The sequence below is a fragment of the Megascapheus bottae genome, chromosome 19, assembly GCF_031878675.1.
Source record: "Megascapheus bottae isolate mThoBot1 chromosome 19, mThoBot2.hap1, whole genome shotgun sequence".
Lineage (NCBI taxonomy): Eukaryota > Metazoa > Chordata > Mammalia > Rodentia > Geomyidae > Megascapheus > Megascapheus bottae.
The window spans coordinates 39,787,916-40,076,273 of NC_143527.1; the positions used below are offsets into that span (position 1 = coordinate 39,787,916).

General features: G+C 40.0%; 3 protein-coding genes, 2 long non-coding RNA genes, 1 other non-coding gene and 1 pseudogene across 9 annotated transcripts; 3 read left to right on the top strand and 4 right to left on the bottom strand.

Moving 5' to 3' along the window:
- Positions 1–16,669: 16,669 nt before the first annotated feature.
- On the bottom strand, positions 16,670–142,021 carry Myom1 (myomesin 1). The gene is made up of 38 exons (XM_090353387.1): positions 141,964–142,021; positions 137,006–137,343; positions 117,841–117,981; positions 116,460–116,709; positions 115,716–115,873; positions 106,839–106,931; positions 104,324–104,412; positions 104,164–104,226; positions 101,526–101,690; positions 97,950–98,111; positions 92,658–92,799; positions 87,844–88,043; positions 85,089–85,145; positions 84,017–84,141; positions 82,918–83,101; positions 80,938–81,112; positions 77,570–77,691; positions 76,035–76,325; positions 72,877–73,073; positions 67,025–67,151; positions 63,976–64,160; positions 61,104–61,218; positions 48,677–48,833; positions 47,835–47,941; positions 47,674–47,718; positions 42,926–43,062; positions 38,978–39,122; positions 37,664–37,723; positions 37,333–37,400; positions 32,569–32,682; positions 31,642–31,729; positions 30,304–30,342; positions 30,107–30,212; positions 26,207–26,370; positions 22,284–22,320; positions 22,006–22,028; positions 19,427–19,482; positions 16,670–17,474 (listed from the first exon to the last, which is right to left on the bottom strand). Exons 2-38 carry the CDS (start codon positions 137,317–137,319, stop codon positions 17,181–17,183), a joined length of 4,995 nt encoding a protein of 1,664 aa, XP_090209513.1. The 5' UTR covers positions 137,320–137,343; positions 141,964–142,021; the 3' UTR covers positions 16,670–17,180.
- LOC150049884 (ubiquitin-conjugating enzyme E2 N pseudogene) lies at positions 41,229–41,687 on the bottom strand (annotated as a pseudogene).
- On the top strand, positions 51,562–67,973 carry LOC150049885 (uncharacterized). The gene is made up of 3 exons (XR_016538837.1): positions 51,562–51,825; positions 66,954–67,174; positions 67,293–67,973. It is a non-coding gene; the product is annotated as an uncharacterized LOC150049885 (long non-coding RNA).
- Positions 142,022–144,373: 2,352 nt separating the features above from the next.
- On the bottom strand, positions 144,374–144,497 carry LOC150049886 (U6atac minor spliceosomal RNA). Its single transcript, XR_016538907.1, has one exon. It is a non-coding gene; the product is annotated as a U6atac minor spliceosomal RNA (small nuclear RNA).
- Positions 144,498–175,028: 30,531 nt separating this feature from the next.
- On the top strand, positions 175,029–185,125 carry LOC150049887 (myosin regulatory light polypeptide 9). 4 transcript variants are annotated; one of them, XM_090353391.1, is made up of 5 exons: positions 175,029–175,158; positions 175,956–176,063; positions 181,700–181,898; positions 182,227–182,388; positions 184,620–185,125. In XM_090353391.1, the coding sequence occupies exons 3-5, from the start codon at positions 181,715–181,717 to the stop codon at positions 184,790–184,792; spliced, it is 519 nt and encodes a 172-aa protein (XP_090209517.1). In that variant the 5' UTR covers positions 175,029–175,158; positions 175,956–176,063; positions 181,700–181,714; the 3' UTR covers positions 184,793–185,125. The 4 variants fall into 4 exon arrangements, with proteins under 4 accessions (XP_090209517.1, XP_090209516.1, XP_090209515.1 ...); XM_090353390.1 differs by having other exon boundaries at positions 175,960–176,063; XM_090353389.1 differs by lacking the exon at positions 175,956–176,063 and having other exon boundaries at positions 175,030–175,158.
- A 4,001-nt stretch (positions 185,126–189,126) lies between these two features.
- Positions 189,127–203,701, top strand: LOC150049888 (myosin regulatory light polypeptide 9-like). The gene is made up of 4 exons (XM_090353392.1): positions 189,127–189,409; positions 199,658–199,856; positions 201,965–202,126; positions 203,327–203,701. Exons 2-4 carry the CDS (start codon positions 199,673–199,675, stop codon positions 203,497–203,499), a joined length of 519 nt encoding a protein of 172 aa, XP_090209518.1. The 5' UTR covers positions 189,127–189,409; positions 199,658–199,672; the 3' UTR covers positions 203,500–203,701.
- Positions 203,702–217,626: 13,925 nt separating this feature from the next.
- On the bottom strand, positions 217,627–259,603 carry LOC150049889 (uncharacterized). Its single transcript, XR_016538899.1, has 4 exons — positions 259,482–259,603; positions 232,128–232,347; positions 220,402–220,457; positions 217,627–217,853 (listed from the first exon to the last, which is right to left on the bottom strand). It is a non-coding gene; the product is annotated as an uncharacterized LOC150049889 (long non-coding RNA).
- Between the last annotated feature and the right edge of the window lie 28,755 nt (positions 259,604–288,358).

A 288,358-nucleotide genomic window follows, 5' to 3' on the forward strand; every position in this document is an offset into this window, starting at 1 on the left:
CGTCAGACTTCCCAGGCACTGTGCCCACTGTGCCCTCATGGGTGGGTTACACTGCATCTTTGGCTGAGAGGTGTCGAATTCATACTTCTAGAAGGAATGGGTGCTCTGATCCTGCCTGGGTTGGGATGAGTCATTTTTCCCATACAGTTTCATTTTAAAGGAAATAACTCAAAGAAGTATGGTTTTCTAGTTGCAGGAATTCAGCCAAATGAGAAGTAGGGGAACTATTTCAGTAAAGTGACAACCAGGCATCTTCATTGTACTTTTTGAAGCATATCCCATAAGTTACTATGTGAGAAGTATTACTAATTTAAGTGTTACCTGAACTTAAGGGAAGTCTGAGGAGGAGGAGCTGCTTTGAAATTTCAAAATTTTGCATTCTATCTTCTGTCCAGGATATATTATCCTCTGGCTAACTTAACCTGAAGGTTTAAATTCTAAATATTTCTATTTCATTCACATTACCAGTCCAATGAAAATCATATATATGATAATATGTAATCATATATATCATATATAACCATACATAAACACATATATAATTATTCATATCGTATATAATCATACATATGTAGTCTTTTTACCTAGCCAGTCAATTCCTTGTACACTCCCCTTACCTCAATTTCTCTAATCTATCTCTATTTACTCACCTGGAAACCTCCAGATCTTTTTCATAATGACACTTGCGCAATCAAGTATTATACAGAAAATTGCCTAACTATTCAGATGAGTCTCATCTTAAACACATAAACCTAGATTTCACATAGGCCTGACACTTCCTGAAAATCCTACCAAATCGTTAGCTTTCTAAGATACTTCTTCCTTCACCTCTTTTTAGTACCTAGCCCAGTGCTCCATCTTAATCCCCAGTTCTTCACTTTGTAATGATTTAGCATCAGGACTCCTTAAGAAAATGGAATCAGAGCCAGATATTGGTGACTTATGCCTGCAATCCCAGCCACATGGAAGGTTGAGATCAGAACGGCTGTAATTCCAGGCTAGCCCAGGTGGAAATCTGCAATACTCCATGTCAACAGAAGAAGCTGGTTGTGGTTTATTCGTGTCATCTTAGGTATGAGGAGAAGCCTAAAATAGACAGTGCAGGAAGTGAGACTACCTCAAATACCATCAGTTCAAGCCAGTCACCAATGACTTATGCCTCTAATTCTAGCTACTCAGGTAGGCTGAAATCTGAGAATTAAAGGTCAGAGTCACTTGGGCAGACAAGAGACTTCTCATGTCCAAATATCCTGCCAAAAATTAGAAGTGGGGGCATGGCTCAAGTAGTAAAAAGCCATCCATGAGGGAAAAGGTCAAGCAAGAGTATGATATCAATGAATTAAAGGCCCAATGCATAGGGGGAAAAATCAGTGCCCAAAAGGGCTAGGGGCACAGCTAGGTGCAGAATGCCTGTCTAGCAAGCACCACGGCTTGAGTTCAAATCCCAACATTTCCAAAACCAAAATTGAATCAGTTAAATAAGGGCTTTCTCATTTTCTTATAATTTACTGCATATACCGATGCTGAGTCTCTGCTTTCTTTCCTATGAAGGCTTTCTGTTCATACATCTTCAAACGCCACCACTGTAGTCACCCTTTCCTTTTGATACAATCGTCCTAAAGACAGCCCTCACTGCCCCATATACCCAGAATCCCCTTCAGCTACCATCTCATCTCTTTATTCCCCACATGAAAGGACATGAAAAACATCTGTACTCTGTGTATTTATTTTGTTTTGTTGTTAAATACAGGTACCGGGGTTTGAACTCAGGGGCATCCATTCTCACATGGCTTTTTCACTCAAGGCTGATGCTCCACCATTTGAGCTACACCAGAAGTTCAGACTATTTGTTGGTTAACTGGAGATAAGAGTCTCACTGTCTTTTCTGCCCCAACTGGTTCCATATGTCCATCCTCAGATCTCAGCCTCCCCAGTAGCTAGGATTACAGGCAGCAGATTCCACCAGCCCCCGGCTCCCACTTTTTCAATGTTCATTTTCTCTCAAGTCAACATCAAAGCTTGTGTCATTAAAAACTAAACAACAACCTCACCTTGATCTGATCACACTGTTTGCAGGGACCAACTTTCTTTTCTTGTCCCTCCCTGATACTTTCTAGCCCTTCTCTTGCCTCTCAAGTTGTCTTCTCTAGCATGCCTCTGTTGCACCCTCTTCCTCTTATCTTTTATTCACATCTGCTTCTTTCTCCCCAAGGTCACTCCTTTCTTGGAAGCTTGTGACATTTGGGAGCATGTCTTTTGCAATGACCCTTAATCTAATTTTTCTCCCATGATCACTTTCCTGAGCCAGGGACGTGTCTATCCAACTTCTTCCCTGATATAATCACAGCTCTTGATACATGTCTCGAAATTAACATACCAGCTGGGTAGTGGTGGTTCATGCTGGTAATCCTAGCCACTCAGGAGGCTGAGATCTAAGGACCACAGTTCAAAGCCAGCAAGGGCAGAACAGTTTATGAGACTCATTTCCAGCTAACCAGCAAAAAGCTGGAGGTGAAAGTGGGGCTCATGTGGCAGAGTACCAGCCCTGAGTGAAAAAACTAAGGCATAGTGCCCTGGCCCCAGAGTTCACGCTCTAGTGCCAGTGCTCATGTATGTTTATGTATGCCCACTTGGAATGTTCAGTTTCCTCCAAGAACCCAGTTTTCCCCCATTTCCTTGTTTCAGATAGCGGAGTCACCCTTCTTGTAGTGAACAAAGACTTCAAGTTATACATGATGGTTCTCTTTCTCTCCTTTACTTTAGCCAATGCATCAGCAAATCTTTAAAAGCTAATTGTTTCTCAGATTTGTTTCCTTTTTCCATCTTGACTACCAGTGTTAATCTGAATTGGCATCAATCTTCACCTGAATTTTCACTCTTGGTTTTTGTCCTTCTCAATCCATTTTTTCTACTTGAACTCCTCTGCTTAAAATTTTTTAATGAGCCAGGTGTGGTGGCTCTGCCTGTAATCCTTGCTATTTAGGAGGCTAAGATCTGAGGATCAAGGTCCAAAGCCAGCCCAGGCACAAAGAACCTGAGACTCTTATCTCCAATTAGCCTCTAGAAAATGGTTAAGTGGGGCTTGGCTCAGAGGTAGCCTTGAGCTGAAGAGCTCAGGGACAGCGCCCAGGCCGAGTTCAAGTTCCGTGATCCCCCTCCCAAAAAAACTCCTAATGATTTCCCATTCAATTTGGTCCTGTTGGGGACCGACTGTGGGGTCAGTGTCCGTGACTGTGGGGTCAGTGACCTTGGATCCACACAATTGTGTACACAAGGAAGTAGCTCTTATGATTTTGGGCTGTGTCAATAGCTTCTCATTTAACCTGTTTGGGACTTGATAGCTTCTCATTTAACCTGTTTGGGACTTGATAGCTTCTCATTTAACCTGTTTGGGACTTGATAGCTTCTCATTTAACCTGTTTGGGACTTGATACTGTTTGTACAAATGTAACCCCTGGCAGTTCCCGAGTTTAAAGAAGTGTATTTAAGGTCAGAACTTGAAATAAACTGGGCTGCAGTCTTTATCTGGGCTGCAGACCTCCCGGACCCCATCTGTTTGTCTCTCTTCTATTTTTTCCTAGTCCCTTCCCTCTATTTCAGGAACCCCAATTTTCTGCCGGCTGGCTGGGGCACTTACCCTGGTCTTCATGTCTCCATGTGATCTGACCCTGACTTCCCTTTTTGATATTACACCCACTTTCCACTTTACTGTGTTATTCAAACACCGTAAATATAGACCCAGTCCTGAGCTTTTGTACTTGCTGTACCCTTTTCTCAGATCATCCTATACTCAGTCCCATCTAGTTCAAATCCATTCCTCACTGTCCTACTCTGTGGCTTTAAAGCTCTCAACTCTAAAAGTTTGTTTTTAGTACATGTTCGGTAAATTTGAACAACCCATTGACATCATTCTATGAAATTTGGTCTGTGATGGATTTGTACATTAGTTATCATTGAATAAAGAATATGCTCGGACATCTCACAATTAAAGCAGGATGAAAGTTGAAAGAAATAGGGATGGAATTGCAAAGAAATTGGCAACACTTGAGAGTGGGTTTGAGAAAGTCCCTGAGACTGTAATAATATGATAATCTGGGCTCCTCTCCTGTTATCCCCAGCCTTTCTACCACCCACTGTTGACAGGACAGACAGAGCTCTGATTCTCAGAGAAACACGACATTGAAGCATGGACATGAAGGAAGAATGCTCTCTTCACTGGTTATTCTTCATTTAACAACTCCCACGAAGCTCTACTATTTCCTCTTTTCTGCATTTTAGTTGAATCAAAATGTGAATTATGATGATTACTTTCACTTACGTTTTTTCAAGGCGCTTTATCACATACCTTTGATTGTAGGAAAAAAATCACATCATCATCTCAGTTATGATCATGTGTTCCTACTTTCTTCCTTAGTATGTCACTTAGACTCCAGTTCTCTCAAATGGTCTTCCATGGTTTTCTTTCTTATATATCTAAGTTGGTTTATAAGACATCTCCTAATTTGTCAGTTCTCTCTCCAGTCAACTGTTCAAGTTTTCTCTTGAATTCCAATTAATATATGTTTTCACATATAATATTTCTAGATATTCTTTTCTAATATCTGGTTACTGATTTTTTTTATTATGTCTTTCCTATTTCTGTCTGCATTTTATTTATTTTATATTTTATTTTTGTTAGCACTGGAGCTGGAAGTAAGGGCCTTGTGTTCATGCTTGGCTTCTTTGCTCAGGGCTAGCACTCTCTGTATTTTAAACACAAATACCTTCAAGATTCTTTTCTGTTGTTCTCCTAACTCTAGTTCTTAGATGGGAGTGATTTCTTGAAAGTCTTCTTGTGGTGCGTCCTGTTCCAGATGGTTTCTCTTTTTTGCTGATGAGATCATCTGTAGTAGTTACAGTAGCTTTTTTCTCTCAGGGTCCCATAATTTTCAGGTTGTATAGAAAGTTTCCCACAAGAACAGATCAGCTTGCTGTGGCTTTTTGGGACTGATTGTCCAGTTGGAGGGTTCTAACTTCTGTTTTACAGAGGGGACAATGTCTTGGCTTTCTATAGGGAACTTTTCTCACACAGGTTAGTGGTTTCATATCTTCCTCTTTCCCTCCCCTTCTCTCTCTCTCTCTCTCTCTCTCTCTCTCTCTCTCTCTCTCTCTCTCTCTTCCTACCCACCTCTCTCTCTTTCCTTCTTTCTTTTCTTCTTTGTCTTTCTTTTAATAGTGGCACTGGGGACTGAACTTGGGGCCTTTAAGAACTCTACCATCTGAGCCAATCCTCTATTCTTTTGCTTTTTTTTTTTTTTGCCAGTCCTGGGCTTGAGCTCAGGGCCTGAGCACTGTCCTTGGACTTTCTCAAGGCTAGAGCTCTACCACTTGGGCCTCAGCACCACTTCCGGCTTTTTTCTATGTATGTTGTACCACGGAATCGAACCCGGGTCTTCATGCATGCTAGGCAAGCACTTTAACCACTAGGCCAAACTCCCGGCCTATTCTTTTGCTTTTGCTTTGTTTTATTTTCAGCTAGTCTTCTGCTTTTTTTCTGGGCCAGCATTTTTTTCAGGGCCTGTATCTGCATGTGTGCACAGCATGAACTTGATCTAGCAACATTTGATATGTGTGCATCCAGATCCCAACACTCTCGTCCTAAAGTTTATGTTGGGTTCTAAGACTCTTTTCCATTCATGCTTTTTCAGTCATTGCGTGCTACTTCAAATTTGCATTTACTGCTCATTCCCAGGCCCTAGTTTATTTCGATTTCAAACACAGACCAACGATCTAGGCATGATTGTAAGAAAGTAAGGAAGCAAATAAAGTCATTTTCCTAAAAGATTTCACATTTAAGAGATTAGTTTTGTTCTTCTACCATCCAAATATCTGAATGATATTTTTGTTGTATTTTTTTTCAGGCATGTTTTGTGTTTGGAGCGCATGTCAATGGGAGCTGAGGGAGGTGGGATTCTTCCAGAACCAGCCTGCCCTGTGTAATACCAACAGTCCCTTCTCTCCTACATGGAACCTTGCAAAGTTGGGAAGATAGTAATGTTTCTGGTGTGCCTTGAAGATTACGAAACTATTTCTTTTTTCCCCATCTAACCAGGAAGGGAGCAGAGTCTAATAAGCTGCTAGCAATGTGCAGTCTGGAGCCTATGCACTCAGCTCAAATCCAGCTCAGCTATGGGCTAAGTGTGGGGCCTTGGACAAAGCCCTTCTGAATACTTCTGAGTCTTCACCTGGAACGCAGTTCTATGGAAAGTATCTTCCGCAAATACTTACAGAGAAGAGCAAGGGCCGCAGCAGGCACCTAGGTGCTTCACCTAAACAAAATCCATGTTTGATCCTAGCACCACCAAAAAAGAAAAGAAAAGAAAAAAAAACCCACCATATTTCATCCCTGTAATCGTAACTATGTAGAATGTTGAGCTCTGAAGATCCTGGCTCAAAGTTAGCTTGGCAAGAAAGTTTGTGAGATTCTTATCTCCAATTAGCCAGCAAATAAGCTGGAAATGGAGAATGGTAAAATTCTCAAATCCTCATGAAAAAGAACCACTGAATTAGTTAGAATTTTGTCATTTTCCAGTGACTTGCCTAATTTCTACATAAGGAATTTTAAATGCCACAGAAGTAAACACTTTCCTGTTTTCTCCCCTCCATTTCATGTAAAGGTCGTTCCCAGAGTTTGTCTCTTGTGCTGAATGATGCCTTTGTAACAAACTTCCTGTGTTGGCTTAGAAAGGGAAGCAGCCTGCCCTTCGGTAACTGAGGTTCCCATTCAAATGAGGAGCCATGCCAAATGTCTTATTATTGAAGGTCTTCATAGAGTTGTTCTAGATTTCAAGTCTCTTAATTTTTTTCTTATTAATAGCTCTATACTATATGTAACTATAATATTAGCATGATACAATAATAATAATATATAATTATACCTCTATAGAATGAGTAGCATATTTTGATATCATCAATAAATAATATAGCAAGAACCATACACAGCTCTACATCTATAGCATATCACTACAACAAATGTTTCAGCTATTCATAGGTTTTTGTTTGCTTGTTTGCTGGCTTCTTTTAACTAGCCTCTTGAAATATATATATATATATATAATATATTTTTTTAAATAGAGTAGAAATTCAACACATTGGCTCCCCATGCACCTGTGCTACATCAGAGGTATTCATTTCTTAAATATTGTTGAGTGTCACTCACTTTGATTCTGGCAGAAAAAAAGTGTAGGGTAAAGTGATTTTGCAAGACTATATTAAAAAATACACATAAAATGTTTCTATTACTCTAGGTTATGTGACTTATCCTTCTATTTGTTACTTAAGTGTTCCTTTTTTTAGTGTCTTCCATGTAAAGTCAATGACCTCCCTTCTTTAATATGGTTAGGTAAGAAACTAAATTAAGTATGAAAAACTTTAAGCAGTATAAATTGAGAAACATTGAAATTAAACATGTTTAAATGAACTAGTCCAATTCTCTCTCTCTCTCTCTCTCTCTCTCTCTCTCTCTCTCTCTCTCTCTCTCTCTCTCTCTCTCTCTCTCTTCTCTCTTTCTCTCTCTCCTTTCTCCTCTCTCTTTCTGATATAGAGTTCTTGGTAGCCAATGACTGTTTTCTACCCTGTCTCACCTGTCTCACTCTCTAGTCATCTGCTCACCTCCCAGCCTCCAGCACATCAGAATAGTTCTGTCTTAACACACTTGGAAAAAAACAGTTCTTTACTCCAGTTCACGTCCAACCCTTCTTGCAGAACTTGTGCCAAGGTCAAGGATGGCAGTAATTTTCCACTCACACTGCACATAAATGTGGCTAGAATGTAAGGGCTGAGAGCATTCAGCTAGTCCTACTCAGGAGTATGTAGGGAACAGGGCCTGACCCAAACAAGGAGCTAAGTACATGTTTCCTGAAGCAAAAAAAATGAATTGATAAATGAATAGAAGAAATAATACCATACTTTCAATAGTATAACCTAGAGATATGTTTTGTTTGAGACTGAATGTAGCAATATAGCCCAGCTATGTAGAATTTGCCATCCCCTTACCTCAGCCTCCTGAGTGTCTTCCATTATGAGAAGAAAAGAAGGACTGGTTTTCATTCTCATTACTTCTTATTTCAATAGAATTGACATTCTCCTTAGAAGAGGACTTCAGGTGTTTGAATTCTGCCCCATCTGGGAGTTGATTCTCTTCTCCCTCTGCACAGCTTTCTGTCCTGGGAAATAAGTGAACAATACAATCTCCTCTTGGCTATGCAGGTTCTGGCTTGGGGAGTATGAGGAAGAGATAGTTTCAGATGAATTCTGGCAATTGGGACTGGATGGTGTGGGAATTAGAGGCTGGAGGTGGCTATGGACACAGCCATGAACAAGGAAACTTCTCTTGAGTAAAGAGCAGAAGGGATGGGGAGAGGGCGTCCATGTGTACACATGAACCACGCAAACGTGCTGGGAGAGGCTTCTGTAGGCAGTTCCTGGCCCCACAGCCATCAAAGCAGCCCCAGGAAACAAAGCACAGATGCTGGACTACATCTCCTGGTCTCTGAGAGGAAGTTCTGCTTCGGTTCTAATTGTTCCAGCCATGTGGAACATTTTCTCTTGGCTTAGAACCAGAAATGCTTATTATTGATAATGTCCTTTCTGCCACTCCCCTTCCCTCCCTTTCATCTACCCTGCCCCTCCCCTTCCCCTTTCTTTATGAGGTGCTCAAAATCAAACCCAGGTGTTAGACATGCTAAGCAAGTTGCCTGCTACTCAGCTACATCTCCAGCCCTTCTGAAGTGTTTTCAGTGAAACTGAGTTGTACTGTACATTGTTCTCTCCCTTTTCAGACTCTGAATCATAAAACTTATCATCCAAGCCAGTCTATTATTATTATTATTATTATTATTATTATTATTATTATTTTGCCAGTCCCTGGCTTGAACTCAGGGCCTGAGCACTGTCCTTGGATTTTTCTCAAGGCTAGATCTCTACTACTTGAGCCTCAGTACCACTTCCGGCTTTTTCTAAGTATTTGGTACCAAGGAATCAAACCCGGGTCTTCGTACATGGTAGGCAAGCACTCTACCACTAGGCCAAACTCCCGGCCCCATCTCATCCTTTTTTGGAAGCCAAGTATTTGTCCTCATAATTGGATAGCAGGGTGTGTGCATCGTCCCCAGAGAGCCTTAGCATGTGTATGTACTCACATCATCCTTCCTTCATGCTGGACTACACTGTTATCATAAAGGTAATGTACAGAGGAGTTACAGTTATGGACTACATTTACATTTATTTATTATTTTTTTGTGGGTCATGGGCCTTGAACTCAGCCTGGGCGCTGTCCCTGAGCTCTTCAGCTCAAGGCTACTGCCCTACCCCTTGAGCCACAGCCCCACTTCCCATTTTCTAGTGGTCAATTGGAAATAAGAGTCTCAGGTTCTTTTATGCCTTGGCTGGCTTTGAACCTTGATCCTCAGATCTCAGCCTCCTGAGTAGCTAGGATTACAGGCGTGAGCCACCACACCCAGCTTGTATTTTTAAGAAAGATGTAAACACCATTTAGATGTTACTAGTGGTGAGTTAAATTATTTTGAAGGCTTTAACATAAATATTAGAGGTGGAATGTTTCAAGAAGATTTTATAGTGGTATATGTTAGTTATCCTAGGGGTATCCTATGACATTTCCATACAGGCTAACAATATATTCTATCAAATATACTCCATTACTCTCTCCACTTCCCTTCCTCCTCCTTAAAATAATTTCAATAGGTTTCATTGTTCTATTTTTATATATACATAATAAACTCTTTCATCTATAATCTCCCTCTTGCATCCTGTTGGCCTTTTCATCTCCTAGTGGTATCTGCCCTCAGCATGGACAATTTGTCTTCTTTATTATTTATTTTTCTCAGTTTTAGTGTATAATAATTGTATAAAATGGTTCATCATAGTAGATATTGAGATTTTAATGTACATATACGTATTGGTATATCACTAATGATTTAAATAACTATTTACCTTTTGGTTGGTCAATGTCTGTGTGTGTGTGTGGTGTGTGTGTGTGTGTGTGTGTGTGTGTGTGTGTGATCATGCTGGGTCTGAGATTTGAGCAACTCAGGGCCTGGGTACTGTCTCTGAACTTTTTTGCTGAAGACTCTACCATTTGAGCCACAGCTCCATTCTGGCTTTTTGGGGTGTTAACTGGAAATACAAATCTAATGGGCTTTCCTGCGCAGATTAGCTTCAAACCACAATACTTAGATCTCTGCCTCCTAAGTAGCTGGGATTATAGATGTGAGCCACAGCACCCAGCTTTTTTTATTTTTTAAATTTACTTTTTTTATTTTTTAAATTTAATTTAATTTATTATTATTATTATTTTTTTTTGCCAGTTAAGCTCAGGGCCTGAGCACTATCCTTGGATTTTTCTCAAGGCTAGAACTCTACCACTTGAGCCTCAGCACCACTTCTGGCTTTTTCTAAGTATGTGATACTAAGGAATCGAACCCGGGTCATCGTGCATGCTAGGCAAGCACTCTACCACTAGGCCAAACTCCCGGCCCCTTTAAATTTCTTTTTAGTTTTATTTTAGTCATGGGGCTTGAACTCTGGGCCTGGGTGTTATTCCTGAACTCTTCAGCTCAAGGACAATGCTCTACCACTTGAGCCACAGCACCACTGCCTAGCACCCAGCTTTTATAGAACATTGCTTTAAAATACTGAGAGAGAGGTCAAAATACAAGTGTTCAAAGCCACAGTGGTCATTGTACAAGACTATAATCTTCCATAGAATTATCAGTATTTTACTAAATGCATTTTGGTGGTTAAGTAACACTGACTTTAGAGTAGAACCTAATAAACATTCTTGAGGTGCTATAGATCTGTAAATCCCTTCCTCAGTTAATGGTAGGGGATACTTGGAAATAACCAGAACATACAAGTGCTGTTTGGTACCTGGAAGTGTGCTGGCTACTGTCAAAGCAATGAAGAATCCCTGACTGGATGCCTGAAGGAACTGGTTTTTAACATCTCTATTGTAAAAGACTTGTTTTCATAATGTCAATTTTATAAATGTGCACAAAGATGAGTTTTGTTTTTATTTTTGTAATATGCAGTATGAAGATTCAGTTTGTAGTTCTAAAGCACCAAGACTTCAACCCTGCTAATCATATAAATAGCATCCTCCATTATTCTCTGGGCATGCATTCCACATTGCCTTTTTCTCTTGCAATGAGGACTCTTTCTTTTCCTTTTCTTTCTGAGACCAGGACTGCAACTCAGAATCTGATTATTTCACTCATTGGCTGGTGCTCTATCACCTAAGCAACATTTCCAACACTGCAAATTAGAAAACTTCAGAGCTGCTATCTTCAGAAAGTTGTGATTTCTTACCCTGAGTTTTTAGTAAACTCACTACTTTGCTATGATGTTACATTTCAAAGCAGTCTCTTTCAGTCTCCAAACAGCTCCTCTTTTCGCTATAAAGCCCTCTACCCAGGGGCTTGAGCACAGAGGTCATCAAATTTTCCTTTAACTGCTATGCAATCCTCATCCTCGTCCTGCTTACTTACTTCCTCAATAGCTTTCTGGCCTGGGCAGCCACTGTTTGAGGACCAGACTAAGATGCTGCAAGAGTCTTTAAAGCCTCCAACTTTGGATAGAGTTGAATTCCCAGGGCTGAGGATTGAGAGTGCTGAAGTGTCAGGCCAATCCGGCATCTATTTCCATGTAACACCCTGGATGGGGTGGGCCTTAAGGCTGGGGAAGCAGGATGCTAGACAAGACTGCCACGCAGATGTACATGCTGGGCCTGAGTGCCTCTGGCTCCTGAGTGCTTCAGGAGCAAAAGGAGAGGCTAATGCTGAGGGAGAAAATGTTAAACAAGCATATAAAAAACACATGTTTTCCTTTTAGCCACACCTTACCTATTGGGCAAGTCCTTATTTTAAAAAATGGATCTGAATTTCCATCTGATGTCATTTGCCATTATTTAAAATTATCTTTAACATTTCTTTCAACACAGATATGGTGGTGGTTTGATTTTTTTTCAGCTTTACTTTGTCAGAAAAAGTTTTTCACTATAATGTTTTTGTTTGTTTGTTTGTTTTTTGTTGTTGTTGTTTGTTTTGGGTGCTTTTTTCTTCTTCAATGCTAGGGATCTTACCCAGAGACTTGAAGAACTCTACCACTGCTCTGTATTCCCTGCCTATTTTAACTTCTGCATAGTATTTTCAGCTGGTAGAGAGTGCTAGTTTAATAGATTTTTGTTGGTTTCTTTTTTCATTTAGCAGTCTCGCACCATTTTCCCTGCCTTCTATAAGGAAATCTTCTAATAGGAAGTCTTGTGTTATTCTCACATTTACTCTTTGGTTTTGTTTTGTTTTTATTTTTCTGATTGCTTTTTAGACTTTCTCTTTAGGATTCTTTTTTTTAAATTTATTTTTTTCCTCTGCATTTGCTCAACCTTCTTCCTTCGATTCCTGTGTCCTTCCTTTACCTCTCACCTCAGATAATATTTGTTTTGATAAACAGTACTTCAGCTGTTCAGCGGAGTTACACATTTGGATTCCTCCCCTAATTATGCCCTCTTAGTTTGTTCATGTGTAAATGCATTGAGTCCTGTATATGTTATCCTGCCTAGACGCATTTTAGATTTAGCTTCCACAGGTGAGAGAAAATATGTGCTGTGATAAGAGAAAACATGCCTTTTGTCTTTCTGAGCCTGGCTTATTTCACTGGACATGATTTGTTCTAGGTCCATCCACTTCCCTGCAAATGACATATTAGTCTTCCTAATGGATGACTAAAATTCTATTGTGTATAGGTAGCACATTTTCTTGACCCACTCCTCTGTTGTAGGTCATCTGGGCTGTTTCTATAACTTGGCTATTGTGAATAGTGCAGCAATTAATATGGATACAGTTTTAAAAGCAAGTTTATTATAACATACTTTGAAATTTTCCTGAATCTGCATTTAATATATCCAGTATTTCCTTGGCATATGGGACATATTTATAAGGGAAGTCTTAAGGGCTTTGTCTTCATGTTAAACATCCCTCTATCACTAAGCCCAGGCCCTTTGTTTACTAATTCTACCAGGGCTTGTTTTTATTACTGTGTTTTTTTTCCTGATCATTAGTCATATTTTCCTGTTTCTGTGTATATCTACATTTTTTTTTCAGTTTGGTGTGTGGTTTTGGGGAAAGAACCTACACATTGTTCATGTGAGGCAAACACTTCACCACTGAGCCAGGGTTCCTAGAATATACATCTTCCTATTTGTGTGTGTGCACACACACACACACACACTCAAGCCAGTACTGGGGATTGAACCCAGGATTTTATGCTTTCACTTGTCTTTTATGATCAAAATTAGTGTTTTACCACTTGAGTCATACCTCCACTCCAGCTTTTTTTTTAACTAATTGATTCATTCAGAATCATTCAGACTGTTCTGCCTGGGCTAGCTTTGAACTGTGATCCTCAGATTTCAGCCTTTTGAGTAAGTTGGGCTTATAGGCATGAGTCACTAGCACCTGACTTTGCCTACTGTCCAAAAATGTGTTCACTTATAATGTGTTAATCATTGTTCAGAAAGACTGCTAAACTTGCAGACATCTGGTCCTTTTGTGGCTTAAGTTTTTTAGTCTATAGTTGGCTACAGAAGAATATGCCAACCTTTAATGTGCCACAAAATTTCTCACTCCAACTGGTAAGAACAAGAACTATTTCTGGCTCATATAAGCTTTAAGACTTGTTTGACCAGTAGCTCTTTCCTTACGCACCCACAGAATAGCATTTGGCCAAAGGCATTTCATTTCTTTGTAGCCCTCTTATCTCTAATATCTTTTCTCACAATTCTGGATGCCTCAGCCTCCTGGAACTTCAAGTTCTATCTCTCCAGTCCAAGGGGACTGACATATAGTGAACTGCAGTTAGAAGAGTAACTCTGTTTAAGCAAGATGTTGAGGCAATCATAGGTGTTTGACAACTTTCTTCTCCTCTAGGGTTCAAAGTTCTGATTATCTGCTAGCCAATGGCCTAATCATTAATTTCTATCTATTTGCTGGATTTTCTAGTGATGAGAGAACAATTTCCATGGTGGCAGTGCTTTGTGGGTAGACACAGAAGTTCCCTGTAATGTATTTTTATATTATTTAGCGCTTATTAGAGCCCCCAACATTGACCATGTTTATGGGAATTCTTGGCTTAGGATTTCTACACCATATGGTATTACAAATGTAGAACCCATATTCATGCCCAACTAAATTGAGACTCCATTAATTTTCCCCTAGAACCACCTCCAAGCAGATGCGAGCTTTTGTACAGTCTTTCTGTATCAATTTGGTAATATTTTTTCTAAGTCCATTTTTTAAAACTACCTGCCCTCTGCATATCCCAGCTTTGTAGAAGGATTTGGTACCAGCTTCAAATCTTGAAAAATCTGAGTCCATGTTTCCTGTTCTGGTGAGAGTATTAAACCTCAGTTTCTGATCCCCTTTGGCTTATATTACTATATTATAAAGTCTGTGCATAGTTGATTGTAGGTAGTTGAAGTATTCTAGATAAATTTAGCTGGTAAACAGCTTTGGCTTGTGATTCTAATTTAATATTGACATAAACATTTTATGTCAATTAACACTGACATTAAATGTTTGATTGCGCTGATGTATGTCTGTAATCCCAGTACTTGTGAGGCGGTGTCCAGAGGATCATGAGTTCAAAAATAGATTGGGCTCTATAAAAAGACTGTATCTCTAAGAAACAAAACAAAATAAAATAAAATCCAAAAAACAAAGACATAAAAAATGTTTGTGATTTTTACATTGGTCTAGGTTTCTACATATGAGACTATTTAAGAGAACCTTAAAATGTCCATAATTATATATTTAATTTAGTTGATAAAGTTATTTAAATCCTTGGGAAGTTTTACAGTCAAAACTAATTTATGTAATTAATAAATTGATATTATTAACTACAGTCTCAGGGAAATTAATTATAAAAATCAGCTTTAATTTTTTTAGTGGCCAGGTTTTTAACTAGAAAACAAAGTCATACTTAGAAAATTTCTGTTTTAAACTTTGTGTCTTGAATATATTAATTTATAAAAGTGAAAGCTTATTTACATGTTCTAATATGATCTAATTTAGCAGTTCTCAGATACATAAATGTTTGTGTGCTAAAAAGCACCTCTGGCAACTCTAGTAAATCAATGGCTTTAATTCCAGTTTTTTCATTTCATAGGAGCTGCTTTTTACCTAAGCTACCATGATGTAGCTAACTGCGTTTGGTAATTATAAAGGTTGAAATGATTTGTGGAAACATTTGATTGAGAAATGACATCATGTATTAGCTGTGTATAGGAACACCATTTCTCTCAGCACTGTGTCCCGTCATGTCTTTTACTGATGCCAGGGATGTTTGTAAGAATACACTCAGCTTCATAGGCTTTCCCACAGTTTAAGAATGTACAACACACGCTATCAGATTGTTTGCATATGATTCCATGCTTTTCCTTTTTTCTAGTCTTCATTCTCGTAGGTGAAACTGCACGATAGGGTGTCAGGTTCTGCTCTCACACACTTTTCTCTTAACATTGAGAACTCAGCAATTGGCTAGTATAAGACATGTTGGAGAGTAATTCTACCACCTCACATCATGCTACACCAAGGATCAAGTTCCCAACACAAAAACCTCTGGATACTCACTCAGACGCAGATCCAAATCAGAACACTTCTCATGGCCAAGAGTATGAACTCCATGTCCTGAACCTGTCTGCCATTTTGTGTCATGGCAGCAGCACCAGATGTTCAGATGAATGGGCAGCAGTCCGATGAGAGGCAATGAAAGGAGAAGATGCTGAGAAGCCATCCCAAGTGTTTTCTCTATTCCCTACTGCTAGCTTGAATGTATCCCTCAATGATCATGTGCTGGAAACCTAATCTCCAAACAGCAGTCTTGAGAGGTAGGCCCTTTAAGAGGTCCTCTGGTCTACAGTTGTGGTGTATGGTGGGAGTGGTTTCATGAGTTTGGAGTGGGTTCCTCACAAAAGGGTGAGTGTGTTCCCCTTCTCCACTCTGTGAGTTCACACTTCCCCTTCCCCTTCTTCCACAGGATGATGCAGCAAGAAGGTCCTGTCCAGATGTTGTCCCCTTGATCTTGAACTTCATGGAACTTTCCAGAAGTATAGGAATGAATCTCTTTTCATTGTAAATTATCTTCCCTCAGCTATCCTGCAACAGTAGCACTACACAGACTTGGACATTTAACATTAATGTGTGTGTGTGGTGGTGGGGGGCTCTGCATGTGTTTGTGTGTGTGCATGTGCACAAATGTTGTTGGGAGTAGAGTTCCCAAAACAACTGTGGTTTCCTGGCAAGCTTGGAAGGGTACTCTGAACTGATATGGAGGTGATTTCAGTGCCCTTTGTTCTTAACCTGCCATCTTATCACACTTCACTGACGTTAGATATCTTAACTAACCGATTGGCTTAGTTATGTAAAAAAAAAATCGAGGGATTTCAGACCTCTGGACCTCAAAGCTGTCTTGAATTCTGTCCTTGGTATACTGTCTTAACCCAAAAGCTGTATATCGGAAGTCATGCTTCAGCAGTGGCAAGCAAGGAACAGCTGTGACTGCTCACAGCAAGGCAATGAGAAGGAGAGAACCACCAGGGGCAGGGAAAGGATGTGTGGAAGACTGTTTATTCATATTGAAGAGGCCAGCACCAGATCACAAGGCTGCCAAGAAACATGCGTATCACTGTTGTCAAAGCACCCCACACTTATGACCATCACAGCTATCTTCATTTAGGAGGATACACAACTGTATCCACCAGCCTGGAGAACTTGCTAGGAAAAAAAAACCATTCAGTCCAAACTCTGTCCCACAGCACATTCCTCTGCTCTCTGGCATATCTATCTCCAACATGATTTGGCTCTTTTCCTTGCAATCATTTCCTAATGTTCCTGCTAATGATATTTTTCTCAACACATACATTGTAGATAAAGGACAACTATTAACGCCTTACTAGCTGGTGCTTTAAAAAATATGAATAAAAGATTAGATGTTTTCTTTCAAGCCAGCACAAAATAGGAAGGCGAATTCAACCACAACATCCTTATTTTCAGCCCCAACCATTCACACGGAGCAGGTCAGGTGGTATTGGTGGCTCAGCCTGGTGCTCCTCACACTCTTCCAGTCTTCATTTACTTAGACTTCTTGTTGCCTTTCTGGGGCTCAGCTGGGGCTTTCCTGGCCTCCTCCTCCGGGATGAACACACTGACAGTGAAGTCACTGGTCTCAGAGCCATACTTATTTTTCACCACCAGTCCGTACTTGCCGGAGTCAGCGGTGCTCACTCCTGAAATCGTGAAGAATGCTGTCTTCCCAGACTCGAACCTGAGGCTGCAGTGCTCATCTGAGACCAGTGGCTTCTCGTTTTTCAGCCAGGAGACCTCTGGGGTAGGGTCGCCCCACACATTGCATGTGAGATTGAGGGCCTGCAAGACAATTTACAGAAGGAGAAACCGAAATCAGACACAATAATCTGACTTCACTAGTCTTGCTGGTTGGCTGGTGATGTGACCTTTTCAGAAAGTAAACATAAACCTCCCTGATCTAGGCTTAAGGTTGTTCCTTGTATGTACCTATGTGAGGTACAGTTTGAAGTCATAAGTGAGGAGATTTCTTAGGGCCAGGGCTTTGGGTATGAAGAATGCCTGTCATCCAAACACACACAGCAATTCTATTTGCAGGCCTTCTTTGTTAACATTACAGAGATGCTTTGGTACAGTGTGGTCTCTGGGCTGCCTCAGTGAAGAAGTCTCCTCATGGGCAGTCCACCTGTTCACTTTGCATCTCATTTGTGCCAGAGCCCAGCAGTAGAATGGGAACAGCTGCTCCAGATAATGTAACTAATTTTCATCCTCTACATTTTACTTGGCTCCTAGAACCCCATCCAATTTGTACAGTTGCACTTAGGCTCCGCCAAATATATATGAAATAAAAGAATCCTGTCTGTGCTGCAGTTCACTGATTCTAGAAATATTTATAATTAGGCTCTGTATTTACTTTGTCTCACAAGTCATAGTGACCCTGTGTATCTCTTATTTACCTTTTCCCAAAGGTCACAATTTTACAAAATAGTCATTCAACATCATAACCAGCACATGGACACAGATACAATCCATTGATCTTATAGAGATTTCCAAGCTGGGTTTTGGCCTTTTTTTCTGTGTCACTTTGCTCCTAATTCCTGGCAACCACTGATCAGTTTTCCATTTTTAAAATTTATTCATTTCCAAAAGCTATACCAATAGAATCTTTAGTATGTAACTCCAAAGTGCCTTTTCCTCTCAGGTTCCATACAGATCTCCCCACGTTGTTTATTATACCCATAGTCGGGTCCTTTTTATTGCTGAGTAGTATGAACATGTATGGTTGGTACATGTCCTTCCTTAGAGACATACTTGCTTCAATGATTCAAGTTTGGGGCTGTTGTAAATAAAGTTGCTATAAACATGTTCACATTTTATGTTAACATAAATTTTCATTTCTCTGGGATAAATGCCTGGTTGTGTAATTACTGGGTTGCAAATGGTTGATTCATATTTTCCTCCAGAAATTTCCAAATTATTTTTCTAAGAGGGTATATAATTTTGGTTTACATTTCCACCAACCATGTACGAGTGATTCAGTTTCTCCATTCCCTCCACTTTGGAAATAAACCCAGGGCCTTGTACATGCTAAGGAAATACTGTACCACAGAGCTATACCCCTAGCCCTCATTTCTCCATATTTTTTCTAGGATTTGTTTTTGTAGCCTTTTATTGTGTTTGATTCTTTTATATAACAATTCTGGTAGCTGCGACATGATATTTTACTGTGGCTTTTCACTTCCCTAATTGTTAATGATATTAAGTTTATGTCACATGGTAAATTCTATTCTTTTTGTATTTTCATCTTACTAACTTTCAGAAGTCAAAAGGAAATAATGAGACATACAAGACAAAGGAGTATCACTTATTACCTCCTTTGTGGGAGTAGTCAGGTATATTAAAATATCTGTTTTCATTCCATCATGAGTTGGCATTTTTTTCTTTAGGACTGGAGGTCCTGAAGTTTGCACTCAGTGCCTTGTGTTCTCACTTGACTTCTTTATCAAAGGCTGGCACTCTACCATGTGAGCCACAGCTCTACTTCTGGCATTTTGGTTGCTAATTGGAATATAAGAGTCTCAGACTTTCCTGTCCAGACTGGCTTGGAATCCAGATCCTCAGTTCTCAGCCTCCTGAGTACTCGGATTGCAGGTGTGAGCCACCCAACTCTGATTGGGTTTGTAACCCTGTCATTGGTAAGGAAGTCATGGAATAAGATGGCTGGTGGGGTGTCTTATCAGGTGCTGGGACTTGTTCCAGAGTGTGGAAGCTGGACAGGAATATTCCCTACTCACCTTGCCTTCCTGAATGGTGACCACATCAGGCAGCCCGCCCAACACCCGGGCGCGATCTGCAGGTACAAACATTCCTAGTTAATCACTGCAATGGTGAGGATCAGCAAGCATGCTCACAAGACCATCTCAAGGTGTGAATTTCCCAGTGTAGATGTTCATCTCCTGACAGTCGTTTCATGCCACTTTCAATATGCCAAATAAAAAATGACCTGGCTAGTCTGGATTTTAATCCTTTGTTGCCCATATATTGTGTATGTGTGCAGGATCTGTAGCTGTACTTAACTTACTGCCTTGGGATTGCACAGTCATGTGAAAGCCCGCTCTACAATGTTCATAGCTATATTCAGCCCTGTCCTTGCTGCAGCTGAGAGGGGTTAAGCTGATGGTAGCAGAATAAATCTCAATGGATCGCTTCCAAGCTGGGTGTGGCCTCTTTCTGGGTTTCCCTATGGCAAATATTGGTTGCATAACAGGAAGGCTGTACACTGGGTGTTCTGGAGGCTTATGCAGATAAATCCTTTCCTGGAGAGCTTTTTTCCCCCCCTCTCTTACTAGTTCTTGGCAGTTCTGTGCAGTCATGGCTTTGACTGTGTATAAAGGCTTCCAGATGAGCAGATAAGAAACAGGATGGGTGCTGAAATCCTGGATTACTTCCTCAGTCAAGCTATGTGCTCTAGGTACAGCTGCCCAAGTTTCTGGGGAAGGTGCTTTCTGGGGTACTCTGCACATGACTTCCTCTTTACCATTAACAGTGGCCACCAGCCTTGCATTTTTAGGCCTACTTCAATTACCTTGTGACTTTTGATGCTCATTTATACAATTCCCTTCTCCACAGAATCTGGTTTAAAGCTTTGAGTAAGACTATTTCATTCTCCTGTGGGCTCCATTACACCACTTATAGATCTGGCCCATACCTGGTTCCCCATATGACTTGCTGTGTGATATCAGAACAGTCATTTGCTGGGTAGGCTATAGTCTCCGGGTTATAGGATGTGCAGGGTTGGAGTTGTCTTCAGACCTATGGGCATTACACTTGCAAACCTGCACCATAATATCTGTGGGCTTCTCCTGGGTAGCCTGAGAGGCAGCAGGGAGGGGGAATCAGGGATAAGAGCTGGGGCTTCATTTCAACTTTTAAGAGTAGTAAATTGCTCAGAGTTACCTGCTTTGTAGATTGGGACCCTGGGGAAGATCTTGTTTGAAGTAAGTGTTCTGTGACTCATAAAAGTATGAAATCTCAGGTCTCCTCTAGTTCTAATGAGTATATGACATAGAGGGTCAGCTTTTTGTTCACAGAGGTGTTCAAACACTAGGAGAGGCAGGAAACTGCTGGTGGGAGTGGGCTTTGCTCAGTGTGCCCATGGGGGGGGCATATCTCCCCCAGCAGACAAGAAAGGAAGCCCTTTCTGCTCTGACCATCTGTCGTCATGCTTCCATACCCAAATGTGTCAAATGAATGCAGGGCCTGGCCAGGAAAGGAAAGGGAAGTGGTGGAGGCCAATACAGAGAAGGGTTCAAATTCTGAGTTTGGAGGACCTGGAGCCATTGGGGCAGAGGAGGATCATTTCCCCTCCCCCTCTTCTCCCCTCATCCTCATTCTCATTTAAGCTCAGGATCACTTTGACAATTGTAACTCTTGATCATTTTTCAATTCCGTCCCCTACTCTGAAGAGGCCCAGTGAGAACAGTGTATTCATAAGAGACACCAGAGGTCCTTCAGGACACTGGGAGTTCTGAAGGTATGCCTGCATGAGACAAAGCTGACAGATGTGCCGCAGACTCTGTTTCTGAGCCTGCACACTGGCCAGGTTGGTGTGCCCTCCCAATCCACTTGCGTGTGAAACATTCCAGGTCCATGAACCCTTCAGCAGCTCTCAAGTCTCAGGGTACTCTAAGGAAAACACACAGTGCTTGTTGAGAACAAGTTACATGACTGCCTACTTGATGTCAGACTGACAATGTTTCTTTTATTTATTTATTTTTTTCTTTTCATCTTCTGTTTTTTTTTTTTTTTTTGGAGCTTGAACTCTGGGCCTGAGTGCTGTCCCTGTTCAGCTCAAGGGTATGGCCCTACCCCTCGAGCCAAGTACCACTTCTGAATTTCTAGTGATTAATTGGAGATAAGAGTTTCACAGTCTTCAGTGCCTGGACTGGCTTTGAAACTCAATCCTCAGATCTCAGCCTCCTGAGTAGCTAGGACTACAGGCGTGAGCTACTGTGCCAGGCTCAAACTCACAATGTTTCTGTTCTTTCAGGAATATTCTTTTATCTGACACACTGTGTCTACAAGTCACTAACAACCTAGTGTGTGATTTTCAAGGAAGAACTTTTCTCAGGCTGTCTGGGTAGCAGCTGAAGGAGTTGGGTGACATGTGGATCCTATAACCTGAGACCTGTCCCAAAGACATTCTTGAAAGACTAAAATGAAAACATATGTACACCACTTATGATTTCAAAAAGAAAAAAAAAGGAAATAAAGCCCCTCCCCCCTTCACACTCCTCCATTTGTAGTTAGAACAGCAAAACAAAATTTTACATTGGACTTGCATCCGAATGTGAATGAAGGTGGCTTTACTTACTTTTCTCGGCAATAGCAGCTTGTCTGTGGATGAGAGAGACAAACAGACACACAAAGAAGAGTTTTGTTTTAGAGTTACTTCCAACTAGCTGACCTTGGCTGCCTTTCGCTGCTGCTGAGACACTTGGCGGCTCAACATAACAGCTGCAAGGGGGGCTTTTCCTCAATCACTCACTGAGACAAAAGATTCTTTCTAGCTAACAGTTAGTTAGGCAAGCAGCACAGCAGCTTCGGGGACATTATTGCACTAAAGGGGTGATGGGCAATAACAGAACTTACTTTAACCTCTGGAATTCAGCAAATGCTTCATCAAATGCTTCAAGAAAAAGAAAGAAAAAAATTAAACCATTTTCTCCTTTTCAAAATGAGTAGGTATTAATCATACAATGTGAGGACTGTCATTGTGCTGTTTCTGCGTGTGTGTGTGTGTGTGTGTGTGTGTGTAATAAACTTTGATCACATTTACTTCCTCTCTCAAGCCCATCCCCCTCCCCATCCCTTACAAATATCTTACCTGTAATTTTTCTTTTTTCATCCTTGCAAGTTTTCTGTAATGAGCTTCATTATGACCTTTCTTTTTGTCTTTTTTTTTTTCATTATGACCTTTTCATACATGCACACAACATCCTTGGATCAATGCAATGTTCTTACTGATAAAGAACTGGGAAGACAACTAACTAGGCTAGGCCATTGTGATCAGTCCAAACCTTGGTACCTTCCAACTTGGAAAAAATCTGCCTGTGTGTTCACTCTATAACTCAGTATACCCAATAAAACCAGCAAATTCTTTCTAGGTAGAAGACATAAACAACTTAGAAGCTTTCATCTCAGTGAGGGACTTTCAACTCTTTAAGCGGGAAGGCAATGAGTGTTCAGCTCCATCCAAAGGGCTTCGGAAATAAAACAGAAACAAAGATCTGCTTCAAATAAAAGTCAGTTGTCTATTAAGCTTCCTGAGCAACAAAAATGCTTTCTCTTATTAAATTACTCCTGATGCCATAAGTTCCTAGCTGGCTAGACAGTTTAAATGTCTTTTTGTTAGGGTTTCTGGTCTGAATCTTCAGGCAAAGTAAGTTACAGTTATCACAATGTGTGCCAAAGCTTGTCTAAAGCTATATTTCTTATGCTACCATGGAACTGAGATAAAAGACTGGGGAGGCAACAAGAACCAAAGTGTTCTAAAATGAAATTTTCTTCCTGTGTTTTCAGAGCCAGCCCTTTGATTAAAGACTTTAGGCAAAGGACAGCTTTGTTTTGAAATTTTCACCTCCACTTTTGTGCTTTCTGTGGTTTAAGAATCACACTACCTTAAGTTTAGAGAATTCTTTTTTTTTTTTTTTTTGGTGGGTTATGGGGCTTAGAGGCCTGGGCATTGTCCCTGAGCTTTTCAGCACAAGGCTACCACCCTACCCCTGAGCCACAGCCCCACTTCTCATTTTCTGGTGATTAATTGGGGATAAGAGTCTCAGGGTCTTTGAACCACAATCCTTAGATCTCAGCCTCCTGAGTAGCTAGGATTATAGACGTGAGCCACCACGACCGGCAAATCTGAGAATTCTTACAATAATACTAGTCCCATTCCAGCCATTTCATGGATGGAAATAGTAAGTATAAAGTTTAGGTTCAAATTGCCAGGCTGTATTTTCTCTTAGGCTGAAAGGAAGGTTGTGTGCTCAAGACACTGGTGGCAAAGTCAGTGATTACACAATCCATAGCCATTGGCGTAAGAGGGATTTCAGAGTATGGTAGCTACATACACTTTCATGAGTCAGAAAATAAGAATACCTTTTTTTTGGGGGTCAGTTGTAGGGCTTGAACTCAGGACCTGGGTGCTGTCCTTGAGCCTCTTTGAGCTCAAGCTCATGCATGCTCTACCACTTGAACCACAGCACCACTTCCAGTTTTTGAGTGGTTATTTGGAAGTAAGAGTCTCATGAGGACTTTCTTCCAGGGTTGGCTTTGAACCTCAATCCTCAGATCTCAGCTTCCTGAGTAGCGAGGATTATAAGCATGAGCCACCAATGCCCAGCAAAAATACTTTAAAAAAAAAAAGAGTTTAAAACTTATCTAATTGCACATTGTTTCCCTTTTCCTATTGTGTGTTTTCAAAAGTCAGGTAAACCGAATTGGAAACTGACTACCAGGTTATGTGTTTGAAGTAGGCTAATCACAGGCCATAAAGCCCAAGTTCAATGTTAGTAATAATCACTCCCACTCCTGCAATGCTCTGGGTGATGTTTCACAGGCAAAATGGATGTGGTGAGGAGAGGATTTGACAGAGAGAGAGAGAGAGAGAGAGAGAGAGAGAGAGAGAGAGAAAGAGAGAGAGAGAGAGAGAGAGAGAGAGGGAGGGAGGGAGGGAGGGAGGGAGGGAGGGAGGGAGGGAGAGAGAGAGAGAGGGAGCGCGCATCAATGCAGATTTTAAACGTTGCTCTTTTTCTGTCTCTCTAAAAAAATTGCTCTCTAAATCATGAACCTACTCTTTGAGGTTGAAAGCCCAGAAGAGTTATGACACATTTACATTGCACTTGGATATACAGAGAAATGTGGGGAAAACTCCACAGTTCCCTTCGTGACTTTCATCCAAACTAGCACGTTTCTTTAGGAAAGAACAGCAGGAAGAATTTAATACTAGGAGGGGGAAAAAAGACAATGTTTCCAACTTTTTATAATTGTGCATCTTTGAAGTTTGCTCCTTGGAAATCTTTTGTATGTATCTATCATTACTTTCTTCATTATCATTACCTTCTTCTCTATAGACCCTCCATTCTCTTAGCAGATGAAAAGAACTCAGGTAACCATAAGGACCCCGGCTGATCATCTTCCGTCTCTTCTCATCTGTATGCAGTTGTCTCTGCACTTCCTTCTAATTTTGGAAGAGAGGCCTCTTATTCTTTCCAGAGCTGACACTTGTCCCTCTATCCTTAGCAAGGCAGTCCTTCTAAGGCAACTGGTTCACTGGACTCTTTGCTCAGAAGGAAACCACCATAAACGATTGCTGTTCTCACAGAAGAGATTGTGTCAGCTTGCCTTCTTTTGTAAGCATCATCCTGTTAAAGCTGTGCTTTCTGTTCACATTTACCATCTCTACCTTCCTTTCTACTGATTGTTCACCCATAGAATGCTTGCTCCTATCACCTTGACTGAAAAAAAGCTGCTGTATCAAAGTCAATGTGGATACAATCTGTTCAAGGTCATTCTTCCAGACTAGCAGCTGTATACTAGGCTCCAACAGACCAAGCAGAATGCAGCCATTTATGCTATTTTTCATGTGATCAAATTGAATTTAAAACAGGGCACAGAGAGAGAGAAGAGGGGGAGGGAGGGAAGGAGGGAGGGAGGAGGAGAGAGAGAAGAGCAGGGTGCTGGTGGCTCATGCCTGTAATCCTAGCTACTCAGGAGGCTGAGATCTGAGGATGATGGTTCAAAGCCAGCCTGGGTACTAAAGTCTGTGAGACTTTTATCTCCAATTAATCACTAGGAAATGGGAAGTGGGGCTGCACCTCAGGGGTAGGGCGGCAGCCTTGAGCTGAAGAGCTCAGGGACAGCACTCAGGCCCAGAGTTCAAGCCCACCCCCCATGACCCACAAAAAAAAAAAAAAGGAAAAAGAAATCTGACGTGAATTAGTCTGATATTTTTATGACAGTTTCCTTAATCCTGCTCATGCTGCTTTATACAATCTAAGTGCTTTTTCATACCCAAGGGAGCATCGTTTTGCTTTGTAAATGGGATGCTGTCTATTTGTTATTCTCCAGTAAAAATCAGTTAGGCTCTGATACTTAATTTGTTGAACTTAGCTCCTTAAAATTACCAACATCACAGCCTTTTTGATATCTTCAAAATACTGAGTTTTTTCACTTTAATTGTATTGATTTACTGCTACTACTAGAGTGTGAACCCAGGGCCTTGTTTTTGCTGGGTATGCTTACACTGTTGGCACTCTACCCCTTGAGCCATGCCTTCAGCCCAGCCTTTTGCTAGTTCATTGTTGATAAAATCTTTCAGACTTTTCTTCTCAGGCTAGTGTGGAACCATGAATCTCCAAGATTTCAGTCTCAGTCTTGGAGATTTCGATCTCCAAGATTGAGTGGTTAGGATTAAAGGCATGAACTACCAGCACCCACTAATTTTTTTCTCTCATTCTCTTTTGAAGACTCGTTCTTTTATAGGAAATTTGAACTTGCAGAATATCTGTGCTTACCTTGTCCAGAAAGATCCACTGCCTTCTGGTGTCCGGTTTTGCCATCAAAGAGCTCCATTATGTATTTTCCTTTATCATTTGGAGTGGGCTCATTGATTTGTAGCCAGATCTGCTCCCCAGTGGCCCCACTCTTAACCCTGTCTGTGAACTTAATATCAGTCCCACTGTTAAAATGAAAGAAAGCATTGTAATTGTTTATTTTCATGTAGAGACCATCTTTCTTCTGTCTTTCATCAAAGGTCATACTATAAACTACTACAGTCATTTAAAAATCATAAGTCCATAAGTCCTCTGGGCATTTTACTAATTACATATAATATATATTATGTAAGTACATTTATCTTAACTCTGGGACTTTTGTGTGTATCTTTAACTCTGAATCAAAATCTTGAGTAATTCATAATTATTTGTCAAAATTCAAGTATAGAACTGCAATTTATAAATAAGAAAATGCTTCTGTTTCGAGAAAATATGGATCTTGAAACATAGCAGCTTGATTTCAAAGCCCCAGGTCTGATAGTCTGAATATTTATTTAGTTTCCTGCAAGAGACTATAGCCCAGGGAGACTACAACACTAATACACATTGGTGAAATTAATTACCTTTACCTTTGCTTTAGGATTAAGGGAATCTTTAAAGCTAAAGGGCTAAACTACATACTGTTTTGCTGCATGTTTTACAGAGATGATCTATGTGTATAAACTGGATTTTATAAGCTGGTCAAGAACACACTTATGGCGACTCATCTGTGCCTGACATCTCTTGACATATGTTGTTTCAAAGCTATTTTAAAATGTATGTAAATATGTACTCAAAAGTAGAGCCAAAAGAGAAGGAAATGCAGAGTGGCTGCAAAAATGAATGGGGCATGTGCTTCGCCCCTGGTTTGTTTCTCTGTATTCTGTATTCTGTAGTAGATCATGAACAGGCACATAGGCTGTGTTCTCTGTTAGACAATAAAGGAATTGCATCTCTTTCTTTCTCTTCCCCCGCCCCCCAGGGGCTAGCTAGAGGCTAGTGCTCTGCCACTTGAGCCACAGCACCACTTCCAGCTTTTTCTGTGTATGTGGTACCAAGGAATTGAGCCCAGTGCTTCGTGCATGCTAGGAGAGCATTTCACCACCAGTCCATGAGACTTTTATTTCCAAATAACCACCAGAAAAACAGAGGTGGTACTGTGGCTCAAGGGGTAGAACCATAGCTTTGAGCTGAAGAGCTCAGAAACAGTGCCCAAGTCCAGAGTGCCCAAGACAAAAAGAAAAAAAGAAAAGGGGGTAAAAAGTACATGGCAAGTTTATAATTAGAATATAATCCCAAAGATGGACTTTGAAAAACAGAAGTTTTCACTAAAAAGCATTAGCTTTCAAGTAAATCTTTATATGATTACATTCTTTGACAAATATTTCTTCATATAACTGACAAAGATTACAACTTAAAATGCTATAAGATGTTGGATAAAGAAACCTATTTGTACTCCACAGACTCAGCATGAACAACATATATGCCTTAGAGAGTTGACAAAGACTATTCTCCGCTTTGTAATAATAAATACATTGAGTTATTTAATATCCAACTAACATTCATACTGACACTGTACTTATATGAAACAGTTCAAACAAGACACTCCTATTTTGTATAAGGGAAAGCTGGGAACCATAAAATTATATGACTTGCTAAGATTGGAATTAGTGGTAGAAGAAAATCAGGATCAAATTTCTTTAGCATTATGCCACATCCTTGATTCCTGAATCATCTGTAGGCTCAAAAAATCATGAGAAACTCACCTAGTGCAAAAGACCAAATAATGTTAAGAAGCCTATGTCTTACTAGTCTAATTCTACTAGTCATTTCTAAAACGTATCTCCAAAGTTCTCAATTTTTAATAGCTAATTATTCTAGAGAAAATATTAAGCCTTTTGGTGGGTAGGTCAACTAATTTTCCTTCTCTCATTCTTCAGACTGATAGAATGTCCTGGGTGTCACAGAGGAATTCCCTAGAATTTGGTCTATTTTAATTTACAGTTCCTTTTCTTAAATATGTTCTGAAAGAAGTAGTACAAAAGAATGAAACCCCAGGCATTCCCTACCAGAATTTTATCACTTCACATTTTTTTCAACTCAGGAAATGATGAATACTAGTAATAAAACAGTATTCAACAAACAAGTGGAGTCATTTTAAGAAGAACACATTGGCTGCTTTGGGAGATCCAACTCTGGGTAACTACTCAATCTAGGTTGTGCGCGCGCGCGCGCGCGCGTGTGTGTGTGTGTGTGTGTGTTGTACATATTGGATGTGTGCTCTACTATTGAGTTATATCCCCAGCAGCCCTACAGTGTTCTTGTAATTAATGGGGCAACATTTTTTGTTAGTTTGTTTTGAGGCATAGTCTTACTATATAGTTTAGATTGATTTAGGACATGAGATCCTCTTGCCTCAGCTTCTTGAGTGCTGGGATAAGAGTAACATAAAACAGTAAACTATACTGAAACATGAAATAACATATAAAGTCTTATGAGGTTAAACATATCTGTCTTATTCAACACATTTCTATATATTTGCCTGTGCTGGGGCTTAAACTCAGGGGCCTAGTGCTCATTCAGCTTGTTTGCTCATGGCTCCCATTTGAGCCATGCCTCCACTCCAGCTTTTTGTTAGTTTCATATTTAGTCTCCTGAATCGCTAGGATTACAGTTGTGAGCCACTGGTACCTAGTTTGTCATTTATGATGATAACTTTTCCTTTAGCTCTTTAAAATACGTATTTTAGTATTGGTATCTATATTCACCCCTCTCTGTGGTAGCACACCAGAATTTGAGTTTATCTAATTGCAAGCTAATCCCTTTTGAGCAACCTCTTCCCTTCACCCCCTTCACTTTATTCTCGAGTTTCTTGTAACTTGAATGGAATGTGCATGCTGTAATGAATTAGATGTATCCTGAGGGTGCCTGGGCACAGCCCTCAAGTCACATCTTAGCTGTGTGACTTTTCTTATGTCACTTCCCTAAGCCTGAGCATCCTTATCGCTAGGTAAGGAATACCTACTGCAAAGAGCTGTCACTCTGGAAAAATCCATGCTCCTAAGGACTTGAGGCAGTGGCCAGCATATGGTCCAGGCCCACTGAAGGAACAATGTAATAAACTGTTATTTGTATTCTTCTGGAGATACAATAACAGGCCCTGTGCAGAATGGGGCTATGAAACATGGTTAGTAGTCTCTTCTCTCTTATAGTTCAGGATTATGCAAGGAAACCAGGAGGCAGGAATTGTGAGGATTGGGAAAGAAAGGATTGTTTTGGTTTAGAGACTTATTTTTCTCTTGGGATCATAGAAGAGAAGTTGAATGTAATACTTCTATAACTTCACAAAAGTAGCCTGGGATTAGAACAAATCTTTAAGCTCAATCCAGTTCAAATACACATCCCCAAAGTCATCTTGAGATCTGGAAAGTCTCAAGAGAGAAATACTCTAATGTTCAACTATGCCAGTAATGAGGCTGGAGATTCCTCCAGATGAGGCTTCTTGGGTGAAAGTCCATTCATTCATGAAATGGGCAATGTGTCACCTCCCAGTGCACACTGCTTCATTTTTGTTTGAGACCACAACACATGTTCGCTGTATACAGAATAGGAGGACTGAGAGTGTTCTATTTGGGAGGCCAGACAAAATACACAGCCCATGTACAACTGTCTAGAGACAATCAGTGACATCTCTGTCACAGAGATGTCAGATCACAGAGAAAGAAGGAAAGAGCCAACTTCAGAATAAGGGAATAGCTTGGTATTTCTGTCTTTTGATCCTCAATGTTAAAGCTGTGAATTAATAACACTCCTTTTTTTCTTCCTCCACTCCCCAGTAGAGAAAAAATTTCCACCTAGCAAGTACATTTTTCATTTACTTACTTGTGGGACCAGTTAACTTTCAAATCATCCAGGTAATATGTAACAAAAGAGTATAGTCGGATGCCCTCAGCTGTGCTTTGGATTTTCAGATCAGTAGCGGACAAAGCTGAAAGGAGTAAACAATATATTCCATGTATGTAATATATCTAGGCAGGAGAATGATGAAGCATTGCGGAGTTAAGGAAATTAAGACTTACCTATTTTCCTGCATACTTCACTCATCAGTTCTTTGAAGGCTGTGGATAGAGTTTCATAAAGAAACTTTAACATGAACTTGCTCAATGTAAGGTCAGATCTCAAACTGTTAGCTTTAAAAATGTATAACTAGATGGGCCTGGGTGCCTCACACCTGTAGTCCTAGATACTCAGGAGGCTTATATCTGAGGACTGCAGTTTGAAGCCAACCCTGGTAGAAAAATTCAAGAAATTCTCATCTTATCTCCAATTGACTAGCAAAAAGGAAAAACAACTCCCTCTCTGCCCAAAAATTCAAGTGAAAGTGTGCCATTCTTGAGCAAAAAACCCAAGGGAGAGTATTAGACCTGAGTTCAAGCCTCATTACTGGTACACATCCACACCCACACCCTCTCTCCCCCGCCCTACAAAATCCATCCCTAGGGAAGGGTACTGGATGCAAAGTGAATTTATTGATCAATTATAATTTGTGCTCTTTGATGAAATGACTTAAGTTTATAAGATTTTTTAAAATGCCTGCTTATTTTAATATATTTCCCTCTAACTCTTCATAATTATCAACATTATATTTACTTTCTAAGGAAAGCTCTACAGAGTTCTAAGAATGTTCTTGGTGTTAGAATTCTAAGTCCCAGGAAGCCTTAGTCCACATTTCAGGAAGCATTCTTTTCTATGTCATCAATTCATAATGAATTAATCATCTAGGCTGCCTGGCTTTTCTCAGCTTAATAATTTCTTTTTTCCAATAAATATATTTACTCCTTCCTCTACCAAGAGTAGAAAGGTAAAAGTCAAAGTCAGGCTTGTTCTGTTTGTTAGCAATAACATCCAACGTTTCTGTTAAGGACTAAATTTGGGACTCTGAGAAGAGACTGCTGGTTTCCATGGTTATTATATAGTTATTCTCAATGTCCTATGAAAAATGAAAGTTGTTGTCTTGCTTTGCTTATAACTGCAAAGCTTCAAATTTCATAGAAAATCTTTCCTGTCACCCTTAATGGGTTATTTTTCAACATGTTCCTGAGAGATGCTTTTGATCCTAGAACTTTTTTTTTTGGTAGAGTTGAACAAAACTGATGATTTAAATAGAAAACAGATGTCTGGTAGACTGTAAATTGTAAATTCTCTGAAGATCAAAAGTATACTTTTGATTGGAGGCAGTGCAAAAGGGGAATGTTTTTGAGTAAGACAGTAGTTCACTCTACTGGAATTTCAGTTAAACCAAAATCTGGGACAAAAAGCAATCAGCATGCCTCCAACTGTCCACCCAGCCTCTGTCAGGATCCTAGTAGTATGCGCTCAGGACCTCAGATTCAGAGCCCAACAGTTCATCAACTGACCTTCATCTACAAGCTTCAATCTGCTCTTATCTTTTCCTCGGTCATCTTTCAGTATAACTTCATAAAAGCCAGCATCTTTCTTGGAAAACTAGGAGGAGATTAAATATGCCATATTTCAGCTTATTATAGCCCTGCGTAGGACGTTCACATTTTAAGGCCCTTGATTTATGAACTGCAACAAAAACATACATCGAACAAGCATCTAACCATGCAGATAACAAATAGCTAATAGATGCCTTCCTCCATAATAATTTTCCTTTCATTGTTTAAGGGTATCAGTTATTTGAACCCCAAATCTAAATCTTTTGTTGAGGCTTCACTTATTAAAAAATAATCATGTCAGGTGCTGCGAGCAAGCATCTATAATCCAAGCACCTCAGAAGGTCATGGTATGAGAGTTTCTGTTCAAAGCTGGCCTGAGCAGGAAAACCTGTGAGACTTTTATCTCCAATGACCACCAAAAAGCTGGAAGTAAAGCTGTGGCTCAAGTGGTAGAGTGATAGCCTTGAACAAGAAAGTTCAGGGATAGCTACCAAGCCCTGAGTTCAAGCCCCAGGATTGGTGTGTATAAATACATACATATTCACATATATTTGGAAATGTCTTAAGGCAAGAAGTACATCAAAAACTACGCTCCAGTGACTATTTTGTCTATCTTTATACTCTTAAGAAACACGAGGCTAAAGTACAAAGAGCCCACTTAACCGTTCACATATGAAGAGGAGTTAGCTCATTAAGCAAGAGTTGTGGCACCCGGCTGTCCTTGGTTCACAATTGGACATGCACACATTATCACACATGAAAGAGGCATTTTTGTTCCTATAGTAGTTAGATGCAAAAACGTGCAAATCCTCTGGGAATGAGACAAACATGGAAAGCAGTTTCTGTTTGGAAGGGAATGTAGGTTTTGTATTTATGACCCCCTACCTCTGTTATCAGCAGAGTGCAGATACCATCCTTGAAGTCATGCTTTTCATCCACGGATATTTCCCTCTCATCCTTGTACCAAACAATATGTGTTTCCTTCTTAATATTTGCCACCTGGAAAAGAATCATAATTATCTTCCATTAAATAAGGAGACATTGCTTTTGTGAAATAAAGTAGTTGTTGTTACAGCTAGGGAAACCAATGAAAAAGTTATTTTAATAATGAGAAAGGTTGTAATAAAGTAGATGCCACTGAGTAAACCTAGGTTAGTTGCATCTCATTTCCAGCCGTAAAGAGTGACTCTCCTCTGGACTTCCATGATGAACACAGTAAGGGTGTACTGGCTGATGGAGCTACTCTTTGTGCTGTGTGCACATGGACAGCAGCCCTAACTGAAATAGAATAGAACCTGTCACCTGCTGGCAAAGTCACCCCAAAGGACTGGAGCAATCAGGAGTCACCCAACCAGTGTAATACCAAATTGTTCCAGAGCCAACTCATAATTGAGGTCAAGTGAAAGTACTGAGCCCCCATTATGGCATATTGAAGAGATAAAGGCCATCAGAAATCTTCAAAATTACATCACTTGATAAGCTGGGCATAGTGACATGAGCCTGGGTTCCCAGCAGTCAAGAGGCAGGATATAGGAGGATCTCCTAAGTATAGGAGTTCAAAAATAGCCTGGAAAGCACTGTGAAATCAAGATTTAAAAAGAGTATAAAAGAATAAAAATATACAGAATAACATGCACACTTAAACCAAAGACAAGTTCCATCACTTTAAAATAGTCTATGGTATAAAAAACAAATAGCTTCATTAAATGACTTGACTGAATTAGTCCTTATACCTAAGAATTTAATAAAATATAAATGAAGCATGGGGAAAGTATGATTTAATAGTTGACTGTTTAGCAGTTTAGAGAAGACTCGTGTAGATCCTATTACATATATTACTACCAAATAAATTTCAAATAAACTATCTCATCCAGTTAAAGAGATTCCAAGCTTTATCTATGACAGTTGATTTCTTTTTACAAAGGGAAATATATTTGTCTATTTGTTGTAAAATTAAAATTTCATATAAGACTTCATACAAATGGAGAAAACAACCCTAAGGACCCTGCTGCTTAAGTAGTAAAATTTATGTACAGTTCCCCAACAAGGAAAAACAAATAGATGAAGTAAATGTTTGGTCTCAGTATGAACAAGAGCATACATGTTTTATAATAATAAAATATTCATAAGAGCCAATACTGATAATTGTTATGAAACCTGTAGACACAAAATTTCCTTAGGATCCACCAGAAGGACTCCTGAAATGTAAAGTCAAATTCTCACCAAGTGACATTGCTTTTATGATAAAAAAAAAAATGACAGGCTGAAAAACTGCATGTGGTCTAGGAGGGATAAGAAAGGCTCTGGGTTTCGCTGAATACAACTCTTCTAATAGGACAAATCCCTTGCAAGAATCCTGGATGCTGGCACACTAAGAGAGTTGTCACAGGAGGTGCTGGGTCCCGTAAGCCAGATGATCTTAAATCTATAGCATCTCCTGTATATGCTCAGTGGGGTATTATCTTCTTGCCCTCAGGCTGTCATCTAGTGTGGGAAGGGATGAGGTTGTGGGGCGGGGGTGAGGGGGGGTAAGGGAGGCAGGTGGAAAAGTTTCCATGTGGACTCTTACAGAGAAAGAATTCCAGAACTGCCCTGTCTTATTCAGTCATTTATGGTAGACTAGAGCCAGCAGGAGTTGGCAATAGTTTCAAGAGTCTGAATGTTCAGCTGCACATACTCCATCCACCACAATCGCTGAATTTACATAAATTTCTATAAGAATGCAATCGGGGGATGCAGGGAATTTCACTTTACTTGGACTGAGAAGGGAGGCTTTATAGACATAGCTGGGCTGGGTTTTGTGAAATTTTCTAGAGAAGCCAAAGGAAGGCTATTCCAGGCCCTGGGACAGCAGCAGTAATAAGTAAAATGTGGACGATATTTGTAATCTATTTCAAGGTCATCTTGGTTGTTCAAAATTTGGGGGAGAGGCTGATTCTTCTGAGGAAACCCAGTAGGATACCAGCACTCCCCTCCCAGGACAAGAGGTGGCACAGAAGAGGAGGTAAGTGAGTTTTGGGGCTGGGGAGAGGGTATGAGTGGGAGAGGATGCAAGGACTAGAAAATGAGCAGGAAAGCATAGCAGTGGGCAGCCAAGATGGCAGAGAGAGGTTTTAGCTGTTGACTGATGAAGGGCTTTCCTAAGAGTCCAAAACCTAAAATTGATTTTTCTTGTATTTTCTGGTAAACTACTTTTGGAATTTATCAGACTTAATAGAGTCTGGGGCATTTGGGCTCTGGCTTTCCTACGTCAGTTGTCTGCCGAGTGTCAAATTCATGATTTCATTGGTTCCCTGACCTCACAGTCCAATCTCATCTAGTAGTTCCATCTCCAAATTATTTTTTAAGTTTTTCAATTGTTATTATAAAAGTAATATACAGAGCAGTTATAATTTCATACGTCAAATAAAGAGTACATTTTTTTGGAACAATGCCACCTTTCCTTCACTTTCTCCTGGTTTTTCCTTCTCATCCCCACCCCTAAGTTATTTTCAACATGGTGTCTTGTGAGTGACACTGCTGCATTTGTTCATTCTTTGTCCTTCCATTTTTGTGTCCCTCCCCCACACTGTTTTTTAATTAAGAAAAAAATTGAGATAGGGCAGGGGTGTCATGTTGTCCTGGCTGGCCTTAAACTCCTAGGCTCAAGCAAGTCTCCTGTCTCAGGCTCCAGAGACAGCTACATACTGGTAGCTAGGACTACCAGTATATGTTATCATACTTGGCTCCCCCAAACTTTTTTTTATTTGTTAAATTTGCAGTGCTGAGGATTTGAACCCAGGGTGTAACACATACTAGGTGAGTGCTTTACCACTGAGTTGTATTCTAGATCCTCTCATTTTTTTTAATCGGTCATGGGGCTTGAACTCTGGACCTGGGCACTGTTTTTGAGCTCTTCAGCTCAAGTCTACTTTCCTACCCCTTGAGCCACAGTGCCACTTCCAGTTTTCTTAATGGTTAATTAGAGATAAGAGTCTCACAGTCTTTAGTGCCCAGACTGGCTTTGAACTTTAATCCTCAGGTCTCAGCCTCCTGAGTAGCTAGGGTTATAGGTATGAGCCACTGTGTCCAGTATCTAAAATTTTCTTTTAATGATTCATTCAGTTAAAAAACATAGGCAAAAATACAAAAATACTTCAAAATGTTACATAGAATTATTTTCCTTAAATATTTCCAAAGGTCTAATAAGACTATTTATACACTACAAAGTCTTTCCTCAAGGCTCCTCAAGGCTCACAGGGGTGAGAATTCAGAGCACAGATGGTGAACATTCAAGGTATTACTGTGTAGCCTCATAACTTAGAGCAGGAGTTTATAAAAAACACTGTAGCTGGCATGTGCCTGGTATAGGCTGTAAAAACAATGTAAGAGTATTCTAAGATTATGCATCCCTAATATGAATTCCAAAATCCAAAATTCTCCAAATCTGAAACTTTTTTGGTGGGGGAGGGCAGGAGAGACAGTCTTAGGGCTTGAACTCAGGGCCTGGGCACTGTCCTTGGACACTTTTTTTGTTCAATGTTAGTGCTCTGCCACTTGAACCACAGCACCACTTCCAGCATTTTCTGTGTATGTGGTACCAAGGAATCGAACCCAGGACTTCGTGTATGCTATTCAAGCACTCTACCACTCCCAGCTATCTGAAACTTTTTGAGTGCTACGGATCAAGTGGAATACTCTATGGCATGGAACCTTGTTTCATACACTCAATTATTTTTAAATAAAAATCAAATAAGCTAGATGCTGGTCTCTTTTGCCTGTCATCCTAGGTACTCAGGAGGCTGTGATTTTAGGACACTGGTTGGAAGCCAGCCCAGGCAGAAAAGTCTGAGATTCTTAATCAGCAAAAAGCCAGATATGAGGGTATGGCCCAAGTGGGAGAGCACCATCCTTGAGGAAAAACAACAATGAGAATACAAGACCTTGAGTTGGAGGAAAATTAATCAATCAACAATCAATAATAAAATACGATTTTATCAAACTACTCAATCTATATAGGCAATATAAATAAACTTTATGTTGATAGACTGTGTTCCACTCTAAGACATTATATGTAACAAATATTCCAAACTCTTAAATCCAAAATTTGAGACATTCCTGGCCACAAATCATTTTCAGTAAAGGATATCTTTTGGGGGGGGTCATGGGGCTTGAACTCTGGATCTGGACACTGTCCCTGAACTCTTCAGCTCAAGGCTACCTCCTGAGAATTGTTCCTGAGCTATTCGGCTCAAGGCTACCACCCTATCCCTTGAACCATAGCCCTACTTTCTATTTTTAGTGATTCATTGGAGATAAGAGTCTCCAACTTTAGTGCCCGGACTGGCTTTGTACCTCGATCTTCAGATCTCAGCCTCCTGAGTAGCTAGGATTACAGTGGCATGAGCCACTGTGAACAGCTTCAATAAAGAATATTAACCTGTGACTCAGAGACCATATCTTTATTAGGTAGGTCATAGGTAATGAGTAGACACAATCACTTTGCCTCCCCTTTACTTCAAATATTTCTTACTGACTATTGGTTATATTGACCTTCAACATGTGCTGATTATCATTTTGATTCATAGAAAAAAAGAAAGGATATTTTCCTTTTCTACATTCTATTTATTTTCTTTATTATGATCAAGTATTAAACTTTTTGTCTCTTACCTTGCATTTTAATAGTACATTACATTCACCAGTCACTTCCCAGCTCAAATACTCAGCAAAATGTGGACCTATAAAATATTAATGATGTCAATAACCACTTTATCAGTCACGAATGAAAAAAGTTAAAGCTCACATTAAGTGCTAACATGATTAATGACTGAAGCTACAGATTCTGTTTTCAGATATTTTAATGGCTATATTTTTTAATAATAACTATTTTCAATTGTTATTTACCAGGCCTTGCGTTAGTAAATACTATTCATGGTGATTTGTGATACAAACAATATTATAAAACAAATGGAAGTTTTTTTTTTACTTTGCCTATTTTTACCTTGCTTCCTGATCCATTCTTGTCGCTGGAATTCTGCTTCTTTCTGAAGTTTTTTATAAACTAGAAATTTAAAAACAAGGTAGTAGGAAATTGAGTTGAGCAGCAGAAATGCACATGTGAGCCATTGTGCTAAATGGTTTCTACTCATTACTATAACCTTCACCCATGGTAATGACCATTCCTGTTTTGATTGTGTGTGTATGCACCTGGGGTTTGAAATCAGGACCTACTTGCTGTACTTGAGCTTTTATTGCTCAAGGCTAGCACTCTGCCACTTGAACCACAGCTCTGTTTTGGACTTTTTGGTAGATAATTTCATGGAATTTCCTACCAAGGTTGACTTTAAAACGTGATCCTCAGATCTGAGTCTCCTGAGTAGCTATGATTACAGGCATGAGCCACAATCCTCTCTGTCTTTGTTTTGCTTTTTTATATTTGAAGAAATATGCTTGGAAAGGTTAAATAACTTTGATTATAGAATGAGGAAATAGTAAACAATATTGGATGTCACAAATGTAAGATCTGCAGCTTCTCTACCGCTAAGTGCTACATTTTAAGTTTTCATGGTTTATGAAGGCTACAATGACATATAATATATGATTTGGCATGTAATACTTTTTCATATTTTTCTTTTCAGTTCAATAACTTAGAGTAAGTACACATGGTAAAGCAGAATCATGGTTTATTCCTGAGACACTTATACAGTCTCAGTTTTATCATACTCTTTTTTTTTTTTTGCCAGTCCTGGGCTTGAGCTCAGGGCTTGAGCACTGTCCTTGGACTTTCTCAAGGCTAGCATTCTACCACTTGAGCCTCAGCACCACTTCTGGCTTTTTGCTATGTATGTTGGGTACCAAGGAATGGAACCAGGGTCTTTGTGCATGCTAGGCAAGCACTCCACCACTAGGCCAAACTCCTGGCCCCCTCATCATACTCTTTTTCACAAGAGAAGGTTAGTAGTAAGTACTTGAGCACAGAGCCATTTCCAATTTTCTGGTGCTTAATTGGAGGTGAGAGTCTCATGGACTTTCCTGTCCCGGCTGGTTTTGAAACGTGATCCTCAGATCTCAGTCTCTTGAGTAGCTAGACTTATAGATGTGAGCCACGGGCACCTGATTCAGTGTTCTTTTAAATTACTATTCATTTCTGTGAAATGAAATATTTTGAAAAGCATTAACTGAATATAGCATTTTGATCATAGATATTTAAGTAAGAAACGATTCTTACTATCTTCCCCAGGATGTCTTTTATGTCATGTCATTTCACTGAAGCACATATCCAAGTATGCTAGTTAACGTTTTCTGAAGTTCTTACCATCTCCAATGAGGACAAGAGTAGAATGACCAGTTGCTTTTCCATCTTGAATCTGGAAAGTATATGTTCCCTCATCCTCATCCTGTAGTTTTTCCATGAACATTTCAATTATGCCAGTATTTCGGTCAATATGCATCTTGTATTTCTTCAGTGTGAAAAAATGGAAGCAGAGAAATCATTAAGTTGTTTTAGACTGCCATTTTACCTTCCAGATTGTGTTTGTGTGTGTGTGTGTGTGTGTGTGTGTGTGTGTGTGTGTGTGTGTGTGTGTGTATGTGTGTGTGTGTGTGTCCTGGGGCTTGAACTTAGGGCCTTAGCATTGTCTCTGAGCTTGGTTGCTCAAGGCTAGCATTATAGCACCTGAGCCACAGCTCTACTTCTAGCTTCTTGGTGGTTAATTAAAGATAAGTTCCACAGACTTTCCTGCTCAGTCTGGCTTTGAAATGCAATCCTCATTGAGCAGTCTCCTCAGTAGCTAGGATTATAGGCATGAACCATGAGCTCTCAGCTAGGTTGCATTATGTTTGACTAACAGAATAATATGAAACTATGCAGCTATGCAACTGCTATATCCTCTGCATCTAGCATTGCATGGTAGATATATAGTAGGTGAACTATATGCTGAATTAATATGTGAATAAAAGTGTTTTAAAAGCATTTGGAATCTATTTACTCTTAATGACATGAAATAGCCCTATTAGACTGTTTTTATTTTATTTCTTTGTTTAACCAAGCTTTTTGCATGACAAGATAAATTTTAGACCTTGGGGATATAGGCACAAATTCTACAGTAATTCTGAAACAAGTTTTGCTATAAAATAGATCACAGAATGAAGGCTCAGGGCATGGACCAACTCAATTCCAACTCGTATTCCACAGCTTCTCCTGCAGGGAGCTAGTGTGTTTAATTTGATTAGCTTTCTCCTAGTTTAGAATGCTATGTCCCCCACCCCCCATTTCTCCTCAGAGTATAGCCCCAGTAAACCATGAAAAAAACTCTCTTTCTAAGGAGTCTGATGTAAGACAGTGTATGTGTGCATGCATAATAACGCACATGCATTCTGGAACATACAATGGTGAGTTAGCTATACCAGTGTACATGATATTCTCTTGGTGTCTAGAGAGGCAGAGAGTGATACCAATCATGCTTTTCTGTCCTGTCCCCCTTGCTGGATGGTAATCATACCAATTGAGGAGAACCTTCTGGAAATGAGATGAATCACAGTGAGCACACAAATGACTTGATCTGCCTCAACACGAAGTTACTGTGTTGAAAATGAATATACTGCATACAAAACAAATGCGGTTCATTTCTTCATTTCTCTTCACTAGGTTTCTCCAATGTTTACAAAGTACTACTCCATGAAGGGGAAAGACAGAAATGGTGAGATGGAGTGTGGACATTTGCAGCAGTGATACTCACTAGACACTATGGTGAAAATGAACTCTACAACATGTGGGGGGAGGAGGGTGGAGAGGGAAAAACTGGGAGAAAATGAGAAAATAGGTGGCACTGTTCAAGAAAAAAAGTGCTCATTACCTGACCTATGTAACCATAACCCCTCTTATATCACTTTTCTTTTAGAATAACAAAAAGTATTTTACTAAAACATAAGATTTATAGAAGTTTCCAGACAAGCCATACAAAATGGTCACAAGCTTTTTTGAAGGGAGAAAATCTACAGTTGATAGCAAAGTCACAATGAGATTAGTGAGGGCTGTAATGTTTAATATTCCCATGTTGGTTCAAACAATTGCGCTTGTCCATCTATGATGTCTAAAGTTAGACTTGGCTAGAGTGTTCTCTAAACAACTGGTTAGCTGCTTTTAACCAATACAATTAGATTCCCATAAAAGGGAGCAGAGGGGGAAAGATCTCATAAAATTAAAGCTACTTTTCCCCTTAAAAAAAAAGAAAGAAAAACACCCAAATTCCTGCAGCCTACCCTGACAACCATCTTCATTCACAGTGCTTTGTACTTAAACAATGATGGGTAGAAATGAATAAAAGCAGAGAGCCATTGTGCAACAATCCAGATGATACTTTTAGCCTCTGCTCATGCTTTACAAAAGTGAATCAAGACAAGACATAAGTTTGCTAATGTGCATGTGCATTTAATTACCAAGGTACTGAAAATATCTGGCTTTTATTCTGTGATGTTTCTAAGACTGTGTCCATTAAATGCAAACAAAAAAGGAAAAAGTCTTGGCAGAACAGGAGAAGTGATGCACATTTGATGATCAGATCAACTTAAATATTATTCATGGCATATAGCCTAGTCCACGCTCTCGCTGTTTCTATGGCTTGGGCTTCCTTGGTCTTCCACTGCTCTGCTACATCATTTGCTAATGGATCATCTGGATTAGGAGCACTTAACAAAGCCTGGACCGATAGCAGTACTGTGTGGATCTGCAGTGCTGGGGATCACTTATCTTTCAAAATTTCTAAGCATATTCTTCCCAACTTGTCAACATTAGGATGATAAATTTTGATCATGAAATGTACTTTAGGTGCTGCCACTGGGTATTCTTTTGGAAGGAATAGTTTAAGTTTAAAAGTCCCTCCCTCAAAGGGGGAATCCTGAAGGTCAGCAATAACCACATGAAAATAACGGGCATTGCTCTCATTTGGTTCTGTTTTAATGCCAGGAACTGGTTCTGCCAGCAAACACTGGGTTTCCTTACTGATCCTGGGGGGTAGCCCGGCCATCTTGTCAAATTCTGAGTTCCTTACATCACTTTTACAATAAAAATAAGTTATATATATATATATATATATATATATTGCCAGTCCTGCGCTTGAGCTCAGGGCCTGAGCACTGTCCTTGGACTTTCTCAAGGCTAGAGCTCTACCACTTGAGCCTCAGAACCATTTCTGCCTTTTTTTCTATGTATGTGGTACCAAGGAATCGAACCAGGGTCTTCGTGCATGCTAGGCAAGCACTCTACCACTAGGCCAAACTCCCGGCCCGTAAAATATATTTTTAAGATCACTCATGAAAAGAGAAAGAGGTGCTAAAAAGTCCTCCTCACCTTTTCAGCTTCTCATCCATACCCATAACAGTACAGGGGAGGATCACACCCCCAACACCCAATTCTTCACACCACTTGCTCACTGGCTCAGATATTTCCCTTCTGACATGTATGGAAGGAGAAATTAAGCTCAGATGCTGTATCTTTATGCATAAAACATTCTTTATGCTTATAAAACATTCTATAATACACATACATGTATACATGCATGCACACATACACACATACATACATACATGCATGCATACATAGGTAAGATGGTCTATGTAAATAACACACACAGGAGCTCATTTAAGTAAAAAAATAAATCTTTGCATCAAAACTTGTAAGAATGTGTGACTTGTCCTTTCTCAACGTACAGAGTTGTGTGCAATTAGGACACATTGTATTTTTAACCAGAAAGGCCATGCCAAATGTTCTCACTGTATTTTTCTGAGCTACTGGAACAAAAGATCCATTTTCTTCATGTAAGTGCCATGTCTGCTGGGAGTGTCAATGTGAATAGCCTTCATCTCTTTTAACAATACATTTTAAAAAGCAAATAAAATCTACCTTTTGAGAGGATATGAAATAATTTCCATTATTTACCAAGCAGTGAGAAGCTGGGAATTCAGGCAAGGGTGTCTTCTCCTGCTCACGAGAAAATGGCTCTGTGTTCATAAGTGTTTATATTTCTAAGTTTGCCTGAATAGTTTTAGTTTATGACTACAGTTGGGATTTTTTTTAATAGCACTCATTTTCATTCTCCAAAGTGTCCTAATTTAGGAAATATGGTATAATCAGTATCTATCTTCCTGTTGCAGTTTTTACATGTGAGAATAATTCAAATCCCACAGTCTTCTACCCAGAAGTTCTTATAACAACTTATCCACATTCCAATAGAAAAAATCAACAACAAAAAGGTATAAGACCTACCGGCCCCTCAAAAATTTCCTTTTCATTAAATATGTAGTTGACTTTGGCATTGCTGGATAGTTTCTCAGCCTGCATCCAAAACCGGACCTCACCTTTCTCTAAAATTTCAACTGCCAACTCTGATTTAGATGGAACAGCTGTGGAAAATAAAAACAAACAAAGTAATTATACTTCTAGGCATTAGTGTTGATATGGATTTCTAGTAACTAAAAAGATTATTAGTGAAAAAGATGACAAAGGCCTCTACTTCTTGGGACAGAAGACTAGGCTATTGTATTATATATTATAAGTAATACATGGGTTATTTAGACACAGGGGGAAGGTAGGTACATTCTATACAAATACTATGCCATTTTATTTCTCTGGATTATGGTTTCCATAGGGGGTCCTAGAACCCATATCCCATGGATACTAGCTATGCTCCCAAGAACAGGCAAAACAAGTGAGTCACTATTGAGAAGTGATATTGAAAGACAGCATGATTTTCTTCACCTAGAAGATGAATTGGCATATGGTGCCTCTGATCCACACCTGTGTTGCCCGAGCCTTTTGAGTTCTGGTGAAATTTTAAAAGTTGGCTGACATCAAGACTAGATTTTAAATCTCGTGTAACTTTCAGTGTTCTATAGAATGGTTCTTCTTGTATCAGACAAGACTCAGGGCATGTTTGTTATAAAAGCATGGCCCCTTCTCACTTTAACTTTCTCTAGGGAAAATCATTGCCCTTCACTTTCTCTAAACCATTCTAAAACTTTATTTAAAAAATTTGGTAGAGCCTGTATTTTCAATTATAAGTTTCTAAAATGCATACCAAATGTACAGTAATAACTGTAGAGTTATCCTAAATTTTTTCCTTTTCAAGGTTCAAGGGATGTCTTTCTTTTTCATTTTACCCTATCCCACTATAAAAAACAGTCCTAGATTTTCTTCTGTTTCAGAATTTAAAAGACACTTAAACATCATCTACCAATTGCTATTAAGGGGTAAATGGTTTAGCTATAAAATGTTCCTCACAGGCTTATGTGCTGTACACATGATCCCCAGTTGATAATGCTATTTTGAGAGCTTCTGGAAACTTGAGGAGGTGGGAGTTGGAGGAAGTAGGTCAATGGCAACATGTTATTAAAGGCCAGATCTTGTCCCATGCCCCTGTCTGTCCATCCCTCTCTGCTTCCTATCACTATGAGGTGAGTAGCCTCTTCCTCTACTTGCACTAGCCATGATGAGGTTGTCACCAGAATCAATGGAGCCAAAGAGTATAAACGGAATCTTCTGAAACAATGAGCCAAAATAAAAACAAAATTTCTTCCCTTAAGTGATTTCTGTCAGATATTTTGCATAGCATAGAGAACAGCTAACTGCTATAGGAGTGCATCATGGTAGAGGGAAGGTAAGTCTTGGAGTTGTACCAGGATCTTGAATAGTTGCTGTCCCCTTAAATCGGTGTTTTCCCATGGTGAGGTGGACAGTATGCACCTCACAAGGATATTAATATGAGTAACTATAGTAAGAATACATCAAGATACTATCAATATAATCACTATACAAGCTTCGTTTTCTTCATCCCCACTACAGTTTTACTGATGAGAAAACTGAACCCCAGGATAGATCAGTGACATAGAACTGATTCCAGGGTTATTCCTTATTCCCTCTACTCTGTCTTCCTCTTGGTTTCAGTTGCCCTCTCTGATAAGCACCTGTAGTTTCCAGTGTGAGTAGATTATCTGAATAAAGATCTCAGGATGGCAAGAGCAAAGGCTAAAGTTTCTCCCTGTAGGACATTTATGCTTGTACTAAGTCTTGGAAAGTGTTGAATGTCTCTTCTGAAGTTGGACACTGGTGGCTCACAAACAACAAACAAGCAAACAAACAAAACCAAAGTGAGAACTCAAAGCTCCGAGTTCAAGCCCTAGTCTAGAGAGGCCTGGATACTCCATTTGAGGATGAGAAGAATGTAGCCTGGAAGGGAGAAATGGACCCTCTGAAAGGCCCCAGCTCCCTGAATGGTCACTGACCTCCCTGAGTCATAGGAATCTCCTTTGGGGGACAAAGGTGAGTCTGAGGAGTCCCAGATAGCACAGGGAAAACATGACAGGTGCACATGAAACAGTCCATCATGGAAAGTGGCACTAGAGTAAGACCATTTAGTCTTTACCAGCTGTATGGAACTCATTTAGTTACTGAACTTCCCAGTTAAGTTACTTAACTTAAAGTTACTTAACTTTCTTCACCTCTAAAAGAAGTCACCATAGTCCTGACACTTTCAAAGAAGTTATCAATTTCAAATGCATTCCATTTAGATACCCTATAAGGAGCCTGGTACATAATTACGTGCTTTAGAAATGTTGGCCATCCATATTTTAGGATGTGCGTGTGTGTGCGTGCGTGTGTACATGTACATATTTGCCAGTACTTAGGGCCTAGAGCTTTTGTTTGGCTTTTTTTCATTGACTACTGGAGCTCTACCCCACTTTGAGCCATACCTCCACTTCTGACTTTTTGCTGGTTATCTGGAGATAAGCGTTTTATTGATTTGTCTGACATGACTGACTTTATACTTCAATTCTCAGATCTCAGTCTCCTGAATAGCTAGGATTTAGGCAGGATCTATAAGCTCTCTGCTTTCTGATGTTTTATTTTTCTTCTTCTTTCAGTTGTTTCAACAGTATTGAGTATAAAACAGCTAAAAGCCTATACCAATACCTGTAAATTTATGTAGCTGCACTGTGTAGATCTGTGGACATATTATCTATGTAGGTAGTAATAATGAATGTCTACAAATGAAGAGAAATTACACAGGATGTTGGTAATACTGAAATGTTCTCTCCACCCTCAGATGAGCTGCCAGGAAAAGTCTCACTGCAACATAGCATTAACACTAGCAAGGCAGGCTAAATTATTTTCTATATTTAGCTTTATGCATTTATATTTTTCTCTTTACTCAGCTCTAAATTTCCTGCTCTGGATGTTCATTTGCTTCTAGCAAACTATGTTATTTGTAGGTTTAAGGCTTTCAAAATATTTTTTAAAACATTTTACAGAAGAATTTTTTGGTGCCAAGAGATAAGTGAACATCATCTTCTTCCCAAAATTCTGCAAGAAATGAGACCATTCAAAACCTTATTAATCAAAAAAGGGACTTAATTAATATGGCAGCCGTGGCCCAGAGTGAGTAAAATTGAGAAACCACCAGTCGATTCTATCTGCAGATCTCTGAAAATGTTCATATAGTGAAAGAAAGCTTGACCAAGATAAAATATCTTTAAGTAAGAAGCAGTGACAACTAGCAATTACAACCGCCCTATTTCTACCTCCATGTTCAGATAATCATTGAACTCAGTTTGGTGACCCTCCCTCAAGTAAAGTCCAGGAAACTTAAACACAACAAGTTGACACTGTCTTGACTTCTCATCCTTGAAGCTGAATGTAAATGTTATCGTAGGGAAGGCATTGCCTCGGTACTCCACCAGTGTTTATTGTCTGACTAAATTAGTAGATGCTGCTGTTTCTCTCCATTTCTACCAACATCTGAAAGTGGATAATGCAAATATTCTACGTGGTCTGGGGACAGCACTGTATTAGGTCTTGTAAATTCTAAGAGCCATTTCTGGAAAAGAACAAAGGCACAGCGAAATGGAAGTGAGCTTCTCAGTTCACAGGGTAAGCTGAGACCACAGCACAAAGTCCAGAAACATCTCTATCTTCCCACACAGCATTTCAAAATTAACTTTTGAAATACTACTTGTGATACTGTTTTTATAGCTGGATGGTGAAAAGGATTATGAATGAAAATGGCTTGCCTAATGCTACATGGCAGGTTTTCTCATAGGTCTCAGAAGTCTACATCCATAGAGTATTCCACAGTGCTGCAACATCCAAACTCAAGATCAACCAGTCAATTCTGGGTAGGTAAGAAAAACTAGGTTCTACAGCAATATTTTATTTTATTTTTTTTAAGTCACAACCTCCACTGAGAATTTAGGGAGGTCTCTGAACTCTCTCCTCAGGAAACAAAGGCACGTGTATAAATACACAAGATTTTGCGCATGGTCTGGGACAGGGATATAAATTGTGTTCTTTTGATTGTTTTCTGTTTTGGAGTTTTTATTCTTTTGTTATTAATGATTAAAGTAAGAGCTTCATACTTGTTAGGCAAGGAAAATTGTTATTTTAGTGAAAAAAGGTAGTTAAGTATTTAGGAATTCCTTTAAATACTGAAGAGTTAAAATCAACCACTTGCGGTTTATTTTCTCAAATTCTAGGCTGTGGTTTTCTGTTTGCTTCACTAGTTTGGTCATCAGATAAAAGATCCTATCAGGCCAGTGGAACCTTCCAAGTGTTATTTCAGACTTCTCTTCTTTTAGGTGTCAACTGTGGAGTTTAATCTTGTATATAGAAGTTGCTTTATTTAGAGGGTTATAAATAGTTCAGAAGGATTCTTTTTCTGAGACCTCCTTACCCTATTTTCCAGAGTTTAGAATCTTAAGTAATGTCTTTAGATTACCTTTATTTGAAAGGGATGATTCTTTTATCAAGTGTTAATGTTACTTAAGAAGGGGTGTGAGTATGTGTGTTTGTGTAATTTCAAAATGTATAATCAACAAAAGAACAGTGCTTCTGTAGCTCTGATGGGCAATCCAGTACATGATCCAAGAGCCTTTTCTATTGATCCTGTCAGAGCTGTCACCTGATTTACTGCAGAAGTTGTAAAGATGGCTAAAATCTGTGAATGCATTGTGGACACTTACTTGGGAACTTGTGTTCGTGGCTGAGAGCAAGCAAACGTTTCAATTCTGTAGAGAGAAAGAGAAAACAATTAAACTCTAACCTATCAAAAAAAATGGTCCTTAAGAATAGCTGAGAAATTAAAGCAATATCTTATTTGTGAGAGTAAGGGTTTTACGCTTACCTGCCTCATCTATTAGGTAGCTTGATGCTATTCCATCAGTGTCTGTTACATCGCAGGAGTAAAGGCCTAAGTCATCACTGCCGAGGTCTTTGAAAGTCAGTTTTGTCCTTGAGAACAAAATATTTTTCTTAAAAATGAAGCCGTACTGAATCTATAACACTGTCACTTGCTATGTCTCTAGGCAATCACATGCAAGACTCCTTTCCTTTGGGATACTTGTTCTTTGCTCCTTGCTGAGCATAACCTACCCATTCTCGATATTGCAAGATAAATGTAATTTCTACACACAGCAGGCACACAGGTATTTGGCTTGTTAGTCCTTGCTGAGGAGCCTAGATTTTTATCCCATAGAGAAAAATGTGCTCTATGTATCTGGAGTTCTTCCCCTGCAGGTCCCTTTTCAGAAGTTATTATACTACACTGAGGTTCTCTCCAGTGTACATCATTGTGCTCTCAAAGACAGGATTTGCTTTGTGTTTTGATGCATGTCTAGCACACAGGACCTTGTATAGCACATAACTTGTATAATAAACAAGTGAAGTGTTATTAGTCGTTTTTTGTGTTTTCTAACTTTGGCAAGTTTTATCATTAGTTAGGTCCACAAACTGGAAGAAAGTGTATGGTTTTCTTTGAGAAAATGTTACACTCCAAAAACTTTGGAAGGGGCTTTAAAGAGGTTTATTATTTTTGAAATCTTTAGTGATTTGAAGGTTTTATAATGCTGGTTGTAAAATACTTGTGACTTTTTGCTCTTATTGCAAAAAAATTAAGCAGAAAGGAGTGAGCTTACTTCATATTTCCACAATGGGAAGGGCATCTGCTAAGATGGAAAGAATCCTTACTTGTTGCCTTTGCTTTCAACTTCTAATCGTGCAGAATCCTCAGTAGGTACATAATCTTTGGACCAAGTGAATTCTGACTTTGGAGTCATCTGATCACATTCAAAGTTCAATGAAATAACTCCATCGTCATCCACATTTACAACCACTTCTTTGGTTCCTAGAAGATCAAAAAAGAAGTATCTCGTATATTGTGGTAGAAATCAGCCAAGTTGATTGGTTAATTTGAAAGCATACTGGACTTTGGGAAGCTTTACTTATGCCTTACTAAGCAAGGACTTGGGCTTAGGTGAGGAGAAAGACACAACTACTTAGTACAGGACTAAGAGAAAATTGGGGTTTTTTTGAGTTTAATTTTTTTCATTAAAGAATTCATTAACATTGATTTTTATATCATATTTCAAATGACATGTTTAACGAACAAGTATTCAAGAAGGGAATCTCCATATACAATCACAGGCTCTTAATTTTTAGAACATAATCAAAATTAGACTAAGGCTTTGTCTATCATAGATATGTATAAATCAATGTAATAAAACATTAGAAAATTGTCATTTTGATGGTACAATTATGAGAGTGGATTGATGGTAATCAAGGAGTATGGCAGTGTTGGGGGGGAAAAAAACAGTTGAATGTCTCTCTTATCAGTCCCTAATTTTTAACTCTACTTTAATAATAGCCAGTGAGTCATTAGGAAAGGATAGAAAGAGATAAAGAAACCAGAGGGAATTTGAAGGGGAAAAATAAAAAGAATTGACTATATTCACACATTTAAAATTTTGTGTTATTTTAAAAGAGGAAAATATATAGGAACTTTATATTAGAATGATACCAATCTAGAAAAGACTATTATTGAATTGTTTGGAAATGAGCTAAAGTGACCAGATATGTTTTAAGAAGATAGGTTTGGGCGTTTAAAAATTCAGTTCGTATTTCAAGTTATTTTATTTTTGAGATTTATAATAAATTTCATCTGTAGCAATTTACAGGGAGTCTGTACAACTTAGGAAACATTTATGGCATGTCTAAATCCAGTAGGACAAAAAAATTTGCACTATCAAATGTGTACTCATTCAACTTTTTGCCAGCCTAAACCTGGTTTGTTTCAGTATATTAGGAAAGTTATATTTAATCTCAAAAACATATAGCTTTAGTAATGAAAAATAGTACAGAAACCTTCCCGTAGATGTTTCACTGTCAAATGATGTTTTCTCTAGAGATTGTAGTGTAAGCATTCTGTGCTAGTGTTCAATAAAACTTATAAGCAAGGAAAAAAGTACTCCTAGGGAATGTTTAAGACATATATGCAGACAGTAAATGACATAAGAGTCTTGGTACTTGAGCCAAACAGTTGACTTAATTTGTGTTCTCACTGATAGTGGTGTGTACTTAGTATATATTCAAATATACTCAAAAAGTGATTGTTATCATATGTAAAGTTTAGAAAGGATTTTTTAAAAAGCAAATTTTAATACATCTTTTTGTGGTGCCAGTCCTGGAGCTTGAACACAATGCCTGGGCTCTGTCTCTTTGTTTTTTCAGTCAAGGCTAGTACTCTATCACTTAAGCCACAGTGCCACTTCCGGCTTTTGGGTGTTTAATTGCAGATAAAAGTCTCATGGACTTTTCTGTCAGATCTTAGCTTCCTGAGTAGTTAGGATTATAGGTGTTAGTTAGTAGAAATTGCTAGTAAATGCTAGTAGAAATCCTGTTGGTGCTAGGCTAAAAATTCTTTTTTTGGGGGGGTGGCTTGAAGTTAGGATGTCGGTGTTGCCCCTGAGCTTTTTCGCACAAGGCCAGTACTCTACCACTTTGAACCACAGCCCCACTTTTGGTTTTCTGGTGGTTAACTGGAGATAAGAGTCTCACAGACTTTATTGTGGGGCTGGCTTTGAACCAGGATTCTCAGATCTCAGCCTCCTGAGTAGCTAGAATTATAGGTGTGAGCCCAGTGCTCAGATCTTTTGACTCTTTAAAAAATATTATCTTAGTATTTGGCTACATAGATAGCTTGGAATAATGATGAATTGAAGGCATAGTTGTTTCGTCTACTTATGTTTATTTTTATTTTCCTAGTCCTGGATCTTGAACTCAGGACCTTAGCTCTGTCCCTGTGCCTTTTTGTTCAAGACTATCACTCTACCACTGAAACTATGATTCCACTTCTGGTTTTTAGTGGTTAATTGGAGATTAGAGTCTCACAGACTTTCCACCTGGGGTTGGCTTTGATCTGTGATACTCTGATCACAGCCTATTGAGTAGCTAGAATTATAAGCACGAGTCACTGGCTATGTTTCTTGTAAAGATCTGTATCCTCTGCTAAAAGCTGTAGCTTGTCTTATTTCCATGCCTCAGAACACATGACTAAACTTCACCCCACTTTTGTAACATCAATATAAAAAAGTGCTCTTATCCAAACTTAAGACTGACACCAAAATGTTTAGGCTTAGACAGTGTTGTAACACACAGTTTGCATGAGTCACTATGGAAATATAAATAAAAATAGTAATGGGTGTCAACTAAATCTGTCTAGTTTTTTTCTACAGTATCTATTTTGGAAGTATGATCAATTGCTCATATTAATCACATATTGCTTTACCTTTGGTCCTTTTTAAAAAGGAAGTGAATTATTCAACTGTTTGAAACAAGACTAAAGGCAAGATGGTTACTTTAGGAATCTTGATATTTTTTTCTAACATTAAAGATTAGACATTTCTGCAATGGAGTCATACCATTAAAATCACATGACCAGCCTTGTTTACTTTGCCTTTCCCTCGGTTCTGTAGATGATCTTTGTATCCTAACACTTCACCCATTTGGAACTTTGCCCCAGTCCAAGAAGTAAGAAAACACACCTCTTTGAGAACCAGTACTGATTGCCAAAGCCCTCTTCCTAATGTCCTGCACACACACTGGAGAATTCCTCAGAGTGTCACATGGAAGCTATTATACTTCACTTGAGAGAATCTAACAAATTGGTTGGCTTCTTTCAGTAGATCAAACTGAAGAAAAGGGATAAAGCTACTCTCTGCAAGTAAGGAAAACCACAGCCAGAGAGGAAGAAGAAAAACTCAAAAGCAGACCTAAGGCATTATTTACTATAGGAGCAAAGTGCTCCCACCTTCCTGATGACATCCTGTGCCATAAATAAGGTTGGTACTTGTGCTTCCGGGTCATACAGAAAAGGGTAAAGAAGATTCAGTATATTGTATCCAAGAATATTGAAAATGATTACAATATGTAGAATCTTCTCAGAAAGAATTTCATCAAAGTCTTAAAACAAATTTGTTTATTTGAAATAGGAAAGGGAAGAGGGGAAAACAAGATGATTGGGAGGGGTGGGGGGAGAGAAGTGGGGACAAAAACATGAGAAAGGGTATCAATATGTGAGAAGTAATGCACCTACTATCTGGCAAATATAACTGTAACCCCTTTATACATTACAATAAAAAATATTTAAAAATTTAAATCATCCATGCTTTAGCAGTAAACTTACAGGCTAAGAGAACAGTTGGGCATTTAAAACAATAATTTGTTCAGGATTTTCCCCCCACTTTTTTGTTTGTTTAGTTTTTGTTTTTGATATTGGAGATCTAACCAAAAGCACGTTTTTGAGTGGCCAAATTTGGCTGCAAATCCATGTGACCTGTGATCTTTAGCGAAAATGTGAAGTGAAATGAAAGATGTTATTTTCCTTATTAATAAAAATATTATTTTAAGCCCCAAGTGATGCATGTCTTTTTATCTCAATCTAAGTATTGCCTTAGAGCTGAGTTCTAATGTGAAAAAGAGTTGATATTGATCAAGATGCATAGTACTTATAAACTGACTTGGTGAATGGTAATCCCTTTGCTCAGCGACTTAAAGATAATGAAAGGAGAATATTTTTCGAAAGAACAGGAGATCATTTTTAATCTAAGAAATTGAATCAGATTTTCTAATTTAAAATTAGGTAACTGCAAGTAGAAACAAAGTAAGAAGTATAGATGAGGTATGTCAAGTAGGATTTAAGAATGTTCATTGTGAAGATTCTCTTGATTAATCACGTCTATCAGTACGTCATGGTTGTATGTCTGGAGAGGTTGTTGGCTTTCTCTCCACCTCAGATCCTCAACCCCATCCACTTCACTGCCTGGAGCAGGTTGTATCTGTCCTCAGCTGCATCTCCCAAACCTGAACTCCCCTGCCTCTCCCAGGGCTCCCATCAGTTTCTCCAGGTAGGTGGGCATTCCTACTCTCTGCCCAGACCTAACCGCGCAGGCAGAGTTACTTCTATCTCTAGACCTGGTGTTATAAGGATGCTCCTGGAGAGGGAATGAGCCATTTTGCTCTCTCCCATGAGGGAGACGGCTCCTCTGATAAAGCTCCTTATAAACCTTCTCCTGTACATGATGGTGTCCACCGTGGTCTGGGATGGATGCTTTCAGGGACAGACAACTTATATAACTTTATGAAGAAAGTACAATTGTGGCTACGATGGATATTGCTGGTTGATTTAGTAAAATACATGAACAATAAAGAGAATGAATAAAAAAAGCAGTGAAAACTATATTGAACACATAAGCTTGTAAAGTCAAACAAAGGAATGTTTGCTTACACTTCATCTTTCTGTTATTCAATTTATCAAGGAAAAGTTTAAATTTTGTAAAGGCAGAAATCACATGCTTTATATTTTCCATATCTATATTTATATGCATGAAAAAAGTGACTTCCCTAGCATGTGTAAGGTCCTGTGTTCTATCTCGGAACCAAAAAGTTAGAAATATATATAAAGGAAAAGATGACTGTGTAATGTTCCAGCTCCTTTTCTGTCACATGAATTACCATGCTGATGTCATTACATTCTTTTTTTTTTTTTTTTGCCAGTCCTGGGCCTTGAACTCCGGGCCTGAGCACTATCCTTGGGCTTTTTCTCAAGGCTAGAGCTCTACCACTGGAGCCACAGCACCATTTTCAGCTTTTTTCTATGTATTGGTACCGAGGAATCAAACCCGAGTTTGCATGGTGGGCAAACACTCTGCCACTAGGCCAAACTCCCGCCCCTTCATTACATTCTTTTAATATGGCTTTCCAAGTTAAATGTTTTTGTTTTATTTTAATTAATTTGTAAACACAGTTCTTTGAATAAAGGTAATTTAAAAAGTGACATTGCTGAGTGCCAGTGGTTTTCAAATGTTATCCTAGATACACTGGAGACCAAGATCTGAGGATCACAATTCTAAGCCAGCCTGGCAGGAAAGTCTGTGAGATGCCAATAAACTACTACAAAAGCCAGAGGTGGAGCTGTGTCTCAAGTGGCAATTAGTCTTAAGCAAAGAGAAGCTCAGGGACAGAGGCCAAGTCCTGAGTTCAAGCCCCAGAACCATGTACACACACACACACACACACACACACACACACACACACACACACACACACACATACACATTAAGTATTTTACAGCAATAACTGAAATGGGAAAGTAAATTGACATTGCCTCTTTCATCCTGAGTCTATAAAAGATGTTTCTGTTGTGATGCTGGAGACCAAACTCAGGACCTTGTACCCTGAAATCTACCCAATGAGCCACTGGGCAATAAAGAAATTAGTTGGGACAACAATGAGTAAATGTGAGGAAGCAGGAGTTTAAAACAATAAGATAGTTCTTGGAATTTACAATTATATTTTTTTATGGTGGTAGTAGGTTTTGAACTTGGGTCCTTGCACTTTGGTTAGGCAGGTATTCATTCTACTATCTGAATCATAACCCTAGCACTAAGCAAAGCATTTTTTTTTGCCAGCCCTGCAGGTTGAAACCAGGGCTTGAACACTGACTTTGAGCTTTCTCAAAACTAAAGCTCTACCACTTGAGCCACAGCACCACTTCCAGCTTTTTTCTGGGTATGAGGTACCAAGGAATTGACCCCAGGGTTTCATGCATGCTAGGCAAGCACTCTACCACTAGGCCACACTGCCTGCCCTAAGCAAAATAATTAGAAATGAAGGTTGGAGATTTTTTTAATAGGTTAGACATGTTGCACTCTAAATTTCTTTTTATGTAGCAAGAGGAAGTAGCCTTAATCAACTGCAGGACTAGTTTTCCACATATTAAATTCTAAGTGTAATTCTTTAAATAAAGAGCCATAAGCACCAGGCACCAGTGGCTCATGCCTGTAATTCTAGCTACTCAGGAGGCTAAATTTTGAAGAGAACACAGGAAAGAAAGTCATGAGGCTCTTATCTCCAATTAAATACCAAAAAAGCCAGAAGTGGAGCAGTGGCTCAAGTAAGAGAGTATTAGCCTTGAGAGGAAAAAAAAAGCCCAGGGACTCCTGGCCCTAGGTTAAAGCCCAGGACTGGCACTAATAAATAAATAAATAAATAAATAAATAAATAAATAATTAAATGATCTTGAATACGTAGTAAGCAAAAAAAGAGATTGCAATTTTACAAAGCTACATGATGTTTCAGAAAAGCCAAATCCAACATAATAAAATATAAACAATAACGACATTTTTAACATGCCTCAGCCCAACCTATTACTCCACCTTGTGGAGATGAACTCATAAAGGTCAAAGAGAAGAGTAAAGCTACAACTGCCTCACATTTCCTTTCTAAAAGGTCTTAGGATTTAACAAAATTTTGCCTAGAGCAGAGCTACAGTCAGGTAACTTATGTTTGAACACTAACAAATGCCTAAAGAGACATATTCTCTGAAGCTAAGGAATGTGTGACCAACTTAGTGGGCAGGAAGCAATCATGAAGGTATTCTACCAAGGAAGGGAATCCCTGTGAATTTTCTCAGACAGGTAAAGTTGGTCCTTTTTCCACCAAGTGGGACTAGAAAAGGAAATACAAATTCATCATGATTTAGGTTTTCTCATAAAACATCTTTTGAGCTAGGTTCCAGTGGTTCACACCTGTAACTCTTATTACTCAGGAGGCTGAGATCTGAGGATCTAGAGTTGAACAAACAAAAGAAGTCTTATGAACATGTTCAAAACTGAAGAATTCAACAGACATATCAGAAAATTTGGGCAGAAGAAGAAATTATTTTAGGCTGCAAAAAGATTTAAGAAGGGTTGTTTCTACTCAACTCCTCAATCTTAAAGCCTGATTGCATGCAAAGCATTTTCATAGTTCTTGCAGACCAAGAAACTCCATACCACAAGTGGGCTAGGTGTGGCCCAAGGATAAAATGAACTTCTTGAAAATTAATTTCATCCCACTTCTCTCTCTACCCTTAAAATAAACAAACCAATAAATGGGAACCCAGGTTTACAAAAAGAATTTATCTCTCATTTTTTATTTTGTGTTGTTATCATCACACACATTATATCGGCACATATTTTACACTTCACATCACAATGTTATACTTTTTGCCTGTAAGTCAGATGCTTTTTAGATAAGGTAATTGAAGTTTAAAAAAATAGGATTTACAAGCTGATTTAAAGTCCTAATAAGTGCCTATAAATTTCATAATCTGATAGAGAATTCTGCCTTATATAGTTTAAAGTCTTCGGCAACAGCATACATAAATCACTTTTTATAAGCTTTTGTTTATAAGCTTTTTATAAGGTGTGTGTGTGTGTGTGTGTGTGTGTGTGTGTGTGTGTGTGTGTGTGTGTGCCAGTCCTGAGGCTTGAACTTACAGTCTGGGCACTATGCCTGACCTTTTTTCGCTTAAGGATAGTGCTTTACTACTTGACCACAGCTCCACTTCTGGCCTTTTTGTTGCTTACTTGGAGGTAAGAGTGTCATGGGCTTTCCTGCCTAAGCTGGCTTCAAACCACCATCCTTAGACCTCAGCCTCCTGAGTAGCGAGGATTGCAGGCATGAGCTACCTTGGCTAAATGTTTTTTTTTTTTTCAGTAGAAGGTGGTTTCCAATATAAATATGTAAAAAGTGAACTATGTAATTTGTGGGCAAGGACAGGAGGGGAAAACTGGAAGAAAACACTAGAACAGATGACGTCCACAATTTGACTTATGAAATGGGTAACACCTCTGTACAACACCTTAATAATAACAAATTATATTTACAAAAATTAGAGGGTGTGGCAAAATAAAATATAAGTGAGGTCATTACGGCATCTAGTCACATGTAATACTGAGCAGCTGTATGTGTATGATAAAGATTATTGGTTAATTCATCTCTCTGCTGCTCATATCACAGCCTCCATGGGGTGCTTCTTTCCCAATGGCCCTTTACAATGGGGGAGTATCCTACAAGATGCCCGGGGTTAAGTGCACATACAGGGACTACAAATAGACTCAAACTCACTAGCCAAAACAGAATATTCATCTAATGGATTAACTATCATGCAATATGCCAGGTACTGTGCTAAGTTGTCCATGTGCATACAGAAAAGAGACAGTTCCCATTTTGAAGAAGAGTCTAAATAATACCCTTCACGCCTGGCTTCAGATTGGAATCACCCAAGGAGTTATGAAAAAAATACATATTTGTCTAGGCTCAGCTCTACAGATTCAGATTTCATTAATAGGGAATAGAAAGAATATCAGTCTTTTCAAAGTTCATGACACAATTCTAATGCTCATGGTGAGAACTGCTCTCCTAGAATGTTGGGGACTGACTGTGGGGTCAGTGACCGTGACTGGGGTCAGTGACCTTGGAGCCACACAATTGTGTACACAAGGAAGTAATAGCTCTTATCATTATTTTGGGCTGTGTCAATCACTTCTCATTTAACCTGTTTGGGACTTGATAGCTTCTCATTTAACCTGTTTGGGACTTGATAGCTTCTCATTTAACCTATTTGAGACTTAGCTACAGTTTGTACGAATGTAGCCCCTGGAAGTTCTCTAGTTTAACGAAGTGTATTTAAGGTCAGAACTTGATATGAACTGGGCTACAGTCTTGGGCTACCGTCTTCTTAAGCTGTAGCTGCTGATTTGGGCTGTAGTCCTCCCGAACCCCATCTGTTTGTCTCTTCTATTTTTTCCTAGTTCCTGCCCCTTATTTCAGGAATCCCAATTTGCTGCCGGCTGGCTCCGGCACTAGAAGATGAAGGAGATCAGTTAGTAAACAGTTATTAGTGCAGTTTTCAAAGTTAGCCAGTTGAGCTTTTGTTAAAGAATCTATTTGGCTTCAGAATCCCTCAAGATTTTACCACAAGAACCTGGACACATATTTGCCTTCTTAACCTTTCAGGCCAAACAATTTTTAGACACTGAGATTGCACTGTGCCCTGGGTCACTAAATTGTCAACCTAATCCCAATTCGTTATTTCTTCTGGTCGTGTATTTTCCTAACCTGCCTTGCTCCTTGTGACCAAGGCCTACCTATTTTTAACCTAGTTCTTCTGGGAACCCTACCTGGCATCTGGATTCTCCTTCCATCACCTGATCTTTCCACTCATTACTGTTTCTCTAGTAAGAACACATTTTGCCTATATCAACAACCAGTTGATCTCCAGATCACCTACACACCCTGGCAAGTCTCTTTCCTGTCTCAACCCTGACCTGGCTTACTTGGTCTCTATATCCATCCTAGGCCTGATGTAAACATACATATTGCTTTAAAATACCTGATATCAAGGGGAGAATGTCTGTTTTACATACCAACCAATGTATGTCAGATATGTTTCAGCCTAATCTATTTGAAGCTCTAGTCATGTAAAGGATTATATGAGTAAGCATGACAGATTGTTATCTGGATCCTCATTTCTAAACACAATTAGACTGTATAGCAGTGGCTACTTGCATATTCTATTCTTTGATATCAAAGGAAACCAATGATCCTGCCAAACTCAGTGGATTAACTCTGAATCGAATTCAATTACACTTGAGGTATCTTGTTAGATGTATTTGCAGTATTCTGTTACATGATAAGCTTTATTTTCTACCTGAAATTCTATTAATATGCTTTTCTGTTTTTTAAATAGTTTCTAAGTTTCACTCCCCAAATCCTGAAATTAATAACATGTCTTTCTTGGCCAAACTTGTTATTTGATTCTAACATATAATCAGTGAGTAAAAATAATATTTAATAAGATTAAGAAATATGGGCACTTTTAGATTAAATGACTTTTGTTTCTGTTTTGTGCTCAAGAAACTTGCAACCTTAATGCCTGATTTATAACTATCTCGCTATGGGGAATATTTTATGAACATTTGTTCTTTTTTCTTTTGCTGTAAGCACTGGCATTTCCAGTAGATGGTAATGCCATATTACTCCTAGCATGCACTCATCACATGGCATGTAATCAGACCTCAGAAATACATGCAAGAATGAAGGTGTCTGCTGCCTAAAAGGCCAATCCAAATATCACTAGAGTTATGGTGATGCAGCATGGGAGGCATTTTGACTTTGTGTGCCTGGGATGGATCTCTGCCTAAGCTGTGGTCCAGTTGTTCTCAGATTGGTTAACACAGTGCTATATAATGAGTCCATGTGTACAGCTGTTGCTTGATTTATAGTCCAGGATTGGAAAGGCCACAAAAAAGGACTTTTTGTGCCTGATTCCAATGAAGAAAAATCTCTTACTTAAAAGAACATTAGGATATACTTCTCTGGTGGCCAAATTCCCCTTGTGGCGACTTAATGTTAAGGTTGTACCTGGCTACCAGCCATTCTGAGGCTACTGATGTGAAAAAATGAAGTTAGTATTTCTTTAGTCAATTCAAGTTTACTCATAGCAACCTAAATGTTCTCCTGAAGGCAAAAAATGCATTGGGTCTTCTCACATGTCCATTTGGTGGTGCCTTTAATATTTACACAGCTGACAATAGAAGGATCTGATTTGTATCAGAGTATATGTCCTGGTTTCTTTGTGTGTTACCTCATGAAAAGGCAGACAGTCCCTCACAGGTTTGGAGCATCCTATATTTACATTTCACTTATCAGAAAAAGAAATGAGATAGTGGGATTTATTTTATTTCTTAATTTCAGTTCTGAAAATAGGGATAGATTAAGGTAAAATTCCTTAGATTAGAACGAAGATAACTTTTAAAATAACCAGTAGTTTCCAGTGCTTTTTTATGTAACTTTGATGATCTAAAAAATGTAACTTTAAAAATGATACAGGTTGGGGGCCAGGAGTTTGGCCTAGTGGTAGAGTGCTTGCCTATCATGCACAAAGACCCGGGTTCGATTTCTCGGTACCACATACATAGAAAAGCCAAAAGTGGTGCTGTGGCAGAGCGCTAGCCTTGAGCCCAAAGACAGTGCTCAGGCCCTGAGTTCAAACCCCAGGACTAACAAAAAAAGTGATACAGGTTGAATAATTGAAAGTTATTTATTATGTAGTGATTCAAAGAACCCTGCAAATTTTGTTCTTATGATGGAGACAACGTCTTCTCTAGTTCAACCATAGCATCTTTTAAACCTTGCAAGTGAAGGCATTGCTAGTTATGGGTCAGTAAACTGGTTTGTAGGCTACATCTGAACTGCTAACTCTTTGAGTATGGCCAAGAGTGGCTTCTATATTTTAAAATTGTTGAAAAAATTCAAGATATGGAAAAAATCCAACTTTATAATGCATAATTCCAATATTATAACTCATGGTATTGATATATGAGTAATGCACATAATACGTTTTTTTAACACAGCCAGGCTTGTTGGCTTATGTCTTGTCTACAACGGCTTTTATGTAATAGCAAAGCTAAGTAGTTGTGAGAAGAGCCATATGGCTTTTAAGTTAAAAATATCTACTATTTGACACTTTATAGGAAGTTGGCTAATCTGTAGTTGAATTTAACAGCTATAATCACCTGTATCTACATTTATTTGGGGACTGAACCTGCTAAATGAAATATTTCAAACTATTCCAACTTTTCCCCATCATTGGAAAATATCTTCTATAACTTACTGGCCAAGACATAATAAGAAATATTTTCCAGAATATATCCTTAGATGAGTTGGTGCAAGAAAGCATTGTGTGTGATTGTGTGTGTGTTTGTATGTGTGTGTCAGGAAGCCTAGGTGCTGTCACTGCTCTGGTTCTACCACTTGAGCCACAGCAGCACTTCCAGTTTTCAGGTGGTTAATTGGAGAAAAGAGTCTTACAGGCTTTTGTGCCAAGACTGGCTTTGAACCGTGATCCTCATATCTCAGCCTCCTGAGTAGCTAGGATTACAGGTGTGAGCCACTAGCACCTGGCTAAAAAAGCATATTTTGACTCAAGATTTCCCTGTTTTTAGGGAACAAAATCTGAACAGTCCGTGAACTACTTCTAGCTTGGCTCCTCCCTGTTCTCAGATGCCTGTGAAGGAGTAAGTGATCGTTATGTGCTAAGGTCATACTTACCAATTATTCACATGATACACTGATTCTTTTGAGAATCAGAGAAAGCACTAAAAAATAGGCTAAATGTTACATCAATACCTTACATAGATAAGATTCAAACCCAAGTCCTGTAGGCCAGTGCTCTACCACTGAGCTACCTCACCAGATTTAGAGGAGCCCAAATGAAAATTTAGTCACCTACCTGGACGTGTTTCTGCCACGACAGGGCCAGCAAGGTCAGAAGGCTTCCCAACACCTGCCTGGTTGATGGCTCGAACACGGAAAACATAGCTGATACCTTCCTTAAGGCCTTCCACCTGGAAGAATTAGGTATAAAAACAATAAGAGTTTTATGTTACTCAAGCAGATGTGTTCTTTCTCTGTAATAGCAATTAGTCACACAGCACCAAGAATATAAAACTTTTGCTATAGAGCAGATTCTGTCTGTGGCTAATTGGATGGTTTTAAACTATTCTCTCTTTGGAGCAATTGTCTGTAGAAGAGTTTATCTGATGCTTTCAGCTTTTATATTCTACATACTTTAATGGCATCCAACATCAGAAATAAACTAATTAGGTATCTTTTAAATGAGTCAGCTACCTTATTGTTTGGTTTCTTTGGTCCAAAAGGTAAAAAGTGTTCACAGTAGCATACATGCTGCTTTGTCCCTCTGACCTTTTTGAAATATTCTAAGAATAATTTTAGATGAAATTCTTGGCAAGAGAGTAGAAACGAAACCATTCTAAAACACTCAAACGAAACAAACTTTGTCCCTGTAAAATGACTATATTTTCCTAGACAAGATAGTAACATACTTTGGAATTTAAGTCATTTGGTGAATAAACAGAGTTTATTAAAATTGTATATACTCAAGTTTTTAATTATCAAGGTATTTACTGTTAGGCAAGAGGTATACCTCAAATTGTAGAGTACTTTCCTAGCAAGCCGAAAGCCCTGGGTTTAATATGACCAACGCAACAAAAAAAATTGTGAAGACCCTATTTCAATGTCATATATTGTCACAATCACCCTCATATATATATATATATATATATATGGAACAAATTTTGTTACACATATAGGGCCTAATTCTCCCCTTAAGGATATGATGGATGTTTTCAATATTTCCAAAATCGGAATTAAATTATAAGGTGCTGAAATACTTTATTCAATTATTGAAGCTTTTATGACCAAGCATTCAAATCAACTATGCAGAAAGTTTTAGTTTTTAAATCTATTTGGTTGTATTATATTGGTAACAATGTCAGTTTCTGTGGTGATGCCTTCCACTACAACTAATAGAGTTTTTAAAAAATAAATTTCCATCTGCAAGTGAACTTAAACTTAGCCACAAGCTAAATGCTTACAATTTTACATATTTCAGATTTTGCTTAGAAATAATGCGGGGCTGGGAGTTTGGCCTAGTAGTAGAGTGTCTAGCTAGCATGCACGAAGACCTGGGTTTAATTCTGTGGTACCACATACATAGAAAAAGCCAAAAATGGTGCTGTAGCTCAAGTGGTAGCTTGAGAAAGCTCAAGGACAGTGCCCAGGCCCTGAGTTCAAGGCCCAGGACTGCAAAAAAAAAAAAAAAAAAAAAAAAAGAGAGAGAGAGAAAGAAAGAAAGAAAGAAAAAAACAAATAATGCCAGTGTAATGTTGATTTCAAAAAAGGAACAGAAATATTTCCTTGTTGTGATAAGAATGGACTGATTATCGGGTGACTGACACACCTACACCTACCACACAGATGATGAGTGGCTGTGAGTCAGGTTTCTGTAACACAGGAAGAAAAGCTGCATTCTAGCGTCTACTCACTGGTGTGACAGTCACACACTTCCTTTCTCCCTTTGCCCAGAGCACAAAGGCCAATGGCCTCAACAGCGCAACAAATACAGTCTTTTGATATCTACTCTCCTTTCTTGGATTGCTCTTTCCTACACTCGCAAAAGGAACTGCTTTCCTTTGCCTCTCAGCCCGTCGCCCCCATCCTTCCTATGACGTGCTTCTCATCACTTCAGCTCACCAGGTGGTTATTATCAATAGAAAAAGATTATGTATAGCTAAATTCTTTGTGTGTGAGTGCACTGTGCAACTTTCTGAATTACTGCAGTGAAGTCATGACTCATGGTTAATGAAGTCATCTTCCTCAATAGTTTCTAAGGTCCTTTAGTGGACTTAGGGTGATATGGTTCAAGGGAAGGCTCAGTTTCAAGAGTCCAGCAAACCCATCCCACTGATCCTGAGAGCTCAGGAGAGCTCAGCAAGAATGAACAAATATGTGAACTGTGACAGGGTGTGGGATGATTCAAAGGAAGCCACAGTTATAAGTGTGCGGGTGCAAACTCTAAAAAAAGCAACACCCTCAAGTAAAAGGTCACCTTCAGGAACAATTCAGGATATGAAACAATGTCATTATTTTTGAAGGATGGTAATTAGCAGGTAACTTTTAAGACTATGAGAGAAACAGCTCGGGAAAGGAGGAAGATGAAAGAGCTAGTAGATCTTTTCAAAACTTGAAGAAGGAATTTAGGTGAAAAATCTCTGAATTGTTCCAAGCACCAAAAAGTTCCACTAAAATGGAACTTTACCAGGAGCCCATATTTAAAGAGATCAGGCAGGGACACTCTTTTCTTGCCAACTTTAAAGTAAATATTATTAGAACTAACTTTCTTTCTTTCTTTTTTTTTTTCTTTCTTTCTTTCTTCCTGGACTTGAGCTCAGGGCCTGAGCACTGTCCTTGGACTTTCTCAAGGCTAGAGCTCTACCACTTGAGCCTCAGCACCACTTCTGGCTTTTTTCTATGTATGTGGTACCGAGGAATCGAACCTGGGTCTTCATGCATGCTAGGCAAGCACTTTAACCACTAGGCCAAACTCCCGGCCCCCTTTCTTTCTTTCTTTCTTTCTTTCTTTCTTTCTTTCTTTCTTTCTTTCTTTCTTTCTTTCTTTCTTTCTTTTCAGTATTGCTTGCTGGGCTTTCTTGCTTTGCTGGTGCTCTACCATTTGAACACAAGTCAAGCTCACTTTCTTTTTTAGAGGAAGAAAGTAATTCTAAATCTGAGTGTCCTCCTACCTTCAGGTATTTGTTTTGAATGGCTGCTTTATTGAGTCCTCGCCATTGGTCATCTTTGGCACTCGTTTCCTTCAAGTCCACAAAGTAACCTGTGACTGGAGTCCGCCCAGAGTAGACGGGAGGTTTCCACTGGAGAACCAAGGAGTTCTTCCTGACTTCACTGTATTTAAGACTATGTGGTGGTCCTGAGGGAGAGATGATGAGAGAAACAGAAAGACAGAGAAATACAGAGACAGAAAGAGAGACAAGCACAGACAGAGGCGGAAACAGAAACAGAGAAGAGAGATGTGAGACATCTACTAACTGAAATTTATGATGTAGACAAGAACAAATTTATAGCCATGTTTAAGAATCTTAACATCTAAATCTTTTGCTGGAGCCTAAAAAGAAAACCTAGCTTCTCATGAAAATAAGTATGCTGGGGTTGTTTCTCATCCAGTTTTCACACCTGCTGTGCGGGGGAGGAGAGGGCAGTTGTGCAAAGGCATACCAAGGTCCTTCTTGGAACTGGTTTAAAAATCCACTCAGACCATTCTCAGGCCTGTGTTTATGACCTTCCCTCAGCTGCTTAAAAATTTTTTTGAGTGAATAACCATGCCCAATAGTTTGAAGACAATGCCTCTATTTGTTGGCATATAAATATAGATAGCAAGAATACAATTGATGGAATCATTCTTTCAAAGGAAAAAGAAGTAACTTTCACTTAGAAGGGACTCTTCTTCCCTAAAGGCCACATTCCCAGAATGGGTAAAAATGAATGAAAGCTTAGAATTTATGAAGAACTTTTGCCAAAATTATACATATCTATATCTATATCTATCTAGATATCTAGATAGATAGATAGATAGATAGATAGATAGATAGATAGATAGATAGATCGATCGATCATGGGCCCCCAATTTGTGCTAAATGCTTTATATTCACTTCACAATCATCCCTAGGAAAATTAATAAGAAGCTCTCAGGAGCCAAGTATCTTGATAATTCTCTGAAGGGAGAATATCTGGATGGGCCTTGTATATATTCTCAGGTTTTAGGAGTGCCTCAACTACTATGTGACCACCTGCATCTTTGTGGGACTATTAGCTGTTATTCAAGTGGGGTTATCTTTTTTCCCCTCTTTCCCCTGATTATTAACTAAGCAATAAAAATGACTCACAGTTGCCTAAGGCAACTACAAACACAGACTTGACCATGCTGCATTTAAAAATTTTGCAACTGATAGTTCAATATTTGTTTCACCATTAACCTTGACAAATATGCGTCATTCTCCTCTTGTGATTTCTTGAATATAATTACCAAATACCTGGCCCTGGCATGGAATGTTCTGTTTGCCCAATGAACATGATCTTATGTCCTTAAAACTCAGTGAGGCAACTAAGTAGACAGCATTGGTCCTATTTACAGAGGAGGAACTTGATTCTGTGTTATCTTGTCCCTTTGTACTGGCAAAGAAGACGTCGTGTACAGTCCTAGTTTTGTTACTTCTACCTGTGAGACATTCCATGTGTCATTTAAGCTGAGTTCAATTTCTTTATCTGCACAATGCAATAGGGTGATCTCTCTTAACACAAGGTTGACCCAGATCTACTCAGTAAGTCAAGGATGAGTCTGAGAGGTTGGGTGGTCATTCATTTCTTCTCTTGGATATTCACTTTTGCAACTTATTTTTGGTAACATCACTTCTATTACAACACTTTCTAACAAATCTGCTCAGAAAGTCTTTAGTCACTGTTATTTAACTTTATTCAGGAATTACAAAAATTGGAAAGCACTATTTTGTGCAAATGATAGGAAGAATGTAAGAGACATCCACTGCTTCCTTCATATTTATTGAAGTTGAATAAGCTCTTGAATCCTCAATTCTCTTGTTATTTATTTATTTGTGGTGGTACTGATGTTTGAATCTTGCACTAGTCTAGCAAGTACAAGGTTGCTTGTACTATCACTTGATCCACACCTACCTCACGCATGTTTTATTCACAAAGAAGCAATGCAAGTCAGTGTTCCCAGAGTGATGTTAACTTAGTGGTTTTTCAAGTGTGTAGTTTCAAGTAGGGAAGGAGCACCATGGGGGTCAAGACTGCTATCCACCCAGGATTTTGTAGAATGGCCTGGGAAACTCATGTGGTCTATGATGGCGCTATGGCAGTTGTTAGATACGCTAAATATAAAACCAGGAGGAAGAACTCAGTCATCCTGTAACACAGAAAGCAGTTGGGTCTCAGAGTCAACCCCATCAGAAGCAAAATAAAATAATTCTCTATACACAGTGAAAATGTTGGTTTGACGCTTAACTGCTGCATTCAAAATTGACATTTGTTCAGTTTTACAGCTCTGAAAGAAGTGCTAAACCTAGGTAAGATTTCTTTTTTTTTTTTTTCGCTTATTTTTTATTTTCTTCTCTGTCTCCTTAACAACTTCCACGACAACTTTAAATCAGAAAGCAAAGAGAAGGAGAGAGAGAGAGAGAGACTAGAGTAGTAATATGATAAAAAGAGGGAGAAGAATGAAAGGCCACACTTTCCTAAGCTGTTATGATAAATCCATAATATAATGAAAAGCTGGAAAGAGGGCAGAAGACAGAGGACAGATACCAGGGACCAGTCACAGGCTGAGAGAGATTTGATCAAAGACTTCAGGGCAATGGAAGAATGAATAACCACGGCCTATGTTAAGGCATTTTTGAGAAATTTTGCAGTGGTACACAAATTGGATGCCCTTTAATAGGCTTTAAGCAGCAAAATCAATGATTGAAAGTCCCTTTAAAGATTCATTTGGCACTCAAATTGTGTGTTTTGATCAATCCTCTAACAGAATCTGAGCAAAGGAGGCTCTGGGAATTATTTGGAATATAACATAAAGCATTAATTGTTAGTTTTATATTGTGATGTATTATTTTGTATTATCATAAAAATATTTTAGGTAAGCATGATGGACTAAAAGAATTCTTTTGTCTTCAATGTTATCTATTTTCAGATGAGTTACATTGTAAGTTCTGCTAGAAGAAACGCCAAGCACAATATTGAGACATGGTTTCCACGGTTTACCTGGAACAGCAATGGTCCACTCTTCACACTTGAAGCACTCACTGACGGCAGAGGGTGCCCCCAAGCCTGCAATGTTCATGGCCGCCACTTGGAACTGATATACCATGTTCTCCTTCAATTCGCTAATCTGTAACATTTACACCACCACAGGTAATGAATTGTCAGGACAATGCTTGTTAGTTGTTTAACATTCTATTGACTCCCTGTGTCAGACATACCTTGTTTCACTCTCACAGTTTTACATTTTATATATTTATCTCTTGGTTAGCTATAGCGAAGCTGGTGAAGCCATGACTCACAGCCCAAAGAACATGGCAAAAGTATTGGAACGTCAGTTTGTGAATAAGCTACATCATACGGCAAAGGACAAAGAATAGTACAGATATAATTAGGGTTCTAATTAGTTGCTTGGGAGTTGATCAAAAGGAAGAGTTAAGGAAATGCCTCAGTGGTACAGTACTTATCTAGCATGCATGAGGCCTAGTTCAATCCTGAATGAATTTAACTTAATCAATGAACTTGTGGAATGGGACTTGGGCCCCTCCTGAAGAGAAATACTGTCCTGGTGGTCTTGAAGAACAAAATGTCATGTTGTTAACTCTCCAGTCTTTTGCATTTGAAGAACAGCTGCCCAAAGTTGAACACTTCAGGCCTACAGCTGCAAAGGACTGAATTCTGCCAGTAACCTGTGGGTGCTTGGAAGAGGAGCTTCAAGCAATGAATGAGAATGCAGCCAGTGATAAAATCTGTGTCAGATCCCAGCCAAATGACCTAGCTAAATCATTCCTAGCCTCCTTTATCCTGGACACTGTGACTAGAAGAAATTGTTTGAAACAACTCTAGTTTAAATAACTAGAGTTAAGCCACAAAACTTGTAGTAAATTTTTTAATGTATTGGTGAATAACTAGTATGTGTATAAATAAAGAATGGATTATCATATTGAAATTCTTACAATGTTTCTGCTCTCCATTGTATGACCTATTTTCTATATTTCCAAGTGATGGTTGGATTGTTGTGAGGCTACATGATTTTTTTTTAAAGGAAAGTGAATTAAGAAAAAAATAATGGATGTGTTTAACAGAAAAAAAACACAAAAGAAAAGAGAATTTGTAAGATGCAAAATGGGAAAGAGAGAATGGCCAGTAGGCATGAAAAAGACATGGAGAAAGTCAATCAAATGTTTGACTATTCAAGTGTGGAGAAATTAAGAGAAAGAAAATTGATAGTGACAGTATTTTAGAAAATAAAAGAATTTTCTAAAGAGATCTTAAAATACTCAAAACAAAAAATTAAAAACTGTTTTCCTCCTACAAAATTTCTCGGCAAATGCATTTTTCAAAATATGAATATTTAGGCAGATAACATTTTAACGGCAACCTACCAAAGACAAAGTAGGCATATTAAAAGCTGTCTAAAAAATGGAGAATTACCCCAAAATGAGCAAGCAGACTGAGTTTATATGTTAGTGAAATGAGCCAGAAGATAATTCAATTGTATATTTAATGATAAAATAACTACCATTGTGGAAAGTTTTACCCAGAAAAAGTGTTTTGTGGAGAGCAAATGACAATAAAGATATTTTCGGATAAGCAAAAATGAATAATTTTGTCTGAATATCCTCATTAAAGGAAATTATACACTATGTATTTAGAGCAAAAGAAAAAAGAACAGTTTTAGCCGGGAGTTTGGCCTAGTGGTTAAAGTGTTTGCCTAGCATGCATGAAGACCCGGGTTCAATTCCTTGGTACCACATGCAAAGAAAAAAGCCGGAAGTGGTGCTGAGGCTCAAGTGGTAGAGCTCTAGCCTTGAGAAAGTCCAAGGACAGTGCTCAGGCCCTGAGCTCAAGCCCTGGACTGGCAAAAAAAAAAAAAAGAACAATTTTAGATGAAAGGCCAAAAGTGATGAAATGAAAGTAAATAATATGGAAACTATTTAGATAAATCTAAACAAATATCACTACAAGATAGCAGTTACAATGTTAAACAGGATATAAGACATACAGATATGAGAGGATAAAAGTTGGATAGAGTGTAAATAAAGTATTCTAAGGCCTTTATATTTTTGAGACAAGGAAAACAATCAGAAGAACCTCAGGTTTTAAATCTTTTCAGCTACTGAGACGACCAAACCAACCCACCTAGAAGCTGTACCCTCTAAGGTAGTATGAGTGGAAATGGAATGATTTTTTAAAATTCTTCAGTAATATTCAAAAAAGAACAAAAGGCAAAACATCTAATAGAAAAATATAAAGGACAAAATAAAATGATTGGTTTTTAAAAAAAAAAAATCTGCAAAAATTATGGGGCAGGGAGTGTGGCCTAGTGGTAAAGGGCTTACTTTGCATGCATGAAGCCCTAGGTTTGATTCCTCAGTATCACACACACAGAAAAAGCTGGAAGTGGTGCTGTGGCTTAAGTGGTAGAGCTCTAGTCTTGAGAAAATCCAAGGACAATGCTCAGGTTCTGAGTTCAAGTCCCAGGACTGGCAAAATAAAAAATCTGCAAAAAAAACTTGCCGAGTGCCAATGGCTCATGCCTGTAATCCTAGATCTGATTATTGTGGTTTGAAGCCAGCCCAGGCAGGACAGTCTATGAGACTCTTACCTCCAACTAATCACTGAAAAAGCCAGAAATGATTCTGTGCTGTGGATCAAGTGGTTAAAAAAATAAAAGTGCAGGCCTTGAGCAAAAGAAGCTCAGGGACTGTGCCCAGGCCCAGAGTTCAAACCCCAGACCCACCATGAAAAAAAAAAGAATAAAGAAAACTACACAAAAATGTTAAATATTCCTAAATGATAAAGACTGTCAGGTAGGCTAACTTTTAACTCTGTCATATTTTAACGAGACACATAAAAAGCATAAGGGTGCACGAAGATAAAAAATTAAAAGATGAAAATGTACCTTCTATCTGGTGAATATAATGTAACCCTTCTATTAATTACAATAAAAAGATAAATAAAAGAAGAAAATTAAAAGATGAACATACCACGTGACAAAAACAAATAAATACAAAACCAGTACATCCATACCAATACCAGAAAACATAGACATCAAGGCAAAATGTAATAAACGTATTGCTAACAATAAAAAGTCACTTGGTATGGACCTAATAATGTTGATGTCAAACTATATGTAACAACATTCTAAATTAGTGAGTTTTATAGTAACTGAGTTATATCTCAACAAAAGGATATTCTATAGGAAAAATTAATATGGTCACCATAAAGAAAAGAATAAGCCAGGCATTACAAGGGGGATTCACACAGGTTACACAAGTTACAAAAGAACCATATTTATAGCATATAAAGGAATTTGCCAGTCAGTAAGAAAGCTGAGGGCTAGCCTTGAATAAAATAGCTCAGAGATAGGGAGTGCCCAGGCCCTAAATTCAAGCCCCAGGACTGGCACAACACACACACACACACACACACACACACACACACCACGCGCTCACCCACATGCACGCATGCATGCACACACACACACACACACACACACACACAGAGGAAGAAAGAAAGAAAGAAAGAAAGAAAGAAAGAAAGAAAGAAAGAAAGAAAGAAAAAAGAAAGAAAGAAAGTGAAGAAGGAAAATGGGGGAAGGAGGGAAACCCTCTTGAATTGGCATATTAGGAGGGTATCAGACAAAGCATTGTGGTATATACCTCTTTTCCTATACAGGGAAAGAAGTAGCAGGAAAATAATGAGTAGTAATATTCTAACTCAAAAAAAAGAGTAAAGAATGATACAAAAATGGACAAAATGCGTAGGAAAAGATGTCCAAATTCATTTAACATTCAAAGTGTCAAAACTGGGGTTGTGTGACTACGCCACATGTTAAGAGGAATGAGAATTCTGCCCCCTTCAGGAAACAGTATAGAATTGTCTAGTAGAATAGAAAATAAACCCTATGACTCAGCACTCATACTTTAGTAAATGCCTGTAACAGTAGACATCTACAAAAGTGATAAGAGCTACACAGTTTGATATAGGTTAAAAATGTCCATACAGCAACCAGTAACAGAATAGATGTGGTCATATAATGGAATACCATAGAGTAGTGAAAAAGAATGAGGTATAGTTACATACATCAGTGTGAGAAGATCTTAAAAATATTCATTTTGTGTGATGCACTTCCAGTTTTTGCATGGTATTTCAAAGTTTTCAAATGTTCAGTTCAAAGATGGAGGCACTGAGATGGGGAAAGCACAATTCTCTGGATTTTCCCTGCTGTAAATGGAGTTCTGTAAGTGTTGGGAGATAGTAACTTGAGCCTAGTTAATGTTGCTGTAAAGAAAGCCCCTTAGCCATGCTAACAGGGAGACCCATCAGGTACTCTGAGGTGGACGAAGCAGTGGCAGCTAAGTAGAAGAATACCTCCTTTATGGCCATAAGAAATAGTGGTTCATTTTATTTTGTTTTCTAAGATAGGATCTCTCTACATAGCTCAGGCTAGCCTTGAACTTGCTCTACTTGCCACTACTATAGAGTACACATCACAGCTGGAGCCAACTCAGGCTATGAAATCTATGTACTTTTATCCACGGTACTGGACACTGAAAATTAAAAATTCAGAATATGTTTCTATATAATACAGAAGCACTATGTATTCAAATAATATATTTTAATATCATATAGTAATGATTATTCTAATGTCCAGTTATAATTATTTTAATGTGCAAGTTAAACATTCAGAGTCCTTGTGAAGTTCATACTGTTGAAGTTAGTGACATTGGTTAGATATTTTTCAAGTTTTGAGGAAAAAGTTAAGAAATGGTAGTCAAATGCGTCCACTTTCACATATATTCAGTTTAGTCACTTCCACTTTCATATATATGCTTGTGTTGTATGTGTGTAAAAAAAGGTGTGTATATGAAAAGTGTGTATGTGAAAATGGAACGAGATACTTAAGGGAATGAGTGGGGCTGGGAGAGATGGGAGAGGATAATAATAGTGATGATACTGATTAAGATTCATTGTACACACAAACTGGCCTGTTGAATTATAATCCCTGTACAACTACTAAGGATACATTTTTAAATTGTAATGTATAGAGGGGTTACAGTTATATTCACCAGATAGTTGCATAACTTCTCACACATTGATACTCCTTTACATGTTTTTGTCCCCATTTCCCTTCCCTCACCCCCTCCCAATCATCTTGTTTCCCCCCTGCCCTTTCCTATTTCAAAAGTGTATATCCAATATGCCAGGTAATAAAGGCAGATATAGTAACAATATGAGATTAACCAAAGGGCAACAAAAGAAAAGAGAAATAACATAGTACACTAAGAACAACAATCACACAGGACAAAGCTCTTGTTTCCATATCCTGGAGAAGTATTTTTTTAAATAAAAGGGCAAAGAGAAAGAACAAAAATAAAGCTTTCAGCTAGGTACTGGTGGTTCATGCCTATAATCCTAGCTGCTCAGTAGGTTGAGATCTAAGGATCATGGTTCAAAGCCAGCCTGGGCAGAAAAGTCCCCAGGAGACTCTTCTCTCCAATTAATCACTCAAAAACTGGAGATGACACAGTGTCTCAAGTAGTAGAGCATTAGCTTTGAGCTAAAGAGCTGAAGGTCAGCACCCAGGCCTTGAGTGGCCCCAAGATAAAAAAGAATAGTCAATTTTCACAATAAGTATGTATTTTATAATGTTTTCTATGATATATTTATATATGTGAATCAGAAAATATAAGTCCTGCCTGATTAGCAAAACCAGGTTACCAAAGTATATTATTCACCAAGTCATGACAATACAGACAAAGCAAACAAAGACATATGCCCTTCATAAGGTGCTGACACTGTGCGTAATGTATCACAGGACATGCCACACTGCAGAATCCCTTGCTTACCTTGTATGCTGCATCACTGACGGCCTTGATGTTGGCTTCTCTCCATTTTCCTGGTACCCCGTCAGTTACCTCACGGTAGTTCACATAATAGCCAGTGATTTCTGCCCCACCAGTCTTAACCGGTTGCTTCCATCCAAGAACCATTGAGTCACGGAAACTTTCAAGGCAAGCGATGTCATAAGGTGGAGATGGTGCCGCTGTTGCAATAGGAATAGCTCATGAGTAAAGGAGAAATACGTTTGCCATTCTGTGCCCATTGAACTTGCTTCATTGATGTCCTGTTTGAGGGAGCTAGATTTTTTAGTATAAAAGAGCAGTGACTTGGTGTATGGATGTGGTAAAAAATATACTGCAATTATTATCACAGAGATTTTTTTTAAATCCTGCCTTAGCAAATAATTGGTATAATATTCTGAAAAGATATTCTTCCCATAAGAAAAACTATTTTTTAAAAATCATCCCTAGGGATTGAACTTGCCAGACAAGCACTACCATTTGAGTTATGCCTCTAGTTCTGTTATACTTTATTTCATTTTTCAGATAAGGTCTCATGGTTTTCAAAGGATGGCCTCAAATGATGATCCTCATATCTCTTCCTTCTGTAGGCCATGCTCCTGGCCTCAGTACTTGGCATTTTTACAATTTTTTTCTCATTTTTTGATAGAGTCTCACTAACTTTTGCTTATCTGATTTTAAACCACTTACTGAGTTGCTAGTACATATCTATTAAAATATTTTTAAACAAGGCACAATCTGTTGCATGACTTTAACTTGATATATCCTTTATGTGATGCTATTTTTACCGTGATGTTGGGAATGAAAATACTCTGCAGCTGTCATTGTGTTTATTAGTGCCTAGCAAAAAGTTATTTGGAGAGTTTTTCAAAAGTTCTCCATGCTGTGGTTATGCTGATGAACTTTTCATTCAGCTGCTGCAATTCTGGTTTTCCATGATGAAAGAAAAGGTGAAAATATATGACAGGAAAGAAAGAAAGAAGGAAGGGAGGAAGAAAGGAAGGGAGGAAGGAAAAATGAGATTATGGAAAGAAATTCATCTAGATATTTAATCACATCAAAAATAAATTTCTAAGTATTTGTTGGATTATAGGCTGTAGGAAATTAGCTCATTCTTATTTTAAAGAACTCTGTAGATTTTCATAGTTGTTCATTTTAATTTTACTTCAAAGTGAAAGGAAAAGAGGATGGACTAAATAAAACACACGTGTACAGCACATTTCTCTCTCTGACTTCTAAGATGCCAACTTTGTCTATAATGCTGTTTACTCCCCATGAGTATCCTCCTGTACCTGGAAGAACTCCTTTCCCTGAATTCCTCAGAGCACATTCTGTTCTACTTTTTATTTTGTCAGTCCTAGGTCTTGAACTCAGGGCCTGAGCACTGTCCTTGGGTTTTCCTCAAGGCTAGAACTCTACCACTTGAGCCACAGTACCACTTCTGGCTTTTCTATGTATATGGTACTGCAGAATTGAATCCAGGTCTTCATGCATGCTAGGCAAGCACTCTACCACTAGGCCAAACTCCTGGCCCCAAAACATTGGCTTTTTCTTTTTTTGTGGTCACTTATGGGAATTGAACTCACAGCACGGGCACTGTGCCTGAGGTCTTTCACGCAAGGCTAAGCATTTTGCCACTTTGAACCACTGTTCTACTTTTAATCTGTTTCTTTCATCTTGCTTTCTACTATAGTTAGTTGTAGTTCAGGGGAAAAAACATAGATCTTGGAGTCAGAATGATCTTGGTGTCAATTCTTCTTTTGGCTCTTAAATTTTTTTATTGCTCTTATAAAGATGATAAACAGAGAGCTTACCGTTTCATAAGTCAGGTAATGAGTACTTTTCTTTTTGGACAATGTCATACCTTCCTTTGTTCTCTCCAAGTTCATTCTTATTTTTAAAAAAATTCCCCAAATGTTGAAATATCTCAGAGATATAAAAGGTATCTCTTAAAAGATTTAAAATCCATAACATTTGTTTCTATCTTCCCTGCTCACCTATCACCATTCTTTATATTTAAAAAAAAAAAAAAAAAGCTTACAGAGAGTGGTGGTTCACCCTTGTAAGCCTGGCTACTCCAGAAGGCTGAGATCTAAGGATCTTGGTTTGAGGCCAGCTTGTGTGGGAAAGCCTGTAAGATTCTTTTCTCCAATAAACTACCAAAAAGTTGGAAGTGGAGCTGAGGCTCCAGTGGAAGAGTGCTAATCTTGGACAAATAATCAATCAATAAATACTCAGGGATGGTGCCTTGTCCCTGAGTCCAAGTCCACAGGTAGTACAAAAAAAAATCATAGAAAAACCAAAAACCTCCACCTATTCCATTTCTATTTGATACCGTCATGACTGCAAATTGTCATCAGGTGGCTATCCTGTTTTATCCTGAGTTGAAGGCATAAAAGTTCAAAAACAAAAAAATACAAGAGGAGGTTACAGAAGTTGAAGATGTGGTAGAGATAGGAAATGGACAAAAGGTACTTAAATCTTATCAGCATTTTTACTTCATAGGAAAAAGTTTGTCCCTGAATGTGTAAGCTATCAATTTCCATCATCCTAATCAGATAAATACTCTTATATAAATCACTTCTGAGAATGTGGACCCCATAGCTCAGGATACTGCTCTTTGTTACCATTCTCCGCTAACCTTGTCTGGGCAATTCAGAGGTGGTGATTTGAATGATTGTGATTGATTAGCTGAAAATCTGATGATTGGCAGTCAAGTTCAGTAACTAATCTGTGCAGTGTTGTCCCTTGATGACATACTTTTCCTCTACGTGCATAGAACATGAGCATTTCAAAAAGTCTCAATGGAGGCTATGGTATCAAGTTCTCCTGCTTCATGCCTAAGTCTTTTAGCCAAATAAATGAATGATGTCTCTTTCTTACCAATCAAAGAAGCCTCTAGAATCCAATTTCTCTGAGCATTTTATCATCCTCAAGCCCAAGAAACAACTGCATAAAGCCCAACAGGTATACAATGAATTTTACAATGACTTTTAGACAGAAGTATTTTGACCAACTGGCTGAAAACATAAAATTCAGAATTAGCATTGATGAAAGCACACAGATGAGGAATGTGATCCAGACAATGAGAGATGAAGACATGATGGAGACAGATGGAATAGCTTAATGTTTTTAATTCTCACCTACTAGGTCCTTCTTCTTTTTCGGGGACTCAGACTTACTTTGCCCCTTAGGAGCTGCCTCTTGTGGTGGTGGGGTGAGCTCTTCCTGTACTGTTTCACTTACTTTATTCACTTCTGGGTGGCCCGGACTGGAAGGCCTACTGGGTGGAGGTTTATTAGGTTTGCTACTGAGCAAAGCATCTTTCTGCAAAGTTGGCATAGAGGCTCCATGCACACCCCCCCTGGAGTCTGTTAGTCGACCAGGAACATCAGTCAGTTGAGAGCACACATCTGGAGACACTCCTCCTCCCCCTACAATCACCAGACAACAGAAATGCCATGAGCCCTGACACCACATACATTGCTCTTAGGCAACAGAACAAACAGAAACATATTAGGACTTCAGAAAACCAATCTTGGCCTCACAGAAATCACATGGATTTACAAGAATAAAAAGCATACATTTCACATAATTTACACAAAGAAACATTTCAACATCGCAATATTCAGGGGGAGGGGAGGAATTAAAAAAACAACACCAAAAGACAGCCTGAGAGCCATTTCTATTTTTAGAATCCAAAGTGTTTTTAGTTTACGTAAGAAAATGTAAATCTCAGATATTGCTTGAGAGATATAAGGTCCACTATTTAGTAGATTAGAACAAAGTACTATAAAGTACACAGAGACATAATATGAAAGATTATGATATAACAGAATTACATCCAAGACAACAGAAATGATCTGTATCTCCCAACCTCTAAGAAACATGTCACTGTTGTCCTTATTGGAAATAAGACTAGAAAGTAATAAGGGGTGCTAGCTGAAGACAATCAACACTAAACAATCTTTTTTTTTCTGGTCATACTGAAACTCAAAGTTGGGCTTTGATGCATCCTTAGTATGTATCCTACCACTGAGTTACACACTTAGCCCAAGAGTTCATGTTAGCATATCACAGATTTCATTTTTGTTCCTCTGAACTATCTAGATGTCTTCTCTACTTTATCTGAGATTGGGAGGTACATTGAATGCATACATATAATTACTTTATTACTGTCTTTATTCTGTTGGTTATTTTGCAAGCAGAGATGACATGTGATTAAGTGGCCACACATGCCCTTACATAGACTTCAAAGGCCTCTTTGAGAAGTAAGTTAGTCTGCTGTTAGGGAAAAGAAGCCAAGCTCTGTCATAGATGAAGTTATTTTAGGTAAAGAATGGTTGGAGTATGAATGGTATACCATGTCATAAAATTGGAATGGCCCTCAGCAGTCCCAGGATGGGCATGGAATTAGGAGGGGTGGAGTTCATACAGTGAGGAGTATCTGAAGAAACTTGAGGAAAAGCTACAGGTGTAAAGAGGCTAGATAAATGATGAAGACCTGCAAAATGACAGCTACAGAAGGTTAGATGCCATCTAAAGTCAGAGATGATGATCGTGTCAGCATGGAATCACAGAGCCCTATGAGAAGCTATAAATCACTTCTGAAGACCATGTGAACTTATGTTTTTTCCATTATTTCCTCCCCAGAAAATTATTTGCACAAGAAACTTACCAATAGCAGCTTTGACTTCAATAGCTTCTGAGTCCTGGGAATAGTCACTAAGTCCAGCTGCATTAACTGCTCTGACCCGAAAAATATAATTCTGACCAGTAGCCAGTCCATGACAAGTAAATCTACAAAGGAAAGAACTGGTCAAAAGGCTTTCTAAGAGAAAAGTTAGGGGAGATAATTGCTTCCTGAGTGATTGGATTTAGGAAAAAGTTCATTTTCCACAAGGGAGTAGATATATACATTTAGGTAACATACCATTTAGGCAAAAAGGCAATTGAAGTAAATGTTTTGTTTTGTTTGCCAGCCGTTGGGCTTGAACTGAGGGCCTGGGCACTGTTCTTGATAGTTCTCAAGGCTAGCGCTCTACCACCTAAGCCACAACACCACTTCTGGCTTTTTCTCTGCATGTGGTACAGAGGAATCAAACTCAGGGCTTCGTGCAGGCTAAGCAAGCACTCTACCACTAAGCCACACTCATGGCCCAATCAAGGTAAATTTTTGTATGCCATCACTAGAACTTGAACTCAGAGCCTGGGTACTACCTCTTGGCATTTTTTTTCTTTTTGGAGCAGATCCTAGGCTTGGACTCAGGACTAGAACTCAGGGTCTGTCTCTGGGCTTTTTTTTTTTGGCAAGGATAGCACTCTATCACTTTTTTGGTAGTTTATTGGAGATAACAGTCTCAATGCCATACCTGCCTGTGCTGGTTTTGAACCATGAGTGTCTGCTTTGCCTCTTACCTTTTTGCTCAAGATTGGTGCTCTACCAGTTAGGCCACAGCTCCACTTTTAATTTCTTTTCCCTTTTCCTTTTCATTTCACGTTCCTTTCCTTTCCTTTCTTTTCTTTTTAAAGTTGTTAATTGGTGATAAGAGACTCACAATTCCTGCACTCCCCACCCTGGGCTGGCTGTAAACCTCAGTCTTCAGAGTTTAGCTTCCCCAGTAACTCAGATTATAGGTGTGAGCCACAGGCACCCAGCAGTCAAAACAATTTTTAAAAAACCACAGTCAGTATAAGAAGCATTCTGGTTTTTGCCTGATCACTGATGCAGTGGGGGTAATAAGAGCTAATTCTCATGTGTCCATAAAATATATAAAATATTGCCATGGGATCTGACCTATGAGACACCTAGTAAATAATAGGTGGCATTATTAGTACCATTAAGGGTCACTTCAGGTATATACTTATCACTGTAACTCACTGGCAGCTTGTTGTCACACAGATTGAATCACGGACTCCCTGTATGCCAGGGAAGATACATTACTTGAAAAATTGCACTAGAATCTGAAAATAAAGTGAAACAAGTTTTCTAGTATCAGATCTACAGATCCAGTTGTGGGATGTGGATCTTTACTCAGAACACAACTTCACTCTAACAGCTATTCTATCTATAAATAAATGTTTCGTGAATCACTGGAACATTTACATCCATGGTAAGAGATGAAGAAGTAACAGGTCTGCTCATGACTCTATAGCTATTAGCTTATCCAAACAATTAATAAAGGAAGCCATAACTTTCTGACTTCAGGATCAGCTTGTTTCAATGAGTGTTTACTGAGACCGTTAGTGTTGGAGACTGGACTGAGCTGTGTGGATATGGAGATAAATAAACAGCTGATGCCCTCCAGCAATTACTGCTTACTTATGGAAAGGGAGAAGCTGTATCTGTTGGCGAACCTTCTAAATAGCTTCAGAAAAATGCTGGGGTGAAGCATACAAACAGACATTTTATTGTAAGAAACTAATCTCTTCTCCTCTTAATCTTGTCTCTACTCTCTGATGTGCTGTGAAGAACCAGCTCATCCTATGAGAGTCAGTGGCCTTCAGAGGCCCGAGCTAGAGGCTGTTCAACAAAACCACAAGTCTGACAATTTCTTGGAGAACCCCCCCCCTCCTAGAATCACCCTAAATCAAAGGATAGGACAGACTGGTAACAAATTCACCAGCAGTTTGTAAAGCTGGTTGAGATAATAGTAAAAGAACAAAATAACCCTCCCCACATTGAAAGCAAATACAAACAAGTTGCAAAGGATGTCTTTGTTCTTGTTTGGGTGTTTTTTTGTTTTTCCTTTTTTGTGTTTTTTTTTTTTTCTGAGCCTTGAATTCAGGGCCTGGACTTGGTTCTTGAGCTAGTTTTTGCTCAAGTACTCTACTATTTGACCCATGGTTCTGCTTCCAGCTTTTTGGTGGTTAACTGAAGATAAAAGTCTCATGGACTTTCTTGTCCAGACTGGCTTCAAACCAAGATCCTCAGATCTCAGCTTCCTGAATAGCTAGGATTATAGGTGTGAGCCACCACCAACACCCAGCTGTCTGAACTGTTTTTTCTGTCCGCACAGCACTACATTTAATCATGTTCAGAATTTGCAATCTGCTTATTTGAAATACCGAAGTATTGGTGTTGAGATTATTCTTGTAGAGTTTGTTAGACCCTTGGAATCTAGTATTACATTATGTGTTAAAGATTAGAATTTATTAAACCCTTGGAATATAGTATCATATCATGTGTCAAAGCTGGGTGACCATGGCTTGTTCTTGTAACCCTAGCTACTCAAGAGGTTGAGATCTAAGGATCAAGGTTTGAAGCCAACCTGGACAGACAAACCTAAGAGACTCTCATATCCAATACACTAGCAAAGAGTTTGGTTAGAGGTATGGTTCAAATGATAGAGCACCAACTGTGAATGAAAAAAACTGAGTTAAAATGCAATGCCAAATTCAAGCCCCAGTATTGGCATAAAATTATACAAGTGAATGAATGAAAAGTCTAGAAAGGAAGGATAGAAAAGGAAGAACTAGATAAGTTAGAAAAATCTTATAAAATGAGCTCTAAGAACAGCGGGCACTATGTATTTCTAAACGTAGGAAGAAGTAGTAGAAAGGCGAAGAATGTTATAAAAGAGAAAGAACTTACAAAAGGGAAAGAACTTATAAAACGGGCTATTGGAAGAGCTGCAGTATATATTTCTAGAATTTCACCTCATAGTAAATCTTTTTCCCCCAAAATGTAGTACATTAGACACATTCAGTTTTAAATTCATGGGGATAATTTATATTTATTTAATTCTTATTTTTGGGTGGTGCTGAATGTAGGGCCTTGTCCTTGCTAGACCAGAATTATACCATTTGAGCCATGTCTCCAGGCTAGCATTTTTAATGATGATTTTGGAGATGGAGTCTCTTGGATTTTTCTGCTTGAGCTAGCTTTGAAACATAATCCTCCCTACCTCAGCTTCCTGAGTAGCTAGGATTACAGGTTTGAACCACTGGTGGCTGGCTTTTTAAATTTTTTTCAGTCTCTTTCCATTGGATGTCTGTGCTGCCCTTATGCACCCATGGTGGCTCAAGGTCACCTCACTCACTCACCGTGAACCTTTCACTGGGTTGTTGTTGCAGGGCTCCCACTTGCCAGAGCCAACCACACTGGACTCGATGTAGTACCCAACCAATTCTGTGACATCTTTGGACTCCTCCCAAGAAACGACTACGGAAGTATCAGTGTTTCGACTTGGGATGATTTTGCCAGGCGCCTTAGGAATATCTGAGTGGAAAAGAAGATGGTGATTAGACTCAGACAGGTTCAAGTGACTCATTTTCATCACATTTGCACAGGCATGCATAGGAATTTTACACAAAAAAATTACATAAAACATACTACAGATGAACTCATAACAGAAAAGTTTCACAATGTTATTTGGGGAACATAAATTAAATATACAAAGATGGGGCCGGGAGTTTGGCCTAGTGGTTAAAGTGTTTGCCTAGCATGCATGAAGACCCGGGTTCGATTCCTCGGTAACACATACATAGAAAAAAAAGCTGGAAGTGGTACTGAGGCTCAAGTGGTAGAGCTCTAGCCTTGAGAAAGTCCAAGGACAGTGCTCAAGCCCTGAGCTCAAGCCCAGGACTGGCAAAAAAATAAATACATAAATAAATAAATAAATATACAAAGACTTAGCAAGAAACTATGTTAGCCATTGAAATTTCTGGGCAAGTTTACTTTTCATAAGCAAAAATAATGAATTTTTATTTACTATATAGGATAGTATATAGGATTACCACAGAGCCATTAATTAAGTAGGTAAAATAAGAAGTATGCTACCATTTATACTTCTGATTATAAGTATATGTACATATACATATACACATATACTATACACATCTTTATAATATATAATTTGACTCCTGTCTTGGAATTTTATTTAAATTTTTTGATTTTTTAATTATTTAAAAAAGCACCTATTTTTTAAATACATATTTTGTAATTGTAGAGGTGATTATACAGAGGGGTCACAGTTATATGTGCCAGGTGTTGAGTACATTTCTTTTATGTCTCCTTTTCCCTTGCTCTCTCCTAGTTTTTCCCTCTTGTCCCTACCCACAAGATATAATTAATTTTCCACATAGTAAATACCACTGTTGTATTTGTTCGCCCTTTGATCCACCTTTACATATTTCTTAATTTAATTTTTTGTTTTTTTGTGGGGCTTGGACTCAGAACCTGGGCACTGCCCCCAAACCTCTTTGTGCTCAAGGCTAGCACTCTACCATCTGAGACACAGCACCACTTCTGACTTTTTCGTGGTTAATTGGAGACAAAGAGTCTCACGAGGACTTTTCTGTCCCAGCTGGCTTCAAACTGAGATCTTCAGATTTCAGCCTCCTGAGTAACTAGGATTACAGGTGTGAGCCACTGGCCCTTGACTATTCCACCTAAAAAGGTTGCTCTCCCTTACCCTCCCAAGAACAAATAAACTAACCAACAAAAATAACAACAACAACAAAAATATCATTTCCTTTTCCTAGAGTTCATTTCATAAAATACTATTCTATATGATCATATACACGTAACTATGGAGCCTTTGTGATCTACTCCTATGACTGTCCTCCTTTGGTCTCACTATGTGAATGTCTAGAGAGCTGTATAATTTACCGTGTCTTACTATATATTTTTTAAACCACTCAGTGGGTTTGGCTTGTAGATTTATAGGCATATTCTAATTGCAAGTTAGGGAAACCATGCAGCCTATGTTTCCTTGTATCTAGCTTACTTCACGTAATAAAAATTATCTTTAGTGATACAAAGGGGTTTCAAGTTATGCCAATCTGTGCTGGCAATACAGTTTAATCAGTGTCACCCATCCATCCCCTCAAGTCAAGTCATGTATGCACATTGAGTATTTTGAGTGCACAGTGTGCTTTTTTTTGTTTTTGTATTTAAAAAAAAGTATGTTCATAGCATACACTAGTTACACGGTGACATTTCCATGCCTGCATACCAACGGGCCGAAGTTTTTCCCGATGCAAAGAAAGTCCATAGCTCACACTTGGCGGGTTCACACTTACCAAGCTTGTCCCCTACCACGGTCACTTCCGTGGGCTCTGAGGGTTCACCGACTCCCGCGGAATTGGAACAGCGGACACGGAAGCGGTAGGACTTCCCCTCGGCCAGGTCGAACAGGGCAAAGCGAGGCGACTTCACTGGGAGCTCCGTGTTCACTCGCTGCCAGTTTTCTGTTCCCGCGTCACACTGCAACAAGAACAGCGACAGCCACTGAGAGCCACACTTGTGTCCTCTCAAGGATGGGCAGAGGACTGCCACCCGTTTGGGACTCGAGAAGGAGATGGGGAGGAAGTTGGGGTGCTCAAAACTCTCCAAGATCCTCTCCCACAAACAGGGTCTGTATGGTTTAATGCATGCCGCCCTGCAGGGTGCACAGACATTCTGGGGCCCATCTGTACAGTTCTGTCACTGCACGCAGGTCTCTGGATGGGTTCCCTGTCTCTGGTGTCTCAGCATCCTGATGATTTGTCAGTGTGGCCTAACACATGCCAGGCGTGAGCCTCCCCTGAGTAGAGGCTTCTGTGTTTCTCCATCTTTCTCTACTTTCCTCATCCAGATGGGCGGACTGATGGAGGGTGGGGGATATGGAAAATTTTAATCACAGAGTCACATTACAGACTTGAATGGAGAAATCAGTTGATGAAACCAGTGGGACTATTCAAAGGAAGCCCACACTGAGTTAGTGGGAGAAAATGCTTCCGAAGGGTTGTTAGTGTCTTTATACAGGAAAAGCCATAATTACTGTCAGTGAGGTAATTCAGAACTCCTTCCTGTGGAGCGCTTCAAAGAGAGGCGGTGGGGTGGAAGAGGATAAATGTGCCAGGGAGTGAACATGTATTCATCCCTCTATTACTGCCCTGTATTTTTTAACATGGTGGGGGTGGGAGGAGAAGGGGGGGTATAGGGTGCTACTTTACTTATATTTTATTTGAGGCTAATATTTAGAAGCAAAAGTGTAAATATTAAAATATTACTTTCACAAACTCAGAGCTTTCTGGGAAAAGGGACAAATTGAATGTGAGAGAAAGGATGCATTTTATTGTTTCTTTCTTTCTAAAAGTAAGCTGTAGGAAATGGCATGAGGCAACACTGAAGTCTTACCTTTTCCACGAAGTACATAATGCCTTCGTGGCCACGCTGGCCTGGAGGCTTCCAGCTTAGCACCACATAGCTCTGTGTGGCCTCAGTGACAGAGAGGTCTGTGGGCGGACCAGGAACAATTCCCTCTGGAAAACCACAAGGAAAACTGAGTTGTGTACATTCTGCTTAGTCTAGGACACCCAGTGAGCTACAAGATGCTTCTTTCCTCCTGGAGAAAGTTAGTTATGGCTCTAAATATAAAGGAGCACTTGTCTCTAATTTTCTTTCTAATGCATTGTTTAATTAATCATTCATTCATACAATCTGTCAGTAAATTATTCAAATGCCATTGAGCATACTTGCAGAGAACCAAGCACTAACCTTGGAAAACTATACTCTACTATTCAACTTCTAAGTATTTACCCCAGAGAAGTGAGAGCATGTAAGATCACACAAACACTTAAGAATACTCAGAGAAGCTGTTCATTATACAGTGAATGGCTGGGTGAATTAGAATGACTTGATATATGCATTAGCGTGGATAAATGTGTAGATAATTATGCTGAGTGAAAGGAACTACATAAATGGGTATAGTTCCATTTAGCTAACATCATGAACAATGCAAACGATGGCTGCAGAAAATGAATTGGTGATGATCTGGAAGTAGGGGAGAGATGAGTGGGTAGTAATTACAATGGGAGGTGAAAAAATTTTAGGGACAAGGACTATGTCCATTCTTTGGATCATAGCAATGGCTCCATAAATGCATACACACGTAAAAGGGGTCAGATCGCACATTATATTTTCAGTTAATTGTATGACACTTGCACATCAATAAAGTTTTAAAAATGAAATACAAAGTACTAGGTCCTGGAGGTGTAGCTCAGCATTACAGTATGTGCTTCACGTGCACAAGGCCCTGTCATCAGGCCTTAGCACCTCTGGCCTGTGTTTTCTGATAAGTTAAAGGTAATAGACAATAACATCCCCAGCTGCCTTAGCATGTGCTCTCCAAAGTATCAAAAATAATAAGCACTGTGCTCTCTACAAAATACCTAAACTATGGCAAAACATCAACAGCCATAATATTTACCTGTAGGTTCCTCTTCAGTGACAATAATTTGTCCAGTCCAAGGTGCTGAAGGGCGACCTGAACAGGAAAAAAAAATAGAAAAACCACAACATTCCTAAATGTGTTATTCACTGCTCTGTTGATAAACAGGCTAGATTAACCACAGATGGGTTTGTGACTTAGGTATTTCACTCATTATACACAATATGGAAGATAACCTATGTAACTTATATGCAGGGACAGGAGGGGAAAACTAGGCAAGAGTGAAGGAAGGGATGACATTGTCCAAAAATAAATAAATGTACTCAATACCTGACTTATGGCTATCGCTTAGTAATAACAATAATTTCTATTTGAAATTATATTTGAAAGAAAAAGAAAAGGAAAGAAATTCACCCCGAGCCATAAATTCAATTTGATCTAGAATGTACGAAGAATATGTAAATACCATTGTTCTCCAGGCTATTTGTTTTCATACTTCATTCTGCACATATTGCCTGGGACACAGATTAACAAGGCAAACTTTTCTGAATAGTTTTTTTTTTGTGCATGGATGACAAAGTCTTCTTTTTTTTATTGTAATTAGTAAAAGGGTTACATGATATTTGCCAGATAGAAGGTGCATTAATTCACATACATTGATACCCTTTCACATGTCTTGGTACCCATTTCCCTCCCCCCCCACACCCCCCTCCCGTCTTGGTTTTCCCCCCTTCCCTATCAAATTTCAAATATCCAAATACAAATAAATTCAATACATCTTTTCTGAATAGTTTTAAAGAATGAAATAAATGAAAATAAATCCCTTGAGAGGACAGATGGGCAAAACAAAACAAAAAAAGAACCAGCAATAACAATCAATCAATCAATCACCCATATATATTTGGGGAGGGGCAGGGAATTCTTCCATCTAGAACTTCTTGATCAAAAACAAATTTCTTGGGACTAGGAGTTTGACCTAGTGGTAAAGTGCTTGCCCAGCATGCACAAAGACCCAGCGTTGGATTTCTTGGTACCACATCATAGAAGTAGCTGGAAGTGGTGCTGTGGCTCAAATGGTATAGTGCTAGCCTTGAGAAAGCACAAGAACAGTGCTCAGGCTCTAAGTTCAAGCTCCAGGTCTGGCAAGAAAAAAATTTCTTGGATGTGAAGTCAAGGGGAGGAAGTGAAGACAAGTAGAAGGAGGAAGGGTGAGTGAATGCTGTCATAATATTTCATGTACATATGTGAAAATAGAACCAGGGTGGTAGGATTAGGGGATATGGAGGAAAACAATAAAAAAGTTTTGTTGATCAAGTTGCTTTGTACTCACAAACTGACATTTTAAATGGAAACCACTTTGTGCAACTACTTAAATGTAAATAAATAAATAAATGCTTTCTTGTTTTTGTCTCCCTCTCATGGTAGGGTCAGGGATAACCTTGCAATAAAGCCTGCAAGGGTTAATTATTATTTTAAATAGGTTTAAGAAGATCTTTTTAAAATATATTTTATTGTAATTAATAGAAGGGTTACATTATATTTGCCAGATAGAAGGTACATTACTTAACAATCATTGCTACCCTTTCTCATGTTTCTGTCCCATTTACCACCCCACCCCCTCTTATCACCTTGTTTTCCCCCCTTCCCCATACTATTTCAAATAAACAAATAAACGTATATACAACGTATCAGATAACAAGGTAAGGTACCATAATAATATGAGATAACTAAGGGCCAACAAAAGAGATGAGATAGTACATTAAGAACAACAGTCACACCTTATATGGCTCTTGTTTCTATATCTTGGAGGTCCTTTCATTTAGCCTCATCCTATATGGCCTTATGTATCTAGGTTTTGCTCTATTGTAAACCTCCAAGGTTTATACTAATTATGACAAATGAGGGAAACCATTGAGTCTATGTTCCTTTGAATCTGGCTTACTTCACTTAATATGATTTTTTTTCTAAGTCTTTCCATTTCTTTACAAATCGGGTGATGTCATGCTTTCTGATGGCAGCATATAAATATCACATCTTGTTGATCCACTCATCAACTGAGGGACATTTGGGTTGGTTCCATATCTTTGCTATGGTAAATAGTGCTGCAATGAACATTGTAGTGCCAGTGGATTTAGTATGTCCTTGTTTCTGGACAATTGGGAAAATGCCAAGTAGTGGATTGTTGCGTCATAGGGGAACTCTATGTGTAGTCTTTTGAGGAACCACCATGCTGCTTTCCATAGTGGTTGAACAAATTTACACTCCCACCAACAGTGTAGTAGTGAACCCTTCTGGCCACATCCCTGCCAACATCTGTTGTTATTAGATTTCTTGATCCTGGCCACTCTAACTGGAGTGAGGTGGAACCTTGTTGTTTTGATTTGCATTTCTTTTACAACCAGAGATGTTGAGCATTTCTTCATGTGTCTATGGGCCATTCTTATTTCTTCTTCAGAGAAGACTCTCTTAAGTCTTTGGCCCATCTTTTAATGGGATGGTTGCTTCTTTGGAGATTGGTTTTGGAGTGATTCAATTTTTTGAGCTGTTGATATATTTTAGATATGAGGCCTTTGTCTTGAACAGGATTTTTCTCATGACTAGCATTTAGCTTTGTCTAAGCTAGATAATAAGCTTGAAAAGACAACCATGTACTTTTCCCCTTCATTCATTTGTTTTGAGACAGTTTTACTGTGTAGCTCAGGCTGAGCTCAACTTCAATCTTTCTGCTTCCTCTTAAATAGTAATTATTATTTTAAATAGGTTTAAGAAGATCTTGAAAAATAAAAATGCTTACTTTTAAGTCTAGCTTTCTCAGCTGGATCCAGAGCAGCCACAGGCTCAGAGACACGAGATGGTAGACCTATTCCAGTTTTATTCACAGCTCGAACTCGGAATATGTAGGAACGACCTTCTATCAATCCAGTGACTGGAAATCGAGCAAACTTCACAGGTGTGTCATTGCACTGAGACCAGCAATCTGTGCCTACCTCACACCTAAGAGAAAGAAAGAGCATGACTGACAAAAACATTACAAACATAGTTCACAAACAAAACCCCACTCAGGGGCTTCAGATCTTCCTTGTGCTAAACACCTAACTTAGGCTTGGCTTGCTACTTATTTAGACAGTGCTACTAAATTCCACTCAGAGGCATGCCTTTTATTTAACCAGAAGAAAAAAGATTCTGCTCTTTCCTACACTTGAAAACAGGCAGTTGGGGAACATGTGTGCTAAGCCAAGGAGTCTGGAAAGAGAAACGGACCTGTGTCCCTAAAAGATTATGTTACAGGGCCAGGAGTTTGGCCTAGTGGTAGAGTGCTTGCCTAGTACCTGTGTTCAATTCCTGGGTACCACATACATAGAAAAGTGCCGGAAGTGGTACTGTGGCTCAAGTGGTAGAGATCTAGCCTTAAGAAAGCCCAAGGACACCTATGATCCAGCAATTCCACTACTTGGCATTTACCCAATTGTCCAGAAACAAGGACATACTAAATCCATTAGCACTGCAATGTTCATTGCAGCACTATTTACCATAGCAAAGATATGGAACCAACCCATATGCCCATCAGTTAGTTGATGAGTGGATCAACAAGTGTGGTATTTATACATAATGGAATTGTATGCTGCTGTCAGAAAGAATGGCATCACCCCATTTGTAAGGAAATGGAAAGACTTAGAAAATATCATATTAAGTGAAGTAAGCCAGACTCAAAGGAACATAAGCTCAATGGTTTCCCTCATTTGCCATAATCAGTAGAAACCTTGGGCTCTCCTAGCAGAGATTTCCAATAGAACAAAACCTAGATACATAAGGCCATATATTATGATGCTAAATGAAAGGAGCACCAGGATATAGAAACAAAAGCCATTTAATGAATGATTGTTGTCCTTAATGTACTATGTTATCTCTCATCTCTTTTGCTGTCCCTTGGTTATCTGATATTGTTACAGTATTTCACCTGGTTATCTGATATATTGCATATATGCCTATTTGGTTGTTTGAAGTCAGATAGGGAAGGGAGGAAAACAAGATGAGGGGCGTGGATGGGGGGAGAGAAATGGGGACCAAGACATGAGAAAGGGTATCAATGTATGTGAAGTAATGGACCTTCTATCTGGTGAATATAATGTAACCCTTCTATTAATTACAATAAAAAATACATGAAAAAAGAAAGCCCAAGGACAGTGCTCAGCCCTGAGTTCAAGCTCCAGGACTGGCAAAAAAAGATTATGTTATGATGATGCTAAAGGTTATGTTAAAGATGCTTAATCTTTATATGAGAGATGTTTGCAGTGGGGAGGATCCCCTCTCCAACATCTCAAGGCAGATGGCTTCTCTTCCACCAGAGGTGATGAGTTTTGTATTCTTTAGACATTTTGTGTTAAATATACAAGTATTTTGCACTGTCATTTAGAAAATAACTTACCACAGTTATTAATGGATAGTCACCGCATCCTGTGTGGGTAGGAGGGCAAGGAGCTTACGCTTGTTTCTTTAAAAGATAAGATTCACGCGGGAGGATTCTCACAGGAAAATCAGGCACTTAGAACCTGATTCTAATTGAGTGCCTTGGCAGCACCTGGTACTCAGGAATGAAGGGCAAGCTTCAGGAGACAAATATGATTGTTTATATCATGCTTGGCCTAATCAGTACAGCTTTTAAAGATTCAACATGTGGTTGAATTATGAAGCATTTGAATTAAGTACCTCCTCACATCTTGCAAGTAGAATATTGTACTTTTATAATACTTGCCCCAATGGGGTTGTATGTTCAAAATGCATGGGGGTGTGATGCAATATGAATTACTTGGAAATGGGAGAGAAAATTGTCTTTGCTTCTTTACCATCATTTCATTCTCTCATATAGACAGTCATTTTCTTCAACATTACATCAAGTTCTATCAAATGTAGCTTCAACCCCTGTTTCCCATCCATTCCTCCTAAATCTTTCCTTTGTAGACATTCTCATATTGCTATGAGTGGTTTTTGGCAGTGAGGTGAGAGCATCTCCAGAGGTTCTGCCAGGATTCTCCCTCTTTCCTGAGCAAGGCACCTGAGCAAGGGGCCCAATGATACAAGAGACTGTTTTTCACCTTTCATGTCGACGGAAAAAACGGTAGAAACTTCTGTAAAATATTGGAGCATAAGAACACTAACTGACCTCCAGTGTGATATTAGAACCCTAATTCTGCTACTACCTACCTGTAGCAAGTATGCATTTATTCACTGGCAAGTGATTGTGAGTCAGCTACCTCCCTTCTTTGCTAGGCGCCATGGCTCACGCCTGTAATCCTAGCTACTCAGAAGACTGAGATCTGAGGATCAAGGCTCAAAGCCAGCCCAGGAACAAAAGGACCTTAGACTCATCTCCAGTTAACCACCAGAAAACTGGACGTGTCACTGTGGCTCAAGGGGTAGATTGGTAGCCCTGAGCTTAAGAACTCAGGGACAATGCCCAGGCCCAGGGGTAGGGCAGTAGCCTTGAGCTGAAGAGCTCAGGGGCAGCACCCAGGACAAGTTCAAGCCCATGCCCACCAAAAAAATAATAACTGTCTCCAGGATGCAGTTACTAGAGCAGTGCCATGTTTGCAGGAAATGCTATATTAGTATGAGACACAGTGAGGTTATTTTCATTATGACTGAGGCAAGAGGAGAACAAAATACACTTATTGATTGTCCCTAGTCCTTCATCAATCAATGTTTGCAGATCACTTGGAATTTTGCCACCAATAATAAAGTAGAAACTGCCAGATGCTGTGGCTCATGCTTGTAATCAGAGAATCACAGTTAGAGGCCAATCTGCCGTACATGAAAGACCCCTTCTCAATCAGTTGTTGGGTAGAGTGATGCATACCTGTTATCCAAGCTGCAAGGGAGGCTGAGGAATGAGATTCCAGGCCAATCTAGGCAGGGAAGTTCTTCTTCTTCTTCTTTTTTTTTTAATTTCCAAGGAGGACATTCTTTTTTGTGGGTGGATCATGGGGCTTGAACTTTGGGCCTGGGTGCTGTCCCTGAACTCTTCAGCTCAAGGCTACTGCCTTACCCCTGAATCCACAGCCCCTTTTCTAGTGATTAATTGAAGACAGAGTCTCAATGCCTGAGCTGGCATTGAACCTCATATCTCGGCCTCCAGAGTAGATAGGATTACAGGCATGAGAGACACCGCACCCGCTTAGGCAGACAAGTTCTTGAGATTTCACTGTAATGCAAAAAGGCTAGGTATGTGTGCCTGTCATCCATCCCAAGTACAATGGGAAGTCTAAAATAGGTAAATTGCAGTTCATACACACACCTGGGCAGGAAGCAAGGCCCCATCATAAAAATAACTAGTGTCACCAGGTGCCAGTGGCTTGTGCCTGTAACTCTAGCTACGCAGGAGGCTGAGATCTAAGGATCATTGTTTTAAACCAGCTCAGATAGGAAAGGCTGTGGGACTCTTATCTCTAGTTGATCACAGGAAAAGCCAGAAGTGGCTTGTGGCTCAAGTGGTTGAGTGCTATCCTTTTTTAAATTTTAATGTATAGAGAGGTTACAGTTATGTTCACCAGATATAAGGTACATTACTTCTCATACATTGATACCCCTTCTCATGTTTTTGTCCTCATTTGCCTCCCTCCAACCCCTCCCCTTAGAGTGCTATACTTTGAGTACAATGAGCCAGGGATAGTGCCCAGGCCCTGAGTTCAAGCCCCAGGACTGGCATAAATAAATAAATAAATAAATAACCAATGCCAAAAGGGATGAAGGCATGGCTCAGTAGTGAGAGGCTTTGAGTTCAAACTCTATTGCCATAAATAATAATAACAATAATGGGAATAATAACAATGAACCAAAGCTAAGAAAACAAGTCTATGTGACTCTTCATATGCATCATTAGTAAACCATCACTGGAATCAATGGACATATATTTACATGTTGTTGTAGTAAATATGAAGATAAGTTATAAATATTATCTTTTCCAATAAAAAATAAAATGAAAGAATAACTATTTGAACAGAAATAATGATAGAAAACAATGAATTTAGGCCAATAATCTAAACTTGTTGTCTCTTTTGCCCAAACTCACAGGATAATTAATACCTGTTTAGTATAAATACTAGAGCCTGTATAAGTGTTGGAGTATGTAAACAGCAAGGACTTACAGGTAAGAGTGTTGTTTAATACTATGGGTTTTGTCATTATCTTTTATATATTATCTCAAATAACTTGAAACCACACTCAGTAATGTAAATAACTCAATTGTTTTTCTAAAGCCAATATTTAAAAAATGACTGATACTCTAGAATTATGGCATTAAATATATTGAATATCAGCTATTTCACTTCTAAAGTGGCTTAGATTAGATTTGCAAATTTATGGTATTCTTACCAAACTAGAGATCTGAGTTCATCAAGTTCTAATAATTTATCTTTAAAGTTAAGGCAAACAGGAAAGTTGATGACTAGGAATATGTAAATATAGGTATGAATGTGTTTTAGGTGTATGTATGTGTATAACTAGAGAGAGAGCAAAAAGGCTGAGAGAGGAAGGAAGAAAGGGAAAACAAAAACAAAATGCATGCATTTATGTAGCCAAAAAACTATAAATGAAGTTATGCTGAGGACTAACTTATCAATAAAGTATCCCAGAATAGGGCTTCCTCCCTCCACAGCTGGCTGCTTCCAGGAGATGATTATGTAATCCTTGTTGGCATCCAAGCACACCACATCCAAGGGTGCAGCGGGGGCTCCTTCAATCTCTGCATCAGCATCTGTGAAACAGAAGCATCCTTTTACCCCTTCAGTTCCGCTCTGCCAGCCTGGTGGGCTGAGATCACAGCGCACACACTTCTTGCCATACCCTCAAGGGGGATATGTCACTGGTCCCAATAGAGAATCTCATACCATGTTCACCACCATCACCAGGTGTGATCACCATCAGCATCCATGGGGGAAGAACATTGAATGAAAAAACAGAAAGGGCTCTGAAAAGATCCTTTGAAAAGTAAGAGTCAGGGAGCTGTGACCATCTTACACTGAACACCATCATTTTGAAGGAGAACAATATTCATTTTAATTAAAGGCAATGGTTGATCTTGTCTATCAACTTGATCAAGACTGAGAGACACTCAGGAGATTAGTAAAGCACACGTCTGGCTATGTCTGTGAGGTTGCTTCTAGAGGTGGTTAGAATGAGGGCTGTGACCAATGGTTTCATCTACTGATGGATTCAGAAATGGAATAGACTGTTGAGAGGTGGTAGAAATGTGGTGTGGAAGGTGGGGTCTGGCTGGAGAAAGGTTAGTTTTGTACCTTAAACGGTCTCTCTTGCCTTGACCCCTTTTTGTTATAGTTCTCTGCTTTGTGGCTATATCCCTCTGCAATAATGTTCTGCCTCACCACAGCCCCAGAAACAAAAACCAGCCAACTGAAACCTCTGAAACCGTGAATCAAAATAAATGTTTTCTTCAGTATATTACAGTGTTAGAGAAACTCACTAGCATGCCAAACAATTGCTCCCAAGCCAAAGATGGATGGAAAAAGAATTCACATTACCCACATTTGAGACTTGTTTATCTGAATTTAGTAAAAGCCCAAGATGAAACTAGAAACAAAAGACAGTAACTGTTTATGAATCGATTCTCGATAATATGGTCCTCTCAGATTCAGCCACATTAGTGAATCTGGGCTACTTTTAGGAGGAAAGAAAGGGGAATATTTCAAATGTTCACTTGTAACTTTTTAAGTGAGAATGATTAAGACAAGAGGCAGGGTCCCTGGGGGAGGGTTCTACATTTGCTGGTTCTTGGTGCTTGACAAACTCTTTTTATAAACAGAGATAGGAGGAGACAGGCTAAGGCATGTAGAAGCCACTTACCCAAGGGAAAAACACTCTTCTTGAGTGGACAATTTTTTTCCTATTATTTATACCTCTGCAACACTTATATGAGTTACTAAGGCATTGGATATTGAGGCAAAAATAGTGATAGATTTCTGGATTTAACACATTTGCATTACCTAAAAAGACTTGAATTACTTGAACTTTGAACATTTTGTTTCATTCCCCATAAACAAAAAGGAAGTGTTTCTGAGCAAATGTCACCTGCTGACTTGCTAATGGAGACAGTAACTAAGTCATTGTGCCTGGAATTGAATGTAAAATCCTTGTAAGACACATATCAGGAAAACAACATTTTAGTGAGGTGATACTTCTTTCTTTCTAGGCTTTGACTCCACAGGGGAGAGTGGATGGTGTAGGTAGAACAGAAGTAGAATAGAGAGGGGAAACTGAGGCTGCCTAATTGGTAGAACAGGTATTGCTACAAAGTCGTTCATCCTCCAGGCGAACAGCTTGCAACCACTAGCCATATCCTAACATCTATGACAAGGCCATCAGCAACTCTTGCATAATGGAGCAGAATTTAGTTCATCCTTGCATTCATAAATAGTAACAGAGACAGGCTTTAGCAGAGCTGGTAGGTATCAAGAATCCAGAGAGCCACATTCCAGCATTTTCACAATATGGTTTACAATATGCCATTTATAGAGTGGGCTTGACCATTGTTCATGTTACTCATGTTACCATTTACCTACCCATCTATCCCTCCATCTATCCACCAATAACCTTCTAGATGCTAATCACAAACTCTAACAACCACCACAACAATAGCCCATTCTTTCTCTTATGAAGGTTCAACATAGCAAGAGAAGGAAAATAGTCTTGGAACGACAAGGTTACAACTGTGAACTGCTGCAGAATAGTATTTGGCTTCCAGCAGCTGATATGCAGCTCTGCTCCACAGCACCCACTCAGGAGTATACGTCCTCTTCTGTACCTGTTAGTTTCCGGTGTGGCAGATAAAAACATTCTCTCATTCCAATTTCTATTGCTTTGATTACTGGTGAAATTTTTCTTGTACTAATTTTTTTTGTAGTTTGAAATTATCCCTTCATGACATTTCTATCCCATCCTCGATGGCCTTAAAATTTCATCATCAATATGGCCTCATATAATTCAGTAGATGCAAACTTTGTTTTGGTGCCAGTCCTGGGGCTTGAGCTTTACTTATGGTGTACACTGAAGACAAATGATAATATAGACCCAAAATATGAGCATAATTGCTAATAATAAGATCACCCTTAAAACCAGAGTGGAAATAATCTTGTTGCCTGACAAATCAAGTGAATAGACAAAATAAGGTCTATCTCTACACTGAGGGCTATACGCCAACAAAAAGGAGCAAACTGCCAATATGTGTTATAACATGAACCATACAACCTTTTAAGTGAAAGAATGCAAGCACAGAAGACCACAATGTACACAATGTACTTAGAAATGCCCAGAAAGGAAATCTGCAGAGACAGAAAGCACATTTATAGCTGCTAGAGGCTAGTCTGGGTATAAGTGGAAGGGAAACGAGATTAGGAAATATTCTAAAAGTGAATGATGGGTGATGGTTATACAACTATGTAAATAGACTGAAAAATATTGAAGTGGACATTTAGCATGGTGAATTTCATGGGATATAAATTATACCACAATAAAGTTTTTAAATGCCTAAAATAGTGCTAATAGCAGCCACATCCTTAAGAACCAGACTTGAAGCAATCTAATTGAATGTACAGGCAAAACAAGGCACTTCTTTGCATTGAATACTATGCAGGAAGTATTTAAAAGTTAGCTTATTGGGGGCCAGGTCTTTGGCTTACTGGTAAGAGTGCTTGACTATCATGCACAAAGACCGGGGTTTGATTCCTCGATATCGCATACATAGAAAAAGCCATAAATGGTGCTGTAGCTCAAGTGGCAGAGCTCTAGCCTTGAGAAATCTCAAGGACAGTGCTCAGGTCCTGAGTTCAAGCCCCAGGACTAGCAAAAAAATTAGCTTATTAATTGATTCCTTAATTCACATTGTGAATTTTAGAATCAATTTTTTCATCTTAGAATCAATTTCCATAATTTGTGGATTTTGGAAACTTGCTTAAGTATGAATTTTAAATTTTGGAGCCCTTCTTCCTTCTGTAGTTAGTCACATGAAGTCTTGCTAAGCATCACAGAGAGACACAACAGTGTAGGGGGGCCAAGAAACTCAAAGAACTGCAGGCCAGGCCAGACTTTCCAGAAAACTCCACAATAGAAGAACCAAAGGGTAAGTTTCCTTGAAATAACTAGACATGTCTTCCGGCTCAGATAAAACTACAAAAACCTCTAACTAAAGACTTCTTTGGTGATTCAGTCCCTTTTTAGCCAGGTTTAGCCAGGCGCTTTGGCAAAATAGACTGACAAGTTTTAGCAAGTCAATTTTCACTAGAATTTCTGTAGAAGGCTGGCACATGATTTTGTCTACCATGTTCTGCGGAGGAGATAGCCTGCCACACTTTTCAGGGCAATAGACATTCAGATTTCCTTATCAGTTCTGGCTGGTTGCAGAATTCAGGGGTCATTTGTTACTGTTCAACATGGCTGTGATGTTGATTTCTGTTTCCAGTGGTCATTGTTCTGTTTCTTCTTAGCCTTAGAACCCCTGAGCATTAGCAGAAAGTATGCTGACCAATTAGAGACCAGACGTATTTGCCAAGGGATGGGCATGTGCCCAGTGTTCACAAGCTGAAGTGAGGTGAGCAATGCTGCCTCTTCTTTCCATTTTCTTTCCCCTCCCAGGGTAAAGGAATAGACACCTGGGATGGTACCATGGGTCACAGAAGAGCCAGGGGATTTAGGACTTTAGGTAACCATGGAACATGCCACGTGACCCAGCTTCTACTGCTACATTGATAGACAGAAGGGACAAAATAAACTTTGTTGTTTCATTTCAGCAACTTTGCCCATACCCTAATTAAAATCCTAAGTAATAATTCTAAAGACCTACATCCTAGGTCTCCTGTTTCTGAGCCTTTTGGTAAATTATAGAAGCTTTTTTTGGCAAGGAAGAGAGGGGCATAGACCATACCACACCATGCCACCAAGCCATGCCACAGTTCATTACTGTGCTTTCAAAAAAATGTTGTGTCTCGGCTTCTGGGTGTTAATATTAGGAAGCTGAATAGAATCCTAACTTTTTTTTTGGCCAGTCCTGGGCTTGAGCTCAGAGCCTGAGCACTGGCTTTGGACTTTCTCAACGCTAGAGCTCTACCACTTGAGTCTCAGCACCCAGGTCTTCGTGCACACTAGCCACTCTATCATTAGGCCAAACTCCTGGCCCTAACTTTTTTTTTTTTTTATACAGACATCTATGACAACTCAGGATGGCACCCCACCTTCTCCTTGCTGTGGACACATCAATGAAAGCTGTGACTTAAACTGATTTCTGTCTGTTTTGCCCAGTCCTTCCTTCTGACCGGGTAGGGTGCATCCCATGTGGCCCTCTGAGCCTCCTTTTTCTGGGACCAGTGAGTACAACACACTTCATTTTTCTGTACCTCTCCTTGTCTCCTCTGTGAACCATTACATAAAAGAACATAGAACACGCTCTGCCTGGTTGAAAGCATGTATGGTCTTCCTATTCATTAAAGCCAAAGAAACAAAGAAGGAGTCAATAATTAAATAAACATTTGCTTCCTGAAATAGATATTGAACAGCAAGTCCCCAAATAATGTATCTTTTTTGGTAAGAGCTTCCACAAACTAAGATGAGTTTCCATGGTATTAGAATTAATATGTCCACTCAAACACATGTAGACAACAACTGAACTAGTTAGGAAAGCTCTTGTATTCATGAGGCCACCCAGTTACCTCTGGGTTACTGCCTTTCCATATTACTTTTTATATTAGGTCTAATTTTTACTAGAAAAGAGTATGCCAGTTCAGGTAATTTGGAAGAATTTTCAAATGGCTGTTTATCGGTATAAAAATGCAACCTGATGGACTGATTTGGCTTCTGTTTGAAGTATATTTGGGAGTTCTACTTTGGGCTGGGTCTTACCTCGAACAAAGACATAAGCGCTGTATTGCTCATAGTAGTCTCCCATTCGCACACGGATCGAATAAAGGCCTTCATCTTCTTTGTTGAGATGAGAAAATGTCAGTGTTGCCCGATCTCCACTCCAATGTGGTTGCACCCATTTTGATGGAGAAACAGGTTCTCCTAGAAAAAAACAAGGAAGAAAACTAATGAATTTCCCCCTTTATTACTCTGCTGGTTTTGCCTCCTTTTCATTGTACTCCCCCTTTCTTGTTTCCTCCTTTAATATACTGAAAGTTAGAGGCAGTCTCTAGAGCTTTAAGATATTCTATAATACTTAATAAAAATTCTTAAAAGAAGCTAGATACCCCAGGACAGTTATATATTTTTCAGAGCCAAGTACAAACTAAATTGCAAAGCTCTTTGTTCAAAAAGTAGGAAAAACAAACATTAGTGAAGAGGCTAACATTTACCTTTTTTCATTTAAAAATATTTTATTACTTGTAAAACCTAACAGGAGTCATACACACCATGAAAACTAATATTTTGGTGCATAATTTTATGTGCAATAAATAATACTAAGATGATATCTTGACTGATAAAGTTCTAGCTTACTTTTCTATCGATTTAGTTATTTAGTCATCAAAACTGACCTTCAAGCAATTTCATCATATTTTATTATTTTAAAGTTTATTTTGTTTATATATTTTATGAATATATGCAATTTCATTGTTAGTCAATATATTCAAAAGCATTTATTAGCTGAGCATGTTGGCTCACACCTGTAATCATAGCTACACAGGAGGCTGAGATCTGAGGATCATGGTTCAAAGCCAGCCTGGGCATTAAAGTCCATGAGACTCTTATCGCCAATTAACCACCAGAAAACTGGAAGTGGTACTGTGACTCAAGGGGTAGGGCAGTAGTCTTGAGCTGAAGAGCTCAGGGACAGTGCCCAGGCCCAGAGTTCAAGTCCCACAATGGACAAAAAAAGACATTTATTGTCAATCACTCTTGCAAATGCAAGCCCATAAATGAATTTTGATTTTTTTTCTTTAAGGAGAATTTTCCCCTGATATTTCTATGCCTGGAGTTGAGTGTTACATAGCTTATGACAACATTTCATTAGCTTCAATAAACGATTTTAAAATATAAATTTTAGTTCTTTTGAACTGATAATTCTTTTTTTTAGCTTTGCCCCAGTCATTACCCAAATTTTTATTTTCAGTAAATGAAGGTAATTCCCTATGATACATCAGAATTCAGGGGCCTACATAAAAATACTCTTGGTTTCCATTTCTGCTTTGTCATGAAGCTATCAGAAGCTGAATGTGGTGCCATGTGTCCTTCTTATAGTTCCAACTAGGAGGGAGAGTGAGGTCAGCAGATCACTTGAGCACTTGATTTTTAATTTATATGTAATTCAAAATGCTTACTTCTGTATTTTATTGTTGTATTTTCAATTGTAACAAAAATTCGTTTATAACTGTCCTCTTTTAGTAATTGGTTCACTTGAAATTTCATATGAAAATTGGAGGTTTTCATCAAATGCTACAATGTTTCAATTTAATTTTTCTTTTCTTTCTTTTTTTTTTGCCAGTCCCGGGGCTTGAACTCAGGGCCTGAGCACTGTTCTTTGGCTTTCCCAAGACTAGTGCTCTACCACTTGAGACATAGCATCATTTCCAGCTTTTTCTGTGTGTGTGAAGAAATTTAATTTCCTATGTAATTTATTTACAATGTATATATATATATATACATACAATATATGTGTGTGTGTATATATATATATATATATGTGCTTTTTATCTGTACCATACTGACAAACTTGACTGCTTGCCAGCAGTTACTACATTAGTGCAAGGGAGGTTTATACTTGTGTGGATCCTACAGGAATGAGTTCTCGGAATGAATGGGCATGCTGGCTTCCTTATGTGGGTCCCCATGCTGTCCCCTTGAAACTCCTATAGTCATAATCATAGTCTTCACTTAACCACTGCCTGCTGCTACTTGTGATGCTATTACTGCCATTGATAATTCCAGTGTGGGTCAGATCCTGGCCCAGCCATCACCTTGGAAATGTAGGTGTCTCAGACTTCCCCAGGTGCTCATAGGTTTGGTTTGGTGAGACCATTGCCCACTACCCCCAAACCCCACCCCCGGTGCCTGAGCCCATGCAAGTCTGTACTGCACTTGGCCTGTCTCCTCTATTAGGTGTATGTTCCACCATCACATAAGCTTTATACGATACATATAAAATATAAGTGTAAGGATAAAGTGATGATTTATAAATTCCAAGGCCATATCATCAGGGCATAAAACCAAATTTTGCTCATCTTCAAGAGTGGCCCTGTGTGATGGGCATGACCTGAAAGTTTCAGGTGTACCTCTTCTTTTACCCAGTCATGCAACTCTGGACTCTTGGAGTTTGAGCCATTCTAAAATTTCTTATGGAAAATACTTGGAAGCATTCTCATTAACTATTTTTTCCTCTCACTTTCTTATATTTCTTCCAAGTTTACTTTATAAAACTATTAAACAAAATATATAACTTCATTAATATTCAGAGTAGCTGAATATGTCTGGAATTTAAAATTGTGAAGTGGAGTCCTGGCTATAAATAATCCTGGTAAGACTTTTTGATAAACAGGACAAGGTTTGTTTGTTTTTCTGACCACAGCCCATCCTGTCAGCCAAGAACTGTGCAGCTAAGTAAAAACTTACAAAGAAGATAGACAAATTTCAATGCCTTTTTAGGCTAACAGAATATAAAGAAAACAACACAAATTGGAACAAGTACAATTTCCCAAGGGTTTTTTTTTTTTTTTGGTTGGTTGGTTTTCAGGGTTAGACCTCACTTTTCAGGGATCCAAGAAGTGAGAAGAGAGTCCAGACAGAAAAAAGATCTTGGTCATTAGAATGAAAACCACCAGGTCTTGCTCTCCTAAAGCCAGAATTCAGTTATGTGAGTTATGGCAATCTACATTCTCTCTAGAGAGTTTTTTTTCATCCATCTGGTATAGAGAATACAATTTGGAGGAAAGATTGGTGACACTTACTAGAGATTGCATAAATTTGTAGGTCCAATGTTTCAACTAACTTATTTGTTTTTGTTTAGTTTGGTTTTGGTTCAGTACTGAAGTTTGAATCCAACGCCTTGCATTCTCACTCAAATTCTTTGCTCAAGGCTTTACCCATTGAGCCATGTGTCCAACCAAAACTTTTACTGGTTAATTTGGGATATATATTCATATATAGCCAATATATACATTTGTAAATATATGTATATATTTAAGTTTTATATACTTTTATGGTATAAATAATACACATGAGAAAATTTAATTTACCAAATACAATTAACCTATGAGGTAAATAGTCATTTGGGGAGTACTTCTTTCCACATATCAGACATAAGAAAAAAACTCATCTTCACAGATTATATTTATAAGCATATTGTTATCTTGTTATATATGTAAAAGCACACAGTTGTCCCTTCTAACTTATAGAGATTATGCAAGCTCTGGTGAACAGATCCTCAACCCACCCCACAACCTTGTATAAACAAAACCTCTGTGAGAATTCCTTCTAAAGACTCACCATTTCTATACCACTGGACCTCTGGCTGAAAATGCTTAATTTCAGGTGTGATCACTACCCGGCAGCCCAGACTCATTGTCTCTCCCTCTCTCCCAAAAGATACATCAAACTTATCATCAAAGTGGATCTCAAACTTGGATGCATAACCATAAGGGGTCACGGCAACTGCATACAACAAAAACAAATACCAGTCATTCATTTTTTTCCTCACCCAAGAGACACAATTAATTTTTTTGAAAATGAAGATTTATTTGACAAGTTTAACAGCGCAATACACCTAAAAGGAAATTGTAATATTTTTTATTTATTTTTGGTGATCCTGGAGCTTGAACCCAGAGTCGGGCACATGTCCCCAAACTTTTTAGCTGAAAGCTAATACTCAACCACTTGAGTCACAACTCTATGTCTGGCTTTTTGGAGATGAATTGGAGATTAGAGTCTCATCAACCCGTTTGAGCTAGCTTTGAATTGTGATCTCGGCTTCCTGAGTAGCTAGAATTACAAGTGTGAACTATTGGCACCGGCTAGATTTTTTTTTTAATAGTTGAAAAAAATAAAAAGCAAAACAGTATTTGTGACATGAGAAAAGTCATAGGAATTCAAATCGCAAAGTTTATAACTAAGGTCTTATCGGAACATAGCCATGCTCATTCCTTTGCTGATTGTTTATACCCACTTTCCTGTTTTCATGATGAACTGAGTACTTACAACAGAGACCATCTGGTCCACAAAGCCTAAAATATTGACAATCTAGACCTTTACAGAATGTTTGCTGACTCCTAATTTAAAATCTGATTTAGAGTTAGAATTATTTTTAAGGTTCTTTCTCTGTGTATTGTCCTGTCTTATCTGTTTAAACTCCTTGAACTGTCTCCTTAACTATATAGGACAAATAAAAATATACCTATTTTTTATTTTTTATTGTGATTAATAGAAGGGTTACATTTTATTCACCAGATAAAATATACCTATTTTGTACATTTGGAGGGAACTTTAAATGAATCAGTGTATATAAAAATGCCTTAGTACCATGTGTAGGACAACTGATCAGTATATAGTAAACAAAACCAAGGACAAGACACTGTCTATGATGTGTACCAGCAAATCCTGAGAACCTAAACCAATACCTAGCATGTAAACTAGAGGTTAGTAAATATTAGTTGAACATATGAATTCAAGACCTCTGTTTTCTGTTGGGAACAACTGCACTTTAGTCAGTAGCTGGTAAGATGAGACACTGTATGGATAATCAGTAAGAGAAGTCAGGTTTAATCGGTGCTTTCAAAACTTGGAAAAGAAAGCGATACAGCTATGAAGATGAGGAGGAGGTATTCTGAAGACTATAAAATGATTGACCAGGCCTATATTAGGTACCCCAAACTTCAGCATTTCTAATTATTCTATGTCAGTACAAATCAAATGACACCAAAGGACAATCAAAGGAGATCATTTGGTACAGCACCTCCCTCCCTTCCATCTGTCATCACTTCCCACTTACAGGCTTGATCCCCATGATTATAACTAGGACTATTCAAGTCAGGAATCATTCTCTGAAGTCAAGGGGTAAGATATCTACAGACAGCTAATGAAACGGTTGAAGACTATCTCATGAGAGAGGACCTTCATCACCCATTTTTAAAAGTACCATTCCTCGTTAAGAGTATGGAAAATAAGTTCAGACTTCAATTCACTTTCCAGTCTACCCATAGTAAGTGTATGATTATTTCATAGACCACAAAAATTTTTAATTTTAAGAAGTTCTGATAGATAAAATGATTAAGGTTTATAAACATTTATGACTGACTATTTTAAGTCTGTTATTTAATCATACTTTTAGTTCAGCTTAAATTGTGCTTTTTAGCCATGTGGCTTGCACCTGTAATCCTAGCTACTCAGGAACTAGAGATCTAAGGATGGAGGTTCAAAGCCACCATGAGACTCTTATCTCAATTAACCACTCAAAAACTGGCTGAGTTCAAGGCCCCACAATTGACCAAAAAGATGATAATAATAAATAAATTGCACTTTTAAAGTTACTAGAGCTATTACTTCATTCACTATCAAATATATATTTATTGTCAAAAATGCACTCTGAGTCTGGTACTGAGATTCAGAGAAAATTCAGTTTTGTTTTCAAGTGGCTCATGGGCCAGTGTAAAAGATAGACAGTTAATGGCTCATGCCATAGGCACTCAAAAAAGGTGTCATGGCCTCACCAGGAACAACACTTAATCCCTACTGGATGGGTTATGGCAATGATTAAAAAAGGTCAGACACAATTTCTTAAAAAGGCTGACCTACATATTTATTCATGTGTGTTTGTTTACATGTGTGTGCATGTTTGCTTAAATCTTTACTCTATCCAGGTTTGGGTATAACCTTTCTCAGTTTAACACAGTAAGATGTAAAAGCATTAGCTATTTTTAACCCATCACATCTGACTTCTCATAAAACAAGAACAAAGCAATTTAATACAGAAAGAAAATAGCAATCAAAAAATCTAAAAGCAATCACCAACTAGCCATAGATAAGTAATATGTAGTTTATCCATCCTTGTATACATATATGGTTTGCATTAAATTTTGGCATTATAGAAGAACTTATTATGATGACATAGCAAATACGCTGTTAAACTTACAGCTGAGAGGCATGCTGGAAGCCCCGGCGTGAAAGCGAGTCTCATCAAGCTCTCCCTTATATCCTATAAAAACAAAAGAGCAGCACATGTGAGCTGCTTCATGTTTCTTTATTCTTTTTAAGCAAAAGCACCTTGAATAAAACCAATATGGCAAACGTACTCTTTACCACAATTGAAGCATAGGCTGAAAGTTCTCCTTTAACATTCATTGCCGATGCCCGGTACTGAGCTGTGTCTTCAAAATCACAACTGAAAGAACACAGGGAAATGAATAGTCATCATGGTGAAAGTACTTTGTTACTGGCTATTCAATCCAGAAATTCTTTGCTAACATAGTAGACTACAAAGCCCATGATTTATTTATTTATTTATTTGTCAGTTGTGGGGCTTTAACTCAGGGCTTGGGCACTGTCCTTGAGCTTTTGTGCCCAAGACTATCACTCTGCCACTTGAGCCACAGCTCCACTTCCACTTTTCTGGTGGATAATTGATGATGGTCTCTCTGACGTTTTGTGCCTGCGCTGGCTTTGAACTACAATTCTCAGATCTCAGCCTCCTAAGTAGCTAGGATTATAGGCATGAATCACAAGTACCCAGGCTCTTTGTAATTCTTAATGAAGCACCTGTCTCTGACTGAGTACTTGTGAGATGTTATATATAGTTCAAGTGACCTATTATAGTTTCACATCAGCAGTAAAATAGGAGAATGCCTATCATCTACTGTGAGTTTGGCTTGGCTTCCTTGACAATATATAGCAAAAAGAAATCAACAAAGGACCAAGATTAGAAACTATAATAAACAATACTATGATGAATTTGTCTAAAGTTGTTCGGAGAGGAGAAAATGTCCAGCAATGTACCTCTGTGACAGGTAACTTATCTGGAGGCACAGCAGAGGATGTGGCCTCCATGCTTTCTGTCTCTAGGGGAGGGTTTCAGACTGGGGACATCACCAGGACAGGGAAGATAAAGAAGCAGCTGTCATTCTAGATTCTCCCCAGTATATTTGAGCCAGATTGGTCTGACCTGGCGATCAGTGCTCTAATCTCAAAACAAAAGTAAATAAATTATGCTTATGCTTAAATTCTTCTCATATTCAGTCTACACTTATAGTTTCAGCACACTGTATAGTGTAAGATGGGCCATTTGGATGAAATTATTATGCAGAAATTAAACTGTCATATAAAAAATGGAATGATCTCACAGAGAAATGAGCAGGCTGATTTCATAGCAGGCTGTTTTGTGTTGAATCACACAGTATCCTTGTTCTTATTGTTTCTCAGGATTTGGTTGCATTTATGACAAAATTATATCTTGGTAAAACTTTACAGATATCACCAGGACTCCAGGAAGGTAAAAACAATTGCATTTGCACAGCCATTTAATTTTGAAGTGTCACAGAGTCTGTTCTGTTTGATGCCCAGTGTTCTCTGGGACAACTCCTTTGATATGGGGAGGACAAGTCTAAGTTTCTTGAGAATGGAATGATATTATTAAAAATTTTTTCAGAAGCCAGGTGCAGTGGCTCTCACCTAATACTAGCTACTCAGTAGTCTGAGATCTGAGGATCACTGTTCAAAGACAGTCTGGGCACTAAAGAATGTGAGACTCTTATCTCCAATTAACCACTAGAAAAGGGGAATGTGGGACTGTGGCTCCAGGGGTAGGGTGGTAGCCTTGAGATGAAGAGCTCAGGGACAGCACCCCAGCCCAGAGTCCAAGCCCCATGACCAAAAAAAAAAAAATCAGCATACCAGAGAGTTTTATCTGAGCTAAAAACAGAAGGAGCTTGTTTAATATTCTTTAATCTGCATAATTAAGTATAGATTTCAACTCATCTTGAGAGATAGTATAAGCCTTTGAGGATTTGGAAATTTTGGTATGGGTTTGATTTCCACATTTGACTTTGGATTTTGCTTTACCCTAAGACATCCCAGTTCAATCCCACCTTTTGTATACACAGACTGACAACGCATATAATATAGTTACATAATTCCTGGTGAGCTGAGGGAAAGAATATTATCTCCAAGACCAGCTATTTACAGTGTCATCCACCATGGTCTCTATAACCTTTATTGAGTAAAAGCAAAATAATACAAAAATGCTCTTGATTTGGAACTCCAAAGGAAAACTAGAATGCCTATTTAAACAACTTAATTTTCTTATTGAGTCCTAAGAAAATTCTCAGATCTACAGAATGATGAAAAAGAATAAAAAATTTTTTCAGATCATCTTTGACTAAATTTAAATATCAGATCACTTTGGGAAGTAGTGTGAGAATGGAAGGATTAGTCATGCACATCATCTTGTAGGTGCAACAGAAAAAAAATGTTTAAGGCTGGGTGCTGGTGGCTCCTCCCTGTAATCCTAGCTACTCAAGAGGCTGAGAGTGAGGATCACAGTTCAAAGCCAGCCCAGGCATGAGAGTCTGTGAGACACTTATCTCCAGTTAACCACTAGAAAACCAGAAGTGATGCTGTGGCTCAAAGTGATAGAATTCTAGCCTTGGGATGAAGAGCTCAGGGACAGTGCTAGGCCCAGGGTTCAAGCCCCGTGACTGAGGATGGGAGAGAAAAAAGATAGGGACTTTGCTGTGGAGACCAGGCTGGGGAGAGTGGTTATGAACTGGAATCTAATGTGCTTCCCTCACACATTGCTAGGCATTGTTCTCTTACTTGTTAATTTCCAGAGTGTGCATTCCATATCGACTTTCAATAGTATACTTCCCAGGGTTTGCATGAACATTTATTGGCACTTGATTTTTATACCTATGAGATAATGGAAACAAAATAGATTGAAGTATATAACTTTAATAATAACTTCACAATTAAGCACACACGATGTTTGTTCTTGCAGGCACACCAGTAAATGAGTCTCTGAGATAACGCAGAATCTATTCAATAAGTACAAATTACATTAGCTTAAATAAAATGCACTAGCAATACAATAAAACTTTTAGTGGCAGTGCTTTCCCTTCTTCCATAAATCGTCTATGAAAGGTATGAATCATTTACAACATGGATGTAGTTGGTGTACTTGGCATTAATGAAAATCTAACTTATGAATGAGTGAATAGGAAATGATTCATTACTCATTAATGCTGCTGGAATTCAGGACCATGATTTCACAGGGTAGTGAAGGGAAGGAGACATCTTGGGTACTCATACTGTTTGGTTTCTTCTTTTTTAAATTGTTATTGTAAAGGTGATGTATAGAGGGGTTGCAGTTATATGTCAAATAATGAGTACATCTCTTTTTGAACAGTTTTACCCTTTCCCTTACTATCTCTCTCTCAGTTTTTCCTTCTGTCCCCTCACATTTGTATAGTTCATTTTCAACACAGTGTCAAGTGAATATTACTACTCTGTTTACTATTTGTCTCCATTTCTGTGCTCCACCTTATCCTTTCCAAAATAGATAAACTTAGAAGCAAGACAAAAGGTACAGAAAACAAAATCTGCAACAAAGAAGAAAAAACAAAATAACAAAAAGATCTCTTTTTCAATTTCTTGGTGTTCATTTCTATAAATATCATTTTATATGATCATATGCACATAGCTATTGAAGCTTTGTGATCCTTTCCTAAGAATGTCCTCCTTTGGTGTGAATTTCTAGAGTCCTGTATAATTTATCATATCCAAGTATATTTTTTTGTCTTTTACCATTTTGATTTGAAGCCTGGTTACTTGAGAGTGTTTAGATATTAAACTGTATCACAACTCTATATTTATATTAAAATACATGCTTTCATGCATACATAGATTATACAACAAAAAAGCTTTTTAAAAAGAGTTGACTATAGTTGATATAATAGAGAGAAAGGCTTTGTGTTGAGGTTTCATTGTTGGTTGTTCATGTAGGATGAAAGCAAAACACTCCTCCTGCTAACATTCTTACATGTTATCGGTAAGAACAATATCACTGTACTGAAAAGTCATCCTACTCAAGTGATTTATTCTGTGTCATCAACAAATGTGCTTTTGTCTTAGAAGAATTTATATAGCATGAGAGAAAACTTCTGGCTAGCCAAAGATTAAGGGCTCCCTTCTTCTGATTACTCCATCCATCTGTGGTTGGGCCTCTCTTCTGTAAGTGGGCCACACAGAATAGTCTGTAGTGGTCCGCATGTTCGCAATAGCCAGAGTCTATAGTCCAGGCCATACTTAACTTATTTAAACCATTTTCTGCCCAAACAAGGACCTAGTTTCCCTTGCTTCCATTTGCAACACCTTACTTCGTGTGCAACTGACCACAGCTGATGGATAATTGCCATGTGAGCTGGCATTTTCTTTAACATTGCTTCTAGATAGAGAGAAGTTAAATAAACTTGCTTTGGGCTGATAGCCAGAAATAACTGAGATAGGATTTGAATCCAGGAAGTCTGACACTTGATTCACATGACATTTCCATTTTTTTCAATCATTTTCTATATAGCAGCATTTTATTTCTTCAGATTTTTGAAAATGGTATAAGTAGCTTTGCAAGCAAGGAAAATGGTGAAAGGGGAGAAGAAGAATATCAGTCTCAGTCTCCCTCTTTCTTACTTTTTAAAATTTTTTTTCATATATTTTTATTGTAATTAATAGAAGGGTTACATGATATTTGCCAGATAGATGGTGCATTAATTCCCATACATTGATACCCTTTCACATGTCTTGTTCCCCATTGCCCTACCTCCCACCCCCACCCCTCATCTTGTTTTCCCCCCTTCCCTATCCAATTTCAAATAACCAAATACAAATATATCCGATATATCAGGTAACAAAATGAGATACTGTAACAATATGAGATAACCAAGGGACAGCAAAAGAGATGAGAGATAACATAGTTCCTTAAGAACAACAATCATTCATTATATGGCTTATGTTTCTATATTCTAGAGATCCTTTCATTTAGCGCCCTACTATATAGCCTTTTGTATCAAGGTTTTGCTCTATTGCAAATCTCTGCTAGGAGAGCCCAAGGTTTCTACTGATTATGACAAATGAAGGAAACCATTGAGCCTAAGTTCCTTTGAGTCTGGCTTACTTCACTTAATATGATTTTTTCTAAGTCTTTCCATTTCCTAACAAATGGGGAAATGTCATTCTTTCTGACAGCAGCATAGAATTCCATTGTGTACAAATATCATATCTTGTTGATCCACTCATCAACTGAGGGACATCTAGGTTGGTTCCATATCTTTGCTATGGTAAATAGTACTGCAATGAACATTGTTGTGCTGGTGGTAAAAGATGGGCCAAAGACTTAAAGAGAGTCTTCTCTGAAGAAGAAACAAAAATGGCCTATAGACACATGAAGAAATCTCATCATCTCTGGTCATAAAAGAAATGCAAATCAAAACAACTCTAAGATTCCACCTCACTCCAGTTAGAATGGCCAGGATCAGGAAAACTAATAACAACAGATGCTGGAGGGGATGTGGCCAGGAGGGATCACTACTACACTGTTAGTGGGAGTGCAAACTCGTTCAACCACTATGGAAAGCAGTATGGCAGTTCCTCAAAAGACTAAACATAGAGCTCCCCTATGATCCAGCAATTCCACTACTTGGCATTTACCCAATCATCCAGAAACAAAGACATACTTTTTTTTTTTAACCGCTAAGATGGAAACATCTTTTAGTCTCTCTTTCTTACACACACACACACACACACACACACACACACACACACACACACACACACACATTCTGTATTCCCACTGTTGTTTAGAGTGGTTTTTTTCCAACAAGGATTCATGGATTGAAACTCGGTCCAAATAGTGGTGGTGTTAGGAGGTGCTGGAACCTTTAAGAGGTGCAAGGTTATTCTGTTATTGAGCAGCCCTCTCAGCAGGTATCAAAGAGTTATTGTAGGACACTGCTACACTGTTCCAAGAAAGTGAGTTATTAAAGAGCAAGCCTGGTGCCTCCTTAATATTCTCTGGCTTCCTATATCACACCATGTAACTTCCTCCTCTTGCATGTATTCTTATTTGCAAAATGTAGCACAGTTATCAGGGACCATCACCAGAGCTGACAACCGTGCTGTTGGAACTTTCAGCCTCTAAAAGTGTGAGCTAACTAAACGTTTTTAAAAGAACAAATTACCTAACCTGAGGAATTTTGATACACCAATGTAAAATTAATATAATTGCTAAAGAATATTATTTATTTTCTATACTCTTTAAATGTCTCGATCTCCTTTTCTACCTAGTAATGTACCAACTTATTCTTCAAGATTCAGCCCAAATGTTACTTCTTCAAAGGGCTTCTCTTTAAAACTCCCACAAAATATAACTGTTCCCACCTCTGAGTCAGTGATACTGAGTGGTTTAAATAGCCAAGTGTGGCATTTATCAGAATTACGGGTGGAGCTGCAACTTTTCTACTATGTTGACAGCCTTTCAATGATGGAGACTATATATGATCCATATTGACTTCAATAGCTACTCCTGAGGAAGACTGGATCATAGGCAAATATTATAAGAATGTAGAGTTGGTTAAATTAGGAAGAATTATTGTGTAAAACAGTAGTTTCATAAATTTTTTCCAATGGAGGAATGAAGTTCTGATAACCATATTTCATGACATGAATGGTTTTATTTTCTATTTACTTTTGTTTTCTTGTGATACTAGGCATTGCACACAGGGTCATTCATATGCTAGGCACTGAGATAACTCATTCCAGCCCCTAAATGAGGAAGAAAGTAAGGTTGATGCTTGCTTCCCTCAGATCTGAAAGAAAAGATTTGGCTTAACTTGACAATCACAGCTACATGACAGGTGTTAGCTGTGAGATCTTACCACCGGCAGCAAAAGACATTGCTGGTGGGTGACATATTGTTTCCTGCCAACACAGAAGTGGTCTCAACCAGCTATCTCAACATAGAGGCTGTAAATGAGCAGTGCTGGTTGATCAGAAATGGCTACTGGCTATTCCTGACCTTAAACTTTTCCTGTTTTGGTGAATGGCAGGGTAGAACATGTTCATTGCATGCTCTCTGACTTACATCTCTCGGCTTAGATCATTCATTTCACACTCAGAAGCTCCCTCTTGCTCTAGTTTTCATGGTCTGCTGGGTTTTCAGTAGTTTTGCTTAGCATAATAGGAGTGACATGATGCTAAATGGTGTGGCATGTACTATTTGACCAAGCATCTAAGTTGGCTTTAGGTAAACAAGGTTGTTCATATCTCTATAAAATTTTCATTAAAAGGAAATTTTGCAGCTTTCATGATTATTTCACTTCTCTTTCTCCCGGGACTATTTGACTTAGCACTTTGATGCTGTTCCCTCATGAAACACCACTGCTAATGTGGCCACCTGGCAAAGGAAACTGGTTTAAATAAGATACGCACAGAATACTGGCTGTGAAGTATTTAGTCTTTCCTTTGGAACTCTAGCTATTAGTGGAAGAAATTCTTGCCTAAGGTAGTAGAAAAGAGTCAAATCAAAAAGCAATTTCCTCTATCCTCCCAGGAATTTCACTCATGCGATGTGCAGGTTTGATCTCCCTTGAGATCAGCTGCCTTAGTATTAAGTCCGGGAAGAAAAGAAGGATTTGGGACTTGTTTGTATGAACTTCACAGCTTGCTGCTTCTGGGAAGTGAAATTCCACAGTAGTCAGTCATCAACTAATTTTGGAGTGTAATCTACACCCTGGGACTACTTATCAAAGGATTTCTTAAATGTTTGTAAGTATTTATATTCTCACACAGTTTATGAATTACTAGATGAGTTTTTGGTATACCACAAGCATTTCTACCATGAACAACACTGTGACATCTAGTAACTTTTTAAATTCATTCATGTAAAGCACACACTTAATCCTCCCATACAAATGTCAGCTTAGATGGTGGGCTGGCTTTAATAATGAAGTTATAGCAAAATCTGATGAACAATGTAAAATAGGGTCAGGCAAAAAGGTTTTGTTACAATTTTTTCTATCAGTGAATGATGTATGCCCAATGGATCCCTAACATATTGAATTTCCTTTTTTATTAAACAAATGTTTAGTAAGTCTTGTTATATAACACTGGCATACAATGAAACTAGAGAGGAATGTAGCAAAGAAGTAAAACTAACACCTTTTCCCACAATGAATGCATCAGAACATACTGGAAATGCCAATCATTTGTGACAATGTATAAATGCAAATTTAGAACATGTTATGCTACATTTTAAACAAAAAAATCCAAAAAGTTCTGGAAAGGAATAAATATCACTATGTTTAAAACTTTAGGGGTAAGGAAAGTGGGGAAACAAGATGATTGAGAGGAGATGGGAGAGGGAAATGGGGACAAAAATATGAGAAGGGATATCAATGTATGAGAAGTAATGCACCTACCTAAGGAACAAAAGGCGCATGGTATCCTTAATATGTGGCTATTAAATCCAAAGAGTACAAGAGTGAGGACTCAATAACTGCATACCCAAAGCTATGGACATGGTAATGGAAATATAAACGTAACTATATAGACATAAAAACCTATGACTCTATAGACATAATGTTTTATTTCTTAAATTAATATGTTTCTATGACATACAAACCCTTAGCCTAATTTTGATTGATTTCTAAATACTAAGTCCCAGTGATTGTAAGTAGAGATTCCCTCCTTGAACACTTGTTTGTTAAACTTGTCATTTAAAATATGATATAAAAATCAACATTAATAAATTCTTTAAAAATAAAAGAAGTAATGCACTTAACATATTGAATTTCACCAGTCATGGGACAGCTGCTTAGAATTCAGTCCTAAATCCTGAATAAATAGATATTATCCTCTTCAAAAACCAGTTATCTGAGAGAAAGAGAGACTTATCCCATTAGGTAAAGTTTTAGAATAAAGTAGATAAATAGATAAATAAATAGGCAGGCAGGCAACAGACAGAGTGATAGAATCCTAAATCCTTATGTTGCAAAATGATAATAATTTATAAATAGTTTTTGCTAGTTCTTTTAGGTACAGTCTATTTTCCTATTAATATTAATAGTAGTAAATTAAATTTAACTATGTGTAAATATTCCTAATCTTATAAATAGACTCAATGCACATGATTCTATGAGAGAATTAATAAACTACTTAATTTGTAAAATAGAAGAGTTTTACCATTATCTACTTTTCCTAGGATATACTTCTTATGCTATTGTGTTCTTAGGTTTTGAAATTTTTAACATGACAAATTTTTCTGTTTATTGTATAATGTGCTTGGGGTCAAAGTAAAGAAGTCCAAACACAGTTTGTCTAATGTTAAAGGCTAGATCTGAAAACATGGTATGGAAGATTGCCTGTTTCTCACTAATCCGCACATTGCTCCAATGAGTTTTCCTGCCTTTCCTGAGGGTGACAATAAAGATTTCCATTGAAAATTTAATCCAGGCTTAGTCTGAAACCTATATTAAAGCTGTCATTTAATTAATTCATTTTCTGGTCCCAGGGCTGAACTCAGAGCCTTGAGCTTTCATGTTCATTGCTAGCACTTTACCACTTGAGCCACTGGTCCACTTTTTGCTTTTGGGTGATTAATTGGAAATAAGGGTCTCATGGACTTTCCTACTCAGGCTGGCTTCGAACAACAATCCTCAGACCTCATCTTCCTGGGTAGCTAAGATTACAGATGTGAGCCACCAGAACCACTGGTGGAAAAATCCAAATAATTCTCTCTTAAAAGAGAATCTCTTCTACTCTATTTCATATAATTTATTTTTTGATTAGGTAATATATTTGAGTACTTAGAAAATATGAAGAACCAGAAAATGGCATAGTCTCCTTCCTGGAAACTGTCTCCTTCTATCCATCTCTTCCTTAAGAGTCAATTGCTCTTTCTTAAGTTCTCACATATTTTTTAATTATATAACTTAAAAAAACAAATGCTTTTCCTTACCAGCTTAACCAATAGATTATTATACAAGTTATACAGCATAGTCTATTGAATGTTCAAATTTGTTTTTTCTGGCACATACATCTGCATTGACAAAGCTCCCCTCCAGGATGGCTCATGACAGTTACAACAGCAGTCTCTGCAACTCACTTTTCTATTGGGCTCAACACATAAACAGGCCTCCTTCTGCTTTTGGAATGAATTGGGCATAGGCCAGTGCACTGCTCCTGGCCTGCATGGGTGGTTTCTGCTTCTGCCATCCAGCATGCTCCAGATAATGTTTTGGTTTCACTGACTAAATAGACTTAGTCCATAACCGTGGGACTGGCAGAATCTCACATGTTCCATTTCATGTTAGTGTTATTTATTAGACTTCAGGGATTCTCATGACCTAACAGCGTCCAGTGGAAACTTGGAGCCTTAATGTTTTTGGAAAGGGTTTTGAAGGAGCCAAGTCCCAAGCATAGCATGCCTTTGAAGGATATGGCTCTGAGTTTAACTGCTGTGCATAGTGGCAACATGATAGTAGTGTGACATTACATAAAGTAATATCACATACTTCCTCCTTTTATTCTCCTTTTGTTTGAGATTCTCAATATTTCTTTCCTACTTGTACTTAGTATCAGACCCAGGAAACTGCCTTTGGGTATCACAAAGGCAGAAATGCCAGGAAAGTAATCACCAACAGCCTTGGTTCTCTGTTCTTTGAGGGGGAAAACACTTATTGAAGAGTGCGTGTACTAACCAGTGTTGCAAAGCAAATCAGAGCTCCAGCTAATGCTCTATAGAAAAGCTTCCAAATGTGGCTTTATCTGGAAGTGAATGAGACTAAAGCGTCAGCCCCTTCCCAGCATGAGACTCTTAACAAATATAAAATTAGGTCTATCCTGTCCTAATCTTATATTTGTTTCACAAAGAGTGTCACCGTAGTGTGGAAGCTTCATGACCTCAAACATGGATCTGATCCTGCTTATTGCCATAACTAAATGTCAGTTATGTATATATTGATAAAAAAAAAATCTTAGGTTATTCAGGTACAAATTTTCACAGAACATTAACTATTTTCTTAGTTGTCCTCTGGTTCTGTTTTAGTATTTATTTTTCAGTGTGCTTTGTAAGGTGAGACTTTTTGTGAAGGGCTTGGGCCTGTCCTTTTTAGGAGAACTTATGGTAAAGAGAAAACCCGAATGACTGGAACTTTGCACAGGCTTGAGGGAATCAGACCCTCTAAGCACTGAAGTGCTTTTCACCCTTTAGTTTTCAGTGCTTTTCACCCTTTAGTTTTCAAACTGAAGAACTCCCAAAAGATTTTATAGTTCAGAGTGTGTGTGTGTGTGTGTGTGTGTGTGTGTGTGTGTGTGTGTGTGTGTGTTATCAGTCCTGGGCTTAAACTGAGGAGCCTGGGGCCTGGGTGCTGTTCTTGAGCTATTTTATTCAAATCTGGTGCTCACTTGAGCCACAGCTCCACTTTGGGCTTATTTTGGGTAGTTAATTAGAGATAAGAGTCTCATGGACTTTCCTGCCTGAACTGGTTTCAAACAATGATCCTCTCAGATCTTGGCCTTCAGAATAGCTAGGATTATAGGCATGAGCCACTGGCACCAGGCTGTCCATTATATTTTTAATTAGAGGTGACCTTAACTTTTTGCAACCATTTCTATTATTTAGTTTTCATAAAGAAGACCTACCATGTGAGTCGAGGCTCTGGCCAACCTGCTACAGAGCAGTGTATTTTTGCATTCTCTTTTTCCCAAACTGTGTGTGAGCGGGGTTTAATGATAAACTCAGGAGCATGCAGAAGATGGTCCTCATTCAGTTTTCCATGATATGTCTGTGTTTCTTCTAACTGAAAAAGCAAACAGGTTATCAAAATACTAGTAAATCAAAGTCATTTTTGGTGCTAAAATAGTATATAAATGCTAAACTTTTCATTTTTCCACTCAGAAGTTTATTTTTGCATTTAGATAAATAGATTCCACATCCTGATTTTTAAAACAGATGTAGCTGGGGATAAGATAAATGTGGGCTGGGATGATGAAAGGATGGAAGGGGTGACAGTGGTCAAGATACATTGTACACACAGACACGTTAAAATGAAATCCCATTGTACAAGTATTTTGAAAAGAAGTATTTTGAAAAACAGATGTTGTTATTTAACACTTAACATTCTAAGCTTGAGCAATATTCATACGAAGTATTTCCTAAAGCTTTAGCAAATATGTATTTTTAAGATCTGAAATGACATCGAGTTTAAAATTAAGTCTTCTTTTCTTATGCTTCCACATTCAGAAGCCTTTCCCTTCATTTTCATTAGCCTTGTCTCCCTATAAGACCACCTATTGCTTCATTTGAAATAAATTCATCTATATACACACACAATTTGTTACATGCATCTCCACTTTTGAAAGCAGCTTTGAATGATCTTTTCTTACTGTTTTTCTCAGTGACAGCTGTTCTGCCTTTTCTCGAATTGCAACTTTCCTTGACTTCTTTTCAAAAGTTTCCTCCTGTTGAAGGGTGGATTTGGCTTGCGTGGAGACCTTGGACTGTTTGGATGTTGTGGATTGTTTGGAGGTCATACGTCCTTCCTCACTAGTGAGAAGATTCCTCTGGGCTATGTAAGCAGCAGCTTCTTTAATTCTTTCTTCTTCTGTATCTGTAATTCCACTGACATGCACTTGACTAAAACACAAAAGAAGTAAAATGTGGATATTGTGAATGGCAGCAATAAAATTGTCCAACTTGACAAAACTTAAGGTGTCAGACCTCAGACCCTGTGTCCTATGCCCAAAGAAAACCTGCTATTAAACAACAGCAACAACAACAGTCCCAAACCTTGACAAATTATATGCTAGTTCTTTGTGTTAAGGAAATGTTTTTCCCCTGGTAATAATAATGGATGAAATAATAACTATTGTGGTTTTGGACTTTTGTTCACAAACATTTTCTCATTTCTGCCACATACTAAAATATGACCCAGGAATTCTGACTTTGCTTTTCTAAGAAATTATACTATTTGACTTCTACCACAGTTCAGTTAAGTCAAAGTTCAACAAAATAAACACCAGAAAATGGAGCTTGAAAGGCACCAAGGGGAGAAAGACAGACAAATAAAGAGGAGAAGTAGGAGAGAATACAATCAAGAATTCATTATATACACTATGAAATTAAAAATATTGAGGGGAGTGGTAGGCTGGGAGAGATGAGTGAGAATGTTAAATGAGGTGACATTGATCAAGATGCACTGTATTCTTAAACTGCTTTGCTAAATGGCAACTCTTTTGTACAACTCCTTAAAGAACTAGGGGGAAAAACCACTCCTATTTCAGATATATTTTAACAAAGGCTCACATTAATCACATGCTGTAAAGGGTTTCAGAGTGACATTTTCACATGTATATCCAATGTACTTTCATCATATGCATGTTCTATTTCCCTCTCCCCCTTTCCTCTTCCACGTTCCTAATAATCCTCTTTTACTTTCCATTTTTACAGTTCTGGAGCTTTCTTTTTACTTTCTCTGAATTGACTATACATAGCATTCAGCCATGGACATCCACAGCTTGAGTTCCCATTTCTACTATTCACACAAGTAGCATTCCATCTGAATCATTCTTTGCCAGTATCCTGTATAATAGCAAAAATATCTGAGCAGGAAAGTTTTCTTTTTAGCAGTGATTATATTCTCACTGTAGAATTCAAGCTTCCTGAGACCTTTCCCAGCTACTATATAATGAGTTCAATAAATGTTTGCTGCTCTTTTTTTATTCCCCACTTCTATTAATCATAGGCAGGAAGAGAAAGGACACACACCGTCCGGAGAATATAGGCACCATGTAGTCACTTGCTAGATTTTCTTTCTCCTCTCCAGACAGAAGGCTGTGCTTGGCTCTCTTTGTTTTAGGGCTCAACTTGGATGAGTAATCCTCCAACAGCAGACTGGAATCTGTAAGTCTGAAATAAGATCTCTAACATTAGACAACAATTAAAAGTGCATTTAAAATATTGGCAAAAATATAATGAATGATTGTTGTCCTTAATGTACTATGTTGTCTCTCATCTCCTTTGCTGTCCCTTGGTTATCTCATATTGGTATAGTATCTCACTTTGTTATCTGATATATTGAACTTATTTGTATTTGGATATTTGAAATTTGATAGGGAAGGGGGAAAACCAAGACGGGTGGGGGTGTGGGGGGGGAGGGAAACGGGTACCAAGACATGTGAAAGGGTATCAATGTATGTGAATTAATGCACCTTCTATCTGGCAAATATCATGTAACCCATTTACTAATTACAATAAAAAATAAAATTAAAAAAAATAGATAAAATAGTCTGATAAAAAAATATATTGGCAAAAGAAAGGTTTAATTTGGGAAAGTTTTCCCCAAGTCTTCCATCTCTAATATTATTATTACTTCTTAGTTTTAGAACTAAAGTAGAGTTAGAAAGATCTCAGCTTTCTTGTTTGTTTGTTTTTCCCCCATTTATCTATCTTTGGGAGGGTAACAAATGGAGGGACAGAGAATGAGCAAATGTAGCAGTGGTATCCACTAGACACTATGTTGAAAATGAACTATGCAACTTATGAGTGAGGAAGATGGGAAAACTGGTAGAGAACAAAGGAAAAAGTGACATTGTTAAAAAAGAAATGAATCCATGGGCTGGGAGTTTGGCCTACGGGTAGAGTGCTTACCTAGCATGCATGAAGACCTGGGTTCGATTCCTCGGTACCACATACATAGACAAAGCCAGAAGTGGTGCTATGGCTCAAGTGGTAGAGCTTTAGCCTTGAGAAAACCCAAAGACAGTGCTCAGGTCCTGAGTTCAAGGCCCAGGACTGGCAAAAAAAAGAAAGAAATTATCTCACTGCCTGATTTATGTAACTGTACCCCTCTGTGCATTACCTTTATAATAAAAAAATTAAAAGGAATGATCTTAAATGCATAAATGCCTTCTTTTTTTATAAATGCCTCTATATAGACACAAAATCAATAATTGCATAGATATAACAATTTCATGTTTTTCTCCCTCAAAGTTTCAAGAAATGTTTTCGTGTTTCCAAATACCCTTTTTAGCTGCTAGTATCTGAAATGTAGGTAATTTATTACAATTATTTTTATAACATTTTGTATTTAAATCTTCCTTCTCCTCCTCCTCCTCTTCCTCTTCTTCCTTCTACTTTTTGGTGCTAGTGCTGCTGGGGTTTAAACTCAGTTCCTAAGAATTGTCTCTGAACGTTGTTCCCTTCAAGGATAGTGCTCTACTACTTGAGCCACAGCTCTACTTCTGGCTTTCTTGGGGAGTGGGGTGATTAATTGGAGATAAGAGTCACATGGACTTTTCTTTCTGTGCTGGCTTTTCATTGTGACCCTCAGATCTCAGCCTCCTGAATAGCTAGGAGTGAGCCACTAGCACCCCGGTAGCATCCAAATACTTTTGAAGAATTGTTTGAAATACATACTTTTATGGGCAGGGATCCGAAGTGATTCTGATGCATTCCTAATTTCCCACTTCAGTACTGACAGTAATCAGACTCCAGCATTTGCAGGAACCACTGAGCCCATCAAATAACAGAATTCTTTTTTAAAAAATTATGATTTGAACACATTGTGGTGAATGATTCAGAATTGCAGGGATGTCATGGAGAATCCTTCGGTCTGTTTTGTGGGTTTATGCACATGGATGCACATGTACAATGGGATGGGGTTTATATTCTAATAAGCATCTTGTTAGGGAATAAAAAATGAGAGCAGAAATTGGGAAGACTGACAAAATGAATAGCACAGTGTTGCTTACATAGCTCTTACGTCAAATGAAAGATACTTTTATGCAAACATAAATTTGACATAAACTAAGCAGTACGTGGACTCGAGGCCTTCGTACAGACAGTCATGAAGATGCTAATAGGAGTCTGTTTTGGAGCTTTCTGACCTACATTTGTAGGTAAAACTGTTTTCTGAAGGAAAATTATTATATTTAAAAAGCTCTTCATTGGGAAAATGCCTGGAGGGAAGGTGAAATGTGTGAGTCCTGTGACATGAGAAAAGGGAAGCTTCAGGAAAGTCAAGCTGCAGTTGAAATAAACCAATCAAATCACAATCATTACTTACTCTTCAAAAACTTTTGGAAAAAGTGGAGACATTGCCTATATCAAAAGCAGAACCCAAGGGGAAGGAGGTGGAGAATGTGATCAACTGGGTGAAATTGGTTGGACTACGATGTCAGCACATAAGGAGATATGACAAGGAACCCCACCATATAACTAATATAAGGGGGAGCAGAGCACATGCAATCAAATCACCATTTCTTACCACCTCACTCCAGTCAGAATGGCCATTATCAAGAAAAGAGATGACAACAATAACAATGCTGATGAGGATGCAGGTGAAAGAAGCTTCATACACAGTGATGGGAACACAAATTAATGTAGCCAGTATGAAAATCAGTATGAAAAATTAAGAATAGGATCAGCATATGATCCAGCCATACTACTCATAGTATGTATCAAGGAATAGAAGGCATATCTGGCAAATATCATGTAATTCTTCTATTAATTACAATAAAAAATTGGAAAAAAAAGGAATAGAAGGCAATATACATCAGAGACCCTGCACACTTAGGGTTTTGGTAGCATTATTCACAAGTATGGAATACTACAGGCAAGTAGTAAATCAGTCTGGATGCTTAACAACCAATAATTGAGTAAAGAAAAGGTACTGCCAATATAAAATGGATTATTATTTTGAATTAAAGAACTAAATTATGCCATTGGTAGGGAAATAAAATTTAGCTGATAAGATTTTTAAAGAAAATAAAAGCAAAACACAAGCCAGGAATAAACATAACTTAAAAGGGATAGATAATGTAAAAAGACAAGCAGTACAACACAAAATTATAAGGGTCTCAAGGATTTCTAAAGGACACAGGGACTGCAGTCCCTGTACGTCCAGGGTGGACTTTTATCCTCTGGCACAGTCACATGGACTGGCAAGCTACCTCTCCTTCTATACCAGTACAGGAAGAGCACGAAGCTCCTTTCTATCATCAGCATTAACTGAAAGGTTAGGACCTTGAAGGTAAGCTTGTGGATTGGTTACCAATTGGAAGCCAGAGCGAAATGTGTTCCTGGCTGGTTGTTTTGGACAACAGCAAAATGTCTATACACCCAGCAGGTCACAAAGTACAGGCTGTGCTTATACAAGACTAAGGTTAAGGTGCTATTTTCCTTCACTCCTTTATCCCATTACCATGCAAAACAAAACTAACTGTGACTAGAGGTACTTTGTTGCTTTCCTATTTGGAGAGCAATTCAATTTTCTTGTGTCTATTTTTTTTTTTGCTTTTGCTGCATGCTTTTTACTTTCATTCTTGTGTCTTACAGTCATATTCTCATAAACTAAATTTTCAAACTCATTGTATAAACTAATTTTGGTGACATCAAAATCATTATGATTTATCATTCTTTATACTGCATTGCTCCTTTATTCTGTTTTTTTCTTTTTCGTTTAAGATAAATCAAAATGATATATTTATTAAACCAAACATGTGCAGAAAGTTATCATCTCATTTTCACAGCTGAAGCAGAGCAGCTGCCTTTTTTACTAGCTAAATTTTATACTAAAGATTTATGGCACCATCATTAGCTTCCACTCCATATTTTATCCTGAGAAAGACTTCATAAAGGAGCCAGGAGTTTGGCCTAGTGATAGAGTGCTTGCCTACCATGCATGAAGACCCGGGTTCCATTCCTTGGTACCACATACATAGAAAAGCCAGAAGTGGTACTGTGGCTCAAGTGGTAGTACTCTAGCCTTGAGAAAGCCCAAGGGCAGTGCTCAGGCCCTGAGTTAAAGCCCAGGACTGGCAAATGAAGACTTCATAAAATGTATTATGATGGTATGTATTATACAATACTAGAAAGGAATACAAGACATCCATCTTTGTTCTTATTCTTAAAGTTTCTCTAGACTTCATGGTGTGTGTGTGTGTGTGTGTGTGTGTGTGTGTGTGTGTGTGTGTGCGTGTGCGTGTGTGTGTGTGTGTGTGTGTGTTAGGATTACAGGTGTGCATCATGCCCAACATTATTTTTATTTCTTACATTTATTAGGGATTGAACCTAGCCTCATGCTTGCTAAACTGGCACTTAACTACTTGAGCCATGCTTCCAGTCCTTTTCTGTTTGGTTATTTTCAAGGTCTGGTCTCACTTTATCCCTGGGCCAGTCTTGGCTTTGATTCTTCTAACTAGGGTGACACTCTCCATCCAGCTGCTTCATCTAGCCATTGCTTAAGATGGAGTCTTGTGAACTTTCTTTTTGCCTGGGCTGGCCTAATACTGCCACCCTTCTATCTCTACCTCCAAAGTAACTAGTATTATACGCTAGGACACCATGCCCAGTAACCTTTTGGTTTCTAATAAAAGTGCAGATATCAAAACACCATGTGAATTGCTTATGGAGATAACACTAAATTACAGAGACACAAATCTTTAAAGAGCTATAACACAATGTGTCATTTGAAGAAAAGTCATTAGTAGTCTGTTTTGTCATGCTCTGTGAACACTGAAGATAAGCATTTCACACTTAAATTTTTTAAAGTTGATATACTTTAGGAATTCTCTGAACCTAAAACAAAACTAAGGAAGGACTTATTAACCTCTGGGATTTTAGTTGCATGTAAATTTGAAACAAATTTCATTTCCTAGTGTATTCTAAACTTGGTATATATGAATCTATGAAGGTCTTTTAGCTATTAAAATAGCATTTAAGCTGGGCACTGGTGGCTCACCCCTGTAATCCTAGCTACACAGGAGTCTGATATCTCCGGATCCTGGTTTAAAACCAGACTGGGCAGGAAAATTTGTGAGACTCTTACTCTCCAATTAATCACAAGAAAACTTAAAGTGGCACTGTGGTTCAAAGCTGTAGAGCACTGGCCTTACATCGGAAGGGGTAACAATGTTCAAGAAGTAATGTACACACTACCTGATAAATGTAACTGCAACCCCTCTGTATATCACCCCAACAATAAAACTTTAAAAACGTGGTAGAGAACTGGACTTCAGTAAAGGAGCTTGAATTCAAGCCCCATGACTGGCAAAAATTAAAAATGAATGAATGAATAAATAAATAAAGCCCAAAAAAGCATTTAGTATTCTTTAGGCACTCAACTTAAATCCTGAAACTTTCTGAATTTCAGTTGATCAAAGCAATGAAATTAAGTCATGGATAAGGATTGACTGATGGGTGTACCCATGAATCTCTCTACCGTTATGGCTAGCAATACCAGAGAGGAAAGACATAATCAAGGTTCAGAAAGCACTGTCTGGAATTACAGGAAGTTAGACACAGACTTCCATCTTACTGAAACACTGAGAGTATCAGAGCACACCTTTCTGTGTGTATGATTTTATAATAATTCTTGATAGGAAAACCAAGAATAAAACTATTTATAGAATCCCACAGCCAACAAAGAAGTCAAGGATACTTGTTACAACAGGCCACTCATTTTACAGATGTAGAAACCAAAGCCATGAGAATCTTTATTACTGAACTGTGTTCACACTGCAAGTTGGTAGCAGAATGTGGATTAGCACCTATCTCTTCTTGATTTTTCAGGTTAGTGTTCTTCCCATTGTACCATGAGTCTCAACTAGTAAAAAAATAAAACTATCACATACGTTTGATATATGCATATGGTCTCGATTAAAAAGCATTCCATTGTTAGGCAAATTTTGAAGTTCAAATTCGATTTAAAAGAAAAGATTAAAAAAAAAAGAAATAAAGTTCTAGTATTTCTTCCTGCCTCTCTTAGTTTGTCTTTTTGGACTTCCTATAATGACTTTGATGTTGTCACTACTTAATTTTGATATTTGTTTCCTCCCAGTCCACAAAAAATAAAACATGAAAATGCATTAAACTTAACATAAAATCTAGTCTCTCAGAGTTACATTTAGAATTATCATATAATTTGGGGAAATAGTCATAGGTTCCCAATGAATGAGTATTTTCATACCTACATTAACTATGAATCTGCATTAATGACTATAATACTTACGAAGACATTATATATTTCAGAAAATAGTGCACTATGGCCATTGTCTTTGCTACCTCTGCTTCCAAATTCAGGTTCACTCATCCTTACATATTCATGGATTTTCTGCATTGTTGGTTTCCCTATTTGGCTTTCCCACTACCTATGCTTGGCATTGTTTGATAAAAGCTTATTTAATGAAGTGGAGTCAAGTTTCATCCTGTAATGATACTGGCTCAGTGAGTCTCAGCATTGTTTTCACATCAGAATCAGCTGAAGAGGTATTTAAAGCAGACAAGATTCCCCGTATGATGGAATGGGTACGTTACCCATTCTTCTCTTCATAAGACAATGATAAAATGGGACACTCTGTCAAAACCATGATTAGGAGCCACACATGGTGGCACATGCCTGTTATCCTAACATTTGGGTGTAGAGGTAAGAAGATCTCAAATTTAAGGCCAGCCTTAGCTAAATGAGAAGATCTCAAACTTAAAGCCAGCCACATTGAGCCACCTAGTGAGACAAAATCAAAAATAAAGAATAAAACAAACACAACACAAAACAAGAACCTCAAAAAATGCTAAAAAAAATCACTCAAAAGCATACACCACACCAGTAAGGGGTTATTAATTTTCTAAAAAGACTGAACTTATGTATGAGCAGTAGGGTTTTATGGATTCTTGCATAAGCCCCTCCTAGCCATCAATCTCAGTTCATAAGTTAGTGCTACAAAGACTGTTGAAAGTAAAGCCAGAGAGGAACTTTGAGAGTGATAAGTGCAAAATGATGCCCCACATGAGGGGAGCAATAATAATTGAAATGGCTGCATTCTTGTAAGATAATATATATCCCAGAAAGCACTGACATGATGTGTTTCAGTGCTGGGGATAAAAGCCAATTAAGAATTCTAGCCAGGTACTGATGGATCACTCCTGTAACCCTAGCTACACAGGAGGTTGAGATCTGGAGGATCCTGATTGAAGAACAGCCAGGCAGGAAAATCCACTAGACTCTATCTCCAAAATAACTGGCAAAAAAACAGAGCTGGATCTTAGGCTGGAGTGATAGAATGGCAGTTGAGCAAGCAAGTGTGAGCTACTAGAAGAGGAAGAGGAGGAGGAGGAGGAGAAGCAGGAGGAGGAGGAGGAGGAGGAGGAGGAGGAGGAGGAGGAGGAGGAGTAAAGCCATCTGTAGAGGTCAATGTGAAGACATTCCCACATGAAGACAGAACTCAGTGCTCAGACCACCTTAAAGGAAATGCTAAAGAAAAAAAAACCTTTATTCTTAAAGAATATCACACTGAAGAGCAATCTGATTCCACATCCCCCAAAAGTAAATGGGTAAATATAAAAGATGTGTATGCATAGGTCACATATTCCTATCATGAAATTTTAGAAGATCAAAGGTTGTATACAATGTTTCCTGCTGCACTTACTGCATTGCATTTATAACAGGACATAGAATGTAAGAACATGAAGAAAGAAAGCAAAGGATCAGAGCAAACAGAATTTGACTCCACTAGCTTAAGAGAGAATTTCTGACTGGGTTTCTCAAGGAATCCTTGGTGGAAGAACTGGAGATTGAAAGATGGTGGGATATCCCAGGATGACAGAGAGAGATGTACAAAAGCTGAAAAATGAAAGCTCTGTTTTCATGGCTAACTTTTCTCTATATTGTCATTCAATTTTGCTAAGTGATTTGAAAAAAAACCTGAACCCATTTTATTATTCTAATGAATTTCCTCTACAACTGTATCTTTGCATCTACTTATAAGCAAATTCTGCTGTGTTTATGTAAAGTGCTCAGCTCTTCAAAGGAAGACAAAAGGACTATGTTTTTAATGAACTGTGGCTTAACTTTTCACTATCTTTACTCCAGTGGGCCCCTTTCTACAGAGCTCCTGGTATCTGAAGTTCAATCTCTTTCATTGTCAGGATCCCCTTCTGGACAACCATTTGGAGTTGAATGCTCTCTTTTTCCCTGTTTACTTTTCTGTTGTCCACATTTACCTATTATAATTGTTAAGACAAAACTTTCTTGGGAGCAGGGAGTATGGCCTAACGGTAGAGTGCCTGCCTAGCACGCACGAAGCCCTGGGTTTGATTCTTTGGTACCACATACACAGAAAAAGCTGGAAGTGGTAATGTGGCTTAAGTGGTAGAGCACTAGTCTTGAGAATGTCCAAGGACAGTGTCAAGGCCCTAAGGTCAAGCCCCAAGACTGGCAATAAATTAAAAAAATAGAAACTTTCCTTGAACTGTTGTAGCATTTGGGATCTACTTTTGATTTAAAATGGCTCCTGTATCTACATCTTGTCAGCATAAGTCCTTTTTACTGACCTTTCAATTCTCCTGAATCAACCTCAACATTTAGGAAAGTTTCATGAGAAAACTTATGGACAAGTGAGAGATAGCAGAGCCCTTTGCTAATTCATGGTGCAGAAAATGTTCTTGCAAGGCGCAACATAAATTTAATCATTTAACATTACCCCTGACATTTTCCCAATATTTAATGTCATAATAAATAACCATCCATCAGCTTGAAATTTTAAAATATTCTTTGCATTATTAACCTTTTTCTCCCTTTTCCTTTCCTTCCTTTCCTCACTCCCCAAGCCTTATTTGTTTTCTTCTCTACTCTATTTCACACTCTTGGCAACAGAAACATCTCATTCTTAGTTGTTTACATAGCCAGGCACCAGTGGCTTATGTCTGTAATCATAGCCACAGAAGAGGCTGAGATCTGAAGAACATGATTCTAGGCCAGCCAAGACAGAAAAGTCCTTGCGATTCTTATCTCCACTTATTCAACATAAAAGCTGGAAGTGGAGCTGTGATGCAGATGGTAGAGCACTAACCTGGAGCAAAAACAAAAAACAAACAAAAGAAGACTCAGGGACATTGCCTGAGTTCAAGTCCCAGGACTGGAATTACACACACACACACACACACACACACACACACACACACCACAATTATTTAAATATAACTACATTTCTTCCTTGTATAGGTTTTTTCATCCTTCCTTTTCATGACTTAAATTTCTTTTTTTTGTTTTTTTTTTGTTTTTTGCTTTATTTTTTTATTGTAATTAGTAAAAGGGTTACATGATATTTGCCAGATAGAAGGTGCATTAATTCACATACATTGATACCCTTTCACATGTCTTGGTACCCGTTTCCCTCCCCCCCCACACCCCCCACCCGTCTTGGTTTTCCCCCCTTCCCTATCAAATTTCAAATATTCAAATACAAATAAATTCAATATATCAGATAACAAAGTGAGATACTATACCAATATGAGATAACCAAGGGACAGCAAAGGAGATGAGAGACAACATAGTATATTAAGGACAACAATCATTCATTATATGGCTTTTGTTTCACTATCCTGGAGGTCCTTTCAATTAGCTTCACATTATATGTCCTTATGTATCAAGATTTTGCTCTATTGCAAATCTCTCCTAGGAGAGCCCAAGGTTTCTACTGATTATGACGAATGAGGGAAACCATTGAGCCTAAGTTCCTTTGAGTCTGGCTTACTTCACTTAATATGATTTTTTCTAAGTCTTTCCATTTCCTAACAAATGGGGCGATGTCATTCTTTCTGACAGCAGCATAGAATTCCATTGTGTACAAATACCACAACTTGTTGATCCACTCATCAACTGAGGGACATCTAGGTTGGTTCCATATCTTTGCTATGGTGAATAGTGCTGCAATGAACATTGTTGTGCTAGTGGGTTTAGTATGTCCTTGTTTCTGGGTGGTTGGGTAAATGCCAAGTAGTGGAATTGCTGGGTCATAGGGGAGTTCTATGTTTAGCCTTTTGAGGCACTGCCACACTGCTTTCCATAGTGGTTGAATGAGTTTGCACTCCCACCAACAGTGTAGTAGTGATCCCTCCTGGCCACATCCCCTCCAGCATCTGTTGTCATTCGTTTTCCTGATCCTGGCCATTCTAGCTGGAGTGAGGTGGAATCTTAGAGTTGTTTTGATTTGCATTTCTTTTATGACCAGAGATGTTGAGCATTTCTTCATGTGTCTATAGGCCATTTTTGTTTCTTCTTCAGAGAAGACTCTCTTTAAGTCTTTGGCCCATTTTTTAATGGGATGGTTGTTACTTTGGAGGTTAGTTTTGGAGTGATTCAATTTTTTGAGTTGTTGATATATTTTAGATATGAGGCCTTTGTCCGTTGTTTGGTTGGTGAAGATCTTCTCCCACTCTGTAGGCTTCCTGATTAGTTTACTAGCTATGTCCTTTGCCATACAAAAGCTCTGCAGTTTAATGCAGTCCCACTTATCCAGCCTTTCTCTGATTTGTTGTGATTCTTGGTCCTTATTAAGAAAGTTTCGACCTGTGCCAAGGAGGCCTAGTGTATCTCCTATTCCTTCCTGTAGAGTTTTCAGTGTGTCATGACTTAAATTTCTACTGACAGGTAACATTTTATTCTTCAGAAGCTTTCTGTGTTTAATGCATAGCCATAGTCATAAGAAAATACCAGGAGCCCTGTTTCAAATCCCCCAAACAGAACAATTATATATTGTAGAAAGGGTGGATGAGGGCCAAGTATCCATGGCTCACATCTATGGTCCTGGTTACTCAGGAGAGATCAGAAACATTGTGGTTTGAGGACAACACAGACAAAAAGTTTCAGACCACCAACCCCTCCAATAGCTAGGCACATGTCTGTTGTTCTAGTTACTCAGAAGGCTGAGATCAGGAAAATGGTGGTTCTAGGACAGCCCAGGCAAAACAGGTTGTGAGACTCCATTTCAACAGAAAAAGCAGGTGTAGTGACATACATCTATTATTCCAGCTCCAGTGGGAAATATAAAATAATAAGAGGATCATGATCCAGAATAGTGTAGACAAAAGGCAAGATCCGCTCTCAAAATTAACCAGAGTGTATGGGGCTGAAGGTAGGGCTCACACACTGGAAATGACCCCTAGGAAGTGCAAAGCCTTGAGTTCAAATTTCAGTACCACAAGAAAAAAAGAAAGAAGAAAATAAGAATAAGGATAAAACATGGAAAGATGTAATTTTTTTATCTTCTACAGGTAAGATTTATACCTTATTATATACATCTTTTAATTTTTATCTGTTTTGTACTATTTCAGAAGATAATTTAAGCAGATTATAGATATGACCCATTTTTCAGCAGGAATGAGTTTAGTACATAGTTACTAGACATAGTGTTATTCAAAGAATTTGACAATACTAACAGGAATGCCTTATAGAGTCTAAGGCTGTCCTGCTGTTGTCAGAATTGTCCTGGCTGTGCAAAAGTTAGTCTCTAACTTCCTAACAAGACATCTTATTCACATTCTACCCTATATTGGGTGGGGCCACTGTAGCTGACAAGATATTGCCTGAGAGTTACCTTCCTCATCTGAGATGTGCCTGCTTTCTCATTTTCTCAGGAGAGACTACTGTGGAAAAGGTCAGGCCTGTTGCAATAGCTCTCTCTGGCTCCCAGAGTCTAGAGATCGCTACTGGAAAGTTCAGTTACACTTGACTGTCTGGTCAGCAGGAAGGAAGATGCTGACTTTGTGGGAGCCAAGATCCTGAGGGAGAGAGCTAACATTTCACCTCCAAGCCCAGGGAGGTGAGTACTGTGTCCTTCCTCCATCTTCAGCTGTCCCCTTCTACTCGTTATGAAAGAGGACATGGCTTTCCTTTTCCCAACATGATTCACCTGCCCAGGGAATGGGAATTGCCATTCTGGAGATAATTTGTTTCCCCACAGACAATATTTCCAATGTACAGTCTCTACATTCTAGAGTAAATCCAAGTAACTCGAGGTTTTCTGCTTGTTTTTCCCCCTACTTTAGACAGTCAATCATACAGGAAGTAGTCTGACATAATTCGTTGGTACTTAAGTACTAAGAAGACATGGCCCAGAATGTTCTATTGATTATTGTCAACCCAAAACTTTGATGTTCTTTCCTTATACATAATAATGAAAATTTTATTTAGAGTTAGGCATCATGACTTGCTCCTGCAATCCTAGCTATTCAGGAGGATGAGATCTGAGAGAATTGTGTTTGGAAGTTAGACTAGGCATGTAAGTCCAGGAGACTCTTATCTCCAATAAATTGCCCCAGAACAGTTAGAAGTGGAGCTCTAGTTCAACTAGTAGAGCACTGGCTTTGAGCAAAAGAAACTCAGGAGCAGTGCCATAGGCCCTAGGACCCTAGGATCAGCACAATATATTTATGTGTGTGTTTGTATAAACATATATATATATATACATACACACAGACATATACTCCTACACAGAGAGAATGAGAGAGAGAGAGGGGAAAAATGTAAGTATAATTCTAGAGGAAAAAAAGGCAAGAGTACCTCCTCTGTCCCTTTCTATTGCTGTGACAAAACACTGTAGATTACAAGGCATTTTATAAAGAATAGAGGTTTATTTGGCTCACAGTTCTGGAGGAGGAAAGTTCAAGTTGGGACAGCAGTGTCTGGCCAGTGCCTTGTTTGTGTTAGATGGCAAAAGTGGAAAGGCAAATGGCACATGTAGGGAAAAAATGTTTGGGATTGCCTTGCTTTTTAATAAAATAACTAATTCAGGGGCCGGGAGTTTGGCCTACTGGTTAAAGTGCTTGCCTAGCATGCATGGAGACCCGGGTTCGATTCCTCGGTACCACATACTTAGAAAAAGCCGGAAGTGGTGCTGAGGCTCAAGTGGTAGAGCTCTAGCCTTGAGAAAATCGAAGGACAGTGCTCAGACCATGAGCTCAAGCCCAGGACTGGCAAAAAAAAATAAAATAAAGTAACTAATTCAGTCCTATAAGAACATATTAATCTGTCTCTGAGGCAAAGCCCTTTGCCTCTCAAATTCCTCTTAAAGGTCCTACCTTTAATGTAATCAACACGATTACATTGGAGACCAAATTTCAGATTTGGAAGGAATAATCCATATTTAAATCACAGCAATTAAGAACCCTAATTAATCAGTAGCTTTCTAGGCAAATTATATTTCTCTTAACAGTCTGTTAGCTCAACAGTTCCAGATTCAGACACTCTTTTTTTTTTTTGCACCAGTCCTGGGCTTGAACTCAGGGCTTGAGCACTGTCCTTGGACTTTCTCAAGGCTAGAGCTCTACCACTTGAGCCTCAACGCCACTTCCGGCTTTTTTCTATGTATGTGGTGCCGAGGAATCGAACCCGGGTCTTTGTGCATGCTAGGCAGGCACTCTACCACTAGGCCAAACTTCCGGCCCCCGGATTCAGACATTCTACAGACAGGCTTCATTCGCCATAAAACATTACTTCCTTACTAGTAACAGAAAGGTAGTAACAATGAAATAAGGTTCTATATGTGTGTGTATTTACATATATATACATATATGATGCTAATCCTTGAGAAAAGATAATCATCAGATGACATATAAAATGTCAGAAGATCCATTCAAATCCCTCCAAGACTGAGAAATTCTATCAGAAATCAGGTGAAAATAAGAATCCAACAACAAGCAATACATCAAAATATATCTACCTACTGGTCACCACATCTGCTCTAGCTAGGCCACAGCATTAGCCTTCTAATTAGGTGACTTGCTAATGTCTTTTTTTGGTAGTCTATTCTTTAGATATCTGCCAGAGTGATATCACAACTCAACAATTAAATTTATGATGCTACCCCCTTGTGCTAAGTTTTGCCATACTTCCTCTACTTTTAGCTCAGAATAAAAAGTTCCTTATAGCCCATGGTAGTTTATGTCTGTAATCCTAGCTAATTAAGAAGCTGAGATCTAAGAACCACAGGGTTTTTTTGTTTGTTTATTTGTTTTGCTAGCCCAGGCAAGGAAGTCCATGAGTCACCAAAAAGCCTAAAAGTGGAGCTATTCATTACCCTGAAAAAAAAAAAAGAGTAAGTAGAGGTATCATAATACCTGATTTCAAACTGTACTACAGAAACATAGAAACATAGTAGTTGGGCACCAGTGGCTGGTGTCTGAAATCCTACCAACTCAAGAGGCTGAGATCTGAAGATAATGGCTCAAAACTAGCTTGGCCAGGAATGTCTATGAGACTTTTATCTCCAGCTACAAAATGCCAGAAGTGAAGGTGAGGCTCAAATAATAGAGAACCAACCTTGAATGAAAAAATAAGAGACAGTGCCCAGGCACTAAGTTCAATCCCTAGTATTGAACTCACACACACACCACAAACTAGCATGGTACTGGCACAAAACCAGGTAAGTAGAACAACTGAATAGAAGACCTAGAAATAAACCCATATAGCTACAATCATCTGATATTTTGCAAAGAATAATTGTTGCAATAAAAACAACTCTTAAACAAATATTGCTGGAATGTAGAAGAATGAAACTAGATCATTATCTCTCACATATAGAAAAATCAGTTCAAAATAGGTCAACGATGCTACAAATATAAGATTATGTTGCAAATATAAGATTCAAACTTTGAAATTACTATAGGGAAACATAGGAAAAATACTTGAAAGATGTAGGAGCACAGGCAACATTTTTCTACAATCCACTTAAAATAGTTCTCAAAAGACATAAAAAATGCCCAATAAAATTACAAAAAGAAATCTTCAGCATCTTTAATTGTCTAATGTTAAAATGACATTGGGATTTGATCCCACAGGGGCCAGAATTACTATTGTAAAGAAAGTAAATAATACATCTTGGTAAGGATACAGGGGAAAAGGAACACTTTTATGTTGTTGTTGAAAATATAAATTAGTGCAAACACTAAGAAATCAATATGGATGTTCCTCAAAAAACTGAAAATAGTACTACCATATGATCCTGCTCTACCACTCATTATACAGATATACATCAGAAGAAATATGTGAGCACAAACTAGAGATATTTGAACATCATTTTGTATTAGCACTATTTTATACAAATACACACACGCGCGCACACACACACACACACACACACACACTCCATTTGAATGTCCATTCAGCCATAAAAAAAGAATAAAACTATGTTATTGCAGGAAAATGGAAAGAACTGGAAATCATCATGTGACATGAAATGAATTAGACAGAGAAAGATAGATATCACCTATTTTCTCTTGTATGCAGAATCTAGACCAAATTAAAATGATATGAATGTAAAAGGAGACTGGAAGGGGAACCAGTGGGAGTGTGAAAAGAGAAATGGATGGGGTGATGGTGCAAGTGATTGAAACACACTATATAAATGAACAATGAAACCTACTACCATTCTAAACTGGGGGATAATAGGAGTGACTCTGATCAAAGTATAATATATGCATTATTGAAATATCACAACAAACCCTTTAGGCAATTAATATACAATAATAAAAATAAGAGTCCTTGCATAAGAGTGGCAAAGCAATCAAGAGTATTATTTTTCCTTTAATCTCTGCTAATACTTTCTAGATGTTTGTGGTTTGCTTTAAGATTTTTTTCCCCTCCCTATGACCAAGCATAAAGGCATTTGGAAAATCATTCCAAAACTCATTTTACAACTGATGGATCAGAGCAAGTCACCAATCTGTGCTGCAACATTTACACTGAACAACCCCTTGCTCCTAAGACTAAGGTCAGCCAATCACTGAGCATTTATAAATCTCCATAGTTTCTACTTTGAACACCAGAAATCACACTGTAAAGCAGAAACTAAGAATAAGCACAGAGCCTTGTACTTGCAGATGTTCCACACAGGGGCATTTCCAACTGAAAGGGCTTCCAACAACATTCCTCACAAAACAAAGAGGTATTTCATTTAATGGGGAAAAAATCATTTCATTTTGAACAAGCTTAACTACACCCTTAAAAAGTTACGAAGATTTCAAAGTGTTCAAAGAATAGTATCTCCAGCTGCTAGTTCTAGGTCTAAAAACAGAAAGACTAAAATAGCTCCACGATTAGATTAACCTTCTTTGTGTTTCACATGGCATGATTCAAGGGAAGACACAATATTCTTCTACTGCCCCTGTTTCTAGCTCAACACGTTTCTACCCAGAAACTTGAGTTGTTCAAACACAGAAAAAGTGAAAATATCTGCCTACACACAGGTATTCATAATAAGAATGAACAAGATACGATGTTGAACACAGAAAAATTATTTTGTATGTGGAGTTTAGTACTGCTAGGTGCTGATGCTCATGTGTAAGCCTAACTACCCAGGAGACTGAGATCTGGAAGATTATGTTTAAGTCGAGTGTGGACTCCATCTCCAAAACAACCAGCATAAGGCCAGGCTGGAGGTGTGGCTCAAATGATAGAGTTCCAACTTAGCAAGCATGAGGTCCTGAATTCAAACCCTAGTGCACACACACACACACACACACACACACACACACACACAATTACCTAAGGTTCTTTATAGCTAAAGCAGCTAAGTCTTACAAGAATTATATAAAGGAAATGTTTTTGGAGTAAATATACTCTAAAGTCCCAATTGATCGGAGGAATGTATATATACCTATAATCCCAGCACTCTGGAGACCAAGGTAGGATTGTAGCCTAGACTACACAGTAAGACCTCATCTCAAACTACACTAGGTCGAACAAAAAAAAAAAAACAGAACTCATTTCATGTTTGATATAATAGGCCAAATTATAAATAATTATGAATATTATAAATATGGATAAATTAAAGATGTATAAAATCATAATAATTTTAATTTATGAGTGCTAACAAGAGCTGAAGAAATGAAGATCATTTAAAAATACAAATTCATGAGCCCAGCATGGTTGCTCACACCTGTAATCCCACCTACTCAGGAGGCTGAGATCTGAGGATCAAGATTCAAAGCCAGCCCCGGCACAAAAGGACCTGAGACTCTTGTCTCCAATTAACCTCTAGAAAATGGGAAGTGGGGCTTGGCTCAAGGGTAGGAGCTGAAGAACTCAGGGACAGCGCCCAGGCTGAGTTCAAGCTCCTGACCCACACACAAAAAAAATACAAATTCATAAAATTCTTTAGGTTCTTCTGAATTGGAGTAATGAACTTGGCACACAAAAGGTTACACTAACAACTGCATAATGTAAATACCTATCTTCTACAGATCCAGAACAGACAGTCTAGGAAAATGGATATTTAAAACATAATCCTCCTCCATTAACAGACAGCTGCTTTTCTAAATGAAGCTCTTGAACATATCTGTGGAACATTTTTCAAGAGAACGAAATGATGCTTGTCACATACTCATGGTGTTAATTCCTTCTAATTTTTCTTTGGAAGGCAAGTCATTGGAAAGGAGTGCTAAAAGAAATACGTTCACCTCAGCAGCAATATTTCCATATTTGTAGCCAACACACAATCCTTCTACATATTCTGTGGCAGAACATGACCTATGAAAGTGAGACTGCAAAATGATCTTGTTCCATCTGAAACAAAATTTTAGAACATTGCACTCATACATTCCAGGTAAACTCCAGAAGACTCTGGCTCTCCTCTTGAACGTAGCAGAAGCTCCCAGAGATCATTGTCACTGACAACATGACCGCTGTAGATTAGGTGCTCTTCAAACCCAACAGAGATTGAGGATTTTCTGCCTTTTCCTCATCTCCTCTATAATCCACTCTATTATTTCTCCAATAACTTTTTAGATGCTCAGAGATCAATGGCTTTTCCAGTTGCTTTATAGTGTATCTTATTGCTTTGATTGCCATATGTATTGGAGAACAGTATTAGGAGCAGCAGGTAGTTACTGACCACATAGCCTATGAATGTCTGAATTTTTGAGATCAGCAATTCTTATTGTAGGCTATGGAGTTTTAATTTTAAAACTAATCACAAGGGGTTGGGAATATGGCTTAGTGGTAAGAGTGCTTACTTAGCATGCATGAAGCCCTGGGTTCGATTTCTCAGTACCACATACACAGAAAAGGCAGAAATGGCACTGTGGCTCAGTGGTGGAGTGCTAGCCTTGAGTAAAAGAATTTCGGGGACAGTGACTAGGCCCTGAGTTCAAACCCCAGGACTGGAAAAAAAAAGTCATAAGTATCTTGCAAGTGGATTTTAGTCGCCATGAAAAATTTCATTCCGCAAAGTGATGAATAAAAATTGCCTTGGACTAAGAAAGCAAATATCTGCTTAACATTCAATAGGCTGGACCAATAATCACAGATAAATTCACTGTAGTGGTCATAGGAATCAACATTTCTCCCATAGACACTGCTATTACACAAGGTTATAGTAACTTTGGCTAACTACAGACGCAACAAGACATTTTCTTCTTTGATAGCAAAGACTAACAGTGGGTTTGCTGTTTGAAACTACATCTGTAGGCTGAAACATCTCACTCTTGCCTAGAGGACCTCTGGCACTTAGTGATGCAGAAAAAAAGCCTCATCTCCCTCTCTAAGCAAGGAGTTTCTGAATATAGCACTTACATTTATCTTAAGTTTATTGTTTCCAAGGAAATGAGGTCTTGAGTAGCTAGGATTATAGGTGTTAGCTATTGGCCCTGGGCTAATATTTTTTTAAATATAATTTCTCAGCTAAAGAAAAGGATCTGATCAAATTATAGCTCATACTTTTGAGTTTGGCCTTTCAGACACACAAAAAAGTAGAGTACACCTGGTATAGTTCAGTTGCCTGTGACTATACAGGTTTCTCATCTAAGCAGAAGGAGTGTAAGAGCCAGGAAACCAGCTGTGAGTGTTAAAGTGATATTTTCTGGCTCTGCTGCTGCTGCTGCTAAAGTAACCTGTGGCAAAACTCCCCTGCTTCTAGAAATATCACAATTAGCAACTCAAGAAAGGCTTGCCTTTGTGACTCTAAAGCTCTCTGTAAATTTCAAAAAGACAATAAAAGGAAATCTGTATAGACCCAGGCTCAAGACTCTGAAAACAGTCCCCCTTTACCCTTGGTTCCAAGGAAGGGCTGCCATATTTAACAAGAAAAGAAAATCTATTTAGGAGGATGGTTCAGACCATGTGCCTCTTTCCTAAGGTTGGAGGCTGCTCCTGACATACCCGTGAGAGTAGCCATAATCGTAGGCTGAAGCTGCCTTCCGACTGACTTCAGAACTGGAGTGTTGTGTGGCCCCGAGGCTGTAGGCCTGAGAGGCCTGCTGCTGGTAGGAGGAGGCAGACACCTGGCTAGAGGAGGCTGATTCCTGGCGATGTGCTGCAGAGGAGCGGCTACTGTAGGCTGTGGAGCCATGGGTGTAGATGGCAGATCGCTTCTTCGCCTGCTGGTACTGGCTCATGGTGGTGCGTAGGTCCTTGTTGCGATAGCTGAGATCATAGTGCTGGTGAGATTTCTGGTAGAAAGGCAAAGACATCATGTGCCCTTGAGGAAGGGAGACCACCTAGAAGAAGACAGCAGTCCTTCAGTGAATCATTATGGAGCAAGTCACCTTAATCAATGTGTAAGAATTTCTACGGTTAAAAAAAAAAAAAAGAATTTCTACGGTTATCTTTCCGATAACTAAACTGGTTACTCAATAAACTACCTCCTTCACTGCCCACAGATACCCCTCCTGTCATTGTGTTTTCTTTTTCTTTTTTTTTCTTTATTTCTAGGAGGGTTTGAGAAACTCCTACACTGGCTACTTTACTTCTGTCTCCAACTGTATGTAATGCATAACATGGTTTTTGTTTTTTAGCATTTCCTTATGGCTCGATTTGGGACCATATATAATGGGGAGAATAACTGAATAATAGTAATAGCCAATTATTCAACAAATAATTAATGAGTACCTACTATGAACAAGAATTACTCCAGCACAAGGCAACAAGGCATAAAAAGATAAATAAAATTTCTGCTCTACAGAGGTGTATCTTCTATTGTAGGAGACAGACAACAATGAAGATTAAGTAGTAAGGTAGGAGGTACTAAGTACCATAGAAAAAAATAAGTAATAAAGAGAGATAGATACAATTTTAAGCAGCCTCATTAGGCATGGTGTCACGGAAAGCAACATCTGAACATGGAACATCTCGGGGAAGAGTGCTTCAGATTGAAGGAACCCTAGAACATAGCAAACAAAGCTGCGAGGCATCAGGGGTTGGAAAATGAAGAAGAGGTAGAGAAGATGATGTTCAAGGTGAAGAAAATTGAATGGGTAAAGGACAGAGAGTTTAAGGTCATACAGGCCACTGTAAGTACCTGGCTTTTATTCTAAAAGAGCTGAGAAAGGGCATACTAAATCCACTAGCACAACGATGTTCATTGCAGCACTATTTACCATAGCAAAGATATGGAACCAACCCAGATGCCCCTCAATTGATGAGTGGATCAACAAGATGTGGTATTTATACACAATGGAATTCTATGCTGCTGTCAGAAAGAATGGCATCACCCCATTTGTAAGGAAATGGAAAGACTTAGAAAATATCATATTAAGTGAAGTAAGCCAGACTCAAAGGAACATAGGTTCAATGGTTTCCCTCATTTGTCATAATCAGTAGAAATCTTGGGCTCTCCTAGCAGAGATTTACAATAGAACAAAACCTAGATACATAAGTCCATTTAGTATGATGCTAAATGAAAGGACCTCCAGGATATAGAGACAAAAGCCATATGAGTGATTGTTGTCCTTGATGTACTATGTTATCTCTCATCTCCTTTGCCGTCCTTTGGTTATCTGATATTGTTACAGTATTTCACCTTGTTATCTGATATATTGTATATATGCTTATTTGGTTATTTGAAATCAGACAGGGAAGGGGGGAAAACAAGAGGAGGGGTGGGGGTATCAATGTTTGTGAAGTAATGCACCTTCTATGTGGTGAATATAATGTAACCCTTCTATTAATTACAATAAAAATATATGAAAAAAGAGCTGAGAAGTCACTGCTAGTCATCAGCTTGGAGAAGAGACCATTGTGAGACAAGTGAGAGAGCCAGGAGACCAATTACAAGGTCATATGGGATGAGTTGTAGGCTCTCAAATGCATAAGCATGACACAAACTCTAACCTTCAGAATATGACTATATTTGGGGATAAGATCTTAAAAAGGAAAGTTAAAATGAGCTCATTGGAGTGAACTCTAATCCCATTTGAGGTGATGCTGTATGAAATGGGAATTAGAATACATATTGGTACACATTATGGAGGACCATGTGGTGACACTGAGGGAAGAGTGCATCTATAAGCCAAGGAGAGACCTCAGCCAAAACAATCCCTGCCAATATTTTGACCTGAGATATTTAGACTCCAGAACTATAAGGAAGTACATTTCTGTTCGTTAAGCCATCTACTTGTGAAACCATCATAGTGCACACGTTTGTGGGCACACAAAGGCAACTGCCTCAACCTAGGCCAGCAGTGACCATGAAGTGTAACAAGTGGCCAGACTTTATGTAGGGTCTAAAGGTGTAACTAGTATTATTTTCTTAGGTTTGGACTGTAGTATGAAGAACAGCAATGACACCAAAGATTTTGCTTGAGCAACTAGAAGAGTGAGGTTGCTGTTGTGTGTGAGATGGTGAGGATAAAAAAGCATTAGTTTGGATGGAAAAAATGGAAGACTGGTTTGAGATTTGCACTTGAAGGCACCTTCCAGACCCTCAAGAGGAGAGGGGTCCAGAATGGAGCTCTACATCTGGGAGTCAGTAGCAGGCAGGTGGCACCAAAAGACAATTTATAAATGGGGAATTCCTAGCACTGAACACTGGAGTCTGATTATATACAAGCTCTCTCAGTCTCACAAATACTTCAAAAAAAAGTATAGTTTCAAACTAGAAAATTTATTTGCTTCATTAGAAATCTCCATATAGAGACTTCCAGCCTTCCTACAGAAGGCTGTTACCATTGTAAACCTTAGATAGCCATTTTGCTGAATATCAGAAGAGTTTGCCTAGCACCAGGAGGGAGAGGTCACATTGCATTCGCTTTCTTCAATAGTCTGCTCACTGACAGGAAGAGGCCTATTAGCCATACATAGGTAGCCTGACATGAAGCAATAGTTTTATGCAAGTACCTTATATTAGTTTTAAAATTTTTTCTGTATGTGCTGAAATGCTATGTTAAAATCCTATTTTAGAAGTATTTTGGAAGCTAGGTGCTGGTGGCTTATACCTATAATTCTAGCTACTCAAGAGGCTGAGATCTGAGGATCACAGTTCAAAGCCAGCTGGGGCAAGAAAGTCTGTGAAACTCTTATCTCCAATTAAACACAGAAAAAAACTAGAAATGGTGCTGTGGCTCAAGTGGTAGAGTGCTAGCTTTGAGAAAAAAAAAAAAAAGAAGGAGCTTAGGGACGGCACCCAGTCTCAGAGTTCAAGACTGGCCAAAACACCAAAAAACTGGAAATAGCTAGGCTTTTAAAATGTTTTTTTTTTCTGGGACCAGGGTTTGAACTGAAGATCTTGTTCAGCTGGTGTGCTACCACTTGAGCTGGTCCTCCAGCCAGGCTTTTTGCTGGTTAATTAGAAATGAAATTTAGTAGACTTCTTGCCCAAGGTGGCTTTGCACTTTGATCCTCTAAGGATCTCAGCCTCCAAAGTAGCTAGGATTATAGATGTGTGAAAATGGGTCTGAGTTAAAATTTATTATTTTTAATCACATGTAAATCCTTCAAATTGTTTGAATTAATTTTATGTTAGTATATGTTAATTGTACAAACTAGTGTTTATTAACAGTCCAATGTCACTGTGGCATTGTGCATTAATGATACATGCACATATAGACATATTCATTCCCTCTGTTATTTAAAGCTACTTTTTATTTAAACTATATTTAAAATTCAGTATATATTCCCTAGAGAAGAAGATACAGCAAACTTCACTCCTGAAATATTTACTTTAGGTTCCATGGAAGATATCAGTCTACATGGCATTTCCTAAGAGAAAAAAATAGCTACTAGCAAGCAACTTAGCTTCAATCTTTAATTAGATGGCTATTTCTGCTATTAAATATACAAAATGATTATCATGCATAATGAGTAATCATTACATGAATTTTCATAATATAATTAGGCACTACCTCTGTATTATATTATAAGCTAAAGGCACACTACCCAAATGATTTGAAATGCTGTAATTCTTTTTTGAAATGCTGTAATTCTTCACAAAGTAAAATCTTCAAATACCTTGCACTGATTCTGTTGTCCACTTTATGATTATTTTTTCCAAATGTATTCACCTTTAATTATATTTAATATTTCATATACATAGTTCATATACATAGTAAGCAGGACTTGACTTTAAGTCAACAGAGCTGACCTACAGAACAAAGATATAACTATCTTTTTTGTCCTCATCAAGTAAACAAGGCCTATACCATCACATTACAACTAGAGTTTGCTGAGAGAAAAGATAATTTTAAAGATAACTTGGGAATTTAGGGAGAGATACAAATTCCAAAGTTGTAATTTTGATGTGTGACTTTCTTATGTACAGTAGAGGCCAAAAGCTGATCAAGATGGTTCTCAGAGTGATCTTCTCAGAACTGTTACATAGAGATCTATGCTGATTCTGAAATATCACTGACTCATTTTCAAGTCAGGAATATCATGATTTGCTCATACATTCATCCACATCCATCAGAGCAAAATCACTGAATTGTAACCTAGCAACTTCAGAGTGAATTTGCTTTCTTTTGAGCTAATCTGTAAACTTTGTAGGCACACAGAGGAAGAAAGAACCTCCTGTCCCTCATCGACTTTCAATCAAACTGTTGAACTCTGACTTAGAAAGGATACTTGCAGCTGAATCTGAGATAAACATGATCTTTAAGTTCCAGGAATAGTTGCTTCATTTAAAAAGAAGACAGTGATCTGAGAACAGCCTTGCCAGGCCCACTAGCACCCTGCTGTTCTGATTTCACTTCCAGACGCTTCAATGTCCCATGTACAGCAAAGAAATTTTTCTGACATCTCAGTGGGAAAACTACACTCAAAAGCCAGAAAGAAGCCACCCATACTGCCATGCTACTGAAACATAAACTATTCAGAATATTTTTCTATGGCAATATCACACTTACCAGTTTCCAAAGGAAGGACGGTAGAGAAATGTTCCGATGCAGCTAGGTTGAATCCAAGAAAAAGTTAAGAGGCAGAGCTAAAGGCAGGATCCTGGGGGCCAGTTCAAAAATAATGCATGTGGTCAGGCAGCAGAATGTCAGAGCGACACAGCCAGCCTTTTATGGCCAAGAAGGAGGATAAATATAGTAGCACATGGGAGGGTAGCTCCAAGCCCTGAGGAGAGGCACAGGCAGGTACTGCCTTAGAAATGAGAATGTGTTGATGCCAGTTAATGTATCTGAAGTGAGTATATCAAACACGGGATTTCTATTGAGCTAGAAGATGTACATTCAACATCACATTTATTACTGGATAGTTAAAAGTGTAATGGAAAAGAGTGGTTTGCGTGAAGAGCTAAAAATAGGTATGGTAATCTGATTCTCAAAATGGACTTCATGGAATGTTAATGCCAAGATATGGCTCCGGGTATGCCGTTGCTAACACATGTATAATATGCTTAAAAGACACAATGTGAAAGAAAATTTGAGGCTAAGTATAGGTGTAACAAGAAATGGGCATTTCGGGCCTCATAATAAATGGTCCCTGTAACCAGTCTTTTCAAGGAAATATGCAAAGTCAAGTCTGAATATTAGATTCCCCTGTTTATTAGCTACAGCTTTCTGAGAAGGAATTTAATGTTCTAGTTTTTATATCCTCAAAGCATGTTCACATTAACTAACAAGAGATTGGTTTTCGCAGGATATAACTAAAGAGGAGGTATAACTTAGTGGTTACAACTGTGTTGTAAGTCAAGCAATGGTAGCTCATGCCTGCAATCCTTGGTTACTAGGGAGACTGAGAACAGAAGATTTTCCTGCCAGTCCAGGCAGGAAAAGCTCACAAGACCCTATTTCAGGGCAAAAAGTAGGACGGAGAGCATGACACGTGGTAGGGTGCCATCCTGGCAGGCTTGGAGTCTCAAGCTTGAGGCTTCAAGATGAAATCCCAATGATAACAATGAAACAAACAAACAAAAATCAAAAACATTTCACTGTGCATTCCAATTAGATCCAAGTTTCGGCCCATTGCTGACATTTCATAGCCATAGACATTCAAGCAGTTATTTCTCCTCCTTAAGCTTCATTTTTTTCTCTAAAATGGGGATATGAGTATCTAAATTCCAGGAGGTGATTATGATGATGCAGATGATACAACTAACCCTGTGACTGTCACAGAAGAAAAGCAGTAACTGTCAGCTATTCATTACTGGAGGTAATACTATGAAACTTCATTGCTCAGGTTGTATGTCTTGAGTGGCTGGTATTTTGATATATTGGCCTCTATTCTGACAAGTGGTTGTTGACTGAATACAAATCTGTTTTATCTATCAAAATATTGAACTAGCCCAAATATGATAATATGCATAATTACTAAGTTCTTTTTTAAAAGATAAAGATATTTTAATTAGTTTTGTGATACCTGAAAACATAAAAATTGTACATATGTACGCAGCATTGTGTAATATGTAAAGTGGATTAAATATATCTGTCTTAAACACTTATTTTTTATTCTTGTTGCTTTGTTGTTGTAGTTGTTGTGTTTGAACTCAGTTAGGTGCACTTGCTAAGCAAGCTATTATTTGAGTCATACCTCTAGACTTTTTTTTGCTTTGTCTATTTTGCTTAGATTAGAGCTCACCCAGTCTCTCCCTTTGGAGTAGCTGAGATTACAGGCATGAGCCACTATACCTGGCCAGCAATTAATGTTTCTTTTTTATTTTCGTTTCTATAAAGGTAGAGAGGCATTACAGCTACATAATTCAGATAAAGAGTATATTCCTTTTAAACAACACCACTCTTTCCCTGGCTCCCTCTCAGCTTTTCCCTCCTGGCACCACCCACAAGCTGTATAGTTCATTTTCTATGTAGTATCTAGTGGGGGTCATGGCTGCATGTGTTTACTTTTTGTTCCAACATTTCTGTGCCTCCTCTTTCCCCTCTCAAAGACTGATAAACTAACAAAAAAAAGGTAAAAGGAAAGAAAAAATTCTTTGTTGGAGTTTATTTAGGTGAATATTATTTTATATGATCAGATACACACAGTGATTGCGCCTTTATGATCCTTTCCTAAGAATATCCTCCTTTGGTCTCACATTGTGAATGCCTAGAAACCTGTATAATTTATCGTTAAAAGTATTGGCTAAGCCAGGCGCCACTAGCTCACACCTGTAATCCTAGCTACTCAGGAGACTGAGATCTGAGGATGTGGTTCAAAGCCAGCCTGGGCATTAAAGTCCCTGAGACTCTTATCTCCAATAAACCACCAGAAGACCGGAAGTGGCCCTGTGGCTCAAGGGGTAGGGTGGTAGCCTTGAGCTGAAGAGTTCAGGGACAGCACTCAAGCCCAGAGTTCAAGTCCCATGATCTACAAAAAAATAAATGGTTAGATGGCCACAAAGAAGACAGCAATGCCTTAACCATATGCATGTTATCAGATCCAAGGGCATCTTCCATTGTTGTCAAGGTGAGTACTTATTGTTACTTTATAGTGAAAATATTCAAAATCCTTTCTTCTAGCTTTTTGAAAGTACAGTAGAATATCATTATCTGTATTGATTCTACTGTTCAGTAGGACATCACAATTTCTTGTTCCTATCTAATTATACTTTAGCACCCACTGATCAGCCTTTCTCCTTCCCTCCACTCCATTCATCTCCCTGGTCTTTATTAGCTACCAGTCTACACTCCACTTCTATGACAGAAATTTTTTTAGACTCCATATGTTAGTGAGATCGTTTATGCCTGACACACATGATTGATCTCCAGTTTAGTTTATATTGTTATTATAGCAATATAATAGGACAGTGTGGGCTCTGTCCTAGGGCTTTCTCAAGGCTAGCCCTCTACCACTTGACCCACAACACCATTTCCAGCTTTTTCTATGTATGTAGTACCGAGAAATTGAACCCAGGTCTTTGTGCATGCTAGACAAGCACTTTACCACTAGGCCAAACTCCCAGTCCCCTTAATCTATATTGTTAGAAATGACACGGTTTTGGTGGAAATAAACAATGGAGAGTATGCCCTGTACTGAGTTACTTAGATCCACATTTCAGTATGGTATGATTTTAGTCATTTTTATAGTACTTGATGTTTTGAGGGCATTTTTGTATGATGATCACCGTTTAAACATAGTTTGTCATGTCTACTTTGGTAGTCTAGCTGTTTTTTATTTAAATTCATGTTTTCTATGCCTTAATATGCTGAGAAAAAAATTTTGATTAAGACTTTGCTGACTAAATTCATGCAAACCAGACATGAAAACTCAGGTCATTATTGATACTAGAAGAGTGTCTGGAGGAGGCACATTTCTCATTCATTACTTGGTCTTTGATAGAGAAACCACTTCTGTGTTGTGGCTTGGCTGTGAGTCTTGGGTATGTAGAGGATCTCTTTGAGTATCATTGAGTACCAGCCATTAGCCACGCCCCCCAAATTAAAAACCTACCACAAACTCAGCTTCAGACACATTCCCCAGAAAGTTGCCCATGCAGCTGAAACACAGCAAGTGAGAGGCCCTCTCCTGAGTCTTTCCTATGTTACCAGCAACTCAGAGGGCGATGGAAGGTCTGAGTTTCTGGCCCATGAATTAGGACATGAGCCCAGGCCTTCATCCATTTTGTATTATGCATCGCCTCCCAGTCCCATGTAGACAAACAAAAAGCAAAATAAGGTTGGCCTTTGGAACAAAAAATTTTCAAGTATTCTTTTTCCAAATAATAATTCATGGGAATGAAGTAAAGATAAAATGGGGACAAAGCTTAGATAGAATGTAGTTTAAGGAACCTTCTTTATAACTCTCCTACTTTACAGTAATTCTGTTCCTAATGCAGCTACGTGCCTGGCACATTGGGAACAGCATTGAGGTTTAAACTGCCTGCAGAATCTCTGCATCCAAAAGGAAATGAGAACCAATTTCCTGATACTATAATGAAAATAAAGTCTGCGCAACAAAATAAACTTTGCCTCTCTTCTTAAAAAAAAAAAGAAAAGAAAGAAAAAGAAATGATGGGGTTTGTGTTTTAACAGCTATATACTATTTATTCCCTTGTGAATATCACCATGTTTTTTTCATCCATTCATCAGTTGACAGATACTTTGGCTGTTTCCATTTCTTGGCTATTGTGAATGGTGTTTTGATCAGTTTGGAAATGCTGGTGTTGCTTTGATGAACTTATTTCATTTCTTTTGGATATATACATGACAGTGCAACTTTTAGTTTTTTGAGGAACTTTCATGTTTTCCATGATTGCAATTTACATTGCTGCTAAGAGTGTGCAATTGTTCCCTTTTCTTCATATATTTGCCATATATATTTGATAATTCTCTTCTTTTTTCCTTTCTTTTTCTTCTTTTTGAGTCAAGATCTTACTATATAGCTTAGGCTGCTGACCATTCGTGACCATTTCCAGTATTTTTTTTTCTCTTTCATTTGAACTGGGGTTTAAACTCAAGGCCTTGCAATTCTAATACTTGAGGCATATCTTTATTTACTTTTTTTTTTGCCAGTCCTGGGCTTGAGCTCAGGGCCTGAGCACTGTCCTTGGACTTTCTCAAGGCTAGAGCTCTACCACTTGAGCCTCAACACCACTTCCGGCTTTTTTCTATGTATGTGGTACTGAGGAATCGAACCAGGGTCTTCATGCATGCTAGGCAAGCACTTTAACCACTAGGCCAAACTCCCGGCCCGAGGCATATCTTTAGACCTTTTTATTTTACTTATTTTTCAGATAAGATCTTGGACTTTTGCTTGGGCTAGTCTCAGCCTACAAATCTCCCCCTATATCTCAAACTATAAACATAAATCACCATAGCCAGCTTTTCTTGTTAAGTTGGGAATCTCACTAATATTTTTCTTGTGTTGATCTCTGCCTTTCAAGTAGCTGGGATTACAGGTGTGAAACACTACCTCAGCCTCTAATTGCTTTCTTGATGATGACTATTGCTAACACTGTTGAGGACCTATCAAAGTATAGGACATTGGGGTAGACATTTTATAATCACTATCTCACTCAAGGTAACTATCATTAGCTCCATGATATAGGAATGAGGCTTTTAGAGATAAAGTCATTTGTAAAGATCACACATGTAGACACAAATAACTACTACATATAGCATGTAGATGACACAAATATAACTTGCCTGGGGGTACCTAGATTCTAAAGTCCATGATACTTGTCAGATATTACTCTAGCCTCCAATGGGACATTGTCTAAAAGAAATTAGCTATTGTGAAATAGTGTTTCATGTGCAATAGAGGTCTTCTCTTATTACAAGAAGTTGGCTTCTTTGGTAGTTTCACAACTTTATAAAAATACATGAGAAAATGTGTTGGGAGCCAGAGTGGAATCAAACTGTACCTTGACTTGCATCAGACGATGGCTATATTGTCTTATTGCTTTCTGGCCCTATTCTATGTAAATGACCTGAGAATTACCATATGAATGTAACACCTGGAGGTTGCCTGGGAGAAGAGGAGGGAAGAAGGGGGAGGGGAAAATAAACGCGGCAGTCTAGTCAGTCTTTGCCTGGACTGTGGACATCCCGGACCTAGTGTGTCTGTCTCTCTTCTTTTTCTTCCTAGTCCTTGTCCCCTATTTCAGGAACCCCAATCTGCGAACCCTGGTTTGCTGCTGGTTGGCCCCGGCATCTGGCGCCCGAACAGGGACCCTGAAAATCTGGGACGAAGGTGAAGGACCCCTCCCTGTGGTGAGTAACACATCGTAGGACTATTAAGAGAGTATAGTCAGGAGTAAAAATTATGGGTCAAGCTAATAGCCATGGGTTATTTCTACCGATCTTAACAGGCCTATTTGAAGCCCACGGAACGCGGGTGGAAAAAGGGGTGCTTCAGAGCTTCCTACAGTTTGTCGAGGAGGCATGCCCGAGGTCTATAGAGGAGGAATTCCAAAAAGCCTGGCAGCGGATAGGAAAAAGAATTCTAGATTATTATGATGTATATGGCCCCGAGAAGACCCCAATAGAGGCTGCTACTGTATGGAGTTTAGTAAGTGAATACATAGATCCTCTACATGAAAATGCTGAACTTAATCTTGAATTAAGGGAACTTTATGAGTTAAAGGACCCTTCTGAAAAACCTGAGGCTGAGCCATATGCCGCAGCCCAAGAGAGTCTAAGTGAGATCTTGAAAAGGGAACAACAACCAGTAGATATTGAGTATCAGAATTCAGGTTTGAATATCAAGGAGGAAAGTTATGATGAGTCAATGGAGGGCCGAATGGCTACGATGGAGAAGAAGTTAGAAGAAATCCTACATTTTCTATCGAAAATGGGGACAGAGCAGAGAGCCCCCCCAGAAGTAGGAAAGAAATATGACCTTCAGGCCACTATGGTGTCTGATTCTAAACCTTACCCCTCACACCCACCGCCTCCGGCTGCAGCCTTACGGCCTCAATCCCTTTCTCAACCTTTAGGCAAGCCTAAAGGCCCTAGCAACAAGTCCCTTTTAACAGGCACTACAACCAGGCACAGTGCATCGCAATTAAACCTGACTCAGGCTGCTAGAGAGAGGGAAGGTATTTCAGGGCCTCGATGCTTCCCTAGTTTAGTTGATTATGATGAGCAAGTATACCATCAACCTGTTCCTGTTAAACTATTACAGGATTTAAAAAATGCCTGCTCCCAATATGGGCCAACTGCCCCTTTTACTCAAGTAATATTGGAGGCCGCGTGTGCTGGTATTGCATGCCCAAATGACTGGAAGCGGCTTGCCAGAGCATGCCTTAGTGCGGGAGAGTACTTATTATGGGAGACAGAGTTCACTGCACAGTGTCGGGCTAAAATTGAAACAAATAGGTCTAAGAACCTGCCTTACACTGTTGATCAGTTGTTAGGAGAGGGAACCTATAAAAACACCAAAGATCAATTGGGTTATGCAAAGGAGGCCTATTTACAAATAAATGCTGCGGCGAGAGAGGCTTGGAAAAAGTTACGCAATTCCAATCGTACAAAAAATCTAGTAGAAGTTAAACAGGGACCAAATGAGCCTTATCTAGAATTTTTGTCTCGATTAATGGAGACTGCAGACCGCCTAGTACAAGATGAGAATGCAAGGGAGATTATAGTTAGACACATAGCCTATGAAAATGCCAACGCCGCCTGTCAGGCAGCTATCAGACCCCATAGGAATAAGGGAGGAATCACGGACTTTATTTCACTGTGTGCTGATATTGGACCCTCCCATGTACAAGGCCTTACTTTAGCCGCCGCTCCTCAAGGAAAGACTGTTACTGAGTCTCTAAAATATAGAGGTCAGCGGCATTCTCGGGCTGCTAGACCCCCAGGGCGTTGCTTCTCTTGTGGACAAATAGGACATTGGATGACGCAATGCCCACGCCAGGCCAGGCAAAAGAGAGAAAAATCACCTGGCACATGTCCACGCTGTGGTAAAGGGAAGCACTGGGCTAAAGATTGCAGGTCAAGAACAGATCGCAATGGCCGCCCGCTTTCGGGAAACTGGAGGAGGGGCCAGCCCCTGGCCCCGCAAAACCATGGGGCAGTCCCTCCCTCTTCTCGGCCACAAGTGCATCTTCTAACAACCCCCCAAGATCAGTCTCCGGCCTCCTCCGTGCCACCCCAGGAAGTGCAGGATTGGACCTCTGTTCCTCCACCTGCTCAGTATTGACCCCAGAGATGGGGACACAAGCTCTCCCCACGGGGGTCTTCGGCCCCCTTCCCCCGGGAGTGGCTGGATTGCTGTTAGGGCGAAGTAGCTCAGCCCTTAAAGGGATACAGATTACACCTGGCAAAATTGACCAGGATTTTACTGGAGAAATCAAAGTTATGGCCTCTGCCCCGAAACACGTGGTATCGATCCCAGCCGGTCAAAAATTAGCACAATTAATATTTGTGCCTTTACCTCCCGGGGAGACTGCTAATTCCCCATGTGGACAGAGAGGATTTAGATCTTCTGATATCTATTGGGTACAAAGCATAAAACAAGAGAGGCCTGAGATGACTATATTTATACAAGAAAAGCCCTTTAAAGGAATATTAGACACTGGAGCAGATGTGTCTGTGATATCTAAAAAACATTGGCCAGCCCAATGGCCCCTGACAACCTCTATGACTTCCCTACAGGGGGTTGGGCAAGCAACTGACCCACAGCAGAGCAGTGCGATCCTTGTTTGGAGAGATGAGGAAGGGCACTCTGGTCATTTTCAGCCATTTGTCTTGGATCATCTGCCAATTAATTTATGGGGTCGTGATATCATGGAAAAAATGGGAGTGTATATGTTTAGTCCTAGTGCTGCGGTCACTAAGCAGTTACTTGATCAAGGCCTCCTCCCCTTTAGGGGACTAGGCCGAGCAGCACAGGGGGAGCTAGAGCCACTCCAACCCCAGTCTCACCCTACGAGACAAGGATTGGGGTATCCCTTGACGGGAGCTGTCGTTTGCCCTCCCCCACATGCTGATCCCATAAATTGGCTCTCTGAACGACCGGTATGGGTTGAACAGTGGCCTCTTTCACTAGAAAAGATCATTGCAGTACAGCAGCTAGTACAGGAGCAGCTGGACTTGGGGCATGTGGCCCCTTCTAACTCTCCATGGAATTCTCCAATTTTTGTTATAAAGAAAAAGTCAGGTAAATGGAGGCTGTTACAGGATTTGAGAAAAATAAATGCCACAATGGAACTGATGGGGGCCCTACAGCCTGGCTTGCCTTCACCCATGGCAATCCCAAAGGATACTTATAAGATTATTATAGATTTGAAGGATTGTTTCTATACTATACCCCTGGCGCCTCAAGACTGTAAGCGCTTTGCCTTCAGTGTCCCCTCTGTTAATTTTAAAGAACCCATGAAGCGATATCACTGGCTTGTGCTCCCACAGGGCATGGCAAATAGCCCAACTTTATGTCAAAGTTTTGTGGCTAGAGCCATTTCTTCCACTCGTGAAAAATTTTCTTCTGTTTATATTGTTCATTATATGGATGACATCTTGTTGGCTTGTTCTGACCCTATCGTCGTACGACAAGCCTTTGGACAACTAAAGCAGGATCTGAGCCTCTTTGGCCTTGTAATAGCAGCTGAAAAGGTTCAGGAACACCCGCCTTTTACATATCTAGGCCATATATTAGGCCCACACTATTTTAAAAGCCAAAAAATACAATTAAAAACTTCACACTTAAGAACTCTTCATGATTTTCAGCAATTCTTAGGAGATATAAATTGGCTTCGGCCTTATCTAAAGCTCTCCACAGGAGAGTTAAAACCCCTCTTTGATCTCTTAAAAGGAGATACCAACCCTACATCCTTGCGCGAATTAAATCCTGACGCCAGGAGGGCCATCCAAATTGTAGAAAAGGCAATTTCCCAGCAACAAATGACCTATTGTGACTATTCTAAACCCTGGGGAGTTTACATTTTAGCTACTTCTCACTCCCCAACTGCTGTATTGTGGCAGGATGGCCCACTTTTATGGCTTTATCTACCATCAACACCCGGCAAAGTGCTGACCCCCTACTACGAATTGGTAGCTAATCTGATACACATGTGCCGAGTGGATTCCCGTAAATATTTAGGTCAGGAACCTCATTTTATCTGTGTCCCATATAATTTACAACAACAAGATTGGCTATTCGCCCATTGCGATCCTTGGGCCATTGCTTGGGCCAATTATACGGGAAAAATTTTGCATCACTACCCGTCTAACAAACTTCTCCAATTTGCTGCGTGTCATACGTTTCTATTTCCTTCCATAGTACAGGCCTCGCCTTTATCCTCTGCCGCTTTGGTATTTACAGATGGATCCTCAAATGGAACGGCTGCTCTGACCATTAATGGGAAAACTCAATCTTGGGTTACAGGTTTTTCCTCCGCCCAAGAGGTGGAGTTAGAGGCTGTTTTACAGGCACTCGTCCTGTTACAAGACGAGCCCTTTAACTTATACTCAGACAGTCAATATGTAATCCGTGCTCTTCAAGTCATAGAAACTGTTCCCTTTATTGGAACTACTAACTCCAATATTCAGACCCAATTTCGCCAAATACAAACTTTGCTTTGTTCTCGCAACCACCCCTGTTTTTTTGGCTTTGTTCGAGCTCACACTAATCTTCCTGGCCCTTTAAGTGAAGGCAATGCGGTCACTGACTCCGCCACCAGAGTTTACTTAACTCAGGTTGAACTTGCTAAGCAGTCACATGCCATCCACCATCAAAACAGTCGAGCCTTGCGCCGACAGTTCAAATTATCTAGGGAAGCAGCGAGGCAAATAGTCAAGACTTGCCCCAACTGTGTCCCTTTTTCACCAGCCCCCCATTTAGGTATAAACCCACGAGGACTGCTTTCTAATCACATTTGGCAGATGGATGTCACGCATGTTCCATCATTTGGCCGATTAAAATATGTTCATGTTACTGTAGATACTTATTCTAATTTTATCTTGGCCACCCCCCTTGCTGGGGAAGCCACTAAACATTGTATCTCTCACTGCATTCGATGCTTTGCTGTGATGGGGATTCCCTCGCAAATAAAAACAGATAATGGCCCTGGCTATGCAAGCCGAGCATTTCAATCCTTCTGCCGTTCCTATAATATCACTCATATTACAGGCATTCCTTACAATCCTCAAGGCCAAGGCATCGTGGAGAGAGCTAATGGATTATTAAAACATCAAATTGCTAAAATACAGAAAGGGGAGTCGTATCCCGCTACCCCTGTGAATATACTTAATCATGCTTTATTTGTTTTAAATTTTTTGAATTTGGATTCAAATAATTTATCTGCTGCTCAGCGATTCTGGGAAAAAAGAGAGCAGCGTGCTTTTGCCTTAGTAAAGTGGAAGGATCCCCTAACTGGTGCTTGGCATGGACCCGATCCTGTTCTAACCTGGGGTCGAGGGCATGTATGTGTTTTTTCACAAGGAGAAAATGACGCCCGCTGGCTGCCTGAACGCTGCGTTCGGATCGTGGAGAGTGACAGTGGCCATCCAAGCAGCGACTCACTGGGCCTACACCCCCAACCCTCCAGTGGTGCATCCTGCGACGTGGAAAGGACCTGAGTTATTTGTGCATGTCTATTGGGACTGCTACTGATCCACTTGTTCCACACATTCATATGAGCTGTGTTTCTCCTCCTTTTACTATTATGTAGGGACCTTTTAACATATTCATTGACTCTACACAATTTAATATGTGACATTATTTTGTCTTTACCATCCCTCTTCTTAATAACCTTTTTTATAAAAGATGCCCAGGTGAAAAGCAAAGGCCTCCAGAGGTAAGTAGAAGTCGGCCGACCCCCTGTATGTCTGTGTTTTGTTTTATTTTTTTTATTCTATTTTATTTAAAAAAAAAAAAAAAAAAAAAAAGGGGTGCACTGTGGGCCTAAAATAGAGGCCTGGGTGGTCAAGGGACGCCTTGACCCCCCTTCCCCTTCTGAGTTTCTTGTCAATATCAAGGCATACCTGAGAGTCCCACCAGCAAGACATGTCTAAATCTAAAAATAACTGTTTGGTGAAAACATTCATTTGAGCTCATGTTTTTTGTGTTAAGTGTATCTGATTGAGTCCAATTTTCTTGTTATATGTCAATGTCTGATTATTTAAAAGTCTCCGTTTGTCTTGTTCGTGTTACATATTTTTCCTTGTCCAGTTTTGTCTTTAAAATTGGTACCATTTCTAAGTATGGATCCTTATGGTTTTTCTGTGCGTACTCAAGCACACATCCTTGTTATTTATTTGAACATTTCTGGGCCTGGTATGGCCCCTCCCAATCCGCTGCAGCTGAGGTGAGCAGAGGCCAGACAAAGCAGCTGCAGGCTTCGTTCAGTTTCCTTTTCCTACAACCTGCTGAAGTGACAGTCTAGAGACACTTGGTGACAGGACACAGACTTGTCTTAGTTCTCCTAGGTTTAAGACTCCCACCCAACTTTCATCTGCAAAAAGTAATATGTCTGATATCAGAAACAAACTCTGGAAGAATAAATTTCAGCTAAGTTGCCTTGTTAGAAAGCTTTGTTTAAAAACAAAAACAACAACAACAACAACAAAAAACCTGGTTGTCACCTCCAAGAATAAGATTTGCAAAAACAACAACAACAAAAACAACAAAAAACAACAACAACAAAAAAACCCTCATGGTACTAAAATTTCCGGAAAATGAACGGCCGATATTAATTTTGCGCGCTTTAAGATCTTTGAGTATGAATGTGTGTACGAATGGGTGTGAGTGAACATGTTCAAGGTTAAATTGTCAGCATGCTGTATAAAACAATGGTTGAGCTCATTTGAAACACAAAAGCAATTCGGTAAATCTAAGTCTAAACTTCAAGAAAATTAGTAGGTTTGAATGTTTCCTATGTCTCAAAGGATTATTGCATTGTCTTAAAGAAAAACTGGTAAATATTTTTCTAGATCCTGAAATCTGCATTTTATTGCAAGGCATACAACTGTTTACATTGTAAACATTGTATCCTGTTTAGCACAGAGATGTTAGGGAATTTGGAATTTATTACTTTAAGTTAAAGTTTGGAAACATGTATTAGAGATTTAAATGTGAAATTGTTCATTAACGTCAGAAATTTTGCCTGTCTGTCTTTTCTTGCAAATCTGATGGTAAAATGTGGATAATGTGATTAGTATTTTAAAGGAATGTTTAAAGGTTTATCTCCATGCTATTGGGTGAAAAAAAAAAAAAAAAAAAAAAAAAAAAAAAAAGAGGAAACTAAGTCCAGACCTAGACTTTTGGTGCACTGATGTCTATAGTTCTTGCATTAGGGAAAAACTGTTATTTGAGTTTAAATTGTTGTTGGAGTTTAAGACAGTAATCTAAACTGCAAAAAAAAAAAAAAAAGCCCTTTTCTAAAAGGCAAGAGGAGTGACTTGAGCCCTAGGGGGCCTGAAGGCAGAAGGAGTTCTTTGTGCCCTTAAAGGTTTTTCAATTGCAAATAAAGGCTAAGGTGTTGATTGTTTAAGCCAGTATCAGCAAAAGTTTTAAGAACATTGGAAATGGGTTTCTAAACAATATTTGAAAGTGAAATTGTCTTAAATGTTTAAAGAAAGAGAAAAAAGGAAAATCAGGACTACCAAAGTAATTGCTTAATTGCTATTTCAGCTTACTCTTGTAAGTTACTTTATAGCAATCTCCAGAAGGCCCATGGAGAAGGACAGCAGATCCTCATTCAGATGTAAGTTTGGCCCTCACCAAGTTCCAGGTAAGATCATGCTTAGAGACTATTTCTGTATTGACCACCTTGTTGCTTCTAATTGGAGTAAAGTGGCCTTTTGTAGACTCATTGATCTGAAAGCCACAGTTTTGAGCCTGCCCGGGCAAAGCAAAGTCCCTGTGAGACTGTGGTGTCTAATCTGCCAGCAGGATGCTGGGACAGAGTTGCTTTGGAGCTCGAAGTGGCAGAGTGATAGCTCTGAGCTGAAAAGCTGGGGGGAAGCACTCAAGCACCAAGCTCGGGACTCACAGTGGCAGGGCGCTAGCCTTGAGCTGGAGAGCTGAGAGACAGCGCCCAGACCCTGAGTTCAAATCCAGCAACCAACAAAGTGAATTGCCAATGGGATGTTTATCCCTGTGTGGAGAGACACTACCGGGACAGGAAAGCCTCTGCTTGGATGGCAGAGTTGGTGTCAGATCTTAGAGTCACTTGTGCTTGGCCATTCAAATTAATCAGAGCCGGGAGGTCATAGAATAGTTTGTAAGCATGCCTTACTAATGCCCGTGCCTTTCATAACTGGGCAGGAACTTGTCAATCTTCTGTGATAGTGGGTAGTCTAAAGTCCTAATTGAGCGAATTTTTTTATTTTTGACACCAGCCACAAATTCAGGAAAAGTTTGTGGATCTGAAGCTTGTGTCTCTATTAATCTGTTTAGATCTGACAACTGAAGCATTGTTAAGGTTGCAGAAATTTAGTTCCCCAGACAATCAAGAAAAAGCCTTTGCAAACGGGTGCTAGGTAGGCTGCGCTGTTGTGGCCAAGGATGGTTTGTGCAGTTGTTGAATGTCAAGTATGATTTCTAGTTTGGAGTAGATTGTTGTTCCTGGTGTCTAATCCTTGCAACCCCTTGATAAAACAGGCTAGGCTTCTTAAGGTCCCTGGTCAAGCGTGGAGACGGCGCCCCTGAGTCAGCTTGAAGAAGTCACGGAAGTTGAATCTCCGCCCATCAAATCCCCGTTGGACCAAGGGACCAAAGTCATTTTTGGAAAATGTGACAGGATAAATTAGGGGTATAGAAAAGAGTAAAAATTGCACTTGTGTTTCTTTTAAAATAAAAAACGGGGGACATGTTGGGAGCCAGAGTGGAATCAAACTGTACCTTGACTTGCATCAGACGATGGCTATATTGTCTTATTGCTTTCTGGCCCTATTCTATGTAAATGACCTGAGAATTACCATATGAATGTAACACCTGGAGGTTGCCTGGGAGAAGAGGAGGGAAGAAGGGGGAGGGGAAAATAAACGCGGCAGTCTAGTCAGTCTTTGCCTGGACTGTGGACATCCCGGACCTAGTGTGTCTGTCTCTCTTCTTTTTCTTCCTAGTCCTTGTCCCCTATTTCAGGAACCCCAATCTGCGAACCCTGGTTTGCTGCTGGTTGGCCCCGGCAAAAATGTAGTTAGTACTTCCTGGTAAATCACACCCCGGTGTTTCTTCATCTACATACATCTTCTATTAGTGTAAATATGCACCATTTAGCTAGTTGAAATCCATAAACAAGTTTTGTCAAGAAGCTTTGTGTCCAAATTCCCACCTGTTGTCAAAACAACAGAGTGCAGAGCCTCTTTCCATTCCAGCCCCTGGAATGGTTCCTGGTGAACTAGTTCTCTAGAGAGAACTGGACATAAGAAGTTTCCCATCTTGTCAAAGCAGAAAAGGAGAGGAGTGGGTACACAAATAGGGAAAACAAATCACCATAGCACTTGCTAATAATGAATTCTATATACCAGACATTGATGCTAACTACTTTATAATATCTCGTGTAACTATTAAACATATGCAAAAAACATCTTCTGGGTTAAGAAACTGATATTTTGAGACATTAGTATTCTTAAAGTCACATAGCTACACTGTAACAGAGCATTCAAACCCAAATTTGTTTTACACAGAGCCCAAATTCCTATTTATTGTACTGTGCTGCCTCTCAGTCATCTAACTCTGTGTGTGTGTATACGTGTGTGTGTGTGTGTGTGTGTGTGTGTGTGTGTGTGTGTGTGTGTGTAAAGCACAATGTGCCAATAATACCAATCAGAAAAAAAAGAGCTGGGATAAAATACCAGAGGAAAAGCTTAAAGAATGGATTTATTTGAACTCATAGTTTCAGTCCATTATGGCAAGGAGGGTGTAGTAGATAGAACAGAACTCCCCTAATCACAGCCAGAAAGAAAGAGGTTGGTGGGTAGACTGCCTACAGGATTAAGTTTTCCCCCCTTTTTTCTCCTCATACTATAGATGGTGCTACCCACATTCAGGATGGGTCTTCCCCTCTTAATTAATCCTCTTTGAAGATTCCAGAGGACTGACAATCAAGATTAACTGCCACAGGCTCATACAAGTAAATTATTCTGGCATAATCATGATTCTTCTACAGATGTGCACTCATTCTGTCAATTACACTGATTCACTCATAATTCCCTGACAGATGTGTAATTATCCCAAAAACTTAATGGAGCACTAATCATCTGTTAATTTCAAATTTCCAGAAAACCATCTAGTTTAAGAGAAAAAAACCACTTAGATATATACTGATCTGGAAACTTCATAAAATATTTTCTTCAAAAATTCTAATTAGTTTTAAAACCTGGTTCAAAGGTAAATATACATGCTCTTTTGAACTAACTGCAAGGATACTGACCTAAGTTTAACTGTAGTGTATAGTAAAACCCAAAATAAATGCACAAATTGTATTTTGTAGCCTAGCATTTTGTTGGCCCAAGTCGGTTTTTTTTTTAGTAGTAGACAAAGTAGTAGCAAATATTACTCTATGCGTGAAGGAATAAACAAAAGAAACATCCTTAAGAAATGCAAAGTAGGGTCAGGTGTTTGGTCTGGTGGTAGAGCGCTTGCCTAACATGCAAGACCTGGGTTCAATTCCTCGGTACCACATACATAGAAAAAGCCATAAGTGGTGCTGTGGCTCAAATGGTAGAGTGCTAACCTTCAGGAAAGCCCAAGGACAGTTCTCAGGCTCTGAGTTCAAGCACCAGGACTGGCAAAAAGAAATGCAAGGTAACTGGGTATTAGTGATTCGTGCCTATAATTTCAGAAGGCTGAAATCTGTGGATCACAGTTCAAAGCCAGCCCAGGCAGGAAAGCCCATGAGATGCTTTTCTCCAATTAACCAGCAAAAAGCAAGACTGGAGGTATGACTCAAGTGGTACAGCATCAGCTTTAAGCAGAAAAGCTAAGGGACAGTACCCAGGTACTGAGTTCAAACTATAGTATGGGAAAAGGAAGAAGGAATTGATTAAATGTAAAGGAAACAAAACCTAAATTCCAAATGAAATTAAGAAAGTTTTTTCCCTAAGTTTCCAGATTTAATTAACACTGCATCAACACTATGGGGGGGGGGGGAAGAAGAGACCTGACTTACTGAATTCAGTTCCTAAATCACTTACTGAAAACTTATCAATATGTCAATCTGTGCTGTACTAAGACATAGAGAGACTAACTCATACCCTCAGAGTAGCTATCCTGTAGTTGAATAGACAAAGATTCCTTAGCAATAATTATATTACAATGGGATAGACTAATGATTAAATTAAAAATATGCAATTATCTGTTATAGTGGTACAAAGCAAAACAAAAATAATACCTCACCCTTAAAAGGCAGAAATCAAAGTGAAAACCTAGCATTATGCTAAGCGTGGGAAAGCAAAAATGACTGATGTAGGTATTGTGATCAAAGATTTTCCAAATTCTAAGCACTATTTCTCCAATGAATATGCTTTCCAAGAAGAAAATAAAGCTTACATAGTTGCTTAGTGAGCTCTTTTGAAAGCTATAGTTACATAATAATGTACAGTTATATCTAAATTGTATCTTTCTACTTCAGTTACCTAACTAAATGTATATATAACCTATATACATACACCTATATAAATATATATGTATATATAACTAAGGCATATCTTTCTTATCTCCAAATTACCTAATTAATATGTGTCTATACGTATATCTATATGTACACATATTGGTGTGTATTAAGAGTGGGTATTGGAAATTTGCTCCTGTTCGTTGAGTGACTTTAAAAAATCATTCCAGTTCTCTGAAGATCCATTTTCTCAACTATAAAGTAGTTTGGGATTAGATGACAGCTAAGGTTATTTACAGCTTTGAAACCTGTGCTATCAACCCCCAAAATAACTATTCTAGTTTTGCCTTGCTTCATAAGCTGATTAGTAGCATCCTATGTGGAGCAATTTAGGTGAAAAGAGAATAAAATAAATCCTTCCTGTTCCCAAAAGTCTGAATGTGTATTTGATAACTCCCATACTAAATGCTCCTACCTGTCTCTTTATGACTTTAATCCCTACTGAAAATGAGCCAAAAATATATGTCAGCACAGTATCATTTTCTTTAAGTCCAGAAGTCAGGAAGGAGAAGTGAAGGAGAAAAAGGGTTATGGTGGGGACAAGGTAGAAGACAGGGCTTTGGACTCTTATCAGAAGCCAAATTTCCCCTAGTTATTAAGTGAACTAAGTGTAGATGGATGAACTAGATCCAGATCTAAAATTAGAGTTGGTGCTAACACTGTATGTATCTGGGCAAAGGCTTAATAAAGTCAGCACAGACACTAAAGCATCAGATCCTAAAGGCTGTGAAGGACCCAAGGGCGCTTCCTCCCCAACTGGGGCTGGGAGATTTCTTGGGCCAATGGTCCCGGAAGAGGGCAAGCTTGTGCCAATTCCAGCCCTGGCAGATAGGTAATGAAACTGGGCCCAAACACCTATTCAGATCCTGGCCTATGTCTGCACCCTAGGCTAGAGTTCACCAGGAATTTCAAACATCATTTCACAGAGATTGGTTGTCTGTGGAATGCTGTGCAGCTGGCAACAGATATGAAATTATTGTCTTTTCTTTTCTAGCTGTCTAGTTTTTTTTTTCTCTTCTAACCTCTCTCCTCCATCAGGAAAACCTTCGCCTTGCCTATCTCAACTCTCTCTCTGTTTTTAGCCCTTAATCGGTAAGGTTCCTCTGGCTTAGGCCTGGTATAGGAGCAAGTAGATCTTATGAAAGTTCTTGGTACCAAGGAGGTGGAGGAGTACCCTTGGCATTCCCCAGAACCTCAGGCCCCAGAACCAAGGCTTCACATCCCTCTTCCTGGACTATACCTTCTGGAAGTGAAGAGAGGTACAACTGAGGATGAATGAGCAGTATCCAAAATTACAAGCATATCCACCGTCCTAAATGAGTCCTAAGCCTAAGGTTTAACTAATTTTAACACACCCTAAGCCCCAAGACAAGGAGAAGCTGACTGTGGCGTGTGTGTGTGCTTGTTTGTGGTACTAAGGGTTCATGTTTGCTAAGCAAGTGTACTACCACTGGAGCTATGACCTCAGCCCATCAAGATTATATTTCAACTTTGATGTATGACCTGCTCTCACTGTGTCCCTGTACTTCTTACTGTCGTGAACAAGAGTTTTCTGCATGCTATTTTCTGGCCAAGAACAAAGAACAGGCTAGGGAGTCAGTGTTGGTCAGTGTAGCCAGGACCTTGGTCACTTAGAGTAAAATATTATTCTTTCATTATTTGCTAATGCCCACCATTTAATGATACTTTTGAATTTCTAGAGTTATTACAAAAATTCAGAACCTTGTATTCTGAGAAAAATGGTGGCATCAGCAAATAGAAACCAGTCCAAATTTTCAGTTTATCTATTATTTTATTTCAGCCCAAGTAGATATAGTATAGTACCTACTGAAAGCTGTGATTGGCTCCTTCCTTAGAACAACAACAAAAAAAAAAAGTAAAACAAGTGGAACACAGGTTACTAGGGACCTAGGGTAAGAGGAATAAAATTATTGTTTAGTGGGTCCTGAGATACAATATCAGTCTGGGCTATATAGTGAGACACTCAAAAACCCAAGGGCTCACTGGACACTTGGGGCTCAGGCCTGTAATCCTAGCTACTCTGAAATCTGAGGGTCAAAGTTCAGAGCCAGTGGGACTCTTTATCTCCAGTTAATCACCAGAAAGCCAGAAGTGGATGATGGCTCAAGTGGTAGAGAAAAAAAGTCACAGGAACAGTGCCCAGGTCTTGAGTACAAATCCCAAGACTGGCCTAAAAAGAAAACTCAAATATCCCAAGGGCTGGAGATGCAGCTGTGTGCACTGGGTAGAGCCCTTGCATGTGTAAGATTCTGGGTTTGATCCCTGGCATACGGGGATGGTGACAGAAAGGGAGATGTTAAACAGTACATTTTATGTTAGATATATTTAATTACAATTTAAAAAGAACTGTAATTGAACAGCTAGCTTTTTTAAGTACACAAATGCTGAGAGAAGACCTAAGATTTTCAATGGAGGATTCACTCCATTTGTACAGTACTTGCCTATCATGTACCAGGACCTGGGATCCATCTTTAGCAAATTCACCAAAAAAATTAAATTAAAAAATATATAAATGAATGAATGAGACTTCTGGATCAGAGTTAAAGGGTTTTCTTACTCCCAGGAGCACCAGTGGCCAGAGCACAGTCTTTACTGGTTTGCCAATCCTCAGTTCCCAGAGAGCATGAAGACCAGGTGATACTTAGCACCGAGCTTAGGGAACTCTGATATTTCATAGTGAACATCAAGCACACCTGCTCTTTGCTGCAGAGACAGTGTTGTGATTATATGGACAACAAGCATGCCTGCTTTTTGCTGTCGAGGGAGATACTTTATCTTCAGAGATGTTCACTACAGAGCATTCCTGAAAAGGCAGCCACAAACCAAGGAAAATCAAAGTTGTGCTCAAAAACATACAGAAACATGAGGGAGCCAGGGAGAACTGTCTCCCAGCAATTAATACATGGTATTTTTATAAGACCTTTTCTTTTTTAAGTGAAAACCAGACTATGGCAGATGGTAGTCTCTATTTGCAATTTATTATGAATTTTCTTTTTATCAGTTTAAGGACAATCAACACATTATAAAATTAATCCATTTTAAGAAAAAGTCCACTGGTTCTTGGCAAATTTATAGAGTCATAAAATCATCACTAAAACCTAGTTTTTAAAAATTTCCATCACCAGAAGTAAGAATTGCAAATAAACATGTGAGGAAATTCTCAGTATTCCTGGCTATAAAAGAAATACAAATCAAAACAACTGTGATTTCATCTCACCCCAGATAGATTGGCCAACATTAAGAATTTGAACAAAAATGCTGGGAAGGGGAGGAAGGGATGTAAGGAGAAAGGAACCCTGTTCCACTGTTATTAGGAATGTAAATGAGTACAACCACTCTGGACCGCAGTCTGAAGGTTCCTAAAATCTAGACATAGAACTTTCCTATGACCAGCCATAACCACTCTTGGGCATCTACCCAGAATGTTACGAGTGTGAATACCAAAAAGTCATATGCATATCCATGTTCATGGTTGCACTATTCACAATAGACAAATTATGAAAACAGCCCAGCTGCCCTACAGTAGACAAGTGGATCCTGTGTACGTATATAATATATATACAATATAAACTATCTATACAATATTCATGCACTATAGAATTTTATTCATCCATTAGAAAGAATGAGATTATATCATTTGCTAGAAATGGATGACCTTATAACAAGTCATGTTAAGAGAGGTAAACCATTGCTCAAAGAGACAAATAGTGCATGTATTCTTTTATATGTTGAAGCTAAATGTAAAATATAACTGGACATGATAGCCTATACATGAATCTAGGGATTCATTCATAAACAGTCCAACCAAAGGAGAATACCAGCAGGGGAGGAACTGAAGGTGTAACTTCCCTGAATATTTAAATACTACTTGTTTCTATAGAAACAAATTCCAGGAAATAGAAATAAGGGTTATTTATGTTGTGATTGTTGTTGGTGGGGTTTATGTGTGCATTCTTCTGCTTTGGGGGAGGGGAGTGGGAAAGAAGGGGTACAAAAAGGGAAGAAGAAAGGGTAAACAAATGCAATCATGTTATTCCATATATACTATGTGGAAAATGAGTCTATGCAACTTCAGGGCAGAAACAGGAGGAGGAAAATGAAGGAAAGTGAAGAAAGGAGTGACACTGTCCAAAAGAGAATTATATGAACTGCCTGTATTGCGAAATGGTAACTCCTCTGAACACCTTAATAATAACAACAAATTATATTCTAAAAAACACATTTTCCATCACCAAAAAGTTCCTTATGCTGCGTGTGTGTGTGTGTGTGTGTGTGTGTGTGTGTGTGTGTGTGTGTGTGTGTTCTGGGTGCTCCACTTTTGGCTTTATGATGGTTCACTGGAGATAAATGTTTCTCTGATTTGTTGTCTGAGATGGCTTCCAATCAGGATACTCAGATCCTCCTGGGTAGCTGGATTACAGGTCTGAGCAACTAGCACCAGGCCCCTTTGCTTGTGTGTAGGTATTTTTTGGTCCTGTCCATGGCCTAGACAACTAGTGGTATAAATCCTGTATCTACAGTTTATCCTTTCCTAGAAATTTCCTTTGCATGGAAATATATAACATGAAGTCCCCTTTGGATCTGTTTCTTTCATTTAGCAAGATATTTCTGAGTTTTCTTTATCTTGCTGTATTATTCAGCAGCAAATTCCTTTTTAATTCTGAGGAGTATTTCCCTAAAAGCCACATCAAAATCTGTTTAGTAGGTTGTTTTTGTGACCATTATGACTAATAAAGTCAGGAATTTTGTAACCTATTTTTCCTAAGCTTTGTGCTGTTATTATTGTGCTATTTTTCACTGATGAAAAAGCTGAGGTACAGAAAAGTTTATAACAAGGCCCGGGAGTTTGGCCTAGCGGTTAAAGTGCTTGCCTAGCATGCACAAAGACCCGGGTTCGATTCCTCGGTATCCCACATACACAACCAAGCCGGAAGTGCCAGAGACAAGACTGTGACTGCGACAGAGAGCGAAAGCAAGCAAGCGGAGCCCAACCGAGTGGTGGCCGGAGCGAGCGGGGCCGGAGCGAGCAGGGCCGGAGCGTGCGGGAGCGAGCCGAGCCAGAGCCAGCGAGGCCGGAGCGAGCGGGGCGGGAGCGAGCGGGGCCGGAGCGAGCGGGGCATGGAGCGAGCGGGGGCCGGAGCGAGCGGGGCCAGAAAGAGAAGGGGGCCAAAAAAAACAAAAAAAAAAACAAAACAAAAAAAAATCTGTTTAAAAAAAAAAAGAAAAGTTTATAACTGAAAAGTTTATAACTTGCTAGAAGGCAAGATAAAAAATTAGAGCTAGGATTCTGCCGGGGCCAGCCGGCAGCGAACCAGGATTCCTGAATTAGGGTGTGAAGACTTGGAAAAAGAAATAGACAAGAGACAAACAGATGGGGTCGGGATGACTACAACCCAAGTCAGCAGCCCAAGAAGGCTGTGAGCTTAAGACTGCAGCCCCATTATTTCTAAATCCCGTCTTATATACTTTCTTGAAACCAGGGAACTTCCAGGGGTTACATTCGTACAAAGCAGCGGTAAATCTCAGATCAGTTAAGCAAGACCAGGCCATAAAGCAATAAAGCAATAAATCGATAAGGTCAGGGAGCTCACAATACAGACAATGTAGCTCAAAAGTTCCTAGGCACAGTGCCATACATGACAGCTCATATCTTTGTGCGGTTATCTTACTGAGTTATGCAGATTCATGGGTCAGTCTGACTCCACACTCAGGCTCCCAACAGGATTCAAGTTCAGACAACCAGATTAAAAGTGAATACGCTTAACTAGTGTGGTGTGTGCTACCTTATAAATTAAAGCAATCCATCTCTGACATAAAGTTCTCATACTCTTATTATTTTAATAACATAGGTACTATTTTTTTATGTTTGAGTCAGGTATATATGTCTCTCAGTGGTAACATGATTATGTTCTATGTTTCTTCCCACACTTTCATACACAAAGAATTCCCTTCCCTCCCATAGTCCATATTGGAGTAGCAACAAAGACACAAAACCAAACAAACCTTCAAATTTATATTTGTAGGTGCAAGCCCACAGAGCTAGGTTTTCGCAATGCGCTCACTAGATGAGAGTGGACTCAGATGAGAAGGGAAATGAGGCTTTTTACTAGGTCAGGAAAGTAGGGCTGGATAAAAGGTTTGGGGTGCTCCTCTACTTGGAAGGAAAAGAACAAGCTTAGAGTAGAGAAAAATAATAATTCATCCTCAAAAATGGACACTTAATCTTGAAGACACTGTGCTAAGTGAAATCAGTCATGCACAGAGGACAGATATTATGTGATTCTATTAAAGTCATAGACATAGCTGCTAGAGTCTGGAAGTACAATGGGTGAATGGAGAATGCTTAATAGATAGCAAGTTCCAGGTGGGGGTGAAAAAGTGCCACAGATAGATGGAAGTGATGGTGGCCACACAGTTAATGTACTTAATGCCACAAAATCATAAACTTTAAAGTGTTTAGAGTAGCATACTGTTTTATGAATATTACATCACAATTTTAAAAGGATCCTTATGCTAATCACTGATGGCTCATGCCTGTAATCATAGCTATTGAGAAGGCCCATGCAGGCAAGTCCTCAGGACTCTTACCTCCAATTAATCAGTGAAAAGTTGGAAGGAGAGTTGTGTCTCAAGTGGCAAAAAAAAAAAAAAACAACAAAAAAAACAAGCAAGAGCATGAAGCCCCGAAAGAGCCAAGCAAGAGTTGACATCCTAGTACTAGTATCAAAACTATAAAATAAATCTGCCCTTGCTGACTCATCGTTATTCTTCGTGGACAGCCCTACTCCTCACAACAGAGACTGGATATTCTGTAGGGGTGTGGAGGTTCTTATGAAAAAGGAACCATGTTCCTCCCCAGGGAAATGAACAGGAAGAGCTACCATATCTGGCACTATGGTCTACTCTGTCCACAAATGTCCTTCCGATAGTCATGCATGATACTATCTACCATGATCTGTTACCTAGTTTCTAGTGCTGAGTGCATGGGTATTTCCAGTTACTCTCCAGGACTAGCAGTTGAACCAAGGCATTAGGCATGTCTTCATTTTCAATCAAGCTCTTTAATCAACCCCTATGCATATTCTTTTGAGAAGTTTGTAAACCACCCCCCCAATCCTTGCATATCCAGTTCCTCTAATGGAGTGGATCATCATCCTGACTACACATTAAAATCAGATGAGGAGCTTTTAAACACACTCAAGGATGAGGCCATATTCCACAAAAATTAACTCTGAATCACTGGCATGGGATATGAGTATTTTCTTAAGAGTACCTAAATGATTCTGACGTGCAACTCCAGAGGAAAAATAACCTCTTTTGTCTCCAGTTACAAAATGATAAAAGCCTCTAAATTGTTTAAAGAAAGCTATGAAGAAAGACAGCCAACCAACTGGGAAAAGATATTTGCCAATAATATATCAGAGAAATGCTTAATATCCAGTATCTACAGGGAACTAAAGAAACTAATCCCCCCACACCCAACAAACCAATCACTAAATGGATAAGGGAACGAAAGAGAGACTTATCAAAAGAAGAGATTAAAATGGCAGAAAAACATATGAGAAAATGCTCATCATCCATGGTCATAAAGGAAATGCAAATAAAAACAACCCTAAGATACCACCTAACCCCAATAAGAATGGCCAATATTCTGAACTCAGATAATGACAAATGCTGGTGGGGTTGTGGAGAAAGAGGAACCCTACTGCACTGCTGGTGGGAATGTAAACTAGTCCAGTCACTCTGGAAAGCAGTATGAAGGTTTCTTTTTCTTTTTTTTTTTTCCAGTCCTGGGCTTGAGCTCAGGGCTTGAGCACTGTCCTTGGACTTTCTCAAGGCTAGAGCTCTACCACTTGAGCCTCAGCACCACTTCTGGCTTTTTGCTATGTATGTGGGGTACCGAGGAATCGAACCCGGGTCTTCATGCATCCTAGGCAAGCACTTTAACCACTAACTCCCGGGCCTTTGAAGGTTTCTTAAAGAACTGAAAATAGACCTTCCCTATGATCCCGCCATATACCACTTCTGGGCATCTATCCTGAACATCATGACCCAGGATATTACAAGGACACCTGCTCAGCTATGTTCATCTCTGAACTATTCACAATAGCCAAGCGATGGAAAAACCCAGATGCCTTACTGCAGATGAATGGATACAAAAATGTGGTATATAAATTCAATGGAATTCTAGATAGCCATCAGACAAGATAAAATAATGGCATTTGCTGGGAAGTGGATGAAAGTAGATCGAATCATGTTGAGTGAGATAAATCAAGACCAGAGGAACAAAAGGCACATGGTATCCTTAATATGTGGATATTAGATCCAAACAGTGCAACAGCAATGACTCAATATTTGGGTACCCAAGGTTATGGACATGGTCTTAGAGATATAAACATAACCATATAGACATAAAAATCTATGATGGCTGTGTACTCTATAGACATAATGTTTTATTAAATAGATTAATATGTATTTATGGCATACAAACCCTCAGCTTAATTTTAATTATGTTCTAAAATCTATGTGACAATATATAGAGTCCCTTCTTGAAGGGACTTGTTTGTTAAACATGACATTTGAAATATGACATAAAAATCAATGTTAGTAAAATCTTTATTTAAAAAAAGAAAGCTATAAGTATTTGTACAAGTAGAAGTTGCTCTATCCAGTGATCTCTTTCGGGAATCTTTTCCTACAAGGCATCATAAATGGATAGGTATATTTTATGAAATGGCTATTAGGAATAATCAGACTAACCTACACTGTTACTAATCAAACCTGATTTGATCACTAGATAATAGGAAAAGTGGGAGATGTTAAATCGGGGGACAGCTTATCAGCTAGTGGGTAAGTATGGTAGTAGGAGCTGTGGGAGTCATTATTTCTTAAGTGATTTAGAAGTAATCAACTGAGAATAAATGATGAGGTAGAAGGTGTTGAAAGTAGGTGAAAATATAAATTATAAAAACTGGGCATAGTAACTCATGTCTGTAATCCTGGCACTCAGTTCAGGAGGCTGAAGAAGGAGGATCATCAATTTGAGTCCAGTTTGTGCTACACAGTGATTTCCAGGTTAGACATGGTAAGACTGTCTCAAAATAAAAAAGCAAAATTGACAACAACTGTTGCAACTGCGTCAAGGCAGTATCAAACACTGGACCCATGGAACTGAGGTTTGGAACACCAGGGGACCTATAGCTTTTGCCAGCTTCAGGTTCCGAAGGTCCTTTTTACAAGGTATTTGTTGAGTAGAGTACAGGAACTTACATGCAAAAAAAATCAGGTATCAATATTCTTGAAGTCACAAGCACCAATCATGTTATAAATGACTTTCTTAGGAAGTAGAGGCAAGCAGTAAATGGCTTATGAGTTAAATAGGCTATGGCCTATCCCCAAGCTCTCAGAATGTTTGAGGTGGAATGAGCCTACACCCAGGATAGATATCTGAATTCCTATCAAGCCAGTACTGATTGACCTTTTCAGGAAACTCTCAGCATTCTGGGAGTTCATGTTGGGAGGAGGCATTCCAACTCCCAATCATTTTGGGTCTCACCACTCCGCTTTTGGGACTCTCATAAATAACCAAAATCCAAAAGGAAATCGAAAGGCCTAGAGAAACTGAATAAGAAGTGAGCACTTTCACCTGTGATCATTAATATTAAGGGTGCCCATGTAGCTTGTTTCATTCAAGTAGACAAATAATGGGCTTAACTAGTCAGAATAGACCAACTGGTCAGATGCTAATAGTTCATACCGCTAATCTTAGCTACTCAGGAGGCTGAAACCTGAGGATTATAGTTCAAAGCTAGCCAGGAAAGAAAAATCTATGAGTCTCTTATCTCAAATTAACCAGAAAAGAGCCAAAAGTGAAGATGTGGCTCAAGTGACAGAGTAAAAGAGCCAAGTGAGAGTGAGAAGCCCTGAGTTCATGTCTCAGTGTACACACACACACACAGGCTAACTGCTCCATAAATTCCAAATGTCAAGGCTCAGTACAAAATTGATTTTGTACTAAGAAACTGTTCATGGGATCATTTCCCTGAGTCCTCACAACCACTAAATAAAGTAGATTCTTAAATTATTATGTCTTTCAGAAATGCAAAACAAAAATGATTGGTGAAAGTTTGCCTAAACTACAGTTTAAGGTTTATAGGGTAGAAAGTCCAAAGTAATATTTGCATTATAAATTATGTAAATATAATGTGATCACTCTATTTTACTGATTAGCAAATTGCCACTAGTATCAACTATGTTTTGCTTTGTATTTCAGAATAGGCTATGATATTAGGATAATAGGAATTTTTTTGCCAGGCCTGGGCCTTGAACACAGTGACTGGGCATGGTTCTTAGACAGATTTTGCTCAAGACTAGTGCTCTGCCACTTGAGCCACAGCACCACTTCGGGTTTTTTCTGTGTATGTGGTATACTAAGGGATCAAACTGTGGGGCTTCGTGCAAGCTAGGCGGGCACTCTACTACTAGGCTATGCTCCTGGGCCTGATAATAGGATTTTTTTAACTGGAGAGGCATTTTTTAATTATAGAATTTGTTTTCTTCAAGTAGATATACAAAGGGATTTCAATTAAATGTGGCAATTTTTAATGCATTTAAATTAATGCCACCCCCTGTCCATCATAGAAGTATTTCTTTCATTATTAAAGCCAGATAACTTATTATCTAGGTAATTCTTATTAGTTTTTGGTCATTTATACCATCTCTTGTATCTTTTTCAGTATTTCAGTTTTGCTAAGTACTTATTTGTTTAACTTATCTTTAAATTTTTTCTCGTAGAAGGGCCAGTAGACAAGTGGTTAGAGTACTTGCTTAATATGTGCAAAGATTATTGTTTACCCAAACATTCTTAACCAAAGACTACATTTCTTTTGTCTGTTTATCATTCTTATATTTAAAAATAATTTTGAGGCCAGGAGCATGGCCTAGTGGTAGAGTGCTTGCCTAGCAAGCATGAAGCCCGGGGTTGGATTCCTTAGAACCACATACACAGAAAAAGCCAGAAGTGGTGCTGTGGCTCAAGTGGTAGAGTGCTAGCCTTGAGAAAGCCCAAGGATAATGCCCAGGACCTGAATTGAAGCACCAGGGCTGGCAAAAAAAAATTCTTTTGATTGAATTTTTAATTCTTTACATAGAATTTTCTATTACACACACACACACACACACACACACACACACACACACACACACCCTTTATTGTCTGTGTGTGCCAATCCTGGAGCTTGAACTCAGGGCTTCAATGCTGTTCATGAACCACAGTTACACTTCTGGTTTTTGTTGTTGTTTGTTTTGCTAGTTAACTGAAGATAAGCAAATCACCAATTTTTCTTTTTTTCATATATTTTTATTGTAATTAATAGAAGGGTTACATGATATTTGCCAGATAGATGGCTTCAAACCACAATATTCAGAAATGTGCCTCCTGAGTACCTAGGATTATAGGTGTGAATCATTAGTGCCCAGCTTCTATATCCTTTTAATATCTTTTTAATATACTATTTGTAATTCTGGTGCTCTTTATTTTCATGCAGGTTTACATAAACACACTCTTCATTTAAAAGAAAGGAGCTCTTCCTACTGTTTTCCTGGATTAATAGATAAATGGTAACTGTTTTAATGTGCATACATTTCATTTATAGATAATTCCAGTTATGTAAAAAAACTGTATGTCATATCACTTAACATTCAAGTTTCTTACATGCAATAAAAATGCAAGTAATTACTATAAAGTCATTGACCTAGGTTGTAAAATACCAAGGATCAATTGTGCTATTTTTTATTGCTCATTGGATCAAAGGAGAGAGCACAGTATAATAAAATAAAATATGGGGTTTCAATTGGACTAGTTACTTGTTATTTGCACAGGTGGCCCATATCAATTACGTGCTGGCACAAATGGCTAACTACATGCTATATTAGGAATGAGGGGATGCTCAGTCTTTCCTTCAGTATGACAATCTTAACTATCACAGATACACGTTTTAATACTGCTCTTCTACTGTCATTTGGGTAACCTATCACATTATTAGCATATTCTGAACCTCAGTTTATCTGTGAAATTCAAGTAATAACGCCTACCTCACAGGGCTGCTCTAAATTAAATGTTGGAAATACTTAAATAAAATACCGAATACATAATAGCCACATAGTAACTGTTAGTTCCTTTTCTTACTTTAGATTTTATATCCAAAAAAAAAAAAATGCCTCTCTCTGAGGTAGAAACAGCAAATAGTGTCCTTGGGTACTTATAGTTCCCCCAAATGATTGATTACCATAAATACTGAGTTCCTAAATTATTAATGGGGATTTCTTTTTTCATTCTTAACACTATTAACATTTGGGATTTATGCTCTGTCATTGGTGGCTGCCTTATGCATAGCAGGGTGTTAGGCAGCAATATTTGACTTCCACCCACTAGATGTTAATAGCAGCCCATTGGCTGTAAAGATTCAAAATTTCTCTGAGCATTTCCACATCTTCCTTCAGAGATAAAAATTAAGCATCTATATCCCTGATGTGAAGAAGCACAGTGTTAACAGATAATAAAAATTAACATTTAGTGTTTTTTTTTGAAATTTAAAAATATTCCGAGACCCCTCTCCCAAAAAATCTATTATGGACTGAACACTCCCTGTTCTCCAAATTCAAATGTTTAAAGTTTAACTTCCAATGGGACTGTATTTGGAGATAGGATCTTTAGAAGTAATTAAGGTTAAAGGAAGTAAAAGGGTGAGGTTCTGCTGTTCTATGATAGGAGAGGAGATCAGAAAAGGAAATATTCTGTGTGTGTGTGTGTGTGTGTGTGTGTGTGTGTGTGTGTGTGTGTGTGTGTTTAGCATATGAGGTCTGAGAAATCAGGTAGCTGTCTACAAGCCAGGAAGAAGGTATTTACCAGGGAATAAGTCAACATCATGACCTTGGGTTTCTCAACCTTTAGAAATGTGAGAAATAAATTTCACTTGCCCAGTCTGAGCCTTTTTTTGTGACAGTCCAAGTAAACTAATACATAATATAGACTTATAAAGTATCATGAGAGTCAAGTATTGCTTAGTGATAGGAATTTCTTAACACAAGTTCGGTTAACAGTTTGAACACCACTTTCATCTAAGCTATCTCATTTAATCAGAAAACCTATAAGGTAGGCTGGAGAGAGATTATTTCTACTTTCAAATTTAAAAAATTGAGTCTAAGGCCAACTCAGTGACTTGCCAAACTTTTCCTAGTGAAAAGTGGAAAAGACATTGCTGTGGTGGCTCAAGTCTATAATTCTTGGTATCTAGGAAGTTAAGGCTAGTGACAGGAAGCCAACAAGGACAAAAAAGTTCATAGACCCAATTTCAACCAATAGCTTGAGCACAGTGGTACCAATTATCTCAGATACTCTGGAAGCTGAGACAGGAAAGGTCTCAGTTCCAGGCTTGCTGGAAAAACAGGTGCAGGAGTCCTGATCTCAACAGAAAAAAGCTGTGTATGATGGCATAAAACTATCATCCTGGACACAGTGGGAAATAGAAACAGGAGGATCATGACTTAGTCCAACTTCGACAAACAGGGAGACTGCATTTCAAAAATAATTAACATGTATATAGGGATGATTTTACATCTGCCCACTAGATATTCTTATTTGTTGACCAAAAGGTTGTCTCATTGATTTTTCATTTGATGAATTGTTCATTGACTTCTGGCATGTACGTTATTATTATTAAGATATATGATCTTCATATTATAAAAAATAATTAACATGAAAAGAGTGGAAGGAACAGTTCAAGCTAGAACATTTATGTGATCTGAATTCTAACTCCAGTATTGGGGAACAAAAAGAAAGAAAGAAAGAAAGAAAGAAAGAAAGAAAGAAAGAAAGAAAGAAAGAAAGAAAGAAAGAAAGGAAGGAAGGAAGGAAGGAAGGAAGAAAAGATGAGACAGAACAGTTCAGAGATTCTCACTTGCAGATTTACAAAGCAGGGTCTTATAGAGTCCAGAAGGACAGGGGCATCAGTTAGAGGTCTTTGGTGTGCCAATTGCCAAAATTTAGTATCAGAACATTAGGTAGAATATTATGACTTAAGTGTTCCACACGGGTTTGCTAACTTGCTGTATCAACTTTAAGGGTGGAATGAATACATGAATGAATGAACACTAACCACACAGTTCCTGTCAGCTTTCAATGAGGGTCATCCTTGGAACAACTCCAATCAAGGTGCTGCTGCCTTTGTCTGAATGCCTCTTTTCTCCTCTGCTGACTTCTAGAATCAGCTCAGTGGTCCTCTGGGGACAGCTTTCACAAGACCCCAAGCAGGCATTTGCACTTCTGCTATCTGCTCCACATTTCTTCCCTACACCCCAGCATCTCTAGTCCATCCCAGAGGAAGCAGAAGTTTTCAACTTCAAAAAAAAAAAAAAAAAAAAAAAAAAAGCAGAAACCACAGCCCCAACTGCAGTACTTAACAGGGCAGTTATTGCTTAAGATGTGTTGACCTATCTGAGTGTGACAGGAAGACAAGCAAGGGAGTTACCTGACAATAGAGAAGCAATTTTCAAGGTTAGAGTATTCCTTTCCTCCCCAGAAGTGAAGTGCTTTGTGTTTTCTGCAGCCCTGAGGAATGGGGTGGGGGGGTGGCTCATGCTCTGTGGTACCATTCCACCCCCCTATGGAGCCCATCGGTACTGCAGGTAACCTTGGGACTTTAAGCCTGTAGTCTAGCTGTGTCCCCAATCTTCCCTGATAAGAGTCACTACGGGCCCCAGCTACATCCATGGCTCCCAGGAGCTGCCCTTGGCTATGATTCTGTGATCTGATGTGCCTGATTATTTGTATTTTCGGCTAGAACTCTTGGGTGATTCTTATCATCAAGGCAGTCTGGGAAATGAATCACCTTTGGAATGAGTCACCTATAGAGTGAGGGCTATTTTTTTCCTTCTTCCCTCCTCCCTCTCCCCGACCCCGGTGAGGGTAGTTCCTAGAAGACAGCAGCTGGATATGAGGCATATTTAAGATTATTCTACAGTATTTGAAGCAACAACTTTCCGTTTCAATAGACCTCGGAAAGCCAAGGCCCTACATGTAGCAAGCCCAAACTTCAGACCCGAACCCAGACACTCAGTCAGGCTAGCATGGCCTCCCTCGGTCACGGATGATGTCGGGATGGCCAAGACCGTGGGACAGAATGGGGAAGGGGTTCGACCTCGCCTACGCTCCTAGGCAAAGGACGCCGAGAAAGACAGACCCAACAGGTCATTATTTTCACCCAGCTGGACGAGCTCACGAGAGTGAGAGGTAGGACTGGGGTCTCCCGCCTGTCCTCCCTCAGGTTCTCCTCCCTCGGAAAGAGGCCTATGTGGGAAGTCACACCAAAAGTTCTGGACGAGGAAACTTCATGAAGTCTGACGAGGCCATGGGGGGGGGGGACAGACACAGACACGCGCACACACGCCCCTCACCCGGAAATACGCGAACCCCCACATGAGCTCCGCTACTAACTCTGAGGTGACGAGAGAGCCTGTGGCACGCCCCATGCCCTGCGCAAGCGCATTACAGCCCCGCCGTGCCGCGCAGAGGCGGGACTTCGTCTGGTCACGTGGGTACTGCAGCCTCTCGGCGATTTCCCTAAAAGGACTGGGGCTACGAGGCCCCGCCCCTCGCCGTGCCCTGGAATGTGCGGTGAGGCCGAGCCACCGGACGGACGTAACCATCTGCACAGGTGGGGGGGGAGGAGAACTGACAATGCCAGAAGAAGTACAAAAAAGAGGCAGAAACTCAGCCACAGTCCCAAACCAGTCGTTTTCCATTGCTCTCTATTCTAAATGTGTCGCGTCGCGCTTTCTATCTCCGCAGCTGTTCAAAAGTGTGTCTGCAGACCACCCTGGGAGACCCCCCCTCCCTCGCTCCCCCATTAAATGTGGCCCAACTCTGTAAACTCAGAATGGTGCCTCGACTTCCTTCCGGTTTGCTCAGCGGAGGTCGGATGTGTTGAATTTTTTTGGCGGCTCGAGGTAGAGAAGGGTGGTGCCGTCGGTCTCGCCGGGGTTCGCGGAGGAGTTCGGGTTTTTGTGGCCGTGCGGGGTGAGTGGTGGTCGGGCCGAGGCCCAGCCCCGTACCCCGGTCCTCGCGGGACGGCCGGAATGGCCGCGTCTCTCCTCAGGGCCACCCTGGGGCTCGGGGAGCGCACCTGGCTGGGCAGGTGTCACACCTCCATCCCGGGATTTGAGCCCCGGGGCCAGGCTGGAGCCGAAAGCGGCCCCGACGCACCCTTTCACGCTGGTGCCCCAGACTTGCAGCTCGGAAAGTGTGGCTCGGCCCGCTGGCGCCTGGCTCTGCCCGGCCTGCGAAACCCGAGCCGCGCGGAGCTGACACCCGGCCTATGTTTAGCGTGTCACGCAGACTCGCCCGCCTCGAGTGAGTTGGCCCCGGATTCCCTTCACGCCCCCCGGCCCCGCCGCAGCTGTCGGCGCAGCTGCGCGGCGCCGGGTGATGGGCACGGGCCACTCCAATCGGAGCCGGTGTCCCCTCCTCTGGAACGCTCTGCTTGTCAGTGACGTTTGGACCGAGAGGAGCTCGGGACTTCATTTGCTTCCATCCTTTGTCGCTTCGTGCAGAACTTTTGTATTCGCGTCTATTCCCCGAAGAAACCTTTTCTTTTAGGGCGGTTTAATAGATACTGGAAAGCATCGGGTCACCTCTTTAGAGGCGTTTGGAACAGGAGCAGGCTCAGTATTTTAACTTATGCGTAGTTCTATATCTGAAGGCGAAAATGGTTTCTTCCCCCCCCCCACCTTCCTAAATTGCTGCTATGCTTGTTTTGGTTTCTGAAAAGCCCTTGAAAAAGGTTAACCTGAAAAGCATCTTCCTTTTTATTTTAGAAAGAGAGATTTAACTGGCGAGGCAGCCTGACAGCTAATTTGTCTTTGGGAAAGCACTTTTGGGTGTGGCCGTCTGAGAACTAAGCCTACTGGCAACCGGAAGTTGACGTAAGAAATGAAAACTTGATTTAGTTGGGACAGGGAAAAAAAAAAACAACTCGGTTGAAAATATACTTTGAAAGAACTGTAAACACCAAAGATGGGGGCAAAACACCCTTCAGTTTGGGAATAGGTGCATTGATTAAATGGGATGTAAATTTGTTGTGGATTTGGAAAGCAGAGTAGGTTAGTAGGTGCTGAAGCACCGTGCAATTCTTTTATCTTTAGTGCTGGTATTGGGACTTAAACCCAGGGCCTTTTTTGCTGTTCATTTATTTCTGCTCAAGGCTAGTGCTTTACTACGGGTGAGCTGCAGCTCTACTTCTGTTTTGTTGGTGGTTAATTGGAGCCTGGGCTGACTTCGAACCCGGATCCTCAGATCTTGGTCTCCTGAATAGCTAGGATTACTGGCATGAGCTGTGGGGAGCCGAGCTCATGATTTGCAATTCTAAGATGGAAATTTTTCATTTTACGACGTGTATTTCCAAAATTTTCTCAATTTAAGTATTCTGGAGAAGTTTTTAGATTACGTTTATTACTGCTTTATAAATGTAGGACCCTAAGGTTTTAATTAAAACATCCTGTGGTTTATATTAGCATGAATTAGTTCAACTTGATTTTGTATAGATAACATAGTTCCTACAAGTTCTATATTTCTACAAGTTCTAAAAAATCTTCTGCTTTCCCTTGGTGTATGGGGGGAAACCTCTTTGAGGATTTTTACCTTTTTTTTTTTTTTTTTTTGCCAGTCCTGGGCTTGAGCTCAAGGCCTGAGCACTGTCCTTGGACTTTCTCAAAGCTAGAGCTCTACCACTTGAGCCTCAGCACCACTTCTGGCTTTTTTCTATGTGTATGGTACCGAGGAATTGAACCCTGGTCTTTGTGCATGCTAGGCAGGCACTCTACCACTAGGCCAAACTCCCGGCCCTGATTTTTACCTTTTATTTTTCCCATTTCTTTGTCTCATTTAATATCTTCCATCATTTGTGTCTCTCCTGTTATATTAATCTTTAATGGTTTATTCCTCTATCTCAACAAACAGTTACAAAACTATAGATTCATTGCCCCCTACATTCTCCTCCCTGACTTAGAAGTTGTGCTCTTTCCATCTGTACGCTGAATGTTCTTGATTCCTCTTCATTGTCTTTCTTTCAACTCAGCCTTTGAAATCCTTATGGTTTATGGAAGGCTACCCTGCAGAGGTCTCTATTTTCAGGTTTCACACAACAAAGCCCTCATACCAAGAATCTCATTAAGGGCTTCCAAAATAAAAGGTTCAACTTGACAAGTGAGAATACTTCAAAATTTGAAATTCTCAGGTGATCTGATCTTCCCATTGGTTCTAGATAGAGAATTTACACTGGTGTACAGCTTTTTTTTTTCCCTTTTCTTTTTGCAGTACTGGGTTTGAATTTTCATGAAGCTTACTAGGCGACTCTAACTGCCAAGCATACCCCCAGCACTATTTTGCTAGTAGCTTTTGAGGTAGGGCCCTCCCTAGGGTGCCTGGGTGCAATCCACTTATGTTAGGCTTCCCAGTACAGATGGGGGCCACTACACCCAACTCTCCTTGAGAAGAGATCCACACTGTGATTAGAACAACCTTAGATCCCTTCCTCCCCCAGAGTAACTAGGATAACAGGCACTGGGATGAAATGTTTTCAGTTTTAATTTGTCCTAACTTTTAAAATTGAGCTGCCCACTCCAAGGAGGCTTATTATTTGCTGAGTTTCACCCTCATTAAGGCATAGTAAAATAGACAGTGAAGTAAAATCAAAACACAGAAGACCATGCTAATGTCAGGGATGAGCTCTGTGATGTTATCGCACTGTTCCTGACTTGTTTTCCTCCATCCCTGCTTATTCTATGCATACTTTTAGTTGATAGGGAAAAGAAAGTAAAATCACATTTTCTTTGTTTTGGAACAACTGACTGAGAAGCTAAATTTACTGTTGCTATACAGCTTCAAGTTTCTAGTAGGAGATGAACTCATAAATTAAAATTCAGTCATGAAAAAGTTAAGGCCCAGGTAATGATTTGATCAATATTACACTATCTATTTTAGATAGAATTAAGTGACTTAATTGTTAGAAACAAGAGTAGCATCCAGATTTCTAATTCTGTGGTATTTTGCAGCTTTCAAATAGGATCTTAGTGCCCACCTAATCTTTTAGAAATCTGTAGTTTGTCCTGAATTTAAAAGTTGATAATCATATGATAATCATAAATCATGTGGTTTATTGTCTTGCTTTTTTAAAACTAGAGTCATGCCTCTAGAATGCAAATTATGAAAACTATTTGTTCATCTCATAAGTTAAACCAATCAGATTTCTTCTTAGTTGCCTTTCCAACTATATTTTAAGCTCCTTAAACATAGAGCACCTGCTTAAATTACATTTAACTTTTAACTGATAGTCAGTGCTAATATTTTGTTGTTTTGTCATGGGGCTTGAACTCTGGGCCAGAGCTCTTCAGCTCAAGATTAACATTCTGCCACTTGAGCCACAGCACCTCTTCCAGTATTCTGGTGGTTCATTAGAGATAAAAGTCTCACAGACTTTCCTGCCTGAGCTGGCTTTGAATGGTGATCTTCAGATATCAGCCTCCTGAGTAGCTAGGATTACAGGCGTGAGCCACCAGTGCCTGGCTAATAAATTAGTGTAATAAGTGCTCATCATAATGTTGATAGGATAGGGTATTGAGTGATCTGAAGTTCTATGTAAGACTTGTTGGTACAAAGATAAGCTTTTGAACTGTTATATACTGCATTTACAAATTAATGCGTATGTCTGATTAAAAGAAGGAAATACATAAATTTAAGCTACATACCTGCATTATATTATAAACTAAATTTTTTTTTTTTTTTTTTTTTGCCAGTCCTGGGCTTGAGCTCAGGGCCTGAGCACTGTTCTTGGATTTTCTCAAGGCTAGAGCTCTACCACTTGAGCGTCAGCACCACTTCCAGCTTTTTTCTGTGTATGTGGTACCGAGGAATCGAACCCGGGTCTTCATGCATGCTAGGCAAGCACTTTAACCACTAGGCCAAACTCCCGGCCCCTATAAACTAAATTTTAAAGATACCTTAAAGCTTACACTAAAATTAGTACTTGAGATTTTATAAATTAAAGAATTAGTATGTCAACTATTTTTTACATGTTTTATTGTAATTAATAAAAGGGTTACATGATATTTGCCAGATAGAAGGTGCATGAATTCACATATATTGATACCCTTTCACATGTCTTGGTCCCCATTACCCTCTCCTCCACTCCCCCCCCCCGTCTTGATTTTCCCCCCTTCCCTATCGAATTTCAAATAACCAAATACAAATACATCCAATATATCAGATAACAAAGTGAGATACTGTAACAATATGAGATAACCAAGGGACAGCAAAGAGAGTATGTCAACTATTTGGCCAACTATTTTCACCAGTTTCCTTGTTCTTAAAATAACTGACATTGCTGCATCATTAGGGGAAGACAATGGTGTCATACAGAACAAGACTATTTTAAAAGATGTTCTGTGGCTTACCAAAGGCACGACATGTCTGAGATATTAGATGGACTGGCAAAAATACGTACCCCTCACTGCGTATCAACTGCTCGCCTCAAGTCCTTAAGTACATTTAAGACATGGGGATAATATACTGCTTGTAGTTTAAGTATGTAGAAGGAGAAAACAGAACTTTGCATAGTTTAATGAGGTTTAGAGCCTCCCCCCCAAAAAAATACTACAGAATAAAAGTATGTTTTCATGAACAACTCAATAGGTGATGAAAAGCAGGCTCCTAAAGGATGGTTAAAATAATCAGGAAATTTTGAAGTGGTATGTAATTTCTGTGTCATGTATAGTGTATTTTCCAGCAACATTTCGCTGTATTGCTGGAGTGCGCTATATTGAATAGGCTGGAATTTGTGACTACTCTTTCTGGAATTTCCTGCTAAAATATGAAAGCAGACTTAGCTAAAAATAATGTGAATGGAGCTTTTCTAATTATTTCCATAATTGAGCTTAGTCTGTGTGGTATGGGATAGTCAAGGAAGGAATGTGAGAAAAAAACATTTTAAACTCATACACATACTCTAAGGGTGACTTTGAATGCTGAGATCTAGGTAGTATTTCATTCTTTGCAGTCCACAGATTTATTTTTAGAGCAAGGGCATAGTGTTTTTGCCACATCATAGCTAAATGTTGTTTTCAGGACGTAAGCTTTAAAACTGTTATCCTGGTCAGAGTGAAATCAGTAGTGCCTATTTTAGACCAGCTCAGAAGAATATAACTCAGTACAGTGTCTTCATCTTGCTCTTCAGGAAGGAAGTTTGCTGACTACCATCTCTACTCCCAACTCTGAAGGATGGTACGGTAGAATTTTGTTGGGTGATAATTGGATTTCTAATATTGAACATGTTTTTGTAATGTTTTTCAAATGGAGTATTGAAGAAAAATGTCTTCATTCAATGTATTATTAGACATACTTTTTAACTTATAAATTTAGGTTATTAGAGAGAAAGTAGTTTCTGTATCTTTTAAGATACTTAAACTATTTTTAAGTTGCTCCGATTCATTCATTTATTTAGTATCTTTAGTTGCACAAAGGGGCTTACATTAAACAAATCAATTTATAAGTATAGTGCATCTTGGTCATCAGGGTGAAAACTGCTCCAATTTCTGTGTAGAGATCTTAGTGATATCAAGTAACTTAGTGTGGCTCAGATGAATAATCTGGATAGAGTATATAGTGCCTATGAAACTTAGTAAGAGATTAGTTAGCTTTAATTTTCTATCTAAAGTTTACTGTCAGACTTTCAGCAAAATATTTCATGAAAAACCTGGAACAGAGACATGTGGCTACAAAAAAATGTTAGTTGAATATAGAAGAACACTGGTAGTAGTGATTAGGAGAGTAGTATTCCATCCATTTGCCTTCTGCTTCCTTGCCTTTTTCTCCACGGTACATGGGATAAGTAATGTAGGTTAGGGCGTCAGCAGTATGGTCCTGTTAAAGGTGACTGCATTTCTTAGCACCTCCATAGGACAGATGTGTAGAACCAGCACTGTTTCCCAGGTGCCTAAGTATTTGATGAAACCACTTGTTATATAGCAGTCCTGGCATTGTATAACCTTGTCTATAAACCAGTGCCAAATCAAATTTCAGTTCAACTTTGATACTGGCTTTAATTTGGAATTTGAAGTGACAGGCCATTTTTAAAAAATGGCTATTACACAGTGAGTAAATGGAAAGCATGAGTCTGGATTTTCTTTTTTAGTCAAGTTCTTCGTGTTAATAGTTTCCACTGCTTGAGAAATTCTTACCAAGTGATGTTGTTGTTGTTATTTACTTTTTTTAAGTTATCTGTAAGTTGTTGTACAGAGGAGTGCCCAATTAATCAAGTAGTTTATGAATATATTATATCTTGATCAATATCACTCTTTTCAGTATTCTTACCCATCCCACCCAACCTACCCCTTCCCTCATCTCCTTAATTTTGCAGGGTATGCTTTGGATTCTTGGGGTATATCACTCTCTAATTAGCTCAAACATATCAGGAAAATGGACTTCGTTTACTTTTGTAAATTACTGTATTGTTGAGTCTTATGTCCTCCTAGATGCTAATTTTGCTTTCCTTGTGATTTTTAATTAGGATTTAACTGTCACCATGTCGAGCAAAAGGGCAAAGACCAAAACCACCAAGAAGCGCCCTCAGCGCGCAACATCCAATGTGTTTGCTATGTTTGACCAGTCCCAGATCCAGGAGTTCAAAGAGGCCTTCAACATGATTGACCAGAACCGAGATGGTTTCATCGACAAGGAAGATTTGCATGATATGCTCGCCTCATTGGGTACTGCTCAGATTTAATAATATAGTGGGTAGACTTTCCATAGTGACTTTTATGTTTATTTTTTGACTCTTAAGGCTTTATGAGGTTGGGCATGTGTATGAGAAAGAGAGGTTCTATTCCTCTTAACGGAATAGAAGCATCCTAATATTCGGAAACTTTCAGTGAAGACTGTCTTCATTAGGGAAAACTTGTTTACCTAAACAGTTTCATTACATGAGTGCAAATGCATACTACCTAGATAGATGGTCACCTTTCTTGACAAAGATTTCCTTTGATTAATAGTTGATATGTTTTATAATGTAATCTAATTATGATTTTGTATGTTTAGGGAAGAACCCAACTGATGAGTACCTGGACGCCATGATGAATGAGGCTCCAGGCCCCATCAACTTCACCATGTTCCTCACCATGTTTGGTGAGAAGTTAAACGGCACAGACCCTGAAGATGTCATCAGAAATGCTTTCGCTTGCTTTGACGAGGAAGCAACTGGTAAGGCAGAGATAACCTTTAATTACAATGTGACTTAGCTTTTGAGTTGTGATAACTAAATATACAGTAATTTAAAATGTAATGGTCAGAGTTTTCATTTGGTCTGCTCAGCCTTTGCCTCACTGTCCACAGTAGCTCACACAGTTTCATAGGTTGCATGTGAAAATACTTGTTAACATGAATAACTTTTTCCAGAGCAATCCTAAATAAGGAGTTTCTCATCATAGACTGACACCAGTACAATCCCTCAACTCTAAAATGATTTAAATCTGCTATCTAACCTCTGTTTTAAACCATACTGCCTAGTTTTAGATTCCCCTGCTTGCTGCATCATAGCTATGGAATTTGGGGCCAATTACTTAATTTCTCTAACTTATGTTTTCTTATTTGTGAAGTAGGCAATACTACTAGTTACCTCATAAGCTTGCTGTGAATATGAAATAAGGAAATGACATGATATACTTGAATGCACTCACAGAAAAAACTATAGTTGGGGTGAGGGACATCATGGAGTATGCCAACAATTCTAGCCCTCCTAAGACATACAGGAGAATCTGAAGTAGGCATAGCAATTCCTTACTTCCAAAGGAAATGCCAAAGGATGTAGTTCAGAAGTAGAATGTCTATCAGCATGTTCAAGGCCCTGGGTTCAGTCCTTAGCATTTTGAAAAACCAAAAACAAGCCACTTAAGTTATTTTGGAAAGTATGGAATTAAAAAAAAATAGAGACATACTAGTTTTCTTCCCCCAACAGAGACATTTCTATATTGCTTGACTTTTTTTTTTTTTTTTTTTTGTGCTGTGAGCAGGTATTACTTTTTTTGTGTTTGGTGCTATTATCACTTGACGGTCCTAGAGCCTGAACTCAGGGCCTAGCAGCTGTCTTTGGATTTTTTTGTTTTTTTTGTTCAAGGCTAGCACTCTATTAATTGGGCTACAGCTCCACTTCCAGCTTTTTGGTGGTTAAATAGAGATAAGAATCTCATGGACATGGGCTGGGAGTTTGGCCTAGTGGTAGAGTGCTTGCCTAGCATGCATGAAGACCCGGGTTCGATTCCTCGGTACCACATACATAGAAAAAAGCCAGAAGTGGTGCTGAGGCTCAAGTGGTAGAGCTCTAGCCTTGAGAAAGTCCAAGGACAGTGCTCAGGCCCTGAGCTCAAGGCCAGGACTGGCAAAAAAAAAAAAAAAAAAGAAGAATCTCATGGACTTTTGGTCCCAGATGGGCATTGAATTTTGATCCTCAGACCTCAGCCTCCTGAATAGCTACATTATAGGTATGAACTACCAGCACCAACTCAAATATTACTTTGGTTTTTTTTTTGTTTTTTTTGGGGGGGGGTTTTGAGGTTGGCTTTAAACCAGTCTTCTGATCTTAGCCTCCTGAGTAGGTAGGATTACAGGCAAGTGCCACTAGCATAGCAGTCAGCATACACTTATTCATTTATTGCTGTTTATATGTATAAGTAGTAGTATTCTTTGGGCAGGCAGGTTTTGAGACAACCTTGGTAGCAAATTTTTAATAAAAAATAGACCAGTTGTTTTATCACTGCACAGACCCATTGCCTATCACAATGTCTGATACATCGATGCTCAAGTATTATGTGTTTGTAAACAATTTAAGTAGCTGTGACAGTATATGGCTATAATTTCACATAGAGACTGGAGATCACAAGTTCATGGCCTGCTGAACTACATAGCAACCCTGTTTCCCTTGAAAAAAAAAGTAAAACAAGACAAAAAAACCGAAGTTAGAGGTAAGGTGAAGTGCCTGAAATAACACAACTTGTTAAAGTACGCCACTATTCTTACGATTGGAACAGTTTCTTTACATTTATGATGGGATATTGATTTCAGTCAGTTATTTTTTATTTTACTTTTTCATGTATTCATTTTAATGTGGTAATTAACTGCTATTTTTTTTTTTATATAATGGGAATGGGTCAAACTTCATTACTTTTGTTTAAGGATAGGTGTAGTCCCTGCCATCAAGAGATCAGAAGACATGGCAGCCAAGTGACAGCATAGTAATATAGTGGGTGCTAAGCAGCTGGCTGATTTTCTAAGAACCTGTCTGCTGAAGTTGTCTACAGTGGCTGGAAGCCCTATAATTCATGTATCATCATGTGTAGAGTCTCTTGATGTAGAGAATGCACAGTCAAGTGTATATAGTTCTTGTAACTAACTCTCAGAGCAGTATATATTCTGATCTTCGGTTCTTCATTCTCTAGGCACCATCCAGGAGGATTACCTGCGGGAGCTGCTGACAACCATGGGCGACCGCTTCACAGATGAGGAAGTGGATGAGCTATACCGAGAAGCCCCCATTGACAAAAAGGGCAATTTCAATTACATTGAGTTCACCCGCATCCTCAAACACGGGGCCAAAGACAAAGACGACTGAAAAGAACTTCAGTTTCCAGCCAAATGCTCCTTATTGCCACTCTGGGTATTTCTGAGATTTTCTCTTAGAGCCTCTTGCATGCCCTTAGCTATACAGCTTTTGCCTTTCTTGTTTTGTATTTATTCTCAGCCATTTGGGCACATGTACCTTTATAATCAGACTGGAATTGGGACTTTTTGTCATTTTCAGAATAGAAAATGGGGTAATTTAACTTACCAGTAGTCCCATCCTCTCCCCCAAGTAACTGCAGTCCACAGAGTCAATATATTTTTTCAGAGAAAGTTATTCACTCAAATTTTTTCTGAACCATAATTAAAACTTTATGATAAAACACTTGTTTAAACTTTTTATTTACCAAAGTTGACCTTTATTATTTGCTCTTCAAGAAAGGGTGAATGAAGTGGGTCTTAGAAAATGATATTCTAAATTGAAGCATGGTGACATAATCTCTATAATCCCAGCACCTGGGAGGCTGAGGCAGGAGAGGGATCACAAGTTCTAGGCAGCCTGGGCTACATAGAGTTACAAGTCACTGTGGGGGCATGTAAGACCCCATCTTAAAAACCCAAACAGGAACCTCTCATACTCCTTTCAGTCTTTTTTGTTGTTGTTTTTTTTGTTTTGTTTTTTGCCAGTCCTGGGGCTTGAACTCAGAGCCTGAGCACTGTCCTTGGGCTTTCCTCATGGCTAGCACTCTACCACTTGAGCCACAGCACCACTTCTAGCTTTTTTTCTATGTATGTGGTACCAAGGAATCGAACCCGGGTCTTTGTGCATGGTAGGCAAGCACTCTACCACTAGGCCAAACTCACAGCCCCTCAGTTTTTATTAATAATTATATCTATTCATCTCTTCCTCTTCCAAGGAAATCTAATTTTAACTGCTTTCGTCAGGTTTCCTGTACTTTGTCTTCCAAAGCAAATTCCTGTAGAATCTGTATGATCATTTTAATAGCTGTAAGTGCTTAAGTTTGGCATTCTTGCTTTTTCTGTTCCCATTTTTATCTGTTCTAAACTTTTATATGTGGTTTCAAGTTATTTAAAATTAGACGAGGCCATTACATATAATTTTCATTTTCCTATTTTTTAAAAAAAATTATTGTTTCTGTGAGGATGATGTACAAAGGGGTTGCAGTTACCTAAGTCAGGTAAAGAGTACATTTACTTTGGACAATGTCACCCCTTCTCTTGTTCTCTCCCAGTTTCTCCATCCCATTTTCCTTTTTTTTTTGTCAGTCCTGGGCCTTGAACTCAGGGTCTGAGTGCTGTGCTTGGGCTTTCTCAAGGCTAGAGCTCTACCACTTGAGCCACAACACCACTTCTGGCTTTTTTTCTATGTGTATGGTACCAAGGAATCGAACCTGGGTCTTCATGCATGCAAAACAAGCACTCTACCACTTGGCCAAACTCCCAGCCCCCATTTTCCTATTTTTAAAGTGACTTTAACTTCAGATGTTTTGTGGAATGCTTTTACCAGAAGACAGATTACCAAGTTTGTATTTTCTTAAGTATAGCAGTCCCTATTGAAAGGCCATGTTGTTTATGCAGAATTTATCATCATGAGTCTTTGTATAAATTTTAGACATTCCTGACCTGCCCACAATCAAAACAGCTGAAGCTACATTCTTAGGAAAGTGAGGTCATTGTTTCAATCCTAAAAATAACTTCTGCTGTTTGCCGGCCAGTGGGGCTTTTGCACAATTAACAAGGGAGTTGAATATATCCTCATTCTCTTTAGGCTTCAGAAATATTGCTCTCATGAATTTAAAAAAAAAGTGAAACATTGAGGGAAAGTTCGTTGCCAAGAGTGGCAGCCTGTGAAGATAAATAACTGACAATTACTTTAACAGTATCAATTTTTCTGCTATTAACAAGATGATCCTTGGAGAAAACCATGACCTCATTCAGTAGGTAATTATTTTAGGGCAACAGGCCTTTGTATACTGTAGGATAGGAGCACTAGATCCTTTAAAGCTGGTAAGACTGGTTATACAGAATAAGAGTAGGAGGACTTGTAACTAGTCTTTGCCCCTTGAAGATTAGAATCATAGAAGCTGCCTCTTCAATTTCATTCACTGGTATAAACAAAAAGAAAAAAAATGCTATTATTGAGGTTTGAATTCAGGGACTGGTATTTTCCACTTATACCACACCTCTAGTTCCAGCATTTTCCTGGTTAATTATATATCTCTTGGATTTGTCTGCCCAGTTGGCTTTGAACTTTGATCCTCAGATCTCAGTCTCTTATAGATAGGATTACAGTTGTGACCAACTACCACTGGGTTCCAAGCTGCTCTTAAGTATTAACTTCCTCATCAATGAAACAGGGATAGCACCCTCGAAGTTTCTTTTTTTTTTTTTTTTTTTTTGCCAGTCCTGGGCTTGAGCTCAGGGCCTGAGCACTGTCCTTGGACTTTCTCAAGGATAGAGCTCTACCACTTGAGCCTCAGCACCACTTCTGGCTTTTTTCTAGGTATGTGGTACCGAGGAATTGAACCCGGGTCTTCATGCATGCTAGGCAAGCACTTTAACCACTAGGCCAAACTCCCGGCCCCCCTCGAAGTTTCTTACAAAAATAAACAAAAGACAAATAGTCTGATGCATAATGGGCATCCAAGTCATCATTCTTGTTTTGCTTACCAGTGAAACTGAAGAGAATCTGAAAAGAAGCGTGGGTCAAAGGTTGTGTTTTTAGAAATTAAAGTCTATAGAAAGAAGAAAACATACAGTTATAGTTGGGATTGGAAGAGATGAGAAAAACTTAGTCTTTAATTCTAGATATCCACCCCTGTTCAAATTGCAGGAGGCATGCCTTTTCTGTAGTATTTATGTACATACATTTTAGAACTGTACTAAATTGATATTATTGTTTTAGTTTAATATTTTTAAGTCATCTTCATGGTTTGACATGGTTACCTTTTTTTTTACCTTTTTGGTGGGTAAAAGTTTACCTTTGATATATTCCATAAATAATGATCTCCCAAAGATTAGATATTTAATAGCTAGCTTCATTATTGTTTTCCTCTTGAGACCAGAGAGAACAATACACTGCAGAATTACTTCTTTAGGACAATGCCATCCACTAAAACTTTCCAGTGATGGTGATATCTAATGAGGACTCTAGCCACATAGTGCTGATGTGCACAAAGATTGACAAACTAAATTTTGAATTAAGTTGTGACTTTAATACGCAGTCAAATGCAGGGCTGGGATACAGTAGAGCACTAACGTTGCATGCTTGATGCTCTGGGTTGGATCCTCAACTTGACATTGTCCCAGGATAGGGCTTATTGGGTGGTAATATTGTATTCCTGGAAGATCTCTGACGAAAACCTAAGAAACCCAAGTCTGGTGAATGGGGAGACAATTATTGAAACGATTGATACCAAAGGGCAGACTGAAGCTAAGAAAGAGCACTTAGGACCTGGGGTGACTTCACCTGTGTGTTGATAAGAAACAAACTGTTCTCCATCCCTGACTAACGAATCCTAATACTAGATTTTGAAGCTCAAGAATCTGAATTGAAGCCCCACCAAAGTTGTTATTTGGAGTGATACTGCTTAAGTATTTCTGTACAATGGGGAACATTCAGCTCCTACCTTTTAGGAATTTCTGATCGAAAATATTTAGAATATGAACAGTGAAAACAATGTCAGTTATCTCCTCAGCATTTAGCACATTAATAGGCAATAATAATTGTCCATTAGGTTGATTGTCCTCCATTATTTAGAAATAGTGCTAATCATCTAGATTATCCCAAGGTGAGGGAAACTGTATAGAAGAGTATAGCCAGGAATGTTACCTAAAACAAAACGTGAATGTTCCTGTGTGCTTTTCAGGTTTTGGCCAAGAGCGTTGTATGTGTGCTTTATTACTTTGATAATTTTTTTTAAGCAAATGGTTTTAGTGAAACTGTCTAGTGGTTGAAAAGGGAAACAATCATAGGCCATGGCCAGAGTAACATAGCCCCGTAAACCTTATAATTTTATGGCAGAAAAGGTGCAGCTGTAAGAAGGGAAAGGGTTTCTAGAGCTGGCCCCGCCCTTGGCCTGCCCATGCCCACCGTCTCTAAAAAGAAAGCTTTACCTGAAATTCAGATTTAACTAGGCTACTTTTATTTGCCAAACCTGGCAACTCCCGGTGGGCCGCGACTGACGCCAGAGGACTCCAAACACCTAGCAAATCGGGGCCCACCCGGGTCAGCGTCGAGGGCGGTGTCCCCGAGGGGCCCGGCCCCGCCCCGCCCCGCCCCGGGCCCAGGAATGCGGAAGGGCCGCGGGGAGGTGGGGAGCGGGCAGGCCTGGGTTGGCCGCAGCCCTCGGGGGAGGAAACCAGTGCTGTTGCAACCGGGGCGGCGACTTAGAAGGAAAACATGATCCTAACGCAGGATGCGAGGGTCGGGCCTGGGTAGCCCGGCTCCTCGACCGACGTCCAAATATCTTAGCCTGGGCAAAACCGCACCCCCCCTTCCGGGTTGGACCCGGCTTCCGGCGCGACTTCCGGTGCGCCTCCCGAGGCCGGAAGTACCGGTGCGCCGCCCTCCGGCCCCATCCCTGCGTTGGTCGCCGACACCGATCCAGTCGCGCGGAGCTGCCCGGAATCTGCTATCTGACCCCGGGTGAGTGGCGCGCGGGACCGCCGGGGCCACATCCGACCCCTCGCGCCGCGCTCCCGCGCCCTGACTCCCCCGGGACGCGTGGGTGGGCTGAGCGGTGCCGCAGGAGGGGAGGAGGAGGAGGGAGGGCCGGTGGCGAGAAGGCCCTGGCCTCAGCCTCACCGTCGACGGGGTGGGCGCCGGAGAGGTGGCGATGTCCCCCGCCGCGCGAGGGGCGTCACCTGGATGACTTCACACACCTGGCACCGGGCCTTTCCCCGACCCCGGCCTCTAGGGTCCTCCGCCCCGGTGGGCCCAAGTGGTGGGTTAAGGTCGGCCGCGCGTGTTGGTGTGCAGCCACTGCTCCGTGTCCCGCACTGTGCTCGATGCTCTGCGGGGTACGGGGGCCCACTGGTGCGTGGACCTTGTCTAAGGTGAAGTGTCTGAGGAAACTGTTGGAGAACCGGTTCCTAGTGCCTGCTTAGTGCTCATAAACTAAGAAGAGTAATTTCCATAACTGTAGCCTGCGACCTGCAAAGATTTAGTTCACGCACGTTGATTGAGTGGGAAAAAAAAAAAAAAAAAAGACAGATCTGAAAGACTTCTTGGTGACCTCGTAGAAGTCCTTGGATTCAGCCTTGGGAGGGAGTGCTTTCTGTTTCTGGCTGGATCTTCGAGAACCATTAACCAGGGTAGAAGTTCCAAAGGTGGGGATTGAATCCCGTGAAAAGGAAACAGTGGGGAGACCCGCCTGAATGGAGCACAAATACAATAATGAGCAGTAATTGGAAATATGGGTAGGTATTTAGGGCAGAACACTTTGTATACAAGGCCCTGGGATAGTCTCTGCACCAAAAGAAAATAACATATTAGAAAAGTGTGGTCTTCCTAGGGATGTCTTAGAAGCCTGACAAGAAATTCCAAGTGATGTAATAGACTTAAGGGTACTTATCTGGTTTCTTCAATAAAGGAGTAATCTGAAGAAAGTGGTATTTAGGGGAACTCATGTGGCAGCTTTTGTTCCAGGTAGCTTTGGAATGGCCCTTTGGTAAGAGAAGGATGACATTTTAGAATTCAGGATAGCCTTACAGATTATCTCCTGGAACCCACTCATTTACAGTTGAAGTTGATACTCAGGTGATGTAATTTGCCCAGTCACTTGAACAATTCGTATGGTATCAGTAATTCTCTTAGTCTCCGGGGAGCCTCCTAGACATCATAACTGATTACACAGCCTTTTGTTTTGTTCCGCTCTGAAAAGTGAGCAACATCTAGGGTGGCTGACTCAATATTTATACTTTAATGACACATGAGTTTGTACAAGATGAACTGTAAATTTTCAGTTGCAGGACATCAGTGCCCTGGTGAGGGTCGCCAAGGGTAGGAATAGCAAGGATTTAGAGCCCTTGGTTTCTCTGTTCTCTTAATATGGAGGGACACCAGATATCTAGGAATGAGATTCACTATACCCTGTTTGCCAACATTTTTGAAGGAGATTTTTATAATTCCCAAATGTTTGATGAGTCTGCTGATATAAACTGGTAGTAGACTAACAGAAAAGGCATGCAAGATTAATAAAGAGCAGGAAGGTGAGTGCTCGACAACCCAGAGTCTAGAAGCTTATATGCCCTTTTCATGGAGGAGAGGGGAGTTATAGGAATATTGACACTTAGAGAAAGGATTTTTAGGGCAAGTGAATGGACCTGTAAAGCAGACAGTTTGACCTTTTATCCTAGGACGAAGCTCCTCTGAGCAAACTGTAGGGAAGTTCCTCTGAGCATATTGTGGGTGTGGTGTCAACTCCTGTCTTCTTTCCTGGGGGTTAATTTCCTTCTTAATAAATTATAGGAGTGTATAATGAAATTATACATTCTTTTGGTGGAACCTCCCATAATCAGATAAGGGAACTTGAAAAGAATGAATAGTTATATGGGCTCTGCAGCTTACTTCCTGAGAGCCTAGCTATAAGCAATACCATTTTCTAGCTAAGTGGTGTGTTGTTTATTCTTACCCTAATTTCTTCTACTGAGAAATGGAGAGAGGAGCTGGGAGTTTGGCCCAGTGATAGAGTGCTTGCCTAGTATGCACCAAGACCGGGGTTCGATTCCTCAATACCACATACATAGAAAAGCCAGAAGTGGTGCTGTGGCCCAAGTGATAGAGCTGTAGTCTTGAGAAAGCCCAAGGACAGTTCTCAGGCCCTGAGTTCAAGCCCCAGGACTGGCCAAAAAAAAAAAAAAAAAATGGAGAGAATAAGTATCTATATTGTTGTAAGAATTGAATAGACTATATATTGCTTAGAATATTAAACATATATTAGACCATATATTGCTTAGAAATGCTTCACTAGTGCTGCCATACCTTCCATACTTAATTATTGCCTGGTGTTAGTCATGTTGCTTTAAGGTATGGAACAAGGGATATCTGTGAAGTTGTTAAGGATCTCTTGAGAAGGAGAAAAATGGAGTTTTCTGGCCTACTGGAAAACCAAAGAGAAAAGCCTTGCCTTGGAATTCAGGTCCAGGACTTAACTTGTAATGCATATATGTATGTATATCCTTAAATAGGTAGTATTTACTAAATATCTGCCATGAACAAGGAGCTCCACTAGACCTTCAGTCCTACGTGTAAAGGTAAAAGGCAGAAAAATGCATTTGAAAGTTGTATGACAATATACTACTTAGCAGTAAGAAATGATTGAAGAGATGAGGGTGTCTTTTGAATTGGTCTTCAGTACCATCAAAAAAAAAGAGAGAGTTGAATACTTAATAGAAAAAATAATTACTATAACTGACAGGCATGAGTGGTTCACACCTATAATTCTGGCTACTCAGGAAGCTGAGATTTGGGGCTCAAAGCCAACCTCAGCAGACAAATCTGAGACCCCAGTTAACCAGCAAGAAGCTAGAAGTAGAGGTGTTTCTCAGTAGTAGAGTACCAACTTTGAGTAGAAAAGGTTAGGTCCTGAGTTGTAGCAGCACAATAAAATAATTAATGGAACTGACTTCTTTGTTTCGCTTAAATGTAAAAACACAAAAACAATTAGTTGTCATGTATGTAAAGTTAATTTTGTGAAGTATATTTAATTGATTATATATATATTCTCTTAGGATTGCTCTTTTCAGATTGTTATTCTTGTATCCTGTCATTTAGTTCACATACTTAGAAGAAATGATCTCGACTATAATAATGACCATGGGAATTTATGAGAAATTTCTTAATGTTCTAATAGACTCTGGGGAAGATTATATTGGATTTAAAAGAAACAAAAAAAACACAAAAATCTAGGGATTAGCCCAAGAACTACTCTGTGCTTTTTTTGTGTGTGTTGAGAACTCTTCACTCCCTAAGTGCCACACTTTATGGGTCTCTGCTAATATAAATTAGCCTTGTTTAACAAGACCCCTAAGCATCCTGTCTTCTGGGTATCTCAACTATAGCTGGGCAAAAACATGACTTCTTTACCACTCTTTTTTCTGTTCAAAACTGACTCTACTTTTTTCACCTCCTTAATTACCTCAGTTTTTGGGTGATACTTTTATGCAACCAATTTTCATCCACTAAGAAACATTCAAGGACAGAACTCTGGAGGCTTCAATCAGGAAATACAAAGAACCTGCAGTATGTCACTATATGCCTGTAATTGGAAAGCTGAGAGGCTGAAACAGGAGGATGGAGATTGAGACCAGCCTGAGCTATAAAATGAGACCCTGTTCAAAATGAAAACAAACAGGAACCTATCAAATTTAGGTAGAAATTAATTGCAAATGGGTTAGATTTTCTATCCAGAAATTTAAAAATTCACTATCCAATACAGACTTGACTGGTCCCTTTGAACTTTCTAACATTCTGTGGCTTTAATTCTGAAGTAAAAGCATTGTTCTATTTTAACATTAAAGAGGTCAAGGAAAGAATGAGTTGCTAGTTTTCTCTTGATACAGAGAAAATTGCTTCTAAACTTAGCATCTAAAAAAGTAACATACAGTTTTTGAGGGCCAGGAAAATTCTGAGCAGCTTAGGTAGGTGGTTCTGGCACAGGATCTTTCAGTAAGTTGTAGTCTATGTGTCAGCTGGGGCAGCCATGGCCGGAAGAAGTAGGATGTACTTACTGTAGGATGGCTGGCCAGTGGGTGCTGGCAGTTGACAGGAGGCCTCAGTTCCCTGCCACATGGCCCTCTCTGTCCAGCTGAGTATCCTCCTGAGGTGGGGTAGCTCCCGTATATTGAGATATCCAAGAAAAAGCAAGACAACTGCAATGTGTATTGTGACAAAGTCATACCCTTTCATTTTAGTGTCCTATTGGGTACATAGGCTCACCCATTTTACTATTAAGGGACTGCAAAAGGGCATGAGAATTGTTGAGGGCTGGAGACAGCCTATCACCTCTGCCAAAGGAACAACCAGCTCCTTTCTCTTGGGCCAGGCAAGTTGTATTATTTTATACCAAACAGAACAAGGAGATGTAGTGGGGTGGGGGGACTCATTGAATGAGTCATCATTGTAGAAATTTGGGAATACTTGTCATGGGATACTGTATCATGCAGTTGTTCACAATGTCTGAATTTTAGTTTCTTATAGAAAAATGTCCCGTTTTTATATGTTGGCAAACTAGTTCAGGTTTTTTTTAGAGAATCATTTTAAAAGTCATTCCTTAGAAGACAAAATGAACCTCCCTACCTCCCTACAGACTGCATGTAGTTTGATACTTGCCAGTTTATGGCTTGTCTAACTTTCTTATGTGAATAAGAAAAATGAGGCTGGGCTAGCTAAAATGACCAAAAGTTACACAGTTGAATTGACAGAACCTGAATTAGAACCCTTGACTCAAGCCATATCCACTAATCCATGGCAAACTAAAAAGCAAGGGGACCTTGAAGCATGAACAGCTAATATAGTCTTAAGTGGTTTTCATCCCTCACTGTGCATTATACTTGTGCATTTAATCTTTTTGTGCTTGTAGTAGAATTTGAACTCAGGGCCTAGGCATTTTTTTTTAAATGTTATACAGGTATAACTTGAACTCTAGGTCTGGATGCTGTCCCTGAGCTTTTTTCAGTCATGGCTGGTACTCTACCACTTGAGTCAAAGCTCTGCTTAGGACATTTTGCTGTTAATTGGAGATAAGAATCTCATAGACTTTCCTGCCTCGGCTGGCTTCCAACCTTGATCTCAGCCTGCTGAGTATCTAAGTTTACGTGAGTCACTGATGTCCTGTATATGGTGTATTTCAAAGTTCCTGTGGTCCACTTTTCAAACTTTAGCCTAACTGAAGCTGAAGTTATGCTTGACTAAAACCCAGGCTTTCTTTCTTTTCTTTTTTTTTTCTTTTTAACTTCTGAGATGGTTCTAGTATGCACTAAGTGCTGGAAGAACCATACTTATTTGCTATATGGTGACAGCTTGCTGACTTAAGACTTCAAACTAATTTTGAAAGAGGAGGCACAGGCAGCTGAGACTGTACTGCAGGAGCATTTTCCCCAAGCTTTTGAGAAAACCTGAAAAACTAGATGAGGTTCACAGACAATTTCTGCTTATTAATGATCAAGATGTCCATGTACACCATTTATAATATCAGTGTTCCTATATCTTCAACCTTGAAGTAACTTCCATGGGTCTTTTGTTCTTTTTGTGTTACAAATGTATAGAAATAAAACATTTTGAAGAGAAAGTAAAAGGTGTTTTTATTGCTATTACAGGTAATTTAGTATTCGATATGCTATGTTATATGTGGATATTTTCATCTTTAACTAGTTTAAGGGTAAGGTTGGGATTTAAAAAAAAATACTTATAAACATTAATGATTTGTCAATCCTAGGTAAAGGTTTCAAAGTAAAATTAAGACTGATGGAAAATATTACCAGAGCCAGGGATGTACACCAGTGGTAGAGCACTTGCCTAGCATGCACAAATCCCTGGGTTCAATCCCCAGTACTACAGAGGAGAAAGAACTTTAGTAACTTACTGTGCAGTCCTGTTGTACACACTAGTTTATTCAGTATAGTTTGAACTTACTTAAATGTCAGTTTGAATGTAGATGAGAGTAGATGTTCAGATTATATTGATAGCTTTGAAAAACATAAATTTTGTGCTATAAAGCTAGAACAATCTGTTACGAAGTAGAAAGTATGTAGTTAGAAATAATCTATAGAAATGGGGTTTGGAGACTAGCTCTATCACTAAATGACTTTGGGAAAGGTACTTAGTACCCTTGATCTTCAGTTTCTCCTTTGTGAAGCGGGCATGTTTAATTTAATGCATATGTGCTTGGCACATGAGTCACCAAGTAAATGCTAATAGCTATAAGAGTATATAGTCATTTAGTTCTCTCTTTGCTTGCAAGGTGAAAAAGTGTACAAGGGCATTTCAAGCTGGAAAATTAGCAAGAACCAAATGTATGAGGTAAGAAATTACCTGGTGCCTGGGGACGTAGTAGTAGTTTGATGTGGCTCAAAGAGAAGTACCAAACAGTGAAAGTCCGGAGTGAAAGCTGCAAAGGCCATGCTAGAGTAGGTAAAGTATTACCCACATGCCATTCTTTAGAACTTCTTCCTTATCCTTTAGAAGGGAGAGAGGCAAAAGAGGTTGAGGCCATATTCGTGTTTTAGAACTCTAAATATGGTCATGAGTTTAGGGGGAATGAGAAGGCAAGATTGAAGTGGAAGCAAAAAGGGAAGAAAGAAGTCTGCACAAGAGCTCTATGTGGCAGTTCTAGCACTGAAGTGGAAGAAGGATTGTGAGTTTGAAGCCAGTCTAGGTTTTAAAGTTAGAACTTGTCTTAATCCCCAAGATACAAAAAAGAAAAAAATGTATACAAGAAATTATTTGGGGGGCCGGGAGTTTGGTCTAGTGGTAGTGCTTGCCTAGCATGCACGAAAACCTGGGTTCGATTCCTCGGTACCACATGCATAGAAAAAAGCCAGAAATGGTGCTGAGGCTCAAGTGGTAGAGCTCTAGCTTTGAGAAAGTCCAAGGACAGTGCTCAGGCCCTGAGCTCAAGCCCAGGACTGGCAAAAAAAAGAAAGAAAGAAAGAAATTATTTGGATTGGGTTAGGATAGTGATAGAGAAATAAGAAAGGTGAAATATGAGAACTGTTTAAGAAGCAGAAGTGGATTTGTTGGGGGAGGGTTTGTGGAGGATGACTCCTTGGCCTACCTGAGTGAGGGTACAGGTGATGTTGAGACTAGGTTGAGAAAGCAGAAAGCTGAAAACATTCCAGAAAGGAGGAGATTATTCAACATTCTATGTGTTGGTTTTGGAGGGTCTGCCTTTCCAACTGCAGTTGGATATTTGAATTCATGTCTCAAGGTACAGACTTGGGAGATTTAGGTGTTGCCAAGACAGTGAAAGTTGATGAGAAAGGCATCAAGCAAATACTGAAAAGAACTTAAGCCATGTGCATGTCCTGCCAGAACACGATACACAAGTGAGTGAGCATAGATTTAATTCTTAAGCAAAAAAATAGAGGAAGACCAGACACAGAAACTGGAGAACTGAGGCCAAGTAAAAGAATACAGCATTTTACATAAACCAGTCTTCTCATTGCTTCAGAGTCACCTTTGTTATTACAGTTTATGACTTTCAAGATTGGGCCCCTTGTCCTCTTTCTTCCTATAGTGCCTTCTAGTATTACCAGGCCAAGAATTGCTGAGTCTAGAAGGAAAGAGGGATAAAATATTATCAAACATAGTAGACATTAGATTTAAGAAGGCTCAGATTGGATTTGGTGGTTTGAAAGCAATTGTGGATAAGAAAATGCCAGGTTGTAGTGAGTGGGCAGTGAGAGTCAAGAAATGAACCTCAAAATGGAGAAAAAGAGCTACTCTTTGTGGGTTTTTTTGGCCAGTCCTGGGGCTTGAACTCAGGGCCTATGCACTGTCCTTGGAATTTCTCAAGAGAGTGCTCTACCACTTGAGCCACAGCACCACTTCCAGCTTTCTCTGTGTATGTGATACCAAGAAATCAAACCCGGGTCTTTGTGCATGCTAGGCAAGCACTCTACCACTAGACCAAACTCCAGGCCCCTGTTGAAAGATTCTTAGAAGGCCTATATACTTCAGAACTACACACAAAGCCAATCATGTGCCAGGAAAACCATTTTACACCCCTGCACTAAGTGTACCTTAAAAGATTGAAGTAGTGAAGCAAAGAAGAAAGTGAAAAAGATCTAAAGACTCATCTCCAAAATCCCTATGCTCAGCTGCTGACATTGGCTATTATTATCAGGGGACCTGAAGAGACCAGAGAACCATCCCCAATGAAGTCATGGACAGTGTTAGCTCTTCCCACCAACAAGGGGTGACAATATGCAGAAGGTTGCCAGTGCAGACTTTTATTGGGGCTCCATCATAATAGATACAGCCAACTGCCTATGTGGCTGGCCTCAGCCTTCAGCTTCTCTACAGGTCAAGCTGATGCCACCAGTGGTGTTAATCTCCCACTGTAGCTCATCATTTGGCTATTTGGTTCGACACAAGACTGCAGATATTCAGGCAAGCCACTGCATGAGCCTAGAGGTGACTTCCCACAAGCCAGTGGCAAAGGCCAATGCTCTCTTTAAGCAATCTTAGTTTTTATATTATCATTTTATTAGCATAAATTAGTCATACAAAGGCCAGTACTCTCTTTAAGCAATCTTATTTTTTATTTTTGCATTCACACAAATTAATCATACAAAGGATTTTCATGGTAATATTTATAACATACACAGTGTTCTTGATCAAACTCACCCAGCCTACTGTTCCCCCTTTCTATCCTCCTCCACCCTCCTCTGTGGGTTTCATTATGCTATTTTCATTTATGTACTACAGATTATTTGTGTATATAAAATGTTATATAATATTCAGCCTATCACCTTCCTCCCCTTCTGCTGGTCCCTCTCAAATAGACCCTCTTCTACAATCATGTATTATATTTTTTAAATCTAAATTTATATGTGAGTGAAAACTATTTGCCTTTCTGAACTCAGCTTTCCTCTTCAGTTCTGTCCATTTTCTTGCAAACCATATAATTTTCTTCCTTGTAACTGAATAATACACCATTGGGTATGTATACCACATTTTCTTTCTCCATTGATTCACTATTGAGCATCTAAACTAGATTCCCTCTTGGTTATTATTAATAGTGTTTCTATAAACATGGATCTTTCTTGTACATTTATTTCCATTTCTTTGGATACATACTCCAAAGTAGTAAATTAAGATCACATGGTCCATTTTTGGTTTTTTTTCTTTTTTTTTACCCTAGTCCTGGGACTTGAACTCAATGCCTGAGCACTGTCCTTGGACACTTTTTGCTCAAGGCTAGAGCTCTGCCACTTGAGCCACATCACCACTCCCAGCTTTTTCTATGTATGTGGTACCAAGGAATCGAACCCAGGGCTTTGTGCATGGAGGCGAGCACTCTACCACTGGACTATGCTCCCAGCCCCATTTTTTAATTTTTTGAGGAAGCTCCATGCTGATTTCCAAAGTGGCTGGACTAACTTACATTTCCAACAGTATGTAGGGTGTAAGCATTTTCTTTCCTTACCTCACATCCCCAGTCCTTGTCCATATTTGTTGTTTATTTTCTTTATGATTTCTTCATATTTCCTTCAATGAATTCTAATTGTGATGAGATGAAATCTCAGTGTTGTAGTTTGTTTTTGTGCTGTACTTGGGTTTGAACTCAGGGCTTCTTGTTTACTCAGTTTGCCTGGTTGACTGCTCTCCACAACCTGCTTTTTGTTTGATGCTTTGGAGATAGAGCTTCAGCGATTTTTCTGCCTGAGCTACCTTCAAGCTGAGATTATCTCAGGTTCCTGAATGGATAGTGTGAACCACCAGTGCCAGGCTTTTAGTGTTCTTTTGATTTGCATTTCCTTTATGACTAAGAATTTTGAACATTTTCTGTATCTGTTAGCCATTTGTACTTCTTTTGAGGGCTCTGTTCAAATTGGGGCTGTTTTGAATTCTTTAATATATATGAGTGGTACCTCTCCACTGCCCTTTCATTTGTCAAAACTAGTTCAGGTTGACCCTATACTTATTTATAATCTTGCTTCCTCAGATTCCCAAGTGCTGGGATTATAGGCATGTTCCACAGTGCCAGTTTTATTCTATTTTTGAGTTCTTTTTCTTAGCCTCTTGTCACTCTTTTGATAATAAAGTTTAGATATGTACTTATTTCTGTCTGATGTAATCGCTCTATGTTCAAATACTTGAGGTATGTGTGTTCTCTTTTTGCTTTATGTCTTATGCATTTATTTTGTTTTATGGTCTTTTTAACTCTAGAATTAAACAGTCACAATGTCGAGCAAAAAGGCAAAGACCAAGACTACTAAGAAGCGTCCTCAGCGCGCGACATCCAATGTGTTTGCTATGTTTGACCAGTCCCAGATCCAGGAATTCAAAGAAGCCTTCAACATGATTGACCAGAACCGAGATGGTTTCATTGACAAGGAAGATTTGCACGATATGCTCGCCTCTCTAGGTAGACTTTTACATATTTTATATGTTCTTTCCCTAAAATAATTCATGTCTTTATGAATCATTTTGTAAAATGTTAATTACATATACTACTTTCCTTGTCTCTGAAGGCTTCGGGACTGATATAAACATGAAAGGTAGCCTTCAGGAATAGGGAGCGGTAAGGTACTGTGGCTAGGTTGCCTCAAGTTCTTGTTAGCTAAATACTTCAGGACTGTTGGGCAAAATATCAGAAGTTCAAATAACAACTATAAGTAGTAACATTCTACAGCTAATAAAGGTTGAAGACAGGTTGTCAAGAAAAGGCTTTAGGTTAAAACAAAGGGTTAGGAACTGGGGAAAGAGAGGTCTACATAATTACTGAATAGTCCTGGTCATAAGTTAGATCACAAGTGGATCATAACCTCAATGCTTGTTTTAAGAGCTAGGATTCAGGCCAAATCTTCCAGATCTGAGTTCAGTGCTGCTTTCCCATATCCTAGGACCCTCCAGAAACTCACCTTGACTGGCTATTCCAGATTTCTCCCACTGTTGTACTGTGTTCTCTGTTGGAACCCAAACTAAGTCAGGACTGCAGTGTGCAAATGTGTAAACACTGCACCTGTACAACAAACTAATGGTATTTTTTAATGTTATTAAATAAAGCTATCAATCCCAAACCAACCTAGTGGTTCTTATTTAAATGGCCAATTTTTAAATAAAAGGTTGGGGGGGGGGTTTTGTTTTGTTTTTGCCTTTCCTGGGGCTTGAACTCAGGGCCTCAGCACTGTCCTTGGGCTTTCTCAGGGCTAGAGCTCTACCACTTGAGCCACAGCACCACTTCCGGCTTTTCCTATGTATGTGGTACTGAATAATGGAACCTGGGTCTTTGTGCATGCTAGGCAAGCACTCTACCACTAGGCCAAACTCCCAGCCCCTAAATTAAAGTTTTAAAGTATGCCAACTCAGGAGCAGCTGTATCACAATTAGAAGTATGACTACTTTTTAAATCATTGTGGTAATCAACAGTCACAACATAATAATGTGCTGTTTCCTAGTGTTTCTTTGATTTTCAGTGAAGAAAATAGTGAAGAAAAAAATTGATCCAGAGTTTTGTGTGTGTGTGTGTGCGTGTGCTTGATTCTGGCTGTATATTAGTTACCAGAATTTATTTTTGTAATGATGGTTTTTGTTGTTTTCTTGGTGGTACTGAGCATAGAACCAAGGCCTTCTGTATGTCAAGCAAGTGCTCTTAGCACTGACTTACCTTAAAATATTCTTAATGAAAGCTCTTTAAAAGGCTCCTTTCAACCTTTTCCCCCATTACTAGGCGTTTCAACTTGGAGCTTTACGATTAGTAGGCTGGTGTGATACTGCTTGCTGAGCTACACATTGACCTGTTTCTACTGTGGTTGCTGGGGGCAGGTTTTCTTGCCTGCTCTGAGCTATGAATTCTAGGCTTGGACTATCCTTGCCTTGTGCGTGCGTTCCCTCCCTCCCTCCCTCCCTCCCTCCCTCCCTCCCTCTCTCTCTCTCTCTCTCTCTCTCTCTATCTCGGCTGGTACTCTACCACTGACTTTTTTTTTTTAAGTAGTTGGAGATAAGCACAGATGCTTTCTTACTAGATCCTCACATCTCAGCTTCCTGAGTAGCTTTGATTACTGGCTTGACTCACCATCCCCAGCTCACTGGTTATTTTTTAGTTTTACTTTCTCAGAAATTGCAATCCACCTGCTTTGAGGTTCCCTGTCATTACTGAGATCAACAAGTGTGTGCCATCATGTCTAGCTTCCCTTTTGTGGAGATGGAGTTTTATAGACCATGCTGTCTGCCCAGTCTGAACTGGCACCACAGTCCACCCAATCTCAGTCTCCTGTGTAGCCCGGGATCACAGGTGTGCACTGTCATGTTTCAGATGAGGTTTGAGAAGGAAATCTCACAAACATTCATCAGGTTGGCCTCAAACCATAGACTTCCCCATCTCGGCCTCCCCCCCACCCGAGCTAGGAGTATAGGACTGACTACTGGTGGCCCAACTCTTATGACCTTGAAGACTATCTGGTAACATAACACAATAATTCCTTATTGAAATGAGTTCCATGTCTTTAAAAGTAAAAATGTGAATTGTTCCAGGGAAGAACCCAACTGATGAGTACCTGGACGCCATGATGAATGAGGCTCCAGGCCCCATCAACTTCACCATGTTCCTCACCATGTTTGGTGAGAAGTTAAACGGCACAGACCCTGAAGATGTCATCAGAAATGCTTTCGCTTGCTTTGACGAGGAAGCAACAGGTAAATATTATGCCTTAGGCCCAGCCTCCTTTAGAAAATAAACTGAATTGGTGAAATAAAAATGTATTTAAAAGGGACCGGGAGTTTGGCCTAGTGGTTAAAGTGCTTGCCTAGCATGCATGAAGACCCGGGTTCGATTCCTTGGTACCACATACATAGAAAAAAGCCGGAAGTGGTGCTGAGGCTCAAGTGGTAGAGCTCTAGCCTTGAGAAAGTCCAAGGACAGTGCTCAGGCCCTGAGCTCAAGCCCAGAACTGGCAAAAAAAAAAAAAAAAAAAAATGTATTTAAAAGAATAAACATAAACTATAATTTGTAACCAAGAAGGCAGTATACTCAGAAAAGGCAGGATAGCATGTTTACATCATAAAGCTACAGTTTCTACTATTATTTGCTTTGGATTTTGACTTTGAGCTTCCTGAAAAACAAAAGGGGAATTATGGACTTTCAGTGGTCTTTCTTAGACAAGGAGAACTGCTCCTAAAAGACATGCAGTCTCTCATGTATAATTAATTAGCAGGAACATTGAAAGTCTAGGTCCTTCACCTTAGAGTTTTTTATGTTGTTGTTCTTGTCTTCATTTTAGTGCACCTCTGGGGAAGTTTAAATGTGTGAAGCCTAGCTATTCTCTGCTTCTTCTTCCCCTTACTTTTTTTCTTACAACCTGTTTTTCCTTTTTTTATCATTACCCTATGCTCAGCCTTTCGCACACATTTCCTTGGTTCTGCTTCTTCCTACCTTTTGCAAGTGCTGCCTTTTGTTCTGACCAGCCACCATTCTATTTTTGTTTGACTTCTTTTGTTTTGTTTGGTCATGGGACTTGAACTCTGGGCCTGGGTACTGTCCCTGAGCTCTTCAGTTCAAAGCTAGTACTCGACCACTCCCGAGTAGCTAGGATTACTCACGTGAGCCACCAGCTTTTTATTTGACTTTTTATCTTTGAAAGAGCAGATTTGGATTTGAACTTCTAGAAAACACATGCCTAATTGTGTAAGCAAATCCTCTTAACTGACTTAATAAAGAATTCCCAAAGCAATTGGAATGCAGTGACAAAGTTACACATATAGTGGCTCTAGCTTGCTAATTTGTTTTCATGTAGTTGATGCATATTCTGACAGATTTTATAAGATGGGCTGGATTTAGAAGTGAGCCATTGAGATGCCATGAGGAAGTCACGACTCCCTTCTTTCTTTGCCATACAGGCACCATCCAGGAGGATTACCTGCGGGAGCTGCTGACAACCATGGGCGACCGCTTCACAGATGAGGAAGTGGATGAGCTATACCGAGAAGCCCCCATTGACAAAAAGGGCAATTTCAATTACATTGAGTTCACCCGCATCCTCAAACACGGGGCCAAAGACAAAGACGACTGATGGCGTCAGCCTACTCCTCACAGTTCCATTATCTTACTCTATTTCTCAAACACTTCTCCTGCCCTCATAGGACCTGCTGCATGCAACTTAGTCTCACAGCTTGGCTTTGTTTTCCTTCTTTGGTGTATTTATTCCAGAACTTTCTGACACTTAGCACTTGTATAATCAGACTGGAAATGGGATGAGGTTGTAAATTGTATTGCGAATTGTGTTGCGAATAAAAATCAACAAATGTGAAAGCCCAGGAAAAATATATCCGTATTTCTGGTTTTGCTGGATTTTTACATTTTTATATAATAAAAGTACTATTTTGAAATAAATATTATGCTGACTCAAATGAAATATAATGGCAAGTTGAAAGATAAGTGGCAGTTGGGGTTTTCCTCTCGTCAGGTTTTCACCATATAATTGAGATTGTTAGAAAATTGATTTTTCACATATATGGGAAAATATTTTTCAGAACTTTTTTCTATGACTACTAGACCTTGAACTCTCCCTCTCATTCCCACTTGGCTTTTTCGGCTCAGAGCTGCTACTGGAATTGTGTCTCCAGTTGTGGCTTTTTGCTGATAAACTGGAGATAAGAGTCTTGTGGACTTTTCTGCCTGGGCTGGCTTTGAACTGTGATCTTCCTATCTCAGCCTCTTAAATATCTAAGACTAGAGCTGTGAACTACCTGCTCCCAGCTTGGGTTTTGTTTCCTTGTTTGCTTTTACACCATCTTTAAGATGTGAGCTGTAGTTCAATACTTTGCAGCTATAATGAATGTTCACTTGATTGCCTGAACTGCCATGGCACATGAGAAACTGTTTCAAGATTTTGTAGGTAGAGCTGCAGTTGGAGAATGCTGAATTCTTGTCCAAAACCCACAAGTGCAAGCATCTGTATCAGTTCCGTTTCCCTCAGCTTACAGTGCCCCTGAAAAATCACAAAACCAAGTAGATTCGCTGCATGTTTTAGTAAAGGCAAAAATAGGGAGCTAGTAACCATTAACTAGTTCTCAGTCACCAGTCATTTGTCAGGTACTAGTGATACCACTGCCTTCGAGGGGAGGTGGGTGGTATGCTTGAATTCCCTTGAGGAACAATTAATAAATAGTTTCATGTACGTTCTGTGCAGAGAACTGGGCTTGCTTGGCAGAGGGTTGTCAGGAAAGACCCCAATCTAAGAGATGCCCATAAGCTGAGATGACTGTGTGGAGCTAGCTCTCTGTGTGAAAACCTGTGTAAAACTGCACTCAAAGGGGCCACTCCTCCCCAGGCACAGTGGCAGGAGCCCTTAGGGAAGACATAGGATGTCCTCCAATTAAGGAAGAGTGGGTACAGGACTAAAGGGCTTTACACTGGCAAGAAACAATGTATGTGTAAATACTCAGGGTCACTTTTGTGCAGAGGGCAAAAGTAGAAGTGGAGTGGTCTTGCTGGTATCCAGCCAAGAGATGTGTGCAGAATCCACGAATTGCCCTCCTTGGCCTAGCTACTTTCTCCTGCCAACTCTGACTATCTCTGTCACACTTGTTCCTGCCTTGGTTTTGTCTTTCTACTGAAAACCTCCTGGGACGCTGGGAGTTTTTAAGATTGAAATCAAGAAACATAGCTGGCACCAATGGCTCATGCCTTGAAAGCTGGGATCTAACGATATCGGTTTGAAGCCAACCCAGGCAGAAAAGTCTGTGAGAATCTTATCTCCAGTTAACCAACAAAAAGCCAGAAGTGGAGCTGTGGTTGTAGTGGTAAAGCACTAGCACTGAGTGAAAAAACGTAAAAGCACCCGGGAACTGAGTTCAAGCCCTAGTACTGGCACAAAGACAAAAAGGAAGAAATCTTAGTTATTTCTTGAGTGTTTTCTATGTATCTGTCATTGGAGTTTTGTTTCATTTATATTCCTAAAGTAGTATGAGATCTAGAATGTGTGTGTGCGCGTGCGCGTGTGTGTGTAAAAGACATACTCAGCATTTACTATGTCCTAAGTACCACAAGCTGCCTTTGAACAAAGAAGTACAAAGAAGCAAGGAGTGATTCTTGAGGTCACCCAGCTAAGCTATAAGCTGAGCCCAGATAAACTAACTCTAGGACTTGTCCCAGAAAAATGATGGGGAATACCACTAGTTTTCTGCCATTGTACAGCACTTTTAAAACCCTTTGTTACCGCCTTGCATTCTCAGAACTCTTAAGAAGTGGTTAAGGTAGTTACTGCTGTGCCATTTTATAAAGAATACCAATCCTATACTGAAAGATGATTTGTTCATCTTTATCTAACTAGTGTGGGTCTAGCTTCCAAGTTTTCTAACCCAAATGGTCTTCCTCATTATGCTTGCAATGTCCTATTATAAGGGAATAAAAATTTCCTCTAAATGCTCAAAACTTTGAATCCCTGGGATAAAAGCACTAGGTCAATAGGAGAAAGGACAAACTTCTTAGGTGTGTGTGTGTGTGTGTGAGAGAGAGAGAGAGAGAGAGAGAGAGAGAGAGAGAGAGAGAGAGAGAGAGAGAGAGAGAGAGAGAGAGAGAGAAACTCAAGCTTCAGATGATATACATTGACACTGATAGGAACAGAAATTGGAGCTTGTGGGGAGCCTCAGCCCTGGGGTCCAGGCAGCTTGCAGACCTGTGGTCTGTGAGATGGCCCTTACCTACAGTTGCCTTTTAATACAATGAGACCTCAGGGAAAGAAGTCTGCTTGTCTCTGCCTCTGTGACACCCCAATCTGCATTCCTACGTGCCACCCTTAGGGATGTTATTTCTGAGCTTCGGCTTAATGTATGTATCTCAATGTGCATATTTGCTACAGTCTATCCTGAAAAGTAATTATAAACATTGCACCTCAAAATGGTATATATTTAAATGTAAGAAGCACAGTCTTTGAAATACAAACATAAATTGCTGAATATCCTATGTGAAAAGTCCTACTTAAACATCATCTGGGAGTCTGAATAAAGATAGAAATGTCAGACGCTGGAATTTTGAGGAAAAATTTGTTGGATTGAAAAATGGTGAAGAACACAGATTGTTCCTATCACACACTGTACTTAGTGTCTCTTTTTTTAATTGAACAAACTTAGAAGTTTATATTGTGGTACAGAAATACATTTCAACTGATTAAAGTCCAACACCAACAAAGAGAAATCATGGCACCAAAAGTTTCCTTCCCCTACCATCTTGGGATAGATTACAATTCAACCAACAGCTCTCATCTTGTACTTGGTCTCAAGTGAATCCTCTAAAAACACATTGTTGGATGAGTACTAGTAGCTCATGCCTGTAATCTTAGGTACTTAGAAGGCTGAGATCTGAGGATAGCAATTCCAAGTCAACCCAAGTATGAAGGTCTGTGAGAGTCTTACCTCCAATAAACTACCACAAGAGCTGGAAGTGGAGCTATGGCTCATGTGGTAGAATCCTGAACTCAAGCGCGCAAAAGTCGTCATGTTACTTTAGAGATAACAGCTAAAATTGTCACTAGGTGGCACTATTATTCTTGGTACTGTCCTAAGAATCTCAACTTCAGTGTTGAAAGTACCTCGTGATGAGTATGTAGACAGCCTTAGTGCCATGATTGCTGTGATTTTATCTCCTTCCCTCCCTCCCTCCCTTCCTTCCTTCCTCTCTGAATTTATCTCTTTTAAGACTGTTTTTCCCAGACTGTCCTTGAACTCCTTGGCTCAAACCATTATCTTGCTCAATCTCTTAAGTAGCTAGAAGTCCACTTGCTTCTGGTTCATTTTGAACAAGTCACTGTCAAGTTGTCTTCACCTCTGTCATTGTCACCATCGTCATCAATGTGTTTTAGAGATAAGAAGACCATATGATGCAGAACCAGTAGATAGCTCTGAAATTTCTTTGTGAAACTTTGCTTTATATAGGAGTGCTATTATTATTACTTCAAGAAATGTTGAGAACCATTTCACCAATGGTTCTATAAAATACATTCCACTAAGCCCTTGCTTTGCCTAATACAGTGTAATAATGTTAGCTCCCCTTCTTTACACATGGCAGAGTTGTCCCTGAGCTATGAGGGATAACATATCAGATTTAGTTTTAAAAGCCTGCTTGCTGTATGGATGATACTTGTCTACTATGCATTCTCTTCTCATACCAGCCAGTTAACCTCCTGAAGAACTCAACCACAGTATGAGAGAGAAAGACTTCTATTTTGAGTCTCGCTGATGGGAACAAGGAAACAACTTTTGCTGTCAGGCCTCACTGCCCTGGGCCCCTGGGGGATTTTCATCATCACAGCCTGACCTGAAGTTTCAGTCTCCTGTGACAGACAACTCTCTGATGTACTGATCAGCAGTAGCCCAGCTTTTTCCAACAGTCTCGGCCCTCCACTCTGTTCATCCCCTAAAATCTGTGGTCTGTGTGAACTGCTGCTCTTTGGACCACAGAGACATGGAAAGACCCTGCCTATGGTCAAGTTTGTTCTCATCCCTGACTCTTATTGTTTGCCCTAATCTTGAACACTTTCCTTGCATTTTCTGGTGCTGAAACCTAAGAGGTACTCATTCCAACCTTAAACATTCTCCTTACACGCATATTAAACCCTAAGAGGTATTCATTCAAACCTTAAACATTCTCCTTACACTCACTTTAAATTGACCCCAGCTTTCCTACTTACTTTTTGAGACTTTTTTTTTAATGACATATTATTTGTGTCACATCCCTAGTTGATTTTCAAACATTGAGTGCAGAGTCCATTTCTCTTGGAAGATAAATTCTCACTTCTCAGAGTAGAACACCAAGCCCCAAAGCCTCTGTATTCCTCCACTCCAGTTATGGTAGCCAGCTGAGGCTGAATTAGCCTCAGTGGTTGTGGCCTCCACCTTCTCTCTTAGTCTATTGAGATGCTGGGACTGGCTTGTCCCACCCACCCCAAGCTGTTGCATTTTGTTTTGGAATGGCCCTGGAGTTCTTCCCCTTCACCAAGTTTTTGCACTGTTTTAGGTAAACATGAAAAGATGAGACTCTACAAACAGAAAACAGAGAAACCAATGGGAAACAAGGCCTAGCTTGCAGAACCGCTATCCTGGCCAATCCCAAATCCATTTGTGTGTAGCTCCACCCAGCACAAAAGGTTTGGGTCTCAACACCTAGCTGGGAGAGCATAAAGGGAGTTTTGCAATACCTTCCTTAGACTACATCACATTCCTAGAACCGTTTATTTTTCCTCCCTTCTACCTTGTCTAGGAGCATGTTAAGAGTTAGAAAGGGGTTTGCGTGCCCAGTGTCCTCACAGAGCAGCAGCCCAACAAGAACAGAAAGGCTTTTTTATGAAACGGGCAGTAGCTGGCTGCTAGCCCCTATAGACTACTGAGGAAAAGGAGGGAGGGAGGGAGAAAGGGAGGAAGGGAGGAAAATCTATCCAAGCCTCCCATTGGGGCCGCTGGCCTGCCATCACCATGCAGCAGGGTTGGCCAGGGGTGAATGAATAAAGTGAATAAGGGCATATGGATGCAATCAAGTTATTACAAAAAGGAAACAGACTGGGCTAATTTAAAAGAGCTGAAAAAAAGAAGCATTTCTCCACTCTCCACCATTATAGGGACTGAAAAAGTGAGTGTTCCTGCTGACCTTTTCTTTTCAGTGTCTGGGCAGTTTTTATGCACATGGCTTTGCTTGAATATGTCAGGACAGACTTCAATTTTAAAACTCTTAGTGGCACAGTTTTATTTGAAAAGATGGATGGGATTTAGAAAATACAAAAGACATTACCCTACTTTCTTTGCAGCTGGGATGAATTGGACGTAGGCAGCAAAGTGGGTAACTTGACCATGAGAGGAAACTTGTAGTTGTGTGGACATGGGCTCTTATCCTTCTCAACTGGCAGGTGCAGCCTTGGGTAAGTCAGGCCAGGTCAAATGTTCCAGGCCTAGAGCTCTCTAGTATCTCTGAGTTCAGAAATGACAAGAAAATATGGAAATCCACGGTCTTGTTTTAAAATAGTCTAAGGCTCATACCTGTAATCCTAGCTACTCAGTAGGCTAGGATCTGGGGACCACGGTTCAAAGACAGCCAGGGCAAGAAAAGTCCATAAGACTTCTCCAAAGAACCAGCAAAATGCAGGGCTAGAGACGTGGTTCTGATGATAGCGCTCCAGCCCACCCAGTAAGATGGGCACTCCTGAGGCCTAGAATTCGAACTCTGGGATTAGCAAAAAAAAAAAAAAAATCCAAAATCTAGATAGAACCTACCCCTCTTTCTTTGCCAGTCCTGGGACTTGAACTCAGGGCTTGATCACTGTCCTTGGGCTTTCTCAAGGCTAGCACTCTACTGCTTGAGCCACAGCACCACTTCTGGCTTTTTCTGTGTATGTGGTACTGAGAAATTGAACCCAGGGCTTCATGCATGCTAGGCAAGCACTCTACCACTAGGCCACACTTCTGCCCAGAATCCCTCTTGTACTGAGAAATCTACTTATATAGAGTGTGAGCTCACATAGGCACATGTGTTCATGTACATATAACCGGAAAGATATACCACCGGCAGGTTAGAGGTGAGGGGGGATTTTATGGCTGTGGCGTAGGGATGAAAAAAATCTGAAATTTATTGTAAACGTTTTCTATTTAAAGTTGTGGTGCTCAAACTTGCATTTCCCAAATAAGATGTGATAATCATCCTATCAAAGGAACATATTTCACAAGATTGGGCAAATCTAAAATAATCTGTTCATTGGCAGGGAAGAATATAACTACTTGTCACCTCAGCCTGGAGAAGGGTGGATGTGGCAGATCTGTAACTGAGGTTTAACTGCAGAGATGTTGAAAGACCAACATGTGCTCCCATGTACCATGTGCTGTGGAATGCCTGGGGTATAGAGCCTCAGCTGATAATACTAAGGAAAAGCTGGTGAGGGTGTTGGCTTTGCATGCATGTTCCTGGCCCTCTCCGTGGGAGGACCATATGCTTAGAAAGATGTGAACTATGATTTTAGTGCTTGAACAGCTGTAATCTCAGCTGCTTGGGAGGTGAAGATTGGAGGATCCTGGTTCAAAGCTTCAAGGCCAGCTTGGGCAAAAGGACAGCAAGACTTTATTTCAAAGAACAAGACAGCTATGGTAGTTCATGACTATAATCATGGTTATCCAGGTGACATGTGTAGAAGGATTGTGGTCTGAGAACTACCAGAATGAAAATGTGACAAAATATCTTTAAAAAAAAAAACTAAAGCCAAAAGGACTGGGAGTGTGACTCACATGGTAGACTGTTTATCTACTAAGCTAAAGGTCCATATTACTACCATTAAAAAAAGAAAAAAAAAAGGAAAGAAAGCAAGCTAAGTTGAGCCCAAGTAGCTCATGCCTATAATCCTAGCTATGGGGAGGCTAAGATTGGGAAGCACTGTGGTTTAAGGGTAGCCTGGGGGAAAAAGTTCACAAGATCTCTTCTCAACCCAAGTGGTTGGCCCCAAAGTCACCCCCAGTATGTGGGAGAGGTTGCAACTGGGAAAACTGCAGATCCAGACCAGTCTAATAAAATGTGTGTAAGGCTCCATCTCAATGAAAGAAAACTATGCCGTAGCACTTGCCTGTCACCCAGCTATGAAGGCAAACATAAATAGAGGGTCTTGGTCTCTACTGATTTATGGCTCCACCAACAGTGTTCAAGCATTCTCTTTCCCTTTTTCTCCTTGCCAGCACTTGATATCTTCAGCTGGTTTTGTTTTGTTTTTGTTTTTTTAGAATAAGATATTCTTACTGGACTGAAGTGAATCTCATTGTGGTTTTGATGATTGTTGTAGATTATTTTCATATATCTTTTAGTCATTTATCTTTTCTCTTCCTCATTCTCCCTCTTCTCCTTCTTCTGTCCTAGGGCTTGAACTCAAGACTCTGTACTCTTGCTTAGCTTTCTTTTTTTTTGGCTCAAAAAAAGTGGTGCTTTACCACTGGAGTCACATCTCTACTTCTGGCTTTTTGCTGGTTCATAGGAGATAAGCATCTCTCAGATTTGTCTGGCTGGTCTAGCTTTGATGGTGATGCTCAGGTCTTAGACTCTAGGGTAGCTGGGATTGCAAGCATGAGCCATCAGCTTGTAACTTAATTGCTATTTTCAAATGTATTCCTTCTATGTATTAAAATAAGTGTACCATAAAATAGACTGTCATTTTATGTTTCAGTACCTTGTATATCTCTATTTACTGCCTACTTAAAGTTGATTACATTTTCTTGTTTTTAGTTTAATCTCCTGATGTTTATTCATCATGGCCCTAAGCACATGAAATCTAATACTATTTGTAAAAGGTAGTATGAAGTGATTAATCTGAAAATGGAATTAATCCCATTAATTAAGGACTAGGAAAGTGGAAAATCAGTGATTATGGCTTACTAATTGGGCTTGTGCCATGCTACCATATTTATGACTTTAAAGAACAAGAACTGAGTGATACAAGCTGTGGAAGGCTCTCAATTGTTAAAATCAACAATGGACTCTTTGTTAAGGTGGCATGGCTAAGGAAAAATAATAGAAAAATAGAGCTCACCACATCATCGTATTTACTGCCATCTCCGGACGGTTTAAACATGAACGTGAGTAATAAAACCAAGTGCTGATGGAAAGGCAGCTGAATAGTTCTTAGAAACTCCAGACAGGTGGGTTGTAGAGGAAAATTACTTGCAAAGCAAGTAATATCCACTATTCTGGAAACGGATATTGGAAAAGACTTTTTTTCCATAAAGAGGCCAACACAATGCCAAGTTTCTTTTCAAGGGCTGTATAACAGGGGTTATGATATGGGGAATAAATTGAAAACTTTGGTATCTGATCTGGCAGTGTGAGACAACCCCATATCCTACAAGCATATCAAAAAGTATATACAGCCAGTGTGTTCCAGAAGCAATACAAAATCATGATGTGGCAACTTCTCCTTCACGATGCCTATCTGTAGTGCTGTGACAACAAAGCGGAAAACTACTTGTTGACATGGTTCCTAAAAACCTTTCTACATTTTGGTGATTTTTGTCCCAGTGCCAAAGTGTCTTTGGTGGAAGGCTGCCAGAGAGAGGCATTAACAGGCCCAACAGAGGTGAAGACAAAGAAACAAAGGATTCGGGATTCTACTGGAAATGGAGAGATGGAGAGTAGACACACTCCACCAACAGAGTATAATGAGGTTTTTTCCCCCATGATTTATTAGACAGAATGGGCTTCCATGATGATGACAGAAGCTGAGAGGTTCCAAGATCTGCAAATGGCAAGCTGGAGACATAGGAGAATCAGTGTGCCACTCTAGCATGAGTCCAAGGTTCTGAGAATCAATGGGGTAAGTTCCAGCCCAGAACTGGCATGCTCAAGATCCAAGACGAGCCAATTTTTTAGTTTGAGGGTACAGAGCCATAAAACCCATGTCCCACTTCCAAGGAGTCAAGGAAGAGGAGTCTTCAATTGATTGGATGGGGTCCATCCATGAAAAAGACCACTGGCTCTGCTTTAGTGATACCAATAAATGTTAATCAAATCCACAAACAACCTCTCAGGCATACCCTGAATAATATTTGACCAAATATCTCAACACAGAAGAGTAGCTGAGTGGCATGAGCTCTGATGCCTAGTTTCAGTTGGGAAATAAAATAAGTCTCAGAAGCATGTGAATTTGCAATGTCTGACCATTAATTTTTATCTGTTAACCTTCTGTGTTGAGATATTTGGTCAGACATTGCAAATTCACTTGCTTCTGAGACTTATTTTACTTCCCGACTGAAACTAGGCATCGGGGCTCATTCCACTCAGCTACTCAAGAGGCTGAGATCTGAGTATCATGGTTCAAAGCCAGCCCAGGCAAAAAAGACATGAGAATCTTATCTGAAAGTAACAACTAAAAAGCCAGAAATACTGCTGTGGTTCAAATTGCTAGCTTTAAGCACAAAAGCTCAGGGATAGTGCTCCAGCCCTGAGTTCAAGCCCCAGGACCTGCACAAAGGAAAGAAAGAAAAAGGTGGGAAGGAAAATAGAAAGAAAGAAATTCAAGCTGAGTCTGTTGGGTTCTCTTTTCTTTCATTGCTTTAGGACAAGTTCAAAAGAATAGTCATTAATCAAGATGAAAATCAAGAGAGAAATGCAAAGTCATACTGATAAAAAGTAGAAGTACATTTCACATAGGTGTCTGAGGATGTCATGACAGTTGATATGATACTCTGGTTTTGATTTTTGGTTTTGCTTTTGTATATTTGATTGGTAATGGTGCTTGAACTCTGGGCCTGGGTTCTGTCCCTGTGCAATTCAGCTCAAGGATAGTGTTCTACCACTTGAGCCACAGTGCCACTTCTGGTTTTCTGGTGGTTAAATAGAAATCCGAGTCTCATGGACTTCCTACCTGGGCTGGCTTTGAACTGCAGTCCACAGATCTCAGCTTCCTAAGCAGCTAGGATTACAGGTGAGAGCCACCGGTACCCAGCTTGATATGATACTCAGAGGTCCTATGGCGTCAAGACCAATATGATCACTCAGCTACCACATCTGCTTTATAGACGTGAAGAATGAGGGAAGAAGAGGAAGTGGGAAAAGCTATTCCATGTTAAATACCTTCCCACAAGTTATACACATCATTTCAACTTTGCTCAGAGTTTAAATCTTTCTGTCTGTCTGTCTGTCTGTCTGTCTGTCTGCCTATCTAGGTTATCTTATACCCAGTAAAAAATGTGAATTTTGTTTTCATTAAATTAAGAAAGAAGAAAACACATTTCTTTTCTTGTTTTGTTTTGTTTTCCAGTCCTGAGCACTGAACTCAGGGCCTGAGCACTGTCCTTGGGCTTTCCTCAAGGCTAGTGCTCTACCACTTGAGCCACAGCACCACCTCTGATTTTTCTATGCATGTGGTACCAAGGAATCGAACCTGGATCTTTGTGAGTGGTAAGCAAGCACTCTACCACTAGGCCAAACTCCTGGTCCCAAGAAAAACACATTTCTACAGTGATGCAGGGCTTATTAGTTTATCTGTTGTTGCTATTACAAGATATCAGAGACTGGAAAACAGAATTTAATTTCAAGTCCTGGTGTTGGGGCTTGAACTCAGGTCCTTGCACTCACTAGGCTTTTTCTCTGAGGGCTGCTTAACCATTTGAACTACTTTTCCACTTCTATCATGTTTGTGATTAATTGCAGATGTCTCAGTCTGGCTTTGAATCTCAATCCAAATATCTTAGTCACTTGAATAACTAGGATTACAGGGGTGAACCACTAGTGCCCAGCTTAAGGTGGTTTATTTATTTATTTAGCCAGTCCTGGGGCTTGAATTCAGGGCCTGGGCACTGTCCCCCAGGGCCTGGGCACTGTCCCTGAGCTTCTTTTGCTCAAGGCTAGCACCCTATCATTTGAGCCACAGTGCTACTTTAGGCTTTTTCTGTTTATGTGGTACTTAGGAATGGAACCCAAGCTTCATGCATGCTAGGCAAGCACTCTATCACTAGGCCACATTTCCAGTCTAAAGTGGTGTGTGTGTGTGTGTGTGTAGATAGATAGATAGATAGATAGATAGATAGATAGATAGATAGACAGACAGACAGATAGATCTCCAAGATTAATGGTCTGACTGGTGCAGCTTCTGGGTGAGGCTATATCATAATATAGCAGATGGCTTTATGGTGGAAGTATGTGAGAGAGAAAGACCATGCAGCAAGACTAGAAGTGAAAAAGGATTCAGACTTGAATTTTCAACAACTTGTTCATGTCAGAACTGAAACACTCTAAGCCAGGCACGGTGATTCACGCCTATAATCCTAGCTACTCAGGAGGCTGAGATCTGAGGATCAAGGTTCAAAGCCAGCCCGGGCACAAAAGGACCTGAGACTCTTATCTCCAATTAACCTCTGGAAAATGGAAAGTGGGGCTTGGCTCAAGGGTAGGGCAGTAGCCTTGAGCTGAAGAGCTCAGGGACAGTGCCCAGGCTGAGTTCAAGCCCCATGACCCACAAATAATAATAATAATAAAAAATAAAAGACCTTTCTGAGGACTGTCCCCAGTGAACTACCGACTTCTCACCAGCTCTGACCTCTTTTAAAAAATGTATTGGGGGCTGGGAGTTTGGCCTAGTGGTTAAAGTGCTTGCCTAGCATGCATGAAGACCCGGGTTCGATTCCTTGGTACCACATACACAGAAAAAAGCCGGAAGTGGTGCTGAGGCTCAAGTGGTAGAGCTCTAGCCTTGAGAAAGTCCAAGAACAGTGCTCAGGCCCTGAGCTCAAGCCCAGGACTGGCAAAAAAAAAAAAAATGTATTGGTGCCCAGAGTTTGGCCTCATAGTGGAGTGCTTACCTAGCATGCACGAAGACCCAGGTTCAATTCCTCAGTACCACTTATACAGAAAAAGCCAGAAGTGGTACAGTGGCTCAAGTAGTAGAGTGCTGGCCTTGAGAAAGCCCAAGGACAGTGCTTCAGGCCCTGAGTTCAAGCCCCAGAAAAAAAAGTTACTATGAAGGTTAAGTACAGAGAGACTATGGTTTCATTACTCAGATAAGGAATTCACTTCTTTTTGGACAATATCACCTCTTCCCTCACTTTCTCTCTCTCCAATTTTTCCCCTCCCATCTCCACTCACAAGCTGTATAGTTCATTTTCAACACAGTGTCTCTTGAGTATCACTGTTGCATTTGTTCACTCTTTGTCCCTTCATTTCTATGCCTCCCTTACTCTTCCAAAAGACAGATAAATGAATAAACATACAAAAAAAGCAAGCAAAAACAGCAACAAAGGAAAAAAGAACTCTTGATTCGATTTCCTGGGGTTCATTTTGATAAATATTTTATATGATAACATATACATAAGTGTTCCTCTCCTACAAGTATCTTCCTTTGGTCTCACTAGGTGTGAATGCCTAAAGTCCTATATAATTATCATGTCCCAATGTATTTTAGACCTAGCTTCTGCATATGAGAGAAAACATGGTAGGCCTCACTTCTTAAAGGACCCTCCATCTCTCCACACCACTATACCAGGAACTAAGCCTCCAGCCCATGATCTTTGTGTGACCACCTATAATCCCAGATAGCCAAGGGACAGTGAGAAGAGAGGAAAGGCCTCAGGAAAGACCAGGAACTCTTTGCTTCAGTAAACCAATCATTAATCATTCTCTTATTGAATATTCTGGACTATTCTTTTTCAGAAGTGCTCATTATTTCATTTTTATATCACCATTTATTTAATTGATTTACTACTGGATGCTTGGGTAGTTGGAGAGTTTTGTAATTATAATTCACAGTAGAATGAACATTACTGTATGTATATAATTAGACACACTCTTTTTTTTTTTGTCAGTCCCAGGGCTTGAACTCAAGGCCTGAGCACTGTCCTTGGGCTTTCCTCAAGGCCAGTGCTTTACCGCTTGAGCCACAGCACCACTTCTGGCTTTTTTTTAGCCTGTGCAGTACCAAGGAATCGAACCCAGAGTGTCATGCATGCTAGGCAAGACCTCTACCACTAGGCAAAACTCCTGGCCCCTAATTAGACACACTTTTGCAATTGCATCTCCTGTGGTAAATTCCAAGTAGAATTACTAGATCAAACAATAAGTGCATTTACCATTTTGTCCTTCTAGAAGTTTTAGCAACTTATCTTCCAGTTGCCTGTGTTTCAAAGTGGCTATTTTCCTCCTATATTGCCAACATTTGGGACATTCTTTGTCAATTATATATAAAAACATGGGGGCCTGGCGTATGGCCTATTGGTAAAGTGCTTGCCTAGCATGCACAAAGCCCTAATTCCTCAGTACCACATACACAGAAAAAGCCAGAAGTGGTGCTGTGGCTCACTACTAGCCTTGAGAAAGCTTAAAAACAGTGCCCAGGCCCTGTGATCAAGCCCCAAGACTGGCAAAAAAATAATAAAAATAAAAATAAAAACATGACTATGAATAATAAGATCAAAATTAGGTGATATAAGATTACCAACCTTAACATATTTCCCTGTATTGGTTCTAACAGAGAGATTCCTTTCATCATTAATGTTTGATGTTTTGCATTTATCAGTTAACGGCTTACCCTAGGATCACTTGGAAGTTTAATGATTAACCAGATAGGCTTCAGCAAATCAAGAATATGGTGACTCACACAATGCATCATCTTTTAGTCTGCACCATAATGGGCACATTTGTAACTTGACTGGATACTGATGAGAACACAGCACACACTTTATTGGGTGCTTTGAGTCTTGTGAAAACAGTGGCTTCCAGAGCAAGTAGGTTAAGAGGCCAGCAGGTTATGCTCTAAAGAACATGCATGGCTTTCTTTGGTGATCTCATTGAAGAAGGGCTGAGTGCAATGCTTTCCTTGATATTGCTTTAGGCAGAAACATCTTGGTTGAATATCAACTCTGTTTTCTTTTGCAGCTGGCTGCCCAGCTACTGTGAGCATAACATATAAGAGCATGTCTGTTTATAGAAAGAAAAAAATCAAAGGCAAATGACAACTTCAGTAAATGATAACTTTTAAATCTTTATATTAAGTGTGCCTGATAGCAATATTCAATACCTTTGGTACTTTAAGAATTATGAACACAACTAATGGTTTTATTTATTTTATTATAATAGACAACTGACATTTTTAAGGATTTTAAGGACATTTATTAGGATTTTTCCCAGAAGAAAACCCTAATAAACTCTGGAAGCTTTTACATAGTTTTTTTTTTTTTTTTTTGAGTTACAAAATCATCAGCATTTATCTATGGTGATGAACAATTCTCTAACATTTGTTTATGAATACTGTCACAAATATACCCTGAGGGTATATTTGCCAGAGTGCTAGTTTTTGAAACAATTACAATGAAACCTGGAAAATAAAAGACAAAGGAAGAGAAAACAGACAAGGAATGACAGAAAAAAGATTAGAATAAAACAGAATGTGGTAGACTTGGGGACATAGCTTCATGGTCCAGTACTTATCTAGCATAGATGGAATCATAAGAGAAAATAAAAGAGCATAAAGGATGTTGCCATGTCTGCCAGTGGTTAATGGGTAGAATTATTTTTGAATTTGTGTTGGTCCAGCCTAATTCATTTCACCATTGTTCAAGGCCATCTACGCCAACTTAAAAAGTATCTTAGGGGCCAGGAGTTTGGCCTAATGGTAGAGTGATTGCGTAGCATACATGAAGACCTGGGTTGATTCCTTGGTACCGCATACACAGAAAAGGCCAAAAGTGGTACTGTGGCTTAAGTGGTAGGGCGCTAGCCTTGAGAAAGCACAAGGACAGTGCTCAGGCCCTGAGTTCAAGCCCCAGGCCTGCCCCCCCCAAAAAAAAAAGTGTCTTAGAAGTCAAGTGTCAGTAGCTCATTTCTGCAATCCTAGCTACTGAGGAGGGTGAGCTCTGAGGATCACACTGGGAAGCCAACCTGGGAAGGGATGTCCATGAGACTCTTATCTCCAATGAAATACCAGAACGCCAGAAGCAGAGGTATGGTTCAAGAGGTAGAATGCTAGTCTTCAGCAATAAAGGTATGGGTCAGCACCCAGGCCTCAAGTTGCTTCAATACTGGCACACATAGATAGGTAGATAGATAGATAGATAGATAGATAGATAGATAGATAGATAGATAGATAGATAGATAGACAGACAGACAGATAGATACAGACAGTATATAAGGACACCTATTAGTAAATGGAACTCGTATTAGCATCACTTACAATACAGATGCCCCTCAATTCTGATACAGTTACTCCTGACAATCCCATCATAAATGGAAACTATTGTATGTAAAAAATGCATTTAATATAACTAACTACCAAATATCAAAGTTTAGCTTAGCCAGCCTGAAATATGCTCAGAACAGTTGGCTTAGTTCACAGACGGAATTACACTGAACACCACCGTCCTAGAAAGATCAGAATTCAAGATCATCTGAAAAGATCAGAATTCAAAATTCCCTCCTCCTCCTCCTCCTCCTCCTCCTCCTTCTTCTTCTTCCTCTCTCCCTCTCTCTCCCTCTCCCTCTCCCTCTCCCTCTCCCTCTCCCTCTCCCTCTCCCTCTCCCTCTCCCTCTCCCTCTCCCTCTCCCTCTCCCTCTCCCTCTCCCTCTCCCTCTCCCTCTCTCTCTCTCTCTCTCTCTCTCTCTCTCTCTCTCTCTCCCCGTGAATATACATACACCAACCTGAACTTTTTAAAATTGAAAATATCAGCACTAGTAAAACATGGGAGAAGAGTATTTTCTCCAAGAACTATGGAGTCTATATTCTTTTTCCTATTTCTCCCATAAGTACAACCCTAACATGAGTATATAATATAGAAAACACACATACTAAAAAATTCTAAATAGTGGAGAGAACAAAGCAGGCCGGTGAGAGGCTTTGAGGACTCCAGGAATACCACAATAGCAAATCCCCATGGCTTTGTCTTTGCCTTTGCCTCATTTAGAAAGTACTTGGAGGCAGACCAGAGAAATCCAGCAGACAGACAGAACAACAAACCCCAGATCTTTCTAGTCAAAGAACCAGACAAGGGCCAGACTTGGTAAAATAGCATTTTTAGAAAACACTTGTTACTAATTTCTTTTTCTCTAGTATAAGAATACTTTTAGAAAACAGTCACTCTAGTTCAGCTACACATCATGAAAATCTAGTCAGCCATGGCCAAGTGGGAAACTCAGATTCGACTCTAGACCAGAATCGGACAAAGCACCCCAATTTTCCCACCAGGATGATGTCATACCTGTCCTTCCTGAGTGACATTAATAGACTCCTCCTAGTAGCCCAGAAACCCCAGCACTGCCTGGCAGTTATAAGGAATCCTCCACTATACACTCCTCAAGTATCAGTGGAAGCCATATGAACTTCTATCTCCATCTAGCAGTGAATGACTGCAACTCTTTTGCCTACTGAAATACTACCAGAGGAGGCCAGTGAAAAGAAAAGGATTAGCTAATATCCAGAGTCCCATATATAATAAGTACTTAATTATAATGTTACAATAGAAATATCACTCACTGTAACAAGTCAGAAAAGTCACTCATGAGAAAAGGACAATCCATATACGCCAGCACCTAGAAGACAAAAATACTAAAACAATTAAACAGGTGCTACAAAATACCCATCATGTTGTAATAGCTGAATCATGAATTGGAGAGCAGAGTCAGCTATATAGTGAGACCTTGTCTACCCAAGATTAGTGGTAGAAAGCTTGTGTAGCCATGTTCAAGGCTTGGTTTTAGTCACTAGCACAGCAAAATATACATATATGTATATGTGTGTACATATGTGTGTAAGTAAATATCTACTATAACTTTTTATTGCGCAATAATTAGAATATTTGAAAAATAGGAGGTAAGAGGATATTAAATCAAAATTTCCACAAAAAAGAAGCTATGAAGAAGAAACAAATGGAAGTTCTAGATCTGAAAAATAAAATACTTGTCAGATTGACTCAACAGAAGTACAGAGGAGAAAACAGTAAAAAAAAAAAAAAATCAGCAAATTTGAAGAAAGAACAGTGAACTCAAGGCCAGCTTGAGCTATATAGCAAGAATCTACCCAAACAAAACATGAATCAACCGAATTATCATGGTGCTAGAGTTCCCTATAACTAATTTGACCTACCATAAAAAAGTGGTTAAAGGCCGGGAGTTTGGCCTAGTGGTAGAGTGCTTGCCTAGCATGTACGAATACCCGGGTTCGATTCCTTGGTACCACATACATAGAAAAAAGCTGGAAGTGGTGCTGAGGCTCAAGTGGTAGAGCTCTAGCCTTGAGAAAGTCCAAGGACAGTGCTCAGGCCCTGAGCCCAAGCCCAAGCCCGGCAAAAAAAAAAAAAAAAAAAAAAAAAAAAAAAGTGGTTAAAGAAAGTTTTCTAAATATATAAGAAATTATTTGGGGCCGGGAGTTTGGCCTAGTGGTAGAGTGCTTGCCTAGCATGCATGAAGACCTGGGTTCGATTCCTCGGTCACATACATAGAAAAAAGCCAGAAATGGTGCTGAGGCTCAAGTGGTAGAGCTCTAGCCTTGAGAAAGTCCAAGGACAGTGCTCAGGCCCTGAGCTCAAGCCCAGGACTGGCAAAAAAAAAAAAAAAAAGAAATAATTTGTTTAGAAAAAGAAAACGAGAAAGGAAAGGAAAACTGAAAAAGGTAAAAATGGCTATATATCATGTATTGTTGGGTTTTTTTTAGTCTTCAAGATAGTGTAGAACAAAAGAAAACATTGTTTAATATGGTTATAAATACATGGAGAGGAAATAGCTAAGACAACCACAGGTTAAGCAGGAACACGGCAAGCCGGGTACTGGTGGCTCATGCCTGTAATCCTAGTTACCCAGAAGGCTGAGATTTGAGAATTATGGATTGAAGCCAGCCTAGGCAGAAAAGTCCATGGACATTCTTTTGTCTTCAATTAATCACAAAAAAAGTTGGATGTGGCTCAAATGAGTAAAAAAACTCAGGGAGAGCACCCAGACCCTGAGTTCAAGTCCCAGGACTGGCAAATAAACAAACAAAAGAGCATATAAAGGAGGTTAAGATTTTTACTGGTAGGCAGTGATAAAGTACACATAATGTAATTCAAAAGTCACCACTAGCACACTTTATAAAACAATACCCTAGAAACACTACTTTGTTGTTGTTGGTGGTAGTGGTCCTAGGCCTTGAATTCTGGGCCTGGGCCCTGTCCCTGAACTCTTCAGCTTAAGCTCTACCATTTGAGCCACACCACCACTTCTGGTTTTCTGGTGGTTAATTGGAGATAAGAGTCTTCATGGACATTTTGTGTCTGGGCTGGCTTTGAACCATAATTCTCAGCCCTTAGCCTCTCTGAGTAGCTAGGATTACAGGTGTGAGCCATGCGAGCCCAGAAAGATGTGATTTTTTTTAAAGAGCTACAAGCAATCCATCAGAGGGCAGAAAATAAAACAAAATGAAAAACAGAACAGAAAATAGAACATAATATGGCAAATTTAAACCATAGCATACTGATTATTACATTAAATTCAACTAGGCTAAATACATAAATTAAGAGATGGAGAACGGCAGAGCAATTTTTAATGACCTGTCTACATACTGTCTACTAGCCTGATCCATACATGATCTGAGGGTTGGAAGAAGACCCCAAACTTCAACTCTTTTTTCCCCAGTAATTCTATAATTCTTAGAAAATTTCACTCTTGGCCAGGAGTTTGGCCTAGTGGTAGAGTGCTTGCCTAGCATGCACAAAGACCCAATTCCTTGGTTCAATTCCTTGGTACCACATATACAGAAAAAAAAGTTGGAAATGGTGCTGTAACTCAAGAGGTAGAGCCCTAGCCCAAGGACAGGGTTCAGGCCCCAAATTCAAGCCCCAGGACTGGCAGAAAGAAGAAAATATCACTGTTTCCCAATAAACTGTGAATTGATCTGAGATAGGACTGTAGTATAACCACATGTTTTACATTCCTAAAAGTAGAAGAATAAATGGACAAATGAATAAATTAATGACTACTCACATAGTAGGTGAATATAAAGTAAATACATTAGGAAATATAGAAACTACTAGTATTCTTGCTAAGATCTTATTGAACCAAGGATACATCTTAGTAAGCTAAAACTTGAATGCAATTCAAGTGCACAATAAAAAAACAGAACATGTTATGTGTATATATGTATGTGTGTATATATCTATATCTATATCTATCTCTATCTATCTATCTATCTATCTATCTATCTATCTATCTATCTATCTATGCACTACTGTTTTAGTTTTCTCCCTGGTATATAAATCGGGAGAGATTTTACAGATTACATTTTGAAGGCATTCTATTTGAATGAATTCAGTGGATATTAAAAAGGAAAAAAAAAAAAAAACGAGACAGCCAGGTGCTACTGGCTCACACTTGTAATCCTAGCTATTCAGAAGGCTGAGATTTGAAGATCGTGGTTCATAGCCAGCCCTGGCATGAAAGTCTATGAGATTCTCATCTCCAATTAACCACCAGAAAACCGGAAGTGGCGCTATGGCTCAAAGTGGTACAACACTAGCCTTGAGCTAAAGAGCTCAGGGACAGGGCCCAGGCCCAGAATTCAAGCCCCATGAAGGACAAAAATAAAATCAGACAATGCCTTAAGATTTTTGTGTGTACGTATGCTGGTAGTAGGCTAGGTTATTTGTGGCTAATTGGAGATGAGTCTTATGGGCTTTCCTGCCTGGGTTGGCTTTGAACCCTGAAATTCTTAGACCCCAGCTTCCTGATTAGCTAGGATTACTGGTATAAGCCACTGGCTTTAAGATTAATGAATTATGGAGATTACTAGATTTTTCTTTACTCAGTAAGGGGTTTAAAATAAATTACTTTAAATAGCTTTGGGCTCCTCTTAGATTATTTTAGGAAGTTGTTACAAAAATCCTATCCTAAAACCTTAGTTTTGTTTTTCTATACTTAGTGTACTTTATTTAATCCAAGTAAGACATAATAATTTATTTAGCTTTTATAAAAATCAGTGTAAGAACTTAACTGCTATGCCCACAGGCTACCCGATAATTTTAGTTTCCTGTCCTTTCTGTGAGTAAAGAAAACAGCTGTGTTTACCCTTTTGAGGCTGACAAAATCCATTTGTTGGTACTGTACCATGTAAGTCACTTTTGTAAATGCAAAATCTGGCAGCAAGTTAAGCTTGAATAATCACAAGTACTTGATTGAACCTTTGGAGGGACAACTGCCAATTTTGAAGGGCTACTGAAGGTCCTAAAATATTCATCAGACACAACGTCTACCAAGAGCTTCATGAGTCCAACTGCTTCCTCAAATTACACACTAGACCGAAGATGTGGAGAATGTGAACAAAATTAGAATAATAATTGCTTAGATACATTGCTTGAAATCTGAACTGCTGAAATTAAATTGGGAGTAGCTAGCATCATCCAAGGTTAGGGGTAGATGAGATGTGTCTTTGTAAAATGAGTAATTTTTTTTTTTCTTTTCTCGGTAGCTAAACTTTTGATAAGAAAATTGGAAGGACATGGCGACTGTTGTGGACTCTAAGGAGATTCCTGAAAACAATCTAATTTATAAAGGTGGGGGACTTCTGGGATTACTTCTTCATTCATTAAATAAATAAAGATTAACTGTCTGGAATGGTTGCTCATCCTATCATCTCTGTGACAGCAATGTCTTTGTTTTTAAAAGTCAAGGTCAAGACTGGACACAATGTTTTATTGTCCATGATATACTCCTTCCAGTCTTCCCAGGCCAAACTAGCCTTCCCTTTCTGTTCAATCTCATTCTGTCAGAATTTCATGTGCCTAGGCCTCAGCTCTTTTTATTTTAGCTACTCTTTCAGATAAGGTCTTGTTTTTTCTTGGGGTTAGCCATGGACCATTCTCCTACCTCTGCCTCCCAAATTGCTCTATCTCTGCCTCTGTCTGGGTTTTTTTTTGTTTTTTTCTCTTAGTCTTTGTCTCTGTCTCTACTTCTGTCTTTCTCTGCAAGGTCTTAATATGAAGATGGGGCTACCTTCAAATTTATAATCTTCCTGTCCCAACTTCCTGAGTGTTAAGATTATAAGCATCCACAATATTTCCTGGTTCAGTGGTTCTCAGTCTGTGTGTGCCCAACTGGAACTCCATCTTTTCTGGTTTATATCTCCAAAATCCCTTAGGGAAGACTATTTCCAAGATGACTGATAGTCCAAAACCCCCTAAATTCTCTTTTCTCCATCCCACTGTAAACCTGGTAGCAGAGACAGGCATTGTGAGAGGCAATGTCTAAGACTAGAAATAGTCAGCATTAGACTCAACTGTTGTGATACATCCCTATGGGGTCTTCGAAGTTCAACTTGGTATTCTGGAGATAAAATAAAAATAGCTATGTACCAGGCTGTGTTTTAAGATGCCTACACAGATCTTTTCTTCTTCCCATATCACAATGGCATTTGCTTTTTTGAAGATGAAATGTCCCTTATAGGCTTATGCTTTGTAAAACCAAACATCACTGAGGAGTCAAGTCTTCTGGAGGGTCTCTTGTCGATGGTTCTTTGTGGTCTCTGCTTCCTGGCCACCATGATGTGAACTGCTCTGGTTCTACATGCCCATTATCATGGAGTGACACATCTACAACCATGAACCAATACAAACCCTTTCCTGAGTTGTTTCTATCAGGTATTTGGTCATACTGATGGAAAAGCTGTTGAAGAAAATGATGCTGAAATCTCATCTGTATTTATAACAATCCTGTAGGAAGGTAAGAGTTTAGAGTTCAGCTTGTCCTCTCATTCAGTGTAAAGCACCACCTTATAGATTTAAATAATCTACCTTTAAAGGCAGTGAGATTATTGTGTGCAGATCATACTACAGTTTTGGTCTGTGCAGTGGGATAACCCAAGCCATGAACTGACTGTGCTTGCTATTTCCTCACCCCCCCCCCCATATTGTGTGCACTTTGTGTTGTGAAGTTGATCCTCCTCTCATTGGATGGCTGCTGACTTTCGAGCCTTCATATTCCCATCCATCCTTTTCCTAACCATTTTCATGGATCAAAATAATTGAACAGATGCTCACTACTATGTCTATCACGTGACCTTTATAAAGATATTTGAGATGTTTCCAATTCATTTTTCATCTGTGATTCTGGGAATTCAACCCAGGCCTTCCCATGTGCTAAGCAAATGTTCTACCTCTGAGCTCTATAACCCCAGCCTCCAAGTGGTGGAGGCTTCATGGTGGTTACTACTTATCATTTCCATAACCTATATATAATGTAAGTTTTTTTTTTATTATCTTCATAGGTGAATTTATTTGCAGAAAAATTAACTTAAATTTTAAAGTTAATATGCAACATGTTAAAGTGTAAATGTCAAAGTCTGATGCTTCCTTCGGCTTTTAAATATGGTTACAGTTAGAAAATTTTTATCAGTATCTATTTAATTGAACAGACAGTTGTCACTTTAATATTTCCATACATGCATGTAATGTACTTTCTTATTCTCTACTCCCAAATCAGGACCTTGAGATTGTTCAACTGGTGCTATACTATTTAAGCCATTCCTCCATCTCTGCTTTTTTTTTTTTTTTTGCCAGTCCTGGGCTTGGGCTCAGGGCCTGAGCACTGTCCTTGGACTTTCTCAAGGCTAGAGCTCTACCACTTGAGCCTCAGCACCACTTCCGGCTTTTTTCTATGTATGTGGTACCGAGGAATCGAACCCAGGTCTTCATGAATAGTAGGCAAGAACTCTACCACTAGACCAAACTCCTGGTTCCAGGTGTTTTCTTTTTAATTATCCGGTCTTGGAGATAAACTTATGTAGGTCTGAATCAATTATACATTAACATATTTTGCAAAGTTTTTACCCTCATTCTGCACCTCAAAACAGGCCAAGCTTAAAATTCCAAATATGTACAGAATCTTTAACCCCAAAATACAAACACAATTTGAGTTTGGTTCTTTCAAAGTGTTGTGGGGTTGTAAGGTACTTCCCACGCAGCCTACAATTTTCCCATGTAATTATGGCTTGAGGTTGCACAACCACCAAAGTTTTAAACCAGTATGTTAACTGAATTCTTTGGTGGCTAACTGAATGCTATTTGTGGTTGCTAAGTCAATTACCCACCTAATTCCAGGAGAGAATGGTACAAGTAGTTCAAGACTAAGAAATTTCAGATTCTCTCCTTAGAGGAATCTGTTTCTCCCACATTGCTTGATGGGATTTTGTATTTTTTTTTTTTTTGGTTCTTCAAATATAGCAATGTATTTTCCTTGACTCCAAAGAACTTTGGATTTGCCTGACCCCTATATTTTTTCTACATTTCCACATTCTTCCTTTCATAACTCTTAGAGGATGTTAATGTGATATCTAATTGTATTCTGGATTTGTCTAACTTCTAAGGTCATTCCATGAGCATACTGTGTGCTGAACTAGTTGCCTGGAAATCATGTGGTTCATGATCCCTGTTTCTCAGAACAAGCCTTCTGTGCCCCACTATTCTTTCTCTGTGAATAGTCACTTATCTAACTCAAAGTTGGTCACAGGGAATCCCAGTCAACTGAAGCAATGTGAGAACTTACACTAAATACAGTCAGTTGCTATAAGAAGAGATTTCTTTTCTTTAATGGGAATAAATTTTATTTAAACTTAAGCATAGCCTTCCTGAAAAGACATTGACCTGCCTCTGAGGGCTTTCTGTTTGGGAGAAAACTGACCCCTCATTTTAGCAAGTACAAATTCACGTACACTACATATCAAAAAGCCCAATAGAACCCACAATGCTTGCCCACTGGAGCTCATATGCCCCTTTTTGTTAAGCTGGCTGTTATTGAGCATCTGGATGTGCATGCATATATAAATCCTGACTTTTCTCTCCTCTTATTGTGTGTGTGTGTGTGTGTGTGTGTGTGTGTGTGTGTGTGTGTGTGTGTTGATAGTAGGATTAGAGGCCTAGGGAGAAAAAGCTTCCAGTGTAAGCGCTTGCGCTCTCTCTCTCTCTCTCTCTCTCTCTCTCTCTCTCTCTCTCTCTCTCTCTCTCTCTCTCCTCCTCCTCCTCTCTCTCCCTCTCTCTCTCTCCCTCCCTCTCTCTCCCTCTCTCTCTCTCTTTCTCTTTCTCTTTTTCACTGAGCATGCTCAGTAAGTACTATACCACTAAATTATAGCCCCAGTTCTTGTTATTTTGAGATAGGATGTCAGTGTGTAGCCCATACTCCCCTGGAATTGGATAATCCTCCTGCTTCCTCATCCCAAATGCTGGTATTTAAGAGTTACTCATCCATACCCAAAAGAATGAAATTTTAAACTAAGGAGTAAAAATCCAGTGAAAGATAATCAAAATTGAAAAATTTAAGGCAGTAGAGGACTAACAGCTATTTATTCTAACAAGCCCCCTCTGAAAGACTGATGACAATTGAAGAAAGAACAATCAAGGCTGTAAATTAAAGAGCATTTCTAGAAAGCAGTGTTGGATTACCTCTTCCTCTAGTGGATTCCTGAACAAAAGAGAAAGCACGGAAGTCATTGAATTAAAATAACTAGCTTTACACCAATTCCCAAAGCAATCCCAGTGAACAGTACTGCCAGTCAGGAATGAGTTCCCCAGAGACAGCTTGGCAAGCCCCTCCCAACCCGGGCTGCCCAAGTGGGCAAACGAATATTGGGTAAATAATGAATACCTTGCCTTTGTAAATGTGCCCCTGTTGTTATAGTATTCGAACTGAACAGGGCACTAAGAACCAAAATAAATCTTTCTTCCTAAGTTTCTTTCCTCAGGCATTTTGTCATCCTTCCAACACTAAAAATATGTGAGTGAAACTGTTTCCTTAGATGTCTTAGCTGATCAGCCAAACTTTTTTTTTTTTTTTTTTTTTTTTTGCCAGTCCTGGGCTTGAGCTCAGGGCCTGAGCACTGTCCTTGGGCTTTCTCAAGGCTAGAGCTCTACCACTTGAGCCACAGCACCACTTCCGGCTTTTTGTTATGTATGTGGTACTGAGGAATTGAATCCGGGTCTTCGTGCATGCTAGGCAGGCACTCTACCACTAGGCCAAACTCCCGGCCCCCAAATTTCTTTTTACTAAAGAGAAGATCTGAAGACTGAGCAATTATCTAGGCTAGCATACGCAAGATCTTGAGATCCATCTCAACACACACACACACACACACACACACACACACACACACACACACACGATTGAATGTGAAGTGATGTAGGCATTTAAATTTGTGTGTGACAAATGGGATGGAAACCTAATCAAATCAAGGAATGGATCCTGTCAAGTAGATTGATTTTTCTTGCTGTTCTTTCCTAGGAAGGAAACCATTAAACACTGCATGGAAGGACTGGACCAGGAATGAAGATAAACCAGTTTCAGCCAGGAGGCATCCTCTTACTCTCAGTCACCAGCCAATTTCTTTCCTCCACCTGACAGAAACCAGTCACTTGTTTTCCCTTTGGATTTGTGTGTCCATGTGACAGGTTGGGACCAAAGTATAAATTCATATTTTAATGACAATGATGTATTTCAATGATTATATTCATGCTATGTGTTTGTTGTCTAAGTGAACAAAATTCTGTCCTTCCACTAAGGGGCTAGAGGTACTGGGACCTCTGGCTCTCATGGTTATTACCTCTGGGAATTATATTTTTTTTCCCCTTGAGGTGTAGATTCCACAAATGCCAACAAGACCAGCTTCAGTGGAGAACTCATAGGTCTTCTCCATTCTAGAACTTTTCTATGCCTTAATGGGCTTCTGGAGGACACATGTAACAGAAAAGAAAATTAATGTCATCATTTGCTAGTTTCAGCTAGTTTGGCCTTACTGATGAATAGCAATCATAAATAAATACAGTTGAAGAGGGTAATTTGTAGTTATGGAAATAGAGCAGTGGAACCCACTGAAATTGTCTTAACTAGGGAGGGTGTAGGATTGAAGTAAGGTGGCTGAGCCTAAGTAAGGAAACAGAATCATAGCCATGTCAGCACCTTCCCAGGTGCTGGAGACTGGTGGCTTCTCAGCCTCTGGCTGGGAAGAGGGAATTCTCCACCTAGTGCTGGAAAGCCTAATGGTGAAAAAAGACTATTTATTAAATGCAGATACCAAGCCTTGAGGAGGGCTGAGAGGGCTCTGATTTTGAGAAAATAAAGCCCAGGAAAGCTTTACATATGGAGATTTAAGCTCTGGCTTCTGGTCCTCCTTGCAGGAGGGGCTTTACCTCCCCCCCCCCCCCAGGTGATGGATGGGGCCTGCATCCCTGGAGAGAGGGGTGGGTACTTGAGTGATAGGTAAGTCCAAGCCCAGGGACTGGAAATTTCCTGTGACCCTGCTCCCTGACCTGAGTCTGTTTAAGCCTGGACCAGCTTAGGCCCCACTGGGTCATGGCACCTGTCTCTATCTTTGGGTCCTCTGTCTTGGCTGTTCTCTGGTCACCATGGCATCCCGATTCAGCTTCCCAGTGGAGCTGAATTGGCTTGTTGGTATTATATTTGTTGTTTTTGTCATCTCTGGCCTGTTTCCTGATTGTTTTGAGAGTGTTTTCTGGCAGCTGGACTTGGAGGCAGGAATCTGCTATGCAGTCAAGAGACTTCAAGATTTGAACCCGCAGAGTGGCTTCTGTATATTTTGTATATTCTCGCCTTATTACAGGATAAATGAGAATGAGTTTGGCTGGGATTCATTGCATACATATATGGAAATGCCAACCATCCCTTTTCCCCCTTGTTCAACTATATATAGTGATAGAAAATTGTTCAATAATTGAAATACAAAAGAAATTGCAAATAAACCTATTTTTGTAAAGCAATTGATGAAATACTGAAGGAATTGCAAATAAGCCTTTTTTACCATTAAATTAGTAATATTTTTATTTTGGTACAACATTCTATCAAGTCTAAAAATTATGAAAGTTCATTTGTTTTCTTCCTTCCCTCTTCCTTTCATCCCTTTCTCCTTTTCTTCCTCTCTCTCTCTCTCTCTCTCTCTCTCTCTCTCTCTCTCTCTCTCTCTCTCTTTCTCTCTCTCTCTCTCTCTTTTTGGTCATATGGCTTGAATTCTGAGCCTGGGTATTGTCCCTGAGTTGAACTCTTCAGCTCAAGGCTACTGCCCTACCCCTTGGGCCACAGTCCCATTTCCGGTTTTCTAGAGGCTAATTGAAGATAAGTCTTATGGTCTTTAATGCCAGGGCTGGCTTTGAATGGTAATCCTCAGATCTCAACCTCTTGAGTAACTAGGATTACAGACATGAGCCACTTTGCCCAGCTCTTTTTTCCTTTTCTTTTCTTTTTTATTTTTTTTAGTGTTGGTTCTGGGGCTTGAATTTAGGGACAGGATGTTGTCCCTTAGTTTTTGTGCTCAAGGCACAAAAAAGATCACAGATTACAGATTACAGGTAGCTGCCTGTAATCTGAACTATTTGAGATTGCTAGTCACTAAAGTAATCATATCATCATGTTTGTATAAATACATATGTATATATATATCAAGGTAAGTAAATCAAAATATCATTAAAAAAACAAGGAGAAAGAAAGTAAAAAAATAGTGCCTTCAGTTTTCTGTATTTACAGTATAATAAAAATATATTTAGTTTTGTTGATAAGGAAATGAAAAGGCCAGAAAGAACAAACAAAAAAATAATAAAACACAAGAATGAAAGTGTCATTAGATTTTTTAAAGTTTGTTAGCAGCTGAATACAGGTGGTGCATACTTGTAACCCTAACTACTTAGGAGGTTGAAATCTGAAGGTGCTGAGTCAAAGCCAGCCAGTGTGGGAAAGTCCTTGACTTGAGACTCTTACATCTAATTACACATCAAAAAACTGAGAGTGGAACTATGGCTAGAGTGCTGGTCTTGGGTGAAAAAACTGAAGGACAGCACTCAGGTCCTGAGTTCAAGCCCCAGAACTTATACTGCCCCCCCCAACCCCCACCCCCGGAAAAAAAGTTCATTAGCATTTCTATTATTTTCCTTTTGCTTTGGTAATTGAGATTTTATGGAGTGAATACTGAGATAAAGCTGACTTTAGAACTGCCAGTTGATGTCCAATTGTTCACAAGGAAATTACAAGAAACTTTTGGTGTTTACCAACATAGGCCATTTCTGACTAAGATTGTACCTTCAGCTGTGTGCTACAAAATGGAAACTAGGCTATCTGGCATGAGTACTGATTTGGAGGAGATTATGAAGTACCTAGCCATCACCAAATTCTTAAATACATATTATGTCCCTCTAACCAGCCATTCTGAAGTATTGCTGAAACATCACATTAAACTTAAGTCACCTTTCCTATTGTGCTGGGATATCTGGAACTCATTTGCTCACATCCTGACTCTTGCCATCTTCTCATTTCCTGTGATTCCTCTTGGTTGAATAGATTTCTAATCACATCTGCAAGCCCTTTCAAGATGCTGGGGTACCATTAATCTAAGTCAACAGTCAGCCTTGTTCTCATCTCCACTATTAGAAGTTCTCTTCCCATTTGTCTTCAGTTGAAAAGCACTCTGCATGAATGCAAACAAAGGCTTTATCATTCATACTGTTTTATTGTCTATAGTGCACATTTCTCATTTATATTGTCTGTCTTTGTTTTGTCTTTCCTGGTTCTATCAGTACACATTTTTGTTCAGTGTCATAAACTTTCTTTATACTGCAAAATCTCATTAATTAGATATTAGTTTAATTTAAAATGTACAATCCAACATGGCTATGATTTACATGCTCATGATAAGATCCATTAATATGATACATTACACAGATTACATTACAGATAGTTTCTTTTACTTATTCAACTGACTCTTGAATTAACCATAGCCTTTTGCCATCTGTTAGAAACATTTTTTTCAATGTATAACTATCAGAAGTACTATATTATGTACTAAATCACAGCTTGCATTCTCCATTTTCATGGCATTATTTATAAATGGCATTATTTAAATTGTCATTTTAGGAAAGTACACACTGCATACTTCTTTCTCTTTGTTCTTTTTTTTTTTTTCTTATTGATCATGAGGCTTGAACTCTGGGCCTGAGCCTTGTTTCTGAGCACTTCAGCTCAGTGCTTATACTCTACCACTTGAGCCACAGTCCACTTCCTTTCACTCTTCCATTCTTCTTGCACAAATCTACATACTTGCATTACCTAGGTGCTAGTCAGTGGCTGGCTCATCTATCAGATACCCTAGAGTTCTGAAAAGGTCTGTTAAACCTTTACTTATAGAACTCTTCAAAGACTAAACCACGGAAAGCCTGTATTTAACCTGAACCCCAATCCCTATGGATATATAGTCCTGTTCACTGAACTGAGGCGGTGAGTGACTGCAGGTAGTGCCTCTGTTACTTCCAAAGCTGGCTAACATGAAAGACCTTGGGGGAGGGGAAGATTGGGGGAGGAAGTCGAATGGAAAACTTTGTTTGTGTGTTTCAACAAGAGTTCACATTTTGGTAAAGTAGCCCATTGCAGAAAAGGGAGTGTGATCAAAGGAAACATTCGTCTATCATAACCATGGCTTCAAGATGCATTGCCTTTTAAAATAATGCATACTTGGATTCTTTGTTATATTTATTGCAAGAAAGTGGTCAAAGTGGTTTATAGTAGTAAGAATTGCTAGAATCTATTCAGATCCCTTCCCCCCCATTTAAAGTTCTAATAAATAAAGATGTAATAAAGAATTCTTATAGTCTAAATGTCATCCAAATAGGAACGTAGATACTGACCCTGTTCAGTGTCTACTGATGATTTTATATACAGAATACCCTAAAGAGTCTACCAAGAAATCCTATCAGAACTAATAAATGAATTAAGTAAAATTGCAGAATATAAAGCCACATATAAAATCAATAACTTCAACAACAAAATAATCAAATACATAATCAAATAAATCAAACAACAAAATAATCAAATAAATGTTTAAATAAATACTTGAATTAAAATCTGAAACTATGAAACTATTAGGAGAAAACCTAGGTGAAACATTACAAGCTCTGGTCTTGGCAAGATATTTTTGGATAGGATCTCAAAATACAGGCATGAATTCCTTTATGCCATTAAGAAAATGATCAGCCATGTGCCAGTGGCTCATGCTTAAATACATATTAAGTCCCTCTAACCAGCCATTCTGGTTATAGCTTCTCAGAAGCCAGCCCATAAAAGAGGCTCTTATTTCCAATTAATCATTAAAAAGCTGAAAGTGGAGCTGTGGCTCAAGTGGTAGAGCACCAGCCTTGAGCAAAAAAGCCAAGAAACAGTATGGGGTTCTAAGTTCAAGCCTTAGTAATCACACACACACACACACACACACACACACACACACACACACACACACACACAGAGGGGGGAAAGAAAATGAACAGATTTACTCATCTGTTTTGAAGAAGAAAGAGAAGAAAACAGTAGGCTCTCTGTATTTAACCAAGTGCAGATTGAAGACATTATATCTGTTGCAAATATGTACAGACTTTTTCTTGCATTATACAGGGTGACATGATACCATATGGTATGAACATTTTTAATATGGCATCTACATAGCATTAGCTATTTTTTTTTCTGCCAGTCCTGGGCTTGAGCTCAGGGCCTGAGCACTGTCCTTGGACTTCTCAAGGCTAGAGCCCTACCACTTGAGCCTCAGCACCACTTCCAGCTTTTTTCTATGTATGTGGTACCGAGGGCTATTTTAAGTAATGTAGAGATGCTTCAAAGCCTATAGGATGATTGCACGGATTCTATGCAATTCTATATTATTCAGTGTAAAGTACCTGAACATCTTTGGACTTTTGCTCTCTGCAAGAATACTGTCCCCTTTGGTCACAAAGTGATGACTGGATGATCACTGTGCTTACTTTCATATAGCAAAGAGATCAAAAGTCCTGGCTAACTTGAAAATCCCAGCTTTTGTTTTGTTTAAGACATGCCAAACTCCTGCATTCCTGGCACCACGGGTAGAGGATTTCCTGCGTGCCAAATCACTAATGCAACATGCATTAGCCCATCCCTTTAGAAATTCTAGCTTTCCTGGCACCTAAGAGTGATAAATAATTCTCTCATTTCCCTTTGAGTCTAGGAGACCTTTCCAAGTATTCTCTCCTTTTTTTTCCTCTTGCTCTTTGATGTTTGAAGTTGTTTACTCTTTGGACTAGCTGCCATGTATCTCCAACTATAGTGCATATAGAAAATCACCTGAAAAAAAAGACAGGCTACTGAGTTACTCTTTCAGGTTACAGCTGATATTCATGCTGACTCTAGGTGATCTGACCTGGGTTGACGGGAGCGATTGTGAAAGGTGTGGGCTCAGGAGGCCTACGTGCTTATCAAGATAAAGTTATGCATTATACACAAGATTCTATTTTTGGTGGCACAGGGATTTGAACTGAGGACCTTGTGCTTGCAAGGCAGGTTCTCTACCACATGAATTACACTGTTAGTTCTTTCTCAGGTAGAGTCTTCTACTTTTTACTCTAGCTGGTTTTGGATCAAAACTCTTCTTCCTATGCCTGTAGTATAGCTGGCATTACTGCCACTACATTGCCTGTGTACCTGTTGTGAAAGGGACTTCATATTGTTTTACCTGGGCTGGCCTCAGATCTCCATTTTCCCAATCTCCACCTCCTGAGTAGCTGAGATAAGAGACTTGAGCCACTGCATCTGGCTATATGCCAGATTTAAGGGCTGGTATAAATGACAGAGGGACTGACAAGAACATTAAATCATTGGAAGTCAAAGTACAATCTTGGCCCACCAGCTTACATTTAGACTTAGTTGTCCCTTCAGTAATTAATGACTGAAGAATGATATGCTAAAATGGTCTGGTTATTTTCATTTGGGAGTTATGGGGCTCAGTACTGTTGCAGTCATGCACCACCTAGCAACAGGTAAAGGTTCTGTGAGATGCATCATTGAGTCCCTTTCTCCTTGTCTGATTAGGTATGCCTTACATAATCTAACAGGACTTTGAAGTTGGTAGTCAACATAGCATTATGGACCACTGTGGTATAGATGGTCTGTGCTTAACTAACTGCCATTATGTTGTGTATAATTGCACTCCACAAGCCTAGCTTTTCTAATGTCTTCCTCAGTGGTGTGCAAGTCTGCTTCTAAGAAGATGGTTATGCTGGGCACTGGTGGTGCACACCTTTAATCCTAGCTACTCCAGAGGCTGAGATCTGAGGATGGCGGTTTGAAACTAGTCAGAGGAGGAACGTTTGAGAGTCTTATCTCCAATCAACCACCAGAAAATTGGAGCTCAGTATGGTAGAGCACTAGCCTTGAGTGAAAAGGGCACCACACAGTTTTTTGTGGTTTTTTTTTTTTTTGTTGTTGTTGTTGTTGTTGTTGTTTGTGTTGTGAGACTTACACTCAGACCCTAGGCACTGTCCCTGTACTTTTTGGCTCAAGACAAACCCTCTACTATTTTGAGCCACAGTGCCACTTCCAGTTTTCTGGTGGTTAATTGGAGATAAGAGTCTCAGGGACTTTTCTTTGGAACTTTGGTCCTCAGATCTCAGCCTCCTGAGTAGCTAGGATTAAAGGCATGAGACGTCAGAGCCCGGCAAAACACAGTTCTTATCAGGAAGCTGAATCCTATCTTGTCTGAGGTAGGTGTAGCCTAAGGTATGTACATTGGTGGTAGACCAATGCAGAGAGGAAGTGTAGAAAATACAGTCATAATACTCAAATGTACACGTGTGGAAATGGAACTAGGGAGCTTGAGGGGATGAGTGAAATGGATGAAAGAGAGTGAGGAAGAAGGATGAAAAGGGAAGCATTGATTAGGATAAACTGACATGTTGAACTGAAACCCCTGTAAAAGCTATTTAAAGATCAGTAAATAAATAAATAAGACAGTCATTGCAATTACAAAGAGAAAAAGTAAGTTATTGTACAGATCTCTCAGTTTATAGAGAATGGTCTTATTCAGCAAAACTCAATGGACACATTGCACTCTAAAGCTGGGAGCTACACCCTGAATAGATTTATCTCACGTCTCCAAGCCAGCTCAGCTTTCTCCTTTTCTCTTAACATCTCATTTACCTTCAAACCTGGCCATTGATCAACTTTTTAAGCACAAATCTGTTGTGTTCAGCAGGACTGAGAGATCAGGACAGAGCCAAATCATACCACCCTCCTACAGAGCTTTGCATACAGTAACTGTATAAACATATTTGTTGAAGGACCTCATGAATAAATACATTTTCATGAGCAATTGGCCAAACCACCTTCACTAGGTCAATTTGCTACAAAGAGAAAGGAACATATGCTATAAAACACTGAGTTTAAATTCAGAAAAAGAAGTGTCTGTTTCTTCAACCTAACCTACAAACCAGCACTATCCAATGGCAATATAGCACGGATTATAAATGCAAAGGTTCACTTGCTCATAAAGTTTTAGTAATCCTATTTCAAAATGTTGGAATAGAAAGGTTCAAAATTAGTTTTAATTGTAGTATCTTAAATATTGTTATTTCATCATATCTCTATACAAACTTTTTGAGGGAAATGCTAGGAATTGAACACAAGGTTTCAGGCATGCTAATGACTTGCTACACCACTGAGCCATATTCCCAGCCCTATATAAATTAGTACCTGGTTTTTCATACTTTTATTTTCTTAATCGTATTGTTATTGCAAAGGTAATGTTATTTTAGTCAGGTCTTTTTGAACAGTGTCACTTCTTTCCTCTTTTGTTCCTAGTTTTTCCCTCCTGACCCTGCTGCCTCACAAGTCATATAGTTTATTTTCAATCTAGAGTGTAGTATCCGCTGCATTTGTTCATTCTTTGTCCCACTGTTTCTGTGCTCCCCCTAAATCTCCCCCAAACAGATAAACTTACATATTAAAAAAAAAGGTTCAGGGGCTGGGAGTTTGGCCTAGTGGGAGAGTGCTTGCCGAGCATGCATGAAGACCCGGGTTCAATTCCTTGGTACCACATACATAGAAAAAAGCTGGAAGTGGGGCTGAGGCTCAAGTGGTAGAGTTCTAGCCTTGAGAAAGTCCAAGGACAGTGCTCAGGCCCTGAGCTCAAGCCCAGGACTGGCAAAAAAAAAAAAAAAAAAAAGGTATAAAAATCAACAACAGGGACAAAGGAGAAAAAAAAAACCAAAATAAATGAAAAGCCCACAAGAAGTGAAATAACATAAAACCACTTGTTTCCATTTCTTGGAGTTCATTTGGATAAACATTTTATATGATCACATGCCCATAGCTATGGAACCTTTGTCAGCCTCTCCTAACAATGTCTTTTGTCTTACTGTGTGAGTGGCTGGAGTCCTGTTGTTCCATTTGGTTTTTGAATCTGAGTTTGGGTGAGCCCCAGTTCAAGTACTCAGTAGCCAAATACAGCAGGTAACATGCTTCAAGAGGACACAGTTCTTGCATTGGTCATGAACAAATCTCAATTTTGTTAATTGTGGTGGTGAAATAATATGCTCCTCCAAGGGTGGGTTGAAATAGAACAATGGAATGTGGAAGCATATGGTGGCTGTAACAAAAGGGTTTATTTCCTGCTACAATGCTGCTAAGATTGGCTAATTTGGGATGCCACTCACTACTGTAAAGATTCTACCGTTTCCTCTATATTTTTTTTTTTTTTTTGCCAGTCCTGGGCTTGAGCTCAGGGCCTGAGCACTGTCCTTGGACTTTCTCAAGGCTAGAGCTCTACCACTTGAGCCTCAGCACCACTTCCAGCTTTTTTCTATGTATGTGGTACCGAGGAATTGAACCCGGGTGTTCATGCATGCTAGGCAAGCACTTTAACCACTAGGCCAAACTCCCGGCCCGTTTCCTCTATATTTTAAGGAGCAAAGTAGCTTGTCCACAGAAAACATCAGTGGGAATGGAGTGGAGAACTGCAATAGTGTCCCAAGTCTAGAAGGTGGACAGGAAGAAACACTTGCTGAGTTCATTTGGCTGAAGGTATTTTAGCTTGTTTGAATGGTGTTTGTATTCTGTTCTGGTCATGGATTCAGAGAGGATAGTATGGATGTTTCTAGGGAAGATTAGCAGGTGGCTCAGCTAACCAGGTGAAGAAGACCAGCTTTCATTGCTGTAGTCCTAGCCCATTAATGGAGGCCAAGATGACAAAGGGGAAAGAGAAGCTATCTCCCTGGCTCTTATCTCAAGTGCATGGCATTCTGCTCTTTGGCTTTTAAACATCAAACTCCAGGTATTTGGGGGGTGAGTCTTAGAATGGGGGCTGCATTCTTAGCCTTCCTGGTTTGAGACTTGTAGCTTGGATTGAGTCAGAGACTACTTATCAGCATTGGTGGTGATGTAAGCCAATCCAAGAACCCAAATCAGTCCATCTGTCAATCTGTTTGTCTATCTATCTGTCTATTCATCCACCCACACTCTACCTGGAAGCATTTTTTTTAACCTTATGGTCTCCCTTAGATTTTTGCTCAAGGCTGGCCCTCTACCACTGGAACTACAAGTCCACTTCTGGCTTCTTATTGGCTAATTGGATATAAGAATCTTATAGACTTTTCCTCTAGGGCTTGCTATGAATCTCAATATGAAGATCTCAGCTTCCTGTGTAGCTAGGATTACAACGGAACATGGTTGAATTAGGGTTTTAATTGGTCCCCGGAATAGAGTTAGAATCAGCCCTGAAGTTTCGACTCAGGCCCTTTAACCATGGTTTACAAACGCAATGATCCTATCTAGCTATCCTTGTCTTAAATCTTCCAACCCCTCCCTGAGTATATAGAATTAACCCCCGTTACTTATTTTTACTATTTTTGTTGTTGTTGTTTAATTGAGACAGGTTCTGGCTGTGGATTCTCATCATCTCTACCTCCCAAGTGCTCGGATTACAGGAGTGCTCTACCACACCCAGCTATTAAAGTTCTTTACTAGGAACTTTCTTGTTGCTGCTTGTGAACATATGATTACTGCCCCAGCCTGCCCTGACAGCTTGAAGGCTGGAGTGAGTGTGGGGGGTATGACTCACATCAGTCTTCTCGGGCTGGGAATGTGCTCTGGATACCAGGTTACTGTGAAGTGAGACACAGCTGTGTGAAGGCCTCATCGCCACTGTGGTCCCCTCACAGCCTCCTGAGATGGTTGGATTTGGAGAGTGCCCAGTGATTCTCCTCCTGAGTTAGGACTAGTCATGGGTCTATGTCACATCTGAGAGATTGAATATAAAATTCACCTTTTGTGGTGGTCTCATATCTGGGGTTTCCCAAACAAAAGGAATAAAAACTTCATACCTTTAACCATAATTCGTTAATAAACACATGGTGAGATATTTTGGGACTTATTCTCAGGGCCTGAGCATTGTCCTTGGGCTTTCCCAAGGCTAGAGCTCTATTACTTGAGCCACAGCACCACTTCTGGCTTTTTTGTGTGTATGTGGTACTGAGGAATCAAACCCGGGTCTTCATTCATGCTAGGCAAGCACTCTACCACGAGGCCAAAATCCCTATCCACAAGAATGGTAAAATTTTGGATATATAAAACATATATATATATATATATCAGTTGTTTGATTCATGATTTTTTTCCCTTTTTCTTTCTTGTTTGCTTTCTTGCTTTCCTTTGTACTGGTTGTGGGGATTGAACACTGGATACTGTTTCTTAGTTTTTTTTTTGCTCAAGACTAGCACTCTTTCACTTGAGATACAACTTCACGTCTACCTTTTTGGCTGTTAATTGGAGATAACTCTCATGGAGTTTTCTGACTGGGCTGGCTTCAAATTGAAATCCTCAACTCTCAGCCTACTGAGTAGGTAGGATTGCAAGTATGAGCTACCAGTACCCAACTGGTTCATGATTTTTTTAAAGAAATTTATATTTTAAAGTACTATTTTACCAACAAATCTAGGAAATAACATGGGGTGTTTTTTTGTGTGTGTTTGAATTATAATATTGATGTACCATTAAAAAGATGCTAAGCGATTCAAAGTATTGGAATAGGGAGAAGTTGTAAAAAGAAAACAGAAACTAGTATTCTAAATGAGCAACTTTGGTACAGGGTCTTAAAGTTTTCTTCTCCATCAAATATGATACCATTTTGAAATAAATAGCAGTGACTTCTACTGGAATTGATTCTGTAATTGTTTATTTAGTGGATGATTCAAGATGACACAGGAGACAGCGATTTCAGATCCACTATAGTTTTGGTGGTCTGGTGTAGCAACAATTACACACAAAGCATGAAAAATTCCTCTGATGTTCTGAGTCACAAAAGTACTTGTATAAACTTTTGTGTGTACTTCTATAGTTTAAGAACATTTAACAATAATATTTCAGAAATTTGTCCATTTGTTTAACCTTTGTGGGGTTTGGGACTCAAAGAGTAGGAAGTTAGATTTCTTAATGCATAAAGGAATTAGTCATAAATAAATTGTTATCAAGAAATGAAAGATGCTGGGGATCTGTGGATTTTTCCTCTATAATAACATTCTGACTTCTTTGGGAAATTTATCTCTGGTAGAGGTGTTTATGAATCCATAATTGTGCTGATTTAAAACTTTACAAAGGTTTGGTTTTATTTGTGTGTTTGATATTTGAGGGTGGGAACTGAACCCAGGACCTCACACATGCTAAGTTTGTTCACTGCCTCTGTGGTATACCTCCAGCCTTGTGTGTTTCCATACCCATAATCACAGTTAACATCTGAAGTTGCAGAAGCTCAGTGGCATGAAGTACTTTCATACTACTAGGCAGTCGTGAAGGAATGATATTAAATTGGACTCTTCCCACTAGAGGCTTTTTTTGGGGTTGAGTCACAATATGGAACAGAAACTGAAGTCAAAACTATATAGCATCCCATCTTGATTGATGGGCACTCTTCTAGTGAGATAAATACTACATATATAAAATAAAAAGTTCTGAAAGAGGGCCGGGAGTTTGGCCTAGTGGTAGAGTGCTTGCCTAGCATGCACGAAGACCCGGGTTCGATTCCTTGGTACCCCACATACAGAGCAAAAAGCCGGAAGTGGTACTGAGGCTCAAGTGGTACAGTGCTAGCCTTCAGAAAGTCCAAGTATAGTGCTCAAGCCCTAAGCCCACCAAGCCCATGACTGGCAAAAAAAAAAAAAAAAAAAAAAAAAAAAAAGAGAAATCACTTCTTATTATATAAAGCCACATAGAAATAGACCACTAAAGTTTCCTTTTTCACTAGTGCTTTTTGCAACTTATAAATGACAAATGAAGTAGACAAAACATAATGAAGATGATGATGATGGTGGTGATGACAATGATAATGATGATAGACACGGAGAAGAAGAAAAAGTAACATGAATCCCAAAAGATAAAAAATTACTATTCTTGGGGCTGGGAATGTGTTTTGGTTGTACAGTGTTTTCCTAGCATATACAAAGTCCTGGGTTTTGTCTCTTCAGTACCACATAAGCAGAAAAATCGGGAAATGGCACTGTGGCTCAAGTGGTGGAGCAAACAAGCTCAGGGACAGGCCCTGAGTCCAAGCCCCAGGACTGGCAAAAAAAAAATTACTATTCCTTCAAGTGTTCTTTTTCTAAATCTTCTACTTTGTATCATTCCATCCATTACAATGATACTCCACACATACTCCTAGCAAATGTATTGAGTCTCAGTAACTTAATTTATTTTAAATGGATCGACTGGCTTAGAGTCTATGCACACATTTATCTAACTAAATTGAGACCTAAATTCAGGAAAAAAATGATTTACTTATAAAGTGGAAAATTACCTAATATTGTTATTATTATTCAATTCTTAGATCTTGAATCATCTACCTTACATCCTGTGACTCAATATTTGATAAAGTTGTACAGCTTAAGGACAACATATGAATGATAATAAACTATGTGGCAATTAAAAAGACCAGGGATAAATGATCACAGTTCTCAAAACCATCCAAATGCAATGTTTTTAAGAGCAAAAAAGTGAGATTTTTGGGTGTGGATGTATACTTCAACTTCAGGCCTGGGCACTGTCCTTGAGTATTTTTTAGCTCAAGGCTAATGATCTACCACTTGTCACAACTCCACTTCAAGTTTTTGGTGGTTAATTGGTTGTTCCTGCTTTTACTGGCTTTGGACCCTGGTCCTCAGATCTTACCTCCTAAGTAGGTAGGATTATAAGCATGAGCCACCAGAACCTGGAAGGAATATAAAAGTATTTAGTATTATTTTTATATTTCTGTTCCTATTGTTCCAGTTGAGAAAATGTTCTATAACACATGGGGGCAAAAAGTCGACTGGGAGAATCCTCAGCTGGCCAAAGCTGGAATAATGAAAGCAGCTCCAAAACAATCACAACAGCAGCAATAACAACAATGGACTAAAACAGAATTCTAGTACTCATTCAACAATTAGTGGATGAGAGAGGGTCTCAAACTCAGGGCTTGGGTATTTGTCCCTGAGCTTTTTTTACTCAAACCTAGCAATCTACCACTTCAACCACAGCTCCACTTTAGGTTTTTGGGTGATTAATTGGAAATAAACATTTTATAAGCTTTCCTGCCTGAGCTGGCTTTGAACTGTGATCCTCAGATCTCAACCTCCTGTCTAGTTAGGAACTATGGCACCTGATATTGAGAGGGTCTTCTTTATAGAAGGATCCCAGCTAATAAACACAGAATAATGATTTAGAAAACCACCATGATTTCACCAACTTGGTGACTGACTCAGGAAAAAAATCAACAATGAATGTTGAAGCCACTCATGAAAGCTGCTGCGATCAGAGGATGTATATCCCACAGGTGGCTTGTTAATTGAAGAGAGGAAAAAAAATTTATATTTGACACCACAGCATTTAAATGAAGTGATAAAACACTTCCTGTTTAGGCAAACTGACTAAAGATATAATGTAGGGTCAAAGTGAATAAACTGAATAAGTGAAAACTTCTTCTTTATCTTCCCACATGGTAACTATTCATGGGTATTTTCTATCCCATTTTCTCTGGTTTTCCCTGTAGGTTTCCATGTTTTCATTGTGCATTTTTTTTCTCAAGAGCCTTAAACACATCATCAGAAATAAAATTACAGCAAATTCTGTTTCAAATATCTCAAATGACTTTATCTGCAATTCCATGAAACAGATGGAAAAAGTGTTTAGGTGGGATTTTAAGAGAATAGCTAATTAAAACAAAAAGAATAGCCAGGTGCAGATGGCTTATGCCTGTCATCCTAGCGACTTAGGAAGCTGAGACCTGAGGATTATGATTTGAAGTCATGGGGGCAGAAAAGTGCAACAGATTCTTTTCTCCAATAAGCCAGCAAAAATACTGAAATGGAGTGTGGCTCAAGTGATAGAGTGCTAGGCTTGAGTAGAAAAGCTCAGACACAGCATAGAGCCCTTATGTTCAAGCCGCAGGACCAGAATAAAAAATAAGTTAAAAAAAAATAAAGAACATCTTGGTTAGTCCTGAGTCACCTTCCTTTTAAGATAGGGATTTGGAGCCTGAACAGCAGAAAACATTTACCAACTGTAAGAGTTTTTTGTTTTGTTTTGTTTTGTTTGTGAGGATTGAGCAGAGAGAATTTCCTTACTGTTCCTGATTGGAAAACTTGATTGTTATTTAGCTCTCTTATTTAGCTCTCTTATTTAGAAGAGGTATTTCACCAACATTATTAATGTTATTTTTAAGCATAACGTATGTATGTATACATGAACAGATGTATTATGTACATGTATTATGTATGTATGCATGTTGCCAATGGGATTGTTCCCTTGACTTTTTTTTTTTGCCGGTCCTGGAGCTTGAGCTCAGGGCCTGAGCTCGGTCCTTGGACTTTCTCAAGGCTAGAGCTCTACCACTTGAGCCTCAGCACCACTTCTGGCTTTTTTCTATGTATGTGGTACTGAGGAATCGAACTCAGGTCTTCATGCATGCTAGGCAAGCACTTTAACCACTAGGCCAAACTCCCGGCCCCTCCCTTGACTTTTATCAGACTGCTCATTATTGGTATATAGAAAGTCATTGATTATTGTATGTTTGTGAAGTTATGCACTTTCTATCTGGTGAATATAATATAACCCTTCTATTAATCACAATAAAAAATATTAAAAAAGAAAGTCATTGATTATTGTAAGTTGATTTTGTATTTTGCTACTTTGCTGAAAGAGTTTATCAGATCTAAGATTTTTTTTTTCTTGCAAAGGATAATGTCACTTGAAAAATTGGGTAAGTTGAATCTTTCCTTCTCTATCTGTATCACTTTACTTGCTTGCCTGGTTGCTGTGCCTAGAGATGCATGCATGCCATATATTGTGATGATTTATTAATTCATGCATAAATATCATGAAATTTACATACTAATCACATGTAAGTACTCTGATTAGTAAGTAAAATTGTCTTTGAAACATTTACACACTATTTTATGCAATCAGATATATTTTGTTCATTCCTCTGTCTTTATTTTTTCTCATATTCTATCTTTATTAGGTTCTGCTTTCAGTGTAGATTTTGTCTTCTCTCCTAACAAGTAGGAGAGAAGGCTTACCTTTCACAGTAAGCCTAAGTTATTTTGCAGTTTATTACCCATAGTTTTGGTAAAGTCTGGTTGCCACTACTACTACTACTACCACGAGCAAAAAAAGAAAAAGAAAAAGAAACCAAGGGACAGGAGTGTGGTCTGGTGGTAGAGTACCTGACTAACATGCAGAAAGTCCCAGGTTCAATTGTTCAGTACGACATACATCGAAAATCAAAGCAAACACAAGCATCACGAATGGGCACAAAGACAACCTCCTGCTATTTTGGTAGATCCTGCAGCAGAGAAAATGTTCTGCACCTATGTACACCCACCAATACCACTAACGGGGCCATGACTCTACAAGCTTTACCTCGAACATGATGTGGTGTGTGCCTTGCACTAACTCCTAATGCATTGGGAACTATAACAAATGCCCCTCCTCTCCTGGGGCGAACATCAAGACTTCCTACATTAAACTTTGTGCTGCATTACTACAGAGCAACTCCAACCTATCATTGTAGTATGTTACAATTCAGCAGGTAAACAATAAATCATTGTCAGTACCGTGGCAGGATAGCTCCTTAGGGTGGGGTTCGAGTTCAGCTCCATGCTTCATTTGCGTTTAAGATGTCAACCAACAACTGTCCTACCTGCCTTGGCTTCTAACCTGCCTCCCCAGATCTCAGCCTGGTGAGGGGCTAGGATTTGAGACACAGTCATTGTCCTTTGGCCCCACTGGTGCTAGCACGACCAGGAATAGACGTGCGGTTACCTGTGCCTGGGGAAGGCTGCTGTCTCCAGTCGTGGTTCTTCAGGTGAGTGAGGGGCGAGGCCCTGGTGAGAAGGCAGCCCCAGAAGGACAGCCCTTGCCGCTTGCCTTCAGTGACTGGCCTGTGCTGGAGGAGGTGGGCGGCCGGCGCTGTGGCTGGTGCTTGTGGCACGGCCCTTGCTGGGCAGTGGAGGTGTCGGATGGTGAAGGTGGAGGCGGCCTGGCCTGGTGCGGCGGCGAGGCCCAGGCGCCAGGCCCAGGCACGCGGTGCGCCATGCGCGTGCGCCCCGTCCTCCTCCCCCGAGCCTTGGACGTCACCGGCGGCTCGCGCACAACTGCAGTGAACGAACGTTGCTCCGACATTCGCTTGGCCTGAGACCCACCGACTTGGCGGGAAAGCCAAGGACTCGGATCGCCTCCGCACCCGTCGCCCTTCGCCATGGGCGCCTCTCTGGGCAAGGCCGGCCTTTCCCTGCCTGCCCACATCGCGGCCCAGCCGGGGCCTGAGCGCCGCGGCCTCACTGGCCGCGCTGGCCGCCCGGAGCCCTGGGCCCCCAAGAGCCTGGCCCGGCTCCCCTCGTGGCTCCCCATCTCCCTTGCCAGAGCCGGCCACAGGGCGTCCCGCCGCCCTCCTGCCCCTTGGCGCGGGCATTTCCTCAGCTCGCCTCGGAGACGCTCTCTGCGGCAGCAGGCCCGCGCTTTCCTCCTGGGCCCGCTGCGTGCGGGGCGCCGGGGCCCCCGTCGGCCCCGGAAGGCCGCGGGCAGCGCGGGGTGCAGCGCGCTGAGCCCGACGCCGCCCCCTTCCAGCGGCCCGGACTGGCAGCGCCCAGCGCTGCGGCCCAGCAGCGGCGCCCGCGCCCCGGCTGCGCCCTCCGGCCTCGCCCCGCGCCCCACGGCTGCCCAGCAGCCCCCCGCCAAGGGCGGCGTCCAGCACGCGAAGACCTGCAGGAAGGCGGCTGCAGAAGAGCAAGGCTCCGTGGCTGGCCCGCAGCCCAAGAGACAGCGCCACGACCACAGCGCCGGGGATGCAAAGCCCCCGCGGAAGCCCTCGAAGGCCTCTCCCGTGCTCGGCAGGGCTGGGTCCTGCGAGAGAGCGCCCGCTGGCCGGGGCGCCCACCAGCCCTCGGGAGAGCAGGGGCGCCCCTGTCGTGGGAGGTCCGCGGGCAGCAGGCGCACCAGTGGCAAGCCTGGCTCCAGCCTCGACGGCCTTCCTCGCTGGTCTGCTTCCTCGCGGGCTCCACCGCGGGCCAGGGCCGCCCTGGCCACCCCTGCCACTGCCAAGGCCTCCCAGAGCCACCCGGGCCCGCCGCAGGCCTCGCCCAGCTCCGTAGCAGCCACCTGCTCCAGCTCCACTGGCTTCCCCAGCCCGCTCACCCCGTCGCCCGCCTCCAGCAGCACAGAGGCCAGCAGCAGCTTCCAGCGCACGGCCAGGCCTGCCTGGCTCGTGGGCCTGGCCTCCCGCCACAAGCCGGCCTTCCGCGTCCACCCGAGAGTCCGCACCAAGCTGGCCTTTGGGGACCCCCAGCCGGTCCTTGCTGCCGGCCTGGGATGCTCCTTGAGGAGTGGAGAGGCCCAGGCGGCACTCGCTCCTGCAGAGCCAGCGCCAGCGCAGGTGCCAGCATGGCCCCAGGTGGCTCAGGGCGACTGTGGTGGGTCGACTTGGGGCAGTGAGGGAGGCGCAGCCTCCACCTTCCGGGCCCCTGCTAGCACGCAGACCCCGCTGGGCCGCCCCACCACCACTGGCTGGAAGATCACCTCTCAAGCCAGCAACACGACAGGCACCATTAGAGCCAGGCTTGCCAGCTTGGCTCGGCCCCAGCCCCCTCGTCCCTATGGCAGCTGGGCGGCCTCAGCTGGCACTCAGGGCTGGGGTCTCACCGGGGCCACCCCAGGCGCCATCCCACTGAGCCACGGCGGGAAGCAGCCTCTCCTGTGGAGCCTCCTCCAACCCACACAAGGCTTCAGGGCACTTGGGCCTTTGGCTTCAGCAGCCCCATCCCTTGCCGTGGCCGTGGCTGGCTCCACACTGACTGGAGCCCCCATGGCTCTCCACCAGTGACAGCTCACCCCTGGCCCCCTCTCACCCTCTGCCTCCCTACCATCTTCCCTTGCCTGAATCTGGTTCTCAGTCCCTGCCAGGAAGAGAGAACCTCTGGCACTCTGGACTTGCACAAAGCAAACTCAGCCTGGGTGTCCAGCTTCAGCTGGCAGCACATGGCAGCAAGAGGCCTGTGCCCCCTTGCTTCTGGAACAAGTGGTCACCCGGAGAAGGCACAGGCGTCACAGGACAGAAGAAGCCGGATCCCTTGACTTCAGCTCTCACCCAGGTGAGGCTGGGGAGCCCCCAGGTCGGGGAAGCCTAGCTGGAGCTTGGGTGTGTGGTGGGAATTTCACGGGGTGGCACAACTGGATTAGTCCCGGGCTTGACCTGCTTGCATTGGCTGCCAGAAGTGGCTCTTTCTCAGGCTCTTTGGGGGATACCATTTCCCATGGCTTGCTGCTCTGTCCTCACACAGCTCCTTTGGCATCTCTCTCGATCTGCTTTCTTCTGCACAGCAGTCTGAAGGTGTGTTCATCTCCTACCAGGTCAGACCCTGCTGGATGCTGGCTGGGTGGCTCAAACTAGCCTGGTAGAGCCAGAGAGACCCTCCCTCCAAACAGATGCTTGTGGAGCCGGCAGGATCCCAGGGGCTGCTTCTAGTTCTGCCTCTTTCCCTGCGCACCTGTGGCTGCCCAGCCACAGGCAGGCTCTGTGTAAATGGACGGTCCTCCCCTGGTGCTGTGGCACTGTGCAGTGCTCAAGTGTGCTGGTTCCTCAGAAAACAACTGAATGGTATGTGTGGAGGCCAGGTTTCACTTGTCCCTTCCTCTAGGCTTGGCTCATTCAATTGGCTTTTTTTTTTTTTTTTTTTTTTTTTGCCAGTCCGGAGGCTTTAGCTCAGGGCCTGAACACTGTCCTTTGGCTTTCTGAAGGCTAGAGCTCTACCACTTGAGATGAGTACATTTCTTTTTGAACAGTGTTACCTGTTCCCACATTTTATTTATTTGTTTGTTTGTTTATTTATTTGTCAGTTGTGGGGCTTGAGCTCAGGGTCTGAGTGCTGTCCCTGAACTCTTTTACTCAAGGCTAGAACTCCAGCATTTTGAGCCACAGCTCTACTTCTGGGTTTTGAAAAGCTATTTGGAGGTAAGAATTGTGGGGGGGTTGCAATTTTTCTGCCTTGGCTCACTTTGAACTACGATGCACAGATCTCAGCCTCTCGAGTATCTAGGATTGCAAGCATATGCCACTGGCATCTGGCAATAATATACTTTTGATAGTGGAAAATCAAATTTTAAGTGCATTATAAATGAGTAAACTCTTGTGCTAAGAATAAGCCATCCACAGAAGTAGTTGCAGTATTCAGTGCTTTTGGTACGCAAGCCAAAGAATGCTCCTATTACTTTTCCCCTTTCCCTTTTCCCCACTTCTTTCCTCTTCCCTCTCCTTTGTTTGTTTCCTCTCCTATTTTTGACTTTTCTTCTTCTTCTTCTTTCTTTTTTTTTGCCAGTGGAAATTTTTAAATGTTTATTATATTCTACAAGTTATAGGTAAATTCTTTGAGTGTTTGAAGTTGAATGGATCCTACATCCCATCATTCTCAAGTCCTTATATGTGTCCATGGAGGAAGGGAGCTTATCCAAAGAAGAGGGCAGTGGACCTAAGAAACTGGATGCTTCAACTTCAACAGTCCCTCAGGTAAGCATGGAGAACTAAAGAAACCTCCTTTTATAGCATTCACTTGGTCTTCTGGGTCTTTGTGTAGTGCAGAACTTGGTAAGATGGGTCTCTCCGTTCTTTTCAAGACTTTGTTGTTGCTTGGATGCATTTTATGGGTTTAGCAAACGTATTCTTACTAAGCCTTTCCTTCTTTTTATTTATTTATTTATTGCCAATCCTGGGCTTGAGCTCCGACCCGAGCACTGTCCTTGGACTTTCTCAAGGGTAGAGCTCTACCACTTGAGCCTCAGCACCATTTCCGGCTTTTTTCTATGTATGTGGTACCGAGGAATCGAACCCGGGTCTTCGTGCATGGTAGACAAGCACACTACCACTAGGCCAAACTCCCAGCCCTAAGCCTTTCCTTCTTGGATTGACTTTTGCAGCAGTGACTCTCTCTCTGGCCTCTGAGATACAGTGTCCTCATTTCTTGCTGCTTTATGCTCAGAGATTCCCTGTTGCACAGATCTCTTGGAATGACGGTGAACCTTGCTTTTTTGTCATAGGTGCAGCTCCATTTTCTCCTGCACTGCTGTCTGAGTGTTCATCTCCAACCAGTTCTCCCACAACAGGTTGTTCACTTGCTGTCTCAAGATGTTCAGGCAAGGTAGAGAGAGAGAGAGCCTCCTTGGGGCACAGAGGCTTCTGGAGCAGGCAGGCAGCCATGGGCTGCCCCTTTCTCCAAGCACCTGCTGCTGCCCAGACTATAACATCAGCCAACCTCTCTGGAATTGGAAATTTCAAGCCTTGTCCCATGGCGGTGTATGATGCTCAGATGAGCTGCTGTATTGTAAAGGCACTGACTGCTATGTGTGGAGTCCTTTTAGCAGTGTTTCCAGTCTCCTAAGCCTGGTGAATGGAATTTTCAAAGTGGTGACCTGTGATGGTTGCAATGCTGGTTTCTAAACTTTGCAATGATTCTTGAATTTCATGGGTTGTGAGCATGGGTACTGTGTTCCTGAAGAAGGAAAAACCGCCTGTCTCTTGCCTGCATAGCCAAACTGGCTAGAGGCCAGCACCCACAGTGTACATTGGGATACCAGTATTTCACACCTTAAGTTCCATGTCCCCATGTCCATCTCAACCCTAATAGATAGTTGTGATCCTATTCTTTTGCATTGTATTTCAAATATTTGCATAGTATGCTATAATTGTAAGCATATAGATTGTGTTGGGAATCAGACCTAAATAGATTTTTACCTCTCAATATTAGTTACAGTTGTTTTATTTTTAGTTTTGCATTGGCAAACTTTTACCATCTGCATTCTGTTGTATAATTAGTGTAAATGAACATTTTGCATTGGATATTAAACTTTTGATTTCACACTGCCTTTTATCTGAACTCTTATCAATTTGTTATAGTACTTTTGGCCTGACAGTATTTGAACTGTTTGCATACTATAATAGCTATACAAGTGAGTGCTTTCTGTTGGATGTCATATGCCATGTGGCTGACTCCACACATCTTTGTAAGATAAATGTTTTTTTTTTCACACCCCCCACTCCCAGCCGGCTCTACACTTCCTGAATTTTCAACTCTAGATATTGGTTACAGTATGTTCTTTTCATTGGCAATATTTGACCAGTGATATACTATTCTATACTTATTAGTAAATTATTTGTTTTTGGTATTTGATTATTCCTGAATGGTATAAATAGAACAAAACAGCACTTTTGTCTGTGGTCTGCATCTACATCAGGTGCTGTAGAATGGCATAGTGACTGACAGGTGGGTAACGTAACTTACCCTGCTAAAGCTCTCTCTCGATTCATAGTTCCACAGACAATCCTTTTCTTTGTTTCCTGTGCTGACTCTAAACTTGCTACTGGTTTTAATAAAATTAATGACATAAAAATCATACATTGTTGCCATTGTCTTGATTGTCCTTTCTGTTTGTAAAAGAACCAAGTTTTATTTGTAGGTGGATGTCATGAAATTCCCATTTACTGGACAAAGCCTTTCCTTTTTTTTCCCTGTATTTTCTTTCTTTTTTTCAAAAAAATGGTTCTGATTTCCATATTTCTTGCTGCTTTCGCATAATACTTCATCTATTGCATCTCTTCATTAGAACAGCATCTGCCTCACTGGGATTGGATGGTATAAGCCTTGTCCTGTTGCTCTGTGTGATGCCCAAGTGTGCTGCTATCCTGGAGAAGTAGTGAAGGGTACGTGTAAAGGCTTGTTGGTGATTGAACTGTTTTCAGACACCCTGGCCTGCTGAATTGAGTTGGGACTGTGGTAGCACACGAAGGCTAATATACTGGTTCCTGATCTTAGGAATAATATTTGGACATTTACAGTCTGGTAGCCCAGATACGATGTTCCTGAAGAACCAAAAATGTCTTTGGACCCTTCCCAGCTTACCCAATCCAACTGAACCAACTCAGTGAGAGTGTCCCCAGTGTGAATTGGGAAACAGGGACTGCTCACCTGTGGAAGGAAGGCAGACCTTAAATTTCATGGTCTTTTCACTTTCAACCCTAATAGATGGTTGTTCCAATATTCTTTTGCAATTATAGGATGTTAAAAGTTTGTGTACGATGCTGTAATTATAAATAACTATATTGTGTTCCAAATCAAACTTGAACAGATTTCACATACACTTTTTCTCACCTCTAGGTTTTTGTCACAGTTTTATTTTTTTCCCATAGACAATATATTATTTACAAGAATATATTTTGTATAATTATTACATGTAAATATTTTTGTTGAAGTCATATCTTAGATTTGTTTTCAACTCTAGATATGTATGGTATTATTATTATTATTATTATTATTATTATTATTATTATTTTGCCAGTCCAGGGGCTTGAACTCAGAGCCTGAGCACTGTCCTTGGTCTTTCCTCAAGGCTAGAGCTCTACCACTTGAGCCACAGTACCACTTTCTGGCTTGTCTATCTATGTGGTATTGAGGAATCAAATCCTGGCCTTCTTGCATGCTAGGCAATCACTTTTCCACTAGGCCACACTCCCGGCCCAATATGGTATTATTTTATAGTGGTGATATTTTAGGGTAAACCTATATTGTGATTTTAGGGCAAACGTAACAACACTGGGTACAACATGAGGCACATTTTAGGTGTAGCTTCTGACCCAGCTGTGGTAGACAGATCCTCTAATAAACATGCCTTGCAGTGATAGAGGTGGATATGGTTAGTGCAGAAGATGTATTTATTTTGTTATGGATCACTGACTGCAATCTTTCTGATGTTTATTCTTTTGTGTTTTTCTATTTGGGGCTTGAACTCAGGGCCTGGGCACTGTCCTTTGGCTTTCTCAAGGCTAACACTCTGCCACTTGAGCCACAGAACCACTTCTGGCTTTTTTTCATATATTTTTTTATTGTAATTAATAGAAGGGTTACATTATATTCACCAGATAGAAGGTACATTACTTCACAAATATTGATACCCTTTCTCATGCCATGGTCCCCATTTTCCTCCTCCCCTTCCCATGCTCATCTTGATTTCCCCCCCTTCCGTATCATATTTCAAATAACCAATTAAGCCTATATAAAATATATCAGACAACAAGGTGAAATATTGTAACAATATGAGATAACCAAGAGACAGCAAAAGAGATGAGAGATAACATAGAACATTAAGGACAACAATCACTCATTATATGGCTTTTGCTTCTATATCCTGGAGGTCCTTTCATTTAGTGTCATACTATATGGCCTTATGTATCTAGATTTTGTTCTATTGTAAATCTCTGCTAGGAGAGTCCAAGGTTTCTACTGATTATAACAAATGATGGAAACCATTGAGCCTATGTTCCTTTGAGTCTGGCTTACTTCACTTAATATGATATTTTCTAAGTCTTTCCATTTCCTTACAAATGAGGCAATATCATTCTTTCTGACAGCAGCATAGAATTCCATTGTGTATAAATACCACATCTATTTTCTGGCCAGCTAAAGAGGTCTAGGTTAGTTATATCTTAAAAATCCTAATTTTGTTTAGTATTAATCTTGCTCACATTTTCAAATGGGCAGAACAAGAAACTCAAGAAAAATGTCAAATCAAGGAATAGCATCTCCCACCCAATATAAACAGGCAATGGAACAGTCAATGGCAAAACTAGAGGAGAGTCCTCTAAGTACTATACAAATGCAATTGGTAAACATGATTAATGAAAAGTTTGAAAACAAAGAGATATGGGAGGAAGCCATATCTAAATGAGATGAAACTATAAACATGTGAAACGTGGCTTTTTCTATGTATGTAGTACCAGGGAATTGAACCAGGGCTTCGTGGTAGGCCAGCACTTTACCTCAAGACCATGCTTGTGTCCTCATGATGTTTATTCTTAATCTTATTATTTATTAAAATTATTGATTAGACTTGGCTAAAAACCCAGGATTATAAATTGCCAGTAATGCAGGCTTGCTTTGAAAGGCCACACTTATTAGGAATAAGCGAACCTAATGATCCTGAAAATAAAACACATTGATATAGCTCTTGAATAAAGTAGTGGTAAAATATTTAATTCCAGCAAGGCCATGTTGTCTCACTCTTGTAACCTCCCAGATACTCCGGCTGCTAAGGTATAATGACTGAAGTTAGAAGCCAGCCCAGGCAGGAAAGGCCTTGAGACTCTTATCTCCAATTAGTCACCTAAAAACAAGAAGCAGAGCTGTGGCTCAAATTAGTAGAGTACTAGCTTTGGTCAAAAATGCTGAAGGATGGCACCCAGGCTCTGAGTTCAAATCAAATAAAACAGCAAAAGAGTGGGAGCATGGCTTAGAGGTAGTATGCTCTCCTAGCACATACAATGTAGCCCTCTGTTCAATTCCCCAATACCACATTCACAGAAAAAGCCGGAAGGGGCACTGTGGCTCCAGTGACAGAGCACTAACCTTGAGCAAAAAGTGTCCAAGGACAGTCCCCAGGCCCTGAGTTCAAGCCCCAGGACTGGCCAAATCAATAACAAAAAAACATTTTATTCAAGGCAAAAAGAAAGTACTTAAAATCAATTTGTATGCAAATGATACATACATATATATGTATATATATATATATATCAACTAACAAATCATCAAATTATTTGACATGCATGAATTCCTAGTCAATGCAATAAGGCAAGAAAAGGAAAATAAAAGAATACAAGTAGGAAAAGAAAAAAAAAACAAAATTTACCCCTATATTTGCAGGTGATATGATCCTATAGGAGGAAAAAGCCTTTAAGAACTGATAAAAATTTTTCAGCAAACCAGCAAAATACAAAATCCACATTTAGAAATAAATGACTTCTGAGAAAAAATGGTGCCAAAACTCCCATTCACAAGAGTCTCAAGTAAATAAATACATACATAGGAAAATAGATGATAGATGACAGACAATAAGACAGATAGATGCCTAGAATTCAAACTAACAAAGCTGGTGAAAGAGTTCTGCCATGAAACATTGGGGGACATGGCAGTTAGTAAATTAATGAAATCCAGCTTTCAGCAAGGGCCTCTGTCATGAGGAAAGAGCAAATTTCCACTTGATTGGCTGATAATCAGCCTAACACCTTTCCTTCTGCTCTTGGTAAGTCTAAGAAAAAGCCAAAATGGAGGGAGGATTGCAACTATATTAAAGTTCTACTAATAAGTTCTTTTATTATTCTACCTAGTCAGCAAGACTCTAAATAACAAGCTCAAAAGCAAAATGGGGCTCTTCCCAAGTCTCATCCTGAAGACCAGGACCATAAATACATTGGCCCTGAGTAAGCACCAGGTCTCCCTTTGAAGTATGAAGTTTTAAGTTTGGTATTGATATTCCTCCAGTGCTGTTCTCTCTGCTAAAGATTTTTTTTTTTTTTTGCTATTCAGGATCTCAGGATCTTTGATTATTCCATATGAATGTCTGCATTGTTTCCTCTGTTTCATTAAAACATGATCTTGGGATATTGATGGGTGCTGCACTGAATTTCTATATAGACTTTGGTAGTATTCTATTTTTACAATGTTAATCCTTTCAATCCAGCAGGTGATGTTTTTATACTTCCTGACTCCTTCAATTTCCTTTCCCAGGTTTTTAAAGATTTTTTTTTTTTTTGGCTAGTCCTGGTGCTTGAACTCAGGGCCTAGGTACTGTCCCTGAGTTTCTTTTGCTTAAGACCAGCATTCTACCAGTTAAGCCACAGTGCCACTTCCAGCTTTTTCTGTTTGTATGGTACTGAGGAATCAAACCCAGGGCTTCATGCATGCTAGGCAAGCACTCTACCACAAAGCCACATACACAGTCCAGGTTTTTAAAGTTTTATTTATAGAGGTCCTTCATTTTTTTAGTTAATTCCTAGGAATTGATATTTTTGAAGCTATTACAAAAGCAGCTGCTTTCCTCATTTCAGTCTCATTCTTCTCATTGGTGGCATATAGAAATGCCAATAATTTTTAAGGACTTTTATACTGTGCTACTTTGCCAAAGTTTTGAATCAGCTCGAGTAACTTGGAAGTGCAGTCTGTAGGGTCCTTCAAATATAGGATCATGTCATGTGCAAAGATGGAGAGTTTTACTTCCTCTTTCCCTATTTGGATCCCCTTTATATTTTCCTCTTACCTTATTGCTAGAGCTAGGAATTCTAATACTATATTGAAGAGGAATAGAGAGAGTAGACATCCTTGTGTGGTTTCTGATTTTAAAGGAAATGGCTTTAACTTTTCACATTAAGGATAATGCTGGCTGTAAGTTTGTCATACACAGCCTTGATTACATTGAGGAATGTGGAAAAACTATTTCCTTAGCAAACGGTGCTAGCACCAAGAGGGGAAAAGCACCATGACGATGTCTCATGCCTGAAATCCTAGCTACTCACCAGGCTGAGATCTGAGGATGCAGGTTGGAAGGCAACTAAGGCAGGAAAATCACTGCCATCCCAACTCAAATGAACCACCAAAGAGCTGAAAGTAGAGCCCAAGGCTGCAGAGCTAGACCTAGGGTAAGCAGCTCAGGGATACCATACAAACCCTGAGTTTAAGTCCCATGAGAACCTATGCCAGAACAAGTTAAAAAAAATAGCCAGGTGGTAGTGGCTCATGCCTTAATCATAGCTACTCAGGAGGCTAAGATCTGAGTATCACGGTTCAAAGCCAATTGGGCTCTGTGAGACTTTTATCTCCAAATAGCCACTAGAAAACAGGAAGTGGTGCAGTGGCTCAACATGGTGAAGCATTAACCTTGAGTTGAAGAGCTCAGGGACAGAGCCCAAGCCCAGAGTTCAAGCCCCATTACCAACAAAATAAAAAAATAAATAAAACACAAACATCAGATTTTAATTCCATTATTTTTATTAAAACCAATAGCAGGTTTAGGGTAGGCCCAAGAGGAAGGGATTGTCTGTGGAACTATGAAGCTCGAGTGAATGTGCTGGCAGAGGTTTCATCTCTCCTTGTCAGTCTATATGCCCTCCTACAATACCTATTGTAGACCTGGTCAGCAGTCTGAAGTGCTGTTTTGGGGCATTTATACCATGTGGGGGAATATCTTATAGCAAAAACAAAGAATTTATAACTATGGAAGTATATACAACTGGTCAAATATTGCCAATGCAAAGAACATACTGTAACAGATACCTACAGTTGAGAACTGGGGGATTGTGTCATGGTGTGGGTGTAGGGGAGGTGAAAAACCATTCATCTTACAAAGATGTGTGCAGTTAACCACATGACATATGACATCCAACAGAAAGTACTTACTTGTACAGTATAGTATGCAAACAGTTCAAATACTGTCAGGCCAAAATGTACTGTAATGATTTTCTAGAGTTCAGACAAAAGGCAGTGTGAAATCAGAAGTTTAATGTATAATACAAAATATTCATCTTTATTAATTACAGACCAGAATGCAAATGGTAAAAGTCTGCCAATGCAATGATAAATATACAACAATTGTAAGAAATGTCTACGGTGAAAACACAGAATGTGAAATCTACTAAGGTCTGATTTCCAAAACAAACTACTTGCTTACAATTATAGAATGCTATGCAAATATTTGAACTACTACAAATGCAAAAGAATAGGGTCACAGCTATCTATTAGGGTTGAGATGGATACGGGGACATGGAACTTTAGGTGAGAATTGCCAGTCTCCTGAGGCACATTAGGGGTGCTGGCTTGGCTAAGCAGGTAAGGGATGGGAGTAACGAGGGACCCAGTCTAAATCCCATGAAGTCATCCCAAAGCTTGGAAGCCAGCCTTGCAGCCATCAGGAGTCACCACTTTCCAGATTCAATTCACCCGGCCTAGGAGTCTACAGACACTTCAAGCAAGCCCTGCCAACAGGCTTCCACACATACCAGTCAGTTCTTTTGTACCATAGCAGCACACTTAAGCATCATACATTGCCACCGGGGAAGACTTGGAACATCCAGTTCCAGAGAGGTAGGCCATGTTGTTGTCTGGGCAGCAGCAGATGCTTGAGGAAACAAGTAGAACTGAAAACAGCCCGTGGCCTCCTGCCTGCTCCAGAAACTTCTGTGCTCCAGGAAGGCTCCGAGCTTTGCTGAAGGTCTTGAGCCACCAAATGAACAACCTCTTGTGGGTGAACTGCTAACAAGGGCTAGAGATGAATACTCAGACAGCAGTGCAGGAGAAAATGGAGCTGCACCTATGACAAAAGAGCAAGGTTCCCGTCATTCCAAAGGGTCCGTGCAATAGGGAAGCTATGAGCACAAAGCATTAAGAAATGGGAAAGAGGGAGAGGCCCAGAGAGAGAGAGAGAGAGAGAGAGAGAGAGAGAGAGAGAGAGAGAGAGAGAGAGAGAGAGTGTCACTGCTTCAAAAGTCAATCCAAGAAGGAAAGGAAAGAAAAATGCATTTGCTGGAATCATAAATTGCATCCACACCCTAGCAAAGATTTTAGGTCTTGAGAAAATGGAGAGAACCATCTTACCAAGTTCTGGACTATGCAAACACTCACAAGATAAAGTGAATGCTACGTACAGATGATGGATGTTTTCTTCTCCAAGCTCACCTGAGGGGCAGAGAGTGTGCAGCTTCTTTGGTTCTGGGCCTCCTGCACCTTTTGGATGTGTCCACTCCCACCAGAGGAACACATATCTGGTGTGGAGAATGTCAGGAGGTGAGATCCATCTGCTTCTAACACATAAAGGATTTACCTATAATTTGTAGAATACAAGGATTTAGAAGATTGTCAATTGAATGAGCCAAGCCTAGAGGACTGGACAAGTGAAACCTGGCCTCCACACATACCATTCAGTTCTTTTCCGAGGAACCAGCACACTTGAGCACTGCACAGTGCCACAGCACCAGGGGAGGACCGTCCATTCACACTGAGCCTGCCTGTGGCTGGGCAGCCACAGGTGCGCAAGGAAAGAGGCAGAACTAGAAGCAGCCCCTGGGATCCTGCCGGCTCCACAAGCATCTGTTTGGAGGAAGGGTCTCTCTGGCTCTACCAGGCTAGTTTGAGCCACCCAGCCAGCATCCAGCAGGGTCTGACCTGGTAGGAGATGAACACACCTTCAGACTGCTGTGCAGAAGAAAGCAGATCGAGAGAGATGCCAAAGGAGCTGTGTGAGGACAGAGCAGCAAGCCATGGGAAATGGTATCCCCCAAAGAGCCTGAGAAAGAGCCACTTCTGGCAGCCAATGCAAGCAGGTCAAGCCGGGGACTAATCCAGTTGTGCCACCCCGTGAAATTCCCACCACACACCCAAGCTCCGGCTAGGCTTCCCCGACCTGGGGGCTCCCCAGCCTCACCTGGGTGAGAGCTGAAGTCAAGGGATCCGGCTTCTTCTGTCCTGTGACGCCCTGTGCCTTCTCCGGGTGACCACTTCCTCCAGAAGCAAGGGGGCACAGGCCGCTTGTCACCATGTGCTGCCAGCTGAGGCTGGACACCCAGGCTGAGTTTGCTTTGTGCAAGTCCAGAGTGCCAGAGGTTCTCTCTTCCTGGCAGGGACTGAGAACCAGATTCAGGCAAGGGAAGATGGTAGGGAGGCAGAGGATGAGAGGGGGCCAGGGGTGAGCTGTCACTGGTGGAGAGCCATGGGGGCTCCAGTCAGTGTGGAGCCAGCCACGGCCACGGCAAGGGATGGGGCTGCTGAAGCCAAAGGCCCAAGTGCCCTGAAGCCTTGTGTGGGTTGGAGGAGGCTCCACAGGAGAGGCTGCTTCCCGCCGTGGCTCAGTGGGATGGCGCCTGGGGTGGCCCCGGTGAGACCCCAGCCCTGAGTGCCAGCTGAGGCCGCCCAGCTGCCATAGGGACGAGGGGGCTGGGGCCGAGCCAAGCTGGCAAGCCTGGCTCTAATGGTGCCTGTCGTGTTGCTGGCTTGAGAGGTGATCTTCCAGCCAGTGGTGGTGGGGCGGCCCAGCGGGGTCTGCGTGCTAGCAGGGGCCCGGAAGGTGGAGGCTGCGCCTCCCTCACTGCCCCAAGTCGACCCACCACAGTCGCCCTGAGCCACCTGGGGCCATGCTGGCACCTGCGCTGGCGCTGGCTCTGCAGGAGCGAGTGCCGCCTGGGCCTCTCCACTCCTCAAGGAGCATCCCAGGCCGGCAGCAAGGACCGGCTGGGGGTCCCCAAAGGCCAGCTTGGTGCGGACTCTCGGGTGGACGCGGAAGGCCGGCTTGTGGCGGGAGGCCAGGCCCACGAGCCAGGCAGGCCTGGCCGTGCGCTGGAAGCTGCTGCTGGCCTCTGTGCTGCTGGAGGCGGGCGACGGGGTGAGCGGGCTGGGGAAGCCAGTGGAGCTGGAGCAGGTGGCTGCTACGGAGCTGGGCGAGGCCTGCGGCGGGCCCGGGTGGCTCTGGGAGGCCTTGGCAGTGGCAGGGGTGGCCAGGGCGGCCCTGGCCCGCGGTGGAGCCCGCGAGGAAGCAGACCAGCGAGGAAGGCCGTCGAGGCTGGAGCCAGGCTTGCCACTGGTGCGCCTGCTGCCCGCGGACCTCCCACGACAGGGGCGCCCCTGCTCTCCCGAGGGCTGGTGGGCGCCCCGGCCAGCGGGCGCTCTCTCGCAGGACCCAGCCCTGCCGAGCACGGGAGAGGCCTTCGAGGGCTTCCGCGGGGGCTTTGCATCCCCGGCGCTGTGGTCGTGGCGCTGTCTCTTGGGCTGCGGGCCAGCCACGGAGCCTTGCTCTTCTGCAGCCGCCTTCCTGCAGGTCTTCGCGTGCTGGACGCCGCCCTTGGCGGGGGGCTGCTGGGCAGCCGTGGGGCGTGGGGCGAGGCTGGAGGGCGCAGCTGGGGCGCGGGCACCGCTGCTGGGCTGCAGCGCTGGGCGCCGCCAGCCCAGGCCCCTGGGAGGGGGCGGCGTCGGGCTCAGCGCGCTGCACCCCGCGCTGCCCGCGGCCTTCCGGGGCCGACGGGGGCCCCGGCGCCCCGCACGCAGCGGGCCCAGGAGGAAAGCGCGGGCCTGCTGCCGCAGAGAGCGTCTCCGAGGCGAGCTGAGGAAATGCCGGCGCCAAGGGGCAGGAGGGCGGCGGGACGCCCTGTGGCCGGCTCTGGCAAGGGAGATGGGGAGCCACGAGAGGAGCCGGGCCGGGCTCTTGGGGGCCCAGGGCTCCGGGCGGCCAGCGCCGCCAGTGAGGCCGCGGCGCTCAGGCCCCGGCTGGGCCGCGGTGTGGGCAGGCAGGGAAAGGCCGGCCTTGCCCAGGGAGGCGCCCATGGCGAAGGGCGACGGGTGCGGAGGCGATCCGAGTCCTTGGCTTTCCCGCCAAGTCGGTGGGTCTCAGGCCAAGCGAATGTCGGAGCAACGTTCGTTCACTGCAGTTGTGCGCGAGCCGCCGGTGACGTCCAAGGCTCGGGGGAGGAGGACGGGGCGCACGCGCATGGCGCACCGCGTGCCTGGGCCTGGCGCCTGGGCCTCGCCGCCGCACCAGGCCAGGCCGCCTCCACCTTCACCATCCGACACCTCCACTGCCCAGCAAGGGCCGTGCCACAAGCACCAGCCACAGCGCCGGCCGCCCACCTCCTCCAGCACAGGCCAGTCACTGAAGGCAAGCGGCAAGGGCTGTCCTTCTGGGGCTGCCTTCTCACCAGGGCCTCGCCCCTCACTCACCTGAAGAACCACGACTGGAGACAGCAGCCTTCCCCAGGCACAGGTAACCGCACGTCTATTCCTGGTCGTGCTAGCACCAGTGGGGCCAAAGGACAATGACCGTGTCTCAGATCCTAGCCCCTCACCAGGCTGTGATCTCAGGAAGCCAAGCCAGTCAGAATACTTGTTGCCATTTGAAACTGAAAAACTATCAAGAGCTGAAAGTGGAGCCGGAGGCTTCAAACCTAATCCTAGAGCAAAATTTCTGAGGCAGATCACAGAAACTCTTAACTCATCTCCTACAATGCTTCTGCCAGAATAAATTAAAGAAAATAAAGAAAAAAATGAAACGAAATCATCATAAGGCCTTTGTGTAAATAATTGGACTTTCAAAACATTCACCCAAAAACCAAAACTTGTGCTTGCCTCAATATGGGTAAAGGCCAGTACCAGTATTTAATGCTTGTAATGCTAGGTTGTGAGACGTCTGAGATTTTAGGATTGAATTTGGATTCCTGCCCAGACAGGAAAGTCCAGGAGACTGTAATCTCAAATTAACCATCTAAGAGCTGAAATTGGAGCTGTTGCTCCAGGGTAGAGTGTGACCCTAGAGCAAAGTTTCTCAGGGTTAACCCTTTAGCACTGAGTTCTTCTGTACTCTCTGTGCTCCACCAAAATAGAGAAATGAAGGGAAAGTCTTTTTCTAAGGGATTTCCCTTTTTTCTAAGGCAATTTCAAAATTGCCTGTGTTGAAATGGATAGTTGTCTCCTATACCAATGGAAAATCAATTTAAATAAGAATACCAACCTGCCATATTTATTCCATAAATTGTTATTACAAACTGCAGAATGTAAAGTATGTCCAGGAAGCAAGGAGGAAGGATTTTCTGTAGGATGTGAAGCTAGAGCTTGATTGACATAGATATCTGCTCTCCCTATCAGTGTCTATGCCATTGCGCAGTAGTACATCTTGTACATGTGGTCACCAGAGTAAAACACTGTCTGGTCCTGTTCATATCTTTTGGTGTTAATCTCATAGCAACAAAGGATTTACTTCCTTGAGTAGGATGATATCCAAGTTTTAAACTATTACCAATCCAAAAAAAAAAAGTTTTTTAACAGGTATGAACAGTTCAGAATGAGGGGTGTGTAAACCATCCATCTTATAATACTAAGGACTTACTTAGAAATCATAGAGTGGTAGGCAAATTTTATAATATTGTCAATGCAACGTGCATGTCTCCTATATGTAAAGCTGAGGATATATGAAGTCTGGAATAAGACATCCAACCAAAACTGTACTTAGATCAAGCAGTTATGTCAGTTAACATACTGAGAAGGCAAAAGAACACTGTAACCAACTTCCTCAGTTCTTAACAAAGGTGGTGTGAAATCTAAACACTTTTTTCTAAATATTTGTTATGATATTCTTTTTGCACTGTAAATATTTCAAATGTTTGGAGATAATTACACTGTAGATTTTATTTCTCTTTTCAATGCTACTAGTTTTTTTTTTTTTTTTGCTATATATCTATGTATTGAGAGCTTTTGTTTTGTTTTGTTTTTTTTTTTGCCAATTGTGGGGCTTGAACTCAGAGTCTGAGCACTGTCCTTGGACTTTTCTCGAGGCTAGAGCTCTACCACTTGAGCCATATCACCACTTCCAGCTTTTTTTTTTCTATGTGGTACTGAGGAATCGAATCCGGGTCTTCTCAAATGCTAAGCAAGCACTCTACCACTAGGCCAAACTCCGGGCCCCTATTGAGAGCTTTTTAAATGTTTGCTTACTATTCTTCAGAATTCTTCTGTGTTGGACATCAGAATTAACACTTCACATATCCTTCCTCTCAACTGTAGACGTTTATTACAATAATCTTTTTATTGGTAATATTTTCAATTCTTGTCTATCCTAAAATTATAGATACTGTAAATCCCGTGTGTTGAAAATCGGATGGGTTTCATACCTCTTCCTTTTTAATTCTAGATATCTTTTTGTCTTGGAGGAAGTGGGCACCTCAAAAAGGTGTGGAAGTTCACAGAACCGAAGTAGCCAGTACTACAACAGTCACTCAGGTGAGACTGGAGGTGTAAAGGAACATCTGTACATATTGTTCACCGGGTCTCCTTAGTGTTTGTGCAGAACTTGGTTAAGTGGTTCTCTCCATTTTCTCAAGAGCTAGAAGGTAGAGAAACTTTGCTTGAGGCTAGATGTTTGATACGGTGAGACTACTGGATTTCTCCTAAGGTTGTGCAGTTTGGTTTGGCTGCAGAAGGGTACTGTATTCCTCTGGCTCTATTAGGGGTTACACTTTCCTCATTTCTTGCTGCTTTGTCCTTATATATCCCCTATTGTATCTATGCCTTGGAATGACGGTGAATCTCTGTAAGTGCAGCTCTGCATTCTCCTTCAAGCAGCTGGAGTGTTCCTTTCCATCCCTTTCTGCCAGTTCAGACTCTCTTGGATGTTTGGTGGATCAAGCTGGCCTGGTAGAGCCAGAGAGACCCTCCCTCAAGAACAGATGCTTCTGGAGCAGGCAGGATTCCATTGGCTGTTTCTAATTTTGCTCTTTCCCTAACCACCTATTGGTGCCCAGACATCAACACCTGCCTCTCTGTGATTGGACGGTTCTCCCCTTGTGCTGTGGCACTTCGCAATGCTCAAGTGTGCTGTTCCCACAGAGAAGAACTGAATGGTATGTGTGGTTGCTTTTGCCAGGCCTGGATTGACCTGTCTGCACACTCCTCAGGTTGTTTAATTGAATGTGGAATATGATGCCACATGATGCCACTATGCTGGGTATGCATTTTGGAATGGCATTTTGACTTTTCAGTGCCTTATATGATGTTCCTGAGGCAGCAAAGGCCCCCCTCCCTTACCTGCTAACCCCTCCCCACTGTAGGTCCGAGCCCCCATAGGAATCAGGAAACCTGGCCTCACTACCTTTGATGTCAGAATTTATGTTCCACGTCAACTTCACTCTCAGTAATAAATATTTGTTGCAGCCTTCTCTTGTATTTGCAATATTTTAAAAGTTTACATAGGTTGGCCTGGAGTTTGGCCTAGTGGTTAAAGCGCTTGCCTAGCATGCACGAAGACCCAGGTTCGATTCCACGGTACCACATACATAGAAAAAAGCCGGAAGTGGTGCTGAGGCTCAAGTGGTGGAGCTCTAGTCTTGAGAGAGTCCAAGGACAGTGCTCAGGCCCTGAGCTCAAGCCCAGGACTGGCAAAAAAAAAAAAAAAAAAAAAAAAAAAATTTACATAGGATGCTCTAATTATATGGAATGATTTTGTTATAGTAATCAGACCTTAATAGATTTCACATGCCCTTCTTCTCAACTCTATTTCAGGTTGTTTTTTATGTATGTGCATTGGCAATATTTTATCATTTGCATATTGTTTTATAATTATTACAAATAAATATTTTGTGTTGGAGTCATAACTATATTTGTTCTCAATTCTAAATAATTGTTATGAAATTCTTTTGCACTGGCAGTAGTTTAAATGTTTGCATGCTGTTCCATAATTTATAAGTGAATCCTTTTGTTAGAAATTATACTTTAGATTTCATATCTCCTTCATTGTCAGCTCTAGAAATTTGTTACAATTTTCTTTTGCATTGATACTATTTTTTTGTTTTTGTTTTTTGCCAGTCCCTGGGCCTTGCACTCAGGGCCCAAGCACTGTCCTTGAGCTTTCTCAAGGCTAGAGTTCTATCAAGCCATACCACCATTTCTGGCTTTTTTCTATGTATGTGGTACCGAGGAATCAAACCCCAGTCTTCGTGAATATTAGGCAAGCACTCTACCGCTAGGCTAAACTCCCGGCCTGACACTGTTTTAAATATATGCATATTACTCTATATAATTAAGTCCTTTGTTTCAGAAGTCAGATTCTAGACTTCATGTATTCTTCCTTCTCAATTCTATTCAACTGGCAATATTTTAAATGTGTGAATATTATTTTATGATTTGTAAGTAAATATTTTATATTAGAAATCAGATAGCTTTAACAGTCCCTAATCTCAACTCCAGATTTCTCTTACAGTACTCTTTTGCATTAACAATATTTTATCATTTACATACTATTCTATCATTATAAGTAAATCTTTTTTTTTCTATTCAGTTAACCCCGAATATATAAATGTCACAGAGCATCACTTTAGCATAGGAACCATGTGTACAAACTGTATTGTAGAATAGCATAGAGACTGACATGGTTAAAAAGAAATGTAACTTATGCCACTCTAGCTTGAGAATCCCACAGATAATACTTTCTCCTTGTTTCCTCAGCCTATTCTAAACTTGCTGCTGTTATGAATAAAAATTTGTGAAAAACATTTCTATTGTTTGTGTTGTTTAAATTGTCCTTTCCTTTGTCAGATATGAGAGTTAAGTTTTCATTTCTTGGTGGATTTTTTGCAATTCCCATAGATTAGATGATGGTTTTTCCCTCACTCACCTTCTTCCCTCCCTTGTTTTGTTTGCTGATCCTGTAGCTTGAACTCAGGGCCTGGGCGTTGTCCTTGAGCATTCTTGCTCAAGCGTAGTGATCTAGTCTTTAGTCACAGCTCCACTTCTGAATTTTTGATGGTTAATTGGAGATTAGAGTCTCAAAGACTTCCTGCCTAGGCTGACTTTGAACTGCTGTCCTCAGATGTAGCTCCTTAGTAGCTAGAGTTACAACATGAGCCCCCAGCACTCAGCCTATTCCCTTCTAATGCTAGCACAATTAGAAACAGAAATTTAATGTTAAAAATCTCTGTAAAAGCCAGGCCCCAGTGGATGATACCTGTCATGTTAGTTACTCGGGAGATCTGAGTCACCTGGTTTAATGCTAAGGAAGGAAAGATGTGAGACTTACCTTGAATTAATCACTAAAAAGCCAGAAATGGATTTGGGAGCCTTGAGTAAGAATGGACAGTGCCCAGGCCCTGAGAGCCAGGCCCTGCCACAGTACCATCACAAATAAATAAATGAAACATAGTATGCAAAATCTATACAGAAAAGAGATGAGAAAGAAAAGGGAGAAAAGAATGAGGGAGAATTTATCTGTCCCATTGAATGTAAGGAGATTCTTTGCATATCTTGTGGTTGCCCCATGCCCTTCCTGGTTTTATTTATTTATGGGGTCTCTGGCTTTCAGTACTGTTCATTTTATCACCCCCACTGATTCTGTGGGTGTACAGGCCTCAGCGGGGCCACTTTCCAGTGTCATAAGATGTGGGTTGTAGTTGTATTCATCTGAGTATTCACTGGGCAAGCATGGCCAGGGCTCCCTCCACAGCTAGCAGGCATGCCAGCTGTCTGTTGGGGACTTTGCCCGGCTGTGTGCTGGAGGAGCTATACTTGACCTTTCCATGTGGCTTGTGCTTTTCACAGCGTGCCAGCCAAGTTCCAAGAGTTCCCAGAACAGAGAAATGGAAGCTGCCAATTGCAGTCTTTCTAGTTCTTGGACAGTGAGTTTGTTTCCCTGAGAATCTCCTTACATCTGAAACACCTTTCTGTGTGATTCTTCAAACTCTTATGTATCTTTTTTTTTTTTTTTTTTTTTTTTTTTGCCAGTCCTGGGCTTGAGCTCAGGGCCTGACCACTGTCCTTGAACTTTCTCAAGGCTAGAGTTCTACCACTTGAGTCTCAGCACCACTTCCAGCTTTTTTCTATGTTACAGAGGAATCGAACCCAGGTCTTTGGACATGCTAGGCAAGCACTCTACCACTAAGCCAAACTCCCGGCCCTCTTCTGGCATCTTATTTTTCAATATATTGGTTATATTGGTTTGCTTTGCCTTGTAGTATTCTTGCCATTGGATCTGTTTGGGGTTTTTATTTTGTTTTGTTGTTGCTGCGAAAGAGAGAGAGAAACAGACAGAGAGAGAGAGAGAGAGAGAGAGAGAGAGAGAGAGAGAGAGAGAGAGAGAGAGAGAGAGAGAGAGAGAGAGAAGAGAGAGGGGGCGGGGAGAGCGAGAGCGCCCAGGTCCCAGGCCTTTAACTCAGGGCCTGGGAACTGATATCTAAAACTATGGCTTTTTTTTTTTCTAGTTTTTTTGGCCAAGGCTAGCATTTTACCACTTAAACTATAGAACTATAGCCCAATTCTGGCTTTTGCAACAGTTAATTAAAAATAAAGAGTCTCTTGGATTTTCCTGCCTGGGCTAGTTTCAAATCAAGATCTGTAGCTCTCAGCTTCCTGAGTAGTTGATATAGTCATGAGCCACTAGTGTCCAACTCTTCCTTCCTTCCTTCCTTCCTTCCTTCCTTCTTTTTTTTCCTTTTTTTTTTTCATGTGTGCTCTGGTCCTAGATCTTGAAGACAGGGCCTAAGCATTATTCTTGAACATTTTTACTCAAGGCTAATGCTCCATTTTTAGTTTTTGTTGCTTTATTGTAGATAAGTATCAGATGCCTTTCTGTCTGGGCTGGCTTCAAACTACAATAAAATATCTGACACTAGCTAGCTACTTGTGCCGTAAAGCGAGGGTTATTTTGTTCATACATTTAAGGGTCGAACATTTAAAGTTCAAGTCCAGGAATAGGTAATCTTCCGGTAAGACTCATGTGGAGAAATAGAAGCAGTGAATGTCTGGATCACATTTTGCAGAGAGCAATCATCTCAAGAAACAGATAGAGAAGATGAGTCATATCCCATAGTCTCCTTCAATGGAACATTCTCAGTGACCTAAAGACTCAACTCCTCATGGTCTACAGCATCTAATAGCGTCATCCTAGAGACCAGGACATCACTACCGGCATTGCATCCATAGTAGAAATAGTCTGCCATCAATCACCAGCTCTAGATGCTTAAGTTTTATTGCTATGGTGTGAACATTTTTAGTCCATTACTGCCAAGTGTTACTATATTTTCATAGCTGAAAAGAATAGAAGTACATTTCCTTCTGGAGTTATTTGAATCACATTATTGAGAAATAATAAGTAGCGAATTACTAATTTGGCTGTATTGGATAAAATAATGGCTGTTGGCTGGGAGAGAAGCCTAGTTGTAGAGTGCTTGCCTAGCATGCACAAAGCCCTGGATTCAATTCCTCTGTACCACATACTCAGAAAAAGCTGGTGCTGTGGTCAAGTGGCAGAGCACTAGCCTTGAGCAAAAAGTATCCAAGGACAGTGCTCAGGCCCTGAGGTCAAGCCCCATGACTGGCAAAAAAAATATATAGATAGATATAGATATAGATATAGATATATACATATCTATATATATCATAGTCTGTTAATTTATCTCTATAATAACTTCTCCATTTTTTGAGGTACTGAGTTTTGAACTGGGGGCCTTGTACTTGCTAGGCAGGACCTTTACAATTTGAGCCACACTTTCGGCCCTTTCGGCCCTTTATGTTCCAGTTCCTTTTTTTTTTTTTCTTTTTTTTGCCAGTCCTGGGCATAAGCTCAGGTCCTGGGCACTGTCCTTGGACTTTCTCAAAGCTAGAGCTCTACCACTTGAGCCTCAGCATCACTTTCGGATTTTTTTCCTATATATATGGTACTGAGGAATTGAACCCTGGTCTTCGTGCACTCTAGGCAAACACTCTACCACTAGGCTAAACTTCCGGCCCATCTTTTTAAAAATAAGGTTTATGCTCAGACCAGCCTGGACTTCTTTTGCTCTATTTATAATTTCAAATAGTTTGTTGAGGTGAATTTGCATAAATTTTTTCCTAAGACTGGCCTGGAACCATGATCCTTCTGATTTCAGCCTCCAGATCAATGTTAGCCACTATACCAACTAAAAATTTGTAAATAGTTTCCTGTCTTTCTTTAAAACCTTCTTACCAACTTAAGCCTGGAGGTAGGGGTGAGGAACTGAAAACTGAGTTTCTACCTGCATTTACAGTCTGCTCATTGTAACAAAGGATTTAGTCACAGGTGTATTTGGCCATTTAAATGATGTCACCATGATTATATTTCCTACACTTATGATCAGATTCTGTTTGTCTCCTTTTTTCATGTGACCTTGTTCTCTTCTGGTACAAATATTAGATGTCACCCAAACCCTATGTCCAACCTGATAATTCATGGTACAAAAGTGAGATACTCCCTCCCATCCCCAGTATTTTACATATCAAATCTCCTGGAAGAAATGTGATTGGATTTGCTTGGGTCAATGCCCAATTGCATTGTGTAAACATGGCTGGGGTAGGATAATAAGTAGGGGGTGGATTGTGTGGCTATCCCAAGGGAATCTCTTGGGATCTGTGAAGATCAATTCTCTAGTGTAAAGAGGGCTGTTTTGTTGAGAAGACAAAAGCAACAGATGTTTACCACACCTCACACTCTTTGGTATGGAAATGTGCCCTAGGCCTTTAGTTAAGGATTATCTGCAGCATCTTAAAGAACTTTTCCACTCAAACATCAATATTTGTACCCATTAAAGATTTGAGGCTTGTGTTTTCATCTCTTTTGAGGTTTGTTTTTGTTGTCCTGATGAATTTCAGGGTGAGGAGCAATATAGTGTGAAGTTACCTTTATGAAAGGTCTTTTGCTTGTTTCTGTTCTGTTTGCCTGTGAAATATAGTGGAAATTGCAAAGAAAATGAGAATAAAAGGATAGAGAGAAAGACTGATGGCAAAATGACTGCAGAAATTTTACATATAAGAGATATAGCAAACTGTAATAACACCAGTAAGAATGCAAGAACGCTGTGTAACTGAATGCTGCTACAGTCAAAGGGAAAATAAATCTTGCTTGGAAAAGATTTACAAAAATCCATGCATGCTTACTGAGACCTTGAGATTTTCCAGGCACTGTGCTAATAATTGAAACATATATGATTAAAATAGAAGATAGCTTAGTTTAAAATCTAGTTTTTATTTTGCATAAATCTTTTATTTCATCTGTTACAAGTGATGCTTTTTGGGGAAACTACATAATTATTTCCCTACTAGGATTTGAACTCATGGCTTCCTTTTTGGATTTCTTGCTCACAACCAATGCTGTACCACTTGGGCCAACATTTCACTAGTTAAATGGAGGTAGAGTCTTATAGGTTTTTTTGCCTCATCTGGCTTTGAACTAATATCTTCCAGGATCTTGACCAAGATCAACCAAAATCTTGACCTGAGTAGCTAGGATTACAGGTGTGAGCCGTCAATATTCAGCCTTTATTTCAATTTTTAAAAGAAACGTTGCTATATCATAAATACTATTTACAGCTCAGGTCCATAATCCTGCTCAGGAGGCTGAGATCTGAGAATTGCAGTTCGAAGCCAGCCTTGGCAGAAAAGTGCCCTGTGAGACACTTAATCTCCAATTAACCACTCAAAAACAACAAGTGGAGCTATGGCTCAAATGGTAGAGCAAGAGAGCTCAGGGATAATACACAGGCCCTGAGTTCATGCCCCACGACAGCCAAAACCAACCAACAAGACAACTATTTGATGAGGCCCTGTTCTGTTACATACACTTTATCTGTGCTATCTTGAGTCCTCACCAAGCTCAAGAGGTAATTTCAAATATCTCCAACAGATGAGGACAATGATGTTTAAAGGAGTTATATCAATTCTTCAAGATTCCAGGGCTGAATGTAAAGGAAATGAAGTTCTCACAACCCTGTATTCTGGTGTTAACTTGCATCAGTCACAAACTGTGTGCCTGTGGGCAGGTGAGTAGATGAAGAAAATGTGGTGGCTAGGAGCAATATCTGTGAGTCCTGAATTTGTGACCTAAAGGAACTAGAGGACATGGTCTGTAGAGGAAGCTATCTATGCTCAATAGTGCTGAAGAATCTCATTTCTGTGAGAAATCTAGGAAAGTGGAACTTTGTGCTGATCCTGGGGCTTGAAATCTGGGCCTGACCAATGTCCTTGAGCTTTTTTTTTTTTTTCTCAAGGCTAATACTCTACTACTTAAACCACAACTCATAACTCTACTTAGGATTTTTTTTTTGGTGGCTGGTGGGCAATATTTCACAAGTTTTCCACTGCTCAGGCTGGTTTTGAACCATGAGTCTCAGATCTTATCCTCCTGAGTAACTAGAATTATAGGCTTAAAAGTGGGACTCTTGAAAGTGGGGTGTATGGGCGTACACAGAGCTGTCATGGCTGAAGGAAGGTGTCATGAGTTTCAAAGGAAGTAGGAAGTGTTGCCAAGAAATATAAACTGCCTCACTATTCAAGGAAAGCATTGTTTCTAGGGTTCTAAAAGGTTCTGGAACTCTAACTTGCAGGACAGTGACACAGTGGCCATGGTTGATAATATTTTATCAAGTGCTCTAAATTTGCTAACAGAATAGATCTTAAAGATTCATGTTGTAAGGACACACACACACATATACTCACACACACAATTGGTAACCAGGTGAGATTATGATATGTTAGTTTGTCATGATAAGAATGCCACAGTCAACATAATATATACCTTACTGGGAACTGAGTGGCAGAGCCAAGTTTGAAACTCAAGACTCTTTTCTAAGGCATCTTTGCCTAAAGCTTATCTTTGGGTCCTATCTTTGCCTCCCTCAAATACAAGTAACTGTTTCTTTTTTTGCCAGTCCTAGGGTTTGAACTCAGGGCCTGAGCACTGTCCTTGGCCTTTTTCATCAAGTCTAGTGCTCTACCACTTGAGCCACAGCACCATTTCTGGCTTTTCTATGCATGTGGTACCGAGGAATAGAACCTGGGTCTTCGTGCATGCTAGGCAAGCTCTCTACCACTAGGCTAAACTCCCAGCCCCAGATAACTGCTTCTTGCTTTTAGCTTTCAAGTTTTACCCAGGTCATCTTTAGCCTGTAGCTGACACCAGTATCTCTGACCTGTCCTTTAGGACAGGGCTTTACCCTTGATCAACTGGTATAGGGGCTCATCAAGCAAGGGTGTACTTGTTAACATGGCCAGCTTTAAATGAACATGCTATTTTACTAATTTATTAATATAAGGTACTGAATTCTGAATTTCAGCTATTAAGAGACATGCTGAGCCAACATCTGAATTATAGGCAACATTGAAAAATAACAGTCTGGGGCTAGGATTCACAATGCCCTGAGTTCAATACTCAGTACTCAATTTTATTTTATTTTTCAAAAATGGGAAATAACGGGCTGGGAGTTTGGCCTAATGGTTAAAGTGCTTTCCTAGCATGCATGAAGACCCGGGTTCGATTCCTTAGTACCACATATAGAAAAAGCCAGAAGTGGTACTGAGGCTCAAGTGGTAGAGAAAGTCCAAGGACAGTGCTCAGGCCCTGAGCTCAAGCCCAGGACTGGCAAAAAAGTAAATAAATAAAAATAAAAAAGGGCAATAACCTAGAGATCAAAGATCTCTAATAATAATCATCATCAAGAAAAAAAACCTAAAGATTTTTCAGGTTATGGAGAAAAGGTGGCTAAAATACACAAGGGAAAACAAAAACAGTATAAGTAATAGTTTTCTAAATGGCATGCATGAAACATGATTCTTAAGTGATTGGAAGGCAAAACTCAAAAAACAGAAAGAAAAAACAAAAGCAAAAAAACCCAAGCAGGTGGAAAGGTCAATGGGAGGAACAGTCAACCAAACAAGAAATTATGAGTGAGTGATGGAGTATCTATCTGTTTTTTGAGAGCATGGGTCACTGTTTGGTTTACAAAGCAGTGCCTTGTTTAGATAAAGCCAGGCAGTTATTCTGTTCACCTCCCTGTGTACCTCAGAAGCTCTGAGACTTCCCAGCAGAGAAAGTAAACCTAAACTGTGGGTTTGCCTCACTGTGGCAAAAAAGAAACCAAACAGGTTCAACCTGAAACTGCCTCCAGCTTTCTCTTTCCTTACTCCAGACAACCTTGAGGCCATTCACTAAACGGGCCAGGTTTTTGTTTTGTTTTGTTTTGTTGGGTTATTTTTGTATTTGAACCGAAAACAAAGGCCCATGGGCTGAGATCTCCAACTGTTTATAAATTATTTCCAAGACACAGCATTTCATGTTCCCATAGTCACACTCATATATATTTTGAGGTTATGAAAGTAGATTTTTGAGGACCCAGAAGGAATCAATTCCATAAGCACAAACTGGAAAACCACTGGTAGATGAAACCAGGAAGAAAAAAGAAATCTAATGGGAGAATAAAAAAAAATCAGACCACAAGCTGCCATATGAGTCAACAAAGCCATACAAAACACACACACATACACACACACACACACACACACACACACACACACACACACACACACACACACAGCCTTTGTGACTGCTCAAGGATTACATTGTTTGTGAGACAATTCTGCCTCTTCCAACCCCCACCCCCCCCCCCCAACACACGCAAACACAGAGCACTGGCCCAAAGAGAAGTACAACCGTGGCAGGAAATGGGAATCACAAAACAAGATTGAGAATAAACAGGTGTTATGTAGAGGTACCATAGTACCAAGAAATCAGTGCTTATATTTCAAAAACTAACAGGGTGAAGTAAGATGGGAACTGTTCTGAGGATTGGTTCACATCATTTGCTGGCAGGCATACAAGGTTCAATTGTCTGACTCAAAAGGTTTATGGTAAGCCTTCTGCGAGGAAGTTGCAGTCTGTTCTAGTCTGAAAGTAGCTCTGTCATAGACTACATGGATACAACAGCGGTTCATATTTTCTGCCTTATGCCATTTACTGTATACCTTTCTAAGGGACTACATGGCTTAGCTTACTGAGCATATGAAAATACCACAAAATGGATGCTCCCACAATTTATTTTACAAATGAGAAAACTGAGGCCCAGAAAATTTAAATATCTTGACCAAAGTCTTACTGATGATGTTAGAGCCAGGTTTTGAACCCAGGAAACACGATCCAGGAGCTTTCATTAAATGTACTCCTGTAAAGAAAAAGCATGAAGGATAAATGATCTCATAAATCCCAATTTTTTCTTGATCTTTTTGTATGAGCTTATTACTGTGATGGTTAAGTTCTTTTTTCTTTCTTTCTTCCTTCCTTCCTTTCTTGCTTGCTTGCTTGTTTGCTTGCTTTTTCCAGTCCTGTAGCTTGAACTAAGGGCCTAGGCACTGTCCTTGGGCTTTCTTAAGGCTAGTGCTCTACCACTTGAGCCACAGCACCACTTCTGGCTTTTTCTGTGTATGTGGTACTGAGGAATCGAACCCAGGGCTTTGTGCATGCTAGGCAAGCACTCTACCACTAGGTCATGCTCCCAGCTATGATGGTTAATTTCATATGTCAACTTAACTGTCAAATTTAACATGGTTTCTGGGTGAGGTGGTGAAGGGTGGTTCTGGAGTGTTGAATGTGCTGAGGGGTAATTGTTCCCTCCTGGGTGACTAGGAAACAGTCCACCCTTTTGGTGCCAGAATAGAACATCATTTGCTTCCTGCCTTCCCACTTGAGCTGCTACTTGGAACTCTCACCTTAAATTGGCATTTGCATGTTGAACTGCTCCAAGTTTCAGACCTTCAGACTTAGATTGAAATTATACTACTGGCTGATTGCAGACTGCAAGTGGTAGAAATTCTCAGCTTCCTAATTGTGCATGCTCTCTCCCTTCTCCATGTTCAGTTTGGTATCCATGGATTCAGCAGGATTTAAAAGTACTAGAAAACAAAAATGTTGGGTTACAGGTGTGGCTCAGCAGTAGTTGAGGGCCAGCTGAGCAAGAATGAAACCCTAAGTTCAAACCCCACTACTGAAAATAAAGGGAAAACAGAAAAAGAAAAAGAACTGTTCTGGTGCTGTTGCCCATGTCATGTGGTTAGGCCATTTATGATTGCTTCTATATTGAATACATATAAATTTCCCTTCCACTCCTTATTCCAGAAACAGACTAACTACTTACATAGCACCTACTTTGTGTTAGGTGTTATAGTAACAGACATGATTTAAAGTATACAAGAAGATTATAGGTTGTACACCTCTAAAGCCATTTTACTTCAAGCTCTGTGTGTGTGTGTGTGTGTGTGTGTGTGTGTGTGTGTGTGTGTGTGTGTGTGTTTGCTAGGAAGGAAACTCAGTGTCTCCCATATGCCAAATACATGCTCTACCATTAAATCCACCTCCATCAACTTTCATCATAAATGATCTTGAAATATGCATGCTAGATCTAACTGGTGCCATCTTGGCATCTTGGTGGATGATGGGTGCATCCCCCAAATTCTTAGAGGTATCATCTACTTCTCTACTCTTACCCCATGCTGATAGGCTCCTGAACTAGAAGCGAGAGCGGGAACGTGGACTCTAGGTTACTGGGCCTGCCAGAGCTGTACTGTGAACTTGATTGAGCTTCTCGTGATCCTGTTTAGACTACTGCTGTCATTTGCAACATGCCTCATGTCTCCTGACTCTCCCTTCTATTAGAGTTGGTCTAATTTGTAAAGATTGTTTTTCTGCTCTTCCTTTACTACCCTCGTGGCTCAGTTTCCTAACAATAATAAGTATATTCGAGGTTGCAAGATTTGGGGAGCAGGTGCTAGCTTTTGAATCAAGACTCCTAATTCAAGCTCTCAAAATGTGACTTCTCTATATTCATGACCGAATTCCTGTACAGCAATCGCCTCACAAAATCCTGCAAGGTTATAGAGGCTGGTCTTATCCTGTTCTTTCACAGGCCAGATAATTGAAGTTCTGAGAGTTTAGCTGACTTGCCCAGGGCCACACAGCCAGCCCACAACAGTTGCATGAGTAGAAGCCATGTTCAGTGCATGAGCTCATTTACCGACATGGGATCACTTGTGCCATTTAATATGGTCATATAGAACCTATAAGAGAGCCATATTATTGGTTAACATGGACAGATCCGAGTAACAGGAAGAGCTAACTATCTTTGTCTTTCTCTCTCTCTTTGTCAGTCACAGGGCTTGAACTCTGGGCTTGGGTGCTATCCCTGAGCTCTTAGCTCAAGGCTAGGGCTCTACCACTTTAAGCCACAGCACCACTTCTGATTTTCTGGTGGTTAATTGGAGATAAGAGTCTCTCATAGGACTTTCGTGCCTGGACTGGCCTTGAACAGGGATCCTAAGATCTCAGTCTCCTGAATAGCTAGGATTACAGGCGCGAGCCACAGGCTCCCAGTTCTTTCTTTCTCTGAGGCTCAGCAAAAGGCGACTGCCACAGGGTTCAGGCAGAAAAGAGTTTACTGAAGAGAGCGAGCAACCACCAGCTTGCACCAGAGGGAGATATGCAGAGAGGGAGAAGAGAAGGACAGCAAGAAAGAGGAAGAGAAGCAGGTGTGGTTTAGGGTTGAGCGGGATAACATAGGGAAAGGTGGGAGATAAGACCACAGTACAAGTGATCTCAGGGCCTGGGAATCCTCTTACAGTCCAAAGAAGGTGTGACCTGGGTGGCTCAGGAAATGACCTCAGGGGATGAGGAAGTGACCTTAGAGTCTGGGGTCCTTGGTGACCCAATTTACAATCAGGTGATTGACAGTCAGGTGATTACTGGTTTCAGGCAGGTGAAGGCTGAGCACTTTCTCTTTCTCCCTCCCTCTCTCTCTCCCTCTCTCTCTCTCTCCCTCTCTCTCTCTCTCTCTCTCTCTCTCTCTCTCTCTCTCTCTCTCTCTCTCTCTCTCTCTCTCTCTCTCGCTTTCTTCCTTTCCTCCTTCCTTCCTTCTCTTTCTTTCTTTCTTTCTTTCTTTCTTTCTTTCTTTCTTTCTTTCTTTCTTCCTTCCTTCCTTCCTTCCTTCCTTTCCCTGTCTAGGGTTTTGAACTTAGAAAGTGGTGCTGTCCCTGACCTTATCTTAGATTTAAAAATTTTAAGTAGTTGTACAAATAGATTTCAATTCAACAAGTCGGATTATGAGCACCATGCAGGAAAAATTTTTAAAAACTGTCTTAATATTATACAGTACTTACAGTAAGGTAGAAGCTTGAAAGTTTTTTATTCCAGGAAGGTCCTTTATGACCTTTTCAGCCCTTATTCCCACGGAAAACTGACAGTTGAGAGATTGGAATGTATATCATGAAGTAAAGAGGCTAAGTGCTATTTACTAATGGCTTGCCATTTCAGTAAAGTGAAGGGTGAAATGAGCAGAAATTCTGTTTAATTATTGGTAGAAGGTTTCTTCTTCCCTTACCTAAAGCTGATGGAAGTAAGCAGTAGAAAAGAAGGAACTAGGTCCCGTCAGTAGTATAGTTGGCTGGGGGAGGGAAGGTAGCAAACAGGTGGCCTGGGGCCCCAGCTGACTGGGTGTGGCCAAGGATGTTTGCAGCAGTGATAAGAGATAGCCACAAATTTTCCTGTTCTTCAGAACACTACCCTTGGGTTTTCTTCATAGTTTAGTCCTCTCTGTTCAACATGGTGGCCTGACTCTCCTGTCTTTGAAAAAGAAGGCAAAGGCATGAGAAGAATGGGCAGAGGGGAAGAGCAGATGTGCTTTCAGGTATGGAGGATGTAAGAAGCAGAAAACCTGTAGAAAGGAGAAGCAATACTCATTCACCCCAAAGGGACTCAGAAATGGTTGCAGAGGAAACTGGACTTGCAGGCATGAGGGTGGGAGTTTCAGATGGCATAGAAGTGTTTATTTAGTGGCTGATCACACCCTCTTACATAGCACACACATGTGTGAAACTTGAAGACCTGGCAGGATGCAGACTGTTGTTAAATATTTGAACTTTCATAGTCTCTGAATTCTAGAAGACTGGTAGATATTCAGAAAGCCTAGTGTGTCAAAGGAAATGAAGCCAGAGCAGTAGCAGACCCGCCACTGGGAGAGCAAGCTTTATTAATATTTACAAATAAATGTGAACTATTGTGCAAATGCCGTTTTGTCCTTCTGATAACCTCTGGCACCTAGAAAGGAACCTAAGTGATAGTCCATCTGGATTCTTGTTTAAGCCAGGAGAATGTAGATGTTTTATTTTTATTATTTTGGTGCTGGACCTGAAAACTAAGGGCCTGAGAACTGTCTCGAGCTGTTTTTCCTCAAGGCTAGCACTAGAGTACATTTGAGTCACAACTCCACTTCCAGCATTTTGGTGGCTAATTGAAGTTAAGAATCCCATGAGCCTCCCTGCTCAAGCTGGCTTTCAACCCAGGTCCTCAGATCTCAGCCTCCTGAATAGCTAGGATTACAGGTATGAGCCACCAGCACCTGGCAGAGTTTTGTTTTTTTTTTTAATAAGTACATATTTCAACCATTCAAAAAGCTTGTAATTGTTTCATATGTGAAATAATACTACCACTAGAAAAACCTAACCCTAAATAAAAATAACTCATTAAAGTGAAATATTTCAAGGATATGATACTAATACTGATTCAAGATCTTAAAAGTCAGGTTTCTAGGGTCGGGATGGGATTCAGCTACTGAACATGTGCTTAGCCTGAACAAAATCCCATGCTGGATTCCAACAGCACCAACAAAAACAGGCTTCAGCCAGGTGCTGGTGGCTCACACTTGGAATCTTAGCTACTCAAGAGGCAAAGATCAAAGATTTCAGTTCAAATCCAGCCCTGGAAGGAAAGCCCATGAGACTCCTATTCTCCAATTAACCAGCAAAAAGACAGAAGTAGAGCTGTAGCTCAAGTAGTAGGGTACTAGTAGAGGGGAAACAAACAAACAAACAAACAAAAAACAGCTTAAGGACAAGAGAGAGACAGAGAGATAAGAAATACAATATCCATTCCAAGAGTACTGAAATGTGAATTTTTCTCACCTAATGACTCAGTTTCAAAGTCTAAATTACTGAACTGTTATATGTTACTGTTCAAGCTCAGGAAATGGATAATTATTGAGTGATCATACTGCTAAGCCTCATTAAAATGCTAGTGAAGAAAGTTAAAAAAAAAAAAAGTAACTTAAGAACCACAGGGTAGATGAAAGAATTAACAGAGTAATACACACACACACACACTCATACCACTCTGGTGCATTGAAAACCAGTAGATGGGACATGATCACTCAGACCTCTCTTTCTTAAAGCAGGAAATGAAATTGTCATTCATCCCCTGATAATGACTAAATGGAAGGGAATTTCCCATCCATTCATCATCCAGGTATTGATAGATTCATTCCCGTGCAGGTATTGTTGTCCTCCCTATACCAAAAGTAAAGCAGCATTCCCCATCATCAAGGGTAAGAACTTGAGGTTGGGGAAATTATTTAACCCAGTCTTTGGGTCATTATTTCTTCCTTAAGGTAAACTTAGATTAAATATATTTGTTTTCTTTCCTTTTGCTGATTCTCTTCTGGGATTAATGTTCATTAATTCTCAGTTTTTTGCTGGAAAAAAAAAAGAAAATGGAAATTATATTTTGCTTCTCCTACCGAGGCTATTTCAGCCAGGATATGAAGTGATAGCGTATCTGAGAAGGAAGCCAATCCGTCTATCGGACCTGTTATGCAAGGGCTCAAAAATCCACTTCCCACAGATCCTTTCCTAGGCAGTTACTTGGCAATCTGCCCCAACCAAACAAGAATGAGCCAAGGAAAGATCCAGGAAACAGTGGTTTCTAATGAAGTAAGTGATTAAGGGAAGTCCCTGGGTCGCAAGCAGCTGTGTCATAGACAGCCAAGCCTTTAGCAGGAAGTTATCTCGGGAGTGGCAGAGAGCATTTCAGAAAGTCTTTTAGTAACGGTCAAATTTTTAGAATAACAGAAGGCCAACATAGCAAAAATACAAAGAAAGACAAGAATACAAATAGAAAGCTAGTTTGTTAGTTCAGATACTGGTCAATAGGAAAAGTAATTCATTATGATTCAAAAGAACAAGAAACACACTCTGTGATATAACCGGGACTTGAAGAAGGATAGCTTGCTTCTGGTTCATTCAGAGGCTCTGATTTTTCAGCAAGCCCATTTTCCTGCCTCTTGTCATTCTCATTCATCCAAAAGCTGACCTAGCTGAGGGGAGCAAAACAAACATTGCTCATTTAAGGTTTACATCCAGTGTTCTAGACGCTCAAAGAAGAAATCAAGTGTCTTTTAAAGACAGAAAACTTTCCAGAAGCCCCAGCCTGGCCTTTCTCATTGTCTGAAACTGAGTCACATGCATTTCTAATCCATTGCTAGAAAGAAGAACATCATCAGTATATCAGCAATCATTAATTCCCCCATTATCCATTCATCTCCTCCTTCTTTTCCTTGATAGAACTTCTTAAACTGTGTCTGTATATCTAGTCACTAGGTTAGAAATCACCCTTCCCAGCGCCTCCTTTGTTCCTAGATAGGGTCATGCTCTGGCTAATAGGATAAATAAATGAAAAAGTTGTAAACAAATGCTGAGTTGTCCCTTAAAATGAAGTGGTGGTCTCTCCACTGCTTTCTTTCATCCTGGCCAGTATGAAGGATTGGTGTCAGGCTCAGCTTCTATCATGAAGATGAGGGCAATTCCCCCCAAAATGACTAAGAACTAGGTAGGAGTTTGAGAACCAGAATTTTTTCATGGTGCTGAGTCACTCTTCTGATGTGCTTTGTTGGTTTGGAATTCTCTATAACCAGTTATGGGAGCTGAAGCCATATCTTAATTACTGCCATAGCCACACTGCAGATAGGCAATTGATTTGAAAGAATGGTTCCTAGGCTGGGAATGTGGCTTAGTGGTAGAGTGCTTGCCTAGAATGCATGAAGCCCTGGGTTCAATTCCTTGGTACCTCATTCATAGAAAAAGCCAGCAGTGGTACTGTGGCTTAAGTGGTAAAGTGCTAGCCTTGAGAGAAAGAAGCCCTGAGTTCAAACTTCAGGACTGGCACACACACACACACACACACACACACACACACACACACACACAGAATGATTCCTATGCGAGCAACACACAGAACTCACTTGAAAAGCAAATTCTTAGGCCTCACCACACACCTATTGAATCTGAATATCTAAGTATGATCAAGCAATCCATAATTTCAACATTCCTTCCAGATTATTCTGATGGATACTCAAGTTTGAAAAACACAAATTGATCCATGGTGGATACAATCTCACTAGCTAAGGATGGAACTGGTCTTACCCTGGACCTTGTAGTCACATAGGAGAATAGAAAATTAAAACCAAGATTAAGTTCTGATAGGTGAAGGAAGATGGATGTTGGGTACCAATGGTATCAGTCACGGGTATAACAAATACAATTTATTGATTTTCAACTTGTAAAATCATTCTAGAGGTACAAATAGACTTACAGTGTAAGAATAGAATTTAGAGGTCATGGCTATTGGATATATAAAAGTATAGATGCATACTGAGTAATAGAAATCAAGAGGGGATCTGTGTGTTGACTTATGCTTGTAATCCTAGCTTCTTAAGAGGCTGAGATCTGAAGATGGTGGTTGGAAGCCAGCTTGGGAAGGAAAATACAGAAGACTCTTATTTTCAGTTAACTAGTAAAAAGGCAGAAGTGAGGCACCAAGTCAAGTGGTAGCCTTGAACAAAAAGGCCAAGGGACAGTGCCTAGGCCCTGAGTTCAAGCCCTAGTACTGGCACAAAAAGAAAGAAGAAAAGAAAGAAATGAGAGAGAGAGAGACAGAGACAGAGACAGAGAGACAGAGAGAGAGAGACACACACACACACACAGAGAATCATAAGGGTAGTAATCTAGAGCACAAAAATGCAGGGGGGATGGGGGAAGTTTGGCCTAGTGGTAAGAGAGATTGCTTAGCATGCATCAAGACCCAGGTTGGATTCCTCAGTACCACATATGTAGAAAAATGCAGGAAATGGTGCGGTGGGCTCAAGTAGTAGGGCTCTAGCCTTGAGAAAGCCCAAGGACAGTGCTCAGACCCAGAGTTCAGGGCCCATGACTGGAGAAAGAAAAAAAAAGTGCAGAGACAGAGCCCAAACTCTGACCACACTCCGCCCCCCCCAAAAAAATTCCTTTGTAAAATTTGGCTTGATGTAGAAGGACCTTGGAGAAGTCTGCATAGGGTATCTGACAAAGGCCAGTCTTCATTGGTATAAGCCTGAGCAGAGTTGTGAGTCTGAGCCACGAGGACCAATCAGAGCAGACTGTTGGCAGACTTGACCCTACCCCCTTTCAGAAGCTTCCGCCTGGACAGCTGCCTGCTCATTCAGATGTAGAATGCAACAGCCTAGATGCATAAAGGGAGGTCCTCTGGCACTGAATCCTCATTAGCTGATGAATGTGCCCGTCAAAGGAAGGCAGTCATAATATTTTAGCAATTGCTGACCTCAAAGCACTTGAGCAGACAGTAACAATGCAGAGAGTTGTCAGGATCTATGTATACACGTTTCTGTCTTTTCACTTAGCTTGTGTGATTCCTATTGCTGCATTGTCAGCTTCTTGATGTACTTTGTGCCCCAAGTTGTTGTCGGGCTCTCTGTTTTCAATACCGACTCATTATGGCTGGAAATGGCAGGTTTGAAGTGGTGTGGAAGCATTGAGGCTCAGAGGAGTGATCTTCATCATGTTTCCAGGAGAATCTGAGACTAGAAGGCGCTCCAAGAAATGGCCAGGACTGTAACTCATCTGAATTATCCTTAATTTAACTGTCTGTTCAGTGCATTTATTTGAGGAGAAATGACATTTCTAGTAATAACTCACTGAAAACCACTGGCATATGAATAAATATTGGTCTCAGACTCTGATGTTGTTCTTGTCTCTGTCACTCTGTCACTCTGTTCCAGTACTGAAGCTTACACTCAGGATCTTATGCCAAAAGGCTTGAAATGGAGTTGTGGTTTAAGTGGTAGACTGGTAGCTTGAGTACAAAAGCTAATGGGCAGTGACCAGGTCTTAAATTCAAGCCTCAGGACTGGCACACACACTAAAAAGGAAAATCTCAATTATAAAATCATGAGGGATTGTTATATAGTATAGAAAATACAATATCAGAAAGGAGTCATCTCATAGATATGTTTGATTTGAACTGAACTTATATGCTAGGCCCAATTGACTGAGTCAAAATGAAGTTACTCATGCTAAAGTTCTACATCACCAACTAAAACTAAGTTGTTTGTCAAGCCTACTGAGAAGCTGAAAGGCAGAGATAACAATCAAATCCCCAGACCAACCAGGTTTAGCCAGAGTGCTGGTTTCAGTGTGCTTTAAGTGCTAGGAACTTGGTCAGTCCTAACATGAGACATTTGATCACTCATGCTGCCCTCAGCAGAAGAAATGATAGTGGTTTTGAGTCAATTAGTCTCCTGGAGTAGAGTGTTAGAAAGCAAGGCCCTCCTGTGTGCTGGACCCTTCTGTACACAGCCATTTCCCTTTCCTTCTCGCCACTGTGTTGTAATTCAGCTAAAGGAGTCATCATAAGCCGGGCAGCAGGCTGAGGCTTCCAGATCTAGGATTTTCAGCCTCCAAACACTATGCATCAATCTTTTCTTTACAAAGAACCTAGCCTTGGTTATTTGGTATAGAACTGAAAATAGCCTAATGGAGCTCACATTGTGGTAAAGAAATCAACTCTGCATTAACCTTTACAAAAAAAGTTACTTTGAAATAACCAATCTGTTTTTCCATTTTCTGTTGATGCCATCCTAATCATTCTTCTTCCTAGAAAACAGATCTCTTGTTTTCAGAATATGTATTCTACTTTGTGAAGTGAAATGTGTAATTGCAGAATTACACATCAAACGCAAGTGAAGACAAGACAGGTATCACATTCCTGTGATTCTGGCACTTGAGAGGCTGAGGGAAGAAGTTTGTAAATTAGAGGTCAGCCTGGACTACATAGTGAGACTCTCTCAAAAACAAATAAATAACAGCTAAGTAAGATCTTTAAATCAGAGATTGTCTTTTGTGTGTTTCTGGTACTCAGGTTTGAACTCATGGCCTATGCTTCCTAGGCAGGTGCTGTACTATTTGAGCCACACCCCCAGCTGTAATTTTGTCTTCTGACAAGGAACAAATTTAAGTGGTGATGGAGGACTACGTAGGCAGATTTTTATGGATTGACCAGAAAAATCATGGGACAGTTGACATTATATGGGAACAGTGCTTTCAAAATTCTTTTTAGCATTTATTTCTCCCAACATGCTTTTAGCTGCATCTATAAATAAAGTTTGTAATCATACCACCTGTGGTAACTGTTCTTCTTTGGCCTGTGATGAGTTTCTCTAAAGATAGTGAGAAGCAGCTTGGTATCACCCCCAAAGCAACTCCCCAAAGCCCACTTCACCTTTCAGCATGGAAGACCAGATCCTGTAATTACTTACACTACAACTGAGATGGGCAAAGAATTTGGAGTTCTTGCTTGCTCATTTACTGCCACCCCCCTTTCCCTTCCAGGTCATAGAAGAAAGGCTAGATTAAGTCCTTCTGCAATATTGTTTCCATTTCATCCCATTGATTCAAGCTTGTTTCAATGAACACTTGGTCCATTCAAAGTTCAACTTCCTGCTAGAGCTGATTAAAATTTTTATGTGGTTGAGTAAATGTCTTTAAATAAAATCCATAGACTCTCTCATATTTGATCTCCTCTTCTTTGATCTAGGAGAAGTGCTGGACTTACTACAACCTTGTGCTCCCTATAGAATAAAAGGATACTTGCACAGTGTCTTGCCTCGGGCCTCTTCTGGCCTTAGAATCCTTTCATATCTGCTTGGCAACCACTTGCCTTGCTGATGCCAAAGGTTAAGTCAGTGCTGGAGTAATTTATGACACGTTCAATGTTCAGTCACCAATCACTGGTGTGTTTCCTTCCTCTAAATCTATGCCATGCTGCAACATGACAGTAAGTCAACCCTATCCCCTCCCTCTTTCTCCTTCAGACTCTCACAGCCTCTGGTTTCAAGTCAATCATGACTGAGACTTTTCCAGTTCATGGGACCTACAGAAACTTCTAAAACTAGTGATTGGATACTTAAGAATAGCTTAGAGAGGATTCTGTCTGTCCCAAGTAAATGAATAAATTAGGGCATCTTGGCCTAAAGCAAAACCCAGATGCAAAAGAGACCCTGGGGAGAGAATTTGCAGAAGGCACCTGATTAGGAATTAACAATCAATCAGAATAGGAACCAATCCATAAAGGGTTACTTTCCAAAATACCCAATTATAATAGGGTCAACCAATCAGAGCTTAGAATATAAATACCTTTAGACTCAGAGTCACCAGAGAGAAAGAGCTACGTGGGAAAGTCGAGAGGATAGAAGAAGGTAAAAGAAGCCGTGGCAGATATTTCTCTTCTGAATAAAGTTCTTCACATCCTCCCTCCACTGTCTTGGACTTGATTCATTAAATTTCTGAGACAATAACTAAGGAGGTACAGCATCACTAGGAGGAGAGCTCCAACACTGGCAGGTACTGTCTGCTGCTGAGCTGTAACACTCAGCAGGCTGTACTGCTTTAAGACTGCACCTCTACTGATGTCTACAAGCTGAGTGTTGAACAACAGCAGAAAATTCTGTATTCAGATCATGCTGTGGGACCTCATCTCAGCCCCCAAAGAGAAGTTTAGAACAGCTAACCGTCATCCCCTTGTCCTGGCCCCCTTTCTTCTTCCATGATTTTGAGTATTAGGAGAGGGCTCTGCTCTCCTTTCCTGTCTGAAAGAACAGTTCCCTTCATCATGTCCTCTTTCTTCTGAAGATGTTTCTTGCCCTCACCCCAGGCTGGGAAGGGTTCAGGAAACAGAAACCAGCTTATCATAAAGGAAACAGAGTCAGCAGTCCTTCCCAAACATTCTGTCTGCTAAAAGGGGATAGAAACATTCAGGACCACAGTGATTACTTCAACTGGACAAAGACCAGGGTCTGGTGGAGAGGATCAGCCTTTACTGACAGTGGTGTGGAGCCAGGAGACATAAAGAGAGCTGGTATCTGACCTATGCTGTATGCTCCTGATGGTCCTTGCCTTTGCCTGGAGAAGCAGGGAAGAGGCCTTAGCATAAAGACAGAGATGAGGTAGGAGATAGATGGATCTGGCTACTCATCTTTCTTCCCCAGCACCTGGCAGGGGCTCTGGCTCAGTAAAGATTCTCTGGGAATGGTGTATTGAATGAACTAATTGTGCCTTTGCCCTTGACCCACTGTTTGACCTTGTGGACACTCCTTGGGTAAGCCTCAGAGTTTCTCATTGAAATGCAGAGTTCATCGTACATAAAACTGATTTTCCAGCTAGGCAAGGTGGCTCACGTCTGTAATCCTAGCTAGTCAGGAGCCTGAGATCTGAGGATTGAGGTTCAAAGCCAGCTAGGTGCTTATCTCCAATTAACCACTAGAAAACCAGAAGTGGTGCTGTGGCTTAAGGGGTAGAGTGGCAGCCTTGAGCTGAAGAGCTCAGGGACAGTGCCCAGGCCCAGAGTTCAAGTCCCATAGCCAAGAAAATAAATAAATAAATAAATAAATAAAACTGATTCCCAACGCTCTTTCAAGTATGGAATAAGGTAATGTATTGAGTGTTCCTGGGTGACCTCAGATAATAATAGTATTTAAGTCTAATATCTTAAAAAGAATGTTAATATTTTTTCAATAGCAGGAGGGAGGCACCTGGTGTCTCCAAAGACAACCTACATGATAGTATACTCTTCTATAGCACCTCAGATGCAGTGAGAAGAAAACTGAAGAACAACTCCTAACAAACACAAGAGCACAATGAACAATGAACAGATTCCTTGAATGTTTGGGTCAATGTACTTGGCCATAGCTGAAGTACAGGATCTTCAAAATTCTAGCTCAGGAAGAGTCTCTTTCTATTTTTTCTGAAAAAGCTTTTTGTGTGTGTGCTTGAACTCTGGTCCTTGAGGTTTCTTTTGTCTTTTTCATTCAAGGCTGGTGGTGTTCTAACACTTGAGTCACCTCCAGTTCCAACGTTTTTACTGATTAATTGGTGATAAGAATCTCATTGATTTGTATTCCCAGGGTGGCTTTGAACCTTGATCCTAAGATCTCAACCTCCTGAGTAACTAGGATTATAGATGTGAGTTACTGACACCCATATCTGAAAAAGAAAAGAAAAGCATTTTTTCTACAGTCACCACTATCGTTTTGGCAAAATTGAATTAAGGAGGTCAGATGACCCTGTCTTTTGGAAGATGCTCATGTGATCGCAGCGGCCTTGATGCAGAGGATAAATATCCTGTAGGCCCTGGATCTCAAACTGAATGTAGTAGCTAGATGGACTTTTGTGACCTTTGCCTCTCTGTGTGTGTTTCATCCTCCTCAAATGTGTGTCTGATGTCCAAAGGCAGACTTGCAACAAATTTAAAGATCTTAATTAATTTAAATTTAAATTTTAGAATTGTTCAAATACTTTACTCCATAAAATTGATTAAGTTGTCTGGGCAGGCTGAGCCCAGGTGATTTTTGAGTAAAAACAAAGAACAAAGAGCTCCTTAGTCAATTTGAAAACTGCATTCCTTGTAAGATCCGGACAGGAAGACAGACTAATAGGAAAATAACTGATATCAGGTTACTTTAGGCAATTGATTTGGGGGGAGTACATAAGAGTTAAAGCAGAATCCTGGCCCAAATCAACGACCTTCTGTGATTTTATATATATGTATATGTGTATATATGTATGTATATATATATGTGCTATCTATATCTCTATCTCTCTCTCTCTATATATATATATATCACTATTCAGCCACAAACTGAGTATTTCTCCTACTTAATCTATGGGGGCTTGAACTCGGGACCTGAGAGTTGCTCTTTAGCTTATTCACTGAAGGCTGCTACTCTGCCATTTCTGAGATCAGATGAGATCAGTTTCATTCAGTGGTATGACCATAGACTGGTGCTCTGCCATTTGGGCTGCAGCTGCACTTCTGGCTTTTTGGGTTGTTAACTGGAGATAAGAAAC

Coding starts and splice junctions, on each gene's coding strand:
- LOC150049887 (XM_090353388.1), top strand. Junction 181,899..182,226: donor TGATATGCTCGCCTCATTGG/GTACTGCTCAGA, acceptor TTGTATGTTTAG/GGAAGAACCCAACTGATGAG. Junction 182,389..184,619: donor CTTTGACGAGGAAGCAACTG/GTAAGGCAGAGA, acceptor TTCATTCTCTAG/GCACCATCCAGGAGGATTAC.
- Myom1 (XM_090353387.1), bottom strand. CDS start 137,319: ATGATGTCTTTGCCTTTCTACCAGAAATCTCACCAGCACTATGATCTC. Junction 92,800..97,949: donor CGCTTATGTCTTTGTTCGAG/GTAAGACCCAGC, acceptor TCTGTTTCACAG/ATGCTGATGCAGAGATTGAA. Junction 67,152..72,876: donor TCAGTGATGCAGCATACAAG/GTAAGCAAGGGA, acceptor TAAATGTTACAG/ATTAGCGAATTGAAGGAGAA.
- LOC150049888 (XM_090353392.1), top strand. CDS start 199,673: ATGTCGAGCAAAAAGGCAAAGACCAAGACTACTAAGAAGCGTCCTCAG. Junction 199,857..201,964: donor CGATATGCTCGCCTCTCTAG/GTAGACTTTTAC, acceptor GAATTGTTCCAG/GGAAGAACCCAACTGATGAG. Junction 202,127..203,326: donor CTTTGACGAGGAAGCAACAG/GTAAATATTATG, acceptor TTTGCCATACAG/GCACCATCCAGGAGGATTAC.